A 288,358-nucleotide genomic window follows, 5' to 3' on the forward strand; every position below is an offset into this window, starting at 1 on the left:
TGGTCTTTCTAATGGCCAGTAGAAAACTAATCTAAGGCTAATTCCATGAGGGTCTCAGGTATGGTTCCAGAAACACCAGTAAGAACGGTATTCCTTTGGACTGAATCAGAAGATAAGTTGGGGGACTGGTGGTGGCAGCATTAGATTGGCTTTTATTCTATACCACTTGAGATATTAGGGCATAGGGAAATGGGTTCCAACTTAGAGAAAGAGCACCGGTAGGAGATAAACACGGTAGTGGCTCAAGTCATTAGATGTAACTCAGAGAAAGCTCCCATTGTCTGTCATTGGACAGATCACCAGGCTATACAGCGTGTGAAAGCAAAGCCAAATGATACTAAATACTCTGGACTAGACCGATTGACTGGTAAAGAATATTAAAACTTGAAAGAGACACTGAGAATACCAGATTTCAGAGTTAACAAGAACACAGGATTGAAGGATATCGGGTTCTGATAGAATATCATTTGAGACACTCTGAACGACTCTCTCCTCAGAACACCTTCTCCTTGATCCCTGCTGCCAAAAACAACTAGAAATACTGGATAAACTATGTAAAAATATTTGTAAATGTTTCATGGAATTCATAAAACAGTCAGGGATCTAAGGAAAAAAACAAACAAACAAACAAACAAAAGAAGAAGGAAAAGAGTCCTGAAAGGTATGTGATCTGTAAAGCTGATTTTCACCCTAATGATCAACCTAAGGGACTTATGAGTGTACATTTTGCAAATTACATGGTATGCAGAGGACAGCAGATACTGTCAAGGAGCTATGCAAAATCATTGCACAGATCTGAGATTCTAACAAACAACACTACCAGTGTTAAGTAAGAATGAGTAAGAAATACAACTATCTGGGACACCTGAGTAACTCAGTCAGTTGAGTGGTCAACTCTTGATTTTGGCTCAGGTCCTGACATTGCAGCTGTGGGACTGAGCCCAACATGGGACTCTGTGCTGGGTGTCAAGCCTGCTTGGGATTCTCTCTCTCTCTCTCTCTCTCTCTCTCTCTCTCTCTCTGCCCCGCTCCTCTCTCTCTCTCTCTCAAAATTAGTAAACATTAAAATTTTTTTTTAAAAGGAATACCTCTACCTTAAAGAAGAAGATCTTGCAAAATTATCTGTCTCAACCTTTGCCCTGGTAGAATGGGGAAAAAATTCCCTGAGACGTTGTAACCTTAAGCAAATCCATATGTGGGTTTGAAGCCATATTCAAGCTACCAGTGTGTGGGGTTGCCAGATCTACCAAATAAAAATAGAAGATGGCCAGTTAAACTTGAATTTCAAGTAACCAATGAATAATTTTTTACTACAAGCATGTCCCAAATATTGCACTGAAAAAAGAGTGTGTAGAAATGAATGGTGGTGGGCCTTGAATGCATACTGAACTTGTCCTTAATTTGGTAGGTAATCTTAACTGTATGAGAGGCCTGCCTCAAATGCTCATCACAGGTAGCAATCTGGCTTTCAAAGTCCAAGCTCTTAAACCATTCCACTATGCCACCTATGGACCATGATGCCTATGTATGAGACCCAGTGATTTTTTGGCAAAATATTAGGCACTTGATAAATTTTTGACTATTAGAAAAATTTCAGCATTGCTGAAGATTTCTGAGGTGCAACTGTAGAAGCACCTGGCTGGCTGGAGCATGTGACTCTTTATCTCAGAGGGTCTTGAGTTCAAGCCCCATTTGGGAGTAGAATTTACTTTAACCAAGAGGTGGGGGTGGGGGGCTGGGATGGAAAAGAAGTGCAATGTAAACACTTAGGAAGTACAAGTGAAGAGTAAACCCAATATAGTGAGGGCTTTTGGGGAGCAGATACCTTGCCTTTACACTTTGTTTTTAAAACCCTGTAGAACAATGTGATATACTACTAAGAAAAGTCATAAAAATCAAACAAGTTTTTCTTGGTAAATTTATTTTTGATGTATGCATCGAGAAAATAATACAAATGAAAGGGGAATAAAAAACTGCAAGGATATTTGTAAGTGCATTCTACTAGAAGCCAACATTGTCAAAATGATCAAGATTTAGGGACTAGTCAAATAAATGATGGCAGAATACAACAAAGCATCATAATATAGTGCAAATTAGGCTACATATAAAAAATACCTATTTGAAATAGATTTTGGAAAATATATTAGAGGAAAAGGTGGCATAAACTATTATATATTGTTTAGTTACATGTAGAAATTGTGTCTAGAAAATGTATTGTGTTACCACAATGTGATAAAGATTGAAAGTGTCAGAAGACCTTGGGTATTGACACCTTGTGATGAGGGGAGTTTTGCATTTTTGCTGATTATAGTTATTTTGTCTTTCTTTCTTTAAAAATTTTTTTTAATGTTTATTTATTTTTGAGAGAGAGAGACAGATCACAAGTGGGGGAGGAGCAGAGAGAGAGGGAGACACAGAATCTGAAACAGGCTCCAGGCTCTGAGCTGTCAGCACAGAGCCCGACGCAGGGCTTGAACTCATAAACTGTGAGATCATGACCTGAGCCGAAGCCAGACGCTCAACGGACTGAGCCACCCAGGTGCCCCATGTGTTTCTTTTATTACATAGCCAGGCCAACAGAAATGAAAAGATATTTTTTGATTTGAAAACACTCAATATTTAAGCAAAGAGCGGTTAGGTAGTGAATATATTCATATAGATGACTATCACTAAGGAAATCTTTTACATAGTAAAGGAGAATAGATTCAAGTTTCCTCCATCTCTGATTCTATTTCTTTCTAGGACTTTTGAACTTTTTCTATTTTTCTCCCTCTCGTTAAATCATCTAATGCATACATGATTCAAAGAAAACCACATAATATAATCGTCAATTATATTCTGATGGGCAAATAAGAGTAGTCTTGCCAGTGTCATCTTGTGCAATATTGTTTTAAATATCAATTTCACAACTAAAAATGGGGAATACTTATGCCAAGCAAGCAATGAGGTTACTAAATTTGGAAAGGTGTGAAATCTTTCATTAATATCCCATTAATCTAGTCTGTTACATTTCCCCCCCCCCCCCCGAAAAAGAATTGTAACACACAGTTAAAATGGACAATGAGAAATTTAAATATAAACTACACCAACACTTTCTAGCACACTAAGAGGACAATGAAACCAACAAATAGTAAAAAACAGCCCTGGTAGGAGGGCACCTGTTCGGATGAGCACTGGGTGTTGTATGGAAACCAATTTGACACTAAATTATATTTAATATAAAAACAAAAAACAAAAAACAAAAAAAGCCCTTGTGACTCACAAAGCGAAATTTGACACAGCTTGTTTCATTATTCAGCAAATCTTACCAGAAAGTAACAATAACAAATCGTTGATGCACAATGGTCTATTGGAAAGTAGATAGTTTACATGATGTATATGATACAAAAAATAGCTAAGAAAGCATGTGGTTTCGAGCTAAATCGTATAGGATAAACTATCAACTGAGAAACAAATCCCCAGCACTAATCAAATTCAGGAAGCCTAATTAGAGCTGTTAAGCCTAATCTCTCAATTTGGCATGTGACCAAATGTGGTCAGAAGCACTAACTGCTTTAGTGCATAAAAAGAGATCATCTCAAGACCAACAATATAAGAATATTATTATCTCTAAATAATGATACAAACTAGCATATTCCTCATAATAAGTAAATGATCCCCTTTTGTTTGAAGAAAAAGAATCATGTTCTTGATGAATATATTCTTAGTGATTGTCTTATTTTTACCCAGAAAGGAAGAAATGTAGTAAGTATGTAATAATTCAAGAAGCTGATGAAATATATTAAAAAAAAATTCAGATTATAATCACAAAGATGATGAAAGTGTTCCATCCACTCTCCCTGGATGTTCTCAAACAAACCCATAGTTTCAATGAACGCTTGTACATCTATAAAACTTCTAAATCACCAGGGTTCTTCCTTCAGTGTCTTCTCCTTCCAGCAAATGAGTCCACCACCTATTTCCATCAAGAAAACTGACATCTTTAGAGAGTAGCTCCCTTAAACAGCCCCATCCAAAAATGTAACAGAATTCATCTATCCTACTAATCCCTCCTACTCTTCTTACCTAAGATCAACACCTTCATCATGTTCTGACGTTATACCCCCAATATTACTCCACCAGTTTTTCTCCTTTACCTCTCTACTAATTCATTTCCATAGGCATTTTTTTTTTTAATATTCTATTTTTAAGTAATCTCTACACCCAACGTGGGGCCCGAACTCACAACTCTGAGATCAAGAATTGCATGTTCTACTGACTGAGTTCCGCGGACATTTAAATGGAACCCAGTTGGGGCGCCTGGGTGGCTCAGTCGGTTAAGCGGCCGACTTCAGCTCAGGTCACGATCTCGCGGTCCGTGAGTTCGAGCCCGGCGTCGGGCTCTGGGTTGATGGCTCAGAGCCTGGAGCCTGCTTCCGATTCTGTGTCTCCCTCTCTCTCTGCCCCTCCCCTGTTCATGCTCTGTCTCTCTCTGTCTCAAAAATGAATAAACGTTTAAAAAAAATTTTTAAATGGAACCCAGTTGAATGGCACTCCCACCCCTCAAGAGCTACTGAAATCTCTGCCCCTCCCCTGTTCATGCTCTGTCTCTCTCTGTCTCAAAAATGAATAAACGTTTAAAAAAAATTTTTTTTAAATGGAACCCAGTTGAATGGCACTCCCACCCCTCAAGAGCTACTGAAACTGCTCAAATTTACCAGAAGTCCAACCACCCATGCACCATTGCTGCAAATTCTTAGGTGCTTACAACCATAGGTCCCTCCCAGCTGCTAACCACAGGAGTTCTTGCATGCTCTATGTTCCTCAGTCTTCTCTTTGGTTTTCACAGCAAAATCACTCACACCTAAAATTGGTGAATTTCATTACTGCCTTTATTCAAGATCCCCGAGGAATGAGGAGAAGGGTAACATTACCCAGTGCACACTTCCTGCATCTTGCTTGCTCAACTTGTCCCTCTCTCTCACTTCTCATCCTCTTCATTCTGTACCGCTCTGGGAACACCAATCTCACACTACTTCTAATGCGCCAACCAATCAATTTTCTCTTTCTCCACATTATTGTTTGCTAAGTTTTGCCATTGATTGTCTTGCAATCTCTTAAATCTAGCACTCTCATTTCATTTCTGGGCCAACACCTTAGTTTAGGTTTCTGTCCCTCATGCTTTGATGACTAAAGTATCCCAGTGAACTAACTAGACTCAGGGCTTTGACTCTCTGCCTTCTTCAATAAATCCTGCACAGACCCGAAAGATGTGTCTTTCTAAAGCCATCCTTTTATCATGTCACTTCCAAGGTCAGAGATCTTTAGCAAATCCCAATTCTTATATAATAAAAGTCCCAATTGCTTATCCTGGCATTTAAGACCTTCTACAATCTGGTCCCAACCTAATTTTCCAGCCTTATCTCCCAGTCCTCTGCCACTTGAACCAGTCAAACTGGTAGACCCTCTTTTGTGTCTACTTGCACAGTCCTGCCTTCCAACTTGGAATGTGTTACCCCCATGTTCCAGCTTTCTTCATCCACTCATTTTCAGTGATTTCTTTTTTATTTTTATTTTTTTTTATTTTTTTTTTATTTTTTTATTTTTTAATATATGAAATTTACTGTCAAATTGGTTTCCATACAACACCCAGTGCTCATCCCAAAAGGTGCCCTCCTCAATACCCATCACCCACCCTGCCCTCCCTCCCACCCCCCATCAACCCTCAGTTTGTTCTCAGTTTTTAACAGTCTCTAATGCTTTGGCTCTCTCCCACTCTAACCTCTTTTTTTTTTTTTTTTTTTTTTCCTTCCCCTCCCCCATGGGTTTCTGTTATGTTTCTCAGGATCCACATAAGAGTGAAACCATATGGTATCTGTCTTTCTCTGTATGGCTTATTTCACTTAGCATCACACTCTCCAGTTCCATCCACGTTGCTACAAAAGGCCATATTTCATTTTTTCTCATTGCCACGTAGTATTCCATTGTGTATATAAACCACAATTTCTTTATCCATTCATCAGTTGATGGACATTTAGGCTCTTTCCATAATTTGGCTATTGTTGAGAGTGCCGCTATAAACATTGGGGTACAGGTGCCCCTATGCATCAGTACTCCTGTATCCCTTGGATAAATTCCTAGCAGTGCTATTGCTGGGTCATAGGGTAGGTCTATTTTTAATTTTCTGAGGAACCTCCATACTGTTTTCCAGAGCGGCTGCACCAATTTGCATTCCCACCAACAGTGCAAGAGGGTTCCTGTTTCTCCACATCCTCTCCAGCATCTATAGTCTCCTGATTTCTTCATTTTGGCCACTCTGACTGGCGTGAGGTGGTATCTGAGTGTGGTTTTGATTTGTATTTCCCTGATAAGGAGCGACGTTGAACATCTTTTCATGTGCCTGTTGGCCATCCGGATGTCTTCTTTAGAGAAGTGTCTATTCATGTTTTCTGCCCATTTCTTCACTGGGTTATTTGTTTTTCTGGTGTGGAGTTTGATGAGCTCTTTATAGATTTTGGATACTAGCCCTTTGTCCGATGTGTCATTTGCAAATATCTTTTCCCATTCCGTTGGTTGCCTTTTAGTTTTGTTGGTTGTTTCCTTTGCTGTGCAGAAGCTTTTTATCTTCATAAGGTCCCAGTAATTCACTTTTGCTTTTAATTCCCTTGCCTTTGGGGATGTGCCGAGTAAGAGATTGCTACGGCTGAGGTCAGAGAGGTCTTTTCCTGCTTTCTCCTCTAAGGTTTTGATGGTTTCCTGTCTCACATTCAGGTCCTTTATCCATTTTGAGTTTATTTTTGTGAATGGTGTGAGAAAGTGGTCTAGTTTCAGCCTTCTGCATGTTGCTGTCCAGTTCTCCCAGCACCATTTGTTAAAGAGACTGTCTTTTTTCCATTGGATGTTCTTTCCTGCTTTGTCAAAGATGAGTTGGCCATACGTTTGTGGGTCTAGTTCTGGGGTTTCTATTCTATTCCATTGGTCTATGTGTCTGTTTTTATGCCAATACCATGCTGTCTTGATGATGACAGCTTTGTAGTAGAGGCTAAAGTCTGGGATTGTGATGCCTCCTGCTTTGGTCTTCTTCTTCAAAATTACTTTGGCTATTCGGGGCCTTTTGTGGTTCCATATGAATTTTAGGATTGCTTGTTCTAGTTTCGAGAAGAATGCTGGTGCAATTTTGATTGGGATTGCATTGAATGTGTAGATAGCTTTGGGTAGTATTGACATTTTGACAATATTTATTCTTCCAATCCATGAGCAGGGAATGTCTTTCCATTTCTTTATATCTTCTTCAATTACCTGCATAAGCTTTCTATAGTTTTCAGCATACAGATCTTTTACATCTTTGGTTAGATTTATTCCTAGGTATTTTATGCTTCTTGGTGCAATTGTGAATGGGATCAGTTTCTTCATTTGTCTTTCTGTTGCTTCATTGTTAGTGTATAAGAATGCAACTGATTTCTGCACGTTGATTTTGTATCCTGCAACTTTGCTGAATTCATGTATCAGTTCTAGCAGACTTTTGGTGGAGTCTATTGGATTTTCCATGTATAATATCATGTCATCTGCAAAAAGTGAAAGCTTGACTTCATCTTTGCCAATTTTGATGCCTTTGATTTCCTTTTGTTGTCTGATTGCTGATGCTAGAACTTCCAGCACTATATTAAACAGCAGCGGTGACAGTGGGCATCCCTGTCGTGTTCCTGATCTCAGGGAAAAAGCTCTCAGTTTTTCCCCGTTGAGGATGATGTTAGCTGTGGGCTTTTCATAAATGGCCTTTATGATCTTTAAGTATGTTCCTTCTATCCCGACTTTCTCCAGGGTTTTTATTAAGAAAGGGTGCTGGATTTTGTCAAAGGCCTTTTCTGCATCGATTGACAGGATCATATGGTTCTTCTCTTTTTTTTTGTTAATGTGATGTATCACGTTGATCGATTTGCGAATGTTGAACCAGCCCTGCATCCCAGGAATGAATCCCACTTGATCATGGTGAATAATTCTTTTTATATGCTGTTGAATTCGATTTGCTAGTATCTTATTAAGAATTTTTGCATCCATATTCATCAGGGATATTGGCCTGTAGTTCTCTTTTTTTACTGGGTCTCTGTCTGGTTTAGGAATCAAAGTAATACTGGCTTCATAGAATGAGTCTGGAAGTTTGCCTTCCCTTTCTATTTCTTGGAATAGCTTGAGAAGGATAGGTATTATCTCTGCTTTAAATGTCTGGTAGAACTCCCCTGGGAAGCCATCTGGTCCTGGACTCTTATTTGTTGGGAGATTTTTGATAACCGATTCAATTTCTTCGCTGGTTATGGGTCTGTTCAAGCTTTCTATTTCCTCCTGATTGAGTTTTGGAAGAGTGTGGGTGTTTAGAAATTTGTCCATTTCTTCCAGGTTGTCCAATTTGCTGGCATATAATTTTTCATAGTATTCCCTGATAATTGTTTGTATCTCTGAGGGATTGGTTGTAATCATTCCATTTTCATTCATGATTTTATCTATTTGGGTCATCTCCCTTTTCTTTTTGAGAAGCCTGGCTAGAGGTTTGTCAATTTTGTTTATTTTTTCAAAAAACCAACTCTTGGTTTCGTTGATCTGCTCTACAGTTTTTTTAGATTCTATATTGTTTATTTCTGCTCTGATTTTTATTATTTCTCTTCTTCTGCTGGGTTTAGGCTGCCTTTGCTGTTCTGCTTCTATTTCCTTTAGGTGTGCTGTTAGATTTTGTATTTGGGATTTTTCTTGTTTCTTGAGATAGGCCTGGATTGCAATGTATTTTCCTCTCAGGACTGCCTTCGCTGCATCCCAAAGCGTTTGGATTGTTGTATTTTCATTTTCGTTTGTTTCCATATATGTTTTAATTTCTTCTCTAATTGCCTGGTTGACCCACTCATTCGTTAGTAGGGTGTTCTTTAACCTCCATGCTTTTGGAGGTTTTCCAGACTTTTTCTTGTGGTTGATTTCAAGCTTCATAGCATTGTGGTCTGAAAGTATGCATGGTATAATTTCAATTCTTGTAAACTTATGAAGGGCTGTTTTGTGACCCAGTATATGATCTATCTTGGAGAATGTTCCATGTGCACTCGAGAAGAAAGTATATTCTGTTGCTTTGGGATGCAGAGTTCTAAATATATCTGTCAAGTCCATCTGATCCAATGTATCATTCAGGGCCCTTGTTTCTTTATTGACTGTGTGTCTAGATGATCTATCCATTTCTGTAAGTGGGGTGTTAAAGTCCCCTGCAATGACCACATTCTTATCAATAAGGTTGCTTATGTTTATGAGTAATTGTTTTATATATCTGGGGGCTCGGGTATTTGGTGCATAGACATTTATAATTGTTAGCTCTTCCTGGTGGATAGACCCTGTGATTATTATATAATGCCCTTCTTCATCTCTTGTTACAGCCTTTAATTTAAAGTCTAGTTTGTCTGATATAAGTATGGCTACTCCAGCTTTCTTTTGGCTTCCAGGAGCATGATAAATAGTTCTCCATCCCCTCACTCTCAATCTAAAGGTGTCCTCAGATCTAAAATGAGTCTCTTGTAGACAGCAAATAGATGGGTCTTGTTTTTTTATCCATTTTGATACCCTATGTCTTTTAGTTGGCGCATTTAATCCATTTACATTCAGTGTTATTATAGAAAGATATGGGTTTAGAGTCATTGTGATGTCTGTATGTTTTATGCTTGTAGTGATGTCTCTGGTACTTTGTCTCACAGGATCCCCCTTAGGATCTCTTGTAGGGCTGGTTTCGTGGTGACAAATTCCTTCAGTTTTTGTTTGTTTGGGAAGACCTTTATCTCTCCTTCTATTCTAAATGACAGACTTGCTGGATAAAGGATTCTCGGCTGCATATTTTTTCTGTTTAGCACACTGTAGATATCGTGCCAAGCCTTTCTGGCCTGCCAAGTTTCAAAGGAGAGATCAGTCACGAGTCTTATAGGTCTCCCTTTATATGTGAGGGCACGTTTATCCCTTGCTGCTTTCAGAATTTTCTCTTTATCCTTGTATTTTGCCAGTTTCACTATGATATCTCGTGCAGAAGATCGATTCAAGTTACGTCTGAAGGGAGTTCTCTGTGCCTCTTGGATTTCAATGCCTTTTTCCTTCCCCAGTTCAGGGAAGTTCTCAGCTATAATTTGTTCAAGTACCCCTTCAGCACCTTTCCCTCTCTCTTCCTCCTCTGGGATACCAATTATGCGTATATTATTTTTTTTTAGTGTATCACTTAGTTCTCTAATTTTCCCCTCATACTCCTGGATTTTTTTATCTCTCTTTCTTTCAGCTTCCTCTTTCTCCATAACTTTATCTTCTAGTTCACCTATTCTCTCCTCTGCCTCTTCAAGCTGAGCCATCGTGGATTCCATTTTGTTTTGCAATTCGTTTAAAGCGTTTTTCAACTCCTCGTGACTGTTCCTTAGTCCCTCGATCTTTGTGGCAAGAGATTCTCTGCTGTCCTGTATACTGTTTTCAAGCCCAGCGATTAATTTTATGACTATTATTCTAAATTCACTTTCTGTTATATTATTTAAATCCTTTTTGATCAGTTCATTAGCTGTTGTTATTTCCTGGAGATTCTTCTGAGGGGAATTCTTCCGTTTGGTCATTTTGGATAGTCCCTGGCATGGTGAGGACCTGCAGGGCACTTCCCCTGTGCTGTGGTGTATAACTGGAGTTAGTGGGCGGGGCCGCAGTCCAACCCGATGTCTGCCCCCAGCCCACTGCTGGGGCCACAGTCAGACTGGTGTGTGCCTTCTCTTCCCCTCTCCTAGGGGCGGGATTCACTGGGGGTGGCGTGGCCCGTCTGGGCTACTTGCACACTGCCAGGCTTGTGTTGCTGGGGATCTGGCGTATTAGCTGGGGTGGGTAGGCAAGGTGCACGGGGGCTGGAGGGGCAGGCTTAGCTCGCTTCTCCTTAGGTGATCCACTTCAGGAGGGGCCCTGTGGCAGCGGGAGGGAGTCAGATCCGCTGCCGGAGGTTTGGCTCCGCAGAAGCACAGAGTTGGGTGTTTGCGCGGAGCGAGCAAGTTCCCTGGCAGGAACTGGTTCCCTTTGGGATTTTGGCTGGGGGATGGGCGGGGGAGATGGTGCTGGCTAGCGCCTTTGTTCCCCGCCAAGCTGAGCTCTGCCGTCCGGGGGCTCAGCAGCTCTCCCTCCCTTTGTCCTCCAGCCTTCCCGCTTTCCGCGCAGAGCTGTTAACTTATGACCTCCCAGACGCTAAGTCGCGCTTGCTGTCGGAACACAGTCCGTCCGGCCCCTCCGCTTTTGCCAGCCAGACTCGGGGGCTCCGCTTGGCCGGCGAGCCGCCCCTCCGCCCCGGCTCCCTCCCGCCAGTCCGTGGAGCGCGCACCGCCTCGCCGCCCTTCCTACCCTCTTCCGTGGGCCTCTGGTCTGCGCTTGACTCCGGAGACTCCCTTCTGCTAATCCTCTGGCGGTTTTCTGGGTTCTTTAGGCAGGTGTAGGTGGAATCTAAGTGATCGGCAGGACGCGCTGTGAGCCCCGCGTCCTCCTACGCCGCCATCTTCCTTAAAACTCCCTTCAGTGATTTCTTAAATAAATGTTATACTCAAACATATTACCTCCTCTGCTAAGCCTTCCTTGGCTCTCTCAGCCCATGGAAACCTTTATCCTTTGGTCACATTATCTCATTTCTCTTGATCTGTTTTAGGGTGAAAATTGTCTCTGTTAGGGACTGAGGGGTTTCCTGGGACATGGGACTTTCAGTGCTAAAACTGAACAGTTCTGGGCTAACCGGGACAGTTGGTCACTCTACCTGTAATGCAGGTGGTGAGGGTTCATGGGCAGGAAGGGAAGGCAGTGCCTTTTGTGGATACCTACTGTGGAAATTCAGATATTAGGGCTGTCCACAAAAAAAACTCAAGGGAAGGAAAAGGAAGGTGAATGAGGACACTTACTGGCCCTAAGGATACGCCAAATGGGGCAGAGACCTTCCGATAAACACATAGCCAAAGAGAGATCCGTTTCTGCAGTTCCTTGCATTATACATATGTATACACACACATAAATTAATTTATATATAAATTTAATATAAATAAATAAGTTAATTAATTTTGAAGGAATCAAGAAAAGCCAAAAAGAGCAAGGGTGAATACAAAGATACATTCCAAGTAAAGGAGTTTTAATAAGGAGCTAAGTGGGTGGCAAAAGTACAAATCTTAGAACTAAGAGGAGTATTTAGACAGGTACACAACCTTCTCTTTTTAATGTTACCTTGGAAACAGAATAGGAGCTATTCAGTACTAGGAGAAATAAATAAAACCCAAAAGTTAAGGTCAGACTTTCTGATGCTAAATTGAAATCCAAGGTGGGTTAGAAAGGTTTGCTAAAATGGCAACAGATCAGCCAGTCAGAGAATTGTGTCAGAGATTTGTAATATGCACTTTGGATCTGTTATAGAAGAATATTCAGATCTGTTATAGAAGAAAGCTGTTATAATTGTTTCTTTTGTTATAGAAGAAAAGAGGGAATGAATGAACTAAGATGCATTACATATAGATCAATAGTAAGTGAAGCAAGTACATGTTAAATGTAGATACATATTAAGAGGGATGGAAAGACCAAGAAGTATCTAATAATCATGACGCATTAGATGTACACGAGGCACTGTGGGCAGGAGTACTTGTCTCTGCCTCTTTCCAGTAGAGCAAGTATATGTCAGCAGCTTTAGGGAAACTTCCAAGTTTGGGCCCCCTTGTTTGAAGCTCAGTACTTATCCTTACAACACACATAAGCAGGGAGAGCTGCTGGCGCAGCAGACAGAGTCAGGATGAATGAGTATTGCATACTCCAGGACCCACATTTATATAAAGATTTAAAATTCAGCCATTGAAACAAAAGCAAGAAACAAAAAACAATAAATAAAATAAAATTCAGCCTTGAAATTACGGTATACAAGAATATTTAAGGATATGAGAAATTCGTCACAACATACTGCAAGGAAAAAAGTAGGTTACAAGGCCAGACGCCACATCATTCTTTTTTTTATAAAGTATATACTATAGCACATGTGTGTGTGCACATGTGTGTATGTATGTCTGTTTCTAAGGAGATATACTTCTGCTTGATGTATTACAGATAATTTTGAATGTTATTCCATGAGTTTTTCTGAATTTAAAAATTGTATAAAACAACACAGGTTACTTACATAAGTTAGAAATTAGAGATTTGAAGCCAGAAGTATTTAAAATAATTTAGAATATTGCATTTGAATATTTAATATTTTCAGACCTTTTAACTGTGTCTGGCTACTGAAATAAATCTATTATTAAATGGGTGCAGTGAGTTTTTTTAAGGTTTATTTATTTATTTAGAGAGAGAGAGAGAGAGAGAGAGCGAGAGAGAGCATGCACACACACAAGTGGGGGAGGGGCAGAGAGAGAAAGAGGGAGAGAAAAGACTCCCAAGCCAGCTCCATGCTTTTAGCACAGAGACTGACTTAGGGCTCAATCCCACCAACCATGAGATCATGACCTGAGCCGAAATCAAGAGTCAGATGCTTAACTGACTGAGCCACCCAGGTGCTCCAAAACAGTGATTTCTTAAATAAATGTTATACTCAGACGCTAATTTAAAGCATAAATGTTTTGGGGTGCCTGAATGACTTAGTTGGTTCGAGTTCAAGCCCTGGGTCAGGCTCTGTGCTGACAGTACAGAACCTGCTTGGGATTCTCTCTCCCTCTCTCTCTGCCCCTTCCCTGTTTGTGCATGCTCTCTCTCTCTCTCTCTTAAAATAAACAAATATACTGGTTTTTTTTTTTTTAAAAAGCATACATATTTTATAGTTAAACACATATTTCTTGTCTAACAAAATAAAAGGTCATCCTGAGTTGCCTTGGGTGACCAAGGGTTCCAGTTGACTTTCACTGATACTTGACTATGTCTTTCTGAACTGCATGACTTCATTTTCCTTGATAACCATTTGTAGGTGTAGTTTATTGGGAGGACCAAAGAACCTTCTAGGACAAAAACCAAAACAGCAACAATGCATTGGGACAGGACCACAGCACAGAAGAGAATCGAGGGACCTGAAGAGGGAACTCACCATGTGGAATGGAGTTGGCTGCATGAATGAGTCAATTCACTAGTAGGCCCCAAGGGGTGGTCAGAGGGGGTGCTGGCACAGGAGTGTTGTTGCAGCTTAACCGGAATCTTTCCAATACAGTCATCTTGGCACTGTACGTTGTCCTCAGGTGAGAAAAAGACTGTGTGTGAATTGTTAAAAGATAAACTGAGGCAGATTCAGTTTTTAACAATTATTTGAGCAAAAATTGATTTGAAGCTGGTAGCATCCAACCTAGCAGACAGAAAAGAGCTCTGGGGAGCTGTACAAAATAAAAGACTGTTATAGGCAGAAGGGAGGGGAAACAAGGAAGTTATACTAGGATCAAAAACTAGATGGACTATTGCAAGGTTACTTTCCTTTTGATGGTGGGGGTCTATCAGGCAGATTCCCTAACTAATGCTGATCAGGCAACTCCTGACTGACTGGTTTAAGGTTCCATTTCTAGGACAGTTGAAACTATTATAAGTCTTGGTATAAGGGCTTAGCATAAGTGACTCTGTTTGGGGCCTCCTATCTTGTTTTTCACAAAAGGAACATGCTATCTCAATGAATTCTCTAACTCTCAGAGGTCCAAGCAATCTTGTGTGTCCCCCTATCCGCTGTTAACAACCGAATAAATGTAAAGATCAAATTTACTTTATTCAATGATTCATGAATAGGGGCAGCATACCATCTAACAAATAAAAAGGAGCTCCGAAGACCTGAACAAAATGTGAAACTTTTATAGGCAAAAGGGGGCAGGGAAAAGGAAAGGGCAGACTGTTATCTTTCTTTGGGGCTGGAAAGGGGCAACAGGTAGATTATCTCACTATAGCTGACCAGGAATTTCCAGATTTACTTGTTTAAGATTACGTTGCTGGGAAAAGTTGAAACTGTAATTAGGTGAGGTATCTATCAAGACCTGGTTTACTGACGTGAGACTTAGCATAAGTGACTCCATTTTGGATCTGTTGTCTCTGGCTGTCTCTCTCAACATCACCAAGCAGAATGTAATGCATGGGGGGAAGAATCAGTCTTCTCATTTGCAAGAGATTGTAACCATGAGGACTGTTACCATGTGGCCAGGTGAACCACCAATCAGCAAATGTCTGGTGAGGATAGAAGGCTTCCTGGAAAGGAGACTGAACCAGAAGGGCTCAGTGAGGCAAAGGCTGGGGAAGGATGGCAGCCTGGAAGATTCATTAGCGATGTCAGACACCATTTAGAACCCCAAAGGTATTTTGGAGGTATTTCATCAGGGGCTAGAGGTCTGCAGGGGCAGCAATTAACAGTCAGATGTTAATGTTAATGTCAGCTATTTTTTTAGCCTCAGGTTGGTGAAGCTTTAGAACATTATTACTTAGGGGGGTGCCTGGGTGTCTCAGTTGGTTAAGCGTCTGACTTCAGCCCAGGTCATGATCCCACGCTTTGTGGGTTTGAGCCCCGTGTCAGGCTCTGTGCTGACAGTTTGGAGCCTGGAGCCTGCTTTGGATTGTGTGTCTCCCTCTCTCTCTGCCCCTCCTTTGCTTGCACTCTGTCTCCTGAAAATAAATATTAAACAAAATTTTTTTAAATAAAAAAGAACATTATTACTTATGACACTGTTTCTTTTTTATGAAACTTATTTGGGTGTGTTGTTTTCTTTTTTTCACAAATCTGACTGCTTAAGCGGATCTGATGCTTATAAAAGTTTCATTCAACAATACATTGAATAACCTCTATGCACTTGTAAATATAGACTTTGTCTCTGCCTTCAGGTGGTGACCAGGAAATGTTTGGTAAATAAGGGTTATTTAGTACGGTTCCTTATGCAGGTAAGAATTACTCTTCTCTCCTGGTATGACTCCCCCCTCTTCCTGAAAAGGGGAAAATCTTTACAAATGGAAATGTATGTCATCTTCACAAAGTGACACTTACCCTGCTTTTCATAGAAAGGGGGAAGGCAGAGTTCTTTCACTGCAGTTTCTCAATTGCCCCCAGTCCCAAATCTTAATGTCAGAGTGACATATTTTGGGGTGGCATATTCTTATCCCCTTCAATAGCAGTGTGGATTGTTTTTTGTTTGTTTTTGCAGCTTTTAGTGTATAACTTATTGCAGATACTCGTGTTTCTTTCTCTGTTATTAGGTGATGAGCTGCTTAAAAAAAGATGTCTTATTCACCTGCACAACCTCAGGACAGGGGAATCCGTCAGGCCTCTCTAATCAGCCCATGATTGTTATGAGTCTGCAAATCAAATACTCAACTTGCTAGAATAATTTTAGAATGAGAGTAATGAGCTTTATTACTTTCTGTGTATGATCTTTATGTCAACTACTGTGGTTGTACCAAGGTCTTCTTTGCTTCCATTCCCATTCTAGGACGCATTTTAGATAAATCAAGTGGTATCCGCAAAACAGGCTACATTAATTTAAGGGGTGCGTCTAATTTTTCTTAAATGCAGATTTCTTTGCACTTAAAAGTCCAGTAGAATTCTGCTCCAAGGTCAAAAGGCCTCCCCTCCCCCAACTAAGTAAATTGCTTTTTCCTCCCATTTAACCAATGCTTTAATCTACAAAAATCAGTTAGCCGGTTTCCATTTCTAGGCATAAAGCCATTGTTAAAAATTAGAGACGTTGCCACAATTTGACTTTTTTGTTTTTTCAAGCAAAGTCAATAACACATCTAATTATACAGATGGACATGGTCTCGTTCTTGTACATCTCGTTCTTTGCAAATATTTTGTAATCAGAACTGTTTTTGAAAGCTCTTTGCAAAACTAAACACATGGATCCTCAGGAGGCCACGGGCCACGGAATGCTTGGAGGCAGGTCCCAAGCTCACCCTAATCCCAAAGCTTGGGGCGGGAAAGGCCGCGCCACGGGAAAAAACCGAGGGCTGCCAAAGGCCGCAAGAGGCCGCCGGCTCGAGAGCGCAGACGGGGACGCAGCGCCGCGAGGCACAGAGGCGCCCCCAGATCTCCGCGGGCGCCGGTCGCGGCGGCCTCTCCGCCCTCCCCGAGCGGGGCCGGCGTCGCTCGCCCCAATCCGGGTACCGCCGGGCGAATCGCCCGGCCCCTTCCGCCGCTGCCGGGCGCCGGGCCTGACCATGCGGCTCCCGCGGGCGCTGCGGCTCTGGGGGCTCGGCGTCTCCGCCGGCCTGGTCGCCGCGGCCCGAGCCCCCGTCGCCCCCCGCCGTCGCCTCCTCCAGTCCCGCCCCCCCGTGCCGCCCGCGAGTCCCCGGCTCCGCCCCGGCCTCCGCCTCCGCCTCGCGCTCGGCCCCGGGCCGCAGCGCCGGGCCGCCGCCGCCGCCTGCCCGGACGGGCCGCCCCGACGCGCCGCCGCCATGGAGCGCCCCGGAGCCGGTGAGCCCGGGCTGCCGAGCGGGCCGGGTGGGCGGCCGGGGGCGTGGGCCCCGTTCATTGCCCGGCCTCGGGGAGGGCCTGGCCTCGCCGCCCCGCCGGCGCCACCAGCGCGGGGAGCGCGACCTCACGCCCGCCGCGCTCGGGGTCCCTTGTCGGTGCCAGTGGGACTCGGGGGTCGCGCCGAGGCCCCCCGCGCAACCGGGTGTGCTGGCTGCTGCTTGGAACCCAGCGTTCCAGTGCAGGCGCTGTTGGTGTGGCGGGAGGCGAGGGGTGTGAACCTGCCCCAAGTTTCACTTTTGTTTCCCCCTTTCTGATCTTGTGACCTTCAGTTCAAATTTCAAGTCATCCCCTCCGCCCCCCGACGGTGTTTGTGTGGTCAACGAAACCCACAAAATCGCGGTTTTCCTTGTTTATCGCAGACATTAAAGACCTGAGCTATCCCGCTGTTTCACGTAGAATTTTATTCTAGGTGTGGAAATGACCTCTTTTAAACTGGCGCCAAATCTGTAGTAGGGCCCAGAATTCATTTCCAGTTGAAGTCCGCATTTCTTGTGAACTGAACTTTGTGGGTAGAGCGAGCGAAGGGTTGGATTTGGGGCGAAAGGGACCAAAAGCCAATCAGAGAAAAGACGCTCCCCGGCGGGATATTTGTAGTGTAAACGCATAAAAAGATATAAAGACCCTTAAAATGTTAAAATGTGTTACATGACAGCCAGTAACCAATAGAAATTTGTGTACAGATGTTATGGAGATGACCTTGTGGGTTGGTGCGGAGGGCGGGGCGAGTGGGTGGGGAATCGTCCGGGAGAAAGGAGACCCACACCCCGGGCGCCCTGCTCAGTGCGTGTCCTTGCAGTTCTGGATACTGATGGCGCATCTGGGCCTTTCCCTCAAACTAGCGAAGTTTAAGATGATCTTGGAGTTTACCAAGTAACGTTCCTTTTCACACAGTATTAACTTATTTTCTTCATTTCTTTCTGGTAATGGATTGTATTTTTGGTCTCTTTTTATGAAGAGGAAAGCTAAGCTGACTTGTTGATTATCACACAGCTCAACCCTTATCTAGATGTAGGATGCTACTATTTTTAGTAGCCACACCGGGACTGGCATGGATAGCAGTGACCCTTTCCATTGGGTCTTGGGGAATGTAACTAGCAGAATGAGTAGAAGAATCTTATCTAATGAAATCACATTTTATTATCCAAGTAGGAAACTTGCCTTTTTTGTGGCAAAGGGCAAAACTGGCTATCCTTTTTCCCCTCTGTTGGCCTGTCTTTAATAAAGTCACTTGCTGAAGTGCACATATATTCGAATATTAGTGTATACTTATATATAGTTTTGCATGTACGCCTTACATTTTTATAAGAGTAATTTTTTATTTAAAATGTTTGACTAGCAGAGGGGGGAATATAAATATATTGAGTATGGCTATGTCATCATTTAGAAATGATTTATATTTCCTTTAGTCTTTGTATAGAACATACAATATTGTATTTGCTTTAAAAAGTATTAGTAACAAACTTCTTTGGTTGTGCTAGTCTTCATAACCATTATTCTTGGTTGTCATTAGAGTGAGTATGCTTTATTCTCTGAAAAGTTGTTCCACTTTTTCTTTAAACAAAGCTGTGGTGAGTCTTTGTCAATATATGTGATAGACACAGATATGTTAGCGAGAAGAACATTTTTACAGCTCCTGATCTATTGCCAGAGTGTTTTTTGAAAGGATTCCCTCAGTTTACAGCTCCATAAACTATGTATGTTTAAACTGTAACCTTGGGCAAGTTACTTCACTGGCTAGTCTGTAAAATCAGTAAGTTAATAGTACCTCCCCGATACCATGGTTGTGTGGATTAAAGGAGTCATTATCTATAAGTGCTTTCAGCTTAGCCTAACGTTACTACATGCTCAAGTGTTAGCTGTTGTTTTTAGTAGGAGTAGTTTCCCAGTTTCATCTCACTTTTGTTACGAATGCACTTAGCATCATTCTTATTTGGATTTGTGCAAAAGATAATTTTAACTATAGTTGGACCAAGTTTTAAGTACTCAAAACAACCAGTTTATAGTTTAAATGCTATTATTTAATAATTCATATCTACAAACATGGTTTCTTTTGTTCTGTAGTTTAATGGAATGAAGTCTGTATTTCAAGTTCTGGACTGTTGATTTGACATAGCATTGCATTCAAGAGTTTATATATGCCTTATTTAACAAGATGGAGAACGATAGTGAGCAAGTCATATGCTTTACCTTTTATAGTTTGGGATAGCAGTACCTTTCCTTCATTGTCCTGTGAAAAGGAGAATCTGTGACGTGCTGAAGCTGCTGTTTCAGCACCAGAAATGATTTGTTCTTGGGCATTGAGTAGCCATACTGCAGTATAACTGAGTGATTTATTAACTACTCTCAAGTGTGTGCTTCTCTGTATCCAGTCATTCAGTACAAATGTACTGGTCACCAGTTGTGAGCTGTACGTTGTACTAGGCATTGAGGAATCAAGTGAGAAGGTGTGGCACTTAAGGGACTTATATGGGGACCATACTTATTGGTAGGGGTGTAATTATGAAAAGTGTCCTCTTTCACTTTCAAAAGTGTCCCAGTTTCAGTGGTAAATTATATGTGATTACTTTAGCTTAGTGTCTAAAGGAGAAGACAGACTAATGGACACCTACCACATTGTGTATTTGTCCTATGACTGGAGGAAGCACTAGGTACTGGGAAGGGGATAGGATTCCCTAACTCAGCCCTGAGCTGGGGATAAGAAAGTTTTCCCTAACAGTAAACATCTGATCTGAGTTTTTACTTTTTTTTTTTAATGTTTATTTAGTTTTGAGCGAGAGAGAGAAAAAAAATGAATGGGTGGGGGAGGGGCAGAGACAGAGGGAGACCGAATCTAAAGCAGGCTCCAGGCTCTGAGCTGTTAATACAGAGTCCAACGCAGGGCTCGAACTCCCCACCAGATCATGACCTGAGCTGAAGTAGGACTCTTAACCGACTGATCCACCCAGGCGCCCCTAAGTTTTCACTTTTAAGTTGATTATTCTCAACTGTTAACATAATCTGGTGTGGTGTAGAATCAAGGTATGGAAGAAGTTGAAAGGGGATCTTTTGGAGCAGTGATTTTAAAACTTCGATTGCATATTAGAATCACCCTGTGAGGCTTTAGGAAAATACCAGCAGCTGTCCTGATCTCCAGAGATTCTGATTTGATTGTCCTGGAGTGGGTCCGAGACATTGGTAATTTTAAAAAGCTCCAGGTGATTCTAAATGCAGCCAGGATTTAGAATTTTTCAACTAGGACAACGATGTCATCTAGGAGATGAGATAAATAGTCGGGCCTGGAGAGTTGGTATGAATTGCCTGGGATCACATGGCTAGTGAGTGGGAGCAACACGACCCTAGAATGCCAGCCTTCTGATTTCTGGTACCAAGCCCTTTCTTTCTTTTCTTTTAATTTGTTTTAGTGTTTATTTTTGAGAGAGAGAGAGAGAGAGAGAGAGAGAGCAGGGGAGGGGCAGAGAGAGAGGGAGACACAGAATCCGGAGCAGGCTCCAGGCCCTGAGCTGTCAGCACAGAGCCCAACTCGGGGCTTGAACTCAGGAATCGCGAGATTATGACCTGAGCCCCCCAGGAGACCTGCAGGCCCTTTCTGTTACAGCAGCCAGCTGGCCTCGCCTCTTTACCTAAATGCCTCTGTTATCACCATTGTCCTTTCCTGAGTCTCCTTTTGGTGTAGCTAGAGGGATCCACATCACCCTGTCCTCTATTGGTTAATTGAGCTCGAGAGAAACTAAAGTATTTCAAGAACTATTTTCATTTAAAAAATGACAAAATTTAATTCATCATGCTTTTCAAGTTTTCCTTTTGCCTTCAAAGTGTATGATTAGAGCCCAGAAGTCAGCCTCTTATGCCATTCCATGTATTGTCAAGAATCCAGTCTATTTCCAAGTGGCACATGGACTTTAGAGCTACAATTGAAATGTCAGTGCTAATGGCCAATTTCATGTCACTGAGTTTTTTTTTTCCTCCCAGCTTCATTGAGATGTAATTGACAAATAAAATTGTATATATTTAAAGTGTACAGCGTGATGATTTTCTATAATGTATTGTGAGAGGATTACGACAGTCAAGTTAATTGACACATCCATCCCCTCACATACTTCTTTTGGATGAGAATGCTTAAGGTCTCTCAGCAAATTTCAAGTATATTCTACATTATTTAATTACAGTGACCATGGGGTACATTAGTTCTTCAGAGCTTAGTAACAGGTTCTTAGGCTAAGGATACAATAGAGAAAAACAAAAGTTGGGTTTGTTTCATTTTGTTCTGATTTTCATTCAGCTTTGTGCATATTTAACTGCCCAAATACTCTTTGCTGCTACCTTTTCAAGTGTAAGCGGGTCAGTAATGATTCTTTACATGTAGCTGCAAGTGCCCAAAGGTACTAGATGTGTGTCGATCTATTATTAAAATTTTTGTTTCGGTGTAAACTGCATTTGTATTTTTCAATGCAAGCAAAAAATAGAGAGGGAACCTTTACTTGTTCTCACATATTTCAAATAGTTGTAAGTTTATGATTAGACTCCTGCTAAAATAATATTTGTTGAACACTTGAGTGCCAGGCACTCGTACTTGATAAATAGCATCATTATTAAGAATGTACTGATGCTTTTGTTTGTTTTGGTATTTAACACGACTAATTTATATAAAAATCTTTTTGTGTTTTTTTTTTGCTTATATCTAGAAAATAGATGAGTGTGTGCATGCACGTGCATGTGTGGTGTGTATGTGAGAACAATAGAGACCACTCAGATTGCAATAAAAATTTAGATTTTTTGGATATATATGTTAACTATTACCTTCAGTGATAGTTATGTTGTATACTGTAAGCCATATTCTTTTATTCTTTCCTTCTTTCCTCCCTCTTTTTTAAATTATTATTTTTTTAATGTTTATTTATTTTTGAGAGAGAGAGAGAGAGAGTGCAAGCAGGGCAGGGGCAGAGAGAGAGGAAGACACAGAATCCAAAGCAGGCTCTAGGCTCTGAGCCGTCAGCACGGAGCTCGATGCGGGGCTTGAACTCATGAACCGTTGAGATCATGACCTGAGCTGAAGTCGAATGCTCAACCGACTGAGCCACCGAGGTGCCCCATATTATAAGCCATATTTTTAATGGAGTGTGTTTTTTAGGTATTATATTTGAAAATAGAGGATTACAACAAAATGAAATAAATAACTTCATTAATACCTTTCATGGTAAATTAGTCTTTAGTAAATACAATTATCCCAAGATTTTGTTCAGTCCTACTTCAAACCACACTTATGTTCTTTCAATAAAAGTGTTGCAAAATAATGATACTGGAACTACCACCTACTGATACATTTTGCAGTTAACTTTATCAGCTTGAACAGACACCCTCTTTCCCTTTACCTCCACCCGAGACATAGACTATTCCATCCATAACAAGAAAACAAAACAAAGACCAAATGTGAAATGTGGCTTTAATACTAGCAAATGTCCTTGGGAGGCCTGTGAAGGAAGCTATAAGATCTTTTGCTTTTTAATCATTGAATTTCTAGGAAGCATATTTAGAGCCTTGCCTTTTAAACTGAATTTCCAATATGAATATAATAATGGAGAGAAAAAATTTAAAAGTCTTTATTGGAAAAAAAATAAAGGTTAGAACTTGTACAAATGAGTACACATAAATCATATTGTTAAAAATAAACACGAAGGAGACTGACAAAACGTTATTTGTTTGTTTTCAAAAGTGTGCGGAAAAAAATGCAATTTTATTTTTTATTTTTATTTTTTTATTTTTTTAATTTTTTTTTAATGTTTATTTATTTTTGAGACAGAGAGAGACAGAGCATGAATGGGGGAGGGGCAGAGAGAGAGGGAGACACAGAATCGGAAGCAGGCTCCAGGCTCTGAGCCATCAGCCCAGAGCCTGACGCGGGGCTCGAACTCACGAACCGTGAGATCGTGACCTGAGCTGAAGTCGGACGCTCAACCGACTGAGCCACCCAGGCGCCCCAAAAATGCAATTTTAGAATGAAGAAAAGATAGCTACAAAAGATCTTGAGGATTGTTGATTAACTGTCTCCGTCTAACCCTGAGTTGAATACTGTGCTTCAGAAAATTATTAATGCTGTTTGACATAAAAGTGCATTGTAAAAATGTAGAATAGGATATAAATAATACTTAGGTTTACAGTATGTTTGAAGACAAGTTGTGTCATTTCTCAAGAGATGTTAATTTATATTGAATTCAGGTGACTTGTTTTAGTGTAGGATACAATGTTCAAAAATAAGTTAAATAATACATTTTTCTTTTTGGTATGTTACAGGAGGAATGGAGTCTAGTGAGTGTGAAAACGTGTCAAAAGAAACGGAAGCATTTGAAGAAGAAGAGTTTGAAGCTAGTGCTATGGATTCTCTGATAGACATGCCATTTGCCACCGTAGATATTCAAGATGAGTGTGCAAGTAAGTACTGAAAACGAGGCAGATTTGCCTACCATCCAGGTTACTTGCGAATAGAAAACAACTGAAAGCACCAATATAGTCTACAAATGTTTATTGACTGTATACTCTGTGCCCCTTACTTTGCTGTCTTCTGTAGAGCCTGGGTATCATTTGATACGGTTTTATCTTGACGAGGTTCTATAACTAGAGGATCCATAAGAAATTAGTTGGCTCTCCCCCGTTGTGGGGTTCCTTGCCACCTTGCAAGGAACATCTGTCCAGGTGGTAGAAGGGGCTGGGCCCACTCCTGCCTCCATGGGTGTGGACTCTGTCTTCTTGGGGTCCTTACTTACTCTCAGTGTTTAGTTTGCAATTTGAACAACAAATCGAGGTGGTAGTTTGGAAGAACAATTAGAGTGCGCTTGGGTGGCTCAGTCGGTTAAGCGTCTGACTCTTAGTTTCTACTCAGGTCATGATCTTGGGGTTCATGAGTTCGAGCCCTGTGTGTCAGACTCTGTGCTGACAGCATGGAGCTTGTTTAAGATTTTCTGTCTCCCTCTCCCCCTACCCCTGCGTGTTCTCTCTCTCTCTCTCTCTCTCTCTCTCTCTCTCAAAATAAGTAAACATTAAGAGAATTAGTTTAATCTCTTCATTTCTAAGAAAAAAATGATACTCAGAGAAGTTAATTAGCTAAATTCACACAGTTGAAAATAACTACTTCCAAAATCTGTGATTTCTGATTTGTTAGTCATTTCTTTGGTGAACAGTTACAATCTCTTGAGACGAATGTTGTGCAGGATGCTTTGGGGGTGTATGGGGCGAGGGTGTGTCAAGAGAGGCATCTGACCTGGATGTGGGGTTATTAGGTGTCCTGGGAAGCATCCTGGAGGTTTGACAAGAGTACAGGCCTGGTGGATAAGTATGAACCATCCAGGGTTCTTTCCTTTATATTAACTGTCCTTGGATTTAGCTGATCATCTGGATTTTCTGTGGAGTGATGGAAAAGTACAGATTCCTCTTTTCCACCTTTGTGTTAGGCCAGGGGATCTTTTTTGTTTTTAAACATCCCATGCGATTCTGGTGGTCATCCAGGCTCAGAAACCACACTGCTCTCTATCTCACTGTCTTCCTACCCAGCAAGGCTGATTTATGTTTTGGGATGATAGAAGGAGAGAGGGATACTTAAAATGTATTAAATCTCTGGTAATTTTTTCTCCATTCCATAATCTAAGGGGAAAAGGAAGGACAAAGAGGTGTTTCCTCAGGCAGGGCACGGTTTCCTGTCTTATCCTTTACAGCTAGCCTGTAGAGAAGAGCCGCTTTTAGGGGTTTTACAGCTGTTCAAGGAGCCTTCATTTGAAGAAGTACTATACCTGTTAGATGGAAGAAGGTATCCTTTGGAAACAAGGGGCAAGAATAGCAAGGATTTAATCATGTTTTCCTTTTAATTTTCCATTTTTTGAGCGAATGCCTTGAGTGTTATCTAAAAAATGCAATCCCTTCTTTCTGATTTCATTACTTTCTCTAACTTGGAGGTAAAATAAAGCAGAATTTTCCTGAGTAGCCATGCCTACATGCCTGTGATGGGCATCTCCCATCCACCCTTCTTGCCCCTCAGCCCTGTTCCAATTCGAATCATTCCCACTGGAGTGCTCATCAGTTAGGCTGGAACAAGACGGGGACTGGTTTACCCTTCCAGCTCTAGGTACTTATGACTTTACATAACTGACACGGAGCTTATCTGTTTGAACAAACAGCTTTTACCTGGGACTGACAGAGAGATACTGCCAGAATCCCAGAGAGCAAATACTATTTCTGAAGCTGCTGTATTCTTAGATCTCCACTGGTGAGGAGAAACAATGACCACTGGGACCAGAAAGAAGGAAGGGGATGTGTTTGTGGCTCTGCACTCCTTTCCTGCTCTGAATGGACTAGCCACTTCTTCAGAGGATGGGCATTGGGAAGGTTAGCTAATCGTTTATACAGATAGGATCTTTCCCCTGCAGTATATGTTATATTTGTTACTAAAGAAGTGTTATGCGTGTAAGTTAGGGGCTTGGGTCAGTCCACGCAAGTCCTTTTTTTTTTTTTTTTTTTTAATTTTTTAATGTTTATTCATTTTTTGAGAGAGAGCACGAGTGGGAGAGGGGCAGAGAGAGAGGGAGACACAGAATCTGAAACAGGCTCCAGGCTCTGAGTTGTCAGCACAGAGCCCAATGCAGGGCTCAAACTTGCGAACTGTGAGATCATGACCTGAGCCGAAGTTAGAGGCTTAACTGACTGAGCCACTGAGGCTCCCAAGTCCTTTTTTTTTTTTTTTTTTTTTTAAATTAAAAAAAAAGTTATTTAATGAGGGAAAGAGCGCACTTGTGAATAGGGGGAGAGGAGCAAAGCGGGAGAGAGAGAATCCCAAGCAGGCTTCGTGCTCGGCATAGAACCCGAAGCAGGGCTCCATCCGGCAACCCTGGGATCATGACTGGAGCCAAATCCAGGGTCATGCGCTCAACCGACCAAGCCACCCAGGCTCACACATAAGTCCATTTTTAGCTGTATAGTACTTTTGGATAGTTCAGTCTTTGTGAGTTAGAGGGCTTTGTGGGTTAGTCTAGACTCCAAACCACCATGTACAATATTATTTTTGTGGAAAGATAGATTTCAAATTCTAAGCTCCCAGTTACACACAGTCAGTGTGGTATGAGAGAAACAGAAAACTTGGGTTTTGAGTTTTGGTTATTTCATTTTCTACTCGTGTAGCCCTGGACACTTAAACTGTGTGAGCTGGGCTTTTCGACTGTGAACCATATGGAATTCCCTACTGTTTTCCTCCCAGCGTTGCTCTACAGATCAGAGGAGGTAATGTGGGCAAGAGGGCCATGAGAGATGTAAAATAATGCACAAATGCTATTTACAAAAGCTTTGAAACATATCCCTTATTTGGGGACAACTTGTTCTCTCTCACTTTTATAATAGCATTTACTAAGACACTAGAAACAAATACTAAAATTCTTCGCAAACTAGAAACTACTAGCTAGTTTTTGTGAAATGAGATTTTTATAGAAATGCACAAGAACTGGGAGTTTTGTTGTCAACCCTTCAACTTAAGATAGCTATAGGAATAGTGTTTGTATCCAAAACTGGTTTGTGGCTTGAATGGACTTCGTGTGGCTTTTCTCTTACATTTATTAACATGGAAATGTAACCAATTTACTGGCCTGTGGTAGACGACAACCTTAAAATTCTGAAGCTGCTGGTTGTTGCCTTTGGTTCTTTTAGTTTCCTTTGGTGGGTGGAAAGTGTGAGTTAACTGCCAAGACATTCTTGCCGATAGAAACCCTGGCAGGGTGACGAGGAAAGTAGTGCTAACAAGAACATCGTGGGAAGGAGAATCCTTGCCAATAAGAAAACTCCTCCCCAAATGCTTGGTTCAGAGGGTCTTAGGTGCCATCTGTGTTACCTTGAGTGTGGGTGCTGTGTCACGATTAGGTGTCGTGTGGTCTGGTTGGCCAAAATGGGTGTTTACGTTTTTTGTTTGTTTTGTTTTTGAGAAGAGATTATTTTACTATATGCTGCAATATAAAATGTATTAGAATTTTATGCTGAATTAAACATAAAACGTATTAGAACTATATATATTAGAATATAAATATACACACTGGAAATAAATTATCTAAATGTAAGTGTGAAAGAAAATCTTCTACAAATATTGAGGAAGCAATACAACCTAAGTCACATCTTCTGGCTCTATAGGTTGAACATATTCTGGGAGAAAATATAACATCACTGAGTTGTTGACCTGGGCCTGGGTGGGTCTATTCTCTCTACAAGATGGAAGTGTCAGTGGTTAGTTGGTTAGAAACCCAGCAAACCATCCGGAAAATGCTTGGAGTTGCTGTTAGTCTTGCCTCTGAAAGTTGAATGAGAGTCTGCACCGAAGAGTCATTCTGCTGCTGGAAGCAATAACTTAGTGTGCTTCCCATGGACTGTAAATTGGTGGAGAGCTTTCGTTTAACCAACTCAGTTCTCTTAAGAGAATCATGGCCCTTACCTATCAAGCCACATTTTAAATCAAGATTCAAAATAAAATATTTGAGTGCCTTTTTTCTTTCATAAGTATAGAATTCAGTTCTCATATCAAAGTTATTATCTTTATTTTACCTCACACAGAATTCTAACCTTGTAATTATTGGAGACTTTAAAGATCTGGGAAATTATTTTGTTACTTGTTTATTAGCTAATATCATTAAAATGTATTTTAAAAAGTTCTTCAACTCTTAAGTATTTTAAAATACTGATTGAAACCTACCTTTTCTGGAATAAAATTTTTTATAGAAGAATGCTGTGTCAAATAAAGATGGAATCTTAACACCTGGTGTAGTAAGTGATTATCCTGAGTCAATTTTAACTTCTTTTTTTTCTTGAAGTAATCTCTGTGCTCAACATGGGACTGGAACTCCCGACCCCAAGATCAAGAGTTGCATGCTTTACTGACTGAGCCACTCAGAGGCCTCTCTTGAGTCAATTTTATTTTATTATTTTATTATTTTATTATTTTTTTATTTTTTTAACGTTTATTCATTTTTTTTCCTTTTATTTATTTATTTATTTATTTTTTTAATATATGAAATTTACTGTCAAATTGGTGAGTCAATTTTAAAAAAGGATAAAGTAGGGGCACTTGGCTGGCTCATTCAGAAGAGTGTATGCCTCTTGCCTCTTGATCTTGGGGGTCATGGGTTTGAGCCCCATTTTGGGAATAGAGATTACTAAAAAAATATATAATAAACTTTAAAAAAAAATAAAAAAGATCAGTTATGTTCTATATCATCTCTAATTGATTGGGGAAACATGGAGTACACATTCCAAATTTTTATGAAAGGGCTTAAGGCAAATATTTGTGTCAAATACTACAAAGGTTTTATCTTTTTCCCTTAGAAAAACACACAAGACAACAAAAAACATTGGAAAATCCCAATAAATACATTAATTCATTCCACACACATTGAATGCCTGCAGTGTGTCAGGTAATAATGGTCCTGGGCAAAGTAGAAGATAAAATTCAGTTAGTTAATAAATACACGGAGAGTTATCCAACTTCAGATGTATTAAAGGATGTACCTTAAAATATGGCTATAACTTATCAGATTGGCAATATCTTTTTCAAAAATATCAATTTCAAAATAATATGCAGTGCTTTTAATGTCCTGTCTACCTTGCTTGTGACAATGTACTGAGTCCTTTTAGAATGGAGTTTGTTGGGACCTCCAGCAATGTTCAAACACGGGATAGATCCACTCATGGGATTCCCAATGCAAGGACATAGTCTTACTTGTGGAAAAAGGTCTTATTCATAAATATATGTGTTACAGTGTCTGTTAAATAGTAGAAATATTGGGGGAAAAACCCCAAATGTCCAAAATTAGAGAGTGATTGAGTAAGCTATACTAATGCTTTAAATTACACATTATGTAATTACATGTTGTTATGAAAATAATATTTCTGAAAACTGTGTTGGGAGGAATATTTCATACCTTCAGTGCAAAGTCAAAAAGTAGGTGGAAAAAAGTATGCGTTGTTTGTTTACAGTAGTGTAAGTACTTTGTGTGACCTGTCACCAGAATTCATAGTGGTTGTGTTAAGATAGCGATTTTTTGAGCAATTTTTTAGCTCCTTTTGCTAATTTTTTATGAGTGGCTTTTATTCTTTTTATGAAAAAATACGATTAGAATTAAAAAAATGTTTTTAAGTGTTTATTTTTGTGTGAGAGAGAGACAGAGACAGAGTGTGAGTGGGGGAGGGGCAGAGGGGGAGACACAGAATCAGAAGCAGGCTCTAGGCTCTAAGCTGTCAGCACAGAGCCCGACACAGGGCTAGAACCCATGAGTAGTGAGATCATATCTCTAGCCGAAGTCAGAAGCTTAATGGACTGAGCCACCCAGGCGCCCCTACAATTAGAATTTTTAAATGTGCTTAAAAACTTGCTTTTAAAAATGTAAGCTTCATTGATTCACTAAGTAGAAAGTTGGATAAACTTATTCCTCTTTGATCATGTCCACTAACATTATTCCTAATAGTGTTAAACTGTGGTGGTTATAAGCAAGGGCTGTGGAGTCAGACTGACAGGGTTCTACACTTTCTCTTCAAAAAAATTTTTTGAGGGTGTCTGGCTGGCTGTCAGTTCAAACCTCATGTTGGGTGTAGATACTACTTAAATCAATTAAAAAAATTTTTTTTTCAGGGGGTGTCTGGGTGGCTCAGTCAGTTGAGCATCTGACTCTTGATTTCACCCAAGGTCTTGGGATTGAGTCCCATATTGGGCTGCATGGAGTCTGCTTAAGATTTTCTCTTTCTCTCTCTCTCCTTCGCCCTCTCCCTCTCTCCCTCTCTCCCTCTCTCCCTCTCTCCCTCTCTCCCTCTCTCCCTCTCTGCCTCTGCCCATCTCCGTCCCCCCCGCAAAAAAATTTTTTGGGAGTGTAATTAACATACAATGTTATGTTTGTTTCAGGTGTACAACATACTGATTCAACAATTTTGTACATTACTCTGTTCATCATGATAAATGTAGTCACCCTCTGTCACCATACAACATTATTACAGTATTTTTGGCTGTTTTCCCAATGTTGTACTTTTTACCTCTATGACTTCTTTATTTTATAACTCAAAGTTTGTACCTCTTAATCCCCTTTACCATCAGTTTATTCTCTGTGTTTAAGAGTCTGTTTTTTTATTTATTTCTTTAAATTACACATATAAGTAAGATCATATGGTATTTATCTCTCTCTGTCTGACTTATTTCACTTAGCATAAATACCCTCCAGCTGCATCCATGTTGTTGCACATGGCAAGATCCCATTCTCTTTATGGGTAATATTCCATTGTATGTATGTGTATATATATATATGTGTGTGTGTGTGTGTGTATGTATGTGTGTATATGTATATATATATATATATATATATATACATATGATGTATATACAGTGTATATACTTCCATGTATATACTGCATCTTCTTTATCCATTCGTCCATCCATGGGCACTTGGGTTGTTTTCATATCTTGGCTATTATAAACAATGCTGCAATAAACATAGGGGTGCATATATTTTTTGAATTAGCATTTTCATTTTCCACCCACTAGTAGAATTAGTGGATCATATGGTATTTCTGTTTTTAAATTTTATTTTTTAAAGTTTATTTTTGAGTGTGTGTGCGTGAGAGAGATCCCAAGCAAGCTCTGTGCCACCAGCACAGAGCCTGATATGGGGCTCAAACTCACAAACCATGAGATCATGACCTGAGCTGAGATCAAGAAGCAGATGCTTAACTTTCTGAGCCATCCATGCACCCCTTTAAGGAACCTCCATACTGTTTTCCACAGTGGTTGCACGAACCTGCATTTCTACCAACAGCATGAGAGATCCTTTTTCTCTACATCCTTGCCAATGCTGCTTATTTTTTGTCATTTTGAGTCTAGCCCTTCTGCCAGGTGTGAGGTGATATCTCATTGTGGTTTTGATTTGTAGTTTCTGGATAATTAGTTTCCTGATGAGCATCTTTTCATGTGTCTGTTGGCCATCTGTATGTCTTCTTTGGAAAAAATGTCTCTTCAGGTTCTCTGCTCATGTTTTAAGTTTTTGTTTTTTGTTTTTGTTTTTTTGTTTTTTTGGTTTTGTATAAGTTTAATATATAGTTTGGATATTAACCCCTTATTGGATATATTATTTGTGAATATCTTTTCCCATTCAGTGGGTTGTTTTTTCTTTTGTTGATAGTCTCCTTTGCTGTGCAAAAGCTTTTTATTTTGGTGTAGTCCCAATGGTTTATTTTTGCCTTTTTTCCCCTTGCCTGAGGAGACATCTAGAAAAACGTTGCTGAAAACTGTCAAAGAGATTACTGCCTTTTCTTTTATGGTTTCGGATCTCACATTTATTTTGTGAGTTTATTTTTATGTCTGGTGTAAGAAAGTGATCCAGTTTCATTCTTTGCCATGTAGCTGTCTAGTTATCCCAACACCATGCTGTTATGCTTCCTTATTGTGTCCTTTGAGCAAATGTCTAAGTCTCCGTCTCATTATCTGGAAAATTGTCATTATAATTGTAGCTATTTCAGGAGTTGAGAGGATTCAACTTGTTAATACGTGTAAAATTTTATAAATCTCAGCAAAGTTTTTGCCCAAGTATACTTGCTAAATTAAATATTTAAAAAAAATTTCATCTTGACAGCAGTATTTTATAATCATGTTATCAAGGGTGTCCAACACATCGCTAAATGCTTTATATTTTCTTAATCCTCAGAGAAACTCAATGAGGGAGGTAAAGTTTTTTTTTGTGAAAGTTTTAGTAATTTGCTAAAGATTACTCAGATAATAAGGGGGAGTAATGCTATGAAATAGAGAAGTTAATATTCTAAGTCATAAATCGAGGAGTTTTAAAAATGGTTACTTCAAAGATTTTGACTGCTTATATGACAAGAAAAAAAGAAAAGATTATCAAAACAAGAATCTAGTCTGTTGTCAGCCTTTTGGCTAAGAGGAGGTCTGAAAACAATCAACCAACAATAGCAATTAAAGTAATTTCTCTCATAATTCATTCTCTTGTAGTTTATTTTTTTTTTGAGGGAATAAATAAAACTTAAGGAAAAACTAGATAAATTGCATAAAATGACATGTGCTTTGGGTAAGAAAACACATGCACGGATCAGAGAATTTCAGCCTTTATCAACAGGACCAGATTCATTAGAGTACAATGAAATGGCTACTGAAATCGTTATGAAAATTAGCAGTGTAATGAATTAAATTTATGAGATGAGGTTATGAGCTCTAATCCAGTGAAAGACCCAGGGTGCATGGTCAAAGCTTTTTCCATTTTGCTTCTGTGGTCACTGATCTTTAATGCTTTTATTAGTAAACTAGATTTTACATGAATACTTTGCTCATTATATTTTCATATAAAGTAAATTAAAAGAATAATTGCAGATTGTACTTTAGAATTTAGATTGTGATTTCAAAGTTAGAAATAAAATGAAGTTAGATAAGGAAAGAGGAGATTTTATGTTCTGGCCATACAAATTAAATTTGCAAATACAAGGCAAAGAAGATATGCAAACCAGGGAAAAGAGGTATTGGGCTCAGTGTGTAACCCTGACCATAAATACGCAGGACTCACTGAATTAAAAAATAGAAATAATAAACTTATTACAAGGGCAAATATAACTGTGGTATAGCAATAAGTAGTCACAGGATTCTTTTTCTTTTTTGCCCAGCTCTTGTTATATAATTTCCAACTTTACCCTGGCAGTGATGCCTAACAAAAGAAAATTTTATTTATTTTTATTTATTTATTTTTTAAGTAAGCTTTATGCCAACATAGGGCTTCAGCTCACAACTGTGAGATCAAGAGTCACATGCTCTACTGAATGGGCCAGACAGGTGCCCATAAAAGAAAATTTTAGGTAATCCAGTTGGAAAGAAAGTTAAATAGTTATGGATAAGATTAGAGAAAGCTAAGGGAAGTTAGAAAAACTCTGTACTTCTTGGGGCGCCTGGGTGGCTCAGTTGGTTGAGCGACCCACTTCGCCTCAGGTCATGATCTCGCGGTCCGTGAGTTCAAGCCCCACGTCGGGCTCTGTGCTGACAGCTCAGAGCCTGGAGCCTGTTTCAGATTCTGTGTCTCCCTCTCTCTCTGCCCCTCCCCCACTCATGCTCTGTCTCTCTCTGTCTCAGAAATAAATAAACATTAAAAAAAATTAAAAGAAAAAAAAGAAAAACTCTGTACTTCTTTATTTTTACCAAGAGGATTTTTGTTTGTTTGTTTTTAAGAGTTATTTTTGTTTGTTTGTTTGTTTTAAATGTTTATCTGTTTTTGAGAGAGAGAGAGAGAGTGCGTGTGTGCACCTGAGCCTGGGAGTGGCAGAGAGAGAGGGAGACAATCCCAGGTAGGTTCTGTGCTGACAGCATGGGGTGCTCAACTGACTGAACCTCCCAGGTGACCCTTTAAGAGGTATTTTGAATTGGGATTTTACCCAATTCATTCTCATGATACCAGAATTGTTTAAAAGAGTTGTTATACAATTATGACTATTATATTCCAAGGTTATGGTTTTCCTTCTCTGGATATCTGTAGAATGGACTTATGGAATGTTTGAAATGGCAAAAATAAGTTGCTACAGGAAGAACCGTTTAGTTTTTGTTCTTTTTTTGTTGTTTTTTTTTAATATGAAATTTATTGTCAAATTGGTTTCCATACAACACCCAGTGCTCATCCCAACAGGTGCCCTCCTCAATCCCCATCACCCACCCTCCCCTCACTCCCCCCCCCCCCCCCCATCAACCCTCAGTTTGTTCTCAGTTTTTAAGAGTCTCTTATGGTTTGGCTCCCTCCCTCTCTAACTTTTTTTTTTTTCCTTCCCCTCCCCCATGGTCTTCTAAGTTTCTTAGGATCCATAAGAGTGAAAACATATGGTATCTGTCTTTCTCTGTATGGCTTTTTTCACTTAGCCTCACACTCTCCAGTTTCATCCACGTGGCTACAAAAGGCCATATTTCATTCTTTCTCATTGCCACGTAGTATTCCATTGTGTATATAAACCACAATTTCTTTATCCATTCATCAGTTGATGGACATTTAGGCTCTTCCCATAATGTGGCTGTTGTTGAGAGTTCTGCTGTAAAGATTGGAGTACAAGTGCCCCTATGCATCAGCACTCCTGTATCCCTTGGGTAAATTCCTAAGCAGTGCTCTTGCTGGGTCATAGGGTAGATCTATTTTTGATTTTTTGAGGAACCTCCACACTGTTTTCCAGAGCGGCTGCATAGTTTAGTTTTGAACAGATAAGGTATAAAACTGAAAATGCTAAAAGTCTCTGGTCTCTCTCTCTCTCTTTTTTTTTTTAAATTTTTTTTAATGTTCATTTATTTTTGAGAGAAAGAGAGAGAAACAAACACATGTAGGGGAGGGGCAGAGAGAGAGAGGGAGACACAGAATCTGAAACAGGCTCCAGGCTCCCAGCTGCCAGCACAGAACCCTATGTGGGGCTTGAAGTCGGAACGGTGAGATCTTGACCTAGACTGAAGTTGGACGCTTAACTGACTGAGCCACCTAGGTGCCCCTCAGTGGTCTCTTAAATACCACATTTAAAAAAAAAATTTTTTTTTTAACGTTTATTTATTTTTGAGACAGAGAGAGACAGAGCATGAACAGGGGAGGAGCAGAGAGAGAGGGAGACACAGAATCTGAAACAGGCTCCAGGCTCTGAGCTGTCAGCACAGAGCCCGACGTGGGGCTTGAACTCACGGACCGTGAGATCATGATCTGAGCCGAAGTCGGATGCTCAACCGACCGAGCCACCCAGGCCCCCAATACCACATTTTTAAGCCTGTTCTTATTGAGTAAAATATAGCAGAAACAATTCAGTGTCTTAGTGCACAGTAAGGAATACATTCATGTTGCCATCCAGTACACACGTGCATGAAAAACCTTCAAATTCATGGAGCAGTACTTAGATCCGCCATAAGCAGGTGGAATGTTACTTCTATTCTATCCTGTTCTGTAGTATTCTAGTCTACAACATTTTCTTCCATTTCATTCTACTCCACCCCACCATATTCCATTCTATTCTAGGTTTTAAAAAGTGCTTTTAAATTATCTTCTATGTTGATTTAGTAACGTAGTAGTGGGTTGATACTAGCAGTTTGGAAAAAAAAAACAAGAAAAACTAGACTTTGGGTTCAGGATTCTCTTTCTACTATGTTAATTTTGAAATGAACTAGAGGTTATAAAATCGCTGGATTATTAGTTTGGACATCTTTTTTTTAAGGTTATTTATTTTTGTTTAGTAATCTCTACACTCAGTGTGTGGCTTGAACTCACGACCCCGAGATCAAGAGTCGCATGCTTTTCCAACTGAGCCAGCCAGGAGCTGCTGGACACCATTCTTGATCGAATTTTACCATGAGAGTCCTAATTGTTATGGGTGTTAAGTTAGTACCTTTATCACAGATCACAGAAAACTATAACTAGAAGAGACTCTAGATAGAGATTATCTAGTTGTCCTTCCTATGCCCCTGGGTATTTAAAAAAAAAAAAAAAAAAATATATATATATATATATAAAATTATGGCAAATTTCAAGCATATTCAAAAGTAGAATAGTAGACTGAGCCTCATCTATTTATATCACCTCTTCCTCACTAGATTATTTTGAAGTATATTCCAGATATATTTTATCTGTAAATACTTAAGTATGTGTCTTCAAAAGATAAGGATACTTAACAAAAAGCATATCCAAAATATGCTTCTCATGACAAAAAAATAAGAGTAATTTCTAATATCATCAAATATTATGTCAGTATTCACAATTCTCTGTCGTAATTAAAAAAATTGTTTTGAATTAGGAAGTAAAGTCCACACATTGTATTTGATTGACACATCTCTTCAGTTTCTTTTCATCTGTAGTTCTCCTTTCTTTCGTGTGTGTGTGTGTGTGTGTGTGTGTGTGTGTGTGTTTTGAAGAAATGAAGTTGTATAGAAGTACCTACATTATGGTCACTTAATGTGTTCCTCTGCCCTTTACATTCTAGTCAGACGCTTAACTGAGTCACCCAGACACCCCAGATTAAGGAATCTTGATAAGTTTTGGAATATTGGCAAGACTGCTGCAAAAATGCTCTGAATTTCGTATTGTGTTGAAGTGATGATTCTATTTGATGCTTAAATTGTGCCATCATTGGCCAGTGTTGGGACTTTCAAACTGGTTCTAGAGACCTTCTGACATGGTGCCAGGAGTCTTTGAAGAGCCAGGATCCTCTGGTATATTTTATGCCTCAGACCTAGAATAAGCTATTTCTCTAAGGATTGGCCAACTTTTTGAGTTTGCAGATAGAGAAATGAAGTGACTTGATAGGAAGATGCTTGTTGGAAGATTAGTCTTGGGGTTAATGCTCTTTTCAGTATCTAGTGCTGCCTCTGCAGGACTGAAATAGACCTGGCTAGTTGCCTTGCCAACTTCTGTTCCCCCTCCTTTTTTCCTTTTGTAGATTTCTTTTTCCACATAGGCATAGGTTGGGAACTGGCAGATACTATCTCGGCTTCCGGAGCTGTTTGGGGTTGTGTCCTGATTTGGACAATGGGATGTAAAAAGAAGGATGCTGAGAACTTATCTAGAATTAATTTGTGATTTTACTTTAAAAAATGGGTGTTTTACTTTAGAACTATTTTGCAGTATTATATTTAATTTTTAAAAAACTGCTTAAGATTATTTTTCATTTTATATAATCATAGGGGATACAAGTGGTCTGGATGATGAAAAACAATGGATACTTTATACTGTATGTCAGTTTACTTTTGGAGTTTTCTAAATGATCTTAGCAGATACACATTTATCTCCCTAATTCTTTTGAGCTCTGGGTAACACCTAATAGTTATAGCTAATTATAGTGCTTAGTTTGTACCAGAATGTAGTCTAAGAGCTTTCATGTATTAACTCACTCAAAAACGGCCCTGTGAGGTAGCTATTATTATTATTCTCAACTTAGGAGGAAACTGAAGTAAAGAGAGTTCATGTGACTAATCTAAGATCACACAGCCAGTAAGTAGGGGAGCCAGGATTCTAACCCACAAACTCTGATCTAGACTATACTAAAATTGGTTTCCATTTCTAATGTACCATTTTACTAAGAGCAGATGGAGGTGGGCTAGAAATATATTTGGGCATGGATTTAAAATATATGTGGTACTTTATTAGCATATTCTGTGGCTTCTGTTTAAAATTAGTAGATTTAGTTTGTGTTACTACAGTCAAATGTAGGACTGTTTCTTAGATGTCTAAAATTACAAGCAGCTCAACAGCATATTGATGTCATTTTCCATATTTAAAGAATTGCATGTGGAATAAAACCCAGTGGCATCACATGAGGCAATTCTGATAATGCTCATAATGCAGATGAGAATGCTGGAAACTTTTTCTTAGCAATAGGATTTATAAAGTTCTGACACGCTCATGTATGTAAAAGAAAGTAATAATTTATATTTCAAATATGTATTCTCTGTGAAGATGTATCATTTTAACCATATAAATCATCGGTAGTAGGGAAGTGGATGCACAAAGACACCAGATAATTTTGTCCTAACTCTTAATGACTTAGTCAGACTTATTACCCAGGTCCCCTTGCTTTTAATTTACCCCCACCTTCTGGATGTCACAAGTGTGTGTTAGTCCTAGAAAGAAAGCACATGTTTCCACAAACCCTGAGTTTTAAATTTTTAACAAACTCTACTCATTTTCTAGAGGTTAGCATTAAGACACTATTTGTGACATTTATTTAAAAATTGTCCTTAATATTTTATTTTTTATTTAAAAAAATCTTTTGAAAGTTTATCCACCTATTTTTAAGTGATCTCCACACCCAATATGAGGCTTGAACTCCTGACCCCAAGGTCCAGAGTCACATGCTCCTCCGACTGTGGCAGCCTGGTGCCCCTGCTCTTGATATTTTAAAGAACAGTAGGGGCGGGCTCACTCTTTAGAGCACGCGACTCTTGATCTTGGGATTGTAAGTTCAAGCTCCATGTTGGGTGTAGAGATTACTTAAAAAAGTAAAATGTTGGAAAAAAAATAGAACACTAGGATAAGGAAAATGACTTCTGCTCTTTGGTTTTGCAGAACTTTGACAGAGAAGCAGTTTGATCTAATAGAAAATACACTAGGTAGAGAGAGTTAAAATGTCTAAATGCCACATTTGACTCCGTGACATTGAGTAGTTTTTAAGTTTTTCTGCACTTCCGTTTCCTTGTATTTAATAAGGAGTTGAGTTAGATCAGGATCGCATAGACACACAGACTCTGCATTATTGGTTGAGCTCAGACTTTCCCCACAGACCTTTTTAAGGCATTATGTGCAGGTGATCACCAGGGTCAGTAAGAGTTGATCCCAAAGATGGAGCCAGCTTCATGGGATTGAATGTAAATAAGGTGTTTTCTTCCTCCCACTCCTTTCGGGAATGATACCTCAGAGTATACAATTATATTTGAATTTTTACAAAGTCTCTATAAGGCACTCCATTTTGAATAGTAAGCTAATGTTCGGGAAGACACAGCCTGAAAACTCAATCAATGTTAGTTTTGCATGCATAGGGGACCTCCTGCTCAAATCTGAAAAAGGAAACCATGGCATTTCATACTGATTTGGTAATTCTTTCTGGGGACATAGCTTCATAATTACTATTTTGGGTGTTATAAATGAGTCTTTTGAAGGTGACTTTAACAAGTAGCTAAGTGCTTCTCAATTATCTATGGTCAAGGACCAGTTTTTTTTGTTTTTGATTTCCTATTTGTTGCCAACTGATACTTGTGTAAAATACGGTAAAAGATGAGCTATTAGAAAAATGAAAAAAAACCCCACACATAATAGAAGCCAAAGTTCAGTAGACAGAATTTCTTTGCCTACTTGCTATGAAAGTTTCTAAAGCAATCTAAATTTTTCCAAGTTTGTAGCATGACCTTGACCACAAACCAAACTTTGAGTGGCATTGCTATGAGTGGTTATGTTGTGGGAGTCACAAATGTACATTTACAAGATGTATGAAAAAAGTGATCTTTTCTAGTATCATGAAACTTGTGGCACGGGGGAGAGAATGGTTGTTAGTTGTGCTTTAGATAATGGGCCAAATCTGGCTAACTATCTGCTTTGTAAATAAAGTTTTATCGGAACACAACTATACCTCTTCATCTATGTTTGTCTACAGTAGACTTGGGTAGTTTTGATAAAGACCATATGATCTGCAGTGCCTAAAATATTTATTCTGAGGTCCTTTACAGAATAGTTGCTAGCTCCTACTTTAAATTTGAAAATGACTATTATGAATGATTGCTATTTATGTAGTGCTTGTTTCCTTTTTATTTTTTTTTTTTACTAAATTATCTTTGTTTAAATCCATTAGACATATTATTGTTTGACTTTCTCCCTCTAGTCACTGATGTACCTCACATAAATTTGGAGAGAAGTAAAGAAAATGAACGGATCAGTAAAGATCAGATAAAGAAGAAGAAAAAAAAGCAAAAAGATTATCAACCCAACTATTTCCTATCCATTCCGATCACCAACAAAGAGGTGCTTTTTTTTTTTTTAATTGAAGTGTAGTTGACACACAATGTTACATTAGTTTCAGTTGTACAACATGGTGCTTTGACGGTCTACGTTGTGCTGTGCTCACGACCCACATAGTTACCATCTGTCACCATACAGCGTTATTACTATACCATTGACCAAATTCCCTGTGCTGTGCCTTTCAACTCCTGACTCCTCCATTCTGTACCTGGAAGCCTGTGTCCCCCACTCTACTTTACCTCTTTGGCCCTTCCCTGCACTGTCTTCCCCTCAGGCAGCCATCAGATCTTTGTATTTATGGCTCTGTTTCTGCTTTTTGTTTGTTTGTTTATTGATTCGTTTTAGAGGTGCTATTTAAAAAACAACTATTTTTACTATAAAGTTTTATTTTAAATTAGATTTAAGCTACACTAAATGCTTGTAAGCCCATTTGCTCTCAGCTCTTAAGTGTTTTTGGTGGTATTTTAGGTGGGCTCCATAGGAAACAATCCTATTTATTTATTTTTATTTTTATTTTTATTTTTTACTATCATCTTACATGTTTTTGAAATTTAAATCCAAGTTAACATATAATGTAATAATGATTTCAGGAATAGAATTTAGCGATTCATCACTTCCATATAACACCCAGTGCTCATCCCAACAAGTGTCCTCCTTAATGCCACTCACCCCACCCAATACCCTGCCAGCAACCCTCAGTTTGTTCTCTGTATTTAAGAGTCTCTTGTGGTTTGCCTTCCTCTCTTTTTATCTTATTTTTCCTTCCCTTCCCCTATGTTCATCTGTTTTATTTCTTACATTCCACAGATGAGTGAGATCATATGATATTTGTCTTTCTCTGACCGACTTATTTCACTTAGCATAATACACTCTAGATCTATCCACGTTGTCGCAAATAGCAAGATTTCATTCTTTTTGATGGCTGAGTAATATTCCATTGTATATATATGTACCACATCTTTATCCATTTGTCAGGAGATGGACATTTGGGCTCTTTCCATACTTTGGGTATCGTTGATAGTCTACTATAAACATTGGGGTGCATGTGCCCCTTCGAAGCAGTACATCTGTATCCTTTGCATAATTACCTAGTAGTGCAGTTGCTGGGTTGTAGGGTAGTTCCTTGGAAATAATCCTATTTAAAAATTTTTTAAAATATTTATTAATTTTTTTTTAAGAGAGAGAGAGAGAAAGAGAGAGTACACACATGAGTGAGTGGGGGAGAGGCAGAGAGAGAGGGAGACATGGAATCCGAAGCAAGCTCCAGGGTCTGAGCTGTCAGCACAGAGCCCAACATAGGGCTCGTACTCATGAACAATGAGATCCTGACAAGCTGAAGTCAGACACTTAACTGACTGACCACCCAAGTGCCCTATAAATAATCCTATTTAAACAATAAAATGTACTTAAACAGTAATTTAGAAAAAATATTAAACAGTCATATTTAAGTAATAATTTTGAGTGTGTTGCCAGATGGCATGTCAAGGTTCTCTCTGTTTGTTCACCACAACTGAGGAACCTTTCAGAAGCAGAAAGCAGTGACCAGGTAGAAAAAGAGGGATTTGAAATCTCTGCTGGGAAAGTAGTGGGATTTCTTGCTGCTCAGTCCTGTGCATGGAAATGATTATTGTGACATAGTTTCTTTAAAAATTACTCCCTGTACAAGTTTAATACTGCATGATAAACTTGGGTAAAAATCTATTAAAAATCTGGAAAATTTATGTGGTATGAATAATAGGAAATGGGACCAGCCAGTTGGCACAAACTAAGAAACCCTTGTATGTGGCCGAGAGCTACAGTATCTAATTCAAACTGGTGAAGCAGTGAGGGAGGAAAGAACACTTTACTTGGAAGACCGACCGTTTTCATATCTTGGCCCAATTTGAGAAGCAGATCTGAATTTCTGTATGATCTCTTTTACCAGTGTAAAACGACAGAAATTCCAAGTGCATCTGAAGATCCAGTTGGCTGTGTTGAACGAGTCATGAATCGGGCAGCATCCCATCTAGCAGACAGAAAAGTGCTCCCCAAGACTGCGGAAAAGGAAAGGATTTTAAAGGGAGAGAGGGAGGGGAAAGAAGGAAACAATTAGCAAAGAATCCATCGTGTTAGGCGGGGACACCCTCTGAAGGAGAATGGAAGGGGTCTGTCAGAAGTTTCCTAGTGCTGACCAGGAGATTGTGTGTTGACTGGTTACATCCCTGGGGGGCTGAAACTGCACTTAAGTTAGTGTTAAGTCTTGGTTTGCTGACGTAAGGCTCTTAACACGTGTTAAGAGCCCATGTTGGGCCTGTGGTTTTCTTTAAAAAAAACAACAACAACGTTTTTTCAGTGTTTATTTATTTTTGAGAGACGGAGAGAGAGAGCCTGAGCAGGGGAGGGGCAGAGAGAGAGGGAGACACAGAATTCAAAGCAGTCTCCGAGCTGTCAGCACAGAGCCTGATGCGGGGCCCGAACTCACGAACAGTGAGGTCATGACCAAGCAGAAGTCAGACACCAAACCGACCAAGCCACCCAGGCACCCCAGGTGCCTGTGGTTTTCTTTTTAACAGGAGGCACATTTTAAGTTTGTTTCTCCCCTTATTTAACTGGAATGTTTCTAGGGAATGCTAATGAATTGTTAAAAATCAAAGCAAATGAAGTTGAAATCAAAGAAATAAATATTAAAAGAAAAAAAATAAATTTTATTGAGGCATTCCAAGAAATTTCTAGTCCGTGAGATACAGTTTAGCTGGGGAAAGAAGATACATAAGAGAAATTTGTATAACCTAGCAATGCAAGGTTTTAGAGTTTAATGCAGTAAAGAATTAGATTCTGATTTTACTGGTACATGCCAGTAAAAACCGTTATAATGCTTAAAAGTGTTTAGGTGATACAAACTTAATTTTTTTATTTTTTATTTATTTATTTTTAATGTTTATTTATTTTTGAGAGAGAGACAGAACGTGAGCGGGGGTGGGGCAGAGAGAGAGGGAGACACAGAACTCAAGGCAGGCTCCAGGCTCTGAGCTGTCAGCACAGAGCCCGATGTGGGGCTCAAACCCACAAACCGTGCGATCATGACCTGAGCTGAAGTCGGATGCCCAACCGACTGAGCCACCCAGGTGCCCCGAGGTGATACAAACTTTAATGTCATTAGCAATTGTATATTAAATATATTAAAATACCTTGATTTATTTGGGCAGGTTTTCTTTGAAATTTAGGGTTATATGTACATGTGGGAGTTAGAAGAAAGCCAGAAGTCAAAGGTGGTGCTGCTGAAGTGAGAAGTCTCAAGCCAGGTCCTAAGGACCCAGAATGTGAAATAGGCAAAGCGACTTCCCCAAGGACGTCGGGACTGGACAAGACCCCGGGTTCCTTATTTTGATTCGCTGCTTAGAGATTTTTCCACTGCACTCTGTCAACTATAGAAGTTTGGGAAGCACTTCTATAAGTTGCTTTAATGAGGCCCTTCATGGAGTCTGTCTCCCTTCACACCTTCATTCTTTAAAAAAATTTTTTTAAATGTTTATTTATTATTGAGAGACAGAGAGCGACAGAGCATGAGCAGGGGTGGGGCAGAGACGGAGAGACACAGAATCCGAAGCAGGCTCCAGGCTCTGAGCTGTCAGCACAGAGCCTGACGCGGCGCTCGAACCTGTGAACTGCGGGATCATGACCTGAGCCAAGGTCGGATGCTTAACCGACTGAGCCATCCAGGCGCCCCTTCACACCTTCATTCTTGGCGCCCCTGGTAGTCTGAACAGCAGCTCTGTGTCCCTTTCATGCCTGTCCTTCCTCTCCTAGCCTTGTTCTGACTGTGAAGATCAATGGGGTGACTGGTGGGGAAGGGCAAGGAGAGGGGTTGGAGAGGAAAGGGGCTGGAGAAGTTCTTTCTTTCTGAGGCTTAGTTCAGAATTTGGGCCACTAAAGTGACCAGAGGAAGGGGATGGGAGAGAACGGTCTGCAGCTCTTAGTTTTCATCCATAAGCTGCCGTAGCCATCGTGTCTGCTTCTTACCTTCTGGGAGGTGGTGTGGGATCGGGAAGAGTGCGACTTTGGAGTCCTACACGTCTTGTTTGAGTACCATCTGGGCTGCAAACTCCTCTGTGGATGTCGGTCAAGTTACTTAATTTCCGTAGCTTCCATTTCTTTAGGTGTAAAATGGAGGTGATAATGATTATTTTCTAAACCCAAATCTGGACATGTCACCCGCTTATATACTTCACTCTTTTCCTGTTGGTATTAGGATAAAGACAAAGACTCTACCATGTCCTGTGAGGTTCTACATGGTTCAACCTTCTCCACTTTGGCACTTGTTCCTTCTGCTTGAGTCCCTCTGGCCTTGAACTTGCCAGGGGCCCTCTCCCCGCGAGGAAACCTTTTCTGTCTAGGAGTTTTCTTTCATCCCCTCTTGGTTTTGTTAATGTCAAAATCTCAGCTCAAACCTCTTCACCTGTGACCACCTGCCTTGGTCACCCCCTAGTTTGCCACCTCCAAGGTCTCATAGCTTTCCTTTTGTGATCTGTCATTCTTGCAATTGGAACTTGTTTGTCTTCCTCACAAAGGCTTCGGCTCATTCCCAGTACCTAGAGCAGAGCTTGGCAGGAGCAGAAATACACACACACAAAATACTGTCATTTCAGGGCTGAAGACATATTCGTGGCATACCAAGTTGCAACCAGAACATTTACAATGATTCACAAATAAGAAATACAGTGTTACAATGTTGGTTTCATAATATAGGTTCAACAGCCATCCTTTGAGGGTCGCGTGACTCATAGTAGTGGGGAATGCGGGTGTCAAGTGACCTGGAAACCAAATAATTTAATGTTTCCCTCTCAAGAGACTTATTTGTACTTAGTAGGAAGTGTACATACAAATACAGAGAGGAGAGGTAGGGTGGGAGGAGATTAGGAGGTGCATTTTACATCTTTTCTATGAACATCCTTTTTGTTTGTTTGTTTTAAAGTATCAAATGTTAATTTTCTTTTTTAAACTGCTTATGAGCTTTTGTGGGAAGGCCTGGGAAAAGAAGCAGCATTTATAACATTGTTTCAATGGGAGACTGTATTCCAAGTTCCAATTAAGTGACCTGCAAACAAGCCTTTGGAAGCTCGCACACTCACAATGAGTTGCTCTACTTTTGGCCTCTACTTGTTGGCATCTAGTTTTAAAGAAGAAAGTGTTCAGACTGACATGGGTCTTTGATTTTTAAACACATTCTTAGATGTTTGAAGTTCTTCATTAATGGAAAATCATAATTTCATACTTCAAAACATTTTCTTATTACGTTTCTTTATTTTTTTGAGAGGCAGAGAGAGACAGAGGGTGAGTGGGGGAGGGGCAGAGAGAGAGGGAGACACAGAATCCAAAGCAGGCTCCAGGCTCTGAGCCGTCAGCACAGAGCCCAGTGCAGGGCTCAGACTCACGAACTGTGACATAATGACCTGAGCCGAAGTCGGACGCTCAACCGACTGAGCCACCCAGGCGCCCCCATAATTTCATACTTTTAAGACATAGAATTGGAAAATGCACTAGAATGACTGGATAAAATATCCAAGTTGCAAGTATGTGAAAGGATGTGTTTCTCCATTACCTGCAATTATACATTAGTTTAAAAATAAAAATAAAGAATAAAAGAATCTAATGGAGTTATAATAAATCCTATATGTTTCTTAAATGCTTAGAATTGTTTAATTAGTTCTAGTTGGATTACTCATGTTGGTTTTATGGGCTTTCTTTATGACTAGTAATACATATAAGGTAAATCAACATTGAAGTACAAGGGAACAATTAGAAATTGATTGAATTCAGGAGTATATTAATATTTTAGAAGATACTTTTTTTAATTTTTAAAAAATATTTTATTTTTGAGAGACAGAGAGAGAAAGACAGAGTATGAGCTGGGTAGGGTTAGAGAGAGAGGGAGACACAGAATCTGAAGCAGGTTCCAGGCTCTGAGCTGTCAGCCTGGAGCCCGACATAGGGCTCAAACTCATGAACTGTGAGAAACTGAGTCAAAGTTGGATGTTTAATCGACTGAGCCACCCAGGCGCCCCAGATAATTTTTTTATACTATTGGAAAGATATGATTTTTCTCTGGGTGTTTTAAAAGGCATTTGTAACCTTTAATTCCATATTTCATCATTTAGTAATGTGAAAATTGCTGGTCTTATAAAAATAATAAAAGTAGATTTGTGCATTCAGTCATTCAATTCTTGCCTGGGAAATAGAATTGTAAAAGTATTTGCTATCATGGTGTATATGTTGAGCATTTGGTAGACATAGAAAATTCTCCTATTTCGGAAGGACTTTTTACTTTTACTCCAGTTTTGCTATGTTATCAATTTTTCAAGTTCTTTTCATGGTTGTAGACAAGCGGGAAAAATGAAAGTATTCAGCACTGAAGAAAAATTATGTAGCAAATTGAAGTGATAATTCTGGTAAATATTAATGAGGCAGCAAATTTAGGAACAATATAAGTTAACACCTTAGAAAAATTCTGAAAATAATGTCAAAAGTTGAGGTCAAAGACATTCTTGTACTCTGTGCTAGAATGTAACTTCTCTCCCTCGTGCAGAGGTACATAATGTTAAGGGTTTTTATCTGCACTCATATATATATGCTTCGAGTCAATTAGAAAACTTAAAAGATATAAACATGTATTTTCTTATTGCATTATTTTTAGGCATGTAGAATATCGCTTAGTGCTGAGGTTTAACAGATGGATGTTTGTTTTTATTTTCTAGACACAAAGATAATACTCAGTGAAATATTTAAGATTTAATAATGCTCTTATTTTTGAAAGTTTCTTTGAATATAATATTTAAATGTGACTCTATAGTATTAGGTTTTTAAAATGTGCCTGTGCAGTACTGTCAATAGCTGGGATTATGGTGACAGATAAGCTTTAATGATTTTATTGAATTTTAAACAGCAGCTCTAAAAATTAGTTTCCTTTGGCCTGTAATGACACTGGTAGTTCTTAAAATGCAATACAGAGAAGAGTCAAGTATTTTTCCCTTTTCTTTTATAAGAATGTAATTAGGAATAAAAAAGCATTTAAAAAAGCTCTTAAGATGATATCAAGGAATATATAAATTAATCTGGAGCATCAAAGCATAGCTAGAAATACATCTCTTGGTTAGATTATCTGTAGAATTTTCCTAGATTGAGGTTAATCCTGCATCATAAGTCCTGTGTGACATCAGAGAATTAGTCTTCCAAGTATTTTACAGTTTTTAATTTGCAGTTTACATGCTTCCAGATAATTAAAAAATAGGAATGGTCTAAAACTATTTTACTATGCAGAGCATTGCACTAAAATGCTGGATACACAAATGAGTGGAATTCTTTGAGCATTTCCCTGACTTTATACATAATTAGTGTTTGAGCCCAGAATCAAGAGTATATATTTGTGAAAATGCAGGTACTCTACCCACTAAGTGCAAGTGGCAAGTCCCCAGTTATGACAAAAATGCCTCCAAACATTGCCAAATGGTACTTGGGAAGCAGAACTACATAGGGTAGAGAACCACTGAATTTAATTTTGGCAGTGTTGTATGCTTTATATTAGGCAAATGGTGTAGAGCTTGTGAAGTATTTTCATGTAGCTTGCCTACTGTGATCTGTAACACAATGCTGTAAGTTTGGCAGGGCAGATTTTATCATTCCTATTTTACAACTGAAGAAGCCAAGATTTAGTGAGAAGAGGTGACAGGTGTGGGGTCACACCTGTGGTAGACCTGGAATTAAAATCCAGAATTTTGGGGAGCCTGGGTGGCCCAGTTGGTTAAGCATTCAACTCTTATTTTCCACTCAGGTCATGATCTCACAGTTTCTTGAGTTCGAGCTCTGCATCGTGCTCTGTGCTGACAGTGTGGAGCCTGTTTTGGATTCTCTGTCTCTCTCTCTCTCTCTCCCTACTCCCTCACTTGAGCTGTCTTTGTCTCTCTCAAAAAAAAAAATAAATAAATAAACTGAAAAAAAAATCCAGAATTTCTGAGCCAAGTCCAGCATCCTTAATTTGTATTACTCTGATTGTAAAACAGAGTTCTCATCATAAGATACTTTTCATGTGCAGTTAAAACAATATTATCATTTGTACCAGCTGAGATTTGTAGATGTAATTATATTGTTTAGAGGTATGACTTTTTTTTTTTAATTGATGTCTAGTTGACACACAATGTTATATTAGATTCAGGTATGCAACTTAGTGATTTGACAAGTCTGTGTTTTGCTCTGCTCACCACCAGGGTAGGTACCATCTGTCACCATGCAGTGCTGTTATAATACCAGTGATGATATTCCCTATTCTGTACCTTTCATCTCCATGACTTACTCATTCCATAACTGGAAGTCTGTATTTCCCACTCTCCTTAACCCATTTTGCCTATCTTTCCATCACCTACCCCTCTGGTAATCATCAACTTGTTCTCTGTATCTTTGGGTCTGTTTCTGGTGTTTATTTGCTTTGATTTTTAGATTCCACATATATGTGAAATCATACGGTATTTGTCTTTGTCAGTCTGACCTATTTCACGTAGCATAATACCTTCTGGGTCCACCCATATTTTTGCAAATGTGAAGACCTCATTCCTTTTTATGTCTGAGTAACATTGCATTTTATACACATTTTATGTGTGTACACACACACACACACACACACACACACACACAATTTACCCATTTATCAGTGGACAGTGGGGTTGCTTGCATAATTTGGCTATTGTAAACAATGCTGCAATAAACATAGAGGTTCATACATCTTTTTAGTGTTTTTGTTTTCTTTGGGTAAATACCTGGTAGTGGAATTACTGGGTCATATAGTGTTTCTACTTTTATTTATTTTTTTAAGTTTGTTTATTTTGAGGGGGGGAGGGGGAGACAGAGAGGGAGAGAGAGAACCTAAGCAAGCTCTATACCGTCAGCACCTGTCATGGGGCTTGATCCCACAAACCGTGAGATCATGACCTGAGCCAAAATCAAGAGTTGACACCCAACCCACTGAACCACCTAGGCACCCCTCTATTTTTAATTTTTTGAGGACATTCTATGCTGTTTCCCATAGGAGCTGTACCAGTTTACATTCTCTTCAACAGTGCATGAGGGTACCTTCTGTTCTATATCCTCACTAACATGTATTTCATTTTATTTATTTTGTTGTCTTTTTCATTCTAGCCCTTCTGACAGATGTAAGGTGATATCTTACTGCGGTTTTGATTTGCATTTCTCTGATAATTAGTGATGTTGAGCATCTTTTCATGTGTCTTTTGGCCATCTGGATGTTTTCTTTGAAAAAATGTCTCTTTAGGTCCTTTCCCTACATTTTAATCAGATTGGTTTTTTTTTTGTTGTTGTTGTTTTGTTTTTTGGCGTCAAGTTGTATAAGTTTTATACATTTTGAATATTAATCCTTTAGTGGATATGTCTTTTATGAATATCTTCTCCCATTCAGTAGGTTGCCTTTTCCTTTTGTTGATTGTTTCCTTGGCCTTGCAAGGTATATTTTCGTGTAGTCCCAATAGTTTATTTTTGCTTTGTTTTTCTTGCCTGAGGAGACGTATGTAGACAAATTTTGCTAAGGCCAATGTCAAAGAGATACGGCCTTTGTTTTCTTCTAGGAGCTTTATGGTTTCATTTCTCACATTTGGGCCTTTTATTCTGTTTTGAGTTTATTTTTGTGTATGGGTTAGTAAGTGGTCCAGTTTTATTCTTCTGCATGTGGCGGTCCAGTTTTCCCAATGTCATTTGTTGAAGAGTCTGTCTTTTCCCCATTATATATTCTTGCCTCCTTTGTCATAGATTAGTTGGCCATATAAGAGTATTTTTCCTTTTGGGATTTCTGTTCCATTGATATATGTGTCCAGAGGTCTAACACTTTTGAGCACCTTTAATATCCTTGACGCTGGACCAGGCCGTTGGCATATGAACCTCGATCCTCTTGAGCTGCTTTGTCATGCCATGAGCCAATCTCAGCGCTACATTGTACCTGGAAAAACTCAAAAATTCAAATTTAAAATCATTTGTGAGCAATACAGTTTTATAATAAAGGTCTTTCTGAGAGGGCCAGTGTATTCTGTTACACAGTATTCAGTAAGACTTTCTAAAAATCTCCTTTGAATTCCTTTTTCCCCTCAGGGTTTCATTTCTTAAGTCAGTACCCACATCTCTGCCCCCTTTTTGTCCCCTCTGAAAACAAACCAATTCGTTGTCACTGTTACATTTTTTCTCATGTATTGTAATTTATCCTTTATTTACATTCCTTTGCTGTTTTGGGTATATGATTTTGAAGAGATTTTTTTAAATCTTCTGTTTTTCAATTTATTTTAATAGAGTTAATACTAATATCTACCTTATAGGGTTGTTCAGAGGCTTCAGTGAACTAATATATATAAAATGCTCGCTTTAGTATCTAGAACCTAGTGATCACACAATAAAGGTTAGTTACTGCTATTGTTTTTTAAATATTGTTGTTTTATTTTTTATTAATTAAAAACTTTTTTTGAGAAAAACTTTATTTCGGTAAGTAAGTGATTAGGTAACTAAATTATGGGACATCTGTACAATGGGACCCTATTCCATTAAAAAAGTGAAGACATTATATATTTAATGATATGAAAAATGTCTAATCCTTTTTAGGTGAAAAAGCACATTTTATTATATGTTTATTTTTAAATGTTTATTTTTGAGAGAGAAAGAGAGACAGAGTGCTAGTGGGGGGGCGGGGCAGAGAGAGAGAGAGAGAGAGAGAGAGAGAGAGAGGGAGGGAGGGAGGGAGACACAGAATCTGAAACAGGCTGCAGGCTCTGAACTGCCAGCACAGCCCTGACACAGGGCTCGAACTCCGGAACAGTGAGATCATGACCTGAGCCAAAGTTGGACGCTTACTTTGTCCAACTGAGCCACCGCCCCCGAAAAAGCACATTTTAGAATAATGTGAACTGACATTTACTGATGTGTCCTCATGCCAGTTATTTTATTTTATTTTATTTTATTTTATTTTATTTTATTTTATTTTATTTTATTTTATTTTATTCTATTCTATTTTATCTTATTACTTTTTTTAAATTTCTAGTATCATTAATATACAGTGTTATATTAGTTTCAGGTATATTTTAAGTATTGTTTTTATTATTATTACTGGTCACTGTGGTGAGATGGTGGGTTAGAAGAAATAAACATTACCCTTGAGTTTATAACTTAGTTTTATTGAGATAGAGTAGAAGAAAGTGACTCTATAAGATCTTTGTGTACTATTACATCAAGAGCATTTTATTTATCAGGCAATCAGTATTCTTTTGCTGGGTTTCACAGAAGTGATCTCTTGCCTTGGGAAATATTATGTTAGGTGTTACTGCATAACTTCCTCCCAGGAAAACACCATTTCCTGTGTCGCCCTCTTCCATATTGCAAGGAATAGAGAAAGGCTGAGGTTATTTTGGGTGATGCGGATTTATCATAAAGACACGTGGGAAGTCAGATCCCAGGATGGCATCTCATGATTTGTCCAGTCACATTCTGCAGATAATGGGAACATTGTTCAGGATAAAACAGCTACTCTAGTATCAGAACAGTCTGCTGTGCTCATGATTCAGTTTTTTCTTATCTCTGCTGTTTTTTTTTTTTTAATGGACTCTGTTTCTATTGCCAGCCTCCTCTCCTTCCCCTTTTCTCTCTGACTAATTCTGCTGCCTCAGGACTTCTATGTGCTCTCTTTTCTCTGAGTATTGCTTGGTTTGCTATTTCATATTCAAACCATTTTCCGATACACTTTTCTAGTCACATGTACAAGTTGACTAGAATTGTATCTGACTGGAAATGGAGGAGGGAAGAACATTGTTCCCCTTTTTGTTTCAGAGCAGGGACGGAGAGGGGAAGTCTGATGGAAGAGGAGGGGTTGCACCTCCTGCGACTGTAATTGTTTTTCTAACATACACAATTGGACGTCTTTGCAACTCTCTCTCCATCGTTATGCCCCTCCTCACACATCTGGAAAAGTCACAGTAGTCACTCCTGTTGAGATTATTGCTGTCCTAAAAAATTTTAAAGGCCATGAAGAATGGGTTCTCAGACACATTCACTTGGGGACAAATAAATAATACTTCCAACAGGAATGGAATGTTGTCTGCTGGTTTGACCTTTCTGTGGCAAGAAAAACTTTTTTTTTTTTTAAATTTTAGGAAAGATCATAATTATCATGAGTCATACTGCAAGTTTCTGAAAAGATGCATGGTCACTGAGAGATTTTCAACCAGTGGGTTCAACCAGTGACCCAGTGTGTAAAACAAGGGTATTAGGTTTGATGTTTTCAAGATGGACAGGAATTATATGATTTAAAAAAACTCATACCTCATATTAAGCTTCCCAAGTCATTTTATCCAGGATATTTGAGAACAAGTAGGCGATTAAGCATTGTTTGGTTGAAGAATCTTGACATTGTTCTAATTTTGGTTGTTGCTTATTTTTCTTCTTGATTTACATTTTGCCATAAAGAAATATTGCTTACCTAATCTCTATTTTGTGTGTGTGTGTGTGTGTGTGTGTGTGTGTGTGTGTGTGTGTGAGATTAGATTACAAGAGGAATTAAGATCCTACAAAATGCAATAATACAACAAGACAAACAACTGGCCAAAGCAATGATCAGTGATGGCTCCTTTCATATTACCCTGCTAGTGATGCAGTTATTAAATGAAGAGGAAGTAAACATGTGAGTAATATGTCTTCCTTGAATATCATTTTCCAAATTATTGCTTTAATGTGAGTAAACATAGAACCCAAAGAGGCACTGAAATTGTAAGGAAGTATTCTTTGTTATAATTTGTTCCGGTTAATAGTCAATGTACAGAATTAGCAATATAAATATTCCTCCTAATCGAGACTTTAAATTGTTATTGTTATCAAATAGTTGCCCTTGGTTATGTAGTTGTTTTCCCCATGTTAATTATGTCAGCACTCTGGAGGCCGACCATTTAGGTTAGGATTCTTGGTAAAGATTCTGGAACTGTGACACAACCATTTCTGAATAGCTGCCTAATTTTGGGCAAATTGTTTACTTTTTATGTAAATGGAAAAAAATAATAGTTTCAGTACATGTAAAGACTCTTTGTACAGCCCCGGCCCACAGTAGGTGGCTGATGTTATTGTTATTAGAGCTGTCCTCTATTCCAGTAGATAGTTACAATTTTACCTTACTCATTCTTGAGTACCTATATACTACCCACTCCTAATTCCAGAGTTGTGCCATAAAGTTTGAGTATATAAGTCATTGATTGCTGCTTGGAGTGGAGAACCCTTGGTCTTCCCCCAATTCCCTGGGGTACTCCTTTCCCTGTTACTACCTGTATAGCTCTCCGGATTGAGCTTAAGCTTTAGCTCTTTGGAAAACCAGAGCCAGAATGTATTGCAGGTTACTTCTGAGGGAATGAAGAACAAGGCTTGAATTGGGAAGGGGGTGAGGAAAAGGGAGAAAACGTGAAACTAGTGATTCAAAATATGAAGCCAAATTATGATTCTTGTAGTTATGTCTTTTAAACAGTAGACCCTCATGTGTTTAGAGATCAGTTTTTCATTCTATTCCAACCTGATCTACCCAAGAGCAGGTCTGGGGCACCCTGCATTTGCAGAGAGGACCAGAAGATTTTATTTGGCTTGCTTTCACTATTCACTTTGCCAGTCAGAAGACAAAATAAATACTGTGATGCTCTTAAGGGAAAAAGAGCCAAAGAAGATGTGACATGAGGAGTCGAAAGCCTGAGAGAAGTGTCCTGTGTGTGTTAGAGTGGTGAATTAGTCAGGGTTCTCCAGAGACACACAACCAACAGGATGTATATCTGTATGAATATCTAGATATATTGATATCTCAATATATCTGTATCTGTTACTACATACAGAATTTACTTTAAAGGATTAGCTCATGTGACTGTGGAGCCTGGCAAGTACAAAGTTTGCAGGGCAGGCTAGAGACCTAGGGAAGAGCTGCTGTGGTCTCAAGTCCAAAGGCAGTCTGGAGGCAGAATTCCTTCTTTCTCGGGGGACCTCAGTGTTTCGGTAAGCTGGCGTGAAGGGTGGCAAGTAGGAGACACGGAGCCAGCAATAAATTCAAAAGACCTTCAGTGTGGTCAGTGAAAACACAGACAGCTTTGAGGAGGGTTGTAGGTGGCTGCTCTGAGACTTATTGTCCAGGGTGGGAGGGAGTATAGAGCCCTTCCAGTGCTAGGTGGAGTAAGCAATGGCAGAGGAAGAAGTATGGAACCAGATACAATGTCCTGGCTCCCCTTTCGGGGCTGAATGTGTTTTCCAAACCTGGCCCTCACCGGTGTTGGAACAGAGAGCTAGGAATGATAGAGACATTCACATTGGTTTGGGGTTCTCAGGGTGAAGCTGGGGAAAGCTCAAGCTCTTTGGAGAAGTTCCTGTTCACTGATGCTACAAGAATGTGGTGTCACATAGGTGGTAGATTAGAGTTGAGGAAGATTTCCAACAGATATACCTGATGTAGTTTCTTCAATTCCCCATCTCCTATCAAGACATATAGATGAATCCAGAAATTTCTTGTGCCATGGTGGGTTGATGTGGAGGCCCACCTCAGAAAAAATTGGTGGGTCAGAAAGAACTGGATAAGAGACAAGGGCACACTGCTGAACATCCATGTTTCTTGATGAGAGACTCTGGCAGGGACGTGCTTCTGAAGTATGTGCTGGTACAAAGCCCAGAAAGAATAAGCATGTTCTCATGGTCCCTGATATGGGACACCCAAGGATATAGCCAGACCAGTCCCCCCAAAATGGGAATCTCTGAGGACTCAAACAGCAGGAAGTCTAGGGACCTCCCTCAGTCCTCTTAGAAGAGTAGGCTGGAGGGGCACCTGGGTGGCTCAGTTGGTTAAGCGTCCAACTTCGGCTCAGGTCATGATCTCACGGTCTGTGGGTTCGAGCCCCCCGTCAGGCTCTGTGCTGACAGCTCGGAGCCTGGAGCCTGCTTCAGATTCTGTGTCTCATTCTCTCTATACCCCTCCCCAACTTGTGCTCTGTCTCTCTCTGTCTCTCAAAAATAAATGAATATGTTTTCTTTAAAAAAGGAAGAGTATGCTGGATTCCTTGGGAAGGAAGAGGAGAGGGAAGGGAAAAACTCCTGAGAGGAGGTTTGAATTAACTGAATAATTGTACTCCAAAGAGACCTTTTGAAACCAGCAAAGATCCCCGTTGACCAGTAGGTTTAGGTTTATCTCTGTCATCAGAAGTAGGTCTTGGCCGTGGCAAATGGCATCTGTGTGTCAGTCCTGTTCCTCAGCCTCCACCTCCCATACAAATATTCTGCTTTATTCTCTTAACAGTATTGTGAGGCAGCACAAATGTCATCTCTCTTATACGTACGGGGAAGCAGGAGCCCTAGGAATTAAGCAAATGCTGGTTAGTAGAGAAGCCAGAACTAGTCCGTTCTCTTATTATTCCATGGGGCGTGTCTGTGAAAGATGGGGAGGCGGAGAGAGAGGGGGTAGGATGGAGACAAAGGAGAGGATGAGCACAAGGGCATGAAAGCAGTGGGGAGGATTAGTCTGCATAGGTATGAAGGGCCTCCTGTATCTCAGTGGTCTCTACTGATGAGCACGTGGTGTGCAGTGGGGTTAGGGTGAGGGGGCAGGTATGCCTCCCGATGTATTGTACTGTGTACATTTCTCAGTGGAGGTGGGACTGCCTCTAAGTCCTAAGAGACTTTTAGAAATATTTGGGGGGCATTTTTGGCCGTCACCATTACTGAGGAGTAATGTGGGCATCTGATGGGCAGGAGCGAGGGTGGCTAAACCACCTGCGGTGCATGGGAGAGTCCGGAACTAGGAAGCATTTTCTTGCCCTAAATCATGGCATCACTCATTGAAGAATTACTGTACAGAGCATGGTGACGGTCTGCATCATTCATCCCTGTGTTTCACCATGTCATTTTGCAAATACTTTCAGTTTTGTGGGAAAAAAACCCTAAATGTTTAGCAAGTCTGCTTTGTGTTTGAAGAGTTAAAGTGGCATCCTTATGCAACTTTATGATACTGGAAATATTATCTCTACTAGAAGATGATGACCAGATATTGCAATTCAGTAATTCCTCTTGACTAAGTTAATTTTTTTTTATGTTTATTGTTTATTATTGAGCGAGAGAGAGAGAGAAAGAGAGAGAGAGAGAGAGAGAGACAGAGTGCAAGCAGGGGAGGGTTAGAGACAGAGAGACACAGAATCAGAATCAGGCCCCGAGCTGTCAGCCCAGAGCCCGATGCAGGGTTCGAACTCACAAACTGCGAGATCATGACCTGAGCTGAAGTTGGATGCTTAACTAACTGAGCCACCTAGGCGCCCTGCTCTTGACTAAGTTATAATGAAAAATCTAAGAAATAAATAAGGTTTGCTATACAGACAAGATAGTGTTTTACAACTCAACCAAGATTATCAGCCATGTGCAAGATACTGAGTTAAGTGCTTTGGGGAAAATAAAGACGAGTCAGGAATGGCTCTTATGCTTATGTATTATACAGTTAAGTTGACTGGATACCATATGAACTCAAAAATTAAAATATAGAAATGTAAAACATGGTGTGTTTCATGAAATATAAAATATTAATGGAATTTCAAAGGAGAAAAGATTTACTACTAGTTTGGGAAACCAGGGAAGTGTCTGTGGCAGTATGAACTTTTAAGGGAGGAACAGAATCAAGGTGTGGCTTCGCTTTGCGTTGCTATATCGTGAGAGAGAAATGAATTGGGTTTTCTGGTAAGACGTTATTTATATGAAGGATTTTCTAAGTCTCTAATCTTTTCATTTTACCTTTCATCCTGTACTGTATAATATGCTGACATCTATGTTGTCGGTTTCTTGTTCTGTGTTCTTACTTTTCAAAATCTAGCATCATATTTTGGGTGTTTAATGATGTATTGATCAATGGGTTGGGTGTGGAGTATGCAGAAGCATTTTCTTGAAATCATGAATTTCTTCATGGGCGCCTGGCTGACTTAGTCAGTAGAGCATGTGACTCTTGATCATGGGGTTATGAGTTTGAGCCCCATGTTGGGTGTGGAGATTACTTAAAAATTTTTAAAAAATCATGAATTTCTTCACAAAGGACTTTAGGTGTAAGGTCCTTTGCCCTTACAGGGCAGAAGAAAGGCATAGAAATTTGTAAGGCCAACCACACTTAGCTGCTGAGTTGAAAAGAAGACTGTCCTTCTTAATTTCAAATACTCCTTTTAGTCTGAACTCTAGTTTGAGAGTTATTTTTTTCTATACACATATACTTTTTACTTATTTTACCATAAAGAAGTCTTTCCATAAACCACTCTTCGAAAGTATTCTATTTAAAAGAATTTGAAAGTTAGTGATACTTACCAACAGACACTATGACTTTTTCTCACTCTGCGATCAGTGACATCTCACTGGGACCTATTTATTGATTTTTGCTCCTGGAGAACTGAAAAAACCGGGCTGAGTTTAAATCATCTATATTTCTTTAATGAAAAATGGGATATAGAATTCACGGTCTCTGAAAAGCCCTAACCTTTAGCATGGCCTGCTTTAGTATATAGTTATAATTAAAATAAGTATCTTGATTTCCCCCAATTTATGCAAGATGAGCCAGAAATGGCTGTTCTGTTTTCACGTGTTCTAGCTCATGGCACACGGTGAAGGACCGTGCCGCAGTAAAAGTATGGACACTGTCTTTTAGGATGGACACAAATAAGGTTAGGAAGGATTGGGTTTAGGATGTGGATTTGGAGGTACAATGAGAAATGTGGACATTTCCAAAGCTATTTTTTAAATTTTTATTTATTTGTGAGAGGAGGGGCAGAGGCTGGGGAATCTCAAGAAGGCTCTGCACTGCTGGTGTAGAGCCCGATGGGGGGCTGGAACCCATGAAACATGAGATCATGACCTGAGCCAAAATTAAGAGTTGGATGTTTAACCAACTGAGCCCCCCAGGTGCCCCTTCTAAAGCTATTTTGAACAATTGTATATTATGACATAGATAAGAATTGAGACTCAGTATGAATTTATTTATGAAGTCAGTTAAAAACTTTATATGGAAGGTAATTTAGAAATATGAAAGAACTAGAAAAATAAATTTCTTTTCACACATTTAACTTATAATTACTAGTGAATGATCAAGATAGTTTAATGATGTTTCACCAGAAGGGTGTTTTAAAACCCTATTATATAAGATTGTGCTTATTTCTTTTTGGAGTAATTGCTGCCCTCTAGTGAGATTTTAATTTTTTTCTCATAACCACATATCTGCACCAGAATTCTCTTTAAGATGGAAATAATTCATCCTAATTTTCAAAATATTCTAAACCTGATGATGTTTAATTCATTAATATAGTAAACACTTGTTTTATAAAGAAAAATAAAGCACTTGAAACACAGAGTAGCCCTATGATCACATAGGTTAAACAGAAATAACAAACTTATGTGGTTGCAGTTGGCAAATATAACCTTTTATTTTTGTTTAATCCAGTTACAGTATTATCTTATTACGGAGGCTATTGTAGTTTAAGAGATAATGAAGTTTTAGTAGAGTGCCTTGCAAATAGTAAATACTGTATTAGTACTTTTGATAAGAATTTATAACTTTTCTTATAATCTAATAATATAAGCTCTTGTGGTATTAGGTTTTTGGAATATATTATCAGTAATGTTTTTGAGTTGTCCCTGCAGTGTTTCCTTGATTAAAAACTTCTTGGTGAACAATAAAATAGTATTTTCTTTCATGTCTTTGATATAAATTATAATTAAGTAAAGATGTAATTCACTTCTTCCATAGTTTTTATTTAAAAATTAATATTAGTTGTATTTTAATCATACAGATTAGATTTTGAAGTTATTTTTGAGCTCTAAAATAATTAGAACAAATATCAAAATTAACTTATCTTTCTAAAAACTGATTATTTCTTGTTTGGTTTTGTATATCTTATTACCTAATTTATTACTGAAAATTGTATTATCTCTTACCAGTGGTATTGGTGCTCTTTTGGAATTAAAACCATTCATAGAAGAAATCCTCCAAGGAAAACAGTTGATTTTGCCTTTTCAAGGGATTGACACTTTTGGAAATCAGGTTGGATTTGTGAAGCTGGCAGAAGGAGATCACATAAACCCACTTTTGGAGATAGCAGGTAAAATGAACAGCAACACATCCATTTGAAATCTCATCTGTTTAAAAAAGCAATCTTCTCCCCATCCCCAATTCTTATAATAGAGGTTTTAACTTTGGGGAGCCATTGTAACCTTACTTTATAAGTGAAACGCTTCAGTATCTGCTTGTGTAGTTACGAGCCAAATAAAACACCTGAAAGTTATCTTGATTTTTTTTTTTTAAGTATAGTTGACATACAGTGTTCCATTTGTTTCAGGTGTACAACATAGTGATTTGACAAGTTTATACATTATGCTCTGTTAACCACATAGCTGTAGCTGACCCAATACATCGCTATTACAGTATCATTGACTGTATTCCTTATGCAGTGCATTTTAGTCCCATGAATAACTGGAAGTCTGTCTCCTACTCACCTTCGCTCATTTTGCTCAACCCCCTACCACTTTTCCCTCTGGCAACCATCATTTTTGTCTCTATTTATAGGTCTGATTCTGCTTTTTGTTTATTCATTTGTTTTGTTTTGTTTTTTGGATTCCACTTACGAATAGAATCGCATGGTATTTGTCTTTCTCTGTCTGATTTATTTCACTTAGCATAATACCCTTTAAGTCCATCCATGTTGTCTCAAATGGCAGAATCTCATCCTTTTTTTGTGCCTGCGTAATATTCTATTGTATATATACCAGTCTTTCTTCTCTGTTTGTCTACCGATGGACACTTAGGTTGCTTCATATTTTGGCTATTGTAAATCATGCTGTAATAAACATAGGGATGCATGTATCTTTTTGAATTAGTGTTGTTGTTTTGGGGTTAATACTCAAGAGTGGAAGTATTGAATCATATGGTGTTTCTATTTTTAGTTTTTTGAGGAACTTCCATACTGTTTTCCAGAGTGATTGTACTATCTTGATTCTTTGACCTGAGGATATGTTGATTCTTGGCTATCTAGAAGGTGGTGGGTTGGACTCAAGGACCTGCTAGGACGGTCCTAATCATAAGTCTGAAGGGTTCCAGTGCTTTTCATGACATTTGATATACACTTGGCATTTAATAAGTACCAACTGTGTGAATAAGAATCACCAATTGCCTATTCAGAGGCTTGTGGGCATTGTCAGCCCTGTTCCAGAGAGTCAGCACCTTTTTCCTTTGTACCACATTTTCCCCCCTTCCTGAAGGTTCTACTCTCTGAGCAGGTCCATTGGTGATGTTAGAAGGTCTCCTATCCGTTGAGAACAAGTTGCTTAGTACAGCACAATTGAAAGTGTTTAGGGAAGTATAAGCAGAAAATTACAAAATCTGGATGGATGACTTTTGAGTTGATCCAGAGACTTGTTTGGGTGTTAGTCTACATGCTTTAAAAAATTTTATTTGCATATTCTGTCAGATCATTTCAGGTCATTTCATTTCAGGTTTAGTGATTTTTGGTTCATAACACACTCAGCATTGGTCCATGCTTGTTTTGCTCGGTATACCTATCTATCCATCTGTCATCTATCTACCATCCATCCATCCATCTATTTAATTAATTAATTAATTTAAAATGCTTATTTGAGAGAGAGAGAGAGAGAGTAGTAGCAGGGGAGGGGCAGAGAGAGAGGGGGACAGAGGATCTGAAGCATGCTCCATGCTGACAGCAGAGAACTGTATGTGGGGATCAAACTCAGGAACCATGATACTGTGACCTGAGCTGAAGTTGAATGCTTAACGAGCTGAACCGCCCCTTCATCCATCTATTTTAAAATGGTATCATAATCACATGGGAATCCACCACCAAACAAAAAGCACAAAACAAAATCCATAAAACAAATGCTAGGACATTGGCAGTAATCTAATTGTATTATCCTTTTTGTCAACGCATCCCATGATTGTCCTTCATTTAAGCTAACCATCATCCTGAAGCTGAAGTTGGTGTTTATTATGTCCTTATATTCTCCCAAAGTGTATGTATTTTCAAGTGGTTTTAACCTTATAAAAAGGTTATCATGTATATGATTTTTTGAGACATACTTTTTTTTTTTACTTAATATTATATTGCCGTTATGCAGTTTTATAGTTGCCTATTCAAAAGTGCATTTCTTGGGGTGCCTGGCTGGCTCAGTCTGAAGAGCACGTGACTCTTTATCTCAGGGTCATGAGTTGGAGCCCCATGTTGGTTATAGAGATTACTTAAATAAATAAATAATACAAAAAACCTAAATACCCCCCCCCCCAAAAAAAAAACCCCACAAAAAGCAGAAGTACATCTCTTTTAGGGTTAAGGGAGGCATTGAGGATTAAGTTTCATTTCATTGTTGGTTAAGTTTTCTTTTGTGAAGCAAAGTACATATAAACAAACATGCAAACAATATTTATGAGTCAAGAAGGACTTAAAATTATTAGTTGGTCAAGGAGAAGGCAACTCTGACAGTTTTGATAGCATAAAGCATTTGGGAACCACTGTCCACAGTTAGCAACTTAATCTGTTCTTCCTAACTGCTCTGGAGAAAATGCTAGATTTAGGTTTTTTCTTTTGTAATATAAATTTCTCTGAGCTCAAGAAACATTTCTAACTAGTCATTCATTCATTGTTCTTTTAAATAATTCAATGGGTGCTTGCAACATTGAGAATTCCATCCATTCTTAGCAAATATTCTCACAAAGGCGGTTTCCAGTATTGGTGAAAGATCCATTGTGTGCCGAGGAATGTGAAATCTTGCCAGCTTTAGTATGAGTATGAGCCGAAGGGTATTGGTTTGTCATTTTAGGAAAGGCCACTGCCCCTGTAATTCCTTTCTTGATGGGAGAGACTGTTGCTTGAAAATGTATATACTTTTCCAAAATTTAAACAAAACATTACAAAAATGGAAAATAGAGGGGGAATAGCATTCTGTCCTCATGTAATCAGTGTTTGTTATACTTGCTTTTAATCTCTTGTGCATATATTTTACTGTTGCTTTTGATTATAGTTTGTATGCACTGGTATAAGAAGTCTAAATACTTAAATATGTGTATGTAAAATTTTCATTGAAGTTTTTAGTTGGAGCACTCTATATATACAGTGTTCAGATAGGCTGTTCAATACATGAAATTTTTGTCAGTATTTCACTTCATTAGATTTATTTTGACAAGAATGCCTCAGGATTAGTATTGTTTTAGTCCAACAGTATCAGTAAATAATGTAATATTTGTCTTTGTGTCATATTTTATAGACGATTTATTCAAATAATACATTCCAACTTTTAAAAGAATATATTCCATTGACCAGGCCATTACATTTCTTAACACTGTGCTAAACTATGCATATGTATATGCCTATACAGGAGTTTTAAAATCTTTTTTGCTCAGAATACAGAGCTAGATGCCCTTAATAGAAAGGAGAATTTTTAGAGAAATTTAATTATTAAAGTATTGATAAAGAAGTTTAAGTACATGTTCTGAAGTAAAACCAACTTGAAAAGTAGTTCAAAATTGTAATTCATGAATAGCGTGATTTACCTGATTTTCATAGAGTTTTAAAATTTACAAGTTAATAGAACAAATTCTTAAAATATTACATAGTTGTTATAAAAAAGAGGACTGAATTTTAGACACTAACACTTGAAGTCATTGCTGAAAATTTTGCAAGATAAAGAATAATTTAGAATTTTTAATGTGTAAAATTGAAGAAAATTACTGTACATTTTGAATTAATACAGTCTGAATATATGTGCTTTTGCCATCAGTACTTGAATTATACCCCTGGATCTGCTGGCTACTACCCGTTATTTCTGGGAGCCGCCTAGTGGGCCGAAAGACCAAGCCTATGTTTGCACACTGTGTCCTTGTAGGTTTATGGCGATAGCTGCTTGAGGAAGCTGGTAAGACGTGTGGCATCAGAGCTCTGAGTGTCAGCTTCCTATGTTGACCTTGAGAAGTCCTGTTTTTCCAGAATAAAACAGCACCTTCTCCTTTCTTAGCAGGACACGGTAGCTCATAGAGCTAAGAAGATACTGAAAATTATGCATTTTTGTGGCACTTCTCCACATCTTACAATGCTGAAATTGCACTGAAAAGCTTTTTGTGTGGAAGTGAATATGTGATTTTATTAATTTATTTCAGCAAAATGTAATTTTGTTAAGATATGTATTAGATTGAGAGATTGCTAAAAATGTAGCCTGCTAGAATTATAAGAGTTTTTGCAAATCTCTCTTTTTTTTTTTTTTTAATGAGGAAAGTGCCCCTGGTTAGCATGTGAAAAGACTCCAAGTGTATTTATCTCATATAAAGAAGAGTGAAAGGTTTTAAGGATATTCATTTGAACGTTAAGCTTTCTCTTATGTTGTCACTTCCCCCAAAAGATGGAGAGCATATGCCCTGTGTTTTCTGCTCCCTGTGGGGATTCCGTTTGGTTGCTGGCATCTTTGAGCCTTTCTAGGCTGCTCTATGACCACATGAAATCTTGGACTTCTAACCACCACAGGCAGTGGGCATCCTTCCCCTTCATGGCCTGGGTTAGGCTGTCTTCAAAAACATCAGAACACCTTAGCCACACTTCATTTAGAGGAAGCAAAGACCAACTTTTCTCCCCACTCAGGATGAATGGCAACCCTGCACCACTGACGACCTTCAGAGCCTCTGTTGCATGCCCCACCTCATGCGCAGGCTTCTGTAGGTACAGCCCCCCCACACTTCCTGCCCCTTCTCCTTGCTCTTTTACCCTTTTCCACTGTCCCCGCAGGGGAGGGAGAGTGTTTTTCCTCCTGCCCTCCTGGATTGTCCTCCAAGGACCCATAAAATTAGACTGACAAAAGGTTAACAAGAAAAAAACAAGGAGTTTATTAATGTGTGCAGTACATATCCAGTGGAGAAGCCTCAATGAAGAGTAGCTCAAAAGGATGGTTGGGGCATCTGGGTGGCTCAGTCGGTTAAGCATCTGACTTCAGCTCAGGTCATGATCTCATGGTTCATGAGTTTGAGCCCCACGTCAGGCTCTGTGTTGACAGCTCAGAGCCTGAGTCTGCTTCGGATTATGTGTCTTCATCTCTCTCTGCCTCTCCCATGCTCACACACTGTCTTTCTCTCTCTCTTTCCAAAATAAATAAACCTTAAAAAAAAAAGGGTGGTTAGAACTTGGGCACTAGAGCATCTTAACGGAAGAACAGTTACTTTGTAGAGAAGTGATAAGACAAAGGAAGAGGTTTTAGGCTTTCCAGAGTGGTAAATTGTGGGAAGGTAAGTATGTGCGAGACTCTCATGAAGTAAGGTGTGTTTGTAGAGGTCCAGCTTGACCATAAAATTTTCCTGGGAGAGGGAATTTGGGGCAGTTTCACTTTTTAGAAGTGTTTGCTCTTAGATAAGAGAGGCTCTGGGAAGTTTTCTTTCTACATATGCTGAGTCTTCTTTGCCTCTAGCTCAAAGTTCTTATGCCAAAGTAGCATCTTTTGGGGTGGCATATTCTGGTTCCCTCCATCTCCTCTTTTATTTTACCTGATTATCTGTCAAACACTTAAATGGATTTACTTTGTGCCATTATTCTAATCATTTTACAGACATTAGTTCATTTAATTTTAACAACTCTATGAGAGAGGGACCATTATTATCATCCCCATCTTTATAGGTAGGGAAACTAAGGCATAAAGCAGCTAAATAATTCGTTAGTAAGTGGTATAGCCAGGACTCAAATCCAGGCAGTCTATTTTAAAAAAAGTGTTACTATTATTGTTACTCTTATTCATTATAATATATGTGTGATATATAATGTCCATAAAGAAGAGTATTTGGGGGGCACCTGGGTGGCTCAGTCGGTTGAGCGTCCGACTTCGGCTCAGGTCATGATCTCACAGCTTGTGAGTTCGAGCCCCGCGTTGGGCTCTGTGCTGACAGTTCAGAGCCCAGAGCCTGCTTTGGATTCTGTGTCTCCCTCTCTCTCTGCCCCTAACCCACTCACATTCTGTCTCTGTCTCTCTCTCTTAAAAATAAATAAACATTAAGAAGAGTATTTGGTACAGAACAAATGCTCACTCAAGAAATGTTAGTTACCATTATCAACATCACAGCATAGTTTCCAAAAGCATTTTTTAATTGTGTGACTATTTTTATTTATTTATTTATTTATTTATTTATTTATTTGCTTATTTACTTATTTATTTATTTTAACGTTTATTTAATTTTGAGACAGAGAGAGACAGAGCATGAACAGGGGAGGGGCAGAAAGAGACAGAGACACAGAATCTGAAACAGGCTCCAGGCTCTGAGCTGTCAGCACAGAGCCCGACGCGGGGCTCGAACTCACGGACCATGAGATCATGACCTGAGCCGAAGTTGGACGCTTAACCGACCGAGCCACCCAGGCACCCCTGTGTAATTGTATTTTTAAATGATTGTATAATATGTCATTGCATCCTAATTTATTTTACTGTTCCCCTGTTGTTAGGCATCCTCTTTTATTGAGGAATAATTGACATATGAGATTATATTAGTTTCAGGGTTTACAACATAGTGATTTGTTACGTACATGTCTATTGTGAAATGACTGGACAGAAAGTCTAGTTAATATTCATTACCTCACATAGTAACAGATTTTTTTCTTGTGATGAGAACTTTTATTTACTCCCTTAGCAACCTTCAAATACCAATATGGTATTATTAAGTATAGAAACCATGTTGTACCTTATATCCCCTGACTTATTTATATAATAACTGGAAATTTGTACTTTTGATTCCCTGCCCTCATTTTGTCCACCCTGCACCAGAGTCTGTGTTCTTCATCACTGTGCTAGTTACACTGTAAATTAGCAACTGGACTCCTAGTTTGCGGTAGCATCCCCTTGACCTTCTTGCCTTAGCTGATCTGAGATTTGCTAATCTGAGATCACAGCTTCCTCTGGGTGAAGGCTGCTCCTTCCACCACATGCCTCACACCATGAGGCCCAGAGGTCATCCATTTTCTCTCCGTTCTCTGTTGCTTTGTCCCCAATCTGCCCTCATGCACAATCCTTATTGGTGGTTCATGCTGTGGAGTTTTGTCACCCTCTACCTCTCATTCTTGCTGTTGTCCAAATATTTCCTCTCACTTGTTGAGCACTTTGTTTCCTACCTCACACTGCGACCCTTTCTTGCAGCACCATGAGCACAACCATCTAACCATCCTGGCTCAGAGTGAGCTGTGGAAGTGGAGTCTGTTGGGACTGACTTTGCATTCAGTTTCCTTATTTGTAAGATGAGCATGATAGTAACTGTTCGCAAAATAGGATAATGTACATGAAGTGCTTAGCGCAGTTTGGCACATATACAGCGGTAAATAGATGGTGGCTGTTATCATTACTAATAATGATAAGTCTACCCCTCCACCCCCCTGCTACCATCACTATTACTTTTCTTAAAATCCCTTGACTTCTTTGAAGGTAGCCTCCTACACTCATACTGTGCTCCAGCAAGTTCATAAGTATAGTGAAACCTTTGGCTATTCACCTGCCAGAACTACTGTAAGACCGTACATTGGACAGAGCTGTCTATCACCCTAACTTCCCACCCTTCATGCTATTTCACTTTCTCTCCATTTTTACTCATGCTGTGGGACCCCACTGAGCCCTCTTGTTTCCTCTTCCTGGCCAACATGTTTTATTCCTTCTTAAACTGGTCATGGCTTCATGGTGCATTACTCTGTTGGTGGCTCTTTCAGGTGCCCTGTCTTCTTGTTCTTCTGTTTTGTGACCGGTCTGGCAAATACCAATGGTAGATCAGTTCAGTCATTTGCTTTTTTACCCCAACAACCTGGGCAAATTAAAATCCAGACTCCTTGGGCCACCCGGGTAGCTCAGTCAGTTAAGTATCCAACTTTGGCTCAGGTCATGATCTCACAGTTCTCGAGTTCAAGCCCTTCATCGGGCTCTGTGCTGTCAGTGCAGAGCCTGCTTCCGATCCTCTGTCCCCCCTTCTCCGCCCCCTCCCCCTTCCCCCACTCGCATGTGTGGTCACGCTGTCTCAGAAATAAGCAAACATTACAATAAAACATTTAAAAATAAAATAAAATCCCGACTCCTTGCTTGGGTCCACAGTGTCTCTGTGCTGGTGTGCTGTCTCCTGTCTCGTCGTGGTTCTCTCATCTTGCCTACCGTGCTCACGTGGTTATGCTGCTTTCTCTCCAGTACTGGGACTCAACGAGTTCTTTCTTGCCATGGAACTTTTGCAAATATATGAGTTAACCCTCCATTTGGACCTTTTCATTGTTCAGCTCAAATGTCACCACCTCAGAGACCATTTCCCTTTCCTCTGTAAAGAGAGTCTCTTCATGAGTAAGTTCTCTGTCATTGTACCTGGTGTGTCTCCTTCGCAGATCTCATCACCAGTTATAACAGTGTAATTTTGTTTGACAGTCTTCCCTGGGTTAAGCTCCATGATGGCAAGGACCATGACTGTTCTGTTGACGGTTATTTACCTAGTACCTTCTAGAAAGCGTGACACATAACAGGTGTTAATGAGTAGTTATCAAAGGCACGGGAAAAGGAAGAAAACATTTTCATGTCATGTATATTGGTTCTCCTGCAAGTGTAAGTTTTCAAGACTCAGCAGCGTCCTGTTGACAGGCCACTTCTCCTGCCTCTCTTTCTCTTGTCCCCTGTCACTGCTCCAGGCTTCTGTTAAGTTCCCTTAGCCTTCTGCCCTTCCCTCCACAGACAAAACTGAGGCTGGGACCTACTTCATTTGTTCCCTGTACTTAGTAAACCTGCTGCTGTGTTTGGCTTTTTAAGCCTCATATAGTTTTAGGAAAAGATGTATCTTCAGTATATTTTAGACTAATGTCTTCAGCTGTGTTCTTGATCTGACACTTCAGTCTGGAGATTGCTTTACTGGTTCCTTCCTCTCTCTCCTGTACTTCTGTATTTTCTACCTTTTTTTTTCACTGGTTCATTGCCCCAACTTTAGTATTTTGTATACGGTATAAGGCAAGGGTTTCACTTCATTCTTTTGCAATGTGGATACCCGGTTTTTCCAATACTACTTGTTGAGAAGACTGTCCTTTCCCCACTGAATGGTCTTGGCATTCTTGTTGGAAACCATTTGACGATATACAAGAGGGTTGATTTCTGGGCAGTCTTTTCTATTCCATTGGTTTTGTAGGTTTGTGTTTTTGCCAGTGCCACACTGTTTTACCCCAGTATAATTAACATGCAGTGTTGTATTCGTTTAGGTGTACAATATAGTGATTCAGCAGTTCTGTACATTACTCAGTGCTCATCATGAAACTGTACTCTTTAATCCCCATCACCTATTTCCCCCATTCCCCCCCCCCACCTCCCCTCTGGTAACCATCAGTTTGTTCTCTAGAGTTAGTGTCTTTTTCTTAGTTCGCCTCTATGTCTCTTTTTCCTTTGTTCATTTGTTTCTTAAATTCCACATATGAGTGAAACCGTATGGTATTGGTCTTTCCTGACTCACTTTGCTTCGCGTTGTATCCCCTAGTTCTATCCATATTGTTGCAAATGGTAGTATTTCATTCTTTTTTAATGGCTGAATAATATTCCATTGTATATGTACACCACATCTTCTTTACCCATTTATCTGTCGATGGACACTTGGGCTGCTTCCATATCTTGACTATTGTAAATTATGTTGCAATAAACATGGGGATACATGTATCCCTTTGAATTAGTGTTTTTGTCTTTTTTGAATAAGTAGCCAGTAGTGTGATTACTAGGTCATAAGGTAGTTCTATTTTGAACTTTATGAGGAACCTCTGTCTTCCACAATGGCTGTACCTGCTTGCATTCCCACCAGCAGTGCCAGAGGGTTCCTTTTCCTTCACACCCTTACCAACACTTGTTTCTTCTGTTTTGAGTTTAACCATTCTGACAGGTGTGAGCACACTGTTTTGATTACTGTAGCCTTGTAGTAAATTTTGAAACAAGGAAATGTGTGACTTCTAGCTTTGTTCTTCTTTATTAAGAATTTTTGGCTAGGGTCCCTTGAGATTTCATATCAATTTTAGGATGTTGTTTTCTATTTCTGCACAAAACGTCATTGGAACTTTGATAGGAATTGCATTGTCTGTAGATCACGTTGGGTAGTATTGACATCTTCACAGTATTAAGGCTTCCAGTCCATGAACGTGAGATGTCTTCCATTTACTTTGTTTCTTCTTCCGTTTCTTTCAGTACCATTTTGTAGTTGTTAGTCTTTTGCCTCCTTGGTAAAGTTTATTCCTAAGTATTGTATTATTTTTGATGCTATTGTAAATGGAGTTGAGTTTATTCTTAATTTCTTAATTTCTTTTTCAGACTGTATAATTGATCTTTTATAGGACTCATTTCAAATGTCATTTCCAAAATGAAGGCTTTTCTGATTTCTTCAAAATAGAAATGACCACTTTCTTCTCTAACCTTCCCTATATTCTGTATATAAATGCTTATCTACTGTAGAAACTACAGTAGTTCATTGCATTTGATTGTTTAAAATCGATGTTTCTCAACTAGAGTGAAAGCTTTTGGAGGGAATCTTTCATCTTTGGGTCCCCAGAGCCTGCTATTTAATAGATATTCAATAACTGTCTTTTAAAGAGATGTATAAGTCAATGAAAAATGTATGATGTAAGCATAAAAGTGTAACTGAACGAACATAGTCTCTCTTTTCTTATTTATATTTGTGTCTAAATCTCTGCATGAGCGTAAAATCCAGTCCTGGTGCCTAGAATCCCTGATGGATACTGTACCAGCATTCTCTGACTGTTCACCTGGACTGGCTGGTTGTGGGGATAGAAGAGGGAGCTGAGAGATCATTTGTAATGGCCTCATCACTTTTACTGTCAAGTTTAAGGAATCTGTCCAAGGACACGAATTGAATAATAAGAGAACTGAGCCAGTGTTAGAGCGCTCAGTCTGGGTCTCTTTCCTCAACTGCAGTGGAATGAATATGATTCCTGTGGCATCAAGGTGTAATTTTAGACTTGCTTTCAAGAATGAAATGTTTTAAAATTCTGTTGGACAGTTTTACATAGTAATGAATTGGAAATATCTGCTTAAAATGATGAGTATAAAATTTTTTAATTGAAGTTCATATTATGGCAGCCTTTATGTTGAAGTGTATATACAGTTCAAATGACTTACTAAATCTAAAATGAAACAGTTTAAGTAGCATATATATGGAAACAAGAATCCTTCAAATAGTAATAACATAGGAACAACAAAAACAGTTGTATGGCTTTTATTTCATTCAAGGTTAGATGGCTACACAGCGATTCTAAAATTGAGATTTTTCATACTATATGTGACATAGATTTACTGTAACTTAAAATAGTGTAAGAAAGTATCTTCCAATTAGAAAGCATGGAGAGACTTTATCACCCCCTATTGTATGGTGTATTGTCTAATTACAAATCAGTCTTAAAGCTAAAATCCAGCTACTTATTTCTGTTGCATCTGAAATAGAATATTAAAACTTAAGAATTTATTAGGACTATATAATTTACATTTAGTATTCTAAATTATTCTTTTTATTTTGAGAGAGAGAGTGCACGTGTGCTGCGTGAACAGATGGGAGGGGCAGAGAGAGAGGGAGAGAGAGAGAATCCCAAGGAGGCTCTGCGCTGTCAGCATGGAGCCCAACATGGGGCTCAGTCTCACGGAATGTGAGATCATGACCTGAACGAAAATCAAGACTTGGACACTTAACTGAGCCACCAGCCGCCCCTACACAACTCTTATTAGTAAACTTTTTGTATACCTCAATAAAAAAATAAACCTCTTTGTGATTATTCTCAAATTATAGATCATGCTATCATATAAATATCCCTTACAATGTTAGCCAAAGGGTAAAAACAGCAAAAGAGGAAAAAAGGAAAAAAATTTACAAGAAGGTGTATTTAGTTAAAAAGACATGATTTTATTAAAATTGGTCTGTTGCAACAGTTACTTTGAGACAACTTTAGCAATTTCTTTACATTTTAGCTATAAATTTATTGTTGCTACATACTTAAGAGTTCATTTGAAGAAAATGTCCTATATAAAAATATATATAAAAAATTAAAAAACAGATAAAACTTCCCAGTGCTTAGCATACTCATAAATGTTTGTTGAATAAAACAACCCCTTCCCCCAAATAGATAAAACTGTATTTGTTAGGATTACAAAATATTGTTTCTTTAATGAAATATTCATTTCAATTTTCTTTTATATAGTGAAGTCTCCTAGTGTTTAAATACATTTTAAGAAATTGTTCTTCGGACATTTTGCACCTTTAGCTATGAGGCATGTATCATTTAGGAAGTGTTCTTAGTTGGCTTTTGAAGGGTGTCTGATATATTTGCTGTGTGATTTTCTATTTAGTGCTTGGAGGAATGGCTGTGGACTAGGAGGAATTGAACAATCTCTTAAGTTATTCATAAGCTTCTCTTCAGAATGTGAGTTGGCGTAGATGAAAAATGACACGTGGTTTTCACACCGGCAAAAAGTCTTCTCATCTCAAGAATGACCTTTCAAAAAAATGTTTGTTTATTTTGAGAGCGTGTACGAGCAGGGGAGGGGCAGAGACATAGTAAGAGAGAGAATCCTAAGCAGGCTTTGTGCTGTCAGCAAAGCCTGACGTTGGGCTCAGATTCGCTAACCAAGAGATCAAGAGTCAGATGCTTAACCGACTGAGCCACCCAGGTGTCCCTCAAGAATGATATATCTATCACCATTACCCTGTAGTCTAGCTAAGCAATAGATTATACTGCTATTAGGAGCAAAACACCAACACTAAGAAATACTTTTCAAAAAGAAGACAACAATTTCTTTTTTTTCTTATTTCTGTCTACCTAGAGAATATACTGTACTGAACAAAACACAATAACAAATTATATGTGCTTTGTGACATATTATTTAAAACAGTATTGTAAACAGATACCTATCATCAAAAATTTAAGGCCTAGGGCACCTGGGTGGCTCAGTTGGTTGAGTGTCTGACTCTTGATTTCGGCTCAGATCATGATCTTATGGTTCATGCTTTGAGCCCCTCATCAGACTCTGCACTGACAGTGAGGAGCCTGCTTGAGATTCTGTCTCCCTCTCTCTCTGCCCTCCCCAGCTCAGCTCATGCTTTCTCTGTCTCTCTCTCTCTGAAAGAAAAAAAAAAAAAATTACGCCCAGTGAATAATGAAAACTGTTGGGTCAAAATTTAATGTAACTGAAACCAGTAAATAGGAAAATGTTATATCTTTAGAATCAGTTGATAATAAGATTGTTACATCAAGTAAAATACATAAGTGTAAACTAATATAGATAGTAATGAACAGTACAGATGCCTACTCTCTTAATTTCTCTTCACAAAACTCCTTTCTTTGTATCTTTTGTAGTTTTTGATAATTCTGAACATTGTTAAGTCCTTCTCTTTACTGGACCCAAATCTGTCCCCTGAGACTATAAGCTCTCTGAAAGTAGGGACATGTTTGCTGTCTTAAGCAGATAGTGTGCCTGACATACTTGGGAAGTGCTCAGTAAATAAATGCACAAATGAATTTTTGCTTTCGCACCTTCATGCCATGTCTGTTTTCTGGGTTGATACGAACATGTTGCCGAGTTGCTACCAGTAACTCTTCTCCGTGCTAATTCTTCAAATACTTGAAGACTTAGAAAATATGTCCTAATCCCTTCAGTCCGATCCTAGGAACTTAATAAGTTAGTCCACCATGGTATATGTTAAGCTATCAGACACTGCCAATATTTGACTATTTTTGACCCATAAAAATGGCAGTTGTGTATGAGTTCGCTTAATATTTTAACTCTGTTTCTTTTTAAGTTTATTTATTTATTTTTGAGAGAGAGCAAGGTGGGAATAGGGGCAGAGAGAGAGGGAGAGAGAGAGAGAATCCCAAGTAGGCACCACACTGTTAGTGCAGAGCCTGATGTGGGGCTCAAACTCATGAACCGTGAGATCATGACCCGAGCCAAAGTCAGAGGCTTAACTGAATGAGCCACACAGGCATCCCTCTCTTTGTATTTCTTATATGCCGTGTTCTGTGCCTATTCTCCCCACCTCCCCCCACCCCGACAGTGGCACCCATGTTCACAGAATAGAATATAGCAAGAAAAATCGAGGAAAGGCTTTGGGAGTTCAACACCAAAACATAATGGTAAGTTTTTCCTGCTTTGATGCTAGAAAAGACTCCCAGGGTCAGGCAAAGAAGAGAGTTAGAGCCCAAGGTAGAGTGTGAGTTCTTGCCCCTCCATCATCCTGACTGGAAGAGCAGAAACTCGCATGAGTCCGAGAGCAGGGGTGACCCTGTGGTTTGCTCCTGAAGTGTGCCTATAAGTGTGGCAAGGAAGAAGCCCCTGTGCTTCTAGAGGGGTGGTAGAGGTGAAGTGAGGGTGGTATTGTGTGAATGGGTGGTCTTACAGGGTTTTGGCCTTTTCCCCCTTGGTCCTGGGTAATTATGCTATTTTTGCGTGCTCAAGAATAGCAAGAAAGTGGGAAAGGGGCTCAGACAGGTTCAGTGAACTCCTGCTTGCCAGGGTATGGTGACCAACAGAATGAAATCTTGCACACCAGAGGTGGGAGGGAAGTTGCAGTCATTATATAGGGATGAGGGAGGGTCCACTACAAAAACCAAGCATGGTGCGTGTCTCAGGAGTTGCGGATGATGACCCAAGAGCCAGATGCTACATCCCCTTCTAAAACGTATGACACCCCATTAGCTACCTTCTATTCAGCTAAACTACAGTCCTACGAAAAGAGGGGACCATTGGATTGTCTGAGATTAAATTTCTTCCAGAGAAAGAAATGTACCTTGTAGTTAAAATAGAGATGAATAAAGAAAGTTATTCTCACACGTACATTTCCCTTGCTTAAAATCCAGGATTTCCCGCCATACTGAGAATACAATCTGAAGATTTTACCATGTCTGTAATGCTCCTGCCCACCTCTCTAAACCCATTTTTTACCACTTAGCAAAGCTTGATACAAATCCTAACGCTACTTCTAACCCTAACCCTAACACTAACCCATAACCTAAACTAACCCCTAACACTATTTCTTTTTTTTTTTTCATTATATGAAGTTGATTTTCAAATTGGTTTCCATACAACACCCAGTGCTCATCCCAAAAGGTGCCCTCCTCAATACCCATCACCCACCCTCCCCTCCCTCCCACCCCCCATCAACCCTCAGTTTGTTCTCAGTTTTTAACAGTCTCTTATGCTTTGGCTCTCTTCCACTCTAACCTCTTTTTTTTTTTTCCTTCCCCTCCCCCATGGGTTTCTGTTAGTTTCTCAGGATCCACATAAGAGTGAAACCATATGGTATCTGTCTTTCTCTGTATGACTTATTTCACTTAGCATAACACTCTCCGGTTCCATCTATGTTGCTAAAAAGGGCCATATTTCATTCTTTCTCATTGCCACGTAGTACTCCATTGTGTATATAAACCACAATTTCTTTATCCATTCATCAGTTGATGGACATTTAGGCTCTTTCCATAATTTGGCTATTGTTGAGAGTGCTGCTATAAACATTGGGGTACAAGTGCCCCTATGCATCAGTACTCCTGTATCCCTTGGGTAAATTCCTAGCAGTGCTATTGCTGGGTCATAGGGTAGGTCTATTTTTAATTTTTTAAGGAACCTCCACACTGTTTTCCAGAGTGGCTGCACCAATTTGCATTCCCACCAACAGTGCAAGAGTGTTCCTGTTTCTCCACATCCTCTCCAGCATCTATAGTCTCCTGATTTGTTCATTTTGGCCACTCTGACTGGCGTGAGGTGATCTCTGAGTGTGGTTTTGATTTGTATTTCCCTGATGAGGAGCGACCCCTAACCCCAAGTCCTAACCCTTAACCCCTAACACTATTTCTAACCCTAACCCTTAACCCCTAACCCTAACACTAACCCCTAACACTATGTCTAACCCTAACCCCAAACCCTAACCCTTAACCCCTAACTCTAACCCTAAGGGGCTTACCTTGTTTTTCATCTCTAAGAGATCACTGACCTGTTTTTGCCCAATACATACAGTGTCTTGCAAACCATTATTTTATGTACCTTGTCCTTTTATTGTTTCAGATGGGAGGGTGAATCTGATTTCTTTTATTCCATCTTGGTCTTTAGATATTACGGGTTACAGATAAGCTGGTCCTTCTTTATGAGTATGGATACCACTGGGATATTCAGTGAAAATCAACATATCAGACAAATTTTTTTGTTTTATTAAATGTTTCCTTTTCAAATTGTTGCTTTTGCGTGCTTAACTTAAAATTTGAAATCTCTGCAAATTTAATAATATACTTGTTATACACATTGTGGTTTTTCCTCTCTTAAAAAATAATATGTCATACAGGTATTTAATCTTCATTATAGAGTAATTTGTTATTTTTTGAACTGCCATTTTTATAATGAAAGGTAGCTATGTGTTGCAGTAGCAGTTTTTGGTTTTTATTTTCTTTAGAGACTGCAAAAAGGACGTTTCAAGAAAAGGGCATCTTGGCAGGAGAAAACAGGGGTTTTAAGCCTCATTTGACTTTTATGAAATTGTCCAAAGCACCACAGCTCCGGAAGAAGGTGAGTGGACAGTTTTATCCTAAGCCTTGTTTTGCCCGCTACACCAGCCTTAATAAGCATGGTTGGGGCATGAGTGACATTTGCGGTCGTTTTTGACCCCCTGCTACTCTTGGTCCCGGGATTCCAAGTGAGATTGTTTCCAGTTCCCAGGGATGCTGAGCTGGCTCACGAGACTCCATGCAGGCCATTACCCCCTGTGCCCTCCTTTGCCTCTGTGGCTGTTAGCTGTATACTCTGACCCACGTTTCCTGCTGCTTCGTCTGTTGCCATATCTGCTCCGTTGAAGGGTGTTGAGGCAGGGCTGGGGCCCCATTTTACTGCTTTCTTTGCTTATGGTTGTTCACAGCCTGCTGCCCTCAAAGCTTCTTCCTCTGGTCTGCATACCCTGGTGCTGCTCACTGGAACTGGGTTCTTCAAGGTGGGACAAGCTTTTTTATGCCCCTTTACGCATCTCTTTCAAGGGCTCCAGTAGACGACCTTGTGTGTTCAGCAGTTGTTGCCATTATGGCTTGGAACAGGTGTTCCACAGACTGGGCAAGAGGGTAACTGAGGAGCTCCCATCCTCCCATCACTTAAAAGTACTTTTTCCTGACACGAGCTGAGGGACCGGTCTCTTGACCTCCCACATCTTAGGGTGACTTTCTGCCTTCTCACAGGTTGGAGTAACTTTTGGTTTTCTTCAGGATTCATGAGCTTTTCTCCTGGAATCCTAAGGGCACCCTTCATTGTTTTTCCCATTTCAGCCTAGGGAGCGTCTTATGCACATTTAGACATCTGACCTGCTCTAACATACCAGAGTTCTGGAGATGGCCATGCAGATTAATATTCGTTCCTACTCTCCATGACCCTTTGCTGCAGTTAAGACTGATTTGCAGCTTTATAAATGAAGGTCATGTTTATTAGTAAGTAGATCTCTTTTCTAAATTTGGCACATATTGTATTTAACGTCTTTTCGCTCAGAAGGTCTTTTCAGTCTTTTAGAACCTCTGTTTGGGTGATTGACCATCCTGTGGTTGTGAGTTTTTTACAAGCTATTGTGAATACTTTCTCAAAAAGATGTTTTTTTTTTTCTTTTGGTGACTATGCCCCACATTCAATAATAACTCTATCAGGTAACATTCCTAAATATTTTAAGTAACAGATGTTGAAATTTGGACTAACAACTGTCAAAACTTGCAGACTGATGGTTTACTGTTTTTACTCATTATCTTTCTTGTTTTGCTTTCAAATGGATTGTCCTCTTGCCAGTGATTTCACACTTAATCACAGAATGACAAATCAGTGGTGAAGGTAATATCCATCATTTCAAAATGTTTCTTTGTCTTTACAGTTTTAGCTTTTACATGAGAGCACACAAGGACATTTATCAAAGGAGTGTTTCAGCTACTCCAGAATCTCAATTTCAACGTTTCAAGCTAAATTTAAATGATTCCTTGGCAGTTAATTTCCGCAAATCTGCTCCCTTATTTTATAGAAAAGGGATATGAGACTAACAAATGTTAAGTGGCTGAATGAGATCCTGTTCCTCCATTTGCAGAGCCCTGCATGGAACCCATCTTATCTCTTTCCCAGGCTCATATTCTCTGCCCCCACTGGCCACATCCAGTTCATCCAAATTAATTTCTGTATTTACGTGAGGAGCTCCCTGGTCCAAATCCTATTAAGTCAGCCGATATTTACTGAGTGCCTAGTACGTGCCAGACATTGGTGCTGGGCTCAGAGTTATGATCAAAATAGAAACAGTCCCTGCCTGAATGGTATATAAAATCTAAATCGGATTGTATTTTGTCTAGATTAGAAAGCGTAATCTTTAGAAAATAAATTATTATTATTAAAAAATTTTTTTTCTTACAGTTATTTATTTTTGAGAGACAGAGAGAGACAGAGCACAAGTAGGAGGGGCAGAGAGAGAAGGAGAGAGAGGAGACAGAGAATCCAAAGCAGGATCCAGGCTCTGAGCTGTCAGCACAGAGCCCGACGCAGGGCTTGAACTCACAAATCGTGAGATCGTGACCTGAGCCGAAGTCGGATGCCCAACCTGACTGAGACACCCAGATGCCCCTAGAAAATAAATTATGACTTTACTGTCTTTCAGACAGCCAAGTGAGATCTTTTTCTTTTCAATATGGAATGACTCTGTTCCTGTGTACTACTATGATGCCCAGTGTTCCTGAATGCTTAAGAATGTATATTTTAAACTGTGGGATTCATATGTCAACATTGAAGCTTGAAGATATCCACCCTCTAGCTTCAGATCTGGAGTTGTACCTAAAGACCTTGCTTTTGATGGTCAGGCAGTACCACAGGTGATTCTAATCAGATGGTCTGCAGAGTGGTTTAGTCTGAGACCTGCAGGTTTAAATGAATACCCAGCATTTTCTTTATGCAGCAAATCGTTTGTTCCACTGTAAAAGTTAAAGCCAGTATGAAAAGATAGCGTGCACAAAAGTACACTTTTATTATGCTTTGTGGTTTGGAATACAGATTATTTGAAAATATGTGGTTCTTCAGTCTCTTTCTTCTTAATTTTTTTACATTTCCAAACATCTATTCTCCTTTCTCAGCACCAATTCTCTACCTGGTTTTTATTCTGGTTCACTCATTTACAAGGCAATGGACATTGATAAAATCAGTAATGGAAAGTATTGCTAGTGTTCAGTGTTATTTAGATTGACAAAGAATAAAAGGAGGAAGAGAGAGAGAGGTAGGAAATAATAGGTTTCAATCACTCAAGTGTTACGAAGTTTGTCTTATTGCAAGTACTTTCTTTTATTTTAAAAGTTATTTTAATTGTAAAAGTATTAGATGAATATTTGGTCACTGTAAACAGTCCAAACACATGCAAACCTATGGAGTGAATTATATAATTTTTCTTTCATCACTATCCCATCACCACCTTTTCCCCAATTTCTCTGTAGGTTACCACTGCTAGTGGTATATCCTCTTGACTTTTTCTCTATACACTGCAAACGTGTAGATAGATAGGTGCAAATAACCTGCATATAGTTTCTTTAAAACAGAAATAAATATACATTATTTTGATTTATCATAATTTATTCTCCCCTTGATGAATAATTACATTAATGTCTGGGTTTTTTGTTTTTGTTTTTTTTTTTTAGCACAAACAGTGCTGCAGTGAGCATCCTTGTTCATTTTTCTTTGGGTAAATATGCCATTATTTCAAAAAACCAGTTTTTTGAAGTGGAATGTCAAGGTCAAAGGGCATTGTACATTTTAACTTTTTAAAAACACCACACACAGTGGTCCTAATTTATACTTCCAACCATTTTGTATTAGAGGAACATTTGTTAGTGTACGCTTGAGGTAGAAGGACCATCAGGGATTTGAATGGTGGCTTGGTATGGCCCTTTGAGCTATACATTGAGCAATTCCTATAAAAAGTTAAAATATTTATATTCTTTAAGAGGTTCATGCTTCTGAAATTATCCTAAACAAATAGTTTTTATTTAGATAAAATAGATACATAGCATTGTGTAAGTTTCAAGTGTACAACCTAATGATTTAGTATATGAATATATTACAAAATGATTACCGTAATAAGGTTAGTTAACACATCCATCACTTCATATAGTTACCATTTTTGGTTGTTGTGAGAACTTTTACTACTCTCTTAGTAATTTCCAAATATATAATGTAGTATTTTTTAACAATATAGTTATTTTTAACTATTATCACCATGTTGTACATTATATCCGTAGGACTTACTTATTTTATAACTAAGAAACAATTTAAAAGAAGAAGTTCTTTATGTGTAAAGATGTTTACTGAACCACTATCTGTAATAGAGAAAAATTAGAAAAAGGTTCCATTACAGTGAGGGAATTTTTAAGTCAGTTATGGTATATCAATGATTTAAGAAGCTATTAAAATAGATACTTATAAGGACTGTGTTAATAGCACAAAACTTCCTTGTATTTTGACGGTAAAATGTGGGTTCCTGCAATTGCTCTTTTAGCCCATAATTCTTCTGGTAGGTCACTGAATACCTCTGATCTTAATGTCACCTGGAATATAGTAAATTTCTCTTGACACACACAGGATTTCTCTTGTGGTTGGTTGGGAGTTTGCTGAGGTTCTGAGGAAGAGTGGAGCCTTAGTGGGCTGATCATAGAAATGGTGATGGGCAAGTTAGATGTCTCATGACAATGAAGGGTAAGGCGAAGCCACCAGATGCAGAAAACTTGAAGGTTTTCCATCATCCTGAGGAGTGTTGTTTCTGGTATGGATAGGTGGTACGTAGCGAAAGTATCTAGAAAAGAGCTAATAGTATCTCCCACCAAGATGCTGTTTGGAAGGTTGGTGTACTCTTTATATTTCAGTGTGACCTGCTAGAAGGTCATCCGGAAATCACTTTGTGTAGTGAGTAGATACTGATATACTCCTAAGATACCGCTGTTATTACTGTAGACATGGTAATTATTGGTAAAAAGGGTGTTCTGGGTGGAGGGGTGCTCTGCATCATTATAGGCAGATTCTGAGGTAGTTAAGATTATCCATTCATTATTATCTACGGGAAGTATAACCAATTACTCTGTAATAGGACTTCAACTGGTATTTTTTTTCACCATATACTGAATCATTTTTACAATTTAAAAAGCTGTTAATCCATGCCAGTGTGTGTGTGTGTGTGTGTGTGTGTGTGTGTGTGTGTGTGTGTGTATAAAGATTTAAAGCTGAAGCCATAATTGGTCTGTTCATGAAGATAACATGTGTCACTGGTGTAAAAGATATGAACAGATCTCTGGTGCAGGGGATGAATGTTTACCACCACTGGAACAGTCATAGGATCTGCTATGAGGATTTCCCAGTGGTGTTTAGTGTTGGCTGCAGAAGTCCTAGGCTGTGGGGTGCCATCCTCTGATAGGCACCTATTTGTAGGTAATACCACTTAGTAGAATTAACCAAAAGTCCAGTGGGATAACCAGAAGTTCTGTAGATTGTGATCAGCATTTTGAAAATACAGAAACTCTTGTTCAAATTTCCTGGTTGGAACTTCCTCAGCTACAGCATGACTTTCTGGTTCCCAAGCTCAGAAGTGAGTTCTCTTAATTTAGAATCTGAGAAACTTAAGATTTCCCTTGGCATTATATGTTTTTCTAACAGTAGGAGGCATTTAGTCAATGTGTTAGTTTTGCATATTCTTAGTTTCATGAAATTCTAGTAGGGTATATTGCATTAGAGACTATTGAAAATAGTTACTGTATATTTTAAAGGTAGTTTGATTATCATTGTGCTTTGAGAGTTGTAGTTTCTTTCATTAAATGAATGGAGCCTTAGAAAATCTTATTAAATTGCCATGTGTCTGAAATAGTAACTAAAATTCAAGTTCTCTGTGTAGTTTTCTTGGAATGTATTTGTTTTATGTGCTTAGTCTGCAACTTTTTATATGCTTTTTATCCATGCTTTTAAGTCCATGCTTTTTATATGCCTTCTTTTGGATATATTTTTCTCACTGCGGGACCTCGTACTTCTGTGATTTAACCATTGCAAAAACTGGTTGGTTAGAAATGTGTGCTAACACTTGGTGGCAGAAGAAGACCAGTTTCAAATCAAAAAGTATCTTAATGCAAATCTAGATTCCTTAAGAAATAAATGTGATCTTTTCATGGATAAATCCGTTGTTTTTAAGCATTAATTATTTTCTAGCCTTTTTAGATCCTTTTCCTGGCCTATGACTCTTTCAAATTACTAAGGTAGCACTAAACCAACAAAGCTATAGTTTGTTAATTGGCACTTCCTTGTAGCAACTTTTCACAGAGTTAGACAGTGAGAGAACTTTAGAATGAAAGAAATGGTCTCCTTTGAAATTGTTAGCTACAAATGTCACTTAGACTGGTTTGTTTTGAGTGCAGGATTTGATATGCAGAAAGCATGGGCAAAGAAGTGGTTATCGGACCGTAAGATGATGAGGCTGGGTGGGAGAAGCAGGGAGGAGAATACAGGTCAGTCATCAGTAGAGATGGCAATGGGAAGTGGAAAAGGAGCGTATGGATGATGGTGGCACAATTAAGGGGGAAAACCCAGTCCCTGATTCAATATACAGGACCAGTTGTAGTACAGAATTTCTACGCTAGGTTGGCTGAATCCCATCCTTCCTCTGCCAGGATCTTCTGCCGTTGTCTTTCCTCACCTACTGCCATTATTTACTCTTATGTATCTAGCAGGTAGCACATTTTCTCAGGATTTTGTTAAGTGGCTGGTATAATGTAGCTGCCACTGACTTTCCTGGTTCTGCACAATGATGTGCCTTTATAAACCATTTCAAAACTCAGGAGTGCTAGACTGTTCCTTCTCAAGGGAGTCTCTATAATAAATTTGGAACAGCACAAGTTTTCTTGTGTTACCTTTGTTGTTTAGCTCTGGACAAATCTTATAGTCTTTCTTGACCTTTGCTGACTCATAGAGTTACAATGCAACTCATTAGCCTTAATGGTTCTTGACTCCTGTGCTATTCTGAAATGTCTATATAGTAAGCATTTTGCCCAAAGAGGTGAATTTGGCTTCAAATAGAGATGTTTTTGTTTTGTTTTGTTTTTTTAAAACCTCAGATAGATTTTCTTATATGCATGGAGGGAGGCTTTCTCCTAGCAGAAAGGAGAAAGTTCTTTAAGTGTAGGAAGGTGGTGGCAATTTAGATATGGATCTCCCCATTTCTCCTCTTGGAACCATACAGAACAATAAAGATGATGGGAAAAATATCATGAACTGCATCTTCAGTGAAAGAGAAATCTGTAAAAAGCAACAGATGTGCAAATATGTCCAGAAGCAACTGGAACTAGTGGGGTTTTCATGAGAAGTTGCTTCAGGTGGGGGAGATGGTAGAGGGAGAGGCAGGCCTATGGGTGACGGATCTCAGAAATGATCAGCAAATGTTCACTCCCAGAGGGTGAGGGCTCCACTGTAAGAAGGCATAGAAGATGTGGAAGGGGGCCCAGAGGAGGTGACTCTCAGGAAGAGTCGCCTTCCAAAGGTGGGGGTTGGGGGGAGTCCCTCCAGCAGCAGCCAAGGAGCTCAGGGCTGGCAGCAGGGAGGCGGGCAGGCCCATCCTCACAATAGTCCATCCCTGTCTCAGAAGAGGAGGAAGCCCTGAGCACGGGAGCCTGCAAAACTGCCCTGCCACTCCCGTCACCTTGTCCCTGAAAGACTGCAAGACTGCAGCTGCAGGGATCAGCAAGCCTTTGTCATTCCAGACAAAAGCTTGTCTTAAAATGTCCAGGGAATACTACGTGGCAATGAGAAAGAATGAAATATGGCCTTTTGTAGCCACATGGATGGAACTGGAGAGTGTTATGCTAAGTGAAATAAGTCATACAGAGAAAGACAGATACCATATGGTTTCACTCTTATGTGGATCCTGAGAAACTTAACAGAAGACCATGGGGGAGGGGAAGGAAAAAAAAAAAAAGTTAGGGAGGGACCCAAACCTAAGAGACTCTTAACTGAGAACAAACTGAGGGTTGGTGCGGGGTCGGAGGGAGGGGAGGGTGGGTGATAGGTATTGAGGAGGGCACCTGTTGGGATGAGCACTGGGTGTCATATGGAAACCAGCTTGACAATTTCATATTTAAAACAAAAATGTCCTTGGTACAAGGTAAAGCAGATTTCTTCAGTAACCGATTCCTGAATCTCCCAATGCCAAATGACTTAATTACTCGTGAGTTTTAGTTGGTTTTGAATTTCTTTGTACATCAGGTGCACTTAGACCTAACGCTCATGTAGAATTCTTAGAATTTTCTTAATTAAAAATCAGTAAATAAACAAAACAGCAACACACCTCTTTTTTTTCATGGTTTTTTAAAACTAAAAATTCAGTGAAATCTACTGAGATGGAATTAGAATTTCTTCTGAGATATTCTAGGTGCCATTAGTCAACTGTGTCATCTAGAGTGTGTCCAAGAGCACTATTTATAGCAAATGACTTCATTTATGTTTCTGATGGCATTTTTCAACTTCATGCTGTTGTGTTGTCTCTTTCCATATATTGAAAAAAACCCCTAAATAAGTTTGCAATTATTTAACAACTGAAAATGATACCTACACAGGTAAACTGAATGTTCATTAGAAACTGTTTAGCACTTTATACATCTTTAAGGTTGAAACATAGAGAAAATTACAGACAGAAAGCTGAATTATTTGAAGGAAGGATTCTAGGAATTGACTAATGTCAGAGTAATAAATGATATACCTGATTGATCCTAATTCTGTTAAAGATTTTGAAAACGTTGAGAACTCTAGAAGAAATGACACAGTCAACCTAGTTTTAAGTCTGTGCAAAGTGGAATGGAGATTTGAAGGAAGTATTTCCATGAACATTTCTTGAAATTGTTCTCTCAGAATATCCCCCAGGGTTTTATGTGAGGCAACGATTCTGTCTTGAAGTCAATGTTAGAAGTGAGGGGTTAAATACAGTTAATCTGATTCCTTATTCCACCACTTCTTAGGATTTTTAAACTGGCAACATTTATTGTGAAGCTCAAGAGCTTACAGCAACAAAGCGTTGTTTTCTGCTCAGAAACATGGGTCAGGTGTGGCTCTACTCCACGGCGTCTTTACAGAGGACCTTGGCTGGGCAGCCTCCGTGTAGGACCTTGCTGGTCTTTTGGCAGAAGGAAACAGGAGACGCCAAATCATAGGCTGATTTTTATTAAAAAAAAATTTTTTTTAATGTTTATTCTTTAGAGAGAGACAGACAGAGACAGAGAGAGACAGAGCATGAGCAGGGGAGGGACAGAGTGAGAGAGGGACACAGAATCCAAAGCAGGCTCCAGGCTCCGAGCTGTCAGCACAGAGCCTGATGCGGGGCTCGAACTCACGAGCTGTGAGATCATGACCTGAGCCAAAGTCGGATGAGCCACCCAGGCACCCCATAGGCCAATTTTTAAAGCCCAGAAGTGACGCACATCATTTCTGCTCATATCTTATTGGCCAAAGCAAGTCACATGATCCCTTCTGAGTTCAACAAAGCAGGATGTATAATGTACATTCAGGAAAGGACACCACAAGGAGGGGCAGTGAATATCAGCATTGTTTCCCAAATGTACTTGACTAGCAAGTTGTTTTTTTTTTTTTTCATTGGCCGTCTTGTGACACTTGTGTTTGGCAGAACATGGGTTTAGGAAATGTTGGTCTTGATAATTTAGGCCTAAATGATATTTTCGCTTCGAACATCCAGATTCAGTGGGCATTTTTACTTATTTTCTTGCATTTGTATTCATAGACAAAGTTCTGATTTAATTATAATTTAAGAAACAGAGTTTTAGAACTGGTATTAAAATATGCAATAACAAAGTATTCAAGGTAATTAGAATTGCATGGGTTTAGCTTCACTACATTAAAATATAAATGTTCTGTCTATCTCAACTATTACTGTTAGTGTTGGAAAAAAACCTTTTATTTTATTTAAAAATTTTTTTGTACTATTTATTTTTAAATTTATATCTAAGTTAGCATATAGTGGAATAATGATTTCAGGAGTAGAATCCAGTGATTCATCCTCTACATATAACACCCAGTGTTCATCCCAACAAGTGTCTTCCTTAATGCCCCTTGCCCATTTAGCCCATCCCCCCCACCACAACCCCTCCAGCAACCCTCAGTTTGTTCTCTATATTTAAAAGTCTCTTATTTTTGTCCTCCTCCCTGTTTTTATATTATTTTTGCTTCCCTTCCCCTATTTTCATCTGTTTTGTATCTTAAATTCCACATATGAATGAAGTCATATGATATTTATCTTTCTCTGACTAATTTCGCCTAGCATAATACAGTGTAGTTCCATCCATGTTGTTGCAAATGGCAAGATTTCATTCTTTTTGATTGCCGAGTAATACTCCATTGTATATATATACCACATCCTCTTTATCCATTCATCTATTGATGGACACTTGGGTTCCTTCCATACTTTGGCTATTGTTGATAGCACTGCTATAAACATTGGGGTGTATGTGCTCCTTTGAAACAGCACACCTGTATCGTTTGGATAAATACCTAGTAGTTTAATTGCTGGGTCATCGGGTAGTTCTATTTTTAATTTTTTGAGGAACCTCCATACAGTTTTCCACAGTGGCTGCACCCGTTTGCATTGCCCCCAGCAGTGCAAAAGAGATTCTCTTCCTTCACATCCTTGCCAACATCTGTTGTTCCCTTAGTTGCTGATTTTAGCTATTCTGACTGCTGTGACTGGTGGTATCTCATTGTGGTTTTGATTTATATTTCTTTGATAATGAGTGATGTTGAGCATTTTTTTCACGTGTCTGTTAGCCATCTGGATGTCTTCTTTGGAGAAATGTCCATTCATGTCTTTTGCCTATTTCTTCACTTGATTATTTGTTTTTTGGGTGTTGAGTTTGATAAGTTCTTTATAGATTTTGGATAGTCACCCTTTATCTGATATGTCATTTGCAAATATCTTCTCCCATTCCATCGATTGCCTTTTAGTTTTTCTGATTATTTCCTTCACCGTGCAGAAACTTTTTATCTTGATGAGATCCCAGTGGTTCATTTTTTCATTTGTTTCTCTTGCCTCTGAAGTCAATGTTGAATAAGGAGTTGCTATGGCTGAGGTCAAAGAGGGTTTTGCCTGTTTTTTCCTCTAGGATTTTGATGGCTTCCTGTCTTACATTTAGGTCTTTCACCCATTTTGAGTTTATTTTTGTGTATGGTGTAAGAAAGTGGTCCAGGTTCATTCTTCTGCATGTCGCTGTCCAGTTTTGCCAGCACCATTTGCTGAAGAGACTGTCTTTATTCCACTGAATATTCTTTCCTGCTTTGTCAAATATTAGCTGGCCATATTTTTGTGGGTCCGTTTCTGGGTTCTCTATTGTGTTCCACTGATCTGTGTGTCTGTTTTGTGATCTGTGTGTTGTGTGTCTTGATGATTACAGCTTTATAATACATTTTGAAGTCCGGGATTGTGATGCTTCCAGCTTTGTTTTTCTTTTTCAGGATTGCTTTGGCAATTCGGGGTCTTTTGTGGTTCCATACAAATTTTAGGATTGTGTGTTCTAGCTCTGTGAAGAATGCTGGTGTTATTTTGATAGGGATTGCACTGAATATGTAGATTGCTTTGGGTAGTATTGACATTTTAACAATATTTGTTCTTCCAATCCGTGAGTATGGAATATTTTTCCATTTTTTTGTGTCTTCTTCAGTTTCTTTCATAAACTTTCTATAGTTTTCATCATATAGATTTTTCACCTCTTTGGTTAGGTTCATTCCTAGGTATTTTATGGTTTTTGGTACAATTTTAAATGGATTGATTCCTTGATTTCCCTTTCTGCTACTTCATTATTGGTGTATAGGAATGCAACTGATTTCTGTGCATTGATTTTATATCCTGTGAATTTGCTGAATTCATGGATCAGTTCTAGGAGTTTTTTGGTAGAATATTCTGGGTTTTCCATATAGAGTATCATGTCATCTGCAAAGAGTGAAAGTTTGACTTCTCCTTGCTGATTTGGATGCCTTTTATTTCTTTGTATTGTCTGATGGCTGAGGCTAAGACTTCAATACTAAGTTGAATAACAGTGGTGAGAGTGGACATCACTGTCATGTTCCTGATCGTAGGGGAAAAGCTCAGTTTTTCCTCATTAAGGATTATATTAGTGGTGGGTCTTTTGTATATGGCTTTTATGATCTTAAGGCATGATGCTTCCATTCCTACTTTCTTGAGGGTATTTATCAAGAAAGGATGCTGTATTTTATCAAATGCTTTCTCTGCATCTATTGAGAGGATCATATGGTTCTTGTTCTTTCTTTTATTAATGTGGTGTACCACATTGATTTGCAGATACTGAGCCAGCCCTGCATCCCAGGTATAAATCCCACTTGATTGTGGCGAATAATTCTTTTAATGATTGTTGAATCTGTTTGGTTAGTATTTTGTTGAGAATTTTTGTATCTATGTTCATCAGGGAAATTGGTCTATAGTTCTTATTTTTTGTGGGGTCTTTGTCTGGTTTTGGAATCAAGGTAATGCTGGCCTCATAGAATGAGTTTGGAAGTTTTCCTTCCACTTGTATTTTCTGAAACAGCTTCAAAAGAATAGGTGTTAACTCTTCTTTAAATGTTTGGTAGAATTACCCTAGAAAGCCATTTGGCCCTGGACTCTTGTTTTTTGAGAGATTTTTGGTTACTAATTCAATTTCTTTACTGGTTATGGGCCTATTCAAATTTTCTATTTCTTCTTGTTTCAGTTTTGGTAGTTTATATGTTTCTAGGAATTTGTCCATTTCTTCCAGATTGCCCAATTTATTGGCATATAATTGCTTATAAATTTCTGCAGTATTGGTTGTGATTTCTCCTCTCTATTTGGGTCCTTTCCTTTTTCTTCTTGATCAAACTGGCTATGGGTTTATCAATTTTGTCATTTATTTCAAAGAACCAGCTCCTGGTTTCATGTATCTGTTCTACTGTTTGTTTGATTTCAATAGCATTGATTTCTGCTCTAATTTTTTTTATTTCTTATCTTCTGCTGGTTTGGGGTTTTATTTGCTGTTCTTTTTCCAGCTCTTTAAGGTGTAAGGTTAGGTTGTATATCTGAGACCTTTCTTCCTTCTTTGGAAGGCCTGGATTGCTATAGACTTCCTTCTTATGACTGCCTTTGCTGCATCCCAGAGGTTTTGGGATGTGGTATTATCATTTTCATTGGCTTCCATGTATTTTTTAACTGCCTCTTTAATTTCTTGGCTAACCCATTCATTCTTTAGTAGGATGTTATTTAATCTCCAAGTATTTGTTGTCTTTCCAACTTTTTTTCTTGTGGTTGATTTCGAGACCATAGGGCTGTGGTCTGAAAATATGCACGGTGTGATCTTGATCTTTTTGTACTTGTTGAGGGCTGATTTGTGTCCTAGTATGTGGTTTATTCTGGAGAATGTTCCATGTGCACTGGAGAAGAATGTGTATTCTGCTGCTTTAGGATGAAATGTTCCGAATATATCTGTTAAGTCCATCGGGTCCAGTGTGTCACTCAAAGCCATTGTTTCCTTTTTGATTTTCTGCTTAGATGATCTGTCCATTGCTATAAGTGGGGTGTTGAAGTCCCCTGCTATTATGGTATTATTATTAATGAGTTTATTTATGTTTTTAATAGATTTATATATGTGGCTTCTCTCATGTTGGGGGCACAAATGTTTATAATTGTTAGCTATTTGGTGGATAGATCCCTTAATTATGATATAATACCCTTCTCCATCTCTTGTTGCAGTCTTTATTTTAAAATCTAGATTGTCTGATATAAGAATGGCTACTCCAGCTTTCTTTTGGTGACCATTAGCAGGATAGATGATTCTCTATCCCCTTACTTTCAATCTGTCTTTAGGTCTAAATGGGGCTTTTGTAAACAGCATATAAGATCTTGTTTTCTTATCCATTCTGTTACTCCCTGTATTTTTATTGGAGCATTTAGTCCATTGGCCTTTAGAATGAGTACTGAAAGATGAATTTATTGTATTCTGTTCCTTGTAGAATTGGATTTTCTGGTAGTGTTCTCTGGTCCTTTCTAGTTTTTGTTGCTTTTGGTCTTTTTTGTTTTGTTTCATCTTTTCTCCCCACAGAGAATGCCCCCCCGCCTTAAACTTTCTTGCAGGGCTGGTTTGGTTGTCATGAACTCCTTTAGTTTTTGTTTGGGAAACTCTTTATCTCTCCTTCTATTTTGAATGACAACCTTGCTGGTTGGCTGCATATTTTTCTGATTCAGCATGTTGAATATATCCTGCTGATCCTTCTGGCCTGCCACATTTCTGTTGATAGATCTGCTGCAAAATTTATCTGTCTTCCCTCACAGGTTAAGGACTTTTTTCCCCTTGCTCCTTTCGTAATTCTTGTCAGTGTATTTTGTGAATTTGACTATGATATGCCTTGTTGATGGTCAGTTTTTGTTGAACCTAATGGGAATACTCTGTGCTTCTTGGATTTTGGTGTCTGTGCCTTTCCCCAGGTTAGAAAAGTTTTCTGATCTGATTTGCTTACATAAACCTTCTGTCCCTTTTTCTCTGTCTTCATCTTTTGGGACTCTTATGATTCGGATATTATTCTTTTTTAATGGATCACTGAGTGCTCTAATTCTTATATTGTGCCTTAGTTTCCCTCATTTTTTCTGCTTCATAACTCTCCATAATTTTGCCTTCTATATTGCTGATTCACTGCTCTGTTTTGTCCATCCTTGCCGCTGTGGCATCCATTTGAGATTGCATCTCAGTATAGCATTTTTAATTCATCCTGACTAGATTTTACTTCTTTTATCTCCACAGAAAGGGAGTTTATGCTTTTTCCAACCCCAGCTAGTATTCTTATTATCATGATTCTAAATTCTAGTTCAGAAATCTTGCTTATATCTGTGTTGATTAAGTCCATGTCATTTTTTCCTGCTCTTTCTTTTGGGGTGAATTCCTTCATTTCATCATTTTGGAGGAAGACAAAGAATTAATAAAATTAAAAACAACACAAGCAATCAAATAAAGGAATCTAGATCCTTGGTGTTTTTGGTCTGATTGTTGAGAGAAGCTTGTAGAATAGAGAAAAAAGGGAAAGAAAAGAAAAGAAAAAAAAAGTAAGAAAACATTTAAAATTTAAGAAATGTATACAATAAAATAGAATAAAATGAAATGAAGAAAGTAAAATACAATTAAAAATTACAATAAAAAATATAGTAAAAAAATAAAAAATCATAAAAACAGAAAATAAAAACAACTTTTTCCTCTTTTTGTATCCAAGAATAAGAAAAGAAAAAGAAAGGGGCCCCTGGGTGGCTAAGTCACTTAAACCTCCGACTTTGGCTCAGGTCATGATCTCGTGGTTTGTGAGTTTGAGCCCTGTGTAGGGCTCTGTGCTGACAGCTCAGAACCTGGAGCCTGCTTTGGATTCTGTGCCTCCCTCTCTGCTCCTCCTCTGTTCCCTCTCTTTTCCTCTCTCTCTCAAAAATAAACATTAAAAAAAATTTTTAAAAAGAAAAAAAATGGATAGACCAGTGAACAGAATGAAACCCAAATGAATTACATCCAGTTTCCCCTAGAAGTCAGACTATGAAGCACTTTATAGTCTGTAAACCAATCAGGAGTGTTGTTCCTCTAGGGCTTGGTTGGCCCAGTTGGATGAGGTTTGGTGTAATTGTTCTATTCTCCACTAGGTGGCGCTGCTTAGCTTACTGGTGTAGATCAGTGTGGCATGTGTGTGAAGGGATAAGTGGAAATGGCATCACCCAGCCTCCCAGTCTCTAGCACCAGAACTCTGTGCTCTCACCCACCGGCAATCAAACACCCTTCCTTTGTCTCTGGCTTCCTTCCACTCCCCACTTCTGCACTATCTGTGTCTAAGCCGTCAGCCTGCCAGGTGGCACCTCCCTCTGAATTTTATTCCAGATGGGGCTGCGTTTCCAAACCCCTCACTTCTGAGGGCCCTGTGGCTTGGACCCACTCAGACCTTCTGGTGGGGAGGGGGAGTGGGTCTCACCCAGTAATGGCCAGGTGCTGGATTGTCCCCAGGAACATTTGTCCAATCACACTGCCAAGGCTCAGAGACTGTTACTGACTGCTGGCTTGCCCCAGAATAAGTTCATGCGATTGGGTGGCAGTTCAGGGATTATGGTAAATCACAACACACAACTGGCTCCCAGGTTTCACCGCACCCTGGCATCTTCATTCCAATACCAGCAATCATGTTCTCTGGGGTCCACTGGAACCTTTGCCTGTGGGGAGGCTGTAGGGCCTCTACCAAATGCCCTCATAGCAGGGGAACCCCATGAAGCCCATGGACCCCTTGAATCTCACTGCCTGCTCCTGGGGATTCATCCTTCCTGCCAGAGCACTGTCAGGTATTGAGCTGCGAAATTTCCGACTCTGGTCTCCCCTGTTTATAGAGTCCTAATGGTATTGAAACACTCTCCTTTCTCCCTTTCTTGATCAGTCGCCTGTGGATGTTTCTACTCTTTCTCTTTCCAGCTGCTTTTGGGGGGAGTCCTTTTCTTATATGCTCCCCCCTTTCTCTGTCATCTCTCCTAAAAACAGCTCCCTGCCCCTCTGTGGCTTCTCTCTCTCAGTTCACCTCTCTGCACCACATACCTACTGAGTCCTGTGGCACAAATCATGCAGATTGTTGTGTTAATCCTCAGATCAATTTTCTAGGTGTGCAAAATGGTTTGGTGCTGATCTAGCTGCATTTCAGGGATGAGAGATGCAGAGAACTTCCATGATGCTCTGCCATCTTGGTCCTAGAAATTTCTTTTTTAACAAGTCTTTTTTAGACATTTTGAAACCTCTATGAATTTCATTATCCTAGTTAAGGACAGAATGGAGCATAATGATCTTGTATGAAACTGGCAAACCCCACAGTGGATTGATTATAGTGGATAGCAAAACAGGACATACGATCCAGAAAACCTTAACTTTATTTGAAAATAGTGTTGGTACAGAATTTAGTTTGTTTAGTTATAGGAGCTAATTCCTTACCCACTTGACTAGTCACATAAAAGCAAACCAGCTAGTATTTGTATGGTAATAAGATTTTCTCTACTACTAGAGAGTGATCATCTACCTGTGTTAATTAGAATTAACTGCGTAGGGGCGCCTGGGTGGCTCAGTCGGTTGAGTGTCTGACTTTGGCTTGTGTCATGATCTCGCGGTCTGTGGGTTCAAGCCCCGCGTTGGGCTCTGTGCTGACAGCTCAGAGTCTGGAGCCTGCTTCAGACATGTGTCTCCCTCTCTCTCTCTCTGCCCCTCCCCTGCTCATGCTGTCTCTCTCTCTCTCAAAAATAAACATTAAAAAAATTAAAAAAAAAAGAATTAACTACACAATAAAAGAAGGTAAAGCTATAATTTTTCTAGGGAGCCCCATTTAGATTTGAGGGGAAACTAAGGTTGCAATCCAGAACTGTAACTAGTTTCTATTGGAATTATACTTCTGTTCCTAAATATGAACTGATTATTTTTGGCCATTCATTAGAATATTATTCTTTCAAGGAAAGGTAACTTAAAAACAGAGCAGTACTAGTTTGAATTACTAAATTGCTCGGTTGACTCTCTATTGGTTACTCCAATAAGTTAAAGAAAAAACTTTTTTTATTACTGGACTCTTTGCCAGGGACAGACTTCACATTATGTGTAGTTGAAGACCTAACAAAACTTGCTCGTATCACCTACGGGACTAGCCACCCTTGACTACAGGAACTCCAGCTTAGTTTCTGCAGTAAGTGTTCTTTCTCTAAAACCTACCTGGTGACAACATTTTTAATTGTTGCCAGAATTTGTGATACCATTTTGGAGACCCATCTTTAGGGCCTTTGAAGTACAACTGTAACTGTGCCCTGCCCTTAAGCAGTGACCAGAGTATGAAAGTACTTCTCCCTCTTTAGCTCTTGCCTCCCCCACAGATGAATTTGATTATATAATAATTTGTTACATAACTTTATTTAGACCAGAACATTTCTTTCACAGTAATTTCATGTTTGGCCTCCAGTACTACTGTGAGATCTTACTGAGCTGTTAGCTGGGAGAATGTTCTGACTCCCTCTGGTGGTCCTGCGCTTTTAGCCACATCCCTCCTTATTCATACGCATTCCATTTTTCATGATTTGGTCGTCTTGTATTCTTACTTCTCCCCGTCCCTGACCTACCCTGATAATCAGAAAATGGTAGACAGAGTACTTTGTACTCTTGGACTTCTAGCACAAACATTGCTAGGATTTAATTCCGTGAAGTTAAGTGTGTGTGTGTGTGTGTGTGTGTGTGTGTGTGTGTGTGTTGGGAGGGAAGTGGTCACCTGTGAAAAAACTGAATGCATATGGAAATCATGTCAGATATCCGTCTCAGTGGGTTGTAACCTTCTATCACACATATCCCCTTCTATCACACATATCCCTAATGGCAGGTGCCAAAATTGTAATCCCTGCTGGTAGAGATATGTGTGATAGAAAGAGGTAGATATTTGATAGGTAGGGTGGATATGGAAGGGATGGTGTTGGATTTGGGCAGTCTAGCTTTCCTGAGGCCCATCCCACTGTGATAGACCAGGTATAGCAAAAGAAGAATAGGCCAGTTCATTTAATTTTTTGCATACTACTATGCTAAGATGGAAATCCCTTGTTTCTTAACTTTTCCATTAAAATCTTTTCCCCTACCAAACCTACTGCTTATTTTACTAATCTAGAAGTGCTTCCTGAAATTGTGAAAATATACTTATTTAAAAATTTTCTAAAAGAGAAAGTTGTGTGAAAATTAACTGGCTAATTTGTTTATCTCTGTACTTTTTTGGAAGCAATATGTCATCTCATATTCATAGATACATACTGATACCGAGTCCATTGGGGAAACTATGTAATCCCTGTAATTCTGTATTTTAAGAGTGTACCATGGGGAGATTTCACGTTAAATGTGATTAAGTTTGAAATGAGGACAAAAGAAAGATTCCAGTTGTATATTATGTATAAAATTATTTTGCATGGCAATGTGTATCATATTAAAAAAGAAAATCATTGGATACATTTCTTGCTCTATCTGGAGAGAAACATTAATTTTGGAATTGGTTTAAGAGGCGCACATGATTCCCAAGTTATATCTTTAATGACTGTTTCATATGTAACTATTGCTTTTTTTCTTAAAAAAATTTTTTTTTGATGTTCATTTATTTCTGAGAGAGAGAGAGACAGAGTGTGAGCAGGGGAGGGGAAAAGAGACGGAGACACAGAATCCGAAGCAGGCTCCAGGCTCCGAGCTGTCAGCACAGAGCCCAACGTGGGGCTCGAACCCACAAACCGTGAGATCATGACCTGAGCCAGTCAGATACTTAACCAACTGAGCCACCCAGGCGCCCCTGTAAATATTGCTTTTTTTCTACCAAACTCTTTTATCTTATATGATATACAGGGAATGTTTCCAACCAAGTAAAGTGGAAAGGCCTGTATCATTGAGCACCTTTCTTCCTTGTTCCATTTCCTAACCTATAGCACACTCAGTGTAAATCTTAGTGTTACTTCTTTCCTGGTCCTTCACTCAGTTCTCATAACATTCCCTTGTTGGGACACCTTCCCCTGTTAGGGTCTTCTGTCCTATGTAGAGTGCAGAGAATATGCCTGGGAAGTTGAAAGAAATGAGTAAAGTGCTCTATTGAGAATGATGAGGGAGGAGTAAGGAAGAATGTTGAGGGGAGGAAAATCAAGGAAATTGATAAGTTTATAAGAAAATGGGAGAATAACAAGTACTAGATGCATAGGAGCATGATGAATTATAAAAACACTCTATGTCTCTCTTGCTTAACATGACAAGGCTATGGGTGGCTCATTTAAGCAAATGACTCTTGATTTTGGCTCAGGTCATGATCTCATGGTCATGGGGTCAAGCCCTGCATCGGGCTCTGTGCTAACAGTATGGAGCCTGCTTGGGATTTTCTCTCCCTCTCTCTCTGCCCCTTCCCTGCTCTCTCTCTCACTCAAAAAAAAAAAAACAAAAAACAAAAAAACCCACAAGGTTAAAATTAGTGATGTCTGTGGATGCATTTAAAATATTTCGTCAAATATATGGCCCCGTCTACACTCTCTAGGTATTTAACTTTCATTTGGATCATACCTGTGGCTACAGTTAGGTCTGAAATTCTGTCTATAGATATCTAACCAATTGAGGTGAATGTTTTTTGACCTTTAGGTTATAAAAGCAGAACATGTTCAACCACAATAGAAATATGTTGCAGTATATAAGCTGGTGTTATAGACAAGTTAAAATTATTAGGATTTTTCTGTGAACTTGTTTCTGAATGATCTTCTGCAGAACAGCTTTACTCTCCTGTTTCATTGTTGAGACCCTGGGAAGTTTTTACACCTATTTGCTGGCATTACGTCATGTTGGGAAAGGTTGATTAGAAGGGAAAGCTATCGATTGAAGGAGGAAAACATTTTAGATTAAGTTGTGAGTGAATAGACCACATATGGCGAGATATTTTGATGTGGGGATATTTTATGTTTTATCTTTAGTTTATGGAAATAAATGGCTAAGTTGGTGAATTTGGGAGAACATGTTGTTATTTGTTCCAAACAGCAAAATATTAGGAAAACAGATGTGATAGGGAGGAGTAGGCTGCAGCCTGTTTGCGTCTGAGTGACCACAAAACTGTGATGAGCCAAGAACACAGCTGGGGTTGGATCTCGGGGAATTGAGAATCCAAGTGAGACTGAACTGTGTAGGAAGCAGTCTTGGATGCCTCACTGACCAGGTTCTTTCTTTGTTCCAGTGTAATGAAAAAAGCCAAGGCAAATATAATAGTTACATGGACAAACAGCGTATGCTCTCTCATGCTATCCTCAAGAAAACTTAAGGAGGAACTGGGAAGAGTTTTGCTAAGTAGACAAAGAATGAACCTATATGGCAGCAGACTGTTGTAAATAGAAGTGCTATAAGGGCGCCTGGGCGGCTCAGTTACATATTTGACTTTGGCTCAGGTCATGATCTCATGGTTTGTGAGTTCGAGCCCCACATCAGACTCTCCACCTGCTCTCAGTGCAGAGCCCCCTTCAGATCCTCTGTCTTCCTTTCTCTCTGCCCCTACTACTTGCTTTCTCTCTCTCTTTCTCAAAAATAATAAGGATGAAAAAAATAAAAATAAAGGTGTTGTAGTTTTCCATTGAGCTAGTGACCTTGAGAATGCCCTGGATATCATCAAAATGTTACCTCTCTAGTTAATATGTCATTAGTATAAATGAACTAAATACAGGTGGAAGCCATGTTTCTTCTTCTCTCTGACGGCAGCACTTCACGGAAAGAAACTGCAGGAAGCAATACAGCTCATATTTTCTTGGTGATTTTGTAAAGTGGCTTGCGGTATTAGGAGTCACACATCATCTTTACTATGTGGTGGCTTTCCTTGCCACTTGATACCCCTAAAGAGCATTCAGCTGCTCTCAAAGTGTTAGGATAGGTAGAAGGAGGTGTCAACAGTAGATTAAAAACATAGAATTCTAGCAGCTGTATTTCTACTTATTACTTGCTGAAAGGTATTATAAATATTAGATACAGTGCTAGAGTGAAGAGTTTCTGTTTCTTTTTAAAAATTTTTTTAATGTTTATTTATTTTTGGGAGAGAGAGAGAGACACACACAGAGTGTGAGTAGGGGAGGGGCAGAGAGAGAGGGAGACACAGAATCTGAAGCAGGCTCCAGGCTCTGAGCTGTCAGCACAGAGCCCGACGCGGGGCTTGAACTCACGGACCGCGAGATCATGACCTGAGCCGAAGTCGGCCGCTTAACCGACTGAGCCACCCAGGCGCCCCAAAAGTTTCTGTTTCTTTCCCTAAAGCCTTAAGATTAAACAACGCAGTCGTGCTCAACACAAATTTATAAATAGAGGGATTGAAGAGAAGACCTATCTAAAAACCCCATGGTAAAGTAATAGATGCTCTATCATAAAATAAAATGAAGAATTGAGAAATGGGGATGTCTGGGTGGCCCAGCTGGTTGAGCGTCCAGCTCTTGACTTCAGCTCAGGTGATGATCTCATGGTTGTGGGATTTAGCCCCATGTCCACGCTGAGTGTGGAGCCTGCCTGAGATTCTCCCTCTCTGTTTCTAGCAATCTCCTCTCTCTCTCTCTCTCTCTCTCTCTCTCTCTCTCTCTCTCTTTAAAATTAAAAAAAAAAATTTAAAATAATTGAGAAATACTGTATATTCAAAGAGATGGTTTGTAAAATGCAGACAATCTCCACCAATATTTTACTCCATTATTTGGGTATTAACAGTAGAAGAAGAGCTCTTTTTATAAAGATTATTTGGATAATTTTTTGCATGTCTAAGTAACATCTATGAATTATTTCTCTTTTCCCTCTATGAAATTCATTTGTTATGGACATATAATTATCACTTGACTTATTAATATTAATGCAGCATGTTAAAAGCAGGTATTTTTAGAATGCTAGAGATTCCCAAATTTTCACATTGGTTTTAGAAATATGGTAGTATATTATATATGATTATATATTAAGGATGATTAATACTATTAGAATTTTAATATTTTAAAGGAAATAGTGATGAGCTTGAATGTTATCATTCTATTCTTTTCAATTTGTCTCTGCTCTCTGCTTATTTTGACTGTGAATCCACACTCTGCCTCTTAGTAGCTATGTGTCCTTTGGTAAGTGACCTAATTTCTCTGTGATTCACTTTCCTTCTCTGGGGATAATAACAGTACCAATCTTACAGGGCTATTGTGATTACTAAGTGAGTTAATAAAAGGTTTTAGAACAGTGCCCGTACATAGTATGTGAGTATGTACATATATACGTACCTGTGTAAGTTTTCTCTTACTGTTGTTATACAGATAGATGATAGAGCATCATTTTGTTTGTTGTTTGTTTAAGATTGGCTCGAAACAATAAGCAAAGTACCATTGTCTTTTCTATTTTCCATCACTCTTGCTTTTTCACCTCTAAAGCTAATGGCAGGCATGAGGCAGGGTATCGGGGCCTCACCCAGGCAGCAAACGGACATGCTTGGGCAGGGGGACAAAGGTAGAGCCCAGCGCCAACAGATGGTCCAGAGGGGCAGAAGAGGGGACGGGGAGGCTGCCAGGCAGTTCTCACCCAGGGTGCCGGCGCTGGATCCGAAATCACCATGCTAATCTAAGCCCATTAGCTGGTGTGGTGAGGTGCCTTTGCCTGCTTGCATCCCTGTCAGGAACGGGCTCGGATGGAACTGAGCCTGAACGGGAAGGTCCTCCCTTACCCGGGCCGAGAGGGGCTGCGGGAGGCTGTGGCTCACAAGAAGGTAATTGAAGGGTCTGTATCAGGAGGAAGGTGGAAATGAGACAGTGGAAATAATGAAAAGTGTAGTTATGCCAAGAGATGAAGGAAGGAGTCGTTAAGAATTATAAAGTAAGATCTGCCTCAGAGAAATCCCATGTCAATATACACATTCTCTCTATAACTTTGAATTGCCAATATGTAACTTTTCATTAGGAGCAGTGACCATTAAAAAATATTTTAGTTTTTTAACTAATGCCGTACTACTACAGACATGTAAACTTTTCCCAGTTATGAAAATGAGTATAAAAGATTGCCATTCTTCTTTGACCATCAAATCCCCAAAATGATAAACCAGTTTGGTTTGGCTTTTAATTTACATTCTGAATTTTGGTTTCAGGTCATTATCACATGAAACATACATTTCTTTATAGCTACTGCATAACAGGAATAAAGTATTAGAAAACACAGCAGAGCTCCAGGAATATCAGCAGGACACATCATTTCTTCATCTGATATACAGCCTATTTATGTTTTCATCATGGAAGTCGTGATTAGCGTAAGATAACAAGTCTCGATAAGAAATTATCTGCTATCGTAAAAAAAATCTTAACCTTTTTAATGAAGCTGGTATTCCATTGTTCTTCTGATCACAATAACCTTCTTACAGAAATTAAATTTTATCTTTCAGAACCTTAGAATGATTTTCATATTCAGATTGTGAACTAAAGTGAATTTTCATATTTCATGGCTGTCTTTACTTCTATATCGAAATAAAGTTGGGTGCATAGTAACATCAGTCTGAGGCCTCTTTGGCACATATTAAATTAGACACATCATTTAGCTAAATGTAAGTGATATCGTTGGTGAGTGCTTCCCGAGTAAATAGGTTACATTATTTAGCAGATGCCGCCTTGGATGATTCTAAAAATACTCATCATGGTCTCAGTGGCATTTTTCCCGTATTGGCTCTTTGGGTGCCAATTGCAATCGAGAATGAAGTTCTGAGGAATTCACGGTATAGCGTATCAAAGGTTATCAAGTGGCTTTGAACGTCACTGATAATTCTCCCTAAACCGTGCCTGAAACTAGGCTAAAGGAAAGTAAAACTTTAGTCCTTTCTAATGCTTAATTAAGATAGTCTTGAAAAGTTTTTCTGTTTGATGTTTCTTGCTACTAATTTATTGTTTCAGTCTTCTATCTTGTATTTGACTTCCTTCAGTGTTATGTTGTATAATTGATATGCCACTTATATTAGGTAAAATGATAAATGTGAAGCCCTTGAAAATATCTCCTGTGCCTGCTAGGTTCAAGGCAAATATAAGATTCAGGTGTAGCATTAGACAGTCACCAAGCCTATCCACCATTGCAGGGTTGCAACTCCCTTGGCATGGTCTTGTTGAAGATACCCTACACGTTGTTTCTCTCCAGTTGAAATAATCCCAACTCTCTTGGCCTTTACAGGTCAAATTTTTCTGGCTTTAACCATTTTTATAATTTTCTTTGAGCTCTCCTGATGTGATATACTTCCACCAATCCTTAAATGACAAGGTACCTTGGAAAGGGCCTGGCCTATGAAGAAGGGAAACAGGGAATAATGGGGGGGGGGGCGTCTAAAACCTAAAAATAATGCTAACCCAGACTTCTTAGCTTTGAACTAGAACCTTTCAGGGTGATATCTCTGGGACTGTTTTGGCCACCCAGTGGATCCATTCAGAAAATAGGAACCTTTTTAGCCTTACCCTGACTGATATTCAACTTTGATATACTCATTTATTTTCTTAGAATGATTGTCCTTTATTTTATTATGGAAAAAAACACCACCTGCTGCAGCTGTGGGGAGAGCAATTCAGATACATTTTACTAGAGAAGATGTATATTGCTATGGGGAAAAGTGCCTGAAAAAAAAAAAGAAATATATTGCCAAAAATTCTCTAGAGAACAAAGACCATGTTAATATTATATATCAGACAAAGCAGATTCTTACCTGTTTCTAGATTCTTTATTATTAAAGATGCTTTCTGTTCAGGGCATATAATTTCAGTGCCTCCTAAGGCATGCATTTTGAACCACAGTTCTCTCTATAAATTATGAGTTAAAGAATTAATTCCATTCCACTTTCTAGTAAAAATTCATTCCTTGAAGACTCATGTTGGAAGTCATCTGTGAAGAACTGCAAAAATAATCGGTTCTTACTTTTTTGCTAAAATTAAATTAATTAGCTTAACGATGTTTCTAATGTTTCCCTTATTTCTTACTTAAAAAAAAAATAATGGGGGCGCCTGGGTGGCTCAGTCGGTTGAGCGTCCGACTTCGGCTCAGGTCATTGTCTCACAGCCTGTGGGTTCAAGCCCCGCATCAGGCTCTGTGCCGACAGCTTGGAGCCTGGAGCCTGCTTTGGATTCTGTGTCTCCCTCTTTCTCTGACCCTCCCCTGTTCATGCTCTCTCTCTGTCTCAAAAATAAATAAATGTTAAAAAAAAATTAAAAAAAAAATGATATCTTACAAAACTGAAATGGAGATTATGGTGGCTAGCCAGTGCTGGCCTTGGTCCTTGAAAACTGAAGTTCCTTTTTTTTCCTAAGTTATGACTGGTCACCTTCTGCCTGGCCTAAGGGGATGACACCAGCCTGCCTTGCCTTCCCGCTCCCAACCAGCACCCATGCACAAGTGAAAAAGCATTTAAAAGACAAGTAAGCACGGTCAGTTTCCATTTACTCAGAACCTTTAAGAACTTTTTCTGCAACCTTACCTCTATTGAAGTTATTCCTCTAAGTTCACTAATGACAATATATAAGAGTGTTGTATATATTTAATAGCATTTGTCGTGTAAATATGATAGCATTTACTCTATTTCCCTGTTTTAAACATTTTAGAAGTTCACTTATTTAGTCCATATAACACTTTGATGTAGGTTCACTTGTTAACCTCATTTTATCGTTGAGGAAACCGAGGCCAAACCACATCTTGAAAAGTAGCAGAGCTCGTTTGAACTCCCGCATTTCGATTGCCCCTCAGTACCATGTGCTGCTTTCTCAGGGCCCCCTACCCACCAAACCAAAAGAAGTCCACTTGGTTTCACTCTTACTGAATTTAGAATGAGCAGCATTTGATGCTGTCAGCTGCCCTTCTTTTGAAACTCTATCCTCTGAATTTGTGACAATTACGATTTTTTTCACTTCGGTGTTTTTGTTTTTGTTTTTAATTCCTATCAAAGTTAGCTAGTATATAGTGCGATAACGATTTCAGGAGTAGAATCCAGTGATTCATCCCCTACATATAACAGCCAGTGCTCATCGCAACAAGTGTCCTCCTTAATGCCCCTACCCATTTAGCCCATCCCCCCCCCACAACCCCTCCAGCACCCCTCAGTTTGTTCTCTGTATTTAAGAGTCTCTTATGTTTTGTCCCCCTCCTTGTTTTTATATTATTTTTGCTTCCCTTCCCTTATGTTCATCTGTTTTGTCTCTTAAATTCCACATATGAGTGAAGTCATATGACATTTGTGACAATTATTTATTAAGCACTGTTCCGTGACAAGCAATGTGCTAGGCACTGGGGACATTTCAGTGAATGAAAGTCAGACAAAAGTCTTTGTCTTTGGGGAACATACATTCTAATGGGGAGAGATAGATAATGACAGACCGTGAAAAATGAACACAGTAAAGTAAATTACACAGTATGGTAGGAGGTGGTAGGTGCTGCGGAAGAACGTACATAGATATTTATGAGGAGAGAAACGTCGAAAGGATTTGGGAGTGCAAATTAAAGAGTGTGGTCAGGTAAAATTCTGTTAAGAAAATAAAATTTGAAGGGCACCTGGTTAAGCATGGGACTCTTGATTTTGGCTCAGGTCATGATCTCAGGGTTGTAAGACTGAACCCTGGATCAGGCTCTGTGCTGAGCATGAGCCTACTTAAGATTCCACTGCCCGCCCCCCACCCCGCCCCGCCTCTCTTTCTTCCTGTCTCTGTGCATGTGCACTCTCTCTTTCAGATAAAAAGAAAGATAGAAAGAAACAAACAAACAAAGGAAGAAACAAAGACACAAAGAAAGAAAGAAAAAATTGGATGGCAGGCAGTCTCCCAGGATGGCAGGATGGGAGACTTGCCATGAGGATATCTAGAGGAAGAACATAGCCAGGAGAGGAAGCAGGAAGGGGGATGAGCAGGAGACACGGCCTAGAAATTACTGAGAGGGCAGAGCAGGAACTTGTGGGCTGTTCTGGGGAAGTTGGCTCTACTTTTGAGAAAAGTGGGGACCTCTGGAGAATTTTCAGCAGAGGAGTGACCTGATGTGATGTATGTTTTGATAGGATCACTCTGGCTGTAGAGGAGGCAAGGGTGAGAAAACAGCAGGCTATCAGGATAATCCGGGTGAAAGACAGGACCAAGGTAGCAAGGCAGTAGTGAGAATTAGTCACGTGTTGAAGGGAGAGCCAACAAGATTGGATTGGAGGCAACACTGAAAGAAAGAGGCAAATTCAGGGTGACCCCAGGGCTTTCCGCCTTCAGCTAGAACATTTACTATTAACGGAGGTAGGAAAGTCTGTGAGTGGAGCAGTTAGGAAAGGGCAGCAGCTCAGCTTGGATACAGAACAAGAACATAGATCAACAAAAACATGTTAAATATAATATTAAAAATTAAGGGCAATTTAAATGTCTAACAATAAATAGTTGGATGGATAAATTAGTGATGCCCCCATATAGTGGAGTACTGTGGCAACAAAAATATTAAAAATATCTTGTACATCTGTATATTACTTATTGACATACTAACTGGGAAAAAAAGCTGATTGCCAAATAGTACTCATGGCTCAACCACGTTCCTATAAAAAAGAAAAAAAAGTACTTTGTTTTGCACAGGAGAAATAAAATACATAACAAAATTGTAGTAGTTTCAGTGTGGGGTGATTTCATTTTAATTTTTTGTTTTTATATTTTTTGAAATGTTTGTCATAATTTTTTTGTGAATAAAAAGGGAAAATATGTATTCTAACTGTAATTTAATAAGATTTATATAAATATAATCTGAATATTATATATATATATATATATATATACGTATATATATATATGCATAGAAAAAGACTTGAAGGGTATACCCACACTGTTAATGTGTTGGAAAGGACATGAATTATTTTTCTTCTCTTTCCGATTTTTTGTATTTTCTAATTTTTAAACAGATGACAAGTATTGCCAGGGTAAAATTTTTTTAAGTTATAAATTAAAAGGAAAAATTCACACATAGCCAGTCAACTTGACCTGGAAAGTATTGTACCTTCATCTTGTGGACTGTGTTTTGGGACTGTGAGGCTGGCTGCAGGACCATTGCAAAGGAAGGGGAGAGGGAGACGTTCCTTCTCTTGTTTGGCAGAACTACACAGGTAGCAAGGGCTTCCACTGTGAGTTCACCAACCAGCCTTCTTCTTGATACGAAAGGCACTGAGAATAAGGAGAGGCAGGTAGAGAACAACTTGGAAGGTCCGATGACTTCCTCTTCCAATTCAAATAACCTTTGTCTTCAAATGGTTCTTTTAAAAAAATATGTATTTATTTTGGGGGGCAGGCAGAGAGAGAGAGAGAGAGAGAGAGAGAGAGAGAGAGAGAGGAAGAGAGAGAATCCCAAGTAGGCTCCATGCTGAGTGTACAGCCTGACACAGGGCTCGATCGAACAATCCTGAGCTGAAATTGAGTCGGATTTAACTGAGCCACTCCGGTGCCCCTGTTTTAAAATGATTCTTACAGGGGCGCCTGGGTGGTTCAGTCGGTTAAGCGTCCGACTTCGGCTCAGGTCACGATCTCGCGGTCCGTGAGTTCGAGCCCCGCGTCGGGCTCTGTGCTGACAGCTCAGAGCCTGGAGCCTGTTTCAGATTCTGTGTCTCCCGCTCTCTCTGACCCTCTCCCATTCATGCTTTGTCTCTCTCTGTCTCAAAAATAAATAAACGTTAAAAAAATTATTTTTTTAATGATTCTTACATAAGGAGTTTAAAAATTGCATTCATCTGGTGTGCCTGGGTGGCTCAGTCGTTTAAGTGTCTGACTTCGGCTCAGGTCATGATCTCACAGTTCATGGGTTCGAACCCTATGTCGGGCTCTGTGCAGACAGCCCAGAGCCTGGAGTCTGCTTCAGATTCTGTCTCCCTCTCTCTCTGCCCCTCCCCCACTCTCACTCTGTCTCTGTGTCTCTCAAAAATAAACGTTTAAAAAATAAAAAAATTGTATTCATCTTATTAAGACATTTTATACACTATAAAATGTTAAAATTTGTATCACTTTTAAAAATTTATCCATTTCTCTGTTGTTGAAGACAATTACTCTTTTTTTTATACCTCAAATTTCAACTTGATATACTTTATTATTTCAGAAGCTTAAAGCCTGTGAAGTTCTGAATGCTGCCAATTTTAAACCCAACATTCTTCAATGATTTTTTTTTTTTTTTTTTTTTGCAACTCATCCTAGACAGGGAGACTTTAAAAACAACTTTAAAACCATTTTGTGGTATCCATTTTCAAATGCCAGTAGGCAGTATTGTGTACCGAAGTGTGATATCAGGTTCCAAGAAAGGGATATAAATATGAAGTAGCTGCCCTGCCTCAGTGGAATGATTGAGTGATGTGATTTTGTTTTGTCATTTCAAGGGAGTGAAAAAAATAGACCCCGAATTCTATGAAAAATTTATCAGTCACAGATTTGGAGAAGAAATGGTGCATCGCATAGATCTTTGCTCCATGCTAAAGAAAAAACAAAGTAATGGTTATTATCACTGTGAGTCTTCGATTGTGATTGGTGAGTGCCATTTAAAAATTACTTATTATCTTTAATTTTGATTTTGTTAATATTGTTTCTTTTTGGCAGATACTTAGGGCTAGTTGTATATGTTCTTTTCAGCGATGTATTTTTGTAAATATTATGTTTTGGCGATAATACATTGGAAAATTTGTAAAACATACGCATGGTTCATGTTTATCGGTCAAGATTTTAGTACCTTTGGTTTTTATACTTTTGCGCTTTAAATATAATGAAGTCTTGAAATGTTGATTCGAAATTCATTCCAGTTTAATTTTATTTCATGAATATGAAGAAAACATTTTCTCCAGTGAGGACCTGTATGAACGCACCATTCCACACAAGGCATTTTCATGTTTGCTGCTTTTAATTAGGAATAGAATATTCCAGGTCAGAACGTTTCATTCTGAGAAGATAAAGTCTAGGTGGCCTGCAAAGATTGAAAACGTGTTCTTCAATTTCTTCCCCAAAGGAAACATGTTTTGTGGGGAAACAGATTCACACATGAATACTTCTCTCATCTTATCAGGGAGATGGCATGTGATTAAGACAGACTCATACACAATTACGTTTCCAAGTGAAAAGTGTATAAACCAAATGAAGATTTTTTTTTTTTTTTTAAGCCAGAGCAGGGCTGTTCTGCAGTGTGAATGTATTCAAAGGAATTTGTTCACATGTGATTCACATGTGCTATTTCAAATCCAGGCATCATTCTTATAAAATGGTGAACTTCAAGACAACCTGATTTGTATACTTTTGAAGTAACATGAAAATATTCAAAGAAGATAAATACCCATATCTAAATATTTCAAGGTCTTCAACCAAGATAATTTCTCTCCACATCAGCTTGAAGAAAACCCATGGACGTATACATCCTGAAAGAATCTTAATACTGAAGTCTTTTTAATGCATTAAGGAAATGTTCCAGAGACACAATTTTATTTCCAAATTCTCACTAGATATCTTCAGAGCGGTCGTCATCTTATCTTCCAAAGATCTTAGCTATCTTAAACAGAAGATATTCAATATGTCGTTTGAATTTATGTTCTGAAACATTTCAAGTCGATTTTTAAGGAAGACTTTTGTGTTTTCAGGAGTTTTGCTGGAGTGCTGTCTTCCATGAAGTTTTGATGAGGGCTAAACATTTCCTTTTAAGTTCATTGCAAATGGCAAATGTACAATTTTCTTGTGGAACACAGATTTTGGCTAGCTTGCCATATCTTCTCTGTGATTACTTTAGGCCAACCTTGAAGGAGAGCTCAGTGCTTCATTGCCTCTCCCACTCCCATTTAAAAAGCAAACAAAACCCCCTGAGCAATCTGTAGAATTTCCTGAAGATACTGTGGGATTGGCCTGTATCACTGACATTGCCATTAGACAGCTGTGTTCAGCTCATCCCAAATCACAATACATCAACCATTGAATTTTTTATTTTATTGCTCTTTTCAGCTTAGTCTTCAAAACTCCCCTTATTCCAGGCAATATCTCTAGATTCTCCCCTCAGGCTTCTTTATCTCTCATCTTTTTCTAACTCAAAGCTGTTTAGCTTCTTTTAAGCTCCACCAATCTTGTATCCCCATACTGATCATTTAACATTTATTTTAAAAAATGGATTTTGCCTATTACAAATACTCTACCTTTTCCGTCACATTTTGTGATACCAAAAGGAACTTTAAAATTATATCTGCCTCGATGAGGCTCCTGGGTGGCTCAGTCTGTTAAGCGTCTGACTCTTGGTTTCGGCTCAGGTCATGATCTCACAGTTTGAGTTCGAGCCCTGCTTTGGGCTCTGCGCTGACAGTGTGGAGCCTGCTTGGGATTCTCTCTCTCTCTGTGTCTCTCTCTGCCCCTCCCCTGCTCACACACTCTCTCTCTCTCTCTCTCAAAATAAATAAACTAAAAAAAAGATTTTAAAATAATATCTGCATCTAGTATAATAATTATTGTGTTATAATTAATACACACTAGAATTCCTTTATTTGCTATGGCTAGTTATTGATTTTCTCAATCTTAATTTTATCTGAGTTTTGTAATAGTATTTAGGAGGACTCAGGATACTTTCTTTGTGAGTTTCATTTCTTGATCAGATTTAACTGACTTCTTTTTGATTTGATCCTGACTCAAATTTAAAGCCTGTTTCCTGTACCTTGAACCAATATTTTATTGTATGCATTTATAGAATGGGACAGATTTACATTCTTAACATATTTTGCATTCAGAATTTCTAGGGTAAGAAGTTGGGTTCAAAGACTCGGAATTTTTTATAAAACTTTGTATGTAGGTACATAAGTGAATTTCTCTAGGGAGGGAATTCTTCAGATTGGCATATTTCCTATGTCTTAATTTGGTAATAAGGCATTCTTGGAGAGTACTAGATTCCAAGTCATGGATTTTCTTTTCAGCTGTCTCAATTATGCCATTTAGGGTATCTTATCATTATTATTTAAAAAATATCAATGACTATATGCTTCATTTCTAAGATTTCCAGTTGATTCTTTTTCATATTTTCCTCTTCTGTTCTTTGCTTTGTGGATGCTATTGCTTCATTCAGCTCTTTGAGGCTTTCAATATAATTAATTATTGATGTTCTTTTTATATATTTAAAAGTATTTTAGTTTTTCTTTTTTATTGAGTGAATTTAATGTGTAACATTGTATAAACTTAAGGAGTACAAGTTTTTACTTTGATATATTTATGTATTATGCTTTAATTGCCAATGTAGTGATATTTATCACATTAAATAACTGTACAATATTTATATTTATATTAAGTATATTGTGTATTAGATCTTTATGACTTATTTGCTACTTGTTATAAGTTTGTACACTTTAAAACACCATTACTCTTACTCCCCCAACCCCCAGTTTTCTGGTAATCATGATTTTATTATTTTTTTTACAGATTTAATTTCCTAGATTCCACTTATAAATGATGTCATACAGTACTTGTCTTTCTTTGACTTATCTTGCTTAGCATAATGTGCTCAAGGTCCATCCATGTTGTTGCAAGTGGGAGGATATCCTCCTTTCTCATGGCTGAATAATATTCTATTGTGTGTACATATGACATCTTTTTATCCATATTTTGGATATTGTGAATAACACTGTGATAAACATGGAAGTTCATATCTGGTTGAAATCCTATTCTCATTGCTTTAGGTTTATATCCAGATCTACTGGATCATATGGTGTTTCTATTTTTAAGTTTTTGGGGGACTCTGCATACTCTTTCTTATAGTCTTTGAACCGATTTACTTTCCCACCAAAAGCGTATAAGATTTCTATTTTCGCCATATCTTTGCTGGCACCTATTGGTTCTTGTCTTTTTGTTGATAGCCATTCTAACAAGTGTCAGATGACATTGTATTGTGGTTTTGACTTGCATTTCCCTGATGATTAGTGATGTTTAGCATCTTTTCATGTGTCTGTTGGCCATTTTGAACAAAAAACCAAATAATCGGATTTAAAAATGGGTAGAAGAGCCAAGTAGACATTTCTCCAAACAAGACTTCCCATATTTTTTAAATCTCTGGTTCCGTGGGTGTGAATTCTTCTATTTGTTGGATCTTTTGTGGCACTTTCTTTCTTCTGACGCTTTTTAGGTTTTTGAGAGCTCGTTGTGTTGTACATGTGTGGTTTGCAGATGAACTGGCAACAGCAAACCGTGCTTGTCCATAAGGAGTTGGAATCTATTCTTTTCGTGTCTCTTATCGATTTGTGAGATGTGTTGTTTTGTTTTGTTTTGGGTTTTGTTTTTATAGTAAAGACAATTAGCCCTTTGCCATATTGGTCCAAATATTTATCAGGTTTTATTTTACATTTAATTTTGGTCACAAGGCAATTTTCACATTAAATGTTTTTAATTTTTGTTAAATTATAGATGGAATGTTCTCCTGTGATTTCTTCCATCATTATAGAGTCATCTCCAAATCAAAGATTTGATACGTATTCATTTATGTCTTCCAGTTTTTTTGTTATTGCTTTTGCATTTGAGCTTTTAATCTACCCGGTAGGATCATTTATACAAGTACTCGGACACAGAGGATTAATGCAGAAATCCAGTTGCTAAAAGTGAGTGTGAAGTAGGGATTTAGCTTTAGGAATATATTTTTATAATATTTTTTATACCCCAACTGTATGTTCTAAGATCACAAATTAGCATCTTCCATTTTGTACTTCACTGGCACAGGGTTTGTTTGTTTGTTTGTTTTCTAATTTTAGTAATTTGCCAGTATTGGGGTGATTTGTGTAAAAAATCTGGGTTTCTGCTGCCTTCTGAAAAATCAGAAAATGTGATACTGGTTCTCCATTCTTGCATGGTAGCGATTTTCTAGATAGGGTAGTAGGCACACTGACCTTAGAAGTAGCTGCTTTTTATTATCCCCCTTATTCTGTTGTTGTTACCATAAATTTGCTGAACTTGTTCACACTCTGTGCTTGGCTCCTGAAGCCCTCTGAATTTGGATTCCCCTGCCAGCTATTGCTGTTTCCTGTGCCTGCTTTACATTTCAATGCTGAGCATTTTCCTCTGTCTTTAGCCATCATATACCTCGATGTGAGTGTTAGGGGAGTTTGGTAGAATATGGAGACATCATTCATATTTTCAGATACAAAAAAAGGTTATATCTCTTAGTTCTCCCATCATCAAAACTTTGGGTAATATTATGCCTACTTAATATTGGGCTGCAACTCCTTACAAACCTAACTGCAATAATCAACTAAAATTCAAATCCAAAAAGGAAAAAAAAAGGAGCACCTGGGTGACTCAGTCGGTAAAGCATCAAACTCTTGATTTCGACTCAGATCGTGATCTCTTGGTTCATAGGTTCAAGCCCCACATAGGCTCTGTGCTGACAGCATGGAGCCTGCTTAGGATTCTCTCTCTTCCTCTCTCTCCGCCCCTTCCCCTCTTGCATGTGCGTATGCTTTCTCTCTCTCAAAATAAGACTTTTTTTAAAAAAAGGTAAAAAAAAAATTTTGTGGTGAAATCAGGAATGAAATATGGCTCAGGTATCCTAGCATGGTGGAAGCTGTTCTCAGTGAGCTACTTAACAGTTCGGTGAATTAATTTTTCTCAGGCAGCTATATTCCATTTATGTTTCCTTAGGGGAGGTAATTGACTAAATGACACCCTTTGTAAGATTGATGAGCAATTTAATGATTGCAAAGACTAGTTTACTTTCAGCTCTCAGACATACCTTATAGGAGGCAATGGGGAATTTGAAAGGTCTAGACGTTGTTGTTGTTTTTTTTTTGGCAGGCCAGTGTATTTCTTTATAACTTTCGCAAGTAGATGTGGAAACCATAATTTTCTGGGATCCTGACTGTTTTTTGGTTTCACAATAATTAGTCATCATTAACTTAATGAATGTTATTGAGCATATACAATGCATTTATGCCTTGGGGCTCCTGGGTGGCTCAGTTGGTTGAGTGTCCAACTTCGGCTCAGGGCATGATCTCACGGCTCGTGGGTTCCAGCCCTGCATCAGGCTCTGTGCTGACAGCCTGGAGCCTGTTTCGGATTCTGTGTCTCCCTCTCTTTCTCTCTCTGCCCCTCCCCTGCTCATGCTCAGTCTCTCTCTGTCTCTCAAAAATACAACATTAAAAAAAATTACAATGTGTATATGTCTCTCTTTGGTATAATGAGGTATGGAGAACTATAAGACAGTCCTTAAGTGTGATAGTCACTGGGCAATGAGAAATGGGGAGGAATGAGGAATAGATGAATAGGGTTTTGCCCATGACAATAGTGGGCTATGTTAGGACACAGTGGAAGAAGCTTATGATTTTATCTTCTCAGAGAGTGTGGGAGTAAGGAGTGGTAGAGGTCAAAAGAATAGGATAAGACTGAATAGACAGATGGAGAGTAGCAAAAGGACACCTTCTAGGAGCAGCAGTTATGATTTACAGGGGAGGGAAGCGATGGGTTGGGAAGCAGTGAAGAGGCAATATTAGTGATAGACACACTGCAAAGACTAACGATTGAACCTGTAATCTAGTTAGCTAAGGAAGGTGTGGCAAGGAGCTTGCTAGGTTTGGGTGTAGAAGTAGGTGAAAGAGGTAGGAAAGGAGATACGCACAGTCATACATATTGAGACCGAGGATGTGTAATAAAAAGACTGAGCAGATAGACGTGGGATAAAAAGAGGGTGAAATTTAATACTTCCTGTAATAACACAAGATTGGATCCTGAAGTTAAGACTTTAAGTTAGTTACAGACTATAGCACAGAGGCAATGAGAGGGTTAGGATTGGGCCATCCGTGGGCTCAGATAGAAGCATACAGGTGTGCACAGTTACAGTTGTAGAAGATGAAAGGGGTCGTAGGTAAGTTAGAGCCGACTCAGTTATAGTCAACTCAGCCTATATCCAGTGCCCAACAGGTCAGACCAGCAAGATACCAGACTCCGACTTTATGGGCTGAAACACAGTGAGAATTCCAAGTGATGTGAACCAATGAATTTATTCTATCCAAGGCCATCCACACGCCCTTAAAAACATTAAAAAAAAAAAAAAGCCAATTTCAGAGTACCTGGGTGGCTCAGTTGGTTGAGCGTTTAACTCTTGGTTTTGGCTCAGGTCACGATCTCAGGGTTTGTGGGATGGAGCCCCACGTCAGGCTCTGTGCTGACAGGACATAGAGCCTGCTTGGGATTCTCTGTCTCTCCATTGGCCCCTCTTGTCACTTGTGCTGTCTCTCAAAAATAAATAAAAAGCTAAAAAAATCCAATTTCACGTAAGAATGCTTTTGCTGAGTAGTAAAAGTAATTAATTGTATTTAATTTATCTCTATATGTGTGTCTTTTTTAGAATTCTATTAACATAAATGAGAAGTGTTCATAAAGTACCTCAGCAGCATATTGAAGCAGGAAGTTGACTCAGGAAGGGCACTTGTATCATTATTTAAACTACGAGCTAAAGTAGTGACTTCCTTTTCTGAAACGTCATTTTTGTTGAAACATGACTCACAAACTATCATTTTCACATCTGGGCATTTGGCAGGCATTTTCTTTAAAATAAACTTGTCGCATCAGGGGTATCTGACATGATTTACTACTATGATAAAATTCAAGCTCTCAGGCAAAAATAAGAATTTTGGAAAACTTTATTACCATGAGCTTAACAGCTTCCTAAAACTTAAAGACTTTTTCCCACTTTCTATTATGGAAAATGTCATCAACAAAACTAAATAGCACAGAGTAGAATAATGAACTCTGTTTTCCCAGTTTTTCCCCCTCTGTCACACTATTTTTATTTTACTGAGGTATGACTTATATACAAAACTGCACATAATTAAAAAAATTTTTTTGTAATGTTTACCTTTGTGAGAGAGAGAGAGAGAGAAAGAGAGAGAGAGAGAGAGAGAGACCCAGAATGGGAACCAGGCTCCAGGCTCTGAGCTGTCAGCACAGAGCTCAGTGTGGGGCTCGAACTCACAAGCCACAAGATCTTGACCTGATCCGAAGTCAGACGTTCAGCTGACTGAGCTACCTAGGCACCCGCAGACTGCATATAATTTAAAGTGTACAATTTGATGAGTTTTTAACGTACAGATACAACTGTGAAACCATTATCACCATCAAGATACTGAACATTTCCATCACCATCAGAAGTTTACTGGTGGCCTTTTGCAATCCATGGGGTGATATTAATGATTGTCCAATGTGGGTTTTGTTTTTTGATGTTGTATAATGAAGTGGGTCAAAATATGGAAGATCTGCATAACTCAATCAATATTTCTTAAATGACCAATATTTGTTACAAAGACATATGCATATATAAGGATCCATTGAAAATTCAAGATACCAGAAGATTTGACTATAAAGAGTAAGAGGAGTTCAGAAGTTTTAAGATTCCACAATTGCAACTAAACTTCAAGAAACTGCAACTTGTTGGGTTTTGGTATAGTATCAAAGAGGAATATTCATGATTATCTGAAAAAGCTATTATTCTCCTCCCTTTTGAAAATTTGTATGTATGTGAGGCTGGATTTTTCTTAGGCTCCAAACGAAACCATATGTTGCAACAGACTGAATGCAGAATCAGACCTGAGGATAAAGCTGTCTTTGATTATGCCAGACATTAAGGAAAATTGCAGAAATGTGAATGAATGCTGTTCTTCTCACTATAAAAACTTTTAATTAAAAATACAGTTGTTTTTCATAAAAAGACTCCTAATGATAATATTTAACATATTTTGAGGGGCACCTGGGTGGCTCAGTTGGTTAAGCGTCTGGCTTTGGCTCAGGTCATGATCTCATGGTTCGTGAGTTTGAGCCCCGCGTTGGGCTCTGTGCTGACAACTCAGAGCCTGGAGCCTGCTTGGGATTCTGTGTCTCCTCCTCTCTCTGCCCCTCCCCTGCTCACGCTCTGTCTCCCTCTGTCTCTCAATAATAAACATTTAAAAACATTTTTAAAAAAAGATATTTTGAAATAAAAAATTTTCAAAAAATTCTGTTTTAATTTCAAATGCAGTAAATATTGATAAATAATCACCCACAGGAGCAAAAGCTCTTTGAGTCGGAAGGAAGATGGGGAGATTGTCAGTAATTTTTAAGAGTGTAAAGTGGTCCTGAAGCCAATACGTTTAAGTTGCTGCTTCAGTTCATGGTCCAAGAAAACCATGAAAAAACTTAAGCCTCAGACAACTCTCCAACCTTAACTTTGATCAATATTGCCAGCCTTTTCTTCCAACAAATCAATTTGGATGGCCACCTAGCTATCGAATTTTTTCCTCCATTCCTTTTTAATTTCCATTTAAGCATTCTGTGATAAAAATGTATCAAGAACGAAAATATCCTAGAGTGCCAGCACCATGTCTATATGAATGCCTCATTTAAAAATCATTCTTATGTGATGCTGATACTGTAAAATATAGAATGTCCATTTTGCTGTGGGCAGGCCCAAAAAGTTTGTCTTGTTTTCTTTTGCACAGGCTGACAGGGAAGATGATTTAGAAAATTTCATCTCTACTTAGACCAATTAAGATGAATGTATTTCGAGTATGTTAGGAGAGGGAGAAGTGAAAAGACAGTTTATCATCTGAGGAGACTGTGCATTTTTTCCACTTGAAAACTTAGCAGTTGGAAATTTTCTCCGTTGAAAATTATCAAGTAAATTAACAAGAGCTGAGTACAGAGTATTTAATCATTTAATTTCTGACACAGAAATGAGTGACCGTATAATTTATCATTTAAATGTTCCCTTGTAAGTGTACGAGGCTGGGATAAAAAAAGAAAGCCAAGACTGTCCAGATTTAACTGGAACTGAGTCATTCTGCCTAGAAAGCAGAATGCTCTTGAAAAAGCAGAACCTTTAACATAGTAAAATTTCTCAAATGCCCATGTTATTCCTTTTTGTAATCTAATTGTCCTCTTCTTAAATATTTCTTTGATGAAACATGTCTTCTAAAAAGAAAGCATTTGAAATTTTATGGTTATATGCCCTTAGTAAAAATGAAAAGCAACTGATCATTAGAATGCTCGGCTTATTTCCTTACATTTGCTTGAGTTAGAGGAAGACAGGGATTAAGTAACTGAAAAAAAAAAATGAATCTTTGTGATGGCTCACTGTATTTTAACTGATTTATCAGCTATTAATCTGGATGCTAACACAAAGTGGCAGCTGTGGCTCAGGCTATTTTGAAAATGAAACCATCTGTTGGCCTGGTTTCAAACCTTATGATTTATATTAGATGCCGTAGGAACCCTGCGTATTAAAGGAGCAGTGCTCTGTGGTAAATGTAACGATCTGACAAATTAAACATTAATGCTAGAATGATACAAGAGTAACTTATGTTGTTTTATGATTTATTTGTAGAGCCGTTGATTTTAAGTGTATTTTAGCAAATAGGAAAGTAAATATTGAATTTCAAATAAAAAGAAAAAAGCTACATGAATGATATTGGGGTGCAGAGTCTGTGATCAAAGGTATTAAGATGTGTAGTAAACTAGTGTTAGGAGACCTTTCCAGTTGCCGAAAGTTATGGCTAACTGGCCCATCGCATTGCCTAATTGCCTCTGAATACTCTTTTTCATCACATTAATTAACGCTCTAAAGGTGTTTAGCATAGTGCCTGACATATAATGTTGTAAAAATGTTAGTTATTGATATTAATAGCCGTACTAGTCATATTAGAATACTTATGGTAACAGTGTTCTTACTGTTCTAACATCAGAACATCCATTTCAGGTTATTATAGATTTGCATTATTCTTAGTGCTTTCCTTAAATTGGCCTGTGATTAACATCAGTGCATTTAAAAAATAAAAATGCATAGATATATATCAGGTGTTTTAACTTATGTATTTGTGTAATATTTTATATTGCATATATACTTATATATAATTTATATATATATATAAGTACAATGCGAGGATAAAAACTTCACTGTGTTTTTTCCTGGCTATGGGAAAAATTATGTTTTTGGTCTATCTTCTTTAGTGTCACGTTGTTAAAAAAAAAAAAAAAAGCAATTTGATAATGTGATGCAATCACAGGAGACAAATATGTAAAACTCATGAAGTTCATGCCCCTTTCAGCGAAGCACTAAGGAATTCCAGAGGATGCAGAATAGTGGAGAGGCCGAGTATGTGCTACGCGGTAGCTGACCCAGGAGTTCTGAGAGGCAGGCAGACCTTGTTGTAATGGCCACTGCTCCTTCCCAGCGAGGCAACCTTGCACGCATTACTTACTGACCCTAAACCCATCTGTAACATGGGGTTAATAATGATGGTTACCTCATGAGGATGTTGTGAGGACTGAATGAGATAATGCGTGAAAGGCACTTAGCATCATGCCTGACGCGTACTCAGTGCTCACTCACTTGTGCCCGTCATTATTGCTGTGTTTATCACAAAGTATGTGTACAATTCTTAAACCCAGGACAGAGAAGGAAGAGTTAGTATAAGGGGGAAAAGTCACTTTCTTTCTTTTTTCTTTTTTAATTTTTCTTGAATGTTTATATTTGGGAGAGAGCAGGATGTTTATTTTGGGGAGAGAGACAGAGCAGGAGTGGGGGAGGGGCAGAGAGCGAGGGAGACACAGAATCCGAAGCAGGCTCCAGGCTCTGAGCTGTCAGCACAGAGCCCGATGTGGGGCTTGAACCCACAAACTGCGAGTGAGATCGTGACCCGAGTTGCACTTGGATGCTTCACCAACTGAGCCACACAGGCACCCCAAAAGTCATTTTCTTTTTAATCTTTACTGGGAATATACTATTTTAGGAATTAGGAACAACTGTGGACTCTAAAAGATTGATTGTTAAACACTAGGACAAAGGTGTTAAGGGATTTGTTAAATGTCTTTACTGACCATCTTTTAAGGGGGAAGAGACAGTACCATTTGTGGGTCATATAACCCGGAGGCCTGAGGGACCTCATGAAGTTTCTTCCATCGTTACAATTCACAAATTCTTTGTTTTGTGTTAAGCTGTTGTACTTTAGTTTTTGCCAGAGCTACATTTTGATGTCATTGTATCTGGTTAATTGAAAGACAATAATATTCTCATTGTCCAGCTCTGCCTGAAAATCCAGTTCTACCATATTCTTCTTCTGTTTTAGATTCACTCTTAAAATAGGAATCGGAACAGGGACCATGACCCTAGTGAGTAAATGGCCCGTGGCTGCCACACTGCTGTTACAGTGATATTGGGACTCAGCTGTTTGGCCTGAGCTATCCGGCTTACCTCCCTCGGGGCATTTGAAGAGGTGCTAGCTGTTCATATAAACACATTTTGTTGTATTTTACTTGTGCAATTTGTTGGACAGATAGTTATGGAACCTACTAAGTGCCAAGAATTATGTTGTGTATTAAAGATCAAAGGTGGGCCAACACAGCCTCTGCTCTGAGCCAAGTCATGCAAACAATTGCAATTTAAAGTGATAACGACTGCCTGAAGTTAATGGGAACCCACCGAGTGTACTTGTAATTCAGCCTGGGATTGTCGGGGAAGGCTGCACAGAAGAGGGCAGGTCTGAGCTGCAGCGAGAGCATGTGGGAAGGACAAGTGAAAGGGAGGGTGTTTTCCAGGCTGAGTAACTTCCTGAGGAGGGTTAGTAATGCATTCTGCACGTGAATTCCCTACCCTTCAGATCTTATCTTAATTCAGATCTTATTTTGTAGGGGATGGGAGCCTTCAAAAATTTGGAGTTCAGAATAACGTGCTCAGATTTGTGCTTTAGAAAGTCCAGTCTACCAGTAGTATAAAAGCTCGATATGACAGAACAGGAGACTCAGTCAGCAAAATGATTAGGAGACTAGGGTGGTAGCCTAGGGAGGTCCTAACGATTGTCTGCAGTGAGCATTTGCAGCAGAGACAGAGAAGGAGGGGTTCATTGCAGATCTAGGCAGGCGGGAGAATCACTCTTTTCAGGTTTACAGCAGATCATCGTAGGGGATGGGTCTAGGATGGCTCTCAGATTTGGGGTTTGACAGCTGGGTTGATGGCAGTGCCCTACACCAATGTAGCGGATAAAAGACAAACAGATTTTGGTGACAAGAAGATGAGTTTGATTTTAGACATATTAAAACACCTGTGGCCCAGTCAAGGGACACATCCCAGAGGGAGGTCTGGGACACAGAGGACGATCTATCCAAGAGATCGATTTGGGATTCAGTGGCATTAAGTTGGCAGTTAAAGCTGTGGGTATGAATGAAGTAGCTGGGGGTTACCTGGGAAACCTGGGACTTCAGACTAGTTTTGTAGCTAGTTACCTGAGATAACTATTGTAGAGGAAGGAAGGAGATCTAAAACCAAGAGCTAAAATAAAAGGTGGTAGAAATTGGTTAAACAAATATGACAGATCTGTTTATTGTTTCTTCTTGGTCTATAGGGTCTGGACAGCAATGGCATAAAGATGCCCCTTCACTATGCAAATTTGCTTCTCTTTTTCTTTAATTTTTAAAAAACATGTTTTAAAGTCTATTTACTTATTTTTAGAGAGAGAAAGAGAGAGAGAGAGAGAGAGAGAGAGAGAGCGCGTGGGGAAGGGGCAGAGAGAGGGAGGGAGAGAGGGAGAATCCCAAGCAGGCTCTGCATCACCAGTGCAGAACCTGATTCAGGGCTCAAACTCATGAACCGTGAGATCATGACTGAGCCAAAGTCAGACACTTAACTGACTGAGCCACCCAGGCACCCCTCAAATTCGCTTCTTTTACAGAGAAATTTGTTCTGGTAAAAACAGGGATCATGAGGGTTGAAGAAACTGAGTATACTCATTTCTCTTTATGAAGATTAAATTCTGTTTTTTTTTTTTCATTAACCCATAAAGATCCTTTACTATTTTATATGACTTGAAAATATCTTATATGAAATTCCTAGAACACGTAACAGTGGCTGGGAGAACAACATTTTGTCAATTCATTCATTGTGGTTCTATTTGATCTTCTACTGATGAGGATATTCAAGTGAATATTTTGTCTTGCTTCTGGTTATGAGTATAGGAAACTGAATTTGATAATCATAACTTTGTATTTCATACCAGGGATTCGTAGCTGCCAAAAATATTTTCATTGCTGACAGCTCTGATCAAAGCAAAAGCTTTTATTTAAGAAGTCAATCTTAGCATAATAAGGTTTAGGAGAAAGACAGTTAATATTTTTGATACTTGTTCTCCAACTATGCATTCAGCAAGAATTCAGTATGTAAGTGTGGCATATATTCATCCATATATGATCTTTTTATTTATTTATTTATTTTTGAAGAAGAGAGACCACGTGAGCAGGGGAGGGGCAGAGAGAGAGAGAGAGAGAGAGAGAGAGAGAGAGAGAGAGAGAGGGAGACACAGAATCTGAAGAAGGCTCCGGGCTCTGAGCTGTCAGCACAGAGCCCAACACGGGGCTTGAACTCACGAACTGTGAGATCATGACCTGAGCCAAAGTCAGGTACTTAACCAACTGAGCCACCCAGGCTCCCCCATTTTTGTTTTTTTGTTTGTTTGTTTTGTGTTTTTGGGGGGGGTATATATTTTACTAGCATGGCACTCTTTTTCAATGATTTACTTTTTAGGGCTTTTTCCTGTTTTTGCTAGGCAAAATTATTTATCAACCCTTTCAATAACTTTAGTAATTATTGGGGTGCCTGGGCTAAGCATCCCTCTTTGGCTCAGGTCATGATCTCAGGGTTCCTGAGATCGAGCCCCACATCAGGCTCTGTACTGACAGCTTGGAGCCTGGAGCCTGCTTCAGATTCTGTATCTCCCTCTCTTTCTGTTCTTCCCCACTCGCACTCTGTCTCTCTCTCTCAAAAATAAATACAGATTAAAAAATTTTTTTAGTAACTTTACTAATTATAATTGACCAATAACAGACACTAGTGCTTTGCCTGTTATGGGTCCATTTTCTTCCCCTTCTTCCCTGTTGGCAGAGCCCCACTTTCCCTGGATTGTGGTGAACTTCAGAGCACATGGGCCTGGCTTTAGTCCTGCTGATGACTGGGTCCATTCTTCTTGCCAGTGATTAGTTTAGGAAGTGGCCTGTGACCCAGTTCTGATCTGTGAGGGGAAGTCTACTTGAGACCTCAGAGAATAGTTTTGCTTGTCTGTTTGTTTGTTTGCTGAGACCTAGAGATTCTAAGGAAAGAGAACGTCATTTTTTATCGGGAATTGTTGGTTATACATGTGATGTCAGGACTTAGCAGCCACCTTAACCATGGGGGACACTAGATGACTACAAGCATGTGTACTGTGTATGGAAGACTGGAAAAGTGACTCTTGATGATCTTGTTAAATTACTGAATTACCAACCCTAAGGCAACTCCATCTCTGATTCTAGGAGATAATGAGTTTCTTTACTTTTTAACCATTTGAATCAAGAGGTTTTTGTTACTCGCAGCTGAATGCATTCAATACATATTGGATATGAAATAAGAGATGTATTAACGGAAAATGTTGGGGTTCAGGATTGAACGGTCAAGAAAGAATTCTTGAGACATTTTTGGTGCAAAAGGTGTTTTTTTTTTTTTAAGTTTTTATTTATTTTTGAGAGAGAGAGAGAGAGAGTACACGGGTGTATGCACGTGCAAACAGGGGAGGGACAGAGAAAGAGAAAGGGAATGAGAGAATCCCAAGCAGGCTGCATCCTGTCAGCACAGAGCCAGATGCGAGGTTCCATCTCACAAACCGTGAGATAATGACCTGAGCCAAAATCAGGAATCAGACGCTTAACCAAGACTGAGCCATCCAGGAGTCCCCCAAAAGGTGGTTTTATTAAAGCACGGGGACAGGATCCATGGGCAGAAAGATCTGCACTGGGATTGTAAGGCGCTATTGATTATATACTTTTTAGTTGTGAGGGACAGAGATAAAGGAAGTTTCCAAAAGGATGTTAAAGAAGACTTACAGGATCCTTGAGGCCTGGCTAAAGTCAAGCTAAGGTTGCTTTTTGCCTGTAGCAAAGCATTAACATTAAGGCAGTTGTGAGTTCCTTGAGGACTGTTGCTCTGCCTGTTTCAAGTACTTGTCAGTAGGCTGCAAGGTGTGAGGACATTTAATATTATCTACATTTCTTTTGCTTTTGTTGTCCACATCATCAATATTTTAGTTTTATGGGTACTTAAACTTTTTTTTTTTTTTAAGTTTGTTAATTTATTTATTTAAGCATCCAACATGGGGCTCGAACTCAAGACCCCAGGGTTGAGAGTTGCTTGCTCTTTCAACTTAGCCAGCCAGGGGCCCCAATTTTATGGGTACTTAAACAACAGTTATCAAATGCTGTTAGAAGTGTCTAAAAACAGAGTGAATACTGACATAGTGTATCAGATGAATGTTACCCTGGGCCACGGTAGATCATGACAGACCCCGAGACCTGCCAAAACCAATCTTGACTTAACTGCCTTTCATCTAGTAGAAGTGGATTTTCTTTTTATTATTTTGTGGATTTACTTTCATTCTTCCCTATCGATTTCACTGCTATTACAGAAAAAAAAAACTTTAATAACAATGCATTGAGTTATGAAAGCACCTTTTATTTGAAGTCTTCAAATCCTTTATATAGCAGGGAATGTAACTGCTCAAGGTCAACCGGGGGAGCACCTTCAGAGCTAAATACAGACTGAGGATATTCCATAGAAAGGATAAGTAGCACCTGTGAAAAAAAACCCAGTAAATTAGAAACTAAAACCAAATTTTTGTTTACATTGTTAAATTGCAAATAAAATCTATTCATTTGGGTCCTCTTGGCTTTTTTAAAATACATTTTTTCTTGCTGTGAAGGGTGTTGCTTTCTCTCCGAAAGCCTCAGGGCATTAAAGGATTAAAAGCAGTTGAATAAGAAAGCAGATAATACAAATACTGGCCAGCAGATTAAATGTATTCTTTGCTTTTCCTTTTTTTTTCTTTTTTGTTTAAAAAACAAGTTTTGACATCCAATCATTGAACTTGTCCTTGAGTTAAGTAACTCATGTCAGTTTTTGTGAGTTTGTTGTTAATGCCTGAAAAGAAAGACAGACTGTAAAAGCGGGACTGGACAGCAGCTAACCAGAATAGATGACCTGTTACTGGCCTTCGTTCTTACTGCATTTCCTTAATAAAACTGTCCAATGGGATTTACCACAATGCGAATGACCCCCTGCTCCCTCTGGCTCATGTGTACAGATTTCTGCCTCCTACTCTATTTGGCCTGGCCGGGGCCTTCTCTCTCACTTATTTTGGTTGTACCCCTTGTTTCAAAAGTTAACTTCACCTCAAGAGCCAATGTGATTATCATATTAGCCATACTAAGTGTTTAATAAATAGTGGCTGGAATCAAATTGAATTGAGCACATGAGCAGGGGAGGGGCAGAGAGAGAGGGAGACACAGAATCCAAAAGCAGGCTCCAGGCTCTGAGCTGTCAGCACAGAGCCCCACATGGGGCTTGAACCCATGAACCATGAGATCATGACCTGAGTGGAAGTCGGATGCTTAACTGACTGAGCCATCCAGGCACTCCAACCCAATTTATTTCTTACCAATTAAGGGAAGGGCCTCAACTACATACATTGTTTAAAGTTAGGCCACACACATAGAAAAGTACAGCATAATAAGCATGGAGGAGGCATTTGAAAATCAGCACTAAATCGGCCCACAGCAGCCGAGATTTGACTATGATTCTTATGGATTGGTAAAGGAGAAGGACTTCTCTAACTCTAGTTATCTGCTTGCCTCCTCCCATTTCCTAAGTGCACATACGCTGTATATGGTACATTATGTTTTTCTGCTTGTGTTTTAAAAAAGCATATTTTCTCTTCAATTACATACTGAAATTCTATAGCATATGGCAATTGCAAATTCAACTACCTATAACTTTCAGTTTTAGAGAAAAACAACTAAAACACTGGAAAGAGAAAGAAAAAGTCTTTGTTGAAAATAGGACTAACATGGGAGTAATGGTAAAAATATATTCTTGGCTCCCAAATTTCACAGTTAGATCAAGATTCTTTTGTCTGCTAATTAAAGACAGGACTTTACCAGTGAGATTAACAAGTAATCCTTAAAGGTTTTCAGTTATAACTTTTCCAGCCTCTCTTCCGTGTAGACAGACATTCGTCAGAACCACTTTCAAAGATCAGTATTTAATCATGTAGCTTCGGGACCTTGCCCTTTGGTCACAAAATGGCTGCAAGGATGTCGCAGTGGCTAAAGAGTAGAGGAATATCTGTTGGGTCTGGGTGACATATGCTTTGTGGATTGATTCTTGAGAATTGAAATTTTGTTTTCCAGGAACATAGAAAAACAGAATACAATATTGAATATGTCCATCCAACCTTTGTAAGGCCCAGATTAATAGTTTTTATCTTTTGGCACCCCGGTATCAACATAAAAAACTGGAATATGTTCCAAAAGATCCCAATTTTATGAGTTGTGTTTTCATGAATCGTCAAGCATTTCTTGAACTTACGTACATTTTTGCTGAAACTGTGACATTTCTTGGCATTAACAGTTTCCATAAGTGTGCCACCTGCTGTGTAATGAAATCTTCCTGAAGTGTTTCTTTGTGCCTAAAGGAATGTCTCCTAACGCTTGGTTCCAGAGTTTGGAGGGATGAAGTATTCCCCCCCACCCCCAACCTTTACACTTCACAATTTAATGCCCTCTTTCTCTTTTCTCTTTGCAATAAAGGAATATATGCTTTTTTCTTTTCTTTCTCATGTGTTTCTGTAAGTTGTCAAACTCAGCTTTCCTTTAACTAATGAACTGGAGGTTTCAAAAGAGGTGGGATCTGTAAAGTTTTATAGATTCAGAATCTTATAGTGAGATTTGTTCGAGTCCAACTTTTATATAGCAAGGTTGCACAGAAATCCAATATACATGTTTTCCAATGGAAAATAATGCCAACCAGTGATACAGAGAATAGAGCTGGTCATAGTTAAGAATTATCTTTTCACATTAGAGACAATATTGTCAGAGCTTATATTTCACAGCACGTGGAGAAGAGGCGGCTGCCACCCCTCATACTGTTTAGTTTCCTCCCTACTGGTTCAGCGGTTAGAACAAGAATCCAAACAACTATAGCAGGCAGAGAACTGTCCTAACCATGATTTGTTTAAGCCAGGCCTGTGAGCAAAGGTTATAGCTTTAAAGTTAGGAACATGACACCATATCAGATATTTTTTTTCTCCTTGAGGCTACTTTCTTTTTGTAGATCTCTCTGTATTACTGAAAGGAGTCTGTTAGCCCTCTAATAGAACGCCGTTAATATTCTCAGGGATTACTCGTGACTGGTATAAGTTGCTATTTTTCCTGGAAGGTGAGTGCTTTCAGGGGCCATTCTGGTATCTCTGCGCTCTGGATAGATCATCTCTTCACAGCGTGACAGGTAGCAGAACTAGGCTCCAGCTCCAATAAGCGATCTGCCTTAGAAGATTATATTACTCTTGCCCTATTAATAGAGGGATTTCCTGACAATACATGAGAAACCAAGACATTTAAACATACTATCATTGAGCTTGGCTAAATAGCTATTTTGCTGCACATTATTCTGAAATTGTAGTGAGCTGCCTTGTAAGGTATATACCTGATAACCACACACAAATTGCGCTTAATGATACAGAGTTCTGGGGAGAGCTGCTCAGGGTCTGTGTAGCCAGACACGTTGAGTTCAGATCCCATTATGGTCCCATGTTCTCTAAGAGATTTTGGCCTAGTTTTTTTTCTGAGCTCAGCTTTTCCATCTGTAAAAAGGGGATAGTAATACTCCCTACTTCACAGGACTGTGGAAGGGATGAAATGAGTGGGTAAATGTAAAACACTTAGCAAGGGCCTGGCATATAGCGAGTGTCCAGGATATCTTAGTGTTTGTTCTTGTTCAGCCTACTACTTGGTTGTTTTTGTGACATAGGGAAGGGTGAGGAGGGGCTTATATCTTCTACAATTCAAGTCAGTTACATACTGTTGTATTCCCAAACAATTGGGTAGATGATGGCTACTCTCTGGGTCCTTCTGTATGGTAGCTATTCATATTTGAGGAGGGGCGTATGATGGTGGGGAAGAAAGTCAGCTTTTTCACCAGTATTCCTAACATATGTATGGTTTGTGTTTCAAATAAACGAACAAACATCTGAACACATGAATGTGTCCATGATTTTGAGTTGAAAATTTGAGTGTATGGAAACTCTTTGGAAATCTATAGTAGTGAAATTAGATTTAATTGTATAATTAACGAATCATATTTATTATAAAAAAAAAACAGGAAAGAATGCAATATGAAGACCATTCCTGGAAATCCTGGGCTAAGAGTAGCCTTAGCCTTTGGTATGAAACTAGAGCTTTCCAGAATAGAGAGACACCTTAGTGATAGGAAACCAGACTCCATCTGCTCTGTGAGTTTAAATGTGCTAATTATTTACACAATTAAAACCAATTTTAAAAATTCCTGTCTTGGATTTTTCAGTTGTTTTCTAGGCTTTTATTATGGTTGGTTCACTCTTAATGCTTATGAAAAAAATCTCTAATATATATATTTCCCCCTGAGATTGCAGAATATTGTGAGGTAAATACTGTTACTTAGGTAATGACACACTTTATATATTTTATTCTTTTTTTTAATTTGTTTTTAATGTTTTAATTATTATTATTATTTTTTTTAATTTTTTTCAACGTTTTTTATTTATTTTTGGGACAGAGAGAGACAGAGCATGAACGGGGGAGGGGCAGAGAGAGAGGGAGACACAGAATCAGAAACAGGCTCCAGGCTCCGAGCCATCAGCCCAGAGCCTGACACGGGGCTCGAACTTATGGACCGCGAGATCGTGACCTGGCTGAAGTCGGACGCTTAACCGACTGCGCCACCCAGGCGCCCCTATTATTATTTTTTTTTTTGAGAGAGAGAGAGAGAGAGAGAGTGAGCATTGGGCAGAGGAAGGGCAGAGGGAGAGGGAGACACAGAATCTGAAGCAGGCTCCGGGCTCTGAGCTGTCAGCACAGAGTCCGATGCGGGGCTTGAACGCATGAACCGTGAGATCATATCCTGAGCTGAAGTCGGACCCTTGACCAACTGACCCACCCAGGCGCCCCTATTTTATTCTGAATTGCATGTGGTTAGAAGTAGTACCAATAGGAATGGATTAATAGAGTCAGTGTGGGGTTCATCACAGAGTATTCTCCCCTGAATGCTGCATTTGAGTGAGGGGGCTTTTTGGTTGGAGTCCACATATGTGAGCAGTGGCTTAAGATGGCAGCCAGCAGGGCAGGAAATTGGAAGAGGCGGAGGAGAGACTGCAGGCTGGTGCTAGAAAGACTGAGGTGCAAATAGATACAGTGCCCTGTCTGTTCTCTGCTTCTTCCCTTCCTCCCACACACTTAACTACAAATGAAAACTTTATAATAAACTTACCTGATTTGCAGATCTCACAGAGGAAGAGATCCAAAACTCTGACAACAGGTCAGAATTTCATCACTGTTCATACCTGACAGACCTGGGATTCAAAGCTCTGGCTTTCTACTTCTAAAGGTTTTATGGCTACAGCAACGTTGGTGATTAGGGAATGCCAGGACTCACTCATTTTTTTCAATGAAGAGTGTTCACTACAGATCTTTCTTTAATGCACAAAGTAGTATTTCACATAAAAAATTGACAGTTTTTATTTTTCCAAGCTGCCTACTCTTTTTGTTTAGGGGAGTGTGAAAGCAGATACCCTGCATTCAGAAACATGGGAGGTTTTTGTGATCATCCCGAGCCCTCTCTTTCCACATCCTGGTAAATGGGTGTATGTGCCTTGCCAGGAAGTAGAGCAGGAAAGCAGGGATTTGCATGGTATTTCTGGCACTAAGAACAGCCTTTTATTCCTGTAGTGTCATACAGTAAGGCTGTTCCCTACTTGAGGAAACAGATTTGGAGCTGTTACTTGAAATCGGTTATCTCATGTCATGAAGTTCAAAACTAGTCGTGCTGTCCCCAAATTTGCTTACCCACCTCGTGATCTTTTTCTCAGTGATGCTTCTAGGTTTGGGGAATTTTCTGGGCTATTGAATATTTGATGCTCTGATTTCAAAACTCATAATGTTGATTTCCTGCCTTAATAGAAAAACAAAGCTGTATTTCAGAAGGCAGGTGTTTAAAAGATAACGCTGTCAAGTGCAGGCAACCATTGATATCTTCTTTTACCCCCATTTTCCCTGTCATTTCTCCAGTTTGTGCAGTTTGTGGGGTAGTTAGTGGTACTTCATTCAAGTTGGGTTTTCAGTGTTGTGCAACGTCAGGTTCCTTATTCATAAAACAAAGAAACAAAAATCTCCTGGGGATAAAAGAAAGCTCTTCCTCCTTAAATAGCAGACAGAAAGTGAAGAGATTGTTTTTTGTTTTTGTTTTTGTTTTTTTTTTTTTGTCTGTGAATTTCTCTGTGTAATTACTCTGTTTGTCTGCAGGAGAGAGGACGACTCGGCGTGGTTTGTCCTTGATTATCTTTCTTAAAGACACACACGGTCACGCAGACAGTGCTGGCGGCTCTCATCTAAGGCTGGGCAGCTGGGAGCTCTCAGTTGTGTGAGAATCGGGGGAGCATATGGCCCCTTGGTTCACCGAACGCGGGTCCCGGTCCCGGAGCAGCCGCCTCTGGCTGGGGACCGGGAGGTGGAGCCTGTCTGCTCACCGCCGCAGCGACTTGCCTTCTGCTTTCTCTCTGCCGGCTGTGCATTGGCTCTCCGTGCCACGCGTGCTGTTCCTCGGAGTGGAATAGGCAGGGCGTGCTCGCAGACCGCGGTCCAAACTGCAGTTTCTATTTGGGGTGCCCAGGGAGAAGAGCACCGGGAAGGAAAGACAGCACCAGTGCCATGGGCCAGCTTTGCTGCTTTCCTTTCTCAAGAGAGGAGGCAAAAATCAGTAAGTGTGGTGACTGTGCCGTGCAGAACCCCGAGTGCCTGTTTTGTGTGGTTGTCTTCTAGTGGTAGTTTGGGGTTTTTTTTTTGTTTTTTGTTTTTTGTTTTCCTTATGGGAAAGGTAACAGAATAACTGTGGTTTTTCAAGTGCGTTTCTGAAAAGGGTGGGTAGGTATGTAGTTGATAATTAACTGACAAAAGTACATTTACAAATGGCTACGTTAAAAATACAAAATAGTGAAAACTCCTTTTTTATTTTTCGGCGGTTCGATGAATCCCACAGCTCATTCTCATCACACTATCTAGAGTCAGAGTTGAGTTTTGACTTTCTTTAAATCACTGCCTTGTGATTTGATATATTTGTATGAGCCAGACTTCATTTTTCTTATCTGAAATTGGGATATTTTGGGAGCGGTGCTCGATAACAGCAGACAGAGAAGTAAAGCTGGGTCTAAAATGACATATATTACACACTTGCAGCTATTTTCCCGTGTCCTCCGCTTTGTTCTCCGTGGAGGGGGATTCAGGTGTAACTGGGAGGCCACTCCAAGCAAGTGATGCGGCTTTGCTTCCCAGCGAGAACCTCACGAATGTTTTTAAGCCAGTGTCAGGCAGATTCAACATCTGCTTACGGTTTAGAAAACAGAACTTAAAGTGATGACACTTGCATTAGTTAGTTGCTTTTCCCTCACTGAATCGTGCATACTCCCTTACGTTTTGGCTTACTTAGTGTGCTGAATAGGATTTGGCTTACACTAGTTGCCCCCCCAATACTGAATTTGTAGTTCTTTTTGTGGTCATACTTACCAAATTTGCAGCCATATTTGTGTCACATCAGTGCTTTGCTTAAATAGATTTAAGTAAGTCTATAGAATCGCCTGATACCTGGTTCAGATACTCAAAGGTCCACATCTGGCTTATACGTCCTGCTGCTTGTTCTGGAAACCAGCCAGGGACAGGTTTTGAAAGAAATTAATATGCATCCTGTACCTGTTCACTTGAGAAATAAGCCTGTTTTTACAAGAAATCTTCTGGGAATGCTTTGGAATAAATGTTGGGAGACTTCGGAGCATTTGATTATTAACAAGAGCCAATAGGTGTGCTGCAAATTTTACCTGTGAGAATGACATCGTACGGTACCTGATTTAAAAACCCGAGATGAGTCTACAACAGAATTGTTCATTTTTTAACAATGAGCACTGGCAGTAGTGTGACAGCCTGAAACTTTCCAGGTAGTTGTCAGAATGATTTATTTGTAGTTCGCAAGGGTTACGGTTGATTGACTGATTGCTTAAACAGCACCTGCATCTGAAACACTGTGGTGTGGACAGATGTAGGGACAGCAAATTCTCCCCTATCCTTCTTTACCTTTCCCCACTTCCTATTCCACTGCTCCACATTTTCCCTCGACACCTGCTTTCCTTCTATTCGGTTTCTCTCCTTCCCCCTGGGTAAGCAGTCTTCTTGGTGCTAACAGAAGTCAACTTTCACCTCATTGAGGAATTTGGTCTTCTCTGTCTTTTTCATCTGGAATTGTGGGGTGCAGAGTCTCGTATTTTATGTAAGGGCTTAATATAGCTTGATAGGAAGTGGTATATACTGCTTTGGGGGGTTACTTCCTCAACTTCCAAAATTATAAAAAGAAAATGAGGACAGGACACTGTCTGAAGTGAAGTTCTAGTTCAGAAGTGCAGATTATGGCTGGGATCAATGCATTCGCACCCCTTTTCTCTCCTCTGCCCCCACCGCTGCTGCTGACCTTTTGCCCCCCCCCCCCACCATTCTTGCAGTTGTCTTTGATTTTGACATTGCTTCACTGTTTTTCTCCTCACGATCTGCTCCACACTCCATCATCACACATCCCATCAGCTGTTTTCTGACGCCGTGTTTAATTTGTCTGCTACAGGATGGTCTAAAGAGAAGCTTCTCTGCCAGGCACTGCTGTGCTGCTGGTAACACATGTCTAATAGTACTTACGAAGGGGACTTGGAAAAAAAAAGTGTTTAGAGAATTCATTAGCCAGCATGCCTCAAGAAACAAGTAAATTAGCACTAACTATAGATAGCCAGTCCATAAGTTGTGTTGATAACATGTAAAAGAATCCACAATAGACATTTGGGAGGGCCCATCATTTTTCTGATTGTATAGTAACCTCCTGGGTCTTAATCGTCCTTGTGTCCCCACCTAGTAGCCTTGTTAGCCTGCTCTGAGCCAACAAACTCAGTGGGGACCTACTAGGGACACAGCACAAAAATGCAAATGCCCACATCCTTCAGTTCTGCTGTAAAGGATGATGGCTCTGGAATATACCTCCTTAGGGCAGCTCAAATTATGGAGAATTGAACGAGGTCTTGGTGAAAGTTTAAATTTGTGGATGTCATTCTCAAAACACAGGTGAGTTGGAAAGCCCGTCCTCTACCGTCCTGCAGAGGTACAGAAAGGATATATCCAGCTGGCCAAGTGGTAAGACTCAAGTGACCCCCTTCCCCCTCCCACTGCTGCTTTAGCCTGCTTTTACCCTTGGTGGTGGTGGTGCATAAAAAGTATTCCCATTTAATTTGTTTGTTAGTGCTATTTTAATCTATTGATAGCAAACAAAATGATTGTTTAATCAACTAGTTGTGCAGGGACCTAAGTTTGTGTGGAGTTAACTGTGTACATAGTCAGAAATCTTGGTAATGGGGTGAATAGTCAATTACGGTAGAACCCAAAGTGGTTTATTTTTCAATTAATGCAGCACAAAGCGACTACACTCTTTTTGTTTAAATCCCAGCAATGAACATTTTCTTAAACTGTATACTTTTGGGCCATAATGAATAGCATGTACTGATAATAAATGCATGCTTCTTACAAGATTAACAAATGCATTCATTGCAAGACCAATTCTTTCTGTTGCTACACAGGCACATAACATTAAACATTACTGTAGATATTGTAGGATGAACAGATGTTGTATATACTCTCAATCTAGTAGTTTTTGCTGAATTCTTATAATAACTCCTGTTTTCTCTGAATTGCCTAGTTTCTCGTAGTGAGTTTCCTGAAGGGGATGTCCATGAATAGGAATGTTATTGTACAGCCTTACTGACCACTGTACTTTATCAATCTCATTAAGTAGACTTCAAAGGAAAACTTAATAACTAAAGGCAGACACTTCCGTAACTAATTAGAAAACACTCTACTTGCTCTTTCCCTATTGCAGATTTTCCCATTTTGAAGTACATTGATTTTATGTAGAATGAAATAGATGTATGTTCAAAGATGAACCATACTGCCTCATAAGCTAGTAGTTACTGTCACTGGAGGTATTCAACATAGGATGAGAAGCCATTCTAGGAATGTTGTGAAGGGTGAACAGAAGAGCTAATAACTGGATATATTGGCAACTTGGTTACTTTGTAACCCTGATATTCTGTGATACTGAAAATAAAACAGTATGTATTTCAACAAGACACATATTTTAATTTGACAAGTATGTGTCTTTTTATTGTGGTATAATTGACCTAAAATATTATATTAATTAATTTCATGTGTACAACATTGTGATTCGACATGTGTATACATTGGGGACTGATAATTATAGTCTGTTGCCATGCAAAGTTAATACCATATGTATTCCCCATGCTGTATATTATAATTCCTTGACTTATTTATATCATAGCTGGAATTTGGTACCTCTTGTTACCCTTCACCCATTTCACTTCCCTATTCCTTCCCCTCTGGCAATCACTAGTCTGTTCTCTGTTATCTATGAGTCTGGGTTTTATTTTGTTTGTTTTAGCTTCCACATATAAGTAAAATCATGCAATATTTCTCTTTCTCTGTCTGGCTTATTTCACATGGCATAATACCCTCATGTTGTTGTAATATGGTTATCTTTCGTTCTTTTTTTGTGGCTGAGTAGTATTCTGGTATTGTGTGTGTGTGTGTGTGTGTGTGTGTGTGTGTGTATTCCACATCTTCTTTATCCATTCATCTCAATGGATATTTAGGTTGTTTTCAAATCTTGGCTATTATAAATAATATTGCAATGAATATAAATGTGCATGTATGTTTTCAAAATTAGTGATTTTGTTTATTTTGATAGATACCCAAAAGTGAAATTTCTGGATCATATGGTAGTTCTATTTTTTAATTTTTTGAGGAACTTTCTATTGTTTTCCATAGTGGCTGCACCAACTTCTATTCCCACCAACTGTGCATGAGAATTCCTTTTTCTCCACATCCTCACCTACGCTAGTTATTTCTTGTCTTTTTGATAATAGCCATTTTGGCAGGTGTGAGGTGGTATCTCATTGTGGTTTTGATTTGCATTCCCCTGATGATGAGTGATGTTGAGCATCTTTCATGTGTCTGTTGACCATCTGTATGTCTTCCTTGGAAAAATGTCTATTCAGATCCTCTGCCCATTTTTAAATCAGATCTTGTTGTTGCCATTGAGTTGTATGAGTTCTTTATATATTTTGGATATTAGCCTCTATGGGATATATAATTAGCAGAGGTCTTCTCCTATTTAATAGATTGCTTTTAATTTTGTTGATGGTTTCCTTCACTGTTCAGGAGTTTGTTTGTTTGTTTGTGTTTTTTTCCCCAGAAGCTTTTTAAGTTTGACGTAGTTCCACTTGTTTATTTTTGTTTTTATTTCCCTTGCCTTTGGAGACAGATCTAAAACCAAATCATTAAGACACTTGTCAAGGAGCTTACCACCTGTCTTTTCTTCTAGGAGTTTTATAGTTTTAGGTCTCACATTTAAGTCTAATCCTTGAGCTAATTTTTTATATAGTGGTTCAGTTCCTTTTGCATTTAGCTACCCAGTTTTTTAACACCATTTATTGGTGATACTGTCCTTTCTGCATTATATGCTCTTGTCTCCTTTGTCATATACTGATTGACTTTGTTTGCATGGGTTTATTTCCGTTCTGTTCTGTTAATCTATGTATCTGCTTTTATGCCAATATCATACTGTTTTGGTCACTATAGTTTTGTAGTATAGTTTGAAATCAGGGAGTGTGATACCTCTAACTTTATTCTTTTGTCCTAAGATTGCTTTGGCTAATTTGTGGTCTTTTATGGTTCTAACAGTCATTAGAAGTATTTGTTCTGGTTTGTGAAAAATGCCATTGGAATTTTGACAGGGATTTCATTGAATCTGTAGATTGCTTTGGGTATTTGGGCATTTTAACAATATTAATTCTTCCAGTCTATGAGTGTGGAATATCTTTAAATTTATTTGTGTCTTCTTTAGTTTTTTCATCAATGACTTATAGTTTTCACTGTATAGGTCAGTCTTTCACCTTCTTGATTAAGTTTAATTTTAGATATTTTTTGATGGAATTATAAATGAGATTTTTTTCTTGATTTCTCTTTCTGATAGTTTGTTATTAGTGTATAGAAATGCAACAGATTTTTGTATTTTATTTAAAGTTTATTTATTTATTTTGAGAGACAGAGAGAGAGAGAGAGAGAATACAAACAGGGAAGGGGCAGAGAAAGAGGGAGAGAGAAAGGATTCCAAGCATTCTCAGTGCAGAGCCTGACACAGAGCTTAAACATGAGATCATGACCTGAGCCAAAACCAAGAGTCAGACATTTAACTGACTGAGCCACCCAGGCCCCCCAGATTTTTGTATTTTAATTTTGTGTACTGCAACTTTGTTGAATTCATTTATTCAGAGCCTGACACAGAGCTTAAACATGAGATCATGACCTGAGCCAAAACCAAGAGTCAGACATTTAACTGACTGAGCCACCCAGGCCCCCCAGATTTTTGTATTTTAATTTTGTGTACTGCAACTTTGTTGAATTCATTTATTAGTTTTAATAATGTTGGGTAGAATTTTAAGGGTTTTCTCTATAAAATGTCATGTCATCTGCAAATAGTGACAATTTTACTTTTTTCTTACCAGTTTGGATACCATTTATTTCTTTGTCTTGTCTGATTGCTTTGGCTAGGACTTCCAAAACTGTGCTGAATAAAAGTGGGGGAAGTTGGCATCCTACTCTTGTTTCTGGTCTTAAAGGCTGTAGGTTTGTCATGTATATAACCTTTATTATGTCAAGGTACATTTCTTCAATACCCATTGAGTTTTTATCATAAATGGATGTTGAATTTTGTCAAATGCTTTTTCCCACATCTACTGAGATGATCATACGACTTTTACCTTTCATTTTGTTAATGTCACATTGATTGATGTTGAACTATCCATGCATCCCTGAAATAAATCTGACTTAATGATGGTATATTATCCTTTTAATGGATTTGTGAACTGGTGTGTTAATACTCTGTTGAGGATTTTTGCATCTATGTTCATCAGGGGTATTGGCCTGTAATTTTCTGTTTTTATGGTGTTCTTGCCTGGCTTTGGCCTCAGGGTAATGGCAGCCTCATAAAATCAGTTTGCAAGCATTCCTTTCTCCTCAGTTTTTTGGAAGAATTTGAGAAGAGTAGGTATTAAATCTTCTTTGAATATTTGGTAGAATTCACCAGTGAAGCCATCCAGCCCTAACCCTTTTTTGTTGGGAGGTTATATGTTTTAACAGTGCATATGGGGCGCCGGGTGGCTCAGTTGGTTAAGTGTCCAACTTCGGCTCAGGTCACTATCTCACGGTTCGTGAGTTCGAGTCCCGCCTCAGGCTCTGTGCTGACAGCTCAGAGCCTGGAGCCTGCTTCTGATTCTGTGTTTCCCTCTCTCTCTGTCCCTCCCCCACTCACAGTCTGTCCCTCTCTGTCTCTCAAAAATGAATAAACGTTAAAAAAATTAAAAAAAAAAAACCAAGAAAACAGTGCATACATATTTTGCTTTTATATATGAAATATTTCTCAATATAGTTTTTCTGTTTGGCATGAATTACCAGGATAGTATTTGTTTCATAAATGTGAGCCAGATTTCAAGATAGTTTGTTTCTGATGATTTGGAATTTGATGATATTACATTAATATTTAATGAGGTAAACAGTGTTCATTTCATGTCTTGTGAATACTTACATTTTTGAGCCTTAATTGCCATGGGGGATGTTGTTCAGTTACACTAAGGGAAGTCTGTATTTAGACTTTCCAAATCTCTGGACGGCTTCCTAGAAACCTTACAGGCTTATCCTTTGCTCTTCTTCTTTGCACTGAGATGCACCAACTTTGAGGTTATGTTTCATGTGTGCATTCCACCTCCTCACAGATTTAAAGTACCACGTATTCAGGGCCCTTGTCACATACCTCTCTTCATAGCCCCAGAGGTTAACATAGTGTGTTACCCAGAGGAGGCATGTTCTAAATGTTTTAATGACAAGAATGATACACATTTCCTGTTACGAGTATGAGAAAACTTGAGTATAAATCAGTCTGTCAGAGTACAGAATTTGAAATGACGCTGGTTAATGCTATAACCTATAAAGAACTTGGTTACTGCATGTGCTAGAAGCATTTTAATATGGTCTCACTTAGATGGCACAGCATGTGTCCCAGGAAATGTGTGATAGGGAGCCTCCCATCCGTGGACAACAACATTCATTTTCCTTCCTTGCCTGTAGAAATGTTTTGTACACAGGGACACAGCAAAGCTCTGCTTCTGCTGTTGCCTATTGAAAACATATGGCCCGTCCCTTGGCGTGAAATTTTTCCTGTAGAAAGAGCACAGGACTGGGAGTAAGGAGGTGTGGGCGAGAACTTCAGCTCTGCTACCAACATCCTGTCTGACACTGGGGAAGTTACTAATCTCTCTGGACCCCACTTCCTCATATTTAGGAAGGGGTTGAACTACCATGGTCTTGAAAGTTTATTCAGCTTCTCCCCATTTGTCCTGTAGAACTAAGAGGCTAGGAAATACATAGTATAGATAGAATACAGTTCTTTCTTCTTCCCACTCTTCCACACTCCTCCTTCTCCTCTTTCTCCTTCTCCTCCTCCTTCTTGTCCACCCCCCCTCTCCTCTTCTTTTTCACGTATTGAATGCTTTCTGTGTCAGGTACTACATGAGGATCGTTTGGAAAAGTGCTTATGAAGTGAAACCATTGAAAACTAAATGCTTCCAAAGCGTCCCAGTTGAGAGGGGACGTGGCTCAAAGCCAGGAGTTCGGAGGAGTTCTCTGTCACAGTCCTCTAGGGGTGCGTGGGGCCACAAGCTGGGAGGAGGCTGGGACTCCAGGAAGTTCAGTATCCTCTGCCCCCTTTCTGAAGCAGCGAAGCAGAGAGAAGCCAGTGGTGCTCTGTGTAACCTGAGACTACACTTTGAATAAGATCCCTGTGGGTAATATTGTGGTAACACCTGTAATGTTGTGTGATCTAAAGAATTTAACCATAGTCACTAAAGACTAGATTTTTCTTTTCCTTTGCTAAATAATGTATACCCAAGAGATTTATGTTTCTAAAATTAAGTATAGGAACATTAGTGCAAATTCTCATAGTTACTATTCCTGTCTTAACTCCCTGATTCCCTTTGCTAATTCATCGGCTATAGAGGAACTATATTTCTTTTTGTTGCTGTTCTCAGACCATTTTTACAGTTTCCCTGGATCGTCTGATCAAATACTGAGTAATTTTCATTGGGAGCACAAAGGTGGTAGAATTTTTTTCCAGCCTCTAGTGCAGTCACTGGCTGCTGTGAGCTCTACCCAGATGCCCTGTCGAGCAATGTGATGTGACCTGTCCCTGTGTCTTCTTTCCTGGGTGAGGGCCATGTGAAGAAGGAGTGGAGAATCTGATGAACATAAAGGTTTTGGCTAATGGAAGAAAGCTTCCTGTATTACCCCTTCCTGGGGCATTTGCATTTTAACGAGGCTTATTATCCCAAGGGCTCTTGGGAACTATTTGTAGTAAAATAATGAAATAAATTAAGCAGCAGTAATGACTTAGTTCAAAATAATCTCTAGTGGAGGAATTTTGGGCAACCAGTAAAACTCTTTCAGGGCATCTGATAAATCACTTTCTGTAGATAATTGCCTTCTTGTTAATTAAGTTGGTCCTAATATGTAAGTCTTTGAGCTTTCATCCACAGATTTTTGAAAAGAAACTTAGAAGAGTGCTAAAACTCAGTGCTGAAAGCGAGGGATTTTGGAGACAGACTCAGCTTACGTCTTTGGTTCTAATATTTACTATATAACTTCTCTAAGCCTCTGTACTCTTATCTTCAATATCTACTTATTATGGGAATTAAATAAGCTAATGTCTGTAAAATGCTTGACACTGTGATGGGCATGGAATAGACCCAGTCAATATAATTGTAGTCATCTTAAAAATCAGCTTGGCAGAACTATGGTTTTATTTCTGTCATCCCCAGAAGGGGAAAAAGGGGTCTTACAAATCCCAGACCTTGAATTATTGAGTAGACTTTGTGTAGCATTTTTTCCTTTGAGGCCCTCCCTCCCCTTCTCCCGGGGGTCTGTCTGGCAGGATGCCTTACTTCCCTACCCTAGGAGAGACATGTGGTTCAGGCAGAGTTAACTGAGGGTCTTCCCTAAGATATGATAGAGGGTCTATCTTCCTTTTGGGTTGTGCATGGAAAGAATGTAAACGTAAGACTGCTGGTTGATAGGGAGTCAGTGGGAGTCTTCCTGAGAATGAAACCAGCACAGAAAGGAGACCAGAGAAGGAGAGAGAAAGAGTCAATCCAGATGATACTATCTGAACCTCTGAGTTCAGCCATGATGAAGACCTTCTTTATTACGTAAAGCAGTAAGTCCTCCCCTTTTTCTTTGCTTAAACTGGCTTAAGTTTTTGTCACCTGCAACCAGAAGGCTTCAGATACTATTACAGAGGACACTCGGTATCTGTAAGAGTAGGACCCATTCTGGAACAAATATTTACAAACCTGTCAAAGAAGTGAAACCTCTCAAAAAAAAAAAGTGAAAACTCTGATTTCTTCTGAACCTTCATGTTCCATTTTGGTGGCAATGAAATTTAGCTTTAAGTGAGAACTGTTTTAAGGAGGTATTCCGTGCACTTCAACTAGTATTGTTGAGCACCATACATTTGGAAAGCTCTGAGCCAGGTGTCATGAAAGGTGCAGTGATGATGACACACAGTCCCTATTGTTGGAGGACTTCTTTTTAATTTACCATGACTTTTTAAAAAGAGATGTGTTGTTTCCCAGTGTTTATTATGCCCTGAGCGGAAAAAGCCAAGATGAAAGATCTTGGTGTTCTCAGTGGCATGAACAAAGCCACACCCCTTCCACAGCAGGGAAGTTACACGGCTACGTGAGCCAAGTCCAGCAAGAGTGAGTTAATTACCACTCAGAGTGGAAGTTGCCTCAGACTCCCGTCACAGGTAGTGGTTACAGCCTGACGCAGGCAAACCCCGTTTCTACAACAAACATTTTAGCAAATAAAGTTTCCTACAGCAAACACTTACAATGTCAAAGATACAAGTTAACAGAACCCAGAACTGTTGAAAGCAACCTTTCCATTGTACAGTCACGTTCTTTGTCCTTGGCAAGTAGGCATAGACAAGAACTGAACTCTGTGATGAAAATATAAAGAACAAGTATAGTTTTAACCTAAAAGTCTGTGGTAAACTAGGATATACATGATACTAATTTTACCAAAGGCTGAGTCAAAGGTATGTGAGGTTTATAATTTTCTGTTTCTACACACTGCCCCCAAAACTTGTGAGTTTATTCAAGGACATTTGTAAGCCTAAGATATATATACAGAAAAATTACAGTGCCTGAGAGAAAGTGTTGTGAAAACAGGATGCTTGGAGTAGATAGAGAGGTTTCACATTCCCAAGAGAGACAGAGCTCACCTAGTTGGTAATGCTGATGGGAGAGGGAAGAAGGAATCTGATGGAAAAGGGTGACCTACTTTTTTACATGTTTCCACAGCCCCTCCCCTCACCTCCCCTTTGTCTTTGTGGTTAGAATGTTGGTGTTGGCATTTGCCACGTAAGTTAATTTGATGTCTCATATCTGACTGTTAGAGCAAAAATAAAATTAACACTTTCTAAGCATTTAAAAGATTCAGCTAAAGTTAGCTGTGAAGCTCAGCTTTTTCAGAGTTTTGATTGATGTTTATGATAGCTAATAAAATGGCAAGCAGATGATCTGTTAGTCTAAGACTTTCTATGTAGGTCTATAGCCGTCAGACCTTATTTAGAATTCTGACAAGCGGGAGTGTGTCCCGTGGAGGGAGGCCAGGATGGTGAGCCTGGAAACCACATCATCAGAGGAAGGCCGAGAGGGGCGCCTGGGTGGCTCAGTAGGTTAAGCGTCCGACTTCGGCTCAGGGGATGATCTCACAGCTCATGATTTCGAGCCCCACATCAGGCTCAGTGCTGACGGCTCAGAGCCTGGAGCCTGCCTCAGATCCTGTGTCCTCCTCTCTCTCTGCCCCTCCCCCACTCATGCTCTGTCTCTCAAAAATAAATAAACATTAAAAAAAAATTAAAAAAGAAGGCTGAGGGATTATGGCTGCTGAACTAGGAGGAAATAAGGCAGATGAATTAGTTGTCTTGAAATATTTGGAGGTCGCTTTAACATGGAAGGAAAAGAAGAATTATTCTGTATGGTTCCGGTGAGGCAGAATTAGGACAGTGAGTGTGAGTTTTTTACACATTGTCTTTTGGTGATTTTAGATATATAAAACCCAGTAGTATGTTAATTATGTTTGTAATAATTCTTGTTTTAAATAATGAAGATACTGAAATGGAGTCCTAAAGCAGAGAGAAATTATCATAGTCAAATTTACATTAATAATTCTTAATTTTAAGCCACCTTAAATGGAGGACCAAAGTTTTTATGAAAAAAAGAGAGTGTGCCTCTCTATTTTTTATTTTATAATAACCATTAAACAACTATTTTAAACTAACTTCTTTAGAATCAACAACTTTGCTTTAAAACAGAAAGGTAATATACAACTTTGGGCTCTTGTCTAGGTATCCTGTTGTACTTATGCACCACATTAAATGTTGATCGTTGAATTCGGTAGTAACAATGGGAGTTGGTACCAATAAACCCTAGAGATAACAAGCTAAGGTGTGTTGCCTATTGTCTTTATAATTTCATAATTTATGAAAATATTGTTTCCAAATTTAAGTTTATTTAAATTAATTTTCCTAATATGGGTATAGTAAATTTAAGGTAACAATTCAATGTGATGCTATTTGTATACTGTATAGTATACACTAATCTTCTCTATAAAATTAAATTTGCAGATTTGTAGGTTTTATAGAACCTAAAAAATGTATATGTGAAACGATACGAAATTTAAATATTAAAAGGCATAATAAATTGTTTTATAAGAAGCATGTTCATAAAACATGCAGTTTTTCTAAAAAAAAAACCAAAAAAACAAAAAAAAAAAAAACAGCATTTCAGCTGCTCCTGACTTTGTATTCTTTGTTTTTTTATCATTCATGTCTTAGTCTTCGGGAAATACAACCTTGTGTGGGGAAGATAAAGAAACAGTTTGTGTCATTTAGGATCTGGTCAAGCAAATTAGAATTACACTGTTTTTTTTTTTTTAATTTTTTTTAATGTTTATTATTTGAGAAAGAGACAGAGAGCAAGCAGGGGAGGGGCAGAGAGAGAGGGAGACACAGAATCGGAAGCAGGCTCCAGCCTCTGAGCTGCCAGCATAGAGCCTGACGTAGGGCTCAAGGCCACAGACCGTGAGATGATGACCTGAGCCGAAGTCGACCGCCTAACTGACTGAGCCACCCAGGCGCCCCACACTGGTTATTTTTAACAGAGGATTTCACATAGGGGATTAATGAAACAAATTTTGGAGGAATAAAGTATTGCATAGGCAATACTGAGAAAAAACATAGGTAGTGACTTTCAGTCTGGGGTACCGTGGGGAAGGATCTCACGGATCTGAGACTCAGACCTTTGAGGAGGGGTTGCTGTCTCCCAGGAGGTGCCCCAGAACTCAGAAATGGGCCCTGGAAAGCTGGGATTCTAGCCTCGAAGGAGCGGACACTGGCCTGCTTTGCTCTTCTCTCTGAGGGAATACAGTGAGGCTGGTTCCAGGAGTGGGGAAATAAGTGAAAACTGGAACCAACTGGAATGAGCAGCCACTATCGGGGGCTGAGCTGTAGCTGGGGCAACACTGCCAGGAACCATGAGCAAACCACAAAAGGCGAGTTCCTTTCCCCCTTGTGCAGCTGTCCAGTTTCCCTCTGGAGCTTCTTCCTGGCAGAACCATAAGTAAAAGCTGTGGCAGGTACAGGTTGTAAACTATACAACCCTGGAGGGTACTAATCATATCAAAGACCTAGCTGGCAAAGGAGGAATACGTTTGCTGGCTCCCAGCTCCAGTATCATAAAGCTGAATAAAGAAGGTGAGTTCAGAGCTGAGGGACCATATAGTTTAGTAACTGGCACACAGTGGTTGGCTGTGTTTTAACATTATTTCAAAAAGAAATACAGTTTAAAAATAGGTAGTAGTAATGAAACTAATTGTTAAGGTTTTTCTAACAAAATCCATCACCCAGGTCAATTTAATAAACTTAGAACAAAATTATTTTTAAACTAACTCATCGTTTATGAAATTCTTTAAAAATAATTTATCTTTTAAAGTTTATATGTTCTGCAACCTTACCAATCTTACTTATGATTTTTTGTGTGAATATTTCTTTTTTTTCCCCAGTTTTATTGAGACATAATCAACATATAATTTTGGTGAATATTTTTTTACACCAATTCTCTCATTCCAAATGAATGATGTTCACTGTCAGTGCATGATAGAGGGACAGGTTGGTGAATTAGGTGTGGGGGGAATTACACCTGCAGCCAGGTGGAAACTAATGTTTGGAATGAGAAGCTGTGGTCTCCCAGCTTTGGAAATTAAAGGGAAAAACGAAGGCTCAGATGCCAGGAGGTCAAGGCTGTCTGTGGAATGTTCTGAAAAGTCTGAGGAATTCTTAAAAGGATCTGGGAATCAGTCAGTCAGAACAGAAATAGAAAAGGGCAGTCAGAAGAGTCAAAGCAGTGAGAGGTCAGATGCCAGAAAGTCACATACATCAAGGCAAATTTACTCTTTTTTTATTAAAAGGGAGAACTTACTGACACACACTTGCAAACGACAAGAGTAGGGTAGATAGAGTTGACCTTGAGGCTGACTGACGGGCATTATAGCCCTCCATATCTGTCTCTTCCAGCAGCTTCTGTGTTCTCACCCTCTCAAGCTCTGTGACTTCCAGCAGCTCTTGAGAACATTTTTCCTGTTCAGCATTTGAGAAGAATGCATTTCTCTTTCCTACTCCCCATATATAAAATCTTAGGGAAGGTACAGGTTATAAACTACACACCCTTGGATGGTATCATACGTATGAAAGATGTTGTAATTTATATATTATGGCATAAAGTACTTTTATACCCTAATAAAAGCTGTATATTGTGAAAAATTTCCCAGAGTTAGAAATGAAGTGTCTTGAGGAAGGGACACTTAAAAACATTTACACCAGGCGCCGTATGAACCAGTGGTTGCTCTGGTAGACCAGCAGCCCCACTGGAGTCCTGTGGAATGTGAGATGAGCAGTGATCCGAAGGGGAGAAGTGAAGTGGACGGCTCTTATCAGAAAGGGTGGAAGGTAGTTGAGGAAAGGATTGGGGGCCAATCATCATGAAGTCCGTGTGGCCCGGAACCCTGTGGGGGTGGTCAGCAATGGAGCAGTCACTGATCCCGAAGGAACCGTGCTGTGTGTGCTCTTCCGGTTCCTGACAAGAACCACCGTGCATCCCCTTTCATTCTAAATATTGGGAAGCTCAGAATCCAGCTCCCAGATCTCATGATCTGCACTTCTGTGATCTATACTTCCCTCTGTTCTTTCCTTGCTGTGACAATTTATGCTTTTTCTTGGTGCCGATTTTTACTTTTTACTTATAGTGTACTTGTCACTATATATATATTTTTGCCACTAATTATCTCAAATCTTCTTGAGACGGGATGATGAACAGATGAATGATGGAAAGAAGCATGTGGCTGAAGAAGATACGGAATGGCCCTACTAGGAAAACAAGAGCAAAGCTGAGGCTGCGAAAATTGTCACATCCACCACACGTGCATAATACACGTTCTGAAGTAGACATGCTCCTGGAAGGTTGCATAGAAACTAGACTTACGTGATTATTTTTATCAATTGGGATTTTCAGAAAATAACTGTTTCAATGCCTCGCATTCAGTGTGGTACATCTAGAAACCTAAAACCATCTGCCCCTCACTGTTTCAGCTGTGATCTGTTTGTTCGTTTGTCTGCTGAAAGGCCTTTTGTAAGATTAATTAGCAGTAGTTCTTCTTTGTACCTAAGAAGGAATGTCATTTAGTTGCAACAGAATGTGAATGCAAGCCATAAGGAACAATGCATAAATGTATTGTTTGCAATCACTCCAACATTGTTTTAAAAAATATATAGTATAGGGGCGCCTGGGTGTCTCAGTTAAGTGTCCAACTGGCTCAGGTCACGATCTCACAGTTCGTGAGTTTGAGCCTCATGTCGGGCTCTGTGCTGACAGCTCGGAACCTGGAGCCTGCTTCGGACTCTGTGTCTCCCTCTCTGCCCTCCTCAGCTTGCACTCTGTCTGTCTCTCATAAATAACTAAATAAACATTTAAAAAAATATACATATATGTATATGTGTGTGTATGTATATACACATATATATAGTATAAAGTGAGAAAGTTACTCTTACCATGTTTGCTATAGAGATGTATAGCAGGGAAATCATAAACAAATAGCCTTGTAGCCTTATGAGTTGAAAGAGGCTCTTAATATCCCTTTCACCTAAAACAGTAATAAATATTTGCTATGAGCAGGGAAGTATACAGAATGCTTTGTATTATTATCTTCCTTAATCTTCACAACAGCCCTATGGTATAGAACTACTGTTAACCCGAGTTTGCAGATAAAGAACATGTACCTCAGAAGGGGTAAGCACATTTCACAGGGATACGAAGCTAGTGAATGGGGAGCCAAGATTCTAGTCCTGGCATTCTGACCCTATAACTTAACAGGAAGCATTAGAAATATTTTCTGCTTGGAAGTCTCACTTTAGTGCTAAAGATATAGAAAGTATCATAAAAATACATTTCCAGTTGACAGGTAAGGAGCAGCATCCTTGTATAATGGCAAGAGTGTGGTTTGAGTCCCAGCTTTGCCATATTTAGGTGTATAGACTTGGGCAAGTCTCTTGGCTTTTCTCACCCTTGGTTTTCTCATAGGTAAAAGAGTGATAAGAATGTAAGTTTTTGATTTAAATGTGTGGGGAAAAAAGCCAGGCACGTAATAGGTACTTAATATTAAGTAGATTTATTATTATCAAAAGGACCCACAGGTATGATGATTACAGCTAAGTAAAGTAATGTCAGGTGCTATGAAAACATTGCTACGTAGAGGCTTGGGGCTCAGTGTGTAGTATCCTAGGTCTTTGAAGAAGCTGGTGCTGAAGGAACATGGCTCCTTAGCCTCTGAGGCTCCTGGGAAGAGATTCTAAGCAGCTGTACGTAGGGACAGGCTCTGGCTTATTCTGCAGAGACAGACATGCAGTGGTGGACATGACCAAGGTCCTCTCTGATCTCCTCCTTCTAACCATCTTCTCCATGCCCCACTTTCCCCAGTGACATCAGGCTTGCCATTAGGGTGACCTGGAGAGGAACCCAGTGTGACACTGTTCTTTGTCCACCCTGGTAAATATAGCGGGTTTCCAACCCGTACCTGAGACTTATTTGCTGCGAGCAGTTTTTCATACTTGGAGATCAAGAGCTTGGGAAGCAAACATCAACTGACCCAAGAAATGAATTAATGTTTACGTACATCAGCGCATTCTATGCTAGTTGAATTTCCTATTGTAACAATTCACATATTCAGAGAACTTTAATGAGCAGTGGATGTCACCAAAGGGAACTTTAAAATCATTTGATTTTTGTCTGAATGCTTTCTGAAAGCCTCTGGTAAATTGCTAGTCGTAGGTCATTGAGAAGAGAAAAGTATATCCTAAGTTACCCTCTTCAGTCATTCTTCCTGAGGCTAATGCAATAAATGTAGGAATTCACCACGCTTCAGTTTTGTCTTGATTTTTAAATGAGTAACGAGACTGTGTTTAATGAACACAAGTTGGCAGTACAGGCGAGGACTGTGTTAGGAAGTGGGGGTGGTGAGGGTGAGTGGAGATATCACCTCTCGGCACCTCTCCCCTTTTCAGGGACTGACACTGTCCCCCTTGGAGACTCTCAGTGGTCTATAGGGACAGCAGAGCAGGATGACTGTCCCCTTTTACAGCTGGAGAAACTGGTTCCAGTGCTCAGAAGTGTACTCAGTTTCTTTATTCATTTTTATTACATGGCCTGAAGAATGGCCAAGGATGACCTTAAACCGTATTTCCTCTTGGTTTTATTTTAATGATTTCTCATAATCAAGTTTTCGTTAACATCACACATTCTCTGTTTGACCCACTCTTATTGCCTGATAGATACGGTCCACAGATTGATCACTATTCACAAGCAGAATACGCTGACCAAATAGTTGTGTCCCTGGATTTTCGCTGGTCAGACTTTAAAAATTAGGTTTATGGGTGGGGAGCCTGAGTGGCTCAGTTGGATAAACGTCCGACTTCAGCTCAGGTCATGATCTTGGCGGTCCGTGGGTTCAAGTCCTGCCTAGAGCTCTGTGCAGCCAGCTGAGAGCCTGGAGCCTGCTTTGAATTCTGTGTCTCCCTCTCACTCTCTGCCCTCCCTGGCTCTCTCTCTGTCTCTGTCTCTGTCTCTCTCAAAAATAAATAAATTAAAAAAAAAAAAAAGAAAGAAAGAATGTGCACATTACTTGGTATGTCCTACAGGAGTCTTCACGGTGTCTCCCCTGAGAACATTTCCAGTCTCATCATTCTCGATTCCTCCTACTAACCACCCAGTTTATACTAGTCTGAGTTCTGCAGTTACCTGAGCAAGCTGCCTGGTCTTGCCCCTTCCACTTGTCATATCATTTCTACCCTGGTCCCCCTGAGAAACACTTAGAAGATCCAGCTCAAGCCTTACTTCCTACAGGAGATTTTCTTCTGATATTTTCCCCTAGGTAGAATTGACCATTCTGTCCTTTGTGTACCTACTCTATATTGTACATCTTTCCTTCTGAGCGTTCACGATCTCTTATTTCTCTCTTAACATGTGTTTCTTCCTGTGCTAAATTGCAGGTGTCCTGAAGGCAGGGCCCATATCGGATTCATTTCTGTATGCATAGCAGTGCTTATCACACAGAGGGTGCTTGCTGAATATGTGGAAAGAGACATGAAAGGAGGGAAGAAGGAAAGTTTGGAGATGGAAGGAAGGGATTATACTACCCTAATCAGTATCCATTACTTAGCTTTTCTTTTTCTTTTTCTTTTTTAAAGTTTATTTATTTATTTTGAGAGAGGATGTGAGCTGGGAGGGGGACAGAGAGAGCGAGAGCGAAAATCCCAAGCAGGCCATGCAGTTAGCACCGAGCCCAACATGGGGCTTAAACTCACGAACCTTGAGATCATGACCTGAGCCGAAATCAAGAGTCAGATGTTTAACCGACTGAGCCACCTAGGCGCCCCATCAATATCCATTGTTTAGTTTAAAAATGTTAACCTGAGAGCAAAACTTTCTGAATTTCTAATTTTTTCCCCCAATTAACCAACCCCCAATTTATGTGCTCTCCTGTATACCTTCACTTCCCCAGGGTGCAGGTGCACCAGAGAGCTGTGGTGTATCTGCCTGGGGGCGAGTGTCCTGGATGAACTCATCTACCTGATTTTGAGTGAGAACTCCAGATTTTCATCACTTCTATGTGATCTTAGACAGTTTGTGTAATCCCTTGTGTCTCATTGTTCTTACTTGTAATATGGGAAGAATAACACTTATTTTACCTCAGGAGGTTTCTTGGAGGACCAGATGCAATGTTTCTGAAAGCACTTTGAAGTGTGAAGTGTTATCTAAATGAATGGAAGGAAGTATTTCTGTAATGGCTGTTAGTGACCTGGCACCAATGGGAATTTTCTCAGCCGGCGGAACCTTTTGACCAGGGTGTGTCCTTATTGCTTGTAAAAGAGGAAAAATGATTTATATCACCAGATTAGATGGATGGCAGCATTTATGCTGCTGATCTAACCTTGGTGAACGTTGGTTGCCTTCAGATCAGGAAGGTGACCTTTATTTTTGCTTGAAGCAACTCCTAGCTGGGAATATCAGCCTAGGAAGAAAAGTATGTTACTGTGAGCATTTTCATACAAGTGAAAATTAATTCCAGCTAGTTGTGCTTTTAAGTTTTATGTAAAACTCTCTTAAGTAGATGATAAAAAATTACATGAACATAATAAGTTTTTCCATTCAAAGCAGTGCTCATTTTCTAGCCCCCTACCCGTGCTAAGTTGATCATGATTATTTTAAAAATTGATGCTTTTGACATGGTTGAAACTACATTTATTTCCTCTTTGTCACAAGAATAATTTTCCAAGGGTAACCAGACTTCCGTCAATACTCCTTTGTACCAGGGCTCGTGTTGGAAATCTCTGCTGCTTTTATTACTGCTCAAATGGCAACTCCCAATCACTTTTGTACAAAATGATGTAAAGTCGTCCTGAGCAAACAGGGATATTGATAACTTCTTACATTCCAACCTGGGCAACTATAAGAATCAAAATTCAGGGAGAAAGAAACCATGGGCTCTGTAGAACAGAGAGCATTTTATGATAGGGAACAGCCTACAAACAATACAAGGCAAAACAAGTGAGTAAAGCAACCCACAGGGAGTACAGTGCCCCTTGGAAGTAGATTTCAACAACAGGCCGGTGCTGGCCACTTGTCATTCAGGTACTGTCCTACCAATTCAGTTTTCTCTTTTTGAGCAGATTGGGACAAATGATACGTGTTTTGTACCCTGAAGGGGAGAATTAAAATGTTTTGGGTTTCATTTGTGCTCAGAAACCACCCCTGTTACACTGGAAATTATTTTTTCAAATTTTTGTACTGAGCACAACAGAAGAATATGATTCCAAAGAAAAGCAACCAACAATATGAAGCCTACAGCTGTGAGAGACTGAGAGATTGCGATTGAGATGTGTTGTTTTAGAACAGAGAGAGGAGCTGAGGGAATCATCTTTGTTATCAGCCACATGCTAACTGCAAAGAATGACAGGGCACTAGGGACTTCCAATCCACAAGTCTACGTGTTGCCCCAGTAGACCCTGACGTTGTCACTCATCATGAGGAAGAAATTGTTCTCAGTATTTTTTAAAATTGAGGTGTAATTGACGTACAGTAGAATTCACTCTTTTGGGAGTTTTAATCAGCATGTAGGGTCATATAACCACCATCACAATCAAGACTGAAGTGTTTCATTATCCCCCCCAATCCTCTTATGTCCCTTTAAAGTCAACCCCTGCTCCTGTCCCTAGCCCCTGACAACCACTGGTCTGTTTCAGGACTGATAGTTCTGCCTTTTCCAGAATTTCATAAAAGTGAAATGATACATTACGCAGGCTTTTGACTGGAGCTTCTTTCACTTAGTATTAGACATTCTAGATTCACCTGTGTTGCTGATGTATGAGAATTCATTCCTTCATATTGCTGAGTACTGTTCTGTTGTGTGGATGTACCACAGTCTGTTGATTCATTCACCAGTTGAAGGTTGGGGAAATTATGAATAAAGCTAGTACAAACATTTATGTGTAGGTTTTTGTGTGACCATATGCTCTCATTGCACTTGTTTTCAATTCTAACTAGAAATGAGATTGCTAGTCACATGGCGAGAATATGACCAACTTTCATAAGAACAACTTTGATAAGAAATTTCCAAACTGTTTTTACAAACTGGCTATACCATTTTGCATTTCCCCCAAGAAGGAGTTCCAGTTGCTTCACATACTCACCAACACTTGATATTGTCAGTGTTTTAAGTTTTGAATTTAGTGGGTGAGTGATGGTATCTCACTGTGATTTTAATTTGCATTTCCCTGGTAGCTTATGATGTTGAGCATTTTTCACATGTTTATTGGCCATCTGTATATCTTTTGTGAAATAACCCTTTGATTCTTTTGGCCATTTTCATTTTTTTTCTTTGTTTCTTTGTCTTTTACTAAGTTGTGGGAGTTCTTTTTGTATTCTGGATACACATTCTTTAATGGCCATGTCTGGCAAATATTTTTCCCATCCTCCTTAACAGTGTACAGTGTCTTAAAAGTTTTACATTTTGATGAAATCCAATTTATCCTTTTTTTTTTTCTTTTTGGTAGACTGTGCTTTTGGGATCCTATTTAAGAATCTTAGCCTAACCCAAGGTCACTAAAAAATTCTATATTTTCTTCTAGACACTTTATACTCTTAGCTCTTATATTAGGTCTATGATCCATTATGATTCCATTTTTGTATATGGTGTGAGATAAGGGCCATTGTTCTATTTTACATATGTCTATACCATGGTCTTAGCACTATTTTTTAAAAAGATTATTCTGTGTTGAATTATCTTGGCACCTATGTTGAAAATCCATTGGGGCGCACCTGGGTGGCTCAGTCGGTTAAACGTCCAACCTCAGCTCAGGTCATGATCTCACTGCCCGTGAGTTTGAGCTGCTGCTGACAGCTAGCAGCTCAGAGCCTGGAGCCTGCTTCAGATTCAGTCTCTGTCTCTCTGCCCCTCCCCCATCCTCAAATATAAATAAGCATTTAAAAGCATTAAAAAAAAAAAAAAGAAAACCAGTTGTCCATATGTTTGTGAGTCTATTTCTGGATTTTCTGTTCTGTTCCATTGATCTGTATATTTATTTTTATGCCAATACTCACAGTCTCTATTTCTATAGCTTCATAAAAAGTCTGAAAAAACTTTGCTGTTTTTAAAAAAACAATGTTTTGGGTGTTCTAGTACTTTGTACATTTTCCTAGTACATGTTCATATCCATTTTAGAATTACCTTGCCAGTTTCTATGAAAAAGCCTGGTGGTGTTGTAACTGATGTAGTTTTGCATCTGTAGAACAATTGAGAATTGACAGCTGGACACCACTGAGCCCTTTGATCAATGAGTATAGTTTATCTCTCCATTTATTTAGATCCTACTTAATTTCAGGAAGTTTGTAGTTATCAGTGTACAGGTGTTGCATATATTTTGTTGAATTGTCCCTAAGTATTTTACATTTTATGCTATTAAAAAGAATATATTTTCAATTTTCCATTTCCAGTTGTTTGTGGCTGGTATATAGAAATACAATTGACTTTTAAAAATACAATCTTTGTGGGGTGCCTGGCTAGCTCAGTCAGTGGAGCATGTGATTCTTGATCTCGAGGTTGTGAGTTCAAGCCCCGCACTGGGTATAAAGATTACTTAAAAATAAAATCTTTAGGGGCGCCTGGGTGGCTCAGTCGGTTGAGCGTCCAACTTCGGCCCAGGTCATGATCTCGCGGTCCGTGAGTTCGAGCCCCGCATCGGGCTCTGTGCTGACAGCTCGGAGCCCGGAGCCTGTTTCAGATTCTGTGTCTCCCTCTCTCTCTGACCCTCCCCTGTTCATGCTCTGTCTCTCTCTGTCTCAAAAATAAATAAACATTAAAAAAAATTAAAAAAAAAATAAAATCTTTAAAAAAAAAATTATTAAAAAAGTATATAGTCCTTGTATTCTGTGACCCTGCTGAACATATTTTTGTAGATTCTTTAGGATTTCTAGATAGATAATCATATATACCATGAACGAAGACAATTTTACTATTTCTTTTTCAATCAAGGGTTTTTTTTGTGTGTTTTTTTTTTTACTATTGATTGACTGATTGATTGTCTAATTGCATCGGCTAGGACTTGTAGTACAGCACTGAGGAGTAGTGGTAAGAGCCAATCTTTATCTTGTTCTGACCTCAGAGGAAAATCATCTTTTACTAGTAAGTATGACATTGCTGTAGATTTTCATAGAAGTCCTTTAAAGCCTAAGGATGTTTCCTTCTATTTTTAGTTTGCTAAGCATGTTTATCATGAATGAGTATTAAATTTTGTCAAATTCTTTTTCTGAAAATATTGAGATGATTGTATTTCTTTATTTAATCTGTTAGTATGGTGAATTATACTGATATTCAAATGTTAACTCAATTTTGCATTTCTGGAATAAACAAACTCCTCTTCATTATGATGTATTATCTTTTTCATGCATTGCTATATTTGATTTGGCAGTATTTTCTTAAAAGTTTTTGTGTCTCTATTTGTGAGGGATATTGTTCTATAGATTTGTTTTCACAGTTTGTCTGGCTTGGGTGTCATAGAATGAATTGGGAAGTGTTCTCTCTTCTATTTTCCAGAAGATTTTGTGAATTGGTAAAATGTCTTTGTAAAATACTTGATAGAATTTACCAATAATGAAGCTATCTGTTGAAAGATATTTTTTTTTACTATAATTTCAGTTTCTTTAATATGGCTATTTAAATTATTCATTTCTTCTTGAACATTTGGGTAGTTTGTTTCTTTTAAGGAAATTGCTCATTTCATCTAGTTTGTTGCATCTATTGGCATAAAATTGTTTATAATATTTCCTTATTGTCCTCTTAATGTTTATAAATTGATGGAGATGTCCTCTTTCCCTTTCCTGATATTGGTAAGATGTATCTCTTGTTTTTTTGTTCCTGATTCATTTGGATAGAGATTAATCAATTTTATTAATTTTTCCCCCAAAGAACTAACCTTTGGTTTGTTAGTTTTTCTCTATTGTGTATTTGTTTTCTGTTTCATTCTGCTATTATCTTTATTATTTCCTTCTCTCTGTTTACTTTGAGATTAATTTCTTCTCTTTTCCTATGTTTTTAATGTGGCAGTTTTGATAACTTGATTTCAGTCCTTTCTTATTTTCTAATATAACATAAAATGGTATAAATCTCCCTCTAAGTATAGCTTTAGCAGTATTCTACAAACTTGATGTGTTGTGTTTTAATTTTCATTCAGTTCAAAATATTTTCTGATTTTCTTTTGATTTCTTCTTTAAAGCATGGATTATTTAGAATTGTGTTGTTCAATTTCTAAATAATTGGGGGGTTTTCCATCTTTCTATTTTTGATTTCTTATTTGGTTCCACCATGGTTTGAGAACATGCAATGGATGAGTTTGAGAATTTTAAATTCATTGAGACTTGTTTTATGGCTCAGAACCTGATCTCCTTTTGTAAAGGTTTCTGTATACTAAAAAGAATGTGTGTTCTGTGGTTATTGGGAGGAGTGTTCTATAAATTGTCACTTTGGTGGATTTGGTTACTAGTGTTCAAGTCTTATATATTTTTACCGTATTTCTCTTTCTTTGTTCTGTCAACTACAAGACGGGTCTTGAAATCTCAAACTCTAATTGTGGATAACCTATTATCCTTTCAGTTCCATCGGTTTTTATTTCAGATACTTTGAAGCTCTTGCTATTAGGTGCATACACATTTAGGGTTTTTATATCCTCTTGATGAACTGATTTCCATAAGATTATAAAATGTCTCTTTATCTCAGGGAATGCTCTTTTTTCTGAAATCTGCTTTGTGTGCTATTTACTCTCTAGCTTTCTTTTGACTAGCGTTAGCGTGATAGATACATCATTTTCCATCCTTTTACCTTTAACCTTTTTGTGTTTTTATATTTGAAGTAGATTTTTGGCAGACATCATAGTTGATTCTTATCTTTCATCCATATTAACAATTTTTAACACCTTATTGGACTGTTCAGCCCATTCTGTGTTCAAACTCATTTCTGAGTTTAAATCTCCCACCTTGCTTCTTCTTGGCCTATCTTCTCTTTGTTCTTTTTTCTCCTCTTTTACTGCCTTAATTTTGTACTAAGTATTTAGTATTCCATACTATGTTTATTATTGGCTTATTAGTTATGCCTCTTGTTCGTTTTTACTTTAGTGGTTGCTCTAGAATTTTAAAATCTATATTCTTAACTTACGATGGTGTGCCTTCAAATAATACGCCACTTCACGCTTAACATAAGAACCTTTGAACAGTTATTTCTGTTTCCCACTCAGTCTTGGTGCTATTGTTGCCATATACTTTATTTCTACATACTTTATAAACTCCATTTAAAATAGTTGTCTTTTAAAGAGATTAAGAAAGAGAAAGTCTTTAATTTTTACCTACATATGTACAGGTTTTAGTTTTTTTCATGTCTTTGAGTAGATCCAGATTTCTATCTGGTATCATTTTTTTTTTGCTGCTTCAGGTTTTTCCTTTAACATTTCTTCCAGCACTTGTTGGCTGATTATTAACTCAGCATTTATGTGTCTGAAAAAAATCTTTCACCCTCATTTTTGAAAGATAATGTGTCTGGAATAAGAATTCTATATTGCCTTTTCTTTTTCTTTTAGCAGTTTAAAGATGTTGTGCTATTGTCTTGTGGCTTGCATTGTTTCTGACGAGTAAATCTGCTATATCCTCTTGTCTTTGTTCCTCTGTGTATAATGCATCCCTTTTCTTTTGGCTGCTTTGATGGTTTTCTCTTAATATTGGTTTTAGCAGCTTGATCATGATGTTCTTTGGTGTGATTTTCTTCACATTTCTTAAGCTTGATATTTTTGAGCTTCTTGAATTTAGAGTTGAAGTTCTTATTGAATTTCAAACATTTTTGGCCATATTTCTTCATATTTTTTTCACTTTTTTTTTTCATATTTTTTCCCCTTCCTCTTTCCTTAAAGCCTTCTTCTAATTAAATTGGCTGTCTTCTAATATTCCTGTTTCTTAACTCTTTCTGTAATGTGTCTCTTACTTTTCTATTGCATCTACCATAGTTCAGGGCCTCATTGTTTCTCTTTTTGTCTACTGTAAAAACCTGTCTCTAGTTTTGCCCCTCTCAAATCCTCCTTCCATTTTCCACATGGCTATTACAGTGAATTTGCTAAAAATGGCTATGCTTGAAATTCTTCAGTAATTGCCTGTTGCCTATAGAATGAACTTAGACTGCGTGGTATGGTACACAGGACCCTTCATCTATACCTGCTGTCCAGGCCTTCTTGCCTCCTGTACCACCCCCGCCCTAACCCATGACACTCTGAACTCTTTACTCCAGTACCATGGAAATACCTCTAGTTCTTGAAATGCGTCATGCATTTTCCTTCTTCTGAACACACACTCATGCCTTTGTCATGTCTGGAAAAACCTTCCTACTCCCTCTACCCCCTGCCTGAAAACTTCCATTCACTGAGCCGAAATATCTCCTTTGTGAAAATTAACCTTGTTATCCTGTCCCAATTCCACTGGACCTTGAACATATTTTGTTACAGCACTTAACCTAGTGTTTTGCAATCATCCTTTCTTGGTCATCTTCCTAGGGTGACTTTTGTGTGGTCAGAGACTAGATTTTATTTATTTTTAAATACTTAGAAATGGCACATAGTGGGCACTTAATAGAATGAGTAAATTAGTGACTGGCTTATAGTAGGCCTTGAACTCATTCTTCTTAAAATGAATTGAACTCAGATCTGTTCATAATACATGTATAAAGTGTACTAATAAAATAGCTACCATGTTTTGAGAACCTACTATGTTCCAGGTACAACGTTAGGCACTGTCCATACCTTATCTTTAATGCTTAAAACAACAATGCAATGTGTATTATCCTCATGAGTGGCCTAGTAAAGGGAAATTTAGGTTTAGGGAGATTGTGAATAAGGCTGTGCAGACATAGCAGAATTGGATTTCAAACTCTTACGTATATATTTTTCCCTCTGCACACACATATTAGGAGTTCTGTCTTATCACCACCTGTAGTTCTAGCTCATCACCAAAGCTTCCAAGAAGAAATGACAACATCACAGCAGAGATTATATGGAGAACGGTGTGGATTATAATGTGGACTCAGAAAAACTAATGCTACAGATAGATGAAAAAGAGAAGTCTCTACGAGGCTGTTCTGTGATGTCTGGAAAGATTCCTTTGGTAGGCTGTTTGACCTACAAACATCCAGCAAATATGTCTTGTTCCTTCTCTGATATGACTGTACAGGGAGCAGTCTTGAGGACACAAGTCATAGAAAGCATCCTAAGCCATGTGATTTGGAGTGTTTGCAAGGATCCTACAAGGTTCCTACAAGGATATGTGGATTGGGGGGTTGCTTCAGGCTGTGACTTGGGGAAAAATGGGGGGAAGTGAAGACTCTGGAGGTGCCAGCACCGGGTGTGCTAACAAAAAGCCGGAGGGGCCCATAACTGTTTGTCATCATGACAGCTTTGGCCAAGGCCGTGTGGATGGGTCATGCCCAGCCCATTTAGGTTGCAGGGCGACTGCCTGTTGGGACTTTATCTCCCCTGTTTCCCCTCAAAGCTATTAGTGATACTCAGTATAACTGCATGGTACCCCTCCTCCAACTCCAATTTAAAAATGGTGAGAGTGGGGTGGGTGGAGGGACATATAGTATAGTGATCTCCAGAATCCCTTGGAGGATGGGGGGATTGTCCCTTATTCACATAAAGCATCATCATTTTCCTATGTATTCTGTGCTACTGAATCTGGAATAAAACTTACAGAGGAATGATTTTTTTTCCTTTTTAAATTTATATTCTAGAAAATATTTAAAATATGGCCTTGGTGTTTTAGTTCTAAAATTTTCTGGTGTGTGTGTGTGTGTGTGTGTGTGTGTGCGCGTGCATCGGGGGTGGGAAGGAATCTTGGTATTTGGCAAGAGGAGAGGAGCTCTGTTTACAGGAACTCTATTTCCTGGGGTGTTGCAGCTAATACATTGGGCAGAAGAATGCCCAAGGACAATGTGAGTTTAAATATGCACTTGGGGACAATTCTTGATCTGTCCCTCATCATAGATGAGTTGTAGGTGGTATGCAAAGGAATTGGATGTGTCACCCCAATTTTTTGAATAGCCTACAGATCTACATTAATGTTTCTTTTTATCTGGGTAGATGAAAGAAAAGGTGAGCTCAGTCAAAAAAATCTGCTGCTAAGGAGAGCACAGTTATGTGGAAGGAATGTGGAGGGCAAAATGGTACAAGTAAAGAGAAGATGCTTGGGAAGCCTTTGTTCAGATAGCATGGGACGTCCTGGATAGTTGGGATGTGAGAAAATGAGAACTTTTTTTTTTAAATTAAGATTTCAGTATTTTTTTAAGAGAAGTTTTAGGTTCACAGAAAAATTGAGAGGAAGCTACAGAGATTTCCCAGATAGCCTCTGCTCCTGATGTATGCATAACCTCCCCCACCCCCACCAATATCTACCACCAGAGTGATACTTTGTTACAATTGGTGAATCTGCAATGGGTGACCGGTCACTATCACCCAGAGCCTACAGTTTACTTTATAGTTCACTCTTGGTGTTGTACATGCTGTGGATTTGGACAAGTGTATAATGTCATATATCCATCATTATGGTATAATACATAGTATTGTCACTGCCCTAAAAATCCTCTGTGTTCTGCTTAATAATCTCTCTCCTCCCCTACCCCTGGCAACCACTGATCTTTCTATACTGTGTCCATAGTTTTGCCTTTTCCAGAGTGTCATGTGGTTGGAATCATACCGTATGTAGTCTTTTCAGGTTGGTTTCTTTCACTTAGTAATATGCGTTTAAGGTTCTTTCATGTCGTTTTATGGCTTGATTCATTTCTTTTTGGCACCAAATAGTGTTCCATTATCTGGACATGTCTGTCTGTCTGTCTATCTATCTGTCTATCTATCTATCTATCTATCTATCTATCTATCACCTACTGGAGGACATCTTGGTTTCTTCCAAATTTTGGCAACTATGAAAAAGAGGCTTTAAACAAATAAATTAAAATTTGAACTACGTTAACATGAAAGAAAGATGCTGTTATCATCCACATGTAGGTTTTTGTGTGTACATAAATTTTTAGCTGCCTTGGGTAAATACTAAGCATGATTGCTGAATTGTATGATAAGAATATGTTTAGTTTTATGAAAAAAACACCCACTGTCTTCCAAAGTGGCTGAAACACTTTGCATTCCCACCAGCAATGAATGAGAGTTTCTGTTGCCCTGTATCTTTGTCAGCATTTGGTGTGGTCAGTGTTTTGGATTTTGGCCATTCTAATAGGTGTGTAGTGATGTATCATTGTTGTTTTAATTTGCATTCCCCTGATGGCATATGACATGCAACATATTTTTATATGTTTCTTTGTCACCTACGTATCTTCTTTGGTGAGGTTTCTAGTAAGATCTTTGGCCAACTTAAACTGAGTTGTTTGTTTTCTTATTGTTGAGTTCTAAGAGTTCTTTGCATATTTTGGACTATAGTTATTTTTTAAAATATTTTCTCCCAGTCTGTGGCCTGTATTCCCATTCACTTGACATTTTCCTTTGTTTTCACAGAGCAGAGGTTTTAATTTCAGTGAAGTCTAGCTTATCAGTTATTTCATTCATGGGTTGTATCTTTGGTGTTACCTAAAAAGTAATTGTCATACCCAAGGTCATCTAGATTTTCTCCTATGTTATCTTCTAAGAGTTTTATTGTTTTGCATTTTATATTTAGGTCTGTGATGCATTTAAGTTAATTTTTGGGAAGGGCATGAGGTCTCTGTCTAGATTCACTAATGTGCATGGATGTGGATGTCCAATTGTTCCATCATTTGTTAAAGAGTCTGTCTTTGCCCCCATTTGGTTGATTGTATTTCTTTTGCTCCTTTTTCAAAGATCAGTTGATTGTTTTTGTGTGGGTCCATTTCTGGGCTCTCTCTGTTCTGCTCCAGTAATATATTTGTCTATTCTTTTGTCAATACCAGACTGTCTTGATTATTATGGCTTTACAGTTAGTCTTGAAGTTGGATAGTGTAAGTCCTCCAACTTTATTCTCCTCCTCTAATATTGCACTGGCAACATGCATTGGCTATTCTGTTATTTTTTTCCTCTCCATAGAAACTTTAGAATCATTTCACTGATGCCCCCACAAAATAATTTGCTGGGATTTTGATTGGGACAATTAATACGTTTAATGTAGTTGTACTTTCTTCCTTGGTCTTACATGGCACTGTAAGAAAAAATTTCTTTTGTTCACTTTTAAAAAATATTAGCATGATTTATTCTTGTCAACACAAATAGGTACCTAGATATTTGTGGTAGGTGGGGGATGGTGATGGTTTCTGGAGCCCATTGTATGACATCAAATAAGCAATTAGCTCACACATAAGAACAGCTGAACCATATTAATGTTGATCTTAAATTATTCTAGTTGGTAGAAAATATTTTTGTGGCTGCAAAGGAACTTCTTTTTTTGACCACAAAAATAAATTTTATCTCTACATTGGGTTGGTATCAGAGATCTCAGGTAATATAAACACAAACAGAATCATGGGTACATACAGTGGATTAATGGTGTTACAATTCTTAGAGTGTGGAATCACTTACTTGAAATTTGTTGAAAATTTAAGTCTCTCCTTTTAGGGACAGTACTGTATTTGGTGGGCCTAACAGAATTTCTCCTTGCCTTTCTTTTGTATTTTTAGTACTATCCTAAGAAATTGATTGAAGATATTCTGGGGAGATTTCTAAAATAACAGTGTCAAAGACAAAGGTTAATCTGTCACTTTAAGTAGGTATGATATTAAATAACCCAAGTAAACCAAGAAAGAAAATTTTATCAAGATTTTGCTTCACACATTGGGAATATCTTTCGTGTGTACCTTTGTTGAAATATCAAAAGATAGTTTGTGTACCTTGCAGTGGCATGTCGAACTGCCATTTTTAACTATGCTTCAGGTAAAAGGAAGCTAGCCATTTATCTTAGAGGTCACTATGGAGACAGATACATTCATTCAAGTCGTAGGCAGAAGAAAAATACAGTATAACTTGAATCTTAAGATGTCTCCTGTTAATTAAGTTAAATTAAGCCTGTTGAAAGTGGGAATATGAATAAGGTCTTACTGGAATGAAGACACATTTTTTGAATTGCTACATACTTGCAGGGCTCTGTGATGAACCTTCTAGTCGGGTCTTCCTTGAACTAACATGGGTAGTCTGAGGATGCTTTGTGGAAATTGTAAGGTGGAGGCAAGAATTCAGGAAAGATCTGGAAGATTGATTTATAAATTTCTTTCCTTTTTTGGTTGATTGGTTAGTAATTGTAGATGGTTAATATTTGTCACATAGACTGGATATTTTGTCATTGACCAGGTTTATCAAACAAAGTGGTTGGATATTTTTATATGACTATTTGGATTATTCTGGAATTCTCTGCTCTAGCTTTAAATTTATTAAATTTAAATCTCTGGCCAGGGTGTGCTATGCTTATAGCGAGATAGGAACATTTTTTTTAAGATGAAATTTATTGTCAAATTGGTTTCCATACAACACCCAGTGCTCATCCCAACAGGTGCCCTCCTCAATTCCCTTCACCCACTTTCCCTTCCCTCCCACCCCCCATCAACTCTCAGTTTATTCTCACTTTTTAAGAGTCTCTTATGGTTTGCCTCCCTCCCTCTCTAACTTTTTTCCCCTCCCCCTCCCACACAGTCTTCTGTTAAGTTTCTCAGGATCCATAGAAGAGTGAAAACATATGGTATCTCTTTCTCTGTATGACTTATTTCACTTAACACTCTCCAATTCCATCCATGTTGCTACAAATGGCCAGATTTCATTCTTTCTCATTGCCGAGTAATATTCCATCGTGTATATAAACCATAATTTTTTTATCCATTCATCAGTTGATGGACATTTAGGCTCTTTCCATAATTTGGCTATTGTTGAAAGTGCTGCTATAAACATTGGGGTACAAGTGCCCCTATGCATCAGCACTCCTGTATCCCTTGGGTAAATTCCTAGCAGTGCTATTGCTGGGTCATAGGATAGATCTATTTTTAATTTTTTGAGGAACCTCCACACTGTTTTCCAGAGCGGCTGCACCAGTTTGCATTCCCACCAACAGTGCAAGAGGGTTCCCGTTTCTCCACATCCTCTCCAGCATCTATAGTCTCCTGATTTGTTCATTTTGGCCACTCTGACTGGCGTGAGGTGATATCTGAGTGTGGTTTTGATTTGTATTTCCCTGATGAGGAGTGACATTGAGTATCTTTTCATGTGCCTGTTGGCCATCTGGATGTCTTCTTTAGAGAAGTGTCTATTCATGTCTTCTGCTCATTTCTTCACTGGATTATTTGTTTTTCGGGTGTGGAGTTTGGTGAGCTCTTTATAGATTTTGGATACTAGCCCTTTGTCCGATATGTCATTTGCAAATATCTTTTCCCATTCTGTCGGTTGCCTTTTAGTTTTGTTGATTGTTTCCTTTGCAGTGCAGAAGCTTTTTATTTTCATGCGGCCCCAGTAGTTCATTTTTGCTTTTAATTCCCTTGCCTTTGGAGATATGTCAACTAAGAAATTGTTGTGGCTGAGGTCAGAGAGGTTTTTTTCTTGCTTTCTCCTCTAGGGTTTTGATGGTTTCCTGTCTCACATTCAGGTCCTTCATCCATTTTGAGTTTATTTTTGTGAATGGTGTAAGAACGTGGTCTAGTTTCATTCTTCTGCATGTTGCTGTCCAGTTCTCCCAGCACCATTTGTTAAAGGGACTTTTTTCCATTGGATATTCTTTCCTGTTTTGTCAAAGATTAGTTGGCCATACTTTTGTGGGTCCAATTCTGGAGTCTCTATTCTATTCCATTGGTCTGTGTGTCTGTTTTTGTGCCAATACCATGCTGTCTTGATGATTACAGCTTTGTAGTAGAGGCTAAAGTCTGGGATTGTGATGCCTCCCACTTTGGTCTTACTCTTCAATATTACTTTGGCTATTTGGGGTCTTTGGTGGTTCCATACAAATTTTAGGATTGCTTGTTCTAGCTTTGAGAAGAATGCTGGTGCAATTTTGATTGAGATTGCATTGAATGTGTAGATTGCTTTGGGTAGTATTGACATTTTAACAATATTTATTCTTCCAATCCATGAGCATGGCATGTTTTTCCATTTCTTTGTATCTTCTTCAATTTCCTTCATAAGCTTTCTATAGTTTTCAGCATACAGATCTTTTACACCTTTGGTTAGGTTCATTCCTAGGTATTTTATGCTTCTTGGTGCAATTGTGAATGGGATCAGTTTCTTTATTTGTCTTTCTGTTGCTTCATTATTAGTGTATAAGAATGCAACTGATTTATGTATATTAATTTTGTATCCTGTGACTTTGCTGAATTTATGTTTCAGTTCTAGCAGACTTTTGGTAGTCTCTTGGGTTTTCCATGTATAATGTCATGTCATCTGCAAAAAGTGAAAGTTTGACTTCATCTTTGCCAATTTTGATGCCTTTGATTTCCTTTTGTTGTCTGATTGCTGATGCTAGCACTTTCAACCCTTTGTTAAACAACAGCGGTGAGAGTGGACATCCCTGTTGTGTTCCCGATCTCAGGGGGGAAGCTCTCAGTTTTTCCCCATCGAGGATGATATTAGCTGTGGGCTTTTCATAAATGGCTTTTATGATGTTTAAGTATGTTCCTTCTATCCCAACTTTCTCGAGGGTTTTTATTAAGAAAGGATGCTGAATTTTGTCAAATGCTTTTTCTGCATTGATTGACAGGATCATATTGTTCTTATTTTTTCTTTTATTAATGTGATGTATCACATTGATTTGTATCACCATGCATTGCAGGAATGAATCCCACTTGATCATGGTTAATAGTTCTTTTTATATGCTGTTGAATTCGATTTGCTAGTATCTTGTTGAGAATTTTTGCTTCCATATTCATCAGGGATATTGGCCTGTAGTTCTCTTTATTTGCTGGGTCTCTGTCTGGTTTGGGAATCAAAGTAATGCTGGCTTCATAGAATGAACCTGGAAGTTTTCCTTCCCTTTCTAGTTTTTGGAACAGCTTGAGAAGGACAGGTATTATCTCTGTTTTAAATGTCTGGTAGAATTCCCCAGGGAAGCCATCTAGTCCTGGACTCTTATTTCCTGGGAGATTTTTGACAACTGATTCAATTTCTTTGCTAGTTATGGGTGTGTTCAAGTTTTCTATTTCTTCCTCTTTGAGTTTTGGAAGTGTGTGGGTGCTTAGGAATTTGTCCATTTCTTCCAGGTTGTCCAGTTTGTTGGCATATAATTTTTCATAATATCCCCTGATAATTACTTGTATTTCTGAGGGATTGGTTGTAATAATTCCATTTTCATTCATGATTTTATCTATTTGGGTCATCTCCCTTTTCTTTTTGAGAAGCCTGGCTAGAGGTTTATCAATTCTATTTATTTTTTCAAAAAAGCAACTCTTGATTTCATTGATCTGCTCTACAGTTTTTTAGATTCTATATTGTTTATTTCTGCTCTGATCTTTATTATTTCTCTTCTTCTGCTGGGTGTAGGATGTCTTTGCCATTCTGCTTCTATTGTGCTGTTAGATTTTGTATTTGGGATTTTTCCTGTTTCTTGAGATAGGCCTGGATTGCAATGTATTTTCTTCTCAGGACTGCCTTCACTGCATCCCAAAGCCTTTGGATGGGAACATTTTTAAATGTTGTACTCCCTTCAAGGACTTTAATCAACAATTCACTGGACTGACAAATATTTATCAAGCTCTTATTGTATTCAATAAGCTGTGCCACACATTAGCAGAGTAGAAGATAACTGAGAACCTAGGACATGGTTTCTATACTCAAGACTGTGTCTTTAGCAGAGCGGATACTCAATCAGTAGTTGTTGAATAATAAATCAAGTAAATAATAAATAAATAAGGCTCTTGATTTGTAAAGAAACTAAGAAAGGAAAACCAGTAGGGCTTTGTTTTGTTCTCTGCTGTATCCCCATAGGCTGGAATAGCCAGGTGTATCTTAGGTCCTCAGTGCATATGTGAATGAATGACCAAATGACCATGTACTATCTGTGCAGCCAAAATTATTGGAATCCAGTGGAAGCACATCACTTCCATCTGGGTTAGTCAGGGAAGGCTTCTTGTAGTAGTGGGATTTTAATTAGAGAAAGGGAGGGCCATCTAGAAGTAGAGGATGATGTGGAGGCACCTGAGGAGATGCTGGAAGCTGACAGCGGGAGCACGGTGCTGGTGGGTGATCACCAACAGTCAACTTTAGAAAGCTTAGGAAGACTAGTTTAAATTTTTCTGTAGAGACAATGGACGCTAAAAGGGACAGTTTATAAATATTAAGCTAAAGGTGTTATACCAAATGCATTGAGGAGAAGACAAATTGTGAAAAGCACATTCATGGGGCTTGGCTAGTAAAGGAGTTAATGAGGGAAATGCAGGAATCAGACAGTGTCCGTCTTGTTTTGAGCTTGGTTGACTTGGATAATAAAATAATAATAAAAGCATAATCACAAATGGGAAATCAGAAGGGAAAAATAACTTTTCGTGGGAAAACTTTTGTGTTTTCAATCTCTGAGTGTTTGAAGTGACAAGAGCACTTCGTAGCAGGCCGAGAGAAATCTCAGAAACACAGATGATGTGACTTGAGGCATCTTAGGAGTGAGTAAAGACTAGGATCAAGTACAACTAGTGAGTATCAGTGATATGATGACTGATGTTACCTGAAAGCTGACCAGAGTAAGGAATAGCCCGGAGGAATGCGCCTCTGGCCTGGGCGCTGAGCACAGTAGGGTGGCAGCTGCAGTCATTCCCAGTGTTTTGGGGGTACTTAAAAAGTGTCCCTTCATTTGCAGTGTGACTTTTTCCCTTTTAAGTTTGAAGAGCCGTTATACAAATAGTTCCAGGTAGGTAACACATTTGGAGGTATCAGTTATATAAACACTGTCTTGTAAGATTAAGCTAAAATCCTGTAAGTATTACACAATATACTCATTTATTCTTACTGATAAAAATAGTCTTAAAGTGCCCCCAAATGTGGTATTAATTTCTTTATCTTTATTTTAATAATAATATCCTGACGTATTTACGTTGAATTACTTCTATGTAGATATCACAGAGTTGAAGCTTACTCAATTCTAAGCATATTTTGCACTTCAAAGGTTCTACCTAGAACTTTTGGTCATCTGGGGTGCCACATTGCCACTCTTTAAGGGAAAGCAATTGCTAAGGCCTTGCACTGGTAGAAAATCTAGATGGGTCTTTAAGCTATCTCTCATCTGCTTGGATGGTGTAGGAATGATGGTTATAAGCAGAGTTGGTCCTGGACGTGTGTTAAATAGAAGTGGGGCTCAGAAGGAGGTCTTTAGGCCAATTCTCTCCCTTAGCATATGTGCTTTTGTATTTCAATCCCTGTTACATATAAGCATAGAAAACAATATCCATCTTCCAGCTCAGACCCTCAGTATTTACCTGTCCCAGACCTAAGGATGCAAGTGTAACACTGGGCTTTTGCCTCCTGGAGGCCAAGGGTAATATTCCAAAAATGAGGTGATTTTAATGTAGTGAGCATTCTAGTTTTTATTTTTCCTCCCCAGCTTATTGAGATATACTTGACATATAACATTGTGTAAGTTTAGGGTATAGAATGTGATGATATGATATACATATTTATTGCAAAATATTTGCCACAGAGACTTTAGTTAACACATCCTTTACCTTTACCTAATTATATTTTGTTGTTGTTGTAGTGAGAGCACTAAAGCTCTACTCTCATAGCAAATATTCATGTATATGATACAGTATTGGTAATGTAGTTACTGTGCTTCCATTAGATCCTCAGAACTTATTCATCTTGTAACTAAAAGTCTTTGACCGGGATTCCTCATTTTTCTGCCCCTGCTTAAACCACCGTTTGATTCTCTGTTTTTTTGAGTCCAGTGTTTTTAGATTCCACATGTAAATGAGATCACACGGTATTTCTTTCTCTGTCTGCCATCTTTCACTTAGCACAATGCCCTAAACTTCTACCATATTGTCACAAATGGCAGGATTGCCTTCTTTTTATGGCTGAATAATATTTCGTCTTATACAAATACCACATTTTCTTTATCCATTCATCATTGTACACAGGTTTTTTTCATGTCTTGGCTATTGTGAAACACATTCCAGTGAACATAGGAGTACAGATATCTCTCTGAGATTGTGATTTCACCTTCTTCAGATATATACCTAGAAGTGGGTGGGATTGCTGGATCATATGGTAATTCCAATTTTAAGTTTTTGAGGAACCTCCATACTATTTTCCACAGTGGCTGCACCAATTTACTTTCCCATCAACAGTGCACAAGGGTTCCCTTTTCTCCACATCCTTGCCAGCATTTGTTATCTCTTGTTTTTTTGATATTAACCATTTTAACAGTTGTGGGGTGATATCTCACTGGGGTTTTGATTTGCATGTCCCTGATGATTAGTGATATTGAGCACCTTTTCAGGTACTTATTAGACATTTTTGTATGTCTTATTTGGAAAAAATGTCTATTCAGGTCCTCTTCCCATTTTTAAATTGGATTGTTTGTGTTTTGGCTATTGAGTTGTAGGAGTTCCTTATATATTTTGAATATTAACCCCTTATCAAATATGTGACTTGCAAATATTTCCTCCCATTCTGTAGATTGTCCTTTCATTTTGTTGTTTGTTTCTTTTGCTGTGCAGAAGATTTTTTAATTTGATATAGTCTCGCTTGCTGATTTTTACTTTCATTGTTTGTTCTTTGGTGTCATCTCCAAAAAAAATCATTGCCAAGACCAGTGTCAAGGAACTTTTTTTCCTTTGGTTTCTTCTCAAGAGTTTTTTGGTTTCAGGTCTTATGTTTATGTCCTTATTCCATTTTGAATTAATTTTTGTGAGTGTGTGTAAGATAGGGGTCCAATTTCATTCATTCTTTTGCATGTCGATGTCACTTTTCCCAGCACCATTTATTGAAGAGGCTGTCCTTTCTGCATTGTGTTTTCTTGCTCCATTGTCAAACATTAGTTGACCATCTATGCATGAGTTTACTTATGGGCTCTAGATTCTGTTCAGTTGGTCTATGTGTCTGTTTTTATGCTAATACCATACTGTTTTGATTACTGCTGGATGTTCTGTATATGTCTCTTAGGTCCATTTGGTCCAAAGTATAGTTCAAATCCAATGCTTCCTTTCTGTTTTTCTATCTGGATGATCTATTCATTGTTGAAAGTGGAATACTGAAGTCCCCTACTATTATTATATTGCTGTCTGTCACTCCCTTGAGATCTGTTAGTATTTGTGTACCATATTTAGGTGCTGCATTGTCTTTGCCTCCACTCATCTGCCTTCTTGGGTACACAGCTCGTGGAAGAAGATTAGGGAATGAATGGGCATGAGAGATGAGTCCCTTGCTCTTTTTCCCCAGTTAATGGAGACATGGAAGAGAGTGAGTGGGAAATGTGTAGCATAGGAATAGATGAGAACCAGCCCTTTTAAGGTGAAATGAAAGGTAGAATAATTAAACCTTGATCATCACTAGCAGGGAAATAAAATGGCTATAAAATATTAACATCTAGTAATTTACTATCATCATCCTAACTCTTGAAGGGTTTCTTATTTCTGAAATTGTAGTGATAGCACCGAGATTACATAGAATATTAATTTTACAAGTTTATTTTAAACCAGTTCCTAGCAGGAATAACTGCCTTTGTCTTCATGGAATTGCTGAGAGTTTATTAACAACCAATCTATGGGCCAATCATGTAAACAACTAGTGATCCCAAGTAGTTAGTTGATTGGGAAATCTTGATCACTTGACATTTATCAGTGGCGAAGGAAAAGCAGATGCAGATCTGGTTGGTGAATTCACATGTCTGAGGCTCCAGGTGGTGGGCGCGTGGACTTTAACAGTAGCAAATAGTCATGGATGAGAGAAGGACAAAAATTCCATGTAGAAATAGGAAGCTTCCAGCATTGCTAGGTGGAATGTTTTTGGAGTGGGGTTAAAGAACTGCTTTTCAACCTGACATCTTCAGGCATAGGCAGTCTCCTGTTTCTGCAAATACCTAATGAAAAGCCACACCAGTGTTCTTGGATTTACAGATCCAATTTGCCAGATTGAAGGACACTTGCTCTTTTTAACTAACTGAACTAGCCGGCCCCTGCATGCCAAGTTTCTATGGCAATATGACCTCAGTGATCTCTCTTCTCTATTGTGGAATGTAGGTGATAAGAATGGAGGTGAGCCTGATGATGCTGAACTGGTAAGGCTCAGTAAGAGGCTGGTGGAGAACGCGGTGCTCAAGGCTGTCCAGCAGTATCTGGAAGAAACACAGAACAAAAGCAAGCCAGGGGATGGGAGCTCTGTGAAAACTCAAGAGGCTGATAGGAATGGCACTGACAGTGACAACAACAGGAAATGAGACCCCAATGCAGGCAGGCCCCCCCGCTGCTCCGTGAGAAGCATCCGGCTCCCCTCTGCTGAGTCAACGGACTACTTTGCATTGTGCTGTTTAAATGTCTCTTGTCCAAGCTGTGGAGATTGCCTAATACTTTCGTGATCAATGTGTTTGCATTTCTGAAGCACAACAGAAGAGAATGGAGTGCCGTGGCTAGCAGAGGAAACTCACTTATGAAAGAATGGCCCAAGTTTCACTTACCCTCAGCCATGGCCAAGGGAGAGGGGACTTTGGGTTATGCCTCATGGACTCAAATTAAAGGCCTTGGAAGGGGCCTTGCCATAAATGGAATACTGCCATTTATATTGCTTAGCAGGGCATTTGACCACTTTACCTGAGGCCAAAACACACACACAGCTAACAAGTGCTAAGTTTAAAACAATCACTGTTGAAATCGTTTTCCATACTGTCAGTCCATAATGTCGCACACTTGTCCTGTGTCTGCTGTGGCTTTGCAGTGATTTTTATTTACCGTAAATTCGTTTCATGCAAATTATATATTTTTGGCAAAATGCAACCTTTTCTATAACATGTGGGCAACATTTTAAAGGTTTCTTTTAGCCTTCTTTTGATAAGTCGGTGTGCCATATTTAATGTTTTTCACTGGCATTTGTATGTAAAATGTATTATATAATTTTTTTTTCCCCTAGGCAAGAAACCTATTGGATTCCGGGACTTAATTAATGAAGCTTTGCGTCGAGAAAGGATGGGTCTGAAGTCCAAAGTGAAACAGATAAAGGAACTTTTATTAAAACCTGAGACTCAGGCCAGGATTAGGAGGGAGCTTTTTGAAGGAAGATCTGTTAACAACAGTAATCAAGGAAACCAGGTTGATTTCGGCGCAACTTTGACGTAAGCGCTACGCTGTTATCACGGTACCATAGTTAATGATACCTTTTCAGATGATTTCATAGGTCTTTGGTAAATACCAAAAAGTGTTTTCATAGTGTCCACACAACAGCAAACCAACATTTGGTAAGGAATGAATAATTTCCTGCCAAAGAAAACAGATTCTGCCCTGTTATGTTTTAAACTCAACTTGTGTTCTGGTATGTTTGTTTCTGTAATATCAAAAGTTATTTTATAGAAAGGACTTCTTAATTAGCTGTTGTGAGATGTTCCTTGGGTTCTCACAGATAAAATACACAGACTGTGAAAAATCATTTACATACAAAAAAAATACAGTGTTTTAAGGATCACTTGCCTTCTGTTGATGTGATTTTTGTTGTCATTAAATCAGAAGTAGTATTGTCCACGTATGTCTGTATCTAGTGTTACTTTTAATGGGGATTTGAATGTTTATTGAACATTAGTACTTGAATGAACATTTATAAGTGTAATTATTACAATTACTGGTTAAGAATGTTTTATAATATCCATATGTATTATTTTTCAATGATCAAAATGTAGTTTGCTTTTTCATTTCTTAATGAATAAATGTTTGGGATTTTTATTTTCTACTTTTCTGAAGATAAGCCCTAGGTCTTACTGTATCCCTTATAATCTGAATTTGTTTGCACTGGTTCATTTTTAAAGAAAATTCTTGAAAAATTTCCCCCCACGTGACAGTCTTTGGTAACAGCTTTTTCTATGGTCATTGCAAAATGGCTGCTACTAAGAGATCATGTTGGAGAGGAAATTATTGGAGATCAAATATGTAATCATTTCAGATACAAAATCCAGCTTACTCATGGATTTTAGCTATTTTTTCACTGGGTAAATTCTACATTTATTTATAAATGAGTTTATGCATTTTCATGCCTCTTAATAAATGTATTGTTTTTCCCTTTTTGCCTCTCCCTTTTGTTTCCTGATTCTTGGAAGTTGTTGTATCTGTGTTGGTAGAATGAAGTCATCAGCAGGAGCTCTGATCGCTTTAGTGTTTTTTCACCTTTATTTATGTCCTTCTCCTTCATGCTAAGATAGCACTGTTGCAGAGCATCTTCTGCGTTAGATTTTTAAATCACCTCAAATCAGTCAGCCTCACAGAGAATTAACAACAGAACGTGAAATGCAAAGAAAATCTAAATAGCATCTCACAAACTGCTAATTATGTGTCAGTGAAGTGACAGCAGGAGTGAAGATGAAAGGAGCAGAACCTTCCAGATGCAAAGACAGGGAGCTGCTTACCGTGAAATCCCTTGGTGGTGTAGAGGGCTTTCCTTAAATAAACCTTTAAGATAGGAAGCAAAGATATTTTGGGACTTGCCTTGTTTTTCAAATGAAGAAACAGACTCGAGGAGGCTGTGAGTGCCTTTTCCAAGGCCATTCCTATTAGGGAACTGGCCCTGAACTACACCCAAGGGCTCCATCTCAACATTCCAGAGCTATTTTCACTGTTCCATTAATCTAGGTTAACAGTACTTTAGGAGAATTAGATCTTCTCAGCCTATTTCCATAAATATCTTTATTCTCAAGGAGCTGTTCCAATCTTTCCAAACAATCTGAAAGGCTCAAATAGTGTCTTCTTTGCAATCTGGGGTTACAGGTCTTACTTTAGTTAAGAATTGTTGCTTTCATTGGCTAGATACCTCTGTGCCAGGTGATTGAAGCACACTATTACATTTCTTCCCTTCAGTGACCCTCCTAGGAAGTTACTAGGACTGTTTTACAGCTTGGAAAACTAGGAAACTCGGGCGCCTAGGCGGCTCAGTCTGCAAAGTGTCCAACTTCGGCACAGGTCACAATCTCGTGGTCCTTGGGTTTGAGCCCTGCTTCAGGCTTTGCACTGACAGCTCAGAGCCTGGAGCCTCTGTGTCTCCCCCTCTCTGCCCCTCCCCCACTTGTTCTCTGACTCTCTCTCTCTCTCTCTCTCTCAAAAATAAGTGAACATTAAAAAAAAAAAAAGTCCTTTAAGGAAACTAGGAAACTGGAGCTGTAAATGGTTAAATGGCTATGAAGCTGAGTGGCTATTTATAAAGCTAATAAAAGGTAGGGCTAAATTTAGACTAGGGTCTTCCACTTCAAAGCTATAGTCTTTCCACAATGCAACACTTCCTCTCTCTACCAAGTACAATACATTTCACAAGTTAAGGATGGGTCACTTTCTTTTGACTCAGCCAGCTCCCTTGTAACCCTGAAGTTATATGAATGTACATGAGAGCTGTCAGCTGATGTGATGGAACTGGAGGGGGGGAAAAAAAACCCCAGATAGTTAATTTAGAGATTAAAGATTCTAATCCTTATCAGTGAAATCTTCATTTAATCAGGTTTACAGAGATCATGGGAAATATACAATAAAATATATTTTCTTCATGATTCCATTCTAACAACCAAATAAGAATTGGCAAAAGTCTAAATTTGGGATCTGAAATACTCAAAAGACCCTTCTGCCACTGTTCAAACTCATAGGATAATCCCTCGCTGGGTCTCATCGCCAGAATATGTTGTCCTAAAATGGTAGTATATGTTATGTGGCCTTGGCTTCTGACAGGGAGGCTGCATGGTTGGTCAAAGAGTCTCAGTTTGGTCCAGGAGGTGGATTGTGGCTTCTAGACCTTCCACCACTGAGAAGCGATCTCGAGCAAACCAGCTCACTTATCTGAGCCTCTGCTGCCAAATTAGAATCGGACACAGTTTGGCCAGGTGACTTCCAGGGATCCTAGACTCTGTGACTGCCCCACAGTGCTGCTCATGCTAGCTCCACTGTCTCGGCGGGCCACCCACGTGTGAGCCCTTTGTGACTCTGAGTGCATCCAGTGTCAGTAAGACGCTTAGTGTTACATTCTGTTCCCTTTGTGTTGGTTCTCAACTTGAGGTAGGGAAACTGCAAGGGCACACACTCACATTTATAACAAAATTCCAATATTTTACAATCACTGGAAGAATAGCAGATCCTATATGAATGTTAAAGGGATGTTAAAAATAATACACACACACACACGCACACACACACACACACACACACATATGTTTCATGCTTATTTATTTTTCGAAAGAGAGAGCGTGAGCAGGGGAGGGGCAAAGAGAGAGGGAGACAATCCAAAGCAGGCTCCAGGCTCTGAGCTGTCAGCACAGAGCCTGACTCAGGGCTTGAACTCACGAACCTCGAGATCATGACCTAAGCCAAAGTTGGATGCTTAACTGACTGCGCCTTCCAGGTGCCTCCAAAATAATATTTAAAAAAAGTTTTTTTAATGCTTATTTCTGAGAGAGACAGAGTGTGAGCAGGGGACAGGCAGAAAGAGGGAGACACAGAATTTGAAGCAGGCTCCAGGCTCCGACCTGTCAGCAGAGAGCCCAATGCGGGGCTCGAACTCACAGACCAAGAGATCATGACCTGAGCCGAATTTGGATGCTTAACCGACTGAGCAACCCAGGCACCCCCAAAATAATATTTTTTTAAATGTTTATTTTGAAAGAGAGAGAGCACGTGCATGTGTGCGAGTGGGGGTGGGGCAGGGAGAGAGGGAGAGAGAAAATCCCAAGCAGGCTCCACGCAGTCAGCACAGAACCTGACTCGAGGCTCAATCCCATGAACCAGGAGATTATGACCTGAGCCAAAATCGGGAATCAGACACTTAACCAACTGAGCCACCCAGGTGCCCCAAAATAATTATTTTCACTAGCAGGACAAGATTCTATCAGCTTTGAACATGGTCCTGTTTATAGAATCATATTATTGTATTAATCTATTTCTTAGTCTAGAGTAACTAAAGCCCTTTGAGATATACTAGATTTATATAGAAAGCATACTTAAGATTCAAACTGTTCACTCCAAAACCCCAAATGTGCCTCACCCAGGTGTTCTGTCAGCCAGATGTTCTCCTAAGGAGGTGAATAAAGCAGTCTTGACTTCATATCTAGACATCATTTCAGACCTATGACTTACTTACACTTCTGCACTTTATCACAGACGTATAAACCAGCTACCACATTATGTAACAAATTAAGATTTATTTCATTATATAATTAGGGTCAACAAACTTGTAGAATCTCCAAACATAAATTGAATGGGTAATCAATCTATTGTCATCCATTGTTTTCATCATGTTCAAAACTCTTCTGTAATAATGAAAAAATTTTAGATGCATTTCTGAATTCCAATTTTTTTCCATGTAAAGATAATCCACATAAAAAATAAATAGACCCAGTGTACTTAAAAAAAAAGTTTCCAAGTCCCTACATGAATTTGGTGGCAGACACATGCAAACAAGACAAAGCCTTGGATTATTTCATTCACAGTGAAAATGCACACTAGAGAAATTCACTTTGACTCGGTGAATTTAAAATTCTGATAGTAGCTACAGCACTTTTCCCCTGGATCCCTGTTCCAGGAATAAAAAGGTAATTTGAGAGTGATGGAAGGTAGTATAATCATCACTAGTGTAATACACTCAAAACTACTTATTTGCATCTATTAAGTGCAAGTGATAAATTTAAGCATATTGGGATGATCTTAAAATGTAAATGCAGTAGGGGGCGCCTGGGTGGCTCAGTCGGTTAAGCGTCCGACTTCAGCTCAGGTCACAATCTCGCGGTCCGTGGGTTTGAGCCCCGCGTTGAGCTCTGGGCTGATGGCTCAGAGCCTGGAGCCTGCTTCCGATTCTGTGTCTCCCTCTCTCTCTGCCCCTCCCCCATTCATGCTCTGTCTCTGTCTCAAAAATAAATGAAACGTTAAAAAAAAAATTTAAAAAAATGTAAATGCAGTAGTTATTCCTCTACGTATTCAGTTATTAGTCACTTATTGGAAGATCATTAAGTTCTGTTATATCATCAAAGATAGGAGTAATACAACTGAGAAATCAATTCATGCTTTCTAGTAAGCTTATGTTACTTTCCCTTTAGTGGTTCAAGTTATTTCTGAAAAACCACTATCCTGTGACACTACCCTATATATTTATGTGTTCTACACTATTCTCTGACCCATCTGCTTGCAGTCCTGTCAACTTAAGCAGTGCTATGACATATGGGGCTCTTGTTCTTAAGTAACCTTATAGCAAATTGGCACAACTCTTCAGTTTACTCCCCACACTTCCTGCCAAAAACCATGTGGCACAGAGTGACCATGATAATGTCTTTGAATCAAAGTGCACTGTCCTTTCTTTGCTTGTTTTTAAACCACATATATGGTGCCTTATCCATAATTTAAAAAAAGGTTTTTGGTTTTTTTTTTTCTGTAAATGCTCACATGGGATATATAAAGCTGTAGGCGGTGAGAGAACAAAGAATAAATCTTATAACTGGACAGGAATTACTGTGCTGAGAAAGGAGACAAAAGTGATATGTATGCACCAGTCCAAAAAAATATCTGATATGGTAATTGAGGCAGAGAAAATAGAATGAATATGTAACAGTGCGGAGAAACTAAGTATATCTTTTTAAGATTCTGGAAGGCGAATCTGGAAGCTATTTTTGTCAGGTTCATGCTTGAGAAATATCTTTATGGAGGGGCATATGATAAGGGCTTTTGATGATTTCATGGATATTTGTCATACCTAGTGACTTCCCAGCATCTTCTGAACACCTTCCTAATTTGGGGGAACTTCCTACCTTGTGAGCCCCGTTTCCCCAGAGTAGAGGCCCTGAGATAGAGGTCAGGAACTCAACTCCTCAGCCTTCTTTGTCACTGGGATTCAGACATGTGACCTGGGCTCCGCCGAGCAAGAGGGTGACTGCGCATGGAATCAATCTATTCTGGTGAGATTGGTGGAGAGATATCCAGCTCTCAGAAACAGTAGTGGCAAAAATGCTATCTGGGGGACCCTACACCCTGTGTAGGTAGTATACAGTGCCAGAGTTGGTGACAGGGTTCCCCTGGAGCAGCTGGTAGCGTAATGAGCATCATTCGTGCTGCTTGGCCACCCAGCCTGATTTGCAGGACCTTCTGGGGATTCTGTGAGCTATTGAATATCTTTTGCTATAAAGCTCCTTTTCCACTTAAACTGGCTAGAGTTGGTTCTGTTGCTTACAACTAAAAATCCTGATTAACACCAGCTACGTTCCACTCAATCAGTGTTTCAACACAAAGCACAGCTGGCATTTTGAATCGGACACTTCTCTGTAGAGTGGGAAGTTGCCATTCCTGGTTTCCAGGCAGTAAACGTCAGTAGCAGACTTCAGTTATTGTGCTAACTTAATGTGCCCCATACATTTCCCAAATCCCCTCCAGTGCCCCCTCCAAATGCCCCCTCCAGGGGCAACATAACCTCCAGTTGGGGGACACACTACTGAGTAGTGCTTTCCTAGCCACATAAAAGAGTTAATGCTCCAGGGCATCTGGGTGGCTCAGTGGCTTAGGCGTCGACTTCAACACGGGTCATGATCTCACAGTTCAGTTGGTGGGTTTGAGCCCTCATCTGGCTCTCTGCTGTCAGCGCGGAGCCCGCTTCAATCCTCTGTCTCTCTCTCTCTCTCTCTCTCTCTCTCTCTCTCTCTCTCTCTCTCTGCCCCTCCCCGGCTCTTACGTGCTCTCTCTCTCAAAAATAAATTTTAATAAACATAAAAAAAAAAAGAGTCTGTGCTCCCTTTCATGGCCATTTTTACAGCAAGTAATTGAGGCCTTGAACCAATGCTCAATGGGGCTCTGTCCACACTTTGTCAGGTATCTGGATGGAAACAGAAAAACGAAACCACCTGCACATTTTATGCAACACGGATCAAAATGCCTACTTACTGTACATGGAAAATGGCTGGAAGGTTCAATTGTGATGGTAATGGTGTCATTGTTGAAAGAATTTTGATGGTTTATATAAATTGGGGGGCCAACTTAGAAACTGAAAAAAGATGACCTCCAAATTCTAAAGTAGTATCACATGATGGGGAATATAACAACAGGGCTATTTCTTATTCATTTCATGAAAACATAAGTTAAATATTTCACATTATGTGCTTAAGAGGAAAAGTGTATAATAAACAGATACAGGGATATTTTAATGTAGTCAATTAGAGCTATGTTAGAAGAATAGAAATGCTTTAATATATGAAAATATTAATTTTCCCTGAGAGGCATGCTAGAAAGATTTCAGCCATAAAAACAGGAAAGAGCTCTTCCTATGGGGCTTCACTGAAACCCAAAGAAAGGTGCTCTCTGAGTCAAGTGACATGCATGGAAATATAGAGAAGAGTTAAATCGAGCATTCCCAGAAGAGGAATGTAATAAATAAAAGAGAATGAGGACATCACATTAACTATAGATTGTAGAGGATTCAAACTTTATGTTTTAAGAGAAATGACCAGTCTTTATTGCATTCAGAATGTCTGCCTTTTATGCTTATGATAAATAAAGCCTATAGTTTGTTGCTTTCCACAATGAAGTATTTTTAAAAACTCAGTTACTATCTGAGATCTACCTAGAAGAAAATGGTATGAATTAGGATGCCTAGGCCTGGGTGGATTGGATTATTGTTGCCAATTCTTCACCCTTCCCTTTATCCTTTTCCATGTGACTGCCTGTTTTGTGTGACTTTACAGTTAATCCCATCGAAAGCAGTGTTATTTCTCGGGCCCTGTTGATGTCGGCGTGGCCATGTGACTTGTTTTGACCAATGGGATGTACATGGATGTGAAGCAAGCAAAGGCTTGACATTTGGAGATCTGCAGAGCAAATCTGAACCAATCTTTCAGCCTGGAGCCAAGCCCAGCCATGAACAGTTGTGCCCCTGCAGACACGTGGGTGAGAAAGAGATGCTTATTGTTCTATGCCACCTGGTTTCTTGTTATGCAGCATTATTGTGGCAGTAGCTGACTAGGGTGGGACCTACAAGTCAAACTGAAACACAACAGAAAACTTGAGCAAAATTATACCCTCCCCCCCACCCCCCCAAATGTCATAGTATCCAAGCAGGATGTATCATTTTGGGGCTCTATGAATTCCATGTCACATAATTTCATATGATATCATTCACTATTTTTGCTTTCAAATAACATACACAATACGTTTATATATGAATATAAAGTATTAACAGTGATGAGTTCTGAGTGGTGGGATTACAAGTGAGTTCACTTCCTACTTTGTGCATTTTGGTATTTTCAAAATGTCATATAAGAAACATTTATTCCTGTAAATAAAATCTTAAATGCTGCTTTAAGAGAATCTATTTATAATCTGTTCAGCTGTCAGACAGTCTCTTGCATTGCAGCCCTAAAGAAGTGCTACATACAGATGACGTTACTCAGAGATCAGGCCGATTCATTCATTCATTCATTCATTCATTCATTCATTCATTCATCCATTCATTCATTGTGTATTTCCCATGGGCCAAATACTGGGCTGAGTGCTTGGCAGGTGAAAGACCCATCTGTTGGAATGATGTATTTTTTCCTTTCTCTATAATCCCTGTTTCCCCTCATCACCCACCTCATTTCAGGCACCTGAGATGACCAAAGCCTACCATGGGAAATCCAGAGGATGAGGGGGGCACCTGGCTCTCAGACAGGTGCTGACCTGGTCCCCACAGATCAAGGGGCAGGTGGGCTTGTTGTGGGGCTGGGGAGAGGAGAAGGCCTTGGCGAGGAGAAGTGGGAGGCTGGGGAAGGAGAACACCCCACTCAGAGCAGAGCTGTATCCCCTGGGTCAAGGGGGGGCCTAGCAGGAACCCCCAACAGCCCACAAAGAAAGAGGAAACTTCCATCTTGTTTTCAACCTTGCAAATGCCTGTGTGAACCAAGCCTCAGGTCCTGAGAGCATGAAGCCACCCAGCCAAAGTACTGTCCCCTCCCCTCATGTCTCCTGGCCTGACCTTCCACTGTGGGAGGGAAAGGGCAGTGAGTGAAGGCAGGGCAGGAGGGACCCTCCCCGCCCACCCCCCCTCCCCGGCCACTGTGTGTTCTCGCCCTAAGGAGCACGGGCAGGTGAAAAGTCATGGCCGGGCTCTCACAGGACTGGACACTCTGACAGCTGAAGAGAGATGTGTGTGCCACTTAAAGTGACTGGTGGAATATATATTATGCAAATGAGAAAACACAAAATCCAAAGAACTGCCAGGATTTTCATCCTGGTGAAGGAGAAGATTACCTGCATCAAATAAAGTTTAAAGGGACAAGGAAGCAAAAACAAAGCTATATTTGGATAATGTCACGAGTCCCGTTTGTTCAACAAGCTGGTTGCAGTAAGATGACGAATCAGACTCCCATCGCCTCTGCCTGGGCCACATAAGAGCATCAAGTCTGGGAATGATGGGGGGCAGGCAGAATAGGACGTCATGGAGGGGGTGGCTGGGCTGGTGTCCCCCATGCCTCCCTGTGTTGCCCTGGACAGTTGGTTGGGTGAGGCTAGAACCCCTCCCACATCTGAGTTTGGGGAATCCCAGAGTAGGGAGTTTCTTTGCTGCTTTTCTGGTGGAAGTGCCAGAGAAGTGGCCACCCAAGGTTAGAAGTGACGCTCTTGCTGCTGTCCCAGAGATCATCTGTAAGAATAGGAAAGGTGCTGGAGCTTATTTGGGCCAGAGGAGGAGAAAGAGAGCACCTGCCTCCACTGCGTGATGAATTTTCTGAGGACTCAGAGAGCCACCAGAGGTCTTCGCCTATCCCTCAACAGGCAAAACCATAGTTCACAGAAAAACATGTAATTGGCAAGACTGTATATCATATACAAATATATGGACCTCACTAATAATGAAATAAAACAAGTTAAAACAATAATGAGTTGCTTTTTTAAAACGTATCAGAGCATACAGGGTTAAGTAAAGATGTAAAAGTTTGATAATATATGAAGTTGGTGAAGTTGTATGAATCAGGAACTCTTGAATTGTTTTGGTGAGAATATGAACAGAAGCAACATTTTGGAAGGACAATTTGGTGAAATTTATGAAGACGAATAAACTGAAAATGTTAACCCAGAAATTAGTTCCACTTAAAAATTTTTCTATAATTATATTTGCCTATGTTTGCAAAAATACAAGTACAAGGATGTTGATTGTATCATACATAGCTTATGATGGCAACCACCGCAAAAACAAAGGTAATATCACAAACTCAATTAATATACATCTGATAATAAGTTGTGGTATGCACCAATCATGCCACCGGTAAAAAGAATAAAATGGATATAGCTATTTTGAATTATAAAGATAAGTAAGTACATTAAGCAAAATGCAAAGTACAAGGCAATACTAGTAATATATTCCTATTCGTGTTTTTTTCAAAAGGGTGTGTGTGTGTGTGTGTGTGTGTGTGTGTGTGTGTGTGTAGAGCATATTATATGTACAGGGAAGTTCTGGAAGGATACCCAAGAAATGATTGAAAATGCCTTCTTTGGAAATTATGACAAGTTCTGAAAGAGCACTGGGATTCACTTTCCATCAGTGAACACTGGGAAATGTTAGCAAGTCTTAGACCAAGGGACTCAACTGATGTCAGGGACTATGAAACTGGAAGACAGAATTCCGAAGAGGGAAGCCTTCCAAAAAAGGTCAGTCACTGATGTAGGGAATAAATGGAGTCACCTGATGGGCAAGGACAAGATAGTAAGGATGGAGGGTAAGTGGGAAGAGGTAGGAATACAGTGTTCTCAAGGGCAGATTTGCAGATATTAAGCACGAAGAGCCAGTGATGGTAGGTGTCCAAATTCAGTGACACCCTAAGACACACGGTGAGAGGAGAGTTTCTCCTCCTAAGGTTTATCTCAGGGATTTGCTATGGGTAAGGGACCTAAAAGGCTTTGGCATGTAAATAGAAGAGATGGCATGGACATGCCTGTTTCCCAGGAAGAGTTTTCAGGTGGAGGCGTTAGTCAGAGTGTGGATATCTGAATCCACACTCAACTGAATTGGTAAGTCTTTTGCCTCTGATTCTGAATCTGGGTTTGAAGACAATACTATATGGCAATTGTGTGTGTTCAGTCATGAGGTACCACGCTAGGTTTCATAAGCAACTCGAAAATGACAAAGGGGGGAAGGAAACCAGAGAATGAGGACAGGAACGATAGATGAATCTCATTTGAACTCTGTTCATAGCATCATTGTTTTTTTTTTTTTTTAACTTGAAAGGCCGATTTTATTTTTTCCAAGTTTTTTGAGGAATAATGGGCAAATATAATTGTTTGTATTTAAAGTGCACAGTGTGGTGATTTGATACACATTTTCATTGTGGAGCGATTACCAACATCAAGATAATTAACACATTCATCACCTCACATAACTAATCTTTTGTGTATGTGAGTGTGACAATGCTTAAGATCCGCTCAGAGCAAATTTCAAGTATACGATGTTGTATCATTAACTATAGTCACAGTGCTATATGTTAGATCCTCAGAATGTAGTCTTAAACCTGAAAGTTTGTACCTTTTGACCCACATCTTCCCATCCCCCCAACTCCAAGTCCCTGGCAACTACCATTCTATTCTTCGTTTTTATGAAATTGGCTTTTAAAAACAAGAGATTCCACGTATAAGCGGTAACATACAGTTTTTGTCTTTCTCAGCCCGGCTTATTTCGCTTAACATAATGAACCTTCTGGTTCATATGTCATGGCATCACCGACACCCAGTTACAGAACAAACCTCTTTTCAAAAATGTACAACTAGTAAAATTTTCTTATAATTTCTGGTTATTCTTTTAAAGAAGAAAGCGAGTAAGGGAAAAAATGAAGAGAATTTGTGGTGAGGCACAACTTTACGGTATAACAAAAACATCCTGTTCTTTATTTTTCTCACCAGTTAACCCGTCTTGCTAGTTGTGTCTTTAACAATAGCACCCAGAGAGGCATGTGGGTGACTCTGTTGGTGAAGCGACTGACTTTGGATTTCAACTCGGGTCATGATCTCACGGTTCACAGACTGAGCCCTGGGGGGGACTCTGCCCTGAGAGCACAGAGCCTGCCTGGGATTCTCTCCCTCCCAACCTCTCTGCCCCTCCCTGCTCATGCACACGCATGCGTGCTCTCTCTCGCTCTCTCTCTCTAAGTAAATAAATAAACATAAAAAAAATTTGCTATAAAAAAATTATTTTCGAATAAGAACAGTACCCAGAGCTAAAGACACAAAGTAGAAGTCGGGGAAATGGAAGCGGGGCTTCACGCCCACCATTGACTTCTGTCTGAGTTTCATCACTTGGGCAAGCACCTTAGATGCTTAGGTGACGCTGATGCATCGCTATTGTCATGATGCTGGCGATAAGAATGCTGTAATGACATGTTAATGATACTCAAGGAAGAAGACTATAATGGCGCTGATGAAGACGGTAGGTGTTACGCCCAACACCCAGCATTATTATTATAACCAGGAGAGCCTCACTGTTGCCTGGTACAAAATAAGCACTCAAGTAATTTCTAAACCAATTCAAACATTTCTATGCAGCAAAATTCATTTTTTTTTTTTTTGGTGTACAGTTTTATGAGTTTTTGTGCATGCATGGATTCTTGGAACCACCTCCACAGACAAGATCCTGAAAAATTTTCATATCCTGAAGAATACTTCGAAGCTGCCCCTTTGTGTTCCGACCCTCCCGCCGCCCTGAGCCCCTGGCAACCTCTTACCTGTTCATTGTTCCTACGCTTTTGCCTTTTCCAAAATGTCACACAAATGGAAGTATACAGCAGGTACCCATTTGAGGCTGAGATCTTTCACTGAATATAATACATAAATTTTTTTTATTTTTTAAAGAATGTTTATTTTTGCTGAATATAAGATAAAAGAATACAGGAAAGACTCAGTTACTGTAGAACTTCCATGGATTGTGTCTTGACATCTTAAAAGAAATGGAGAAGTCACTCAGACACTGCTGAAACACTGTTTTCCTTCCTATGTAGCAAGAACTCCGTCTATTTAAAGCATATGTATTCTAATTTGCCTTTTCTATTTCGGGCATGTTCAAATACACGTCCTCTAGAGGCATGATGGAAGAAAACTCACCTCCCTACAGACTTCCCTTAATCTCTGCATGTGGACACATAATTACTGAGTTTTTAATTAAATTTTTTAGTTAGCTGGGCACTTGAACTTATTCCATTGCTGGTGAGATAATCCTTAGCAGCGCATTTCCTCGTTCCCTGGAAAACTGCTGACCCTCCAAGCTGTCATAGGCTTATTCAGCACAGGCTGTGCAGCACAGCACAGCACAATTATGTGCAACGCAGAATGGAGTTGGATCTATAAGAGGTGAGAAGAGCCAAGGCTTGCATTTTCCTGCCTGAGGGGCATTTCCAGCTTCTACGGATGTGCTCCCACTTCCATTATAAGCAATAGGTTCTTTTTTGCTGCTGAGTGCTGCTCTTTCATATGATGGGAACCATTATTTAAGGAGGGAATTAATAATGTGTTTTGGAATTCCCATTGAGATGAACATATTTAGCAGAGATAGAGTTCAGTACCTGCTGAGTAATTAAAAGCAGCAACCTCCGTTTCCAACTATCCTCGCATACACACACACACACACACATTCACACTCGTATGTGTTGTGGGGGGTGGGAGCGGTGGCTTTCGGGAATAATCTATATTGCAGACTGGTTTGCTGTTGTGTTTTTAATGATACATTGCCAAGAAGAAGCAGATATGTTGTGGGATGTATAAGGTGGAATAGAGCCTAGAGAATGGCTATATGAAAACTTGCTTGATTTCTTCAAATGGTTAATATCAGGCCATTTTAATTGATCTTTTCCAATGAACTCTGTACTTCCTAGGGTTTTCTTTAAAATGTGTTATAATTACAAATGGATTTATTTTCCATTTTAATTTTCGACTGCATTTCCTTTGAGGTTGGCTGTTCTATGTTTGTTTAAAACTTCATGTTTAAAATTAAGTTGGTGAACAAGAAACAGAGTAGTTCAATAACCAAGCACAGCATTGAAATATTTCTATTCTTTTAAAGTTTATTTATTTGGAGCGAGAAAGAGAGAGAGAGAGAGAGAGAGAAGGAGTGTGCACACACATGAGCAGAAGAGGGACACACAGAGAGGGAAAGAGACACCCAAGCCGGCTCCACACTGTCAGCATGGAGCCTGATGTGGGGCTCATCAGAACTCACGAACCTGTGAGATCATGACCTGAGCTGAAATGAAGAATTGGACGCTTAACCAACGGAGCCACCCAGGCACCCCCTGAAATACTTCTATTTATATCACCACTATTGTGCTGATCAGACTGGGAGACACTTCACTGGTTTGTCTTTCACACTGGAGAAAGATAAAGTACTATATTAAAGACTAAAAAATTAGGGGACCATTGTTTATATATAGTTCATTGGGAAAATCAAATTGACTACATTTCTTCTGGCTGGGTTACCCTCTTTTGAATTCAGGAATGCCATAATGAAAAATCTCTTTTGAATTGTATACGGTTGGCTGTCATCCAAACAGTAGTAAATGCTTTTTCTTTGTACTCTCATTACACCTTGAACATACTCTTATAATTATTGGCTGAATGCATCTGTCTTTCCTTCAGGTGTCTCAGAGGACTTCAATAACAGGAACTTTTTCTTTGTACATATGAAGTCTCAATAAACATATATATTTAAATGTTTATTTACTTTTGAGAGAGAGAGAGAGACAGAGAATGCACGCAAGCAGGGGAGGGCAGAGAAAGACAGAGAGAAAGAGAACCCCAAGCAGGCTCTACACTGACAGTGAGGGGCTCAAACCCACAAACCGTGAGATCATGACACGAGCCGAAATCAAGAGTTGGATGCTTAACTGACTGAGCCACCCAGGTGCCCCCTCAATAAATATTTTTAAATAAATATTTACATACTGAGAATTATAGTTTTTCCATTGTTTCTAGATCTAAAAGCCAATATACTATGTCTTTGGAAATGAAGGGTTTGGAGATCTAATTTTCCATAAAAATAAGTCAGTCATTTTCCAAGTCATTCCTCCCTATGTTGTAAGAATATCTGAGAAGACTCATCAAGTATTTTCTGCCCTAGGTGCTGTTTACTGCCACTCTTCTACCAAAGGGCTGTCCTAACATCAGCTTCTGAACTTTTATCGTTCACACCCTATGCTCTGCCACCCATGCCTCTGTTGCCTCTCTGGAGGAATGCTGCTATGAGTAGGGTAGTGTTGTTTATTCCATCCCAAAGGTGGAAAAATTAAGGTGACAAAGTGGAACTGCCTTCCCTTCAGCCCTTACTGAATAAAGCCATGATTGTTCCTCACAGAGATGGAGAGTATTCCCCTCACCTCGGTAACATGTCACACTTTATCATCAGGACTTTTAAACACATTGCCTAGTTTCACAATGTCACTTATGAAAAACTACTGCAAACTTCTACTTTTGGCCATGATACAATATCAATGACCAGAGATAACTTTCTCCCACCAACAACTTGAAAATTGGACAAAATATGTAACACAACTGTGTTCAGACATTAGAAAAGAAGCAGCATAATGTTGTCATCCTTGAGAGAAGAAACACAAGCCCTACATGTCTCAGCTTTCACCCAGAGACACATTTCAGACTGGGAAGGGAACTCCCCACCCCAAAACACCAATAGGCTTACAGAGTTGAATGTAGAGATCAGTGTTCAGGGAAGCTGTGATGGCTGGAAGTTGTGGGTCAGAGTTTTGGAAAAAAGGGGACTGCACATAAGAAGATTTCCAGGAATCTGTATGGGGGTCCTTTTGGGTCACTGCTAAGTGCTAAGCCACACTTGTAGCACATGAAACTACCAGGCAAAGAAAGCCACGGTGTTACAAGCAGGACAATTCCCAGATTTCACTCAGGACAGGGAGATGTTTCAACCATCCAGGCAAATTGAAGATTCCTCAGTGATCACTCCACATCTGGTGGCAATCTTGGAGTGATGATGTCTTAGTAGTAGAGCTGGACTATCTCTTGAATGAAGGTTACACTAGCACCATTCTAGCAAAGCTTAAAACAGGTTGTTTTTGATCCAAGGGATCAAAGTAGTCTACTATCTAAAAACAAAGACCATTGATCTTTAACTGAAGGCAACAAACTCCAGATACTCAACACCTCATAATGGCAAAGTCCTGCATCTAATAAAAAACTACTAGATAGTCAGAGAAGCAGGAAATGTGGTCCATGACAAGGAGAAAAGTTGTCAAGAGAAATAGACACCAAACTAATGAAATGAGTAGATCAGATTGTTAGAACAGGAATGATAACTATGTAAAATATGTAAAGGAAAACATAACATAATGAGAAGAGAGGGGAAAGACTAAAAATGGAACTTCCAGAGATTGAAAATAAAATATCTGAAATGAAACTTTCACAGGATAGGATTAAGAACAGATTAGACACTGAAGAAGAAAAGATTAATGAGACTGAAGACAGCAATAAAATCACCCAGCATGAAATAGAGAAAAACAATGGGAATAAAATAAACAGAGCCTTAGTGACCTATGAGACAATATTAAAGAGCCTGGTATTCTTATAATTGGATTCCAAGTAGGTATTACAGTTGAATGAGGGATAGAAAAAAATGATTGAAGACATGATGCCTAAAAAATTTCCAAATTTGATAAAAACTGTAAATCCCCAAATCCAAGAAGCTCAATAAATCTAAACAAGGATAAACACACACATATCCACACTTCCATATACTCAAGCCCCCATCAAATCATAAATTTCTGAAAATTGGTTACAAGATAAGAAAGACAATGGATTTTTCAGCAAAAACTATATAAGCCACCTTTAAAGTGCCAAAAGAAAATTATATTAACCTAGAATTATATAACCAGCAAAAAATTCTTCAAAAATTAAGGTACAAAGAAATTTTGTCAGAGACAAAACCTGAGAAACTTAGTGGTCCGCACACTTTCCTTACAAGGAATGTTGAAAAAAAATTTTCAGGTGGAAGGAAAATGATACTAATACATAAAAGCTAATTTTTACCTAAACATAAAAATTAATTTTTCTACTTAAAAGGTGAGCATTCTTAAAATGGATACATAATAAGACTCAATTGTATGGTACATACAGGAAGCACAGTTTAATTATAAAGACATACATTAAAAGTAAAAGGATGAGAAAATATACACTATGCAAATACTACATATAAGAAAGCTGGCATGGATATGTTAATATCAGACAACGTTGACTTCAGAAAGAAGACTGTCAGGGATAAGGTTGGTTATTTCATAACAATAAAGGAGAAAATTCATCCAGAAGACAAAATAATAATAAATATGTATAAGCCCAATAACACAGTTCCAAAGTACCTGAATCAAAAATGAAGAGGAATAAAGTAACACTGTCAACCAACTTGACCTAATTGACTTTTATAGAAAATTCCACTCAAATCAACATTCTTTTCACGTATACATGAAAGATTCACCAAAATAAACCATATTCTGGGCCATAAAAACAAGTCTCAATAAATTGAAAAGGATTGAAATATTATAGATCATATGCTCTGATCATAGAGAAATTAAGCAGGAAGAAGGAAGAGAAAGATTTCTGATATGTGCTTAAGTATTTGGAACTACGCATCAAATTTGCAAGTAATCCATGGATCAGAGAAGTTACAAAGGCAATTATAAATTATTTCAAACTGAATGAAAGGAAAAACAAAGCATATTAAAAGTTGTGGATACAGCTCAAATAGAGATCAGAGGAAAATCCATAGTTTTAAATGTTACAGTAGAAAAATGAAAGGTCTCAAATCAATTATCTAAGATTCCACTTTAAGAAGCTAGAAAAAAGGGCAGAAATTAAATCAAAGTAAATAAGAAGGAAATAATAAAACAGCAGAAATCAATGAAATAGAAAATAGAGAAATAATTGAGAACATTTTAAAGGATAACAAATCCTTATTTTACGGGGAAAAAACAAGTAAATAAACAAGGCTGTTGCCAGACCATTAAGAAAATAGAAAGAAGATGCAAAATTGTCAATACCAGGAGTGAAAAGAGTGGTATCTTTACAGATTTTATTGATATCAAAAGGGCAATAAAGGAAACTTTAAAAATGTATGCCAATAAAGAAAAAACCTTAAATGAAATGGACAAATTTCTTGAAAGATGCACATTACCAGCACTGACTCAAGAAAAGAATAGAAAATTGAACAGTGCCATAGCTATTAATGAAATTAAATTCATACTTAAAATCTTTCCCACAAAGAAGACTCCAGGCTCAGATTGCTTCACCACCAAATTCCAACAAATATTTAAGAAACAAGTCATACAAATTTTACACAATACTTCCAAATAATGGGAGAGAGGGAACATTCTGAAACTCATTTTATGAATCCTGAATAACTTCGATTCCAAAACCAAAGAAAATACAAGAAGAAAAATACACTACAGACCAATATTACTCATGAACAGACACAATAATAAGTAACAAAAACCTAGCAAATAAAATCCAGCTGTGTTTGTGTGTCTATGTGTGTGTGTACCAAGTATGACCAAGTATGGCTCACCTTATGATTGAAAGGTTGATTTAATATTTGAAAATCAATGTAACTTACAACATTAATAAAATAAAGGAGAAATACATATAATTATTTCAAGAGATGCAGAAAAGGCACTCGGCAAAATTCAACACCATGTCATTATTAAAAAAAGAAAAGCCTCTCAGTAAATTAGGAAAATAAAAAGCTTTCTGATAAAGGGTATTTATTAAAAAAAACTATCACTGATGAGCACTGGATGTTGTGTGTAAGTGATAAATCACTAAATTCTACACCTGAAACTAATATTAAACTGTATGCTAACTCACTGGAACTTAAATTAAAACTTGAAAAAAGAAAAAACTATCAGTAACTATGCTTTCCCCATAGGATCAGAAATAAGGTAAGCATGCCTACTGTCATGATGATTTCTATTCATTGTGTATTAGGGCTTCTAGCCTATGCAACAAAGCAAAGAAAAAAAATGAATACAAATGTGAAAGGAAAAATTAAAACAGTTTTAATTCACATATGAAATAATTACATACATAGAAATTCCCATGGAATGTACTAAAAAGCTAGAAGAACTAAAATGTGAGCTTAGCAAGGTCATAGGAGATGCAAAGCCAATACGCAAAATATAATTGCATTTAATATATTAGCAATGATAATTAGATACTGAAATTTTAAAAAGGCATTTACAATGGCATCCCGGAACGCGAAATACGTAGTGATAAGTTTTATAAAATATGTCTAAGATCAGTAGAGTGCAAACTACAAAACTGAGAGCAATTAAAGAAGACCTCAGTAAATTCAGAGATATACCATGTTTATGAATCAGAAGACTTAATATTCTTCAGATGTCAGTTCTCCCACATTGATCTACGGATTCAACACAATCTTTTTAGGTAGCATTTGCTTTCGCTTTAGGTAGGGAAGTTTTCCCTTTGAGATGGTTCATCCATGTGTTCTCCTGAGCTGAATGCCAGTGCTGAGCTCAGAGTCTCTGGAGTTTTGCTGCATGTAGAACATGATATATTTTTTACTCGTTCTTCCATTAAATTTGGTATCTTGGAAATATGCTTCAGCGGATGGAATATTTTCTCTGGTAGCACAGGTGATAATATGTTGGAAGCATTTAAATTTGGTAAGATGTTCTGGTTTTAAATTATTTCTCCACAGAAACCATTCAAGAAATAAAAAAGTGTGAGTGAACTGGTAATAAGTGTTCTCCTTTTCATAACACAAGTCCAATAACTGGGGTCTCAATTGGCAGTGGTTAAGTTCATAGTGATTTAAGACCAAGGATATTGTCAATTACGTTTTCTTATTCTTTATTACCTTACTTCTTAAAGGGCAGCCCATGGGCCAAGAAAAGGGACAACCCCAGGATGTATTTTAGAAATGCAGAAGCTTAGACCCCACCAGGATAGATTTAATGAGAATCTGCATGTTAACATGATTCATAGGATGATTCCCGTGTAAATTAAAATGCTCGAAGTGCTACGCACTTATTCTCCTTTACAAAACCCCCAGCTAACCTGAGCCGGCACATTTTATCCTAGAGAGGAAAGAAATAGCAGGGATACCACCAATATTATAATCTCGCTGGGACAGCTGTTCTCCTCAAACTTAATACATGAAATCTCTAATAACCTTGATTCACTATATTCTCTGACAAGATTTTTTTTTTAGTGTTTTTATTTATTTTTGAGACAGAGACAGAACATGAGCAGGGGAGGGGCAGAGAGAGAGGGAGACACAATCCAAAGCAAGCTCCAGGCTCTGAGCTCTCAGCACAGACCCCAATGTGGGGCTCGAACCCACGAACCATGAGATCATGACCTGAGCTGAAGTCGGACGCTCAACCGACTGAGCCACCCAGGCACCCCTCTCTGACAAGATTTTGAATTGAAAAGCTAAACAGAAATACTTAGATTGCTTCATGCAACAGAAAATGAGAATTATGAAGTGCTTTAATCTGTCAAGTACTGTAGGAATTAAAATGAGAAACACTTTAGTAGATTCCCCAAGATTGTTGGTGTGGGTGGGGTTTCTAAAAACCCATGGAGAAATACATTGAAAGGATAATGTCAATGACTTCAAAAATCACTTGTGAATTTTTCTGAAAAATATGTGCCAAGTAACCAAAAAATACAAGGTCTATTAGAGCAGACTTCTAATTAGCAATCAGCCATTGCCTAATCTTTATGGATTTGTCAGTTTTGGTTGCTACTTAATCAGCTGAAAGATGCTACTTTATATACAAAATAACACAGTTTCCAAGCACCTCTAAAAGTGTTTACCTTCATTCAGGAATCAAACATTTACTGAGCACCTACTGTTTGCCAGGTATGCTAGGCTCGGACACAAGGCTGGTTATAACACATTTCCTCCCTTTGTGGAGTTAGAAATGTAATACTTTAGTATATTAATGCTAACATAACCCAGAGTCATAGAGCCATAAGAATAGAGAGGAAGGAGAGATTCATCCTGCTTTGGGGTTTAGGGAATACTTTGCAGCAGAGGTGACATTTGAGATAGGCTTTTAAGGGCTGACTAAATGCTGTGGGCTTCATAATTTCTCTTGATTCACCTGTGGGCTTTAGATTTATTTTTAATTTTTAAAAAAATTTGAACTTCTTTATGGATAAAGTATAACAAAGAGCTAAACAAAGGCAAAATGAGATTAAAAAAGAGTTGGCCGGCTGTAGTTTAGCAGATTATTAAACATCAAAGGAAGAGATGTAAAGCTTTGAGTAAATGGAATAATCTAATTATATATTATGTGGTGATGGCTCCTCTTTTTTTATTATTGTAGTAAGAACACTTAACGTGAGATCTACCCTCTTAACACATTTTTAAGTGTACAATACAGCATTGTTAACTATAGGCACAATATTGTACAGTGGAAGTCTAGAATTTACTCATTTTGCAAAACTAAAACTTTATACAATTTGTATGGCAACTCCCCATTTTCCTCCCCGCCCCCCCGACCCTGGCAACTACCATTCTATTTTGTTTCTATGAATTTACCTATTTTAGCTACCTCATATAAATGGAATCATGAAAAAAAAAAGATTTTAAACATAAAAATTATTCTCAAATAATGTATCATAGAACTTTCACAAGTATTATATTTTGGATTTGACTATATATGTAATTTAAAATTATACATGCTTCAATGAGGTCTGTATATAGAATCAGGACATAGATGATGAAAACAGTTTTATGATTTGCTTCCTAATTTAGAAAGAAACCATTAAAAATTTTTTTCGTCTACATCTTAGGTAGTTCACTCACATTCATTCATCCATCCATTTGTTCTTTCATTTATTCCTTGATTATCTATTCAGTGCCTATAGTGTACCAGGTACTGTACTAAATGCCAGTGTTATGAAATGGGGATAAAACACAGTCCCCACTTTCAGGAAGGTAAGAGCTGGGAAGGAAGGAAGTGCCATAATGCGGTGGGTGCTGTGACTGAGGCATCGAGGGGTCCAAGAGCTAAGGAGAATTTCTACCTTGAGGAGGCAGTGTTTAGGAGGGGCTCGAAAAAGGAGATACAGCATGAATTGACTTGAAAAAAGCTTTGGCGAGGGGTCAAAGATGAAGGAAGGTGATTGTGTTTTTCAAAAACCATATATTGTTAAAGTCCATTCATGTGAAATACTATGTATGTGTGTGGAGGGGGTGTGTGAAGGGCTTTATAGGTGTAAAGAGATTCATTGCAAGGATGGCCATCAAAATGTTAATGGCGTTCTTTCATGGGGTTGGCCAAGAGAAAAGAGTAGACCCAGAAGTAAAACATTTCTCCTTTTAAAAGCAGGTGAATTTCCTTTTGTTCCTTAACAGTTCTATTCCATTTTAAAGCATTCCAAATATTACTTTTCTTGATTCTCATGCCGACCTCATGAGTCTGTGGGCATAAGCATTATTACAGATTTTTCAGATGAAGGAACAGAGGTGCATAGACTCTAGTGCCTTACACAAAGTAAGGCCTCATCGATAATAAATGAAAAATGAATGCACAGTCTCCTGAAATTCAACCTAGATTGTCCTGTAAGAGTTGTCCCTGGCTGGTAGTTAGCAGAATCTTCACAAGCTGGTTCTAACAATATTCTATGGGGGAAAAGCAAGATAGAGTGTGAAATAATACATGAATGTGCTTTTTAGAATGTCAAGACCACTTTACATACATTAGAGCGATCCTATAAAATAGCTTATTATTAACCATGTTTTACAGAAGAGGAAAGGGAGGCTCAGAGAGGCTAAGTGACTGGCCTAAAGGATGCAAAGGAAGGGTGTGGCAAAGTGGGACTCCATCTTCTCACACTCTTTCTACATTGATCACACTCAGATACAGCACCAACAGGACCCAGTCCTTGGGAGTAACTACCCATTTAGGATGAATAAATTTCAGCGTGTAGTTTTGCCTTCTTTCTTAGGATTTCCTCTCCTTTAGACTTCACTCTTCTCCTGCAGATCTTTAGATTACATGCTCATTTACATCCTGAAGCGTGCTAATTGCTTTTTCCCTTTCTCATTTCTTTTACAAGTTTGTTGAGGACTAGACTGCATCTCACACATCATTGCACCCAACAGGATGTCCTGCAAATACAAAGTGCCCTAAAGAGGACTATTAAGTGAACAACCGAATGGAAGAATGAGTGGGAGAATGAAAACTGTTGTAATATGCCTAAGATCACACAGAGAGAACAGAGTGAAGCAAAAGCCGAATTAAGGCTCTTGTCTGCAGATCTGGAGATGGCAAACCCAGTGCTGCTCAGCTTAATAGCAAAATCTTGAGATGAAAAAGTCCCAACAAGCGGCACCAGAGAACCAGATTTAGACCTCTTGCCTGTCTTTTGTTTTGTGGATGACCTGGTTGATTTCCATATTTGGAATTCCATTTCCATATCAAATTGAAGGCTGATGAAAATTTGAATCCAAGCATTCAAAAGAAAAAAAAAAAGGCACTGTACCAGGAAATGCGATGTTGGTGCCATTATCCAGTCCTAGAGGTCTGTCCCCGAGAAGTTGTCATCATGTATGTGCATGTTGGGACCATCCAGCCTTGGATGGACAACTGGGTTCCAGCCTCAGCTCTACCATCCAATGTCAATCAGACCTTATGTAATCTAGTGAAATTTCCAGACTTCAGTGTTCTCCATAGCTGACCAATGATGTTTGTGTGGGGTGTAGGTTGTGTTAGATGGCCAATAGGGTTTTTAAAATTTTATTTTACCATGCATAACCACCATTCTCTTTTCAATTGCTCAAAGAACATTTCTTTTTCAGATTTCCCAGGCAGTTATGGTGGTGGGCTTGTGGAGATCCAAGATCCGAGAACAAAGAAAGTGCTCAAAGAAATAATGCTAGAATAATGCCTCCTGCCCAGAGTGCTGGAACTTAAAATATTTATTCAACAAATGTATACTGAATGCCTCTGGTGTGCTAGGCCCTGGGGGTATGGGATGAACAAAACAGGTTTGCATGAAAAGTTATCATATATTAGTGATAAGCCCCCCTTGTTTAAGGAAGGACAGCGTCTAGAGCAGGAGAAACTGAAAGAAGTCAGTGTGATTGGTTGGGGACAGTGATGAGGAGGGGCATGTAGGATGGGGCTGAGAGACCTGACTGCAGCTCAAAGGACAAGTAAGTACAGTCTGAAGCTGTTCTTGGGGTTTAGCAACATTGCAGAGCTTGAGTAAGGTCCTTCTGGAGGAATGGTGGGGTGGTAGCCCCAACAGAGTGGGTGGAAGATGGTCCAGGAGATGAAGCCACAGAGGTAGTGAGAATGTGCAGCATTTTGAGAAATCTGGTTATGAAAAGGAGGAGAGAGAGAGAAAAAAACATAGATAAGGGGGGGGGGGTGCGTTGCAGACCTGGTTGATTTGTTTGTTTGTTTTTAATGAGAGAAGACAGAATGGGCAGGCAGAAGTTGAAGACACAGGAAGGAGAAGGCATGGGACTCTTGCTTGTTGAGATACAGGATATGAAACACCTGTAGAGTTTACCTTAGATGAAAGGGCACACTCTTCTATTGTAAAACCTGGCCAGATGAAGGGTAGGGGATGGGGTTCTGACGTTTTCCTAGCATACCCAGGAGAAATGGGTTCCCTAGATGCCAGTGAGGAACTGCGTGGTCTGCAATGACTCATCAAACCAACCAAGAAGTGTGAGATTATGCCAGAGAGTCTCTGAGTCCACACTGCAAGGAATGTTGGGAAATAGCTATGAGATACTCTGAGAAGCTGCAATCTTTGTTGACATAGTTTTTCTTCTGCAGAACATATAATGTTTTGTTAGTTATCAGTCTCCACTAGTCTGGAGACTAATACATGGTGGACAGAGAATTTGCAGTAGGTTCTGTAGTAAGATGTGGTTACTGATGATCTAGTCTCAAGCCAAGAGAACTGTCAAAACTCAGGTAACTTGTAAGAGAGGCCTTCAGTGTAGAGATTACAGGTCTATATCCTGTGATGAGTTGAAGAAGGTGTACTGAGTTTCAAAGATCATCTTTCTGCAAATTTCCCCATTTCCACTGGATGCTCCTACCCCCACCCCATTTTCCCTTTCTCAGAGATGCTCTTTCCTGTTCCCTTTGGATACAGGTCTCTGTTGGGTCCTACTTTTCCAGATCCTTGGGCTAATAACTTTGATATCAGTTCATCTTATTCTTAGATCTAGCCCAGTCTGTGCTAAGATATTCAATGATTTTCAGCAAACTGAGTAATCCTGTCTGCCGTTAATATTAGTTATAAAATAGTAGGGAGGCAAAATTTTCTTTGTCATCAGAAGCCTTCTAAAGGATATCACAAAGCTTTGGTGACATCTACATCTCTTATAGAGTATATGTTTTCCATAGTGATTCAGTGACCAAGAATGAATTGGTAGCAGCCATTCCTCAATAGCTGGGTGACGGTGAAGATCATCTCTGACCAGTCCTTGGAAGGCCACAAGGGTCTTCCAAATGTTTTCTTAACTCTCTCCACTGACTCCTTAAATCTGGATTTTATTAGATTTGTCAGGGACTGGATATGAAATTCTGCACCAGGCACACAGTTAATATAATTTCTTTTACTTAGGATTCTGCGGTCTGTCCAATCGGGTTATCAATTCTCGTTTTCAAGATTTGGTATTAACAATGGAAAGAGAAAATTCAGATGTCCTCCTTCTCTGAGTGATTCACACTGTGTTTACCAAAGGAAGCAATTAGTTTTTTCATTTCCTTTGACAAACTTCTGAATATTTTGACAACAGGTTACTCAGTAGGACACCAAAATTACATGAATGACTGAATACAATTCACAATCCCTGAATATATACTAGGTGCCATGGATTTTAATATAATATATGTTGGCACAGACTCAAAAGGATTAGTACTAGGACTGAGCACCAAATTTAGGTTTCTTCCATGGTATAGTAATTAACAAATGACAGTGAAAGTTTGGCCACCTGTATATTCCAGTCTCTATGCTGCTTTCATTTTCATTGTACAAGACACATTGGCTTTTTTACCGTGCAATTTATTATTACTATCTTAAACCACAATCTTCCCAGTGGTTTCTTCTTTTTTTTCCCCAGTTGTTTCTGCTTATAATCGCAGAAGAAAAACAAATATCTGTAAATATAAATATGAAATATCTGTATCATCAGACTACATTTAAATTTAAATCCTTAAAATTTTTGTAAGCATTAGGAATTTCAAAAGAGTTCAGATATTTCCTTCTATGCTTCCCCCTCCTCAACTCACTTTTTAAATCAAAGTATAATTTACGAATTGTAAAATTCACCCATGTTAAGGGCAGAGTTTAAGTCTTTGTGTTTTAACAAAAATGAAAATAAGTTAAAAAATAAAAACACTTATTAACCTTTTTTAATTGCACAAAACATAAGTGTGGAATAAATTGAGAAAGCTGTCTGTATTCCTCCAAAAACTTTAAACTTGGATTGATTAATAGGAATACTGCTTCCTACTTTCCAGGATCAACTAATTCCTGGGTTATAGAAATGAATTTGGGATAAAGAAAAATATTAAATATTGCTTACTTTATTTTGTGAAATAAACACAACTCCAATATCAAATTGACACGGACAAGGTGCCATAGTCAATCTTACTTAGTGATTTATATGTGAAAATTTATAAACAAAAGATGAAATAGAATTCAGTAGTATGTAAGATAATATCCTATCATGTACAATGGCGTTTATTTTAGGAATACAATGGCAGTTAAATCTAATATTAGGAAACTTACTGACATAATATTAATGAATAAGTTAAAAATGGACTATGTTAATCTCAAAGTAGGTTCTATAAGTATTTTAAAGAATCCTCTCTTTTTTTAAATAAAACAAACCTCTTTATGATGTAAAAATGGGAAAAGCATTCCCTGAATTGATAAAGCATATCAATTTGAAATCAACAACCTTGAACCTATTTAGTTCTGAAACTCAATCACATTCCCTTTAAAATCAGAAATATGTTAGGTGATCTTTTATCATCATCATTATTATTTAATAAGTATAGCATTTCTGGTCTGTGCTATAGGATATAAAACTGGATTAATAGAAAGATATATTAGAAAGGAAGTGTCAACATGATTATTTTTTGACGACATTATCATTTGCTTATTATGCATCATTGTACATAGACAATTCAAAAGACTTGGCAGAAAAATTCTAGAAACTAATCCTAAAGTTCATTGAAATGGCAGGATACATGATAATTACACCAAGAATCAACCTTTAAGTCAGAAATGAGTTTAAATATAGCGAAAAAAGAAGTGGCACTCACAACTGCAACCAATATTTAAACTACACACCAGAAAATGATTAGTTGTAAGATTCATAATGTTCATAAAATAACCCCAAAGAAACAGTCTAGGAGAAGAACCGATTGTTCCAGTAATGAGCCCTAGGAGGGGAGTGGGTGTGTAAGGAGTGTATAACTTCCTTAACATGAATTTATAAGAGGTGCAAAAGCAGATGTTTTCTAGGGGTCACTTTGAGTATTTATCAAGGGATTCCAAAGTTATAACCATGCCTAAGGGTTATTTGGTGAAAGCAGTCTAGAAGCTAATCATCTATCTCAGATGTAAGGTTAATCTGATGGTCTAGCTTGATTTAAAGACAGATTAAGATTAAAGCGGCACAGCATCGTCCTGGGACCAATGGCTGCTGGATCAGGTGATATGTACACATAGGTGCCTTATGCTCTTCTGTCTATTCTTGTCTATTCTTGTGTGTTTGCCTATCTCTATAAGAAAAGGTTAAACAAACTTAAAACAGTAGCTCTTAATATAGGCTCAACTGACCCATTGAGGGATTTCAGTGGCTCAATAACCCTCCTGGACTTATGTACAAAATGTTGTCTATATGAACATACGTGCATTTCTTTTCTGGGGAGGAGGCCCAAAACTCTGATCACATTTTTAGGAGTCTATTTGTCTAAAATAAGAGCAAACGGAGTAAATAACTTTCCTAGACTTTAGCCAACCCTCCACGAGGATTATTTCTTGGAACTGTTGTTTTTACTAAGAAATAGAGATTGTAAGGCTGTGATCTCTTGCACAGACCCTGAGGTGCAAATGAGACTTGCCAAACTGTGAGGCCTCTTGGAATCTTGGTGGTAGAAGGATTCGTGATTGAGGAACCCGAGAGTTGAAGGGAGAACAGAGTTGGGAGGAAATTGAGGATACAAGTAAAGTCCTGAAAGCTGTTAAATAGGCTGTCAACCTGCTAAGCCAACATAAATGGGGCAACATATTAAATAAAGCAAGCAAGAGAGACATTTCATAAATCCTAAAAGAGTTAATGATAGGCATTATAAAATTAATTCCCATTTACCATTCCTAACTCTGCAGAACTTATTCATCAGCCCCCATGGGGTTGCTTTCAAACTCATTTTGCTTTGCTGCTGATAATATGTATTCTAAAAAACCCCCCTCTTCCCTGCCTCCTACTGCCTAGTTTGTTTCATTCTTGGTCCAAATATTCAAGACCTTTTATGTTTTGTCACTAGAAGATGTTGATTTCCACCTCCCAGGCCCACGATGTTCTAGAGACAAATGGAGTGAAATAGCACCCCTTAAGACACCGCTCAATGTCTCATATACGGTTTCATTAGCAAACTCCTACTCTGTCATCTACTTTGTCTCCTTTCCTTTTATAAGCAATGGTTTGTAATTAATGAATAAAATCCATAAGTACAGCTGTGATGGTGATGATGGTGATGATGATGATGGTAGCTGATGATTCCTCTGTGCCAGGCACTTCTCTCTGTGCTTTGCATGTATGAACATGTGCAATTCTCATGTCAAAGTAGTGTCAGGAACATTACCTGAAACCTAGAAACAGGAAAAGAGTTAAGTAAGTGTCTTTCCAGGGCATTATTGGGCTTGCAACTTGTCTTGATTTTCTATTGTCTGGACGGACTATTTTACAACTCTGTGGAGGCAGAGGTTAACTTGTAGATTTGTGATGAGATGCAAAGAATTTATATTGGCTTGTTGGGTGGTGGGCCGGTGGAGGGGCTGAATGGTGATCCCAAAGATTATGGTTCATTGCCCTCTTGGACATTAACCAATTTTGTTTCTAGCCCTGAATTCTTATCTGGACATTTGTTTACTGCATTGCCTATAAATCCTTACCTTCTCAAATGTTTTTTGGACTAGTTTAAAAAAATTTTTTAAATGTTTATTTATTTTTGAGAGAGAGAGAGAGCGAGCGTGCGTGGGAGAGAGGGAGAGGCAGAGAGCGGCAGAGAGAGGGAAGCACAGAATCCAAAGCAGGCTCCGGACTGAGCTGTCAGCACAGAGGCCGACGAGGGGCTCGAACCCACAAATGGTGAAATCATGACCCCACCCTATGTGGGGCTTGAACTTACAGCTTGCTACTGAACTTGGACACTTAACTGACTAAGCTACCAGGGTGCCCCTGGACCAGTTTTATCATCTTAGTGTTTCCTCATTACCTAATGATTTAAATAAAACCCGTGACATAATCACTTTTTTAACCCTTTGAAAATCCTGCTCTCAGCCCTGGGTGTGTTGCATTCTAACTTCTTGATGATTGTGGACTTCAACGAATTTATTCAATGGATTCTCCCATTGTAGGGTACGGAAGTTGCTTCTAATATTTTTCCTTTTAAGAAAAAAATGCTAAAAAAAAAAAAGAAAAAAGAAAAAAATATATTAAACATTTAGTGGCTAAACATTTACATTTGTTCACTTATAACTGTACAAAGGAAATTTCTGGGCCCACATTATCCACATTTTAAGGACTTCTGGCACACAGTGTTCAGTTGCCTTCCAGAGAGTTTGCGCCAGTTTATATTTCAACAGAATATGAAAATATCCACTTTCATTTTGCACATCTCTTTTTCCCTAATGATTCCCAACAGGAGTGACTCATACATGTAATAAAAAAGCAGGGATTGATGAAAATGTATGACTAACATTTTGAAGAAAGAGGACTTAAAGTTGGGGACAATTTGCTGCATTATGCATTAAGGGCAAAGTCTATGATTTGAGAATCAACGGAGTAGGTTTGACAATATGTAAGTTATGTACCTGGACGGCTGCCTGGAAACAGGGCAATGGATTATTTATAGACAGAATCTTCTTTTCCTCTCTCCTTTATTTTCTCTTCCTTCTTTCCCTCCCTCCCTCCCTCCCTCCCTCCCTCTCTTCCTCCCCTGCCCCCCACAAAACATATCTAGATGCTCTACAAAACAATGAGTAATAAAAGCAAATTTTTATATGGAGTAGGACAACAGTAATTTCAGTGTGAACCCCTAATTATGTATGGCCTTGTCCAAATAACCTAGAGAATACCTAACTTTAAGCCATACTGTTTCCTTCCCATAAGTGTAATCTATTTTTATAGCGGAAGTTAAAACTTATTTCCTCAAGGGGCGCCTGGGTGGCTCAGTCTGTTAGGCGGCCGACTTTGGCCCTGGTCATGATCTCGCGGTCTGTGGGTTCGAGCCCCATGTCGGGCTCTGTGCTGACAGCTCAGAGCCTGGAGCCTGTTTCAGATTCTGTGTCTCCCTCTCTCTGACCCTCCCCCGTTCATGCTTTGTCTCTCTCTGTCTCAAAAATAAATAAACGCTAAAAAAAAAAAAACAAAAAAAAACTTATTTCCTCAAGTTAAATAAAAAGGAAAAAAAACTAAGCATTTTAAAAAGATTTTAGTACATACATGTTTTGAAGGATACAAAACATGGCAATTTCCACTATCTTATCTATTGAGAACTTGTCTGTTTTCAAGACATCAGAAATGTAAATTCTTTAACCTTGTGGTTTCTTAAAGTTAACTGTGAGAGCAAGTCCCATCATCATATTGTTCTCACTACTACTCATTTTGCAAACTTTCAGTGCTTCATGAGTATTTGTTTTAATATTTAGTGAGTGATGTCACTAAGCCCAGACACAGAGCGGGTTGCTGGAAATCTATTAGGGCTCAAAGGACTCAGGGGAGGAATAGGGGCAGATGCAAGGAAGATAATCCAGTGCTTCCAGAAACAAGTTAAATGCGTTGTCTTCTTGCTACCAAAGAATTTCTTTTTTTTTTAATTTTTAAAAAATGTTTTTATTTATTTTTGAGACAGAAAGAGACAGAGCATGAGCAGGAGAGGGGCAGAGAGAGAGGGAGACACAGAATCTGAAGCCGGCTCCAGGCTCTGAGCTGTCAGCACAGAGCCCGATGCGGGCTCATGACCTCAGCCAAAGTCGGACGCTCAACCGACTGAGCCACCCAGGCGCCCCCCAAAGAATTTCTAATAGAGTGAAAGCATTGGCAATTTGTCTTGAGCACCTCACAGCTTCCCATTTATCCCCAGAATAGTCTGGAGTTGGGAGGGAAATATATATATATTAACTAATTTAAAGTCATTGATAGATTTGAGCTTGAACATGAGCAAACCTAAGAGTCTGATGCTAAAGTAGACAGCCTTTGCCCTAGTCTCTGAGATTCCCCAGGGAGGCAAGAACCATGCAGAAAGAGGAGGAGAAGACAAGCAGGTGATCACTTGAGAATCAGAGATTACAGGGAGCAGTGCTCACATCTCACCAAATTGCTAACCTGGTACCAGACCTGAGTTTGAAAAAACCACTCTCAGCATGTTATTCCAGGAACTACATGTTATTCTTCTTTTGTGTGTTTACTGAATTTCCGCTGAAAGCACTTATCCCTTTCTGGTCCTTAAATACCGCCCAGGTTTTCATAGCTATTGAGGTGAAAAACAACAAAAGGGTTGCCAAAGTTGTTAACCTCGGTGATCAACTATGCAGATGTGGGGGGATGTTTACCAGAAAATGTTGCTAATGAGCCAGACCACTCTGGCACAGGTTATGGGTGTTGCTAGAAAGGCTTTCTTGGAAATTAGTTCAAGAATATCCTCTTTGACAAAAGGACCAGACCTCAGGCCTGAGAAATTAAAGACTGATTTCTGAGACATTTTCAAGATAAAAAGACAAATTAAAATTGAGTCCGGAGCAAGGGTGGAATTTGAAACATTGAGTTTTTCTGCCAACTCTAGAATATAGTTTTAGGACACATGAGAGTAGCTTTAATGCAATGAACAGACTATGTCAGTGAATAAATACGCATTGATCTTTAGAATTCATACTTTCTACGATATGCTAATTGCAAGTACCCTGCATGACTATAGTCCCATGAAAAATGTTTTAACTGAAGAAAGAGGGTATGGTCTAATGATTTCCCCAAGCTTCTCTGGCTGATTTCTTTGGGGAAATCTGTTTTCTGTGAAGTTCAGTGTTCACCAGAATCTGACTGATGTGACACTCCTTGCTTCTCTACGCCCGAAGACCAGTCTTGTGTTCCAGTCCAGGTATGACAAGCCTTGGAGGGCCCAGAGAAATCCTAGAGCTGCCACAGTTTGGGATCTACTGCGTATTGCTATTGTATCAGGCTGAAGAAGAATTGTAGGATAGCCATAAGAAAAGACACCATTTATTTTTTTTAAGATTTTATTTTTAAGTAATCTTTACACCCTATGTGGGACTTGAACTCACAACCCTGAATTCAAGAGTCACGCGCTCTATTGACGGAGCCAGCCAGGCACCCAAGAAGAGACACTTTAGAGGAAACAATGGGTCAATCCAGACTCCTGAAATCATACTGCGTTTGTACCCTGTGGGTATTGGAAATAATAGTTATTTGTCCCAGGATTAGGTAAGAGCAGGATTTAGTTCTGTGAGAGAGGTGGTAAAAGTTGAGATGGTTTGTTTCAAAACAAGTCTCTGAGTATGCATTCTCCTAGGTCAGACATCAGATTTAACTTCACCCTTAGACAGTTGGACAATTACTTAATTTCATGGTTGCATTACACTTTTCTGCCTCTCGGGTAATAGAGGATGGAAACTGGGAGACACATGGCACTTTTCTGATTGGGACTGCTGGAGAAGAGGACTCTGGCTGAGGGGTGTGGGCGCTCGAGAGTCCTCAGGAGTCACAGAAGAGCGCTCCAGGTCAGTGCCAGCAGGTGAAGGTGACCTCACTCCATGACCTGCAGAGGCAGCCATGAATCTCAGGTAACAGGAACTGGAGACAGACCTTCATCTCCAGACCAACATCTTCTCTTCAAACTTCTAAGATCTGATGTGAGAATCAGAAGAGAGTGTCAAAATGTTTTCTCATGAGTGGAGGGCTGGATCCAGAGGACATTTAGGGACATCTTTAGAAAACTGATATTTAAAAAGCCTGAGACCCACGGTTTCCAAATCATGTTACTTGGGATCCTGCAAGTCATGGTTGGGCAATAACAAGGCTCAGGGTAGGAACGGCTTTCTGAATAGAAGTACCCTGCCTTTTGAAAAGCTCTTAACTGAACCTAATTTGATTTTTCTGCAAATTCCTGTGTTCTTTTCATTTCTCAGAAACCAATTTCGGAGGTAAATAGCTGTCTGTCAACTTCACAAATTAAGCAAATGTAATATAATTGCATAATTCTTCACTATTTCCTGTTTCTTCTTCTGCCTCTGACGGCTGAAGGAGCACACTTATCCATGACATTAGCTTGTTGATCTAAATCCTAGGCAACCTAGTTTCCAAATAAATTGACATTCATATTCTTTTAATATGATACTGCAAATGTAAGGCTACTATTTATCATGGAAATAAGTATTTCAAGCACATGGGCTTATTTCCAATGTCCTTTCTTCTCATCATTTCTTATTTTTAGTCTGGTATCTCCAGGTTATTGCAGACTTCTTAAAAAAAAACTCTTCAGATTTGTGTTTTCTGTGATGATTTCTAAGTCTGGTCTGAAATACCAGATTAAATATATAGGTTTCAGGCCCTGTTTGGCATCATATGTAAACGTGAAGACCAGCGGACACGTCTTTTATGCCGGTTCCAAAGAAAACACTAATAAAGTTAGCTTTAAAATGTTCATTATTAGCTATGAGCCCCTAAGGTTTGAAAAAAGCTATTGAAATTGTTAGGTAGATTGCACAGCTGAATGCCAACAATAACAATAAAAGTTCTGAGTTAGAATAAGCTCTTTGCAAGCATTCTTTAATATAATCCCTACAATGCACTGGGAAGTGGGTGTTACAAGTACAGAAACTGATGTTTAGAAATTAAGCAATTTATCTCAATCACTCATCTAATAGGGAGCAGATTCAAGGTCTGGACTCAGGTTTTGGTACCCGTGCCTCATACTCCTAGAAAGTCTCCTTATCCTACATACGGAAACGTAGTCCTACCTTTCCTTCAGATTCATTAGATCTCCTTCTTTGGTTTTCAACATTTTTTGATTTCTAACTTTGAAATTTTGTATCTACGAATTCCCGTATGTGATGCTATTTAGCGTCAAGGAAATATGCTGATAGGGGGTGTGAGTGCTCAACCTGATATCTGTAACTGTTTAAAGAAGTTCAGGAAGGGGCTTCTGCGTGGCTTAGTCGGAAGAGATGTGACCCTTGATCTCGGGGTTATAAGTTGGGGTCCCACACTGGGTGTAGAGATTGCAAATAAATAAAGAACTTAAAAAAAGATTGGAAAGAAGTTCACAAAATTTGTCTTTGCAATAAACGTAAATTCTTTTTTTAAAATATTTATTTATTTTTGAGAGAGAGAGAGACATAGTGCAAGCGGAGGGGGAGGGGCAGAGAGAGGGAGACACAGAATCAGAAGCAGGCTCCAGGCTCTGAGCTGTCAGCACAGAGTGGGATGCAGGGCTCGAACTCATGAACCGGTAGATCATGACCTGAGCTGATGCTGGACTCAACCAGCTGAGCCACCCAGGTGCCCCACAATATACCTAAATTCGAATTTGTGGTTGTAACAGCATGAATAGATACTGAAATTATACTTGTGTCTACCTACTACCTAATTAATTTGTTTTCTAATGCCACATTTCCAGATGGTATAAATATCTTTGTCTCATGCCTAACTTTTTCCTGGGTAATTTTGTGCAAAAACCCACGCATTTTTCATGTCGTTGAAGTAAGATCTAGTTCAAAGTCCTTCTGATCTTGATGGCTTATTCAATGCATGACACGCCCCAACCAGTTGCAGAAACATGCTCTTTAGATAATATGCCTCCTGAATTCATTGTTGGCACAAACAGATGAGGATAACACGGCTTTCTTACTCTTTGCTTTTCACCCCATTCCATTATTCCATCCTGGGTATGTATGTATCTTCTTTGGGATTAAAAATTTGATTGTGCCATGATTTAGTTTGATTTATCAGCAGCCATTTAGATTCTGAATGACCTCATTTGTGATGAATCAGGATTCTAATTAGTTAATTGGACGGTATCAAATTACAAGCGTATGTATGTTTATTCTTAATTTTGGTCCAGAAATAGAATTTAATGTTCAGAAGAATAAAATGACTTCAGCCAATGTTCAGTACATGACACATGAACCATTACGGTTTCTTTGGCTGCTTTGAAGTTCTTCAGATTTGTACATATTTGATTTTGCTTTTGTGTCTGCCACCAAGATCCGTTCTCACACGACTGAATCAAATAATCATTGTAGAAATTCAAAAGATGACCCTTTGACTTTTCACTTTATTTTACATTATTTTTGTGCAATAAAGTTTATTTAAAAGAAAAGCTAATATAGGAAAGAGCCCACAGGGGAGTAGATCAGATTAAATCTCAAATTCTTTGTAACTTCCCCAAGGCTAGTTTTCAACCTACATTGTTTTCACAATAAAGGGGCAGATTTCACATAACATCTGTCGCTATGGTGACAATAGGACAGTGATAGCTGGAAAAGCTAATGGTGTTTTTCTAACTTGCCTTCTGGAATGTGTAGCAGACAGGAAAGCAGCAGCAAAGCGATTCCTGAAGGGTGAGGTCAGCGATGAGACCATCCAGGGACCATTGTCTCTTCTCCAGATCAGGAAGGACAAGAACCTCTGCTAACCATTCCTCTCCAGTTTCCGCTTAAGTGACCAGCATTTCACCTGGTTTACTGCCCGAATTCCTTGAGAAGAAATAAAAAGAATAACAACAAGCCTTGCTAGGGAGAGCATGCTGGAAAGAAAGAAAGAGGAACGGAGAGATGAAAACATAAGTAGAATTGTCATGGCTTTTCCAAATGATCTGAATTGAAGTAAGCCCTCTGACAGGGAGAGAAAAGGGAGTGGGATTGCATCAAAGGGTAAATGAGGAAGAGAAAAAGGCATGGAGGTGTGGCTTGCCGTTGGCTGAGTGGCAGTTACAGCCTGTGTGACTAACAAGTTTAAAGCATTAGCTTTCTATACGGTAATGTACATGTGCTTCTGGCCCTATAGTGTTATTTGAGCACAGATGGAAATATGGAAGGATGCTTGGATACATGTAAGCAGTTAACAGGGGTTACCTTGGAGATGGGGTGTGGGGGGGGGGAGGAGAGGAGAGAGGCACTTGGGAGCCAAGAAAAAATAAGATGAAGCATGTATGTGATCACAGATTTGAATGTCTCTAAGAGTATAAAAAGATGTAGGAAGCAATGAACTCTCCTTCAGACTTTGGAGGGGCTTAGCACTTGTGCTTGCTGAAAGGTGTTGTGCCTGGGCATGTCAAGTGCGGGCTGATACAGACCAGGGGGACGGTAGGTAGGCTGTTCTAAGGCTGCCCCAGTACTCGGTTGTAGATTCTTTTCCCACAGTTTTCTTACGCTTTTTCTAGGGGGTTGGGGGTGGGGTGGGGCATGATGGTAAGATAGGGAAACCTTGGTGAGGTAATATCCTGGAAAGGTAGCTGGGCCAGGATTATACCTAAAGGTGAAAACAAAGAAACAGCACCGAGTGATTTGAGGAACCCATATAAGCTCTCTGTTTAAAAATATCTTACATGTGGGGCACCTGGGTGGCTCAGTGTGTTAAGCATTGGACTTCGGCTCAGGTTATGATCTCACAGTTCGTGAGTCGGAGCCTCATTCTGGGTGAGCTTGAGCCCTGCTTCAGGTAAACCTGTTATGCCCAGAATTCGTGATCCCCAAAGACCACTAGGGAGCCGAGTCTGATGCAAAAGCAAAGAGCCTTTATTCGAGAGCTCAATCCCCTACCTGCACCGACGCAGCGGTGAGATACCAGGGAAAGAGAGCGAGTTTCAAAAGGACAAAGGTTTTATTGGGGCCTAGGGGCAGTTGGTGAGGTAATGGCTATGGCCTCAGCCGATTGGCTGGGGAAGGGTCCTGGGGAAGGGTCCGAGTCCTGTTAGGCAGATGAGGGGGGGGTTACTCAAGGGGAGGAGGTGTGGTCAAGGTGAAGGACACAGAACAAGATGGAGTCGGCTGGCGTAGGCCCGCCCTTTCAAACCCAGCTTCTCTCCCTTTCCCCACCCCCTTTCTCCCTCCCTCTCTATCTCTCTCTTTCTTCCTCTCTCTCTCTCTGCTCTGCTCCGTGCTCCCTTGTGCCCTTTCTGTCTCTCAAAAAGAAAAAAAAAACAAAAAAAAAACCCAAAAAAACTTAACTTGTGGGTGCTTGATTGGCTCAGTCAGTTGAGCTTCTGACTTCAACTCAGGTCATAATATCACAGTTCACGAGTTCTAGCCTTGCATTGGGCTCGCTGCTTCGGATCCTCATTCTCTCTCTTTCTGCCCCTCCTCCCACCCTCCCTCCCTCTCTCTCTCAAAAATAAATAAAACATAAAAAAAAAAATTCCCTGTAAATGCCCAAAATTTCACTTTTTGCTAGGCCAGGGATAGTAAATAGGTTTCAATTCATGGGCATCTCCATTCCATTGGTTGTCTCTGTCTAGTGTGCCATTATAATTATTTATTGCTGTATACTAAACCATTCCAGAATTTAGTGGCTTAAAACAACAATAGACGTTTTATTATGACTTGGTTTCTGTAGGTCAGGAATTCAGGAAGGGCTCATGTGAGTGTCTTCCATAAAGGACAGACAGTGATTGGGGCAGCTGGGATCTGGAGTAGCTGTGGACTTACAGGCCACAGATCTCTCTTTATATATCTGTCTATGCCTATCGATTGACCAACTGATTTATCCATAGATAGTCTCTCGGTAAGGCTTCCTTGCAGCATGGTGGCCTCAGGGTAATTGAATGGCTGCAGACTTCAAGGACAGGTATTCCCCCTTTCACGCCTAGCATTTCTGCTAAGAAGGCAGAAGCTGCATCATCTCTTATGACTTAACCTTGAAAGGCCAGTGCAGTTGCGTCTGCTACGTTCTGTCGGTTACCAGTGAGCCACAAATCTGTCCAGACTCAAGAGGAGGGAAATTAGCCTCCACCTCTCTGTTGGAGAGCAGCAAGGTGCTAGAAGGAAGGCTCCTGGGAAGAAAGATACAGTTGTGGCCATCTTTGAGAAACACCACCTACTGAAGGTGTTTTATTGAGAAGAATTCCAGGCCACGCACATGGTGCTTGGGAGAGCTGGTGTGCTGGAAGGTGTGGCAGTGGGTGTGTGTGGCAGGAGCAGGGGAGACTTTGGGCCGGTGTCATGGATTTGCCCTCCCTGCATTATGCCCTTTCTTCTCTCTAGCCCTTTTGTAAAGCAAAAGTGCCCTTGCTAATAAAATTCCCATAGTATTTTCTTCTTTGACAAAACAGATCATGTGTGCAAACAAAAAAGACAAAAACAGAACAAACTCGCCACAAAATCCAGGATGACTTAGAGAATGGAGCATAGGAAGAGAGTAGGTAGAAAGATGGAGAAAATGTTTTGGGGAAAAAAAATAGCTAAAGTCTGGCTCTTCAAGATGTCATAGGAACCTACAGTGGCAAGGTTACAAAATGCAGAGACTATCTGTATACGTTTAGGGTGCAGATGACAGTGGGGGTAAACTTCTTAGACAGGAGAAAAGAACAGCACAATTTGAGAGGCCTTCTTTCTACAGAAATTCAAAACTGAAGTATGACCAAAGTAAACATTAAAAAGTCGGAAGACAATCAAACAGGCTGGAGAAAAAATGTTTGCGGTACACATAACAAAGGATTATATTTCAAAGAGCTTCTAGCAAATGTGTAGGCAGATTATAAACAATCCAGCAAAAATATGGCCTAAAGATATCAACAGGCAGTCCACAGAAAAGAAAAGGAAAGATATTTATATTACAACAAACATACGAAACTTTGTCATCTGGGGAAATACAAATTAAAACAAAGATGAGCTACCATTTTCAACGATTAGATTCCAAAATTAAGTAATAATGACAATAGCAAGTGCTGGCTAGAGTGTGAGGAACTCACATGCATTTTTGGTGTGATTATGAATTGCCAGAACTTGTACAAAAGTAATCCGGTATTTTTAAAATTATTTTTTAAAGTTTATTTATTTTGAGAGAGAGAGAGAAAACAGGGGATGGGCAGAGTGAGCGACAGAGTCCCAAGCAGGTTCTGCACCATCGGGGCAGAGCCCTATGAGGGGCTTGAACACACGAACCCTGAGATCATGACCTGAGCTCCAATCAAGAGTCAGACACTTTAACTGACTAAGCCACTCAGGTGTCCTGAGTCTTTTTATTAAACTTGAAAATGCATGTATCTTTAATACAGCGATGTACACCTTTGAGAATACATTCAGCAGAAAAAAGTATTCACATTGTAAATTTAATATATATTTAAGGAGTGTTTAGTACAATTTTCTTATTTATAAAAACTAGAAAAAAACTGAAGGCTTGTCAATAAGGCACTGATTGGATTTTTAAAATTTTGGAATTGTAGTCTATAAACTACTATGCAACCAAGTAAAATAATGAGACGTATCTCTATGTATGTCTTAAACATATATGCATATCATAAAGTAAAAAATTACAGAGTAATATGATGTATCTATTCTTTAGTTTATAACATGCATAGTGTAAAGAAAATGATAAATATATGTGAATATGATTAATTAAATAAAGGATGTATAAAGGGGCATCTGGGTGGCTCAGTCGGTTAAGCATCCGACTTTGGCTCAGGTCATGATCTCATGGTTCATGGGTTCGAGCCCTGCATTGGGGTCTGTGCTGACAGCTCAGAGCCTGGAGCCTGCTTCGGATTCTGTGTCTCCCTCTCTCTCTGCACCCCCCCCCCCCATTTGCCCTATGTCTCTGTCTCTCTTAAAAATAAACATTAAAATATTTTTTAAAAAGGATGTATAAAAGGACTCATTTAAAATTGTTAGTGGGATTAACAAAGGCTTGTTAACGCCCATTTAGGGAGACAGGAAGGGAAACAATTTTCCTTTATAAACATCTTTATCTTTGGAAATGTCTCTGGAAGCATGTATTGCTGTTGGATCCAAAAGACTAAAGGAAAGGAATGGCCATGACATGTGTTGGCTAACTTAGCTCCTGGTGCAAATAAATATCTGTTGAATGAATAAACGAATATCTTGGACCCATCCCTTCACTTATGTAAGTCTGTTTCCTGCTTAGAGGGAGCCTGGAATTTCTACATTTAAATCCTTTTTTTTTTTTTTTTTAAATCATAGTGACAATACTTTCTGTTCTTCCCATGAGGAAGTTTATTCCAGTAAATAGAGTTTCTATTTTGACAATTCAGGCCTACGCAGTATTGTCAAAATCATTCTAGCAAAACAAAAAACACAGAGAATAAATGTAAATGGCTCTGCTACTCCTGTATTTAGACAATCAAAGATTTGTGGCATAGATTTTTCAACCTGATTCAGTTGTCTGTTCAAATTAACTAGAAAATTCTCATTTCATGCAATTATAGATCTTTATTGCTTTTCATTATAGAATGTTTTCCTTAAGGAATAGACCATTTTTGAGAAAGCCTAATTTTCTGCAGTGATTAAAAAAATTATACCACCTCATCTTTTTTGAAAATTGAATTCGAACAAATTCCAAGAACAGTTTAAAATTCAATTTCCTGCTTTGGAGGATCCATTAATACTTACCATGTACCCAGTAAAAGTCTATGTTTCTACTCATTGTGTTATTTTTATCATCTGATTACAACAATGATTGAGTTTTTGATGAAAAATTTAGTTTTTTCCACCCACTTGATTATCTTTATTATCTGGTGGTTACTAACTATACTCATTATTATTTTTTTACTGTTTTATTTTATATTAGAGAGAGAGAGTGAGAGAGAGAGAGAGAGAGAGCAGGGGGAGGGGCAGAGAGAAAGACAGAATCCGAAGCAGGCTCCAGGCTCTGAGTTGTCAGCACACAGCCCAATGCGGGGCTTGAACCCAAGAGCAGTGAGATCATGACCTGAGCTGAAGTGGGAAGCTTAACTGACTGAGCTACGCAGGCACCCTAACTATACTCATTCTGGAGGGGCAGGGTGCCTCCTTCAACATTATTGCCTCTTCCTTATGCACCCAAAGTGCCTATTAATGTCCCTGGATCGTGAGTTCTTTATCACTCGCCCAGCAAGGAGCAGAATCTGTGCCTCTTCTCCTAGGCTGCTCTGTGAAGGCAGAACCCACCAAAGAAGCATCCCATAAACTTCTGCTTCCCCATTTCTCTGTACCTGTCCTGGTCTGGGTCCGCTGCAAAAAGCCTGTGACCCTTAGGGTAGAGAGGGTTCACTCTCTTCTCCCACTTGCAGACAGGTTGAGAGGGTCATGCAGGCCACAGTCATGTAACTCTGGTGGCTTAGAGAGGGTTTGGTAACAGGACATATGATAAAATGCAAGGTTTTTGTGTGTAGATAGGGAATGTTTCCAGGGAGAGGGGCTTAATTTATTTATCTTTAAATTTGTTTTTATTAAAAAAAATTTTTTTTAACGTTTATTTATTTTTGAGACAGAGAGAGACAGAGCATGAACAGGGGAGGGGCAGCGAGAGAAGGCAACACAGAATCTGAAACAGGCTCCAGGCTCTGAGCTGTCAGCACAGAGCCCGACGCGGGGCTCGAACTCACGGACCGTGAGATCATGACCTGAGCCGAAGTCGGAGGCTCAACTGACTGAGCCCCCCAGGCGCCCCGAGAGGGGCTTAATTTAGAAGGTCTTCACACCTGCCAGAATGAGGAGACGTGCAGCCCTCTCGTGACAGTGACAGGCAGCCCATAGGAGGCTCAGAGCCAAGGGGCAGAGTGTGAACGGCACATTCTTCTCTGGGGACAGACGTTTTTCAGAGAGGTTGCAGCCCAGAGGGGACTACTCGAATTCTGTGTAATTAGGGAGTGAGCTGGAGTGCAGAAATCCAATGATGCAGTTTCGGTGTGTAAGATCCAGACTTGGGGCAAGTACAGGACGCCTGAAAATGTTCAAGCGTCCTATAATGAGGAAATGACCATTCCGATGAGACCAGCCTAAACGGGAAGATGGACAGGGCACAATGCAATTGCCGGACAAAGAAAAACCATCCAGATCAGACCAGAAGAAGGATAATTCCGTTAACAGTATCGGACTACTGATTTTCCTGATTCCCAGTGAGAAGGGATTAAAAGTTAATAGAAAAACCACGGGGTATTTAATCTGTAGTTTTAATATATTAGCATATATATTCATGCTTGGGTTACTCTTCAAATGAGCTTTATGTAATTCTCCATTTTTGTGTGGAATTATGCCTTTGTATCTCCCTCCTCAGAAGGAGATCAAATGGGGGCTCTCAGTTGAGAAGGTCCTGCAGATATTGAACTCATTATAGAGAAATCACAGAATCATGCACATCGGTGCTACCACAGTCTTCTGGGCTCACTCAAACTGGGTCCTCAGCACTGGCCAGTAGTCCTCAAATGCGTTCGCTCACTGGGAAGCTGCCTCGTCCATTCTTGACCTAGGTGCCTGGGGCAGAGAATATAGGAAAGTGGTGAAATCACAGGCGGTTATTAGCCAGACCACGTTCGTTAATCAGTTGAGGAAAGAAGTCATAGAGTTCAATGTGAATTACATTTATCCATCCTCTAAGGCAAGGTCTTAAAGACCCCCAGTTGTTAATTATAGATTTCAATTCAGTAGTAGGTCTGCAGTGGGACCCAGAAATTAGCCTCTTACATCAGAATCTCATGTGAATCCAATACAGGTGGTCCATGGCCCATAATTTGAGAAATGGTGCTTTAAGGAAACTCTGGTTCCTAAGCTAAGCAACTTGCAGATTTATTAGGGAGTAAACAATGGACATTGCATGGCAGATATTGCCAGTCTATGTGTGTAGAAATGAGCTGGGATATAGGTGTTGTCAAGAAGCAGGTTGTTTTTTGTTTTTTGTTTTTTGGCCCGGTTGGCTTGTCACTCTTCAGGCTGCTGTGAGAAGTTTTCATCCCCTCTAGTGGTTTCCTTCTTGGAGATGCTAAATCAGACTGGTATAAATATGGAAAGGGAAAAAAGGAGAATTTTTCATGCACATTAAAAATAATGCTCCAAGTTTAGTCTCTCTACCAAACCGAGTAAACCGATGAAAATAAAATCTAAAGGAGGCAGAAAAGATTACCACTGTACAGTAAAAAGAGGCTTTGGGAATAATGATAATGTCAGCAAAGTGCACTGTAGAAAAAGAAGGGTCAACCTTCTAGGCCCAGGGGTAATCCGAAGGTCCATAGGACTCCATTTTCTCCACAGGTAAATTCCTGTTTTAGCCACTCGGGTTAACACCATATATAAGTACTACTGTGCTCATTTTCTTCCGAGTATGTACTTAAAATCAAGAGAAAAGTTCTTTGGTGTGCTTGCAGAAATAAGAAATTCTAGCTCTTCTGAAGAGAAGATAAAAGGATCCGAGGCAGAATGTTTTTCATCATACTTCTGCAGCTTCCCTACAATGGGAATCAAGGAGATGTATTCTCGCCTCTGGGTTTATGGCGAATGTTTTTAAAATGGCATGCCCCCAAAGCAAGGCAATTTACACCTGATTTTAAAGCTCTTCTCTCACCTCCTTCTAATATTGTTAGAGTAAGCAGTTAAGACATGAGCAGGTGAGGAGAAGGGATAAGGTGGACGATTGCTGGGGACTACCCACTCTCTGCCCAGAGATGGCCCCACGTCCCTTACACCAACCAACCCGTCTTGCGGTTTAGCACAGACTGATAAATAGAAGTTCACGGTACAGGGACGTCCCCAACTTTGGAGCATGCGCACTTAAGAAACACTGTGTCTGCTAGAAACCCCAAGGCTATTATAATATCATTATAATGCTACTTGCATTGCGGTTTGGGCCCTCCGTGGGTTGGTTGGGTTGCACTTAGGCACTCATGGGACGATGACTAACACAAACTTGTTTAAAGGGTTGGAGGGGAAGAAACCAAGGATCCAAGTGTGGAGCTATAATAAGATGGGAGGAGACCCAATAACCCCCCATAAAGGAACACAGTGGAAACTCAGTGGCCTTCCACCCATCCTCCCGTCGGCCTCTCCTCTGTCCCTTTTTGCTAAATAAAAACACTTTGCTCCTTTAACTCTCTATGGAGCCTCTCAGCTGAATTTTTTCCTTTAAGAAGACATGGCCTGAGGAGTCAATAACCCACCACCCGGTATCAATATCATTACTGGAACACCAACTCTTAATGGTTACTGGAAGATCAACTCTCATCTGGCTTAGTAAAATCTCACAGGCACCTAGACTGAAGCTGTATTGACTTGTTAACAGTCAATAGCTAGTTTGAACTTTATCTTCTCTATTCACTCTTTGATGAGGATGCTGATAAGCCCTGAGGAACAAGCTACAACTAAAAAGAGGTTGGTGGGGGGTGGGTGGATAAGATACAAAAAAATCCCATTTTTTGACCTTGAGGATCTTAATGATGTACCTAAGGTATTTCCCCATCATCCCACTTCATATCCACACTGAGCTTGTTGCTGGGTACACATAGTAGACCCTTACTAAATATTGCCTGGAAGTCAACATGTACTCTATCAGTAGTAAGTAGTAATAGACTTACTATCCATCTTTCCTTTTAATCCATCTCATCTCAACCCATGTGTTTAAAGTCAGTTTTCCCAGGGGCACCTGGGTGGCTCAGTCGGTTAGGCGGCCGACTTTGGCTCAGGTCATGATCTCGCGGTCCGTGAGTTCGAGCCCCGCGTGGGGCTCTGGGCTGATGGCTCAGAGCCTGGAGCCTGTTTCAGATTCTGTGTCTCCCTCTCTCTGACCCTCCCCCATTCATGCTCTGTCTCTCTCTGTCTCAAAAATAAATAAATGTTAAAAAATAAAAATAAATAAAGTCGGTTCTCCTGTTTGGAGTGAGAGAGGACCCACGTGTACTCAGCAAAGCAATTCTATGGCCAGCCTTTATTCTCCGTTCATGTCAACAGCCCGTGCATGGAGCACCTATGTTGAGGTGACTGTGGTAAGCATTTGGGGAGTGAGATGAGAGTAAAGAGAAAAGAAAGTAATAGACACAAAAGAGCATTCTTTTTGAGAGAGAGAGAGAGAGAGAGAGAGAGAGAAAACCACCCAAACCTGTGTTAAAAATAAGATAAGCTCTACCATTTAATTTGCTTGTGGTCCTTTCACATCAATTACTTTTTCTGAGCCTCAGTTTTCTCACCTGCAAAATGGAAACAATGTCTACTTTGATGGTTGTCCTAGGATCAAATGATATAACGAGGGTCGCCAGATTTAGCAAATAAAAATAATGCCAATACAATTGTGCCCACGCAATATTTGGAACATGCTAATACTAAAACATTATTTATTACTTATCTGAAATTAAAATTCACCTGGCATCCTATATTTTTCATCATTCCTAGAAATAACATGTGATGGTAGTAGCCATTTGATCACCGCTTTTCATGTGGTGGGCACTTCTAGGTACTTCAATTACACTGGCTATCATCCTAACAGTGGCTGAAGGCAGTAATTACTAACCCCACTTTGCATCTAGGATGTGGAAGTTTTCCAAAATCAAATTTCCAAACTTAGTCCATAAATAGCAGAGCTAAGATTCAACTCCACCATATCACGCTGGTTCTTTAGTTAATGAACCCATTTTGAATTGGAGAATACCCAAGTGTTTATTACTCCAAATGGTCTCTGTTTATTACTCATATCCTGGGTACAGCAAAAGGGACCCGAGAGAGTAATGGCAATATGGAGATTAAGAGGTGCCATCGAGTGTAGGAAAAAGCCTGTATTTACTTTTCAACTTCCAGGGTGATGGTCTTCTGCCGGGAAATCTGTGTTTCTAGGGATACCAAGGCAAGGGCGTCGGGCTCTCTAACAACATCACAGGGTGTGATGCAACACATGGGATTGTCTGTTGTCAAGACCCAGCCAGGGCAGAGATTTGTTGACTAACTGGTCTTAAAATAAAATAGTCATATAAGGACCCGTATTCACCTTTTTACCTTCTCAGTAACCTCTCATATAACCGGAATATCCTAAATAACAGCTACTATTGCCTATTGCAAATGGCAATGAAACAAAGCTGCCAGCAGGGATTTTTAAAGTCTTCCTTCCCGCCCCTCCCACCCACCAATAACTTCCAATCTTTCAAGTGCAGTCAGAATTTTATTTCATTCACTCATTCATTCATTCATTCATTCATTGGTTTGTTCAGCAAGTGCTTATATAGCACTTTCCAGATACTGTTCTAAGCCCTTCACAAATATTAACTCATTTAATTCTCACGATCACCCTGTAAAGTTGGTATTGCTCTTTCATGCATTGAAATTTGGAATGATATCCTGGGTTCCCACTAGGATCTTGTGACCAATACCACCCCTTCAAAAGATGCCCATGCTCAACTCCCTGAAACCTAGGACAATGTTATATTGCATGGCAAAGGGTCTTTGTACATGTAATTAACATTATAGACTTTAAAGTTGGGTGTCTATCCTGGATTTTTGACGTGGGTCCAATCTATCCCTATCAGCTCTTACAAGCAAAGAACTTTCTCTGACTGAGGCAAAGGGATGCAGAAGAAGAAGTCAGGGATGAGAAGCAGGAGGGGGACTTGCACACAGTTGCTGGTCCTAGGATGGAGGTCGCCGCATGAGTAATGCAGCTGGCCTTACGTTGCTGAAAGGGGCTCCCAGTTGACGATGAGTGAAGTAACTAGAAACACAGACCTGCAGCCACAAGGAATAGAAAGAACTATGCCACCTACCTGGGCGAGTCTGGAGGCAGGTTCTCCTTCTAATTCAGGGAGCTTCAGGTGAGAGCTTCGGATGAGTGCTTGGGCTGGCCTTCAGGGATCCAGAGTAGAGGAACCAGTTGAGCTCATGTGAACTGGCCTAAGCAAGGGTGGGATAGTACATGTGCATTGCTAGAAGCCACTAAGTTTGTGGTAATTTCTACAGCTGCACACTAAATGGTATCATTTTAGGGTACTATTTTTAAATATTCTTTATTTTTATTTTTTTAATTCATTTTTTTAATGTTCATTTATTTTTGAGAGGCAGAGAGAGACAGTGTGAACAGTGGGGGTGGAGGCAGAGAGAGGGAGGGAGAGACAGAATCTAAAGCAGGCTCCAGGCTCCAAGCTGTCAGCCCAGAGCCGGACACGGGGCTCAAATTCACGAACCGTGAGATCATGACCTGAGCCGAAGTCGGACACTTAACTGGCTGAGCCACCCAGGGGCCCCTTATTTTTGAATATTTTAATGTGGTGGCCGTATCATCCTCAGTTGACCAGAGTATTTTATTAAGTAGAATATTTCACTTTGTAATGATTGTGCTCACCAAGTGTTCTTTGAATAGTGCCATTGAAGATGCTTCGTGTACAGTTCTTCACATAGTGAATCCCCACCGTTTCTAAGACTCAGTCCCTGCATTATTGACTTGCTTGGAAGGGGACTCAGAGGACACTCTGTAGAATGGAAGGGGGGAAGGTTTCTTGAAATGTTGAAGGAGGAAAGGCAGCAGAGTAAGGAAATTAAGAGCACAGATTCTCAGCCTGAGTCTGGCTTTAAACTCAGACTTGATTACCTACTAGCTATGTGACCTTGGGAAAGTTACTTAACGTCTCTGTGTCTTGGTTTATCTTCAAAATGCAGGTGGCAAGAACAGTATCTAGGGTTGGTGTCATGATTTAGTGAATTAATATACAGAGAGTTCTTGAAATGTGGCCTCGGAATATGCACAGATGATCCAGAGTTAGCTGTATCATTAATCTTTGTGGCAGAGGTGAAGACAAGTTAGAGATGGAAATACCCCAAATAAAGAACAGCTCGCAAAGATTTGTAGCCAGAGAACTAGAAAAGAAAATAACAATGAGATATGACTTTAAACAAATTAGACAAGCACAAATGAGAGAGCTGGGTAAGGCCAGTGTTGGGGAAGACGCAGAACATGGGTACCACCCTCACCACGGCTGTTGGGAGTGAGAGCTGTGCAGTCATTCTGGTGAGCAACTAGCCACTACTTAGTCAAGGTAAATAAACACTCCCCTCCCACTATGTCTTAGCCTGGGTTCTTCCAGAAACAGACGCCAAGATAAGGATTCGAAGGGACATGGTTTATTTGAGAGATGAGCCCAGGAAACCCTGGTAGGGGAGGGGAGAAGTAAGATAGAGCAGGCACTCAATAAAGGGTATGTTTTTAAGCACGTTACCATGCTGGGTTAACAGAGCTTGACTGGGGGATTCCAGGAGCCAGTGTAGAATAAGAGCCTCACAGTTTGCCCACCTGAGGGATTTCACTTGGTTGAGGGCTGCTGAAAGAGCCCACAGGCAGGGAGATGCAGATGCTGGCAGTGGGCCTGTGTGTGTGTGTGTGTGTGTGCAAACACAATGGTAAGGCCAAGGAGATACGGGTATGGCACTCATAGAGGCTGTCATGAGGATGACTCAAAATTCCATTCCCGAGTATGAGCCTAAAGGACTGATCACAAAGTTCCAGAGGAGGCATGTATAAGAATGTTCTTCTGTAGCATTAATTGTGATGTCAGGAAGTTCTGGGCAAGTTAGAGATAATCACTAGGAGAGTTAATAGACACAATGTGGAGAATGGGCACAGGGAGTATTACGCAGCAGTTAAAAGTAACAGATTGAGTTATACAGCTACATCATGAATCTTCAGAATAATCCAGAGTGAGAAGATAAATACAATGAGATCTGCAACACACACACACACACACACACACCCCAACCAATGAGCATTTTATAGCAACACACTTAATCAAAATAATATACACAAACATATCAGAATAGTTTTATAGAGGGGCGTCCAGGAAGTGGAATTGGTTTTGAGAATAAGACAGTAAAAAAAAATAAATAAATAAAAAATAAAATAAAAAAATAAATAAATGATTCAATTAAAAATTTTTTAAGTTTATTTATTTATGTTGAGAAAGAGTGTGAGGAAACATGCATGAGTGGGGCAGGAGCAGAGAGAGAGAGGGAAGGAGAGAATCCCAAGTAGGCTCCATGTCTAGCATGGATCCCAACACGGAGCTCAATCCCATGACTGTGAGATCATGACCTGAGCTGAAGTCAAGGGTTGGACACTCAACTGACTAAGCTACTCGGGTGTGTCATGATTTAATTAATTTTTTAAACAATATGTTAGGGGACCCTTGTATAGATGGTTGTGCCATTAACTGTGGAATATGAATGATTCAACACCTCGCCCCTGATGCCCAAGTCACAAAACGTATACCAGTGATTTCTGATCATCTCCATTTCTCTAATCCAAAGTCTTGAGGGACGCCTGGATGGCTCAATCAGTTAGGCGTCTGGCTTCGGCTCAGGTTATGATCTCACACTTCGTGGGTTCAAGCCCTGCATCGAGCTCTGTGCTGACAGCTCAGAGCCTGGAGCCCACTTTGGATTCTGTGTCACGATCTTTTTCTGCCCCTCCCTTGCTCGTGCTCTCTCTCTCTCTCTCTCAAAAATGAATAAACATTAAAAATAATTTACAAAGTGCTTGTTTGTTGGTCTCCAAGACTTTTGTCTCCTCACTGGAAAGTCGACAGCATGAGGAGGGGGACCTGGGAGAGGGCACTGGAGGCAGTCGTGCTGAGGGGGAAAGGGCAGAGAATTCTCACAGGGACTGTTGGTTGGGGTATAGAGGTTGCCTGCATATTCCTACCAGAGGGCTATGATGTGAGTCAGGCTAAGCCTAAAAAGAGGGAGGGCAGGTGGGGGAAACGCCAAGCTAAGGAGGGAGCCAGGAAGGAGAAGGCCAGGCTGAGTGGGAGATGTAGGCACTGTGTTCACGTAGCAGAATTCTAAGGCAGAGTCAGGCGGGAGACATCTCAAAGGCATCTTTTAGATGTTTATATCTGCTGCTCCCAGATCATGGGAAAGATTTTTTCCCCCAGTGAAACTGTTAGGAACATTGAAAGTTATGCAAAATACGAAATACAATTTGGAGGTGCTTACAGTTAAGATGGTTCTGATGTTGATTTTAATGTAGTCTGTATACCAACAGTGAACTTGGGTTCCAGAAAGGGAATATGTTTTTCACTTTAAAAGCCTGTAGTAGTCAAGAACAACAACCTTGCCTCTTGTGATTCCCAGCAATCACAGTGTAAATATTTAATAGGCAAGTATTACGGCGTAGACAGGTTTGCACGGGATGCATGAGGAATTTGTGAACTTTAATTTGAAATCAAAATGAATTCGAGCTTTCATTTCCAATACAGTTGTGTAGATAAAGGTGAAAAAGTCATAATCTATCAATTTGATTTGTCTTAAAGGTATATTGCACTGTTGTACATCAGTGTTCTGGAAGTTTCCAGTAAGATGGGTATTTTTTATATCACACTTTGGAAGAAATTTAGAAATAGGGCTTTTGCTCTAAGACAGTGCCTGGAAAATAATGATTTGACCAAGCCTGGACTTGGAAAAATTAAGTGTTTTCGGTTGGCACCAGGGCCTTATCTTCTTTCACAGCCTGCTTAGCAGTCTGGAGTTGTAATCATAAAGTGTTCTGGCTGATCTACTTAGCTAGATTGGACAGTTAGATTATTTCTGCCTTCTTAGCCATGTGACAGTGGCTCTGATCAATTGAAATGGTTCACTGTTGGTGGAATGCCTTCTAGTTGCCAGTGCAAAGAATCTCATTTAATGGCAAATTATAAAATCTCTGAGTAGCTCCCAGCTGAAATAGTTTGTTTGTATTCCTTATAATAAATGCTTCCTTTGAAGCAGCTGCTATTTCAGAAGAGATTGTAGGCATTTAAAAAATCTGGGTCACTCCTCATGCATTACAGAAAGAAATCTGTGCTAGACTAGGGCCTAAGGACCCATGTATAGTTATGTGGGAACTGTGTGAGGTTGTAAATAAAGTTGGTGGGGGGCCGAGAGCAGCTTTCAAACCTTGACCCTCAGCACCAAGACTGCCAAATACTGAAAACTGGGGATGGGGGCGGGGGGAAGGAAAAATGGAGTCTTTATGTAAATACATAATTAGAATGCTAATCATAGTCACGTTAATGATGAAGATTTTAATATTGAGGAAAGGATGACCAAGAAGTTGATTATGTGGGAGTCACTGAAACTCAGCACAGGATGATTTCTCTTTCCTGACCATCGACCATTCTTGAAAGGAATAGTCACGTCAACCTCTTTTTGGTCAAACAAAAGTCACATTGATATTAATTAGGGCAAAAGATGGACTTGTGATTGGTAAAGAATTCAAGTGGCAGAAGGTAGGAGGTTTACTTTCCATTTACCAAGATTCCTCAAGTATACACATACGTACTCAGAGACTCTCTTAATACTTTTCACTTTTTAAAATGTTTTTCTCAGTGTTTTCTAAATATTTTGTGATAAACACATTGTATGGCAAGGCGGTGTGGAATGATGGGTAAGAGAGCAGATGTGGGAGTAGGATTCATAGTTCTAAATCTGACAGTTACTGGCTGTGTGGCCTTGGGAAAATTACCTTGCCTCCTGTGCCTCATCTATTTATCTGTGCAAGGGTTTTCTTCTTAATTGTTTTATTTTGTTTGAGAGACAGTGTGTGTGAGCAGGGGAGAGGGACACACACACACACACACACACACACACAATATCACCTGGGCTCCACACTCAGCACAGAGCCTGATGTAGGGCTTGATTTCATGACCCTGGGATCATGACCTGAGCTGAAGTCAAAAGTCAGACACTCAACCAGCTGAGCCACCCAGTTGCCCCACGTGCAAGGGGTTTTATGTTAAGGATATAATTAGAATGCTGTTTATATTCATATTAACAATGCATTTTTTTAATATTTTAATATTGATAGGGTTGTTGTCAGCATTAAATGTGTTTAATATAGCAAAATAACAGCGCCTTCAGTAGGTATTGGCTATGATTAATTCTTGTTTAATAACTTAAAAAAAGGATGTACTCTCTGCATCATAAATTTTAATATTGTTCGGTGATTTGATTATCTGTGAGCATTGCCAAGCTCATTTCTATCATTTCACAGTTTCCAGAAGATCATTTCCTTACCGACAGGGATAATATCTCCAGGACTGACTGACCTCCTGCACTCTGGCTCATTAGCTCACACACCAAGTACAACGGTAGCACGCTGATGATGCGCTGAACTTTGATGTCGATTCAGAGGTGTATTAGTTTGTTACGGCTGCCATAAGAAAGTACCAAGATGGGTGGTGTAAGCAACAGAAACTTATTTCCTCGTGGTTCTGGAGGCCAGAAGTCCAAGGTCAAGGTGTTGATAGGGTTAGTTTCTTCTGAGGGTCTTTTTCCTTGGATTGTAGATGGATGCTTTGATGTGCTTTACTGTCTATACCTGTCTGTCCATGACCTAATTTCTTCTTCTTTCAATGCTATTGGATTAGAGCCCACCCTAATGACCAAATGACCTCATTTTACCTTAATCACGACTTTGAAGGCCCCGTCTCCAAACACAGGCACACTCTGAGGTGCTGGGGGTGAGGGCTTCAACATATGGACGTCCTCACCCTAAGGAGGACAGTTAAACTCGTAACAAGAAGTTTTTGCCTTCTGGTTGGGAGGTGGAAGGCAAGGATGAGGGAATTGCAGTTGTCTACCAGCAGATGCAGCTCAACCTTGCTTCAAGATCTGCAATCAATCCTATTCTCCCTCAGAGGCTTTTACAAAATTCTAATTCAATAAACAGCTCAAGAGACTATGGACATCGTATCACTCTTGCTGTAAGTCATTCTCTGGATTTCTAATCCAGTTCTGATAACAATAGCAGCTACAATGTATGGAGCATTACTGTGTGCCAGACACTATGCTAAGTCTTTAACCTGTATTTTCATTCCTTCTTAATGAGCCTATGATCCGCTTGATCCAGTCTTAAGGTAGTGTTACCTATATATATATATATATATATATATATATATATATATATAACATATAATATGTAATATTACACTCCAACAGTGTAATCAGGGCTCTGCCTTTGTCTCCCTTAGTGGGTCTCTCCATTTGCCAGCTAAGATCGTTGTCTGTGGATAACCCCAGACTAAGATCTTACCGGCATAACAACAAAAGTACAGTATATCCCCCCAACTCTGAAATAGACCACTCTGGGGAGGATTCTGTTGAGCTGGGCCACATCTGTGGTGGAAGAGGGTAGAGCACAATAATGGCCCATATACTAAGTTTGGCATGTGAATCTCACAAGAAGAGTAGGATGTTGGTACCAGAAGAAAGAAGAAGGGACACCAGACAGTTGAAAGCAGGAGGTATCTACACAAGATCTTGTCAACTAACAGAGATATTTGAAAGTAAGGTCTACATTTCCACAGCAGGTGGAAGCCTGCTGCTCCTAGTGTACAAGCATTCAGTCTAAGTTCTGGTGTCCACATCTCTGTCCTCATGTTGCTTCAACTCTCAGCGTCATTCAGCATGTGGGAATCTTGCTCATTCTTGAAAAGCTGTTTTTCCCATGGGTCGTGTCTTCAGACCTGTCTGGTTTCTCCCTCTTTCTCATTCTTCTTTGTAGCTTTTGCTCTTCTAAGTGTTGAAGTGCTCTCATACCTGAGCCTTCATCTTTATTTATGTTCTCAAATGAATGATCTGGGTAATCTTAATCAATCCCCAAATCATAAATAATGTAGTAGTAATGGCAATGATAATGAAGATGGTCGTGATAATGATAGAAAATACTTTTCTAGCATTATATACTAAGTACTGTTGTAAGCACTCTCTCTATATTAAGTAATTTAATATACCACAGCCCCTGCGAGGTAGGTACTTTTATCCTTGTGATGGTTAATTTTGTGTCCGCTTGACTGGCCATGGGATGCCCTGATTAAACATTATTTCTGGGTGTGTCCATGAGGGTGTTTCTGGACAGGATTAGCATTTGGATTGGTGGACTCAGTAAAGCAGATGGCCCTCCCCCATGTGGGTGGGCATCATCCAATTTGTTGAGGTCCTGAATAGAACAAAAGGAGGAGGAAGGAAGAATTTGCCCCATTTTTTCTTCCTGTCTGCTTGCTTGAGCTGGGACATTGGTTTTCTCCTATCCTTGGACTGGGATTTATACCATCAGCAGCTCTGGTTCTCAGGCCTTTGCCCTTGGACTATATCACACCACTGGCTTTTCTGGATCTTCAGCTTGCATCTGGCAGATCCTGGGACTTGTTGGCCTCCATAACCATGTGAGCCAATTATTCATAATCTCTCTCTCTCTTTCTTATGTATCTATCTATCTATCTATCTATCATCTATCTATCACCTATTATCTATCTATCTATCTGTCACCTATTATCTCTCTGTCTATCTACCTATCATCTCTCTCTCCCCCTCTCTCTCTCTCTTATTGGTTCTGGTGTTTTGGCGAGCCCTGGGTAATACAATTCCCATATGACAGATGAGGAAGCTCAGAGAGATTCAGTTACATGTGACCATGTCTGAGGTCACATAAGTGGTAAGTGGTAAAGCTGGGATTAACGGATGTTGCAGGAATTGTCACTGATCCTCCTACATTCCTTGAACCTTTTAGCAAAGCTTGGCCACCTTCCACCTGCCAGTACCTGCAACTTCGGGTCTTACACCATGAAGTCTGTTCTCCTTATGCATGCAGCAGACCGGGAGGATATCCTTGACCAATGACTTTTGGGAATTAGCCTTTAGATGGGAGAATTCTGGGCACTGTTTTGAACTTTTACACAGACTTTCCTTGTCATCACTGACTTGGGTAACTGGCCTACTACTGTCTCTCTCTCTCTCTCTCTCTCTCTTTTAAGTTTATTTATTTATTTTGAGTCAGGGGAGGGGCAGAGAGACAAGGAGAGAGAGAATCTCAAGCAGGCTCCACGCTGTCAGCTCAGAGTCCGACTCAGGGCTCAAACTCACAAACCATGAGATCATGACCTGAGCTGAAATCAAGAGTCAAACACACCCAGGTGCCCCACTACCGCCTTTTTAAGGGGCTACCTTCCCTTGCCTAAACCACTTCACACTTTCCCTACTACTCTTTCCTGAACTTCCCAAATAATCTATTTGTATCCAAGTGCCTGTCTCAGGGTCTATTTCTGGCAGAACCTACCTTAAGACAAGTAGGAACTATATATGCAGGTCACTGATCAGTGTCTCCAGCCCAGACTTCTCCACTGAATTCCTGATTCATGTAACCAACTTCCTGATTGAATGTGTATTTAAATGCTTACAAACAGTTCAACTTGAACAGGGGATACCAGAAAGCTTGGAATCTCTTTAACCTGTTTCTCTCCAAGTTATTCCTGGTGTATTTTTAAATTATTGAATTAAATTATTAAACTAAATTAATTTTTTTTAGAGAGAGAGTGCTCAAGTGAGTGAGAGGCAGAGAGAATGGGAGAGAGAGAGAGAATCCCATGAGGGACAGAGAGGGAGGGAGGGAAGGAGAGAGAGAGAGAGAGAGAGAGAGAGAGAGAGAGAGAATGAGAGAAGTGGGACTCACCTGGAGCAGGGTTCAAGCTCACCAGAAGTAGGGTTTGAACTTATGAACTGTGAGATCAAGACCTGAGCTAAAGTCCGATGCTTAACTGACTGAGCCACCCAGGCACCCCTTTATTATTAGTTGAGAGAGAGAGAGAGCACAAGCGAGGGAGAGGGGTAGAATGGGAGAGAGAGAATCTTAAGCAGGCTCCAGGCCCAGCACAAAGCCTGACATGGGGCTCGATCACATGACCCTAGGATCATGATCTGAGATGAAATCAAGAAAGAGTCAGACGCTCAGGTGACTGAAGCACCCAGGTGCCCCAATTCCCAGTGTATTCTTATTGGTGTGCAGTATGATATGCAAAGTACTTGCTATTGTGTGAAGGGTCATTCTCACCTGCTCGCCTCTCTCGACCATCTTCTTTTACTCCTACCTCGCTCATTAGGCTCTAGGGCACTGGTATCTTTCAGGTTCCCAAACACGTCATGCTTGTTCCTTCCAAAGGCCCTGCACCTGCTCCTCCCTCTGCTTGGAAGAGTTATCACACCCCTCAGGCCCCAGCTTTGAAGCCACCTCCTCCAAGATGCCTTCCCTGACCACCCTCTGTGAAGGTGCCTCTCTCCCTCTAGTGCTCCAAAACACCACTCTCTTTTATTTTCTTCATAGTACTTAGCAATGCTTGAAATGATCTTACTTATTCGTTTATATGTGTATCTTCAGTCTTCCCCACTATCAAGGCAGGAGCTCTCTGTCCTGGTAATACTGGGCTGGCACTGAGGAGACCGTCCAGGAACACTTGTTTGCACAAGTTGGACTGAGATTTTAAAACATATAACATCCAGAATTTCTGCAAGTACATTTCACTTCCTATTTCCCTCACTTCCCAAATTGACCTCTCTTTATGGGAAATTTAATTGAAATGCTTTACACTTTTACCTCAACTGTTTTTAAAGGGTACTTAATCACTTGTTTTCTAAAACTCTCATTTGATTTTTTCATGTAAGAATTCTGAAGTGTTTTTCTTTTTAAAATGCCCAAATGTAAGGACTTGAATATTGGCTCTTGAGTTTCACCAAATACATCTTTCTGAATCTGTTATTTTAAAAATGAGACAACCCTCCTTGTGGTACATAAGAAATGATGCAGAAGAATTATGTAATTTATATGTATAATAAATATATAATTTAGAAGATTCTATTATAGATTTAATCACTGTTATGCCAGCTTCTCTACTTATTTTAGAGGAAAAATATATTAAATATGTTCCAAATAGATTAAAAGGTACTAATAGCCATGACTTTCAGTAACAAGATGTATTATTGAGGATTTCAAAGTTTAATCCATTAGTTCAATTACAGTACTTAAGCAAAGCAGGCACCGAGCACAAATCTGAAGACCTTTATCTCATTCTGTTGCTATTTTTCTAAAGATGACTTTGAGTGGCTGATCTTTTAGAGTGTCTTCTTCAAAAATGGACACGTTTTAGAAGATAATGTGAAATGAGTTTGAAATAATCACACACAACAGACTATATTGGACACACAACAGACTAAAGATTTCAGGGAAGGGTGGGCAAGATAATTTGTTGAGTTTTCTCTAACTGAAAAGGGGAAAGGGAAAGAGAAATTTAAAAAAAAAAGATGGTTTTAGGCTGAGACTAGATTATGTGAAAATGCCCACCAAGGAGTTGAAAATATTTTTGAAACTTGTGGAGACAACTCTTCCACTTAAGATTCTTTATAAAATGGTTTGACAAATTGGCTTTCTGAGTACTCAAAGTGGGTCAAACCTTTTATTTCCAGGAGGATGGTGTAAACACATTTCCTCCTATTCCTCCTGTTAAGTACAACTAAAAGCTCTAGACATTATATATAAAATAAATACAAGAAGGGGCGCCTGGGTGGCTCGGTCGGTTGAGCATCTGATTTCTGCTCGGGTCATGATCTCATGATTTGTGTTTGAGCCCCACATTGGGCTCACTGCTGTCAGTGCAGAGCCCACTTTGGATCCTCTGTCCCCCTAGCTTTCTGACCCCTCCCTCCTTCTCTCTGTCTCTCTCTCAAAACTAAATAACATTAAACAACAACAACAACAACAACAACAACAATATAAGCAGACCCTGAGAGGTGGAGAGAAGAAAGCAGACTTCTTGGAGACTTCAGAACACAAGGCACAATAGATAGAGTGGTGAGTTCTTTGAGTTTCCAGGACTGGGAGCTGAAGAAGCCATCACCCTGGAATGTCCGTGAGTACAAACAAAAAAAAAACAACAACAAAAAACAACAAAAAAGCAACCCTGATGAAGGCCTGCTCTCTCTAGTCCACGAACCAGGAAAGGGGCAGCCTAGCAAAACAGAAAATTTTTAGGCAATAGTTTCTGTGCTATAGCCTCACCCTGGCCCATTCTGCAGTTTGAGTGGGAAGTCTAGACATTCACCCTTGTTAGGCTATAACACCCAAATCCCCTCACCAAGATGGTGTCAGAAAGTGCTGATTAGGACACCAGGGCTTTCATCCCCACTGGTTGCTAACAAGAACGACTCCTCCCATGGTATCTGCGAAGACCATGCGGAGAGCCTAGATTTCCACCCAAACCCAGTAGTGAAGACGCACTCTACCCACTCCATGCTAGAATGGTGGCAGAGGAGACCTAATGGAGAGGCAGGCCTTTACTACTGTCCAGCCATAACAAAACCAGCCCTTTTCCTGTGGTGCAGTGAAGCTGCGTGGGGAGTAATAACAAGGCATTCTGACCCTAACAACTGGGGAAGTATTAGTGGATGCCTAGTGAGGAGCTGGATCTCCCAACCCCGGCCAGTAGCAGTGAAGTAGTGAATAGTAGTGAAGAAGATACCTCAGGTATCAATGGAAGCCAAATGGAAAACTTGGACTTATTCCCCGACCTGCAGTAATAAGGTGGTGCCTTCCTTTCCCATGTTGGAGTGGTGTCTGAAAAGCCAGCTAAAACAGAAAGTTTAAATAATTTCTAGAGTCTCATAACATAACTTCTAAAATGTATAGGTTTTAACTGATATTCGCTCATTATACTAAGAACTAGGAAGACCTCAAACTTAATGAAAAAAGACAACAATAGATGCTGTATTTGGTATGTTAGAGCTGCCATAACAAAACTCTAGACAGTGGATGGCTTGCACAAAGAAAATTTATTTCTCAAAGTTCTGGAGACTGATAGTCCATGGTCAAGGTGTTGGTAGGTTTGGTTTCTCCCGAGGCCTCCCTCCTTGGCTTGCAGTGGGTACCCTCTCACTGAGGCCTCTCTCATACAGCCTTTCCTCTGTGCATGCACACGCTGGGTATCTCTTTCTCCTCTTTCAAAGACACCATCATATTGGATCAGGGCCCCATCCTATTAGCCTTATTTTGACTTAATCACTGCTTTGAAGGCTCCATAGTCACATAAATCAGGCCCCACCCATATGACTTCCTTTAACCTTAATTACCTCCTTAAAGGACCTATTTCCAAATATGGTTATATTCTGAAGTTTTGGAAGTTAGGACTTCAATAAATCAATTTGAGGGGGGGGATACAACTTGCCCCATAATAAACGTCAACATCAAGATGTCAGAAATCTTAGAATTATTGACAAAAATTATAATGTAGCATCATAAAAGTGCTCCAGTGAGAAATTATGAACACACTTGAAATGAATGAAAAAAAGTCTCAGCAAAGAAATAAAAGTCTCAGCAAAGCATTTAGGGGATATAAAGAAGAACCAGCTGAAAACTATAGAACTGAAAAATATAATAAACAAAATGAAAACTCAGCAGATGAGTTCATCAGCAGAACGGAGGGCACAGAAGAAAGAATCTCATGAACTGGAAGACAGAACAATAGAAATTACCTAATCTGAATGACAGAGAAAAAATAGACTGGAAAAAACAAAATATTCCTCAGGCACCTGTGGGACTAGAACAAAAGACTTAACATTTATTTTCTTAGAAGTCTGGAAGAAGAGGAGAAAGTGGGGTCAGAATAATACTCAAAGAAATAATGGCTGAAAAGTCCCCATATTTGGTAAAAGGCATAACTCTATAGGTTTCAGAAACTGAGTAAACTTCAAGCAGGCTAAACTCAAAGAAATACACACCAAGTCATAGTCAGACATCTGAATCCTAACTACAGCTAGTAGATGATGGATGGTGTCCTTTTGTAGATGGGGAGCATTGTAATGTTTAGAAAATGTCTAAAGTCAGGGGCCGGGGTTTGAACCTAGAATCTGCTACTCCAACATGTTCATCCTGGAACAAATTACTGAATCTCTTTGAATTTCAGATCTGTCATCTGAAAAAATGGGATAATAATATGCCTCCCGAAGCCCCAGGGAACTATTGTCAGGATTTAACGAGAAAATATATGTAAGGCACTTAGCACACAGCAGGTACTCAGTATATGTTATTTTCTTTTTCTTCCATACCCTTGACCCCTCTCAACCAATGAGAAGCTCATGAGCTTCAGTAAGCTCAGAATGTAAAAGCCTTTCTTTGGACAAGATTAGCCGAGCTTTTGCCCCAAATACCAGAAGATCCGTTACGGCTTTCTAATTTCTTTGCACTTAAAATGTTTATTTTCTTACACCTGATTTTTTGGCAGACATTGTTTCCTTCTGGGGAGAGTTTTAGCATCATGGTTAAGAAGCTAATTTCTGGAGTCAGGCGGTCTAGATCTAGACCCTGGGTCCACAATTAGGCGACAATTTACTTGGTCTCCTAGAAGCTCACTTTCCTCATCTGTGTCCTAAGATAACACAATTGCCTACCTCCATTAGGAGTGCTGTCCTGATGAATGATTTATTATATGTAAGGAGCTTAGAACTGTGCCTGGCCTTGGAAAAGCGCTCAGCAGGGACTGTAGTTATTTGTTGGACACAGATGTACAGATTACCTTGTTGCTGGGGCTGTACCTAGGAGCTACCTCTTCTCAAGAAAATTCACCTTGGTCCCTGATCCTCTAGTATAGTTGCTGCTTTCAAATCTTGCCTTCGCCACCTTGCACCCCACACTCTTCCAGTGGTACAGGGCCTTCCTTAATATCCTGGAAGGCAGGCACTCTTTGAATATTAGTTCAAATTGAATTTGGCAGTGGTATAGTGTATTTAGGGTTCTCCAGAGAAACAGAACCAGTAGGATGCACTATTGTATATATACAATACAGTGCATATAATACAATATACATACACTGTGTATGTATATATTTATCTATATGTATATCTATATCATCTATATCTATATATCTGTATCTACATATCTATACCTATCTATATCTGTATATAAATCTCACAGTACTTCACATATACATACACACATTATATATACATTATATATAAAAACACTTTTTATATATGTGTGTGTATACACACACACACACATTTATATGAAGGAGAGAGAGATTTATTTTCAGTAATTGGCTCGGGCTACTGTGGGAGCTGGCAAGTCTGAAATCTGTAAAACAACCCGGTAGGTTGGAAATTCAAAGAGTTGGGATTGCAGTCTCGAGTCTAAAATCTGCAGGCTGGGAACTCAGGCAGGGTTTCTAAGCAATTCTTCTAAACCAGGCAACTTCTTGGGGGCATGGTAAATTGTCCAAAGTTGGAATATTAAAATGCGTGATTCATTTCCGCAAACAGTACCACATCATGTGGTATTATCTTTGAGAAGTTCAGCCATCTCGCTCTGCTGACATCACTTAAGTGTTGACTGGTTGGCTTAGTGTGGTGGTGGGGCCACAGCGTGTCTCTTGGACACAGTGCAAAGATACCCGATGTGCGATTTTCTTTGTCCTCACATAAATGCACCGTCCGCTTCAGTTCTGATGGAGCCAATGTTCATTTCTTCAGGTATTCAGGGAGGCATGTGTGGAGGCTGAGGTGATTGGCAATGCATATTGAAAGCGATTTTGCAATGATTTAATGTCATTTATAGATCAGTGTCCTGGGCAGCGTCCCCATGGCCAGCAACTGGACTTTGTTACAATATACTAGGTTGGTAAGTCTGGCTAAAATACAGGGAAAGGTGATTCTTGCCTGAAAGATGGTCTGTGCTTTCTCTGAGGAGGAGGGTCTCTGAACTCCAGCCTTATCTGATCCATTTCATACACATCTAAACTCCTGGCCTGGGCAGAGGGAAATGCTTTAGAGAATTCAGAAGGAGACAACTGAGAAACAATACTTTATGTTTTCCTCTCAGATATAGAAAAACCTTTAACAAACATAGGTTAGGTAATTTCAGTGAAAATTGACAGTAACAAAAAATTATTAGAAAACCAAATCATAAAATAATATAAACTAATCAATTTTACGTGGAACACATCAGAGTGTTTTCACAGTTAATTAATAGACTTGGGAGCGTGTTAGAGGCACCTAATCTGATCTCTTTGTTCTTAGATGATGAAACTGAGCCTAGAAAAATACTATGCTTGCCAATTAATTCATTAATCGCTAGACAGTGGCCAGATCAAGACAAAAACCAAGCATCATGGCTTCCTGCCCGGGACTCTTTCTATCACATCCCACATGAAATTATTCCTCAATACTTTTAGCTTTTTCCTTTATTCTGTTAAGACTTCGCTTTATAAAAATTCAGCTTTGCTCCAAATTATAAAAATTTTGATGGAGGGCAGGAATATACCAACAGAACTCAGATGCTTGTATTTCTACATCACTGCTTTTCCAAACATTTTTGTTCTTGTGGTGATTTGGGAGCCTCCGTAGGATTCCTAGACCACATCAGTGCACACTGAGCATCCGAGGTCCAGTCCCCAAACGCATTCATTCAACAAGGCACCCAGTGTGTGCTGGGCAGGATGCCAGGTACTGGAATTACAGAGGTAAATAAGAAATTATTTTTTGCAAAAGGGGTTTCATTTATTGGAGAAAAGCACATGTAATCAGACACAATACAAAGATGAGACAATAAGTGCTCTAATACAGGACTCTGGACTCTAAATAAAAAACTTGTATCTTCAAGAGTTCAAAAGAATTTCTTGAAAAAGTACCATTTGAAATGGTCTATGAGGATGAGAGTGGTTTATCAGGCAATGGAGGGAGAGGCTTCAAAGGATGGGGAAGGGTCCATGGGGAGGTGTGCAGAGACCATGGTGGGTCAGGAGAGAAGATGAGGTGGGAAAAGAGGGTGGAGAGGGAGACTGGGGTCAGCGTGGAAGGGTTTTAGGCCACATGTCGAGGAGTACTTCTACCATGGAGGATTCTACCATGAAAGTAAAAATATATGTAATACAACGTCCCATCACAGAGACTTTCAAAAAGAGAGAAATGGAGCTTGACTTAGATTTATTTTTGTAAGAGAGAATGCTGATCCTCTTTTTCTTCACCTAGGAACAAGGTGAAATATTCCTGATATAACATGTATTGTAGGAATCAAATCGTGTCTGTGAAAGTGCCTGGTAAATTGTGCAGCAAAATGTAGATGTGAAATATTATTAATGTCACATGATAGTAACACCAGATGGTGAAACTCTGGTGAGGGTGGATATTGGGTGGACAGCACACTTCTGAGCATCAGGGGCATCCTGAGATTTAATCTTGAGGATACTTCTGCCAGATTCTGCAGGTATATGACAAGGGATTCATCACTGATGCCTCTCTCAAAATTGCCTGAGCCACATTGCACGTGAATGTTCTACACTCAGCTTTAAATTGTAGGGTCCCTACAAGAAGCAGCATAAAAACTGCTTCTGCATTTGCTGGGAAACCCTTTTCAAGAACTTAAATAAGAACTCATTTTTTTTCCATATGAATAAATCAATTCGTTCATTATCATCCATGATGATCACGGTCATTATGTTATGAGTTAATTAATTAATTAATACCATCTAAGGAAATAGATATTTATGAAGATTTACACACTAGAATGCTCGTTGAGGTAATATTTTTCATAAGAAAAAACCAGAAATGACTTTGAATGTCTCTCAATGGTGGGGAAAACCAAACTATGGTCTGACCACAGGGTGGAATATTTTGTAACCATCAAAAATGACTTCAAAACAAATGATATGAAAAAGTGTTCATAATATTAAGTGAAAAAAATTGCAGGGCATGCCATTTGCTCCCTATTTGGGGGTGAAAAAAAAATAGTCCCTCCCCAAAAAACCAAAAAGAATAGATCAAGTTATAATATTATATTATTTTATGGATGAAATTATTACAAAAAAAGTTTTCTTTCTGAACTAAATTTCCAGAACTTAACTCTGTCACGAGGAAAAACTGTTGTAATAAGATTTATATTAAGTGATCTTGTGCTGAGAAGTTATTATCTTTGATTATCATTCTGCGGTTTATGCTTTTATATTTTTGGCAGAGTCTCTGCTCCAACTATTGGTCAATCTGGGAGATTTTACTCTAATAATGAAGCTTCTGAGGTCCTCATCCCCCTTTTCTCAGAGTACTGAAAGACCACTCTACTTCCTCACTACTTTATTTTCATTTGCTTTGTTAATTAAAAAAAGGAGTAATTTTATTTCAAAAAATTTCCATCTGGCCAACCACAATATTCTGAATGATATAAACCACACATGCTGAGGACACAAAAGAAGTTGCAAGTGTTATTTCTGTACAGAAAGAGCTTATGATTTCTGCGGGAGAATGAGACAAATGTAGGGAACAAGCAAGACATAAGAGTCATAGCGATTTCATAAGAGTAATAGTGATGTTCTGAGATTAGTCCATCACTCTGATTTGACACATGAAGGGAAAGAAGCTAAATGAGAAGTGATTTTTCTAGTATCATGAATGCCTACATGATGAGATGAAGGGGTGCAATGATGTAGGTGCTACGGTGCAATGTTAGGCTACTGCTGACCTTATGATGATTGGTCAGTTGGGCTGAGAATTAGGATGCTTTCAATTGCAGCTGACAGGGACCCAACTCAAATCACAACAAAATAAATAAAGTAGAAGCAGAGGAGGAATTTATTTATTTATTTTTATTAAAATTTTTGTTTACTGTTTATTTTTGAGAGAGAGAGACAGAGACAGAGCACAAGTGGGCGTAGGGCAGAGAGAGAGAGAGAGAGAGAGGGACACAGAATCCTAAGCAGTCTCCAGGCTCTGAGCTGTCAGCACAGAGCCCAACATGGGACTCGAACTCACGAACTGCAAGATCCTGACCTGAGCTGAAATGGGACCCTTAACTGACTGAGCCACCCAGGTGCCCCGAGGAGGAATTTAGTGAAACATAACTGGGGTGTAGCAGGCTTTAAGATTGGCCAGGTTCTAAGAACTCAGATATTTTCAAGGCTCTTGTTCAGTCTATTTTTCCCTTTGTCCCTGCTTGGATTCATTCCTTGGGCAGGTGTTCTCCAGATAAGTGGCAAAATGGCTGCCAGAAATCAAGGCCCACACCTACTGTTTAGGAACCCCCTGGAGGTGTTTCCTTGGAAATCTCTAGCAGAAAAGACCCTGGGAAGACCCTGATTGTCCAGGCTCTACCATGTGCCTGTCCCTGAGCCAGTCACTGTTGTAAGGGAATCTGGCTTGTCGGAGATTCAATACCATCCCGACCACGTGAAAAACACCCTTAGTGCTTCACTCTTAGTGAAGAGGTGTCCCGTTAATGGTTGAAGTATTGGCAGAAGGGGGAGGGAGGATGCTCATCACGTGACCACTGTGGGAGGTAGTGCCAGTGACCTGAGTATTAACCATGTAATATAGATGATAAATACAGAAGGAGAGAAAGGAATAATAATGGGGCTCCTCGTACAAGTTTCCCCGAGAAGAGAGGGGATGACACATGCTGGGGTAATATACAATTCTGTTAATAACAGACGAAACCAGGTCTAATTGGAAAGTAAATCTCCTTTTAAGAAAACTCACACTATACTCACAGAGACAAATAAATTTTTATGACGTATGCTTTTAGGAGTAATTTCAGTGACTAGACCAGCCCAACTTGCAGCTCTTAGGAATGAGATTATGCTTCTGAACGGTCACTTAGTCTGGAGTCTAAAAGGCAGAGCTCTAATAGCAGCATCTCTTTAGATAATGACTTCAGAGACTAATCACTCATACAGTGAATGGAGATGTTAATTATGCAACCTAATTTCTGCAAACAATGGAGGAGCAGAACACCAGCCTTACCTGTTTTTGAGAGCCAACTCTCTTATCACCATCGTGGTGGGTGAGGCATTAATCACAACAATAACTCCTTCTGACACCTGCCTCATGCTTTATGCTGTCATATATTAACTCAGTTCTCAGTTGATCTTTATCACATTCCCAGAAAGCAGGCATTATTGTAATCACCAACATTTTTATGGATAAGAAAACTGAGGCACAAAGAGATCACAGAGCTCACTAGAGGTGGGCTATGTTTTGTTATAGATATTACCAGAGGAGCACATATTCTCTGAGAGAGAACTGAGTTTGAATCTTAACTCTACCGCCCACTAACTCTGTAACCATATCCTTTTGACCCTCCTTTTCTCAGATGTAAAGAAGCAATAATCGTACCTAATGTAATGGAATAATGTTAATATCGCCTCTCTTCTTATGTTCTCTTATGGGTTCCCTCTCCCTCTCTCCAGACCTCTTTTAGTTTAGCCTTCAGGCTGGGGTGGGGAAGAAGAAGGAAGGGCCACAGCCTATCCTTGGGGCTGTGAGCCTGATAGAGGAAGAACCTATCCATTGAACTGGGAAGGAAAAGTGCAGCTGGAAACTCCTGGTGTGAAGGGTAATAACAGGGAATGAAAGGGGAGGAAAAGAGCAGATGCAGAGTTCTAGTTTTCTTCTTTCACCTTCTCAGGCATAAATTCAACAACAGAGGGTCTTCTGCCTCCTTTGTGTTCAGACTGGAAGGCAGTGTCCCCTGAGCTGGCCCAGCGCTGTCCTGAGTAGTCCAATCAAAACCTAGGTGCAGGGCATGGTTAAGCAGAGGGAGGGACCTCGTTTAACAACCCTGAGTGCCTTGAGTTGCCAAGGGAGAGAGGCCTGGCTGGGAATTTGCTACTGTCCCCAAAATTGAGGACTCCAGAGGGACAGAAGGACCCAGAAGATACACAGGGGGTCAGAGGTGGAGATGTAGGTTTGGAAATTGTAAGTGTAACTGAATGCTTTTGCTTTCCCTTGTGAAAATACATTTCTGGTTTCTTTTTTATTTTTTATTTGAGAGAGAGAAAGAGAGAGAGTATGAGAGGGAGAGACAGAGACAGAGGGAGAGAAAGAGAGAATCCCAAGCAGGCTCCAAGATCAGTGTAGAGCCCGACATGGGGCTCAATCCCATGACCTTGGAATCATGACCTGAGCCAAAATCAAGAGTTGAACGCTCAACCAGCTGAGCCACCCAGGGGCCCCAAAATACCTTTCTCTTTTTGTTAGTGAATTTAGTTAGCAACTAGGGTCTTCTTTTACAAATTTATTTTAAGGACATTATCTCTTCACTCTGAAAGTAAGGAATTTCATAATGTCCTTCAGAAGCATCAAGTAGCATGGAAAAATTTTTAGGTGTTAAGCCGGTGTAAGGAACACACATCCTTAAGACAAATACTGTATCACCTCAATTATACATGGAATCTAGAAAAACAAACCCATAGGAACAGAGAACAGATTGGTGGTTGCCAGAGGTGGGGGGCAGATGAGATGAATGGGGGTGGATAAAATGGGTGGAGGTGGTCAAAATGTACCAACTTCCAGTTGTGAGATAAGTAAATCCTGATGGTGTAATGTACACCACGGAGACGAGGGTTAACAATACTGCATTGCACATTTGAAAGTTGTTTAGGGGGTAGATTTTAGAAGGTCTCATCACAAGGTAAAAAAAAATGTGTTAACCATATGCAGTGATGGACGTTAACTAGACATTGTGGTGACCACTCTGCAGTATATACGTGTGTCAAATCATTATGTTCTACGCCTTCAACTAACACAATATGTCAATTATACGATTGTATCTCAATAAAACGGGAAAAAAATAATACATTTTTGTCCAACCAGTTTTAGTGCTTATTTCCTATGAAAGGCAAAATGCTGCTGTTCCAAAAAACAAAAAAACAAAACCCAGTCATTCCACTACTACCTCTTGCTCCTGTGGTTCTGCGTTGTGTGCTAAGGGCTGATGTTCCCAGGTCCTGGTGGGGATGGTCTGCAGTTAGATCGTCAGAATCATCCACATAGAGGTCCAAACAATTAACAGCAGCATTAAACTTGACCCACTATGTAGGTATGGGTGCATGTGTACTGCTTTGCAGACTTCTTAACAAAGCATGGTCTCTTTGGCCAGACATGGTCATTCACAGAAACAGAACATTCTTTTGGATATCTCTCTCCTCCATGTTTAGGGAAGGCAGAGTTTCTCAACCTTTTATGATGGCCATTTGTACCAGATAATTTTTACTTGTGGGGTGCTGGTCTGTACACAGTAGGATGTTTAATAGCATCTTTGGTCTTTACTAAATTACTGGTAACGGTCAAAATGTCTCCAGACATTGCCAAATGTCCCCTGGCCTGGGTTGGGGGTGGTGGAACAGTATCACTTCTGGTTGAGAATCATGATGTACAGTGATATGTAGGGACTCTTGGTCTACATATAGTTCATTGGCCATCACCTCTGCTGGGGGATCCACCCCCAGTCTACCCTGCCCTCGTGAAGAATCATCCAGTAATTTTGGAGAACTTGGCTGGTGGTGGTTGTGGGTGTAGATGCCTTTGAGGGAGTAGGTGGGAAAGTGGGTAGCTCCCTAGTCTCTAGCAAAGTCCATATTTGCTTCATTCTCTGGAGAATTCAGTTAATTATTAGTAAAATTTACTGTGATAATCAGGAACTTTCTTTTTCTTTTTACTTCAGTTAACCCTCAGAAAATGACCCCTTTCGGGGTGCCTGGGTGGCTCAGTTGGTTAAACATCATGACTCAGGTCATGATTTCGTGGTTCGTGAGTTCGAGTCCCGCATCGGGCTCTGTGCTGACAGCTCAGAACCTGGAGCCTGCCTCAGATTCTGTGTTCCCCTCTCTCTCTGCCCCTCCCCACTCATGCTCTGTCTCTCTGTCTCTCAAAAATAAATAAACATTTTTTAAAAAATTAAAAAAAAAAAAAGAAAATGACCCCTTCTGTTTATCACAGTGTGTTGTGCAATGGCAATCATTGTTAATGTGTACCATGACATAAACAAGTTTGGGGAAGCTTTGTGACAGCTATACAGAAGGATGTCCTTAAAAACATGCTTCCCTCGGGTGTTTCCCTCCATCCAGTTTCTAATGGACCACCACTTGCTCATGAGAAGGAGGAAAATCATTTCCCATTTCCTCCTCAGTCAGGAGGAGGGCTTCATTGTTTCCCAATTAAAATCCAAAAAGATGGAGACTCTTACCCAGAAATGCCGTTTGGGTTATTTGACTGAATCCCCCTCCTGTGCAAATCAATACCCTGGGCTGATACACATCTGCAGCCCTTTTCCCCCTTGAAAATCACTGTGGTTGGCTCCACTAGTTAAAAAGGATTCCTGAAACAAACAGCCGGATTCATTTAAGATGTTTCCTTTTCATTTCAACTTGACATAAACTTTTCAGCAGATTTTCTTTGTGGCAGGTGAAGGCCAACATAAATTTAAACAGTGGGTCGCTTGCCTTTAAGAGACCAAAGTCCCTGGTGCTTCGGCCAACAAAGCCTCCGGCGGGAGTTGGCAGGCAGGTGTAGAGCACCAGGCTGTCAGCTTCTCACACAGGAGGGGGCACCTGCTCTCGGGGAAGATGTGACCACCTCAAATACAATCTGGCAGGGGGACCCAGAGGATGGGCTCCCCAATTGTCAACTGATATCATACGCTGCTACTCCGCAGGGTCCCCTGCCCAGTTCCCGGTCGATTCTCTCCACTGCACACCTCCTGCTCAGGCAATAGAAGATGGCTAATTTTCCAAAGGGGAAAAAGTGATAGCATGCTGTGAAAATCTCTGTTGACTGTGCGAAAGCAGTGTTTGTTCTCGCTCCTCCAGCCTTAGCTTTTGTTCAGCTTTGTCATTTTCTCAAAGGGAACGAGGCTGCTGATTACCGAGGGATTTTTGCTCTGACTTTAATTCGGGTCTGCCGGGATTGTATGTATTTACACCACCCAACAAAGAAGGATGAGAATGTACAGATGGTCAAGGTCATAACTTCATTTGGTAACTCGTTTAACAAATATGTATACTGAATATCGATTCCATGCCGTACTCTGTGTTGGATGCTGGAGACACAATGGCAAATAGACTTCATATCCACCTACATTGGGCTCACTGGCATTATTTAGATAATCATTAAAATAGGTGTAAGGGGTGAGGGGGCCATAAAAGGGGGGGGTCATGGAACTGCAGGAGGGCCTTGTTGGGTATTTGGCTACAGCAGGGGTTAGACAACAGAAGTTTGCATTTAGTGTTAGGTCTTTGTCTATGAGTAATGAGCGTATTACCGAGGGGTTTACTAAGTATGTGATAAAATCAGATTTGTTTTTGATCACTTCGTGCTTATGAACTGAGACCCAGGTAGATTTCGCAGCATGCTATCTGACTCATGCTTGAATGCAGAATGCATTCTGGCGTTCTTATTAGAGCTATAGTTAATTTACCTCCCTGGACTTGGGAAAAGTATGGTACAAATGTCCTTTTAAAAATAAAAATCGGCCAATAAGTCGAGTTCTCTTGTTAATCTCAGCAGATGAATGAAGGTGTTAACTCAGATTCAGGAAATTACTTGGATCTCGGTTTGTGTATGTTTATACTCTACAGGCCATAATAACTAAATACACAAACTAATGAAGGTGTTTCATGGGTTGTAGTGGGTTGAGCAGTGTCCTCCCAGCATTCATGTCTACCCAGAACCTCAGAATGTGACCTTAATGGAAATAGAATCTTTGCAGATATATTTAAGGATCTCCAGACGAAATCATCCTGGGTTTAAGGGGGACTTAAAGGATTGGTGTCTTTTAACAGAGAGTAAAGGGATGGGGTGGCCAGGTGGCTCAGCGGGTTAAGCGTGCAACTCTTGACCTTGGCTCAGGTCATGATCTCATGGTTGATGGGTTCAAGCCCTGCACTGGGCTCTGCACCAGGAGGGCTCTGGGCTGGCAGGGCAGAGCCTGCTTAGGATTCTGTCTCTCCCTTTCTCTCTGTTCCTCCCCTGTTCTTGTGCTCATGCTTGCGCACACGCTCTCTCTCTCTCTCTCTCAAAATAAATAAACTTGAAAAAAAAAAGAGAGAGAGAGAAAGGAAAGGGAGATTCAGCTACAGAGACACAGAAAAAAGAAGGGCATGCAAAGACAGAGGCAGACGTTAGGTTGCCATAAGCCAAGAAATGCCAGAAGGTACCAGAAGCTGAAGGAGGTAAGGAAAGAGCCTCCTCTAGAGCCTTTCGGGGGGCAGAAGCCCTGCCAACACCTTGATCTTGGACACTTGGCCTCCAGAATTGTGAGAGAATACATTTCTGCTGTTTTAAACCACCCATTTTGTGGTAATTTGTTATGACAGCCCTAGGAAACTAATACATGGGTGCAAACAGGCTTCCTACCCTCCCAAATTATACTGTGGTTCCTGAAAATTTTCCAGCTGGCGCTGACACATTACAAAAGTGCTTTGTTGCACCAAGTTTTGCACTTGGTTTTCTTTTCCCATTTTTCAAAAAGGTAAACCAACAGTAAATGCTCATGGTTCTTGCTGCCTGCTTTAGCAGCATAAAATAATACTTAGATTTTAATCTATTGTAATAGATTTTTAAAAGCAAAATAAATCTTGTTTGTTTATTTTATTTTATTTAAAAAAAATTTAATGTTTATTTGTTTTGGAGAGAGAGACAGAGCATGAGCAGGGGAGGGGCAGAGAGAGAGAGGGAGGCACAGAATGTGAAGCAGGCTCCAGGTTCTGAGCTGTCAGCACAGAGCCCCATGCGGGGCTTGAACCCTTGGACCCTCCAACCGAGAGATCATGGCCTGAGACAAAGTCTGACGTTTAACTGACTGGGCCACCAGATGCCCCTTGTTTATTTATTTTAAACCTAAGTTATGGACAACTTTTGGTTCAAATTTGCAAAGGGTAAGTTAAAATAAATTGCATTGCATTAACCAACATGGATGTTTTTCTGAAAGCATGGTTTTATATATATATATATATATATATATATATATATATATATGTTGGTAAAGAGCACACAAACGACGAACAAAAATGAGAAGGGTCATTCTGGCTCCTGTGGGGAGAACAGTTGCAAGGAGCCAACACTGGAGATGCAACCCTTCACTGGAAGGGACAGAAGGTTTTAGTGTGTGTGTAGGTGGGGGGACTCAGGTTCTGTGTGCAGGGAGAACCCCGGATGGGAAGACTTGGGTCCTGAGCACTAAGTCCTCAATCAGTCTGTGTACTTGAACAAGATCCTTATGTCCAGGGCCTGGAAGGAGCAGGCTTGCCCTAGGTACATGGACTAATGGGCTAGGACAGAGAGCAGCCCCATGGGGCCATGACAGCCTGAAGACCAGAAAGACTTTGTCGAGTATCATCAAGCATTCTGTGAAGAAGGGTCTTGTGACAATGACAGATCTCAGGCATCATCCTCCAGGCTCAGAGCTCAATTTAATTTAGTTTAGAAAAAGAAAATAATGCGATTGGCACATATCCAACATTATAGAGCAGAATCATCCTGGTTACCTAAAGTATCTTTGCAAAGTTTACACCTTTAGAATTAGAGTCATCAGAAGTACAGATGCACAGATAAGAGGCTCCAAATTGCTCTTTGAGCCTCTGCCGTAATGCCCGCTAGCCGTTTCACCCAGGCAGAATTCCTTCTGCTTCCCTCCACTTCACTTTCTCTGGGCTCCCCAGAGTAGCGTTCTTCCCTTGCGTTTTGTTGTTAATCTGCTCGTCCCCCAGATGGCCAGTTCCCTCAGGGCTGGTTGTAGCAGAGCTGGTCACTGTCCTGGCCGTCACCTTTCTAAAGCTGGAATCTGCTAACAAGTGAAACCTGCACCGCATAATCTCGCAGATGCATGTATTCACGCAGTGTACCCCAGAAGGGTGCACCGGCAACCTGTAACGCGGCATCTGGGGAGATGTCCCTGGCCGGAGACTAGGGAAAATGGATGTTTCTCTTCACTCTGTATCTTTTTGGATGTTTAAAATTTTCCTTTACAATTGTTTTTGCTCCATCTCATGAACTGTGAGGTCATGACCTGAACCGAAATCCGGAGTCAGACGCGTAACCGACTGAGCCACCCAGGCGCCCTTCAAGTCATTTGGCTCTTTCAGCAACCCTGTATGGTAGGTGCTATTGTTATGCTGGTTTTACAGATGAGGAAACTGAGGCATAGAAAGATCACATAACTTGCTGCAGAGCTGTTAAGTGGCACCTCAGGATCAGAGCTCAGCAGCCAAGTCTGGAGCCCGCACTCCCAGTCCACGGCACATGCTGCGTCACCTATCACTGCTGTGGGTGGCATGCCACTGTCCCATGGCTTTCCTTTGTCCCCTCCATTCCATCCTTGGGAACGTCTATGTAAGCCTAGTGCAGCGGGATCTTTGGGAGTGTATTTGACCAGGGGGACCGCAGGTCCTCTTGGAAAAGAACACCCACAAGGGGAAGGAAGAGCCAAACTGGTTCGAGGACAGCCTGATGTCTCTCTCTGACTTATTTTCCAGGCCAGCCCCCCAGGGTGGCAATAAGGCTGAAACCTAGGGTGAGCAGGGAAAAGTGTTGTGAGAGGGAAAGCGCCAGTCTCAGGAGATGATAACAAGTTAAGGAGCCGCACGCCCTCAAGGCAGGAGTCTCCCTGCTGGGCACTGGCCCTGATGGCTTTGACTGGGGAACGGTGGGTACCAAGCAGACTGAGCTGGTATCAGCCGAGTTCCAATGTCTCCTATCAACAGTGACAAGATCCCTCTCTATTGCCAAGTGGGACAGGCAGGAGGAAAATGACAACAGTCATTGCTAAGGGAATTTGGCTTGGGAAATATATGAGATCCTCCTGGAAGTTTCTGGAAATATTTGGAAGGAATTTCAGGAGGACTGGAATGACCGCAGAACAAGCAGCCATAGCATCAGAAAAACTCTTTTTATCGTCTGACCTCACTCCCGGGTTGGTGTGGCCTGATCTATATATAGGCTTAACAGTCCACGTTTTATAGTGTCTGCATTTGAACAATTGGGAGACCTTCTTCAGGGATCCGAAAGCACAAACACAAAATTAGGCACAGGGCCTTGGAAGAGGCTGTGGCAAGTGCCTTCATGAGTTTTAGTACCTTCTCTTCCACAAGGGTTGGAAGAGTCAATAACACCCAAATATATCGCACAGTGTGCATTTCTCACCTTGCTTTACCCAACTGTGGCTTCTTAAAGGATCTCTATTTTTTATGGTTAATTCCATTATTACTGATTACTGATTCCATAATTAATGATTTTATTTCATGGAGAGAAAACAAAAACCAACAATATCATGATTTTCCTAAATACTACATAGTGACTGGCAGTTTTCATTTCTCTTTTATCACTTTATACCCCCCTCAAAAAAAAAAATCAACAGAAACACACCAAAACATACCCCCATACTCTTAAATTAGCAGATTTAAAATGAAAACTTGAAGCAATATTTTGCTATACTTTGATTCAAACTCTCTTTACAAATTAAATGGCACTTACAAAGGAAGCAACATTTCTAATATGGTTGTAAGTTATTTTGCTTTATTGTGGTTTTATATCTCAATATAAAACTTTGAAAGCTTTCTTCAATAAAAAATCATACTCTCTTTTGCAGCACGTAATTCATTTACTCCCTGGATTTCTGAACCAGTTCTCTCCTTTTGTGTTTTCCTGCTCTGTTTTATTTTACAGATGGCAGATACCCTGCAGCAGGTACAATCAGACACTGCACTCATTATAAGAGAATTACTGATAAAAAGTATAAGAAATGACATATTAACAGTCGTTAATCTTTTGGTTCATCTTTTAAAAAAAAATCAACTGATTAAATTTACAAGTTGGGGGGTAACTCTTATTTCTGGGTAAAAACAAATCCACCAAGTAGATTACTGATTAAAATCCAATACTGCTTTAAAAAGTACCACATTCCCAGTCTTATCTCACCGCTCCAGGATGTGACTGTGTCCAACTGGTCTGACATGACAAAGGATACGATAAGGCCCAAGTGGATGGTACAAATGAAAACAAATGCTTTAGGGCTGTAGCTTTATTTCCTGTACAAATAGGTACCATTTTCAGGATAAAATAACAAAAAAGAAATACACATTTTTTTTGGTAACAAAATACCGGCACAAAATTGTAAAATTTACACCATCTGAGCTGCCAAAAAGGTTTTTAAAAAGTATCAATCGCTCTCCGAACAATACACAATAAAGCACAACCGAATGTAAGAGTTAAAGTTGCAAAGGGTGATCTCTGCCCACAGAGTTTTGGTGTGTTGATTAATGGAAAGGATTATTAGCTTAACAGCCACCCCCAACAGAACTGTGTCCCTAACGTCCTCTTTCAGTCGAAAGTGTGGGTATACTCTGCTAAGTAGCAGATTGAAGGTCAGCCCAAGAGAAAACCAATTATCAAGTGTGAACTGCATTTCTGCTTAATACCTTTGTAGACACAAAGCAAGTTGCTCCTGATGAGACACATTTGGAATATGAAAAAGCACTTAGAAAGATAGCTCTCTATGGATGCCAGTGAGTTCAGCTTTCATCCCTCACCAAAGAATCCAAAGTTGAGGAAACTATCCGCCGAGTAGACCAGAGAACATGGGGCCCAGGAACTCCAATTTGGTAACTGTAAATGACATGGTAATTGTAATGACACAGACCGTTTGGAAATTGTAAATTTAAATGTATCTTTTGGTCAGATTTCTGTAAAAAAGAGAAGCTGTAAAACCGAACTTCAATAGCCATTTCTCAACATTGCTATTAAATATTTATCTCCCAAATTTTGGTTCCATCCATGTCACTAACCTAGAGATAAGTCAAGGTAAGTTTCTGCTTGGGTTCTGTTTCCTGACTCCCTCCAATCTTGTCTTTATTCTTGTTGCCTCAGTAACTTCTACTATCCTATTACCCGGCTTAAAATCCTTTGGAAGCTCCCCATCAAATACAGAACATGGTGTGAACTTTTAGTACCGCATGTAAAGGCTTCCACATGGGGCTGTAACTTCCTATCCAACCCCCGTCTCTCTGCCAATCCCCTCTGGAACTCCCGCCCCATCCTTGCTGAATGACCTACATACAGCTCCCCTGGCCCTCCAGCAGATTGCTCCCTGGAGCCCTGAATGCCCTTTCCCAGATCCTGGTAAACAATTGCTCTCCTTTGAGACTCAGCTCCAATGACACTTTCTCTGAAGCTTTCTGAGAGGTGTGATCAGATTTACTCTGTATCCCCCCTCTCCCACGGACCTCTGCCCCAACACATTGAACTCTTCAGATAATTGTTTCCTTGCCAATCTTTCCCTTCTAGTCTATAAACTCCTCAAAGGCAGAGGAGACCTAATGTGCTTTGTCACATTCCTTTTTGCATTGTCACTACTTAGTTTGGTGCTGGGTACATAGAGGGTCCTTAATAAACATTTGAGGAATCATTAAGAAGTGAATTGGAGCAGAACTTTGAAATGAACTGTATCTCCCTCCAAATATCCAAATACTATTTTTGGGTGTCTGCTCAAATGCCACCTTATGTAGAATTATACCCGTCCTCTTCCCACCTGGCACTTTCATACCCTGATTTATTTTTCTCCATAACAGGCTATCCATGTACTAGTTTCCTTATTGATTGTCTCTGTGTCCCTTAGCTCATCACCAGAATGTAAAAACTCTGAGATAAAACAAAACAAAACCCCAAACAGTTCTCAGTTTCTAGAGCTGCCTGAACTCCTTGGCTCGTGGCCCATTTTCTCTGTCTTCAGAGTCAGCTACAGTGCACGGAGTCCTTCCCGTGCTTGGCTTCTCTGACATCCACTCCCACTTTACCTCTCCTGTCTTTTCTGCTGTTCAAGTGATTAGCTTGGTCCTTACTTCTGTAATCCAACCTAATCTCCTTATTTTAGGCCCCATAACCTTAATTCCATCTGCCATGTCCATTTTGCTATGTAATGAAACACGTTCACAGATAATGACACCAGAGGGTAAAGATCATGGGAGCCCAAATCCTGCTTGCCACAGCTACCTTGGGAAGTGAGGACATCTAGGGGGGCCTGGGTGGCTCAGATGGTTGAGCATCTGACTCTTGATTTCAGCTCAGGTCATGATCTCGTGGTTCATGGGTTTGAGCCCCTCATTGAGCTCTGCACTGACAGTGAGGGATTCTCTCTCTCTACCTCTCTCTCTCTCTGTCTGCCCCTCCTCTGCTCACACACTCTCTGTCAAAATAAACAAACTTTAAAAAAAAAAGAAAAAGGAAATGAGGACATACACGCATATTTGCATAAAGGAACACTTGAGGGATACAAAAAAAGTTATACGTGGTTTCCTACAGTTGGTGGTTGGGATGATGAAAAGGCATGGATTATTAAGACTTCCCAGTGTAAAGCATTTGATGTTATCTCCATTTTTGGACCAAGCGAATATATTATCTGGTTTAAAAATAGAGATCCTTAAAAAATTAAAAATAGAATTACCATATGGTCCAGCAATTCTATTTTGGGATATATAGCTAAAATAATGGAGACCAGAGTCGCAAAGACATGTTTTTTACATCCATGTTCATAGCAGCGATATTCACAGGAGCCAAGAGGTGAAGCCACCTAAATACCCATCGGTGGATGGAGAGACAAACAAATTGTGGCATCTATATACAATAGAATACTCTTTTAGTCTTAAAGGAAGGAAATTCTGACGCATGCTACAACTACCTTGAGGATATTATGCTAAGTGAAATAAGACCATTGCAAAAAGACAAATACCGTACATATCCCTTCATACGAGGTACCTAGAGTCATATTCCTATAAACAGAAAGTAGAATGGTGGTTGCCAGGGGCTGAGGGGAGAGGGGAATGGGAAGTTGTTTAATGAGGACAGAGTTTCAGTTTTGCAAGATTAAAAGATGATGCAGATTGGCTGCATAATACTACCGAATTGTGCCCTTAAAAATGGTTACAATAGTAAATTTTTTTTAAAATGTTTATTCACTCTTTTGAGAGACAGAGACAGAGTGTGAGCAGGGCAGGGGCAGAGGGAGAGGGAGACACAGAATCTGAAGCAGGCTCCAGGCTCTGAGCTGTCAGCACAGAGCCCGACGAGGGGCTCGAACTCACAAACCACGAGATCATGACCTGAGCCCAAGTCGGACGCTCAACCTGCCGAGCCACCCAGGCACCCCTATGCAACAATAGTAAATTTTATGTTCTATGATTTTACCACAGTTAAACACACACACACACACACAAATTAAAGATAAAGTTGTTGCCTCAGAAAGTGGATGAAAATCCAGCAGAGGGCTTGGTGTTCCTGTGATCCAGGAACCCTTACCCCTGCCCACCCCATGCTGGCAGCCGGCCAAATGTGGGTGGTGAATATTAACCCCACTGGTGAAACTGAAGCCGCTGCAAGGCCTTTTAAACAGTGGCTTGACCAGAAAAAACGCTACATGACTTCATCCTTGTAACAGCGGCTGACTTAACCCGTGCTGAGAATGTGGGAAATCTGTGTCTGTGTCTCAGACTTCAGACCCATTTCTCTTGAGACTCTCCTGGTCTATGGTTTGCTTTCCTGCGTTTCATCTCCTATTCTGCAAAAAGCACATCAGCAGATGACCTACAGTGAGAACGTTGTGTACCTTCAGGTGACTCCCTATCCTTTGCCCATAGCAACATCCACTTGCTCAACCGAACTGCTTCAGAATACAACGATCTAACATCGGTACATTTGGTCATGAATAACATCACCATTTATAGGATAGGATCATTGTTTAGCTAGAGATGCCATGACTGTAGTCCAATTCGTTTCATGTTTTTTTTCTTCCTACGTATATCAGGTGATGAGCTGAACTGTGTCTCCCCAAAATTCATGTCTTGGAAACCCTAACCCCCAGTGCCTTAGAATGTGACTGGATTTGGAGACAGTTTTTAGAGAGGTAATTAATTTAAAATGAAGTCATGAAAATAATTTAAAATTAATTCCAATATGACTTGTGTCTCTATAAGAAGAGGGAATTAGGACACAGACACACAGAGAGGAAAGGCCATATGAAAACAGAGGGAGAAAATGGCCATCTGTAAGCTAACAAGAGAGGCCTCGGAAGAAGCCAGGCCGGCCAGTACAGTGGTCCTTCCTTCTCCGTGGGCAATACATTCCAAGACCCCTATTGGATGTCTGTAACAATGGATAGTACTGAACCTTATACGTACTGTTTTTTCCTATACAGACATACCTATGATAGATTTCAATTTATAATCTAGGCATGGTAAGACATTAACAATAACTAATAACAAAATAGACTAATTATAACAACATGCTGCAATAAAAAATGAATATGGTCTCTCTCTCAAAACATCTCCTTGTGCCATACTCACCTTTCTTCTTTTTGTGAAGGTGTGAGATGATAAAATGCCTCCTCTGGCTGGTGAGATGGGGTGAGGTGAATGATGTAGGCACCCTTGTAGTTTAGGGTGACCACGAACCTGACAGTAGAGGGTCATCTGCTTCTGAGGTTCGTCTCCAGTAACCAAAACCACAGAAAGAGAAACCGTGGGCAAGGGGGGACTACTGTCCGGTGACCTCGAATGTCTGGCCTTCAGAATTGTGAGAAAATAAATTTCTGTTGTTGAAACCACCCAGTCTGCGATACCCTGCTATAGCAGCCCTAGCAAAGAAATTACAAGTGAACAATTGAATCGCCCCAGGAATGAGCAATGATTCCACTCAGAGAAAACAAATATTTTCCCGGAGAAGCAGGAAACAAAATCTGCTGAGAATTAGCTCTGGCCACACATACGCACAAATTTACTTTATGAAAACGAATACTTCCTTTTCAGACGATAACATCTGTTCTTCAAGTTGTTTAACAATTTTCTTGCAGACCCGTGTGCACTACTTTAAATATGTTTAATTAAAGGGGTGGGGTGTGGGGGAGAGCAGGAAGGACCCCCCCCTGCCCCAGAACACTGGGGAGAGAGGTTGCTCTAGCTGAAGCCTTCTGGGCCTCGGCCTTGGCCAGTGGCCTCCTAAGCCCATGACATGGGGCTTCTGGAATCTTTCATGGGATCCAAAGTGTTGTTCACGGCTCTGAACTCAATTCATCGCAACCCTTTATTCTCCCTTCCATTTCATGGTGTCTTCCACTCCCAACCCCCTAATCAGCATGTGTGTGCACGTGCACATGGAGGCTTACATCACTATCGAGGTTTTGCAAAGGGAAAGGCTGTATTGCTAAAGGCTCCAAAACACACCTGCTCCAAAAGCACAGAGAGAGAAATGATGATGGCATGCCTTCCTGGAATAGCAGATTTTTTCCCTGTGAAACTCAACGCACGGAAGTGATGTTCAAGGCCCTCGTTAACTTCGAAATATTATGTTTCTGCATGTAACTATGGGAATATTTGTTTTGCTTTGCTCTCTTCCTCACTGGTACACAGTGAGAACCAACCAGGAGGATGGATTGCAGGTCAGGAACCAGGAGACACTCTCACTGGTATGGTTGGAAGGGGAGAGGGGTCCTGATGCCCCAAGCCAATCTGCCGGCTGCAAGTCCTGAGCTGCAAGGCTGTAGGGCAGTGAGGGCAGTGCACACGTGGCTGCCCTCCTTGAACTCGCGCATCCTTGAACTTGCACAGGAGGCTTTCTTTAGTGATGGGGGGCGTGGCCGCACCAGACTGGCCTGGTCAGGTTCTCTGTGGTGTGTCTGCTCCTGCTGAGGTGGCAGATGGAGTGGCCAAGAAGTAAGCTGTCCTAATGGTTTCTTTATACACACATTTAGACCCAGATAAAAGCCTGCATACTGAACAGGGTATAAAATGGCTGATTTTCTTTCCAGCTAGAGCAGCTCTTTGCTACAGTTTCCTCAGCTGAGCTGAAAAGGGAGCAGGAAGCCTGAGGATTTATTTTGGAATGCACACACGCACTCACGGCTCTAATTTATTTATACATACGCAAGCTTTGTGACATATCTCTGAAGACACTCGAGTCCTCAGGCTTGGAGCTGAAAGACAAGCCTATTTGAGTGTAAACCCTTTGGTTTTTCACAGAATAAGAGCCTTTCAATTTGACTTCATTGATCAAAAAGCCAAACTATTATGGGGCACCTGGGTGGCTCAGTCAGTTAAGCCTCTGACTTTGGCTCAGGTCATGATCTCGCAGCCTGTGAGTTCAAGCCCCACATCAGGCTCTGTGCTGACAGCTCAGAGCCCAGAGCCTGTTTCAGATTCTGTGTCTTCCTCTCTTTCTGCCCTTCCCCTGCTCATGGTCTCTTTTGCTCTCAAAAATAAATAAAACATAATTTTTTTTAAAATAAGCCAAACTCTTATTAAACAGGGAATGTAGATAATTTAAACCAGAAAGCGAAAGAATCTAGAATTGCTAAGTGTTAATATATGTGAATCACTTTGTTAAGAAAAAAAATCGTTGATAAAAAACCGGAGAATTGGTATCATCAAAGTCATTGAGATCTGCTGGAACAGAGAATGTGTATTAAAACAGGTGACATCCTGGGATCTCCAAGACATGTTTCAGCTTCACCAAAACACACCCAATAAAAACAAACAGGTCACTTGTTTAGTCAACTTGGGTCCGGGACAGTTTTGGCTATTTATACAGATACGATAGGAGGTCTGAAGCTTACATGGCCAACCCTGAATTGTTAACCACATGAAGTGACCCTGTGAAGGTGGCTGTGCGTCAGCCTACGTCAGCTGGAAAAGTGGTACAGCGTCCAGTGATGGCACACAGCACGTTGTCAGTGTGGATGCGGGACAGCACTGCCTCTAGGACGTGTCACATCACTGAGGTGGCTTGTCACCCAGGGAGGTGGAAAAATCAGAGAAGCTTAACTCCGGGGCCTCCGGTTCTTATGTGTAAAATAAGGAGGTTGGAACAGATGGGTATTTCCTAAATGATGAGCCATAAAAATTGGATTCGAATATGGATAAGTTTAGAAAAGCCTGGGCTTAGTAAATTAAATAGGATTCTTTATTTAATATATTTAAATTTATTTAATACATTGAATCTTATTTCTTTGACTTAATATATTAACAATACTATACATCCTCCTGAAAAGGGGATAATAAATTATGTTTTCCAAAGGTGCTTGAACACAGAATTCTTTGAGAAATGCTGAACTAGCAGGTCTAATTTTCCATAATTCCAGGGAAGGAATGAGGCCATGAGATACAGCAGTGGGGAAAGAGACACTTGGCTTCTGCTTCCAGAGTCTCCTTCATGACGTCACAAGAACGGGGAAGCTGGAAGGACCCCTGGGAGTCCTTGTGACAACTCCAGGAGTTCTAATTTTGCACAAGCAAATGACATCGGCCCTTTCTAATTAAGGTGAAATATGTTTAGGTAGAGCACATAATGACCTGTGATGTGATGGCTGAGTTGCTGAAAAGTTAACTCATCCCTTCAGAATTCTGGAGCCACCAATAATGCATCCCTTAATTCCAGCCCTTTTCTTTGTATCACGTTAAGATGCCAATGCCCTGGGAGAGAGACCCTTAAACCTAATATATCATTAATGTGTATGAGGCTGAAGCTGTCAGATCTTTTCCTGAGGGAAGATTTTGATTAAAAAAAAGGAAAGAAAGAAAATATGAAAAGCGTGAATATTGACTGGCATAGAGAGGAAAAAGGAGAAAAGAGGGATTGTAGAAATAACATAAGAGAGTCTCAGATTTTATTCTGTTGCATTGTCTCAGGTTGGCTTTCTGAGAAGCAGAGCCTCAGACAGGATTCTTGTGGAAGACGTTTGTTGATGGAATCCTCTCCAGAGAGAGAAAGTTGCAAGAGCAAGATATCTGACAAAAAGGAAAGCTAAGTCAAGACGAGCTATGGCCTAGCTTCAGCCAGGCCCCACAGGGGACACGCTGACCACAGCTGTCCCACAGAGTTTGTCATGCCCCGAGGAGAGGCCAGCCTCTTGAACCTCTGTGTAAGGCAGTCACTGGGTGCCAGCTGTTCTACCGTCCATCCCTGGGGCAGGGCATGACCTCCCAGGCAGGAGACTCTCACACAGCTGAAGGCTTGGCCTTTGTGACAGGGGAAGGTGTGAGCCATCAGAGGCCAACACTCACACCAGCTGGGGCATGGTCGCCTCAGCCAGATGACAGGATCCAGGGGGGCACGGGCTGCACCCATGACCCACCCGTTCAGAATCGGTCTGGTTTGCCTTGACAAAAGTTCAGGTGACTGGAGTAGCGTATAAGATTCCTCATGTTCCTACACACCTTGGAGTCCTAAATGTTGACAAGAGGCTTCTCCACTGACGAGAGTTTGACATCTCCTTGGGGAGAAATTAACCACACTCCAAGCTCTTCTCTCAGTTCCAGAAATTATTATTTTTTTAAGTTTATTTATTTATTTAGAACAAGTTGAGGAGGGGACGAGGGGGTGGGGGACAGCGGATTTGAAGCAGACTCTGTGCTGACAGCAGAGAGCCCGATGTGGGGCCGGAACTCATGAACTGTGAGATCATACCCTGAGCTGAAGTCAGACGCTTACTGAGCCACCCAGGCGCCCCTAGGTGTCCTCGTTTCCAGAAATTATAAAGAGTTAAAGGAATTCTGGTGATTTCCTGTCTGTCTGGATTATTTTTTTCTTTCTTTTAAAAGCATTTTTTAAAGGCCACCTGACATGCTCATATCCTTTTGAGCAATACTAAAGTTCTATATTGAAAAAAAAAATAAGTGTGGCAGGGGAGGATCTATCTTTTGAAAAGAAATGGCTGGCTTCATAGCATTAATTTTTCTCTTACAAATCTGCCTGAAAGAGAGAATGAAAGAAAACGTGTCTTTTAGGTTCTTTACCATAAAGCAATTCTAGACCAATTTCAAGGAGATTTCAAGGTAATCCTCAGCAGTTCTTCGTGTAAAGTAAGAGTAGTGTGCTTCTTATTATAAAGGTAATTTGATTTGCCTGATAATTATTATTTAGCTATTAAGTCTTTTCTAGGGTGTGCCTTGGAGGACAGTTAGAAGCTTAGATTTTCTCTTTCAGAAAGCCTCCGGTTCTCTTTTTTATGGGTTCGTCGAATGAGTGGGGCGAGGGGGGGGTACAATTCTGCTTAATCCAATGCCCTGTCTCTGCTGGTGTTTGGCAACTCATGTACGTGACCTCAGCATCCTGCGTATTTTCTAAAGTGGCATTTCTAGTCCTTTTGGAAATTCATCAGGGAAAGGTCCATGAACATTTCTAGAGTATCTTGTAAAAAACTGTATGCTTCTGGAATCCCAAGCATAAGAGCCAGGAATCGTAACAAAGTCTAGGTCAGTAGGAAGACAAAGAACACTCCTTGTGTGCTTCTGTTAAGAGGATTTGTCCATCACCTTCATCAGATCACATGATCTGTTTTATTCTGCAAGGGCCTTGCACAAAAGGCACACTTAAAGTAAACTACAAAATTCCACATCTTCCCGCCTGCTGGTCAGACTATATTCCTTTTGATGGGGTGCATGTGGTGGCGGGGCGGGGGCGGGGTGCAGTCAGGGGACAGGATGATCTTTCCCTTCCCAAAATCTATGCTTTTAATTTTCCAGGCTTTGGCTCTATATTCATATTCAGCCCTTGGATTTCCAAAAATAATACTCCTCCCGGCCCCCTTCCCCAACCCAAACCCTCTTATTTTCTTTCTGAAAAAAGCCTGGCTTGTGTAAATAAAACATTGCCAAGGCTTTGCTTCTAAGCAATTGGGTCTGCTCTGAATTTACAAAATCCATGCAACAATTCATTTGACTTCAGGCTCCCTCCCCTGGAAAGCAGTGTATATCTGAGTATTCTTGTGAAAGCCAAAACACAGCTTGAATTCTGGAGATGTGCAAGGAAGGACAAGGAAGAGCAGCTACCTACTGTAGCCAAACACCGGTCCCAGTACATCAGTACCTGTTTGTAGAATTAAATCGAATGCTGCGGACGTAGCTAGAGGTTTCCAGCAGGTATGGGGAACCAAGCCATTCTCACCAGCTGGCAGCACATCCAGGCCTTCCTGGAGGACTACACAGCACAGTGACTCATCCTTTGTCCTTCTCACGCATCAGAGAGAAAACAGAGGTCCTCAGATAAAATTGCCGTCAATCCCTGCCCACTCCCAAACTAGCCCCAGTTGGTGCCCAGTTCTTCCCCCTCCTGACTCAAAACAGGAATCATTCCTATTTCCATCTAATGCTGATTCTGGAGAATGTCTAATTGTCTGTTAGGACATGAAGTAAGTGTCTCCGTTTCTCTGACTCCTTGGCTGATTCAACATCTGTCACATCTGTCACTCCACCTTTGTGCTCCTCTGTTTTTGGCTCTGCTTTCCCGGTTCTGTGTCTCTAGACACATGTCTGTCTCCCACTGGACTGTAAGCTTCTCAAGCATGGAGACTGTGCCTTATTTGTGCTTACCTTCAGAACATACCATACTGCTTGCGTGTGATTGCACTCCTTACAGGGCTGTAGAATGTGTGACCGAATGTCACATGCTTCGAGGAAATTAATATGGGAACATTCCATAAAGTAGGTAGAAGAATGAAAAAAATTTGTCGATGGGGATAACTGTGAGAAAACTATTGTAATCATTTAGTTGCTAGGCAAAGAGCACTGGACTAGCCAATTGTGGCAAGGAGAAGGACTGTGCTCAGGCTCGTAAGGAGGAAATTGGAATCAGAGAAGATTCCTGGTTGGCAAGCCATTGTCAGATCTTTACAGGGGCACCTGGGTGGCTCCGTCGGTTGAACGCCTGACTCTTGATTTTGGCTCAGGTCATGATCTCCCAGCTTATGAGATGGAGCCCTGTGTCAGGCTCCATGCTGATAGCACAGACCCTGCTTGGGATTCTCTCTCCTCCTCTCTGTGCCCCTCCCCCTGCTCATGCTCTCTCTCAAAATAAATAAACATTTAAAATAAATAAAAATCTTTATAATATTCATTCATTCATTAAGTATGCAGTGCCCCTTCTCATGCCAGGCACTAATTTTCGGGCCTGGAGATACAGAGATAAAACAAAATAAGAATATAAACTCAGAAGAATCAGATTTAAGTACTGCAGTCAATTGTTTTAAGCTTGCCAAGTTTGACAGGTATTGGCAGTTGGAAATCTAGGACTGGAGCTTTGGAGAGAGTTCAGATATTGAGATAAATATTTAGGAAAATATTATGCAAAGGGAATAGTTACTTTAGGATTCCCAAGGGTAATTATTGCGGGAAGGATTAAGAAGAAGATATAGTCTTGTGAGATCTTTGAAATATATATTTGGAAACATAAAGAAAACATCCTACAAACACTTGAGCAAGAGAAACAGAGGTTACCTCTTTTGAGGGAGCACCAGTTAAGACACATTAAGGCAGAAGCTGAGCTAGTCATCAGGACTAGTCACACATATTCTGGTCTTCCCTTCCTTCTGGAAACATGATAGGATTATCTGTCCTTAATCCTCTTTGAATTAGGTGAGACAGTATGACTTGCACCCTGAGTGTAGTATGCCTGACTCCCAGCTGGAAACTTTAAGAGACAGAACACAGTTTGCCAAGTGTCCTTCTCTCCTATGTCCTCATTAAAGAATATATTTAGATGAAGCCATCTATTAGGCTGCGTCCCTGAATGACCACGTGAGCAAAGCCACCTTACTGATCCGTGCTGTACTTGTAGCATGAGTGAAAAATAAACCTTTGTTGTGTTAAGCCACTTAGCTTTAAGGGTTGTTTGTTACTGCAGCATTACCCAAGTGATCCTGACTGATACATAGGCTAAACTGCTATAATTAAGAACTCAAAAATCTGTATGCCACATAGTCCTTCATGGTCACAGGTTCCTTCCGTTTTATAGCCTTCCCAACCTCCTTGTGTGTTTCCTCATTCTCATGGTCAAAAGTTGTTCACCAGCTCCACATTCACACTCCAGCCCCATGAAAGGAATGAAGGGCAATCAACTTATTTTTAAGGAAGTGACATTAAAGTTGCACATATCACTCTTCCACACATTCCATTCATGAAAGCCTGGTCACAGAGCCACACCTAACAGCAGGGGTGGCTGGTAAAAGTAGTAACCAGCAGTTATGCACCCTACTAAATCTGGAGTGAGATCAATTCTTTAAAAAGAAGAAAATGGGTGGATACTGGTGGCAATTTACAGTGGCTGCCATAGGGTTCATGGCATGTCCAAGGAGCTAACATAAACGTAGTATAGCTATGGCTGGAGAATATAGTGAGATAGAGAGGGTGGCTCAAGGAGAGGTGGCAGGAAAAAAAAAAGAAGAGATGGCAGAGATAAGTGAGGTCAAGATCAAGGAGGGCCTTCCAAGATTTATTTAAAAGTAATGGAAATCCACTGAAGAGTTTTAAGTGTGGGAGCAACACAGTCAGATTTGCATTTTAGAAGATTCTTCTGTTTGCAGGAGGGAGGTTAGATTGAAAAAGAACAATTAGGCAGCTTTTGTAGGATCTAAGTAAGTAAGAGCTGGTAGTCACTTAACTCCATAGCAGAAGCTCTGGGGACAGGGAGAGGAAGATGAATTCCATTGTTATGTAGAATCCAGAATCAAGAATACTGAAAGGTGTGGTGAGAGCTATGAGGGCTGAGGGAAACCAGAGGGTTAAATATTTTCCCAGATTTTCTGGCTTTAGGATTGGATGGATAGTGCTATCAAATCCTGGAGGGAAAATTCTGGCAGAGAATCACGTTCACCGGGAAAGAAACAAGAGTCATTTTGATCACATTGTGTTTAAAGTGCCTGTGGGGTGTCCAAATGGAGATATTTGGCAGTTAGTTATATGTCTATGGTCTTGAGTCCAAGTGAGGGATCTAGGATAGATCTGAAGGATTGGGAATTGTTAATGTATGGATAATAATTAAATCCAAGGAAATGGCCAAAATGGCCTGGAGAAAGTGGGTTGGGAAGAAAAGGGGAGCTCTGAAGAGCATCAGCATTTGAGGAATGGGAAGAGAGGGAGGGGCCTAACATCATAATTGAGAAGAAAGTGCCGGAGGGAAGACGGAAGAATCAGGAGATACATGGCTTCATGGGCGCTGCAGGAAGCAAGAGTTTCAAGGAGAAAGTGAGCAAAAGTCTAAAATGTAATGAGAAATAAAGCAAAACAAGACCAGAAAACAGTTTAGATAAAGTATAGTCCAAACAGTACAAGGCAGAAAGCAAATGAAACTTCAAATCATTAAAAAAAAAAAAAAAGAAGAAGAAGAAACATGCAATAAAACGATTGAGGTGAGATCAAATAGAACAGCTATGTCATAAAAGGAAAAGGGCAAAGCAAAGATTTTCAGATTATTTTTTAAATTAAAATTCAACTATGTGCTGCTTACGTGATGCTTGACAGAAAACACGATATCACTAACAGTTTTTGATGGAATAAGCAAATACCACTGAGAGAATCTGAATACTATGATTAATAAATACTACAGAATGGCTAATTCCACAAAGAAGCCATTCCAGGTTCAGGAAATCATACAATGATTAAATCTGAAAGCCCGAAAGATGAAAAATGTTCTGAAAACATCATCAGGGTAAACTCAAAAGCACTTAAAAGCAACAACAACAATAAATCACTCAGCCTAGGTGGGTGAGGTGGCAGTGGTGGTGGCTAGGTGGCTGGGCAGGCGGGTTCAGGCGTTGGGGCCAACTGCTGCCAGGATCCTGCTGGAGGCAAACAAGTGCATCATTGAGGAGATGCTGGCACTCAATTTGAGAATGCAGCCCCTCACAGCAAACCAGAAGCAGCAGTCACATGTGCAGATTTCGATGGAGTCTGCTATAGTATTTCAAATCCTAATGGAGACAAAACAAAAGTGATGGTCAGTATTTCTTTGAAATTCAGCAAGGATTTGAGGCACATAGTGCTGATGAGTTATTAAAGAGAGTGTATGGGAGCTTCTTGGTAAATCCTGAGTCAAGATACAATATCTTTTTTGCTATTGTGACTTTGGAAATCTGCCGGCATCCAAGATTCCACTGTGCATCAGGTTGGCATGTTGAAATGAAATTGTTTTGCCTCTGTCTTTGAGAAATACTTCCAGTTCCAAGAAGAGGATAAAGAAGGAGAGAACAGGGCAGGTATCCATGTAGGGACGATGAGACCATGTATGCCGAGTCTTAAAAAGACAGAGTCACAGTCATCTTCAGCATAGTGCTTACGGATGTTGATGATGCGGCCATTGGAAAAGTGTTCATGCAGGACTTTGAAGAAGGAGGCAGAGCCAGCCATACAACCCTACAGGTCCTCTTTAGCCACAGGGAACCTCCTCTCGAGCTGAAAGACAGATGCTATCATGGGTGACAACACTGGCTATCTTAGCTTCATGCTGTTCCCTCACTACACCAATGCCAGTCTTAAGACAACACCATGTTCTGGGTGATTCCCACGTTCCGGGACTATTTGCACTACCACATCAAGGACTTTCAGGCCCATATTCACACAAGTATGCAGGCAAACACATTCCTCAAGGTGCTAAATCATGCATGCCCAGGTGCCAAGAAAAAAGAAATGAAAACAATCACTGGGAAGATGTTTTCATCCAGCTAACTCTTGGGAACAGGATGAGGAAGTGGCTGGCAACTGAAGGCTGGAACACTTGCTACCAGATAATGTAGCTTTAAAAGTAATGGAACACCTCTTCGGGTTCTTAAGGGATTCTCCATTTTGGTTCCATTTTGTACATGTTTGGAAAATAATCTGCAGAAACAAGCTGTGCTTGCAAGGAATTCGTAGTTCTCAGGAATTAAAAAAAGGAAAAAGAAAAGCTGTGGGGTGGGGCGTGTGGGTGGCTCAGTTGATGAAGCATCTGACTCTTGATTTCAGCTCAGGTCATGATCTTGTGGTTCATGAAATCAAACCCCAAGTCAGGCTCTGTGCTGACAGTGCAGAACTTGCTTGGAATTCTCTCCCTCTCTCTCTCTACCCCTCCCACATGTTTTTAGGGGTCATTTTTAATGATCTCTGATGACCAAACCAGACTTTGGAACATTCTCTGTCCTCCTTCTGACTCTACTTGTGGTGAGTCCATGTTCATTATAATCTCAAAGGAGAAATAAAACTTTGTAAAAAAAAAAAAAAAAGCAAAAACGACAAGAAACCAATCTTACTCTGAGCATTTTGGTAACTTTTTTTGTGTATGTACTTAGCTATACTTTAAGTAGTTGCTTTGTATGAGATGGTTAAAAAGGCCAAAGATAAAGGTGTTTGGTTTTTTTTTTTTCCTTTTTTTGTCAGTGAAGTTGCTATTTATTTATTTATTTTTCTGCCCTGTTTCATATATGCGTGAAACAGTGTTGTCCAACGATAAACTAGAATTTTATTTTTCTGAATTGTTCTAAAAAAAGCAATTAACTGAAATGAATTATAGATTGAAATGTAAAATGCAAAACTATAAAACTTCTAAGAGGCAACATAGGAGATAATCTAGGTGATCTTGGGCTTGGCAATAATGTTTTAGATACACCACCAAAAGCATAATCCATGAAAGAAAAAATTAATAAGTCAGGTTTTATTAAAATTAAAAGGTTCTGTTCTGTGAAAGGCTAGCTAAGAGAATGAAACAAAAAGCTTCAGACTAGAAGAAAGTCTTTACAAAACATATCTGATAATATACAAGGAATTCTTAAAACTCGATAAAAAGAAAACAAAAATCCGATTAAAAAGTGAAGAGAAGAGGGCATCTGGGTGATTCAGTTGGTTGGTGTCCAACTCTTGATTTTGGCTCATGTCATGATCTCACAGTTCTTGGGTTCGAGCCCTGCATGTAACACCACACTGAGCCCTACATCAAACCCTGCATTGGGCTCTGTGCTGGCGTTGGCCGTGCAGAGCCTGCTTGGGATTCTCTCTCTCTCTCTCTCGCTCTCGCTCTCGCTCTCGCTCTCTCTCTGCCCCTCCCCCACTTGTACTCTCTTTCTCAAAATAAATAGGTAAACTTTAAAAAAGAAAGAAAGACAAATTCAAAATCAATATTAACAGGTCTGTCTCATGTCACGAAAAAAATCCCCAACAAAGTACTCTCAGAGGCTAAAATTTAATTAATGTACCTTCTTGTTAGATATTTTTGGTACTTGTAAAATGTACCCTTAGTTAACTGAAAGAGTTGTATTCTCAAAACAATACAAGTCATTTTCCAAAAATTATAGCTTTTACTTTGGAAACATTGAGCTTTAGCTCTTATTTCTAATAGTACTATAAATAGCAGGGCCAGGCTCTGTTAAGATAATTACTGTTGTGTGACAATGAATCATGTTGCCTGCACATGGAAGAATGCTTATTGTTTTGCTCTTTATGCATTCAGCTCATCAGAAAGTGATTTCAAGTGCTTTGGGTTCAGGGGGCCAGGGAACACTCCTTATAATCCCAGTAAACATTGTTATCAGACACAGGTGAAGAATGTTCCCACAGGTCCCATACTGATAAGGAGCTAGTTCTCTATTAAAATCAATAACTAGGGTTATATTTGAATTCAAAGAGCTTAGTTCATAGCAGTACTTAATACTAGGCCATGGCATCAAAGGCTGAATAAAGATCAGCAAAAATGGGGGCGCCTGGGTGGCTTGGTCGGTTGAGCGTCCGACTTCGGCTCAGGTCATGATCTCATGGTCCGTGTTGGGCTCTGTGCTGACAGCTCAGAGCCTGGAGCCTGTTTCAGATTCTGTGTCTCCCTCTCTTTCTGCCCCTCCCCTGTTCATGCTGTGTCTCTCTCTGTTTCAAAAATAAATAAACGTTAAAAAAAAATTAAAAAACTAAAAAAAAAAAAAGATCAGCAAAAATGAACAAACTTGCTCCTTTAGCAGAATTTCTATGAGGTGCTCCTAACAGAATAGCCACAGCTATTAGTTTAAGCCCAGATATACAATTTATTAAGGAGGAAATTGATGCAAACTTTACCTTGAATGCCCAATGTGCTATTAAATTAAAATTTAATTAAAATTAAATTAAAATTAAGTTAAAATATGGGGGTGTAGAGGTTTACTTATTTTTTTAAAAACAGCCTAGATTGTACTATGTCCAAGCAAATAATGGTATTGTTAGACAGTAGATTATGTTCTTTTTAAAGAATGTTTATTTATTCATTTTGAGAGAGAGAGAGAGAGAGAGCGCAAGCATGAGCGAGTGGGGAAGGGGCAGAAAGAGAGGGAGAGAGAAAATCCCAAGCAACAAATCTGACAGTGCGGAGCCTGACATGGGGCTTGATCTAAGGAATCCTGAGATCATGACCTGAGCCAAAACCAAGAGTTGGACGCTTAACTGATTGAGCCATCCAGGTGCCCTTAGATGTATGTTCTTAAAAAGGTCTGGAGGCAGAAAATGCTTCCTGGGCACTTAATTTTTCTGGAGGTTGCCATACCAACTTGGGAGAATTTCTGAATCTAGTCAGAAGGAAACCTTAGATATTTAAAAACATTTTTCAGCATTTCATGACTGTTAGACAGTAAACAGACTCATCAAATATCATTTCCATTTGAATTCAACCTCCCTCAGTTGAGTCAGCCTGGAATTTTGACCTGAAAAATAGCTGAAAATATTTTATAAGCTTTGGATGTATGACAAGTGACAGCAAGAGCCATGTTTATTGTCAGCACCATGAAGGCTGGCACTTACTGTCCACGGGGCTGGCACCAGGCTGAACACCTTGCACACTTTTGTCATTCAATCCTCAAATCACTGTGTGGTCAGGGCTATTGTTAGCCTTACTTTAAAGATAAAGTGGAGAGCCTTAGAGGTTGAATATTTCACTCCTGAATCCAGAGCCTGGCATTTTCACCAATTCTATCAATGAACAAATGTAAAATGTACATCTGAGCAAGATGATAGAAAAATGGGAGACCTGGAGAAATTTATCTTTTATTAGTCCTGTGGAAGCATAGTTGACTCCTTTGAAGGAGATCAAAGGTCAAAGGAGTGGTTTGGAAGAACTGACACATTCTTCTCTTTTTTTTTTTTCTTCCAGATTTCCCATGTATGTCTGACCATGAGCAATCAGTTAACACCCAGCTCCTTACGGAGCTCTATTTAGATCCTCATCGATTACTACCATTCCTTTGTTTTTCTAGCCGTTTGTCTACCAAACAATTCAGCAAACACATTGGATTCCCACTCTCAGTGAAGGATCAATAGATAAACAAGGCAGGATGCCTGTGTACTTGGGAGATACTACATACCTAGTAAGGTAAGTGATACATTTAAAAACAATCTATTGGTGGTGCAGTGCTTTCTCCTTCCTAAACATGCTTAGTGTTCATTTGGGGTTCATATACACCTTGTGATAGATCTTGGTGTTTACATTTTCAAGTGTGTGCACCTCTTACTCTCTTAGATGCTATAAACCACTTCATGTTTAAACAAGGTGATGCTTTACTCCAGAAGATGCTTTCTCCAAAACTAATCATCTTCTCAGACCTGACTAATGTGGCATCATATTTACAGATATTTATAGCAAAGTCTAGAAATGAAAAGAATTTATTCTAGGAATTAAAAAAGCATCAGCTTTTGATAGTTGCAATACTTAACACTATATGACCAAGAGACAACCACAAATCCAAAATATTACATTAAAACATATCAATTTGTACCAAATTACAAATCTAAACTAACGTAATAATTTCATTGTATGTGTGAGAAAGTGAACAGATATTTTTGTCTCAAGAATTACTAGAATAATTTACAAGTGACATTTTACAAATAGGACAGGTGTATGGATTTTTACTATTACACAGTTAGAAATTTCAGATCCTTACCAATCAGCATTTACTTTTGTATGAAACTGTCCTAAGGAGAAAATCAAATATGGCAACAAAAAAATTAAGTATAAGCATGTTCAACATAGTATTATTTATATATTACTAAAAAAACCCCACAAACTTTGGGATAAAACCAAAATAACCATCAAGAGAAGAATGGACTATTAGGTAGGCATACAAAATGTTTTCATGAAATAGTTAATAATATGGAAAATGTTTAGTTAAGAAGAAAAGATAAGGACTACCAGACAACCATGATAATGATCTCAATTCTGTAATAACCATGCCCCCCTCCCACCTGAGCTGAGCAGCTATATTTATTTTCTGTGGCTATGACTCATTATTATCCATTGAATTTAGGATTAGGGTTGAGATAGAAAAATTCTCTTCTCTGCTGGTCACAAATGTAGCAATGTGCATATGGAGGTAGAGAGAGAGAATAAGAGAGAGAGAGAGACAGAGACAAAGACACTAGTAGAAGCCTGGATTCCTGATGGCTTCAGGTGCTGTATCTGGGTCCTTACTGGTACCACTTCAGTTCTTTAGATTTCCATTTAGGCTGATGTCTTTGCCTTGAAAAATTACTCACATTACATACAATTAGATAAGTAAAGAAAATGTATACATTTCATCTTGAAAATAGACCTCATATTCCTTATAAGCTCCCTTGGGTATTGGGAAAACTGTATTTTAGGCATACCCAGTAAATGCAGTGTAATCCAATTATAGCTGGTGCACAGGGGTGCAAGAACACCTGGCTCCAGGTGTCCCAAACAGACCAGGTTGGGCCACTCGCATCTGACAAAGTCCAAAGGCAGACAGATGAGTGGTGGTAACACAAGAAAAAAGTTTATTTCAGTGAGGCCAACACCAGGATGACAGCGGACTAGTGTCTCAGACTTTCTCCAAAGTGCCAAAAATACTACCAGGTTCATATAAGGAAAGTGTGGGACGAAGGTGGGTGGGTGCGTGCAGGTAGACAGTGAACGTTTACTCCATCATTGTCTTGGAGTAAATCATGGGCAGGGTCTTGCTGGCTCTGGGCAGTCCTTGTTGCCTAAGGGGGCAGTTTCTGTTCCTATCAGGGGATGCTTTGCCCTCAGAGTCTTCTGCCTGAGGGAAGTGACGGCAGAAAAGAAGAACCCAACTAAAAAGTTTGAGGTCAAAATGGAGGCAGCCGAAGTCCTCTTTCAAAATGATTTAAAGAGTCTCTGCAGATAACTCATAAACTATGGATGACTTAGTATTTTATATTTTGGATTAGCTCCCACTCACTGTTTTCTCCAAAATGCTGTCTGAGAATTTAGAGGGCTTATGGCAATTCAGGGTCCTTCTGGCATCCACTGCTGAAACATGAAGCTAATTTAGCTCCGTCTGTTCTGTCTGGTTTAGTTAACCTGGTAAGCCCTACCTACCAATCCATATCTTCTTCAGCTTTGTTCTTGCTGTGGTCCTCTGATATTTGTGTCTCTTATTCTAGTGGTACATTCCTTAGTTTCAGGGTCTCTTCGTCCTAAAGATGGTGATCTCTTCCACCAAACATCTAACCAACTGCTGGCTCATTTCTGAATAGCCTTTGGGTGCATTCAGGAGAAATTGTGGGATCCCATTCTATACCACATAGAAACTGAGGATGGCTTGAGAGAGCCAAATGCAGGCCCACTCTACTTATCTCAGTAGGTGATGGGGGTCACCTGTGAGATGACCTCTCCTATACTCTCAAATGGAAAGTGGGCAATGGTCCCTGCCCTCGAGTCCTCTCTCCTGGCTCCTCCTCCTAAGACTTTGGCCATGGAGGAAGCATAACAGTATGTCTCACCATGGACTTGCTTTCCTTTTCCTTTCTTCTTCTTCTCACAAGTTACCAGAATCAGAAAGCGTGGGCTATCTGCCCTTCCTTCTTTCCAACATCCTTTTATGTCATGTACTATGCCTTCTACTGGTCCTAATCAACCTCTTCCCTTCCCTGGGACTGTGGTTGCTGATGGGACCTGAGGTGAAGGAGAAATCAGTCTCCTGATAAAGGAAGTATCAGGATCAAAAGATATATATAAGAATGAATGAAGTGAGTTCTTATTGCTGGAGAACCAAAAGACTAAGATACCAGGATACACAACAGTATCCAGAAGATTATTGTAGATCTGTAAAGACACACACACACACACACACACACACTCCAAGACCCTTTAGATCACTAGCTCTGCTTTATTTAGATTTGAAATATGGCTGTGCTCCTTGTTAACTAGAGTCTTTGTTATAAGAAGTTCAATAAAAATAGCATAAGGTGAAGCTTCTCAGTGCTTTGAAATGTGCATTTCTTCTTCCGAGACCGCTTCACATCAGTCTTGGCTAGGCTTTCTGCCAGTGTTTTGTTGCAATTACTTGACTCCTGTAGATTAGATAATGACCTCAGCTTCTTCACTGAAGAGAGACAAAAGATTCAAAAATATGCTCTGAAAGATCTTTATAGCTACATTGCTTTGTGATCCTACAAAGGCTGAATCTGGGGGAAAGTGGGAGAAAGGAGAAAATCGTCTTTCAATTCTCACTTTCATCTTCTCTACAGTTTTTTTTTTTTTCTGAATGAATCTGGTCAACCTTCATCTAACTTGGAAGAACTTTAAATGCTTTTCTCAGTTTTTCTTCCCAGTCCTGTCGCATTAAGGGAGTTATTTAACCCCTCAAGTGTAAAACGATGATTATAATAGTGTGTATGGCAAAGGTTGATGTGAAGGTTTGAACAGAAATAGAAAAGCCTTTAAAATCCCAGAGGGACTCCAGACAGCAATGGTCCCAGGACTGTTTGGGCAGGGTTTCTTGCTAGAATCCCCAAACCAGACCTTGTAGGAGTTCCTCACTTTGCTTGCTTTATGGGTTTTTTTTTTTAACTTTTATAATGTTTATTTATTTTTGAGAGAGAGAGAGAGCTGAGAAGGGGCAGAGACAGAGGGAGACACAAAATCTGAAGCAGGCTCCAGGCTCTGAGCTGTCAGCACAGAGCCAGACGCAGGGCTCAAACCCATGAACTGTGAGATCATGACCTGAGCCAAAGTCCGGCGCTCAACCGACTGAGCCACCCAGGCGCCCATGCTTTATGAGTTTCTTAAATAATCTTCCCTGATCAGGAAGTTGAGTATGGTGAGATGAAAAGGTTTAAAATCGGTTGATCAGTGTCCTGAGAAGCATGAGTTAGGAAAGGGAGAAGATTTGAATTGGGATATGGAGGACAACCTCCTTCCAGGGTTCTCACCAGTGTTTTGAGCTAGAGCAAGTCACATGGCCTCCCTGAGCTCTAGTTCCTAAGTGCAAACAGTAATCCTGCTCTTCCTGGGAAGATCGTTGCAAGGGAATAGACAGAAAACAAAACAAAACAAAAACAAACAAAAACACAATAAAACAACCCCCCCCCACCCCCCGATCACCTGAATGGTGAATGAACATGTCAGGCACTAACGAACTGCACTAATAAGTATGGAAATACACAGGAAAACAACAAGGTATGATTCCAATTGCAAAGATTTTGAAGTATGACTATACTGAATCCTGGTCAATAAATGAGGAGATAGGAATTTATAGTCACTGTTACAGAGTTTCATTGACATGATTCCTATGGGAATAAATTTGTTTATATTTAGGAAATATAAAAATGTATCCTCTTACAACCTAAAAATTCTACTTCATGTGTATTCTAGAAATATCTTTTATGTACAAACACAAAGAAACCTGTATGAGGATATTCATTTGAATACTTCTCATAATAACAAAAATTGGAAACTCCAAATATATGGAAAGGAGGATAGATAAATATTCATATAACTAAATACTACACAGCAGGTAGAAGGAATGAATGCGATTATATATAGTATCTATAAAATAATGTACTTTGACATGGATAAATTTTTTTAAGTATTTTTTTAAAACGTAGTTTTGAGAAAGAGAGAAAGCACAAGTGGGAGCAGAAAGAGGGAAGGAGAGAGAATCCCAAGCAGGATCTGCACTTTCAGCCCAGAGCCCAAAGTGGGGCTTGAACCCACAAACTGTGAGATCATGACCTGAGCCGAAGTCGGATACTTACGCAACTGAGCCACCCAGGTGCCCCCAACACGGATAAATTTTAAAAACCTAAAGTTATTGTCCAACTATAGGCATAAAGTACTATTTACGTAAGTTAGAAATACTATTTCTTACAAAACAATACTATATTTTATTTATACTATTAATGGATATATATATATACACACATATGTGTATAAACTAAAACGTATATACATGTACACACAGATACACACACACAGCTGAAAAACGGACTGCGAATACATACATACAAATGAAACGATAATGGTAATGGTTGGCTCTGGGGAGAAAGAGGGTAAAGAGACTGGAAATGGGGATAAAGCAGATTTCAAGTATATTGTAATGTTTTCTTTCTTTGATAAGAAAGAAAAGCAAATACGAGCATATGTTAACAGTTCTCAATTCTGTACTTGGCCGCATTTTTAATTTTCTTAAAATAAAGATTATCATTATTCTTGACTCATACTTAGTAGTCATTATTATGACTTCGAACAGATTTATGAAATCAAAGAAAAATAATTCAAATGAACCCCGCATTTATGTAATTAATTTATAGAAGCAACTTAAATTCAATCTCAAAGGCTTCCCACTGTCAGATTTTTAGGAAGGAGAAACAAGAAGGAAGGCACAGGAACAGGTGGGGGCACTGGCCGTTCCCCACGATGATGTCACAAAGAGCACAGGCCCAAGCTCCCCCCATGCTTCTTTTACAGACTTAAAACTGCTTATTCTATTCCTTTGTGATGTCTTTTAGCCCTCCTTTCTCTTTCAAGACCACTTTGGATGATCACATTAAAGTGACCTTATCTGGATAAAGATGCTGAGTTGGGAGGGGGGTGCCCAGATTGGCTTTGCACCCCACACATCCTTGGATATAGACTGAAAAACCATCTACTCTGCCGCCCCAGCTAAACAAACCTCATATTTATTTTCTTACGAAATAAGCTTGCAGTACTCCCTAGTTTACATATTTGTCAGCCATTCTGCAGAGTTTGAATGGCATCACTCAAGGATTTGTTATTAAATGAGAGAAATATTGAGGCTAAGCATAAAAGAAAAATAGCAATTTCAATAGGTCAGTCATCACCCTTATTAGACCATGGGGCTTTCCAAAGTGAATTTTCAACCAGAGCTGTCTTTTTAAAAACATGTTTATTTATTTATTTTGAGAGAGAGTACAAGCAGGGGAGGGGCAGAGCCTGATGCAGAGCTCCATCTCAGGAACCATGAGACCCTGACCTGTGAGCTGAAATTAAGAGTCAAATGCTTAACTGTGAGATCATAACCTGAGCCGAAGTCAAGAGTCAGATGCTTAACTGACTGAGCCATGAGGCACCCATGGTCAAAGATGTCTTTTAGTCCATCAATTATTAAGTAGATCAAGGAAAGGAGAGAGGTCAACATTCCAGAGGAGTAGGTGGACCTGAAGTTTCCTCGTCCCTCAAACACAGCAGTGTTGAGGACAGAGGCCTTGGAATTCCAAGAGTCTGGGCTACAGAGTGACAGAGACGTCTCCTGGGGCCCACGGAGACGACTTGGTAGGCCATGGGTGCGTGATTGCGAGCTGGGAGAGATAAAACGGGTGGCGTGGGCACAGAGAGGAGGGATGCCCTTCTGCAGAGAGATGAAAGGAAGAGAAAGAGAGGCTGTGGAGTGTAGCATTGAATTTGGAGAAGAGAAAAACCACGGACCGGGGATCGGAAAGAAAGGAGAAAGATCCAATTTCTAACTGCGGGGCTTTCTCTGGACTGGGGCCGGCAGCCCTGTTCATGTGCCTGGGAAGGAGGGGAGCCAGCCCCGGGCTCCGTAATTAGTTCAGAGGTGCAGTCCGCAGTGGGAAAAAGCAACCCTTTCCCTTGAGTGCTGTGGGATGAAGGCATATGGCCGTTCCAAGGACAAAGAACCCTGCTTACACCCGCCAGTCAGAGGCCCTTTATCGGTGGGGCAGAGCAGCACTTCCCCAGAACCAGGGCGCACGGAGAGGGACCCTATAAGACATAGGGGTTTGAATCCCAGCTGAGTGCCTGGGAAGCATGGGAGACTGGAATGAGAGAGAGAAAAAATAAATAAATAAATAAATAAATAAAAAAGGCCTGCTCGCTCCTGTGCAGCACTGTGAGGAAGGCCTGAACAGAGTGGGCTGGGACACCCTGTCTGGGGAGGAGAGACTGAGGTGTCATCATTTTTCTCCCAATCACCAACAAGGTGGATTTCAGGGAAAGGACAAGGGGCCCGCAGTGGAGGCGGGACGCGCCTACACCAAACCAAGCCCTTCTGAGCCTGGTAATTGTGTATCTACAGGAACTAGATTGACACTGACCAACCGGACAGCCCCTCCTGCAGGTCAGAGCAGCCACCGGTTCCAAGGCTTTGCATATATATTATATATATGTATGTATGTATGTGTATATATATATATATATATGCAAATATAATATATATGCAAATATAATATATATGCAAATATAATATATATGCAAATATAATATATATATGCAAATATAATATATATATATTGCTTCTTTTTCCTCTTATTTCTTCCCTTCTCTAGTCTGGTTATTCTGGTTGTTGGTTTGTTTAAGCAAACATATTTAATCTATTCTCTTTACCCCTGTTCTGTATCTCCTTCTTCTTTATTTTCCTCTCTCTCTTTCTCTCTCTCTGGATTAAGCCACATGGCATCTCTGACAGGTCAATATTCTTTTCTTTTGTTTTTCCCTGCCCCTGTTATTTCTCTCTTTGTATGGGATAAGGCTTCTTCCACCACCACCACCACCTCCCCACCTTTAAATTTTTTTTTTCCCCAGGGTTGCTTCAACAAATAAATCAAAGTACACCTGACGGAGGGTCCAAACAACCACTATGAGTAAGGAGACAAAGCCACCAGAGACAAAACAACAGAGAGCATGTTACACACTCCATAAACAACTCCTGAAGGGCCAGGCCTGGGACAGTCTATGACCTCTTTTTAATATAGTATTGCTCACAGGTGCAGGACACATAACAAGCTTTTAAAACACATAAGGGACAGAAAACTAGCCAAAATGATGAAACGAAAGAATTCTCTTCAAAAGAATTTCCAGGAAGAAATGACAGCTAAAAAATTGCTCAAAATAGATATAAAAATATATCTGATCAAGAATAGTATAATAGTCATAAGATTAATTGCTGGGCTTGATTAAACCATAGAAGACAGCAAAGAATCTACTACTGCAGAGGTCAAGGAACTAAAAAATAGTCGTGACGAATTAAGAAATGTTGTAAGTGAGGTGCAAAATAAACTAGATGTGGTGACAGTGAGGATGGAAGAGGCAGAGGGGAGAATAAGTGAAACAGAAGATAAAATTATGGAAAATGATGAAGCCTAGAAAAAGAGAGATAAAAAAATACTAGCCTATGAGGGGAGAATTAGAGAACTAAGTGATTCAATGAAAATAATAATATCTGTATCATAGGTGTTCCAGAAGAAGAAGAGAGAGAAAGGGGCAGAAGGCTTACTTGAATAAATTGTAACTGAAAACTTCCCTAATCTGGGGAAGGAAGCAGACATCCAAATCCAAGAAGGCACAGAGAACTACCTTTAGACGTGACAGGAATGGGTCTTCTCAACGGCATATCATAGTGAAACTGGAAAAATACAAAGACAAAGAGAGAATTCTGAAAGCAGCTAGAGACAAACAGGCCTTAACCTACAAGGGTAAACACATAAGGGTAGTAGCAGACCTGTCCACTGGCACTTGGCAGGCCAGAAGGGAGTGGCAGTAAATATTCAATGTGCTGAATAGGAAAAATATGCAGCCAAGACTCCTTTATCCAGCAAGGCTGTCATTCAGAATAGAAGGAGAGATAAAGGCTTTCCCAGAAAAACAGAAACTGAAAGAGTTCATGACCACTAAACCAGCCCTGCAAGAGAGCCTAAGGGGGACCCTGTGAGTGGAATGCTGCAAAGACTACAAAGGAGCAGAGACATCACCACAAGCATGAAATATACAGATAACACAATGACACTAAATCCATATCTTTCAATAATAATGTTGAATTTAAATGGACTAAATGCTCCAATCAAAAGACATAGCATATCAGAATGGATAAAAAACCAAGATCCATCGTTATGCTGTCTATAAGACACCCATTTTTAGACCTGAGAACACCTTCAGATTGAAAGTGCAGGGATTGAGAACCATCTATCATGCTACTGGAAGTCAAAAGAAAGCTGGAGTAGCCATACTTCTATCAGAAAACTAGATTTTAAACTAAAGGCTGTAACAAGAGATGAAGAAGGGCATTGTATCATAATTATAGGGTCTATCCATCAAGAAGAGCTAACAATTGTAAATGTTTATGCCTCCAATTTGAAAGAACCTAGATATATACATCAGTTAATCACAAATATAAACAATCTTGTTGATAAGAATATAGTAATTCCAGATGACTTTAATACTCCACTTATAGCAATGGACAGATCATCTAGGCATAAAGTCAATAAAGAAACAATTGCCCTGAATGATACATGGACCCAATGGACTTGACAGATATATTCAGAACTTTCCATCCAAAAGCAGCAGAATACACATTCTTCTTGAGTGCACATAGAACATTCTCCAAGATAGATCACACACTGGGTCACAAAACAGCCCTCAATAAATCTAAAAGAATTTAGATTATACCATGCACATTTTCAGATCACAATGCTATGAAACTTGAAATCAACCACAGGAAACCTCCAAATGCATGGAGGTTAAAGAACATCCTACTAAAGAATGAATGGGTCAACCAGGCAATTAAAGAAGAAATTAAAAAATATATGGAAGTGAATGAAAATGAAAGCATGACAGTCCAAACCCTGTGGGATGCAGTCCTAAGAGGAAATACATTGCAATCCAGGCCAATCTCAAGAAACAAGAAAAATCCCAAATACAAAATCTAATAGCACACCTAAAGGAACTAGAAGAAGAATGGTAAAGTAACCTTAAGGCCAGAAGCAGAAGAGAAATAATAAAGAGTAGAGCAGAAATGAAATATAGAATCCAAAAAAACCAGTGGAACAGATCAATGAATCTAAGAGCTGGTTTTTGAAAAAATAAACAAAATTGATAAACTCCTAGCCAGACTTCTCAAAAAGAAAAGAGAGAGGGCCCAATAGATAAAATCACAAATGAAAGAGGACAGATCACAACCAACACCACAGAAATACAAATAATTATCAGAGAATACTATGAAAAATTATATGCCAGCAAACTGGACAACCTGGAAGAAATGGACAAATTCCTACACACCTACATACTACCAAAATTCAAAGGGAAAGAAGTAGAAAATTTGAACAGACCCACCAATAACTAGCAAAAAAGTTGAATCAGTTATCAAAAAGCTCCCAACAAATAAGAGTCCTGGACCAGATGGCTTCCCAGGGGAATTCTATCAGACATTTAAAGCAGAGTTAATACCTATCCTTCTCAAGTTGTTCCAAAAAATAGAAATGGAAGGAAAGCTTCTGGACTCATTCTATGAAGGCAGCACTACCTTGATTCCCAAACCAGACAGAGACCCCACAAAAAAGGAGAACCATAGGCCAATATCCTCGATGAACATGGATGTGAAAATTCTCAACAAGATACTAGCAAATTGACTTCAACAGTATGTCAAAAGAATTACTCACCATGATGAAGTAGGATTCATTCGTGAGCTGCAGGGCAGGTTCAATATTTGCAAATCAATCAGTGTGATACATCACATTAATAGAAGAAAGGATAAGAACCATATGATACTGTCAATACATGCAGAAAAAGAATTTGACAAAATATAGCATGCTTTCTTAATAAAAACCCTCAAGAAATTCTGACTAGAAGGAACATACCTTAACATTATAAAAGCCATATATGAAAATCCCACAGCTAATATCATACTCAATGGGGAAAAACTGAGAGCTTTCCCCCTGAGATCAGGAACATGACAAGGATGTCTACCCTCACCACTATTGTTGAAATTTTTAAAAATGTTTATTTATTTAAAAGAGAAAGAGAGCGAGTGAGCAAAGGCACAAGTGGAGGAGGGGCAGAAAGAGAGGGAGACACAGAATCTGAAGCAGGTTCCAGGCTCTAAGCTGTCAGCACAGAGCCGGACATGGGGCTTGAACTCATGAATCCTGAGATCATGACCAGAGCTGAAGTCAGATGCTTAACCAACTGAGCTAGATCATACCATGCACAGGCACCCTCTGACCACTGTTGTTTAACATCGTGTTGGAAGTCCTAGTCTTAGCAATCAGACAACAAAATGACATCAAAGGCATCCAAAATGGCAAAGAAGTCAAACATTCACCTTTCACAGATGACATGATACTCTACATCTAAAACCTGAAAGACTCCACCAAAAAACTGATAGAACTGATACATGAATTCAGCAAAGTTGCAGGATACAAAATCAGTGCACAGAAATTGGTTGCATTTCTATACACCAATAATGAAGTGACAGAAAGAGAAATCAAGAAATTGATCCCACTTACAATTGCACCAAGAACCATAATATACCTAAGAATAAACCAAACCAAAAATGTGAAAGGTCTGTATGCTGAAAACTATAGAAAACTTATGAAAGAAATTGAAGACACAAAGAAATGGAAAAACATTCCATTCTCATGGATTGGAAGAACAAATCCATTCTTGTGGATTGGAATGAAAAACATTCAATGCAATCCCAACCAAAATTACACAAGCATTCTTCTCAAAGCTAGAACAAACAATCCTAAAATTTGTATGGAACCACAAAAGACCCTGAATAGCCAAAGTAATGTTGAAAAAGAAAACCAAAGTGTGAGGCATCACAATCCCAGACTTTAGGTTCTACTGCCAAGCTATAATCATCAAGACAGTATGGTATTAGCACACCAATGGAATATAATAGAGAACCCAGAATTGGACCCATGAGTGTATGGCCAACTAATCTTTGACAAAGGAGGAAAGAGTATCCAATGGAAAAAAGACAGTCTCTTTAGCAAATGGTGCTGGGAGAACTGGACAGCAAGATGCAGAAGAATGAAACTGGACCACTTTCTTACACCATACACAAAAATAAACTCAAAATGGATGAAAGACCTAAATATGAATCAGCAAACCATCAAAACCCTAGAGGAGAAAACAGGCAACAACCTCTTTGACCTTAGCTGCAGCAATTTCTTGCTTGACACGTTTCCAAAGGCAAGGGAATTAAAAGCAAAAGTGAACTACTGGGACCTCATCAAGATAAAAACTTTTGCACTGCAAAGGAAACAATCAACAAAACTAAAAAGCAACTGACGGAATGGGAGAAGATATTTGCAAATGACATATCAGATAAAGGATTAGTATCCAAAATCTATAAAGAACTTATCAAGGTCAACACCCAAAAAACAAATAATCCAGTGAAGAAATGGGCAGATGACATGAATAGACACTTCTCCAAAGCAGACATCCAGGTGGCCAAGAGACACATGAGAAGGTGCTCAACATCACGCATTATCAGGGAAATACAAATCAAAGCCACATTGAGAAACCACCTCACACCAGTCACAGTGGCTAAAATTAAAACTCAGGAAACAACAGATGCTGGTGAGGATGTGGAGAAATAGGAACCCTCTTGCACTTGCCTGGGAATGCTTGCATGCAGCAATATGGATGGAACTGGAGGTTATTATGCTAAGTGAAATAAGTCAGTCAGGGAAAGATAGATATCATATGTTTTCATTCATATGTGGAATTTGAGAAAATTAACAGAAGACCATGGGGGAAGGGAAGGGGGAAAAATAGTTAGAAACAGAGAGGAAGGGAGGCAAACCATAAGAGACTCTTAAACACAGAGAACAAAATGAGGGTTGATGGGGGGGGCAGGGGAGAGGGGAAAATGGGTGATGGACATTGAGAAGGACACGTGTTGGGATGAGCACTGGGTGTTGTATGTATGTGATGAATCACGGGACTCTACCCCTAAACCAAGAGCACACTGTATACACTGTATGTTAGCCAACTTGACAATAAATTATATTGAAAAAACTAAATAGATCAAGGAAAGAGCACTAAAAAAGAGTAAGGTAAGATATTTTGAGGCATTTTAAGTTCTTGAGCTTTCTATTTTCAGTTAGGAGTGATATTAAGGGATTGGAGGAGTCTGGGGAGAAAACAAACTAAAGTCACCATGACAAGTAAAATGATGCAGGCTTCCAGACTTCCCAGAAATCACTGAACTAATGATCCAAATTAGCTGTGGCCCAAAGGGACATTTTGGAAAGAAATATCCTCGACCTATAAAGAAACAGGTAAGAGATTAAAAAATAATAATAATCAGAATAAATATTCTGTAAATAAATAAATAAATAAATAAAAAAAAAATAAATAATTGTAGTAATGGTTTCTGCATTAAGCCTTCCTTTTTTGAGTTACTCATTGATTCAGTCTTGGGGTACATTATGATTCAACTCAGCATTTCCCCCTTATTTGTCTGAGATACACACAAAAAATGAATTTCATATGTAAAAATGCTATTTCACAGTTGCCATTCACATTGCTATCAATGGTTTGAATTTTATTAATTGCATCTGTAGCATACCAGCTGCAATTACGCTCATTGCTCTTAGGAATGAAAACTGGAAGGTGTGCTACAATATTATTGGATAACTTGAATTTGTTAGAATTTTTTAGAATGTGTTTCTGAAAGAAATCATTGTCCAAAGCTGGTAGTTTATAACTTGTAACACATTACTGGTGTCACACATCAGAACTGATCATTAAAAGCCAGTTTCCATCAATAAGAGATTAGTAAAACTTGATTTAGATTTCTGATTGCCAGCCTCAGGTTTTGAAGCAAGTAAGGGAAATTTCAAAAGAGTAAGAATCATCTTACAAAGACTTGTTTGGAACTACATTCTAGAAAGAAAATGTAGCTACTAAAATAATTTTAAAAATCACGTAAAGAACTAAGATGGTTTGATGAGAAACACACTAAGCTTCTTAACACATAATCTGGAAAACATTTATGAGAGGACATAGGATGAACTAGAATTAGTAAACAGTATGGGAAAATTTTAACCTTGTTAGTAGTTCAAAAACTGCAATGAAAATAACAAGGAGCTACCCCATTTACAGCCTTGAAATTAACAATTTAAAAAAAGAGTTAAAAGAGAGATGTCCAGGTGGCCCAGTCAGTTAAATGTTTGACTTTCGCTCAGGTCATGATCTCACAGTTAGTGCCTTCGAGCCCCATATCTAGCTCCACACTGACAATGTGGAACCTGCTTGGGATTCTCTCTCTTTCCCTCCCTCTCCCCCACTTTTACTTTCTCTCTTTCAAAAGTAAATAAACCAACTTAAAAAAAAGGTTAAAAGATAATTCTCTGTGTTTAGGTGGGTGCCACAAAAGTACCATTTTCCTAGTTTACTCGAAACTTTGGGCTAGCAATTTTGCAAATAAATATTTAGAGCCTCAAAAATACTCATAACTTTGGGCCCAGTAATTAATTTGCATTAAGCCATATTTGTGTAGATGTTTATCATAATATAACTCCCCATATGGTAAAAATTAAGAATTCATATAATTAAAAATTGGTAATAAACAATTTGGATTTGTTAAATAATCTTTGGCACACTAATAATATGGTGAAGGGAAGGGAAAATTCTTTCTCTACTCTTCAAGATTCTTCCAGCTAGACTGGGAATTAAATTTACATGAAACAGATTAATAGGAGAAAAAACTCAAAGTTTTATTATGTGCACATGGAGGACCAATAATGAAATAGACCTGAAGAAACGACCAAGGCAGTCAGTTTTTATACCTTTTGAGACAAAATGACAATAAATCCATAAGGAAATTGACAGGACAAAGAAAACTTAACTTTGGGAGCTTTAATTAATAAGGAATTCTAAACAGAATTTGGGCTGGGGTAGTGAATTAGTAGAAAGTAACAAGGGCTGTTTATACAGCCTCCTTGGCCCTCAATTTCCCATCTCTGGTGATAAGAATGTCTCTTTGCCTCCTGGTACAAGAGCAACTTTCACATGGAAGAGTTATTTCCTGCTTTCAAGGGGACAAAGGAGGGTCTGTCTGAGTGTCCTTCTTGCACAGGCTATAATTAAAAAAAAAAAATCAATATGCCAAAGTGGCACACTTTGGGGCAGCCTGATCTTGGCCCCTAGAATGGTCTATGTAGCCATTAAAATGATACCTATTGAAAACTAGGTAATTAATTAAACATAATACTAAAGTAATATAAAGTGCAAAAATTATATCTACGTCTGGATAGATAAAATTGCTACAATTTAGATCAAAAGGCATAAAAAGTTAGGCATAGAAAAACAGTGGAAGAAAACATGTTAAAAAAAAATTAGCTAGCACTGAGAAGGTAAAATATGTGCCCTGCCAGTTATCAGGCTGGGCTAACAGGCACAGATCAAGATCAAGCCAGCTGCTAAGTTAACAGGAAACGATATTTCTCCCAAGGCCATGCTACAGCTATATAAAGTGTCATAAACATCTCCTTATTTAAGGGACTCTGTCTCTTACTCACTGAGAAATCTTGTTTTCTAATATCTAGACTGTCAAAAGTTTGCTCTTTGGAATCATAAGAATAAGAGTGAAGTACACCACCCTTTTGGTTGGGAGGATTTCCAGTCCTTTGGCACAGAAAAGCAGCCTTGATTTCCAACCCATGTACAGAAATTCAGGCAAGGGACTTCTGGACGCATCATTTCACATCTAGCTCAACTTTGTGGTTTCCCAGGAAAAAGGATTCTGGGTCCCTTTCGCAGTCCAGACTTCATGTTGACTCTTTTATCCCCAGTCCTGCTTTGCCCTGAGCCTGTCAAAGACTGCTTCTCTTAAATCCTGCAATAACCCCCATTCTTTCTTTCTTTCTTCCATGAGACAGCCCATGGTTCCTCAGGTTTGTGGTCTTGTTACAAAAAAGTCAACAAGCGTGATTTTTCAAACTGTAGCTTTGTCTGCTGATGGCCTTGGCTAATTGGGCTAGAAAACATCAGCATGGTAATGGGGACTGTCTTCATGTGATAGGATTGTTCTATGTATGTTATACTTTTCCACATATTTCTCAATGAAAAACTATTTCTGTCATAATGTGGAAAAGTTAGACACCAAGTTGACTAAAATTAATCACATGAGTCTCACACAAACACATCACAATACTAATCATGATTATATTTGTATGGTAAAATTATGGGCAATTTGTTTTTCCTTCCTTGAGCTTCTCTGTTTTCTTTTTTTCTCTAAAATCATTATAATATAAGCATGCTATGTTTTAAATAAATACATCAGTAATTACTATTGCAAAATCTTTGACAAAAATTCTGCTTATTAACAAAATGAAATCTATGTGCCTTGATATTTACATGGTGGTGTGTGAGACTGAAATGACAAGTTCAGAGCGTGGCCATAGTGGGGAGAAAGAAGTGGTGCTTCTTCCAATAAAATGGTGGAAGTAGTAATCTCCATCAGCTCTGGCAAGCTAATTTGGCCTCTTTCCTTTTTGGGCTCTAGTAATCTGGAAACTATGGTTTTGTTTTGACTTTTGGGGAGCACGGTTTACGTTAGGGACTTAGCAAGTCTTTAATTTAGGAATACTGAGGTACCGTCAGGTTCTTCAACTTCCCTTAATGTTCTAAAGATTTAGTAACATCCCGTCTGATGACTGAGGCTTAAGAGATGTCATTCTACTCTTTTGAACACAAACCAGAAATGAACATTTTTAGAAGTTCTCTTGTCAGTCTCACTCATTGTGTGGCTTTATTCAAGTCCATCTTCTGGCACTGTGCAGTGTTTCTGAGGGTCTTTTGAGATCCTCAGTTGAAATGAAATGCTATGTGGAGGAAGAGGTTAAAGGAAAAATTTCAAAAATTGTGCTAGGATATATAGGACATAAAATTTTCCACTTAAATCATTTTTTAAGTGTATAATTTAGTGTCACTAATTGCCATCACACTGTTGGGTAACCATCACAGCTATGTGTTTCCAAAATTTTTTTTAAGTTTATTTTTCTATTATTTATTTTGAGAGAGTGAGAGCAAGTAGGGGAGGGGCAGAGAGAGAGGGAGAGACAGAATCCCAAGCAGGGTTCACATTGGCAGTGCAGAGCCTGACTCAGGGCTTGATCCCATGAACAGGGAGCTCACGACATGAGCCGAAATCAAGTTAGATGCTTAACTGACTGAGTCACCCAGGTGCCCCTCCAAAACTCTTTTAGCATCCCAAACAGAAACTCTGTCCCCATGTAGCAAGATCTTTCATCTCTCCTTCCCTCTTAACCCTTGGTAACCTCGAATCTACTTGCTGTCTCTGTGCATTTGCCTATTTTAGTTGCCTGTTTATGCCTGGCTTATTTCACGCAGCATTATGTTCTCAAGGTTCATCTCTGCTTCATTCCTTTTTAGTGTTAAATAATGTTCCATTGTATGTATATACTTCATTTTATCCATTCATCTGTTGATAGACACATGGGTTGTTTCCACCTTTTGGCTATTGTGAAAAATGCTGCTCTGAGCATTGGTGTACACGCATCTGTTTGAATCCCTGTGTTCAATTCTTTTGGATATATTTCTATGAGTGGGCTTGAGGGAATCGGATGGTAATTCTATGCTTAACTTTTTGTGGAACTGCCACACTGTTTCCCACAGTGGCTGCACCATTTCTTATTTTATCAGCATTTTATTGGGGTTCTAATTTAGGGGTGGAGGTAAATTTGGAACCTGATTTTCAATCCCAACTCCTCTAAAGGATGTGGTTTATTGTTAAACCTAATGCTCACTCGTGGCCTGCCTTATTCTATGATATGCTGGTTTTTTTCTCTTTCTTCTATTGAATTACAAATGTCAACCATTTCTGAGGACAGATAAAGAGATTAATGAATCACTTGCCTTCACATCTATGTTTGCATATTACACTTTGAGTAATTACTCTGGTGTTTGAATAGCTAGAATCTTTTGGCTGGATGTCAAGATGGACCTTCCTCATGCTTAATTCAAAATTTACAAATAAGATTACAGTGATATATATTGTGTAATTATATGTATTATTATAGACTATGTAATTATATATTTAATATATCATAAATTATACTATTATATTAAATAATTACATATTTAACATAATGAATATATTTTACAATTATATGCTGTTATATAGCATATAATTTTATTATATTACATTATAATAAAAGTAGCCTAGAAATAAAGGTGACTTTTACACCATATGTAATGAGATATTGTTATGTCATTCTTTTGGGTAAAAAATGTGGAAAAAAATTCCCACTTTGATCCAATACATATATTTAATTAATTAATCAATTGAATTAATTGCTCAATTATTTGGAAAGATTTATGCTTTAAGATTACCTAACCTTGGTTCCAAATGCAAGTACAGGTCATATATACCCATTTTCCTAAAAAGCATACTGATCCTTCCAGATGGTAGCTCTCTATTTTACTCTTAATTGTTACGGGCATTTGGCAGTGGAATGTCTCAAGTGTTGAATTTAGTGAACTCAAATGCCATACAATCTCAACTGGATGTCTAAGAAGCATGCCATATCTAAATACTGAAGATACCTGCTCTTTATTTTCTTGGTTATTACTATCTGGTCATCCTGGTTTTGTGAGCTTTTAGGAAGGATACTGGTAAGCTTCATGTTTCTCATGCACTGGCTTCTCTGGAGAATTGTGACGTTTCAAACACTGAATTGCCTGGAAGAAATCAGCATCCACATTCTCTCACACTGCCATTCCAAAGGCAAAGGGTCAGAAATCTTCCATTTCTCCCTCCCGATTTACCTTCCTCCTGTTCTCTGCCTGTTCTCAACCTCTGTAAGCTATGCAGGTTCCTACTGTGTGTAGGTTCCCAAACTTCTGGCTTCTGATTAGGTTAGGTCAAGGAGGAAAAGGGGGACGTCATGGACATCAGAGAGAGAAGAGTGAGGGCACTTGTCAGCTCCCTACTTAGGCAGTTTGCCTCAGGCTGGCTAGTACCTTCATCAAAAGTCACTCTCCAGGGCACCTGGGTGGCTCAGTCTGTTGAGCATCCAACTTATGCTCAGGTCATGATATCGCAGCTCATTAGTTCAAGCCTTGTTTTGAGCTCTGTGCTGACAGCTTGGAGCCTGGAGCCTGCTTCCGATTCTGTGTGTGTCTCTCTCTCTGCCCCTCCCCTGCTCATGCTATCTCTCTCTCTCTCTCTCTCTTTTTCAAAAATAAGTAAACATTAAAAAAATTTTTTTTAAGTCACTCTCAGGGAGTTCTTTTCTAGACGATTCTCTCTGTTTCTGGCTTCTAGTATCTCCCATTCTATTACTAGACCAGGGTTCCTGCACAATTCCTTATGGTTCTTCCACTTTTGTAATGAGTTCCTTTGTAAATAAATTCTTCCTGAGTTAGTTTAACTTGACTGTCCATCTATTTTCTGTTGGGACCTTGAATTATACAGGCGAGAAAATGGTTTTGATATTGCTACTTCTTTAAATAAAGCTCACCCTGGCTAAACTAGCAATTTTTATCTTCGGTTGTGACAGTTCTGCGTGATGCTGTTTATTTCAATATGTGTCATGAAATTCTCAAAACAGTTTCAATTGTAATTTGAACCAAAAACTTGACATTTAGCACCTTGTAACAGGTGGGAGTGAAGGAGTATGATCGTTAAAGTCACTGGCTCAGTCATTCTTGAGTTGATAATTGGCCATTAAAAGAGGTACATTCCAGGAGGCTGGGCATGGGGCCAAGGAGTGGCAAACACACATGCTCAAGGACAAGGCAGGGGAAGACAATAGAACATATTGAATATTGTGAATTAGAGAATGGATGCTTTGCCTAAGGGCATTCAAATTCAAATTAGTTTTTTTTTTTTTTAAATCTTGCAAAACTAGCACAACTAAGCTGTAATCTTCTGGATGCAAGAACAGGTGTCATCTTTTTGATGTAAGTTAAGCCGCAGTAAAAAGTGATGATGTATTTATCAATGACTGTAAGTCAAGCGACTGTGTCTGAGGTGGGAGGGTCCTTCTGGGGTGCTGTAATAGCGTGCCAGGACTGCCATAACAAAATGCCACAGACTGGGTGGCTTAAACAACAGAAATTTCCTTTCTGACATTTCTGGAGGCTGGAAATCCAAGATGAAGGTTGTTGGCAAGTTTGATTTCTTCTGGCTGTCTTCTCACTGTGTCCTCACATGGTCTTTCCTCTGTGCAGGCACATGTGTGGTATCTCTGTGCATTCAAATTTTCTCCTCGTATAAGGACACCAGTCATACTGGATCAGGGGCCACCTTAACAACCTCATTTAACCTTAGTAATCCCTTTAAAAACGCTGCCTCCAAATACAGTCACATTCTGAGGTGTTGGGGGTTAGGGCTTCAACACAATTCAGCTCTTAACAGGTTCTGACATTCTAGTTCTTGACTTGGGGGATGGTTTCAGAGGTATTAAATGTGTTTTATTTTTTAAGCTATATATTCAGGTGCTAGGCATCGTTATGATTTTTACATTATATCTCACAACTTTTAAGAGTTAAACTAATCAGCATACCGTGCTGGCCGAAAGAAGAGTTTGGGGCCACCCTTTCAGACTCCATAATAGCCTAATAACATTTATTTCCAAGAAGATTGTCAAAAATAAGGTATGTGCTCGGGCAAGGCAATTCATCTTCTTGGCACTGTTTTTCTTCCTTAAGAATGTTACAGTATGAAGTATTTCAGGATACTTATTTAGCATGCCTGGAACATAAACATTTTACTTGATTTTATTTTTGACCTCTTTTGAATATTAAAACTGTGTATGTGTGTATGTGCTTAATACAAACTGTATAAGCTGTGTCTGTATAATCTCCACTCCCCTAAATCTGCAGGCACAAGACAGGCTGCCCTACTATGAATTATGCTTTGAACCATCCACTGGGCTACAGATGACCTTGTGAAACTGATGGCTCTGGTAATGAAGTTGCTGTATTAAAAGAACAGCATTTCTAAAAACAGCTGCATATTACAATTCAGAAGGGAGAGAGGTGTTTTGTTTTCCATGTTCTCCTAGGAAAGAGGGTGTTCATCACAAAGCAGAAGTTTATCATTCCCACTGTGTGGCTGAGATAACCTAAAATGTAATTGGATTTTGCATTTTCTGTGCTTAGTAGGAAAGGTCACAAATTAGGTTGTGTAGTGTAACTTGAAAGGTACCAGAAAAACTTTCTCCCTACAGGGGAGCTTATTTATCAATTGGCTATAGAATAAGAGATTCCCAACATTCCAGTTACTTCTCTGTTCATCCTCCAGCAATGTGCCAGGGAATGGAATACAAGATGAAACAGACACATTCCTGCCCTTCTGGAGCTCTCTGACTAGTGCGAGAATCAGATAGGTAAACTGTTAATTATAACACAACGCAGTGAAGTGATAATAAAAGTCTATACCAGGGAATATAGAAATAGAAGGGAATACTCAAGGAAGTTTGGAGGTCCAGGGAATTCTTCCCAGAAGTTCTTAAATGCAAAGGAGGATTGATTAAAAGTTAATTAGGTTACAAGTCAGGTGACACTGTCCCAAAGAGATGTATTCACATTAAAATGTTACAGAGCCCTTAGCCATCTCAGGGTGTAGAACTATGGTCATTTCTATCTTCTAAAGGCAAAGATAGAAAATGTGGTTGGAGAGGTGAGAGAGAAAGGAACTTTTATTTATGTTAAGAGTGATGATGTCATATTACTTTTAGATGTATTAATCTGGCTGCTGTATGAAGAATGGACTTGAAGAAGTAAACAGAAGGCAGAGTGGCCAGTTGGGAGAGAGAATGAGAGTCTGGACTAAGGGGACAGCAATGGGGACAGATTCGTAAAACTGGCAGGATTTCTAAGTGAGCAAACGTAAAGGTGATGGAATAACCAAAGTCGAGTCTCCAAATGCTAGCTAGGATAACTTCATGAATGATAGCAGCACTAAGAGAACACAGGAAGGCTTGGGACAAGGTTGATCTTTTCATTCTGGGACTGGGTGAGTTTGTGATAATAGGGTGATACCTGTGAGTAGTGAGGCTTACACCTAGGAGAAGATTGAGAGAAGAACCTTCAGTACAGGTAAAGGTTTGGAAGTTGTTAGCACACTGGTACCATTTGGAATCATGAAAGTAGATGAGGTCAGGCTTTCAAAATTATTGTGTAGAATAAATCAGTGAGCAAGGATGGGATCTGAGGAAATCTATTTAAAGGGTAGGCAGAAGAAGATAAGGCCAAAGAGGAAACAGGGAAGGAACTAAATATGAGAAAGAAAAGAACCAGGAAAGTCAAATGTAATGAAAGCCAAGAAAGTAGAGAGTTTCGAAGTAGAGAGAGCAATCAATATTGCCAAAATAGCATGCTAATTCAATATGAAAAAAATTGAGAAATGTCCACTGGGTTTGATAATTAAGTGATTATTTGTGACCTTAACTAAAGTGGTTCCAGCAGACTGATGGAAGAAAAAGCCCAAGTACCAATAAAGCATGCATTGAACAGAAGATGTGAGCTAAGCTAGAGTTTATTCTGCTCTTTTGAGATGTTCGGGGAGGAAGGGGAAGGGGCAGACTAATGGTAATCCAAGCAAAACACTGGGTCAGAGGAGGATATCTTTATGATGAACAATACTTGATCTGTTTATAGGCTGTGGAGAAAGAGCTACTGGACAGAGAGAAGAGGGGATGACTGAATAAGGACCATGAAGTAGCAGGAAAGGATGGACTCAAAAGAAAAGATGGAGAATATATCAGTTTCCTAAGGCCGCTGAAGCAAATGCCACAACTGAATGGCCTAAAACAACAGAAATGTAGTATCTTACAGTTCTGGAGTCTAGAAGTCTGAAGTCAAGGTGGATCATGTTCTCTCAGACTCTGGGTAGAAACTTTCCTTGCCTCTTCCTAGCTTCTGGTGGTGGCCATTGGTCTTCACCTGTCACTGTGTGTGTGTGTGTGTGTGTGTGCCCAAATTTCCTTCTTAATGACCTCATTTTCACTTGATTCCATTCACAAAGACCCTATTTCCAGCAAGGTCACATTCACAAGTACCAGAGGTTAGGACATCAACCTATCTTTTTGGAGAACACCATTCAACCCCTAACAAAGGAGTTGATCTTGAAAAAAGTCACAACCCTAACAGAGGGATTGATCTTGAGAAAAGGTATCTCATCCTCTGAGAAAAAAAGGTAGGATGGGAATGGATGTAGATAAGATTGTAGGTAAAGAGGGCAGGACGTTGACACAGTTCATGCCTAATAGCTTCAATTATCATATGTTGAGAGTAAACTGGGGCAGAGTTGAACAAGGAGCTTAAAGAGAGTGGCAAAGATCTAGAAAAGTTATTAAAGGGAATGGGCAAACTAACCTAGGACGAGTGAAAAGATTGATGGATGAAGGTGGTGAGGGTTCACTTAAGGCAAGAAAGTGAAGTGAGTGAAATGGTATCCCCACTCCTGCCAAAAAAGGAAGGGGGATGTTTACAGCAGATCAAAGAATTCAGCAAGATTAATGCAGGGGAGTGGAAGAAATCCACATTAGGAGGAGGCAGCAGGGGGTCAGAGCTGGGATGCTAACAGAGGGTGAGACTGCCTTTCCCCTGACTGGAGAGTGAGACGCATGTCTGGAAGAAACTGGCTGCATATAATTTAATTCTGACACATATTGGAATAGACTATTCATTCCTTGAAAAATATGGCCAAGACTCAGTGAAGACAAAAAAGTGTTTTTGGCTGCTTTACAATTTGTAAAGACTTTTCACATAGGCTGTTCTATCTAAAGCAAGAACCACATCTTACACAAATTCCCATAGAACTTAGTTAAGTACATGAGGGACTCAGAATAAGCTTGTTTCTTGTGGATTCACACATTTTACTTGAAACAAAGAAACCAGTCTACTACGTCTGCGACAATGCGCAGAAATCTAAGGAAGAAACTAGGCATAGACAGGTACATTTTGATGGGAGAAAAAGGAATAGAAGAGATGTAGTTGATAAGACTTGCAAGGTGTCATAGAAAAGGGCTTGGAATCTGGAGTCAGATACACCTCTGTTGGTTTTTGATTTTTGTGTGTGTGACTATAGTGGAAGCCATATGTCTGTTTCTTGTCTCAAAAATGATGACCAGGATGGCAAACTCGCCAAGAGGCCGAATGAAAACCAAGATGGGTCACATTTGGCCAGCATGGAGCTTTTTTAAAAGTTGAGTTTGAATGCATTTAGCCAGAGTCCTATCCATTTGCTATAAAAGCAAAGGAAAGGGGAAAACACCACATCGTTATGAAATTCTGGACACCGACTATTGTCGAAGTGACCAGGTTGTTTTCCACCATCTAGTGGAAATGGTGGCCAAGATATGAGTTAACTCCAACTGCAGAAAATTACAGATAGCTACATTTCTTAATAACCTCAGTTTGTAGCCTATGAGATTCATACCCACTATGCTGGTCAATCTGAATGATCACCATTTGGATTTTCTCAGCTCTTTAGTGGTTATAGTTGTGTGTTTAACACTATACCTTTATTTTTATTATTATTCTTGCTAGGAACAGGTCTACTTCATTCAAATATCCTGTTCCCCCCTACTCTGCCATTTGTGCTCTAGCATTTGGCTTGGTCACCGCAAGTGGTTGAAGCTTAAGACCAACACTAATGTAACTTACAGAAAGGGAAGGAAAGAAAATGAGATTGATTTAAAAAATTCATTTATTTCTAAATGTTAATAAAAAAAGGAAATAGTTTCTTTCTTTGTTTTCTTAAGTCTATTTATTTATTTTGAGAGAGAGAAAGTGTGTGTGTGTGTGTGTGTGCGCACGTGCACATGCGCACGCAGGGGAGACAGAGAGAGAGAGAGAGAGAGAGAGAGAGAATCCCAAGCAGGCTCCGCAGTGTCAGTGCAGAGCCTGATGTGCGGCTCAAAACCACGAACCCAACTGTGAGATCGTGACCTGAGCCAAAAATGAGACTCAGTCACTTAACCAACTGAGCCACCCAGGAGCCCCAACTTCTTTGAATATTAAGAAAAAGTGTTCTCTATTAAAGCAATCAAAATCCATTAGAGTGGCAAAACCTCCTTCTTCAGTCTCCAGGTTGAAGAACTCACTTAAAATTCCCCCGAAAAAAAACCAAACAAACAAAAACAAACAAAAAAAAAAACCGAGCACAGTCTTTCAGGACAGCAAAGACTAATGGTACCATTGTTACCATATCAAAAAGCAGTACACTATAGGATAATTAAGAGTTTCAAAGCCAGCTGATGTAGGGGCTACTGGGTGGCTCAGTCGGTTAAGTGTCTGACTTGGGCTCAGGTCATTATCTCACAGTTTGTGAGTTTGAGCCCGGCATCTGGCTCTGTGCTGACAGCTCAGAGCCTGGAGCCTGCCTCGGACTCTGTCTCCCTCTCTCTCTGTCCCTCCCCCACCCACCTCTGTCTCTCTCTCTCGCTCTCAAAAATAAATAAAACATTAAAAAAGAATTAAAAAAAAGCCAGCTGGTGTATGTGGAATGGACTCTTCATTTAGGAGCTGAATATACTTGTATAAAGCTTCAGTTCGCTATCTGCAAAACGGAAATTGGGGTCTATGTCTCAGAGGGTGGCCAGAGCAGGCTGTTCCCTCACTTCCACCTTGCTAGCTAGTGGAGCACAGGACCGCAAGCTCAGGAAGTGAACCGTCTCCTGTCTCCATGGGTGAATCTTGATCAATTGACTGGTAAAAATTCTCTTCCTTTTGCCAGCATTTCCCAGTGTGTATTGTAGAACAGTAATTCAGTGAGGTGCTCGTTCTTATACAGTTTCAAGAAATACCACATTTTTTCCCATCGCTTTCTTAAGACTCAAAACATATATTTTTATTTTAAAGTTTCAGAGGACGCCCTCACTAAGACATTTGTTTTAGTGTTTTCCGTTGTTCTTGGTCACAGAACTGTTTTTTTTAAAATTATTATTATTTTTTGATTGATGTATAGTTGACCCACAATGTTACCAGGTGTATAGCAGTGATTTGGCATCTCTATGCCATATGCTATGCTCACCGCAAGTGTAGCTCCCGCTTATTACCATACAGTGCTACTAAAATACCATTGACTGTATTCCCTATGCTATACCTTTCATCCCCTTGGCTTATTCATTCCATAACTGGAAGCCTGGATCTCCCACTTCCCTTTACGCATTTTGCCCATCCCTGAAACCCCATCCCTTCTGGCAACCTACTGGCAATCAGTTGGTTCTCTGTATTCATGGGTCTGTTTCTGCTTCTTTGGACTTGTTTGCCTTAGTTTTTACATTCCACAAACAAGTGAAATCATATGGTATTTGTCTTTTTCTGTCTGACTTGTTTCATTTTGCAGAGTACCCTCTAGGTCCATCCGTGTTGTTGGAAATGACAAGATCTCATTCTTTTTTATGGATGAATAATAGCCCATTATATATATACACATACACATACATATATATATGTGTATACACGTGTATACATGTATACATATATGTATATATACATACATATATATACCACATATATATACCAGATATAGATATAGATATATAGATATAGATATAGATATAGATATAGATATAGATATAGATATAGATATAGATAGATACCACATCTGCTTTATCCATTTATCAATGGACATTTAGGTTGCTTCTATATCTTGGCTATTATGAGTAATGCTGTAATAAAGAACTGTTTTTACATTCTACTCATTACCAACCATAAAATTAGTTTTTCAAGAGACATTTTGGGAAATGTTGCATGAGTATCAGTTTATTGCTTTCAAATGAGTTATGTTGAACTTTAAAGCACTGAAAGACTATTTTGTGATGTATTTGCATCTAAATTATTTACAACTAAATTATACCTTCTTAGGCTAATACCAAAATTATCCTTAGCATCTTTATCTCTTGGTGGAAATGATTGAATAAAATTCTGTGCCAAAAGAAATCGGCGGAGTTTTAAACATTCTCTTCATGAACTACACAAAGTAAATACTCAATAGTGACTATATACTGACACTCACAAGACACTTCTGAAATGCTTATATGATTTTGAATTGTGATAATGTCATATAAACAGGCAATTCCTAACATTTTTTCCAAGAGAGACTTAAATATAACTGCAATATTGTGTTATCCATCTGTTGATATGATTTCTCAACCTATTATAAATTTACAATATACCATTTTGGCTGCTGAAAGGTTTTGTAAACTGTACCCTTCTTTCAGTGAACACTGAGCCACGGCTTTATAAACAAATGCTCTATCAGAAACATACGATAAATAACACATGTGTACATTTGTTTGTTTTATATTTGATACTGATAATGAAATCCTACAATTATGACTAAAGAGAATAACACATGACTTGGAATCTTCATTCTTTTGAGTGGTGTTATAACAATGTGGTGTCATAGCAATTAAAGACCGTTACTTCTGAGAAGACCTTGAACTTCATATTGGGCAAAATGTTTCCAGGGCCACTAAATGGAAGTCAGAGGACAGAGACAAATCTGCATCCTTGAAGGAGTCAGTCACCTAGTCAGGATAGGATGCAACTATGTTACACAGGTACACGATATTCTTCAACAATGACGACACATCCATGCCTTATGTATTTTAATTCATTTCCCTTTTCAGCCTCTTTAGGTCTCACTGACACCTCAAATAATGGATGTTGATTCTCAAAGCATTTTATCCAGGTGAAAAAACATGGTAGGTTGAATAATGGCCATCTAAAGATATCAAGTCCTAGTCCCTTGAACTTGTAAATGATACCTTAATAGTACTATTGGAGGGTTTCAAAAGGGAAAGGGATGTCAAATGGGAAGAGAGTGTAATCTTAAGCAATTGTAGTTACAATAGCTTAATTTTACAAATGTTACAAAACATAGAATTAATTGAATACATTGCTAAGGCCTTCCGGGGACCTTAGAAAGGGCTAGTGGACATGAAGAATGCTATATCTTAAGCTTCATTAACCTCCAGGTGAATCTGCCTCTGCACTCACACAATCTCATTTCTTCTAATGCACAGAGGAAATACTGCACTAACTAAGCTTATAAGATGTGATCCCAGACAGACTCCTTTATATAGAATCCTACTCTATAACTGATGGTGACATAAAGATTGCCGATTCTTACTGCAAGCCATTATTTCCTCCAGTTAACGGTAGATTCTAAAGGAGGATGAGTTTTAATTGATATTTTCATCTGCTTTAAGCTTGGAAAAAGCAGATAAAGGTAGTGCATCTGCCGCTCTCTGAATTGTTTATCTGGATCTAAAACCACCATCACGTGAAGCCTTAATAGTACTGTTGGGAGCATTTCAAAACAAGGGCACTTGCAACAAAATACCCCTTTGCACATTAACAAAAAATCTGTCATCACGTTGTTTTCATCCAAAGGTTTCAAAACACTTAAAGCATAGATTATCAAATGACGTCCAGGCTGATGAAATATGCCATTTAAAAGGACATTTCTGAGAACACCCTACTGGTTAAAAACTGAAGGAAGTAAAGCTTTATGCAAGTCTAAGACACCACTGCAAGTTGTAAGCAATCTGTTTTTGTTTTGCTTGTCATGTTGCCCTGCTTTTTTTTCTTTTTGGTGTCTGAAAGCATGAATGAAGTAACAGTATGAAAACGGAATTATTTTATCCTTGAGTCTGACAAAAT

General features: G+C 39.5%; 1 protein-coding gene, 1 long non-coding RNA gene and 1 pseudogene across 10 annotated transcripts; 2 read left to right on the forward strand and 1 right to left on the reverse strand.

Moving 5' to 3' along the window:
• Positions 1 to 17,340: 17,340 nt before the first annotated feature.
• AKAP7 (A-kinase anchoring protein 7) lies at positions 17,341 to 176,180 on the forward strand. 9 transcript variants are annotated; one of them, XM_042987153.1, is made up of 11 exons: positions 17,341 to 17,386; positions 23,735 to 23,872; positions 39,812 to 39,951; positions 52,503 to 52,639; positions 58,924 to 59,084; positions 75,434 to 75,546; positions 104,917 to 105,064; positions 129,746 to 129,814; positions 167,091 to 167,292; positions 173,984 to 174,092; positions 174,853 to 176,180. In XM_042987153.1, exons 1-11 carry the CDS (start codon positions 17,368 to 17,370, stop codon positions 174,892 to 174,894), a joined length of 1,278 nt encoding a protein of 425 aa, XP_042843087.1. In that variant the 5' UTR covers positions 17,341 to 17,367; the 3' UTR covers positions 174,895 to 176,180. The 9 variants fall into 9 exon arrangements, with proteins under 9 accessions (XP_042843087.1, XP_042843089.1, XP_042843091.1 ...); XM_042987155.1 differs by lacking the exon at positions 129,746 to 129,814; XM_042987157.1 differs by lacking the exons at positions 173,984 to 174,092; positions 174,853 to 176,180 and adding an exon at positions 166,208 to 166,417 and having other exon boundaries at positions 167,091 to 167,158.
• On the reverse strand, positions 43,611 to 44,333 carry LOC122238738. Its single transcript, XR_006217867.1, has 3 exons — positions 44,197 to 44,333; positions 43,948 to 44,078; positions 43,611 to 43,766 (listed from the first exon to the last, which is right to left on the reverse strand). It is a non-coding gene; the product is annotated as an uncharacterized LOC122238738 (long non-coding RNA).
• A 71,375-nt stretch (positions 176,181 to 247,555) lies between the features above and the next one.
• Positions 247,556 to 256,425, forward strand: LOC102949862 (annotated as a pseudogene).
• Positions 256,426 to 288,358: the final 31,933 nt, after the last annotated feature.

The sequence above is a fragment of the Panthera tigris genome, chromosome B2, assembly GCF_018350195.1.
Source record: "Panthera tigris isolate Pti1 chromosome B2, P.tigris_Pti1_mat1.1, whole genome shotgun sequence".
In the NCBI taxonomy this organism is placed as follows: domain Eukaryota; kingdom Metazoa; phylum Chordata; class Mammalia; order Carnivora; family Felidae; genus Panthera; species Panthera tigris.

What these genes read in the sequence shown, in the direction of transcription:
- AKAP7 (XM_042987153.1), top strand. An exon ending in TATTCAAGATGAGTGTGCAA is followed by an intron (nt 23,873 to 39,811) that starts GTAAGTACTGAA and finishes TTCTCCCTCTAG; the next exon opens with TCACTGATGTACCTCACATA. An exon ending in TATATCCAGCTGGCCAAGTG is followed by an intron (nt 129,815 to 167,090) that starts GTAAGACTCAAG and finishes TTTTTCCCCTAG; the next exon opens with GCAAGAAACCTATTGGATTC.